The sequence below is a fragment of the Heterocephalus glaber genome, unplaced genomic scaffold, assembly GCF_053883595.1.
Source record: "Heterocephalus glaber isolate CG9 unplaced genomic scaffold, H.glaber_assembly_v1.0 deba00000331, whole genome shotgun sequence".
Taxonomy (NCBI): Eukaryota; Metazoa; Chordata; class Mammalia; order Rodentia; family Bathyergidae; genus Heterocephalus; species Heterocephalus glaber.
In genome coordinates, this window is record NW_028258142.1 from 33,732,694 (window position 1) to 34,021,051 (window position 288,358).

Consider the following 288,358-nt stretch of genomic DNA (forward strand, 5'->3'; position numbering starts at 1 on the left):
AAGCGGTGTTTCAGGAAGCGTGATCTGGAAACCATGTAGGAGGAGGAGAGAGATGGGAGTCAGAACTAACCCCAGTCTGAGGAGATGAATGATTAGAGTATCCACAGGGAGGAGAGAGGGGGAGAACACCTCCTGCTGATGATTCTTTTCGGTAGAAAGTGGCCCAGGAAGGAGAGCAGGACCACCCTGAAGGAAGAGACCAGGCCTGCCTAGGCCCTACTCCTACTCCCTGTGTGACAGACAAGAGCCCCTCCCCAACCAGAATTGCATGTTTCAGGGAAGATGGTGACTCTCTCAACCCTCAGAGGAGGTTTGGACCAATCTCTTTTGTTCCCCCAAAGAACTAGTTACCAGGAACCTAACCTAATTCTTCTGCCCACAGAATGCATCACCAAATTCTCAGAGGTGAACCACAGCCTCCAGGTCCCATCCCTTCCTTTCTTATACAAAGTATTCCCTCCAGAAAACCACCCCATCCTGACTCCCAAGCACACCCACATCTCCCTATCTGGACTGTGGCACCCTAGGCATTTTGCTACTTTGTTTTTACTTCTGGTAGCTCTGGGTCCATCAGAGCCCAGCTGCAGCTCCTTCTCTTGGAAGCCTGACCCTGGCGCCCAGCCCACCCTCCCTTCCTGAACTTCCTCACCCTCTCAGCAGACCCAGCACTCAGCCCTATGGAGCTCTGTGAAACTTTCTTACCAGCACAGCTACACAGGGGACAGGGTCTGTGTTAGACTCACTATCTTCCCTCACAGAACACAGAACAGTGCTGACTACATAGTGAGTACCTTGCATTCAGGTAGGGAAAGGTGAATTTTTCCCAGCCACAAACTCTTGGGCTTTATAAGCAGCAAAAGCATGAATTCTTTGACAACTAGATGGAATTAGGAGTCTTCACAGTGAAGCTGAAAGATCCCTTAGAAACCAACAATTAGTTAGGATGATGATTACTGTCCTTGAAGTCTCTTTATCCTCAGAACCATTAGAAATGCTAAAGAACCATCTTTCCACTTGTACTTTGTTCTCATCAGCAGGTGGGGTAAGGGTAGGGAATGGATTCTTTGGCCGGGCTCATAAAAGGCAGAGCCTGAGGCAAGGATTCAGCACAAATAATTTCATGAACTCTGTAGCAAAGCAAGTAGAACAGGCCAGGAAGGAACTCAGCAAGGATGTAGTTTCTGCTGAAGCCTAGTCTCAGCCTGATCCTTTGGGGAGCTCCAGAGCACAAATTTCATGATTAACTTAGTGCTACCATGTGGGGTGGTAGTGGTACCATGTGAGCAGTGGGGTGACCAACTCTCCTTGTTGAGATTAAACCCCTCAGTTTGGAGCAAATACAATTGTCAGGGCCCAGAGTTTCTATTCCAAACTAATCAGTCCATCAGTCACAGCTCTGGACTGCTCCTGTGCAGGAAGGAACCTAGGCAGGATGGTGCTGATCACCCCAAAGGCAGGGTTCTGGAGAAGGGGGATGGCTTATCATCCCAGCCAGGAAACTCTGGGAGGTGCAGGAGAGGGGCACTGATGCATCCTCTCACTAGACAAACCCCCACAGGGCATCTCTCTGCCTCCCCTGCACAGTCTGGAGGCAGCACTGAGGGGGACAAGCCCGCGCTCCCTCCTGCAGTTGACAGGCAGCGGTTGCCTCAGCTCAGGCCCAGCCCAGTGGGTGATTTGGAGAGCTCCTAATCCATTTCATACAGACCCTGTTGGCTTCCTGTTTGTTTGCAACTCAATTAAATTAACAAACTGGTCTCCTTGCCCAGATTCTCTCTGCCGCCTGTATTTTAGCATATGTCAGTCAGGGTGGCCCAGCATCTCCAGATGGCTCTGAGCATGCTCTACAGATCCAATGCCAGCTCATCACGGGGAGTGTGAGTGTGTGTGGAAGAGCCCAGAGTCACAGACGCAGAGCCATGGCGGGGGAGAAGGAAAACAGGGTGAGTAAGAGAGAAAAGGGGAGAGAAGGAGAGGGAAAAAAAGGGGACAAAAGGCAAGAAAACAGAGACTCTTCCTCATAGATGAACCAGCAGGTAACAAGGACCCCAGCATCCATGCAAGGAACCTCCCTACTCCAGAGGGTGGGTGGGAGGTGTTTGAAGAAGACTCAGCCTTCTGGAGAGCCCTGAGATTGGTGATTCTCAAAGTACGTTTCCTGGACCACCAGCAACAGCAGGACAACAGAGCTTGTTAGAGATGAAACTTTCAATCTCACCCAAGCCCTGAGGAACCAATGCCTCCAAAGATGAGTAATCAGAGTCTTAGCAAGCCACCAAACAGGTATGATGCCGATGCAAGTGTGAGTCCCCTCTCCCTCAAAGACATGGTGTTCTACTTCCCTCCCAGGACACCAAGGACTTGAACCTGCTCTAGGCCAGCCTCAAGCTGTTGCCTTCCAAGAAGAGCAAAGGGAGTGGTCTTTAGAGTCACTCAAATGATACCTCTGTAGCCATCAACTACATGTAGGAATTGGAGAAGTAGGAGAAAGTGTCAGAGAAGGCCCCAGGGTTAAAACAAAAAAAGGCAACTTGGAAAAAAAGATACTTCGAAGGATCCACACCTCAGCTGGTTGGTTACAGCTCCTAAGTGACAGGCTTCAGATTCCATTACAGAGGACCATGATGAAGAGAAAGCACTAAGGAAAGGCAGCTTGACTCCAGCTTCATGAGGGAAGGCTATTTTGGGAATGAATTGTCTGCTGGATGATGGGAAGATGGAGGAGGGAGGGAAGAGGGGGAGGGGTAGCTGAGGCACAAGTTATCCAGGCAGAAGCTCTTGTTCCAGGCCTGGAGTGTCCAGAAGACTATCACTGTGTTCATCAGGAACACTTCTCTTTTGGACTGCAGCCTGTGACCCGAGAGACAAGCTGGGTGTGGCCCTAGTGAAATGCCTGTGGTTGCTGCAGCATGTATGGATATTAAGTTTGCTCCGTGCACCTGGTGTGGGGAAGGATGGTCATGACCTCAAACTCAAGGGTCTTCAGGGTCTGGGTAGGTATCACAAAGAGGAGAACAAACTGGTTGCAAATGTGGAGGTTGTGTGAGTGGCACTTTGTGTGGACTGGAAATGTAGGCCCTGTCCAAACCGTGCAGCAGCTATCAGACTCCACCTGTTGGCAGCACCTAGAGATAAGTGCCCTGCTACTACTCTGACTTGTGGAGGGAAGTCCCACATCCAGGAGGAGGGATGAAATGGCATGTCTGGCAAGGGGAACCACAGGAAGCTCACATATCACCTCAATGTTGAGCACGGGATCCATCGACTGGCCACGGAGAACAAGGTTGTGAAGAGCCTTGGATGCCTGGGCTCCATCCTACCACTCTTGGGGGCAGTGAGGCACTTTACTGAGAGGATCACTCTCAGCAAATTCCTCTAAGAATGGTTCTTGAATTCTGATTGAATTCTGTATTCTGATCCTTATTCCCTCTTCGGCCCTCCAGGGTCATCGGAATGCTGGGCACCCTGCATGCATTCTTTCCATAAGCCCCCTGCCTTCAAGAATATAAAATATTTATCTTCTCTACCTGATACAGCACGGCTGAAGTCCTCAAAATTAAATAACCAATGCTGAGTACCCAGCTAGGGGTAGGGAGTTAGAGGAAGGACAAGAACGTGGTGACTGGCTCCTGGGCTTTTCCAGTACTGGTGTCCTGTAGCAGGCAGGTGGAGAGGGAGGACAGGGTCCCAGAGAGCTGGGTGCTTCACTGTGCTCTGTTCATTGAGGGCCTTCTTTGGCCTTGGCCTTGAGGAACAGCTTCAGCTGTCCTTACTGTTGCCTCTTTCACAAGTCTTCAAATATCTTGATACTTATTTGTACTTGGAAATAGCAAAAAAGCAATGAAGGAGTGTTAGGAACATAGTCAGCATCCTTGAGGAGGCTCCACGGCCCAGTTTTTACTTTCCAGTTGATAAGTCTGGGCATCAGGGTTTCATCTCACTGTGGCTTGAAAACTTGGAGCTAGGGGTGCTTGCAAAAGATGGAAAATGGCTCTTTTGGCTTTTCATTTTCAACTGAAAAGCAAGTTATTTCTCACTTCATCTACAACTGAAGGATTTGAGGGGTGTTTTTTTTTAAGCAAAGAGAAGGTGTGTCATTTTAATGTTTCTTTTTTTAAAATTTTAATGCTTCTCACACAACAAAAAAAGTCATAGAAGGAAATTATTTGTTCCAAATGTATTTTGGTTCTTGCTTATCTTAGTTTTGGTGTTGGCAATGATAGTGCTAGCACTCCAGGATTACTTTGAACTCCCTACTCCCAGTTCTCGTCTGGGAGGAGGCCTCCAAGTACTTTTTGCTTCAAGTTGACCAGTGAGCAGCAATGACTGACTTTCCCACTTCAGTAGTCAAGTGAGGTGGGGCTGTAGATTAAGCACAGTTAAAGGATTACATTTAAGAATACTTTCTCCAGGGCCCAGCATCTTCATTATTCAAATTTGGGATTGGGGTTAATAGCATGTTCCCATGAAATCAGGTAATTATTTTAGTGATCACCCAGAAAATTCAGCCAGGAAAAGGCTCGGATTCACTAAGCCACTTGTGTCAATATCTTGAAGGCAGAATTGACAGGGAATGCTTTAGGAATGACCCTAGGCAGGTTTCTTTTTCTAGCCCTATTGATTAACTGGATTTTCAGCAATGTTTGCCTGTCTTTGCTAAAATTGGAAAAAGGATATAGTATTCTGAAGTAAATTTCCCTAGAGCACATCTATTCATTTCAAAGAGCAAAACAAAATAAAGCAACACCTTCTTCAATATATGGGAGATGCAGAGCCCTGTAGTGACATGCAGGATGTAGTCAGAGGTTATAGGCAGTGATGTGACAAGGAATTGGAATGTCCCACATCCTATTTTTTTAAAAGTAAAGTAAATAATTTGGCTCACGTAGAAGAAAGGAAAAAGAAGACGATAACCCATCTAGTATCTCCTCCTCCTTTGTCCCTCATCCTCATCTCTGCCCCACCCCCACCTCACCAATGGAATAGGCCATTAACCTTATACAGCTCCCTCCTAAACAGGGCTTTGCTTCGAGTGCTCCATATACCTAAGGGGAACAGTGTGGGGAACAATGGAGGGCCTTGGGTTTCAGAAGAGAGAGGCTGAGGAAGGTTGCCATGAAGCTCGAGGTAAAGGACATTTTTTGGAGCCTAGAGAAAGTAGAGAAATGAGAAGAGTGGACCAAAGGGATGGAACTATAGCAGCCCAGCCCAGGGACTGGACTGGGGATTGGATACACAGCATGCAGACACAAAGGTAGGCTCAGCCTGGGTCTTTCGTCTGTCCTCGTGGCTGGTAGTGTGCAGAATGCTCAGGTTGACAGTCACAGATTTGGGAACCAGTCTGGCTACATGTTGGAGGTTGTGGCCCACTGGGAGAGAGATGGGCCAGCCATCTGGCTGAGGGGTGAGGGCATCACCTTCTGTGCAGGGTGTTGGTGTTGACCCAGCTGGCATCAGGCAGCATCAGGTAGACCTGGAAGCAGGGAATTTCTGGTGCTGTTGCAGATGCACTAACTCCTCTTTCTTGGGTGCCAGGACAAACTCAGACCTTCTCAGAGATGGGGGATGCTGCTAACAACCTCAGGGAAGGCTGAGTGTGAAGTGGAGATTCTTCTGAGAGAAGCATAGCATTGAAAAGCTCAGAATTTTTGTGAGGATTTAGATAAATTTGGTTGGAGGCACAAAATCCAATGTGGTAAAGGAGGAGAACCAAGAGCTGAAGGAGATCCAGACGTGTAGGCTGCATGAAGCCAGTTCCCAGGGTACTCCTGAGGGTAGGACTGCCAGACTGCACACTGGCCATGCACTTAGGTTTGAACAACACATAAGCAATGAACACTGCTTTAATGCATATTCATCCTAAATGTTGCACTTTTTTATTTTTTGCTAAATCTGGCAACTGTAGCTGAAGGAAAATTACAGGTAATTTTATTTCTTCCTTTGACTCTGTATTTGGTAAATTATCTCATGAAGGAGTGTTATTTTGGTATCATGGGGGGAAGATTCTAATTCTATATGCTCTAATTCTCAAGCAAATGACAGTTGTGTTGTTGGGTTGGGTTTATAGCAGTCTGGAGACAGGGAGGGATAGTAGAACAGCATGATTGTGCCACCAGCACCATTGCCAGGTACAAAGCCCCAGACTATGCAGCGCCTTCCAGCCTTCTGCCCTTACTGTCACATATCAGTTGTTGTCACATTCAATCTCCTTAAAACTCTAGGTTCCCTCCATTCCTCCCCCAGGAAATCCATTAACTGCCTCTGTGCCCTGAGGCCCCAAGCCTCATAGATCTTTCCTGTCCATCAGGCCTTTCTTGGCAGAAAAGGGGCCTTAGCACCACTGTCTGCTGATCTTACAGATTAAGCAGCCATGTCTTTCGCTTCCTGATGCTGAACTCCTGAAGATCCTTACCAAGAAGTTACATATTCAGTTGGGATTGGGGAAGATGAGTTCCAGGATACCCCACAGATACCAAAATCTGTGGATAAATCTCTCACATAATGGTGCACCAGTATTTGCCTATAATCTACCCATATCCTCCCATACACTTTAAATCATCCCTACATTATGTGTAATACTAAATACAATGGGCCAGGGATTTAGCTCAGGGGTTATGCCGCCTGTCTAGCAAGTGCAAGGACCCGAGTTCAATTCCCAGTACCAAAAATAAGAAACCAAAAACAACTAAATACAATATAAATGCTATGTAAAAAGCTATATTGTATTTTTATCTGCATAACTTTTATTGTTGTACTCTTATTCCTTATTCCCCTTTATTCAACTATTTTCAACATAGATTGGTTGAATCAGCAGAAGTAGAATCTGTAGATGCAGAGAGCTGACTGGAAAATTTATAGACTCTCAAATTTGTAATCTTATTCAATGTTGAATCTTTGCTTATTTTTAGCCTATTTGAATTCTTAATGAAATTCTGTTTAAAAATATATTTGGATTTTATATATATATGTATATATATATATATACACATATATATATCCAAAGCATCTTAAAATATTTTAAATCTAAACTATTATCAGAGCACTCATCTGAATCTCACTGTTTAGCACTAATTATAAACAATCCAGTCTTGCCATTGTCTTTAATGGCTTTATAAGTGTAGGCTTATCTTTCAAATTAGACTATAAAATGTCTTTTGCGTCTCTAATACCTCTCAGAGCACCGCCATAGAATGGAGCACTTGCGGTACATGTTTAATGATGTGTCTGGCTCTGCTTAGCTCGGGTCTTCAGTTTGCTCTTCTTCTCTCTGCCTAAGCCCCTCCCACCCAGAACCCTCACCATTAAAAACCATCACTTTTCTTAAGGTCTCATTCAGTTTTCTACACCATCACTTTTAACATCAATATCCCCCAATGGACAAGTTAAACTCTAACTGGCACATCATTCAGTATCACACTTCAGCTGTTAAGGTGCCCTGAATAAATCTCCACTTACCTCAAAACAGGGGCAAAGGTATGTGCTCTTGCTGTCTATGAGAATGTTTGGTAACAAACATCAAGTATATCCAACTATGTTTTGTCCATGTAAACTTGGATAAGTGTTACCATGTGATGTTATCTAAAGGAACAAAATATATTTCCCTAACAAAAGCAGTATAATCTTTAAAACTATATGTATTGGTCAGTTTTTTCTTGCTATGACCAAATCCCTGACATTGACAACTTAAAAAAGGAAAGGTTTATTTTGCTCACAGTTTCAAAGTGGTCAGCTGGCTCTAAAGCTTTAGGGCTTTGGCAAGGTGCAAATATCATGGTAGAGGGAAGCTGCTCATCTCATGGCACCTGGGAAGCAGAGAGAGCAAGAGCACACCAGAGGAAGGTGCCAGAGACCAGATAATATTCCCCAAGGTCATGTCCCCTAGAATCATCTCTCTCCAATCAGTCTTTACCTCGTATTTCGATCACCTCCCAGTAATGCCATCAAATCACAGTCTTATGAATGAGTCAGTCAATCCACTGATGAAGTTGGAGCCTTCATGATTCAACCACCTCTGAAGATACCCTACAGACACACCCAGAAGTGTGCGTGACTAATTTCCCAAGCATTTCTCAATCTAATCAAGTTGATAATCAAAATTAATCATCACAATATAGAAAAACAACCAAACTTTAATTTTCTCTTACCATAATCATTCTATATGTGTCCTCCAGTGTGTTTCCAGGTACAGGTGTATGTATATGTATGTATTTACATGAAATTATATGGCCACACACATAAATAGCTACCTATCACAAAAGAAAGGCACCTGACATTTTGTCTTTTTTTTTCTAATTAAGCAATATATAGTAAACATTTTCCTGTGACCAGTGCCTTATAATTAAACATTTGGATTGTTTCCAATTTTTCTGTGTTATAAATAATTATCTATAAAGTTCTTATTTATTTACCTTGTACTTACCTCTGCAATATTATTTTAGGGAAAGAGTTGCTAGACAGGCAGTAGTTGGCAGCATAAATTTATAAGACTTCAAATATTTAGCTTAACCCATTCTGTGAAGAGGCTTTACTATTTGCACTGTGCCTTGAGGATCCTATCCAGAAGGAGGAGGAGGATTTTGGAGTCCTAACTGCTATTTACTCCAGTTCTTTATTGGGAACTGGGGGCAAGGTACAGTGGGGTGAGCAACAACAGCTGCTTCTTTGGACTACAAAATGCTTTGGTATTTCTAGCCACCAAATCATATCCTGGCCATTCTATTAGATGAATTCACTCATTATCCCACAAATATTTATCTGAGTATATATTGTGTGCCATGAACTGCTCTGGGTGTTAAAGACATACAAGTGAACAAAACCAAGAGTCAGTAGAAACTGTTTTCCTGCCATAGAAAATACCTACATCATTATTTTTTATGAAATTTCCCCTGATCATGATGCATATATTCAGCACTATAGTCAGTGTAATAGGGCAGGAACATTTCATATATTTGAAGGAGACAAGCCTAAATAAAATGCACTTATACACACACACACACACACACACATACCAAAACAAAGAAAAGGAGAACTAATATTTTGGGAGCACATGTAACAATGGTTGGGGTGATAAAAAAGCTGCAGGAATTCAAGAGAGGACTTGTATTTGCTGATAGCTTTCCAAGTATCAAAAGACCTTTGGGCATGCTCTAGTCCAGTTCATTCACTTTCTGGCTGTAGACATTGAGGCTCCAAAAAGGTAAGGGAGAGAGCAAGAGGTAAGCACTTTCCATGTCCAGGGACACAATTTTATCAGAGACAGGCAGGGATGCCTCAGAGATCAAATATAGGGGGGGTAAAAACAAAATAGGAAGGAAGGCATTGACAATATCTCAGAATTTTACAAGAAAAGCAACAGTTTTCTACCTCCAAAATTTGGACTGAATCCTTGACTACCATTCCCTCCATACCTGCACCAAGTCTGGCCCAGCCAGGACAGATGTATCTTTGAAGCTGCTTGGTAAATTCTTTGTAATTGCCTGTGGGAGGGCGTGAAGGGTCACACGGAGGATTTTGGCTTCAGTTCGTGCAAACAAAACAAACAAACAAATGACAGCAAAGATGGTGCAACAAAGCTGACCTAGGTGTTTTGAGAGCTGTTCCACTCTATATGACAGAAGGAATAGGAAAAGAACCTATTTGATACTTTTAAAAACTTTTTTAAACTTTATATTTCTATTCAAATTATACATGTACACTATATTTGTGTATAAAACCAAATATTTCTAGTTTTGTTATAAAAAAGACTAGATGCTCATTGTTCACTACCTCAAATTTCTCTCTTGCCAGAAACAGTAAGTTTTACTCTCTCAGCTGATTATTTTGGTATTTATGTTTATGTCCCTGGATAACACCCCTGTGTTGTGCTTTTTGCTATGTCCCTGTTAGCCTTAAGTAACTTCGTCTTATGGATGATAACACTCATCAATCTTTCTTTCATGTTGTCCCAACCCTTCTTTCCCTGTCCAGTAACACTGTATTTAGAGCAGATCTATGTTTACTTTGATTCATGCTTTCTGTAACTGATCTATGCACTAAATGGTGAGGATTTTTACTTTCCTGTGTCTTTTGTTTTCACTAGAGTAAAAATCTTGTTTGTGTAATTGTCCATGTTTCCCTAATTCAACTCCAATTTCTTTGCCAGTTGTCTGTCTACTTAAGAGGATCACATGTGTCAGCTTCTCTACTGATTTAGTCTTTGTGAAGAAACCTCTCCCAGGGTCTCCTGCCCTACTAGGCATGCACTGACTCATTTCCACAACAAGCTTGTCCTCCTCCTGACCCTTGATGCCCACCCATCATTTGAGTTGGTGCGTGCAGATTTGTCTTCCCTTATTTTGGTGGAGTACATTCTTCCAGAAAATTGTGTATGGGCAATAGATTTTTCAGAATTTTGATTATATGAGAATGTCTTAATTGGTTGTTTAGCTGGGCCTAGAATTGTTGCTTGGAAACAGTTGCCCTCTAGAATTCTGAAGACCTGGCCTTCTTGCTCCCAGTGTTGCTGCTCAGCAATCTCTTGCCCTCCTGAGGCTTAAGCATTTTGCACCTGATTTCTTCCCCTTGTTTTTGAAAATGGTAGGATCTATTTGAAGCCAGTGTTTCAAATTTTCTAATTGTGTACCTCTGTGTGGGTCCATTAGGCCACTCATGGCCTTTCCATGCCAGAAAATGTCTCAGGTTTGGGAAATTTTGTTGGATGATTTATTTGACTTCTCCTTTATTTTTTCTTCTACTTTCTGAAGTTCTATGCTTCATTATCAGAATTCCTGGACTAGTTTAATCTCTTTTTTGTCCAATTTTTAAACTTTTTTATTTTTTGCTTTGCTTTCTGGAAGATTTCCTCAATTGTAACTTAAAAGTTCTTCAGACTTACTCTTATATTTTCAATTTCTAAGAACTCTGTGTATGTGTTTATGCATATATACATATATATTTAAATATAATATATATTTCTATGTAAATAATTTTATATAGCTATATTTATAAAAATAGGTTTGAGGGGGTATTGTTCCTTATTCTAAATAGTAGTGTCTAAACAGCTCTATTTTCTATTTGTTTTGGTCTCTAGTGATATTAGATTTCTTTAGATGGGTGGTAATTCTTTGTCTATTTGACTATCTATAACAAAAACTTACATAAATCCTACTACATGCCAGACATTGTTTTAAGCACTTTACAAAGATCATTTCATTTAATTCAATGAAATAGGAAAATCGTTATCTCCAGTTTAGGAAGGGATGTGTTTTTGTTTAAGTTCAGGAGTCAAAGAATCATACTGGAAGCTCTAGGATGGAGGCAAACATGTCAATTGCAAATGTCATCTTGATGTGTCTGGAACTCCAGTGTCAAGGTCATTAAGTTTTTCTTTTGTAGTACACTACCAAGATCCTGCCTAGAGAATGAAGCTTTGGCCCCCAGACCTCTAGGAATGAGGGAGATGGTCCCAGGGGATTCCAGCATCCCTTTTCCTCAGCAGTCCTTGCCTCTCCCAGGCCAAAGATGCTTGGCATTGCCTTCTCTCATCCTTTTTCAGAATGGGGGAGAGGTAATCATCTGGTCACATGGACTTGGAAAAGGAACACAGAAAGGTATCTGCTTCATAAACAGACCTTCAACCAATTCTCCTGGTTTTAGTGCCCCTCACCCTCACCTCCACTTTTCAACGTGCCTAATGCTGCCAATTCTCAAGCCTTATGGGGATTCTGGCTTCAAATCGGGTTGATTTCCCACATTCTGTACTGTTGGCTTAGGATGCAATTTTTTTTCTCCATTTTCTTGGGTCTGCTAAGTAAATTACCCCTTATCTAGTTGCTTTGTGGGTTTCCAATTTTAGTGTTGTTTTCTACTTTCCAATTTTCCCCATTTATGTGGGTTTGTGCCTTAAAAAATCCTTTTACTGGCATCCTAATGGGGATTCAGTAGGGAATGAAATAAAATGTTTTTCTCTTTATATAAACCTCCCTGCTGTTCAAATTCCCTCTTTCTTTTCCAATCTATTTATTCTTCTACCTAGAAATCACCATAGTAAAATCATAGAACAGAGAAGTGCATAATCTTAGTTGTAAGGTGGAAAATACTATATTCAGAAAAGGAGCAGGAGGGATGAGGTAGGACACAAATTACATGATGTGTATTTGAAAAACATATTGACATACTAATACATAATCTGCATCTCAATACTTTTTTAATACATATTTTAAAAAACAAGGATGAACAAAGTCTTGGTTTATGAGATTACACTAAAAATTCTGCACTTCTCCCTTAGGGCTTACACCTCACTCAGGACTTTATTTCAGAATTTCCAAGAGAAGATGATAACTTAATTTTGATTTAAAGGTTTTCATCATTAGTTTTTTTAAAAAGGCAGGAGGAGGATTGCTGCAAGCAAAGATTGGCCTAATTGAATAAACATGGCCCCAGTAGTACATTGGACTTTGGATCCCCAGGCTGGACAGCCTTATAGCAGAGGTCAATGGTGTCCAAATTCTGAGGTACTCAGTGCAGGCCTGTGTCCTGGTGTCTGGTAGATGTGTTCATATCTTCCTTTATCGGAATTTTCATTTACATTTCATGTTCATTTCTTTCTCTTTTTATGATGAGGATAAAATGGATCTTAATTCCATTTGTACAGCAGAATTACCAGTGGAACTTTTAAAAACACTCTCAGACTTTATATAAGCCCTACTAAATCAGATATTTTGCAGGCTTGAGGACCTTTATAAGACAGGAGCCCTGGAAATGAGACTCTAAAGGTAGATGACCTAGAAATTATAAGCAACAGTGAACATTGGATCTGATCTCTCCTCTCTCTCTCTCTCTCTCACTCCCTCCTCCTCCTTCTTCTTCTTCTTTTCTCTTCTTTGTCCTTTTCTTTCTCCTCCTCCTTCTCCTTCAGAAAAGGTTCACCACTTTCATCACATTCCCATAAAAAAACTCTCATCACTACACTGTATTATGTATTATGTTACACTACATAATTATTTGTTTTCTGTTTCACTCAATACAATAAATGCAAAAACTTTGTCTGCTGTCAGTATCTGCAGGACAAACATGGTCCCTTTTCCATTATTACAGAAATACTGGTTAAATGGATGCATGAGTAAATAAATGAATGGAATTCATACACTCCCCTCTCTCCCAAAGGCCACCTATCTAGAACAAAGTGCAATGGAAGATCTAAATGGAAACTAGATCTTTATTCAGATTCCACAGGCACAGAGCTGGACTGACGCTGGGAGATGAGAGATTGGGGTGGATACGTAGGTCTATGTGCCAGTCCTAACCCCAATCATTTGCAAACTCTATAATCACATTCAGGATTCTTACTGGTAGAGTATTTTGAAACAGAATTATGACTTCTGGTATAGTCTATCTCCCTGAGTTCTTTTGTAGCTCTCTGGCCTTATCAGATGCAGAAGGGGCCCACTATCTCTTAAACACACACACACACACACACACACACACACACACACACATCCTGGGATACATGGCTACTAAGCAGATATTCACCATTTTGTGGCTTTGTCTCTGGTGAGAACTTAACTGATGACTTTGTCCAATTGCATGGACAGAGGTTTTTCACTGCTTCAGTCACCAAACGCTTTGTCCTACCTCTAGACTTTCAGGAATGATGTCTGGTAAGCACTGGGAGAGGACAGAAAGAGTAGGGGTAGTAGTCAAGGGAAATCATGAGAGAAGTACAGTTTGAGAGCTTATAGGTCAGTGTGATTCAATCATCCAGGAATGTCATGCTAAGAGACAGAAGCTGGTGTTGAAGACACTTGAGAAGGCCTAAGAGAGGGTGGAGGTGACATAAACCAGATTACTTACACTTATACTTTCCTTCTTTCCTATTATCCTCTTGATATCACTGCTAATCCTTCGCTTATTGCCCTTAAAGGAGCTCTCAGGGACACCGCTGCTTTTTGCACAACAGGCCTCATAGCCTGGGAATGTTACACAACTTGGAATAGAGTCACTTGTGGCAGAATTGAGGCCATGTATAAGAAATCAGTGTGGAGTTGAGGAAGATGTAAAGAGTCTCTCTCTCTCTCTCTCCTCTCTCTCTTCTCATTTTTTTTTCAGTGCTAGGCATTGAACCCAGGGCCCCATTCCCACTAGGTAAACTCTCTCCCACTGAGTTGTACTCAGAAGCCTGTGTTCCAAGTTAAGACAAGCTAGCATGTGGTGCACCTGGGTGTTCTGATGGTCACTGGCTGGGAGGCATAGTGAGGTGGTAGAGGGGACAAGGAAATAGCTCTGCCAGATGCTGCTCAGAAAGGAGACCTGATGCTCCTAAATCCTATAGGCAGGGATGGCTCTCATGCCTTTCCTTCCTCCCTCTACTCTTGCCCTTATATGACATTTTCCTTTCCTTTGTCGCTGACAGAAATCTTGAATGGCCCTCAAGATTCCTGCCAGGAGTATGTGCCCTTTGTCATCTCTTCCCTTCGAGTGTGGGTGCTTAGGTTCAGGGCAAAGATGAAGGGATTTTAGGCATGTAAGGAACATTGACTTCAAGTAAATCAAAGGGAGCTCATCCTGGATGATCCCGACCTTATTAGGTGAGCACTTTCAAAGATGGTCTGGAAGTCAGAGATAGGACAAATCAGAGAGATTTGAAGCAGCTGGCTGCCCTTCTGTTGGCCTTTAAGAAGCAGTCACCATATTGTACAAAGGGCCACAAAGCAGAGGACAGCGGATATCCCTTAGATCATCTAGGGTCTCACATCTACAACCACAAGGAACTGAGTTCTGTCAAAAACCAGTGAGCTTGGAAGAGCCCCAAGCCATAGATGAGATTGCAGCCTGGGCCAGCAGCTTGATTTCTACTTGGTGGGACCTTGAGCTACAACCTATGCAAATACCTGGACCATAGGAACTGAGAGATGATTTATGTGTGTGAAGCTGCTACGTTTGTGGTAATTTGTTACACAGCAATGGAAAACAAAAATAATGGTTATTGTGTGTGAGGTCCTGGGTCTAATGGCCAACACCATAAAAAAAGAAAAAAAAAACCCAAATACATCTTTTAAAGCTCATTTTAATTTAGTTCAACTAGTATTTCAAGTATGAGTGTAGGCATTGTGGGGAGGAGAGAGGCAATCTTTCAGATTCAAGCTAAACTGCTGGTATTTGAACCATAGAAGCACTTACCAATTGGGTGAACATGGAGAAGTTACTTAATCCCTCTGAGCTTCAGTTTCCCCAGGAGAGATGTTGACAATAACAGCATATCACATAGGTCACTGTGATTAATAAGTGGTTTAATATCTATCATGCACCTAGAGCATTGCCTGGCTGGTGAGTAAATGTTCATGTTGTACTCTTGGGTCTGAACTTCATGAGGTACTGAAGGTGTCAGGAGAGTAACCCTAAAGAAAATATATAGTGTTAGGCCTTTTGTTCAGGGATCCTGAACTGGCTGTTACTGCTTTTCCATTACAACCCTAAACAGCAGATCGACCATTACCTATGAAAATGTAGTTTTGGATGCCATGGTCGTAGCCAAGAGCTTGTCTTCTCACCCATCCTCCACACCTTTGGGTAGGAGCTTTTCTTTTAAATCATAATGCTATGGAACTTTGGACAATCAACTCTAGAAATCAGTGCAAACACTGTGAATTCCCAGTTGTTCAAAGGTGAAATCAGTGTCCAGGTCTTTAACACTTTTATTCTCTTCCAGCCTAGGAACTGATGAATTTCTGACATTAGCTCCATCACTATAAGGCAGGATGTGTAACTGAAGGATGTCCCAAATAAGGGACTTTCACTAGTTAGTAACAAACTCCTTAAAAAAGAAAGTTTTATTGTCATTTTTACAAGGTAAAGAAGAACCAAAACATGTGGCTCAGGGAAGTTTTAAAAATTGAAAAGCCAATGTTCTGACCCCATCTCTGACCTTCCCCAGTGGACAGATGACTCAGCCTTTCTGGATGTTTTCTTCCTTATCTGTAAACCAAGAAGGTTTCCTTCCAGAGAGATGGCATCTCTATTCTCTGAAATCCATCAGAACACATAAAGGCCAAAACAAAACGTCAACCATGATATTACTAGAGTCACCTCAGTCTCACACCATAAAATAAAAAAAATTCATTCATTCATTCATACATATATATTGCATCTATTCAACAGATGTGCTGTGTACCTCTGAGATGCCAGCACTTTCCTGCATGCCAGGAAATGTAGCTGCCAAATATAAACAAACCTGAGCCAAAAGGAAGGAGAGCACCAAGGTCTAATAGCATTTTCCTATTCAAAGCAGGAACAGATTTAGAAATGAGCATAAGTGTTCCTAGGGGATGGTAGTAAAGAATTTAACTAAGAAAGGTCTGGTCTTTGCCCTCTGCTTCTGGGAGGTAATCTCTAAAGCCCCTGGAATGCCTGATAGGAATGTTTTTGTTTTTCTGTGAACCTCGAGTCATTCCAGATAGTCTAACAGTGTGATTTAAGCAGGGAACTTTGAGTCCCATGGTATCTCAGCTTCATGTTCGGAGGGGGGGCTGGAGACTGTATGGCCAGTCAACCATTCCTAGTGACACAGCCCTGATAAAAGTTCTGCACACTGAAGCCTGGCTGAGCTTCCTCAACTGGCAATATTTTGTGTGTATTATCATACATCATTACTGGGAAAGCAGCACTATTCTTAACCCCACTGGGAATTCTGCTTGGAACTTTCCTGAACTCTGCCCGTGTGCTACTTCCTGTGGCTGATTGTCATCTGTGTCCTTTCACTGTAACTGGAAGTATACAGTGAGTTCTGAGTACTTTAAATGAATTAGTTTACTTAAGGGGCTTTGAGGAATCCCAAACTTGCAACTGTGAGAGTGAGGATGATCTTGTGAACTACTCATTCCTAATGTTACAGGGTCCTTCTCCATGGATATGGAATAAGGGATGACATGACAAGTAGGAGGTCAGGTTGGAGGAGAGGACTCCTATTATGATTTAGATATGATGTGTTCCCCAAAAGGGTCTTTGGTTGAAGGTTTGGTTGCTGATGGTCATTTGTAAGTGACTGGATCATGAGGGTTCTAACTCAAGACCATGGGATCCTCACCTGATGATATTACTGGGATGGAAACTTAGGAGGTGGGACATACCTAGGTGAAGCAAGTGGATTATGGAGGTGTGACCTTGAGGGCTACATCCGGTCCCTGGCCCATTCCTCTCTGGCTCATTCTCCCTCTGTCTGCTTTCTGGCTGCCATGAGTTGAACAGATCTGCTTCACCATGCCCTTCTGCCATGATGTTCTAATTTACTTCAGCCCCATAGTGGTGGACTCAGCTAACCATGGACTGAAACCTCAGAAGCCATGAGCCAAAATAAACCTTTTCTATTTTAAGTTGACTTTCTCAGGTACTTTGTCAAAGCAATGAAAATCTAACACAACTCCCTAGGCTGTCTTCCTTCTCTATTACTCAGTTCCATGCCTGGGAAATCTCTTGAGATACCCTACTGGTCCTAAAGTTGGTGACTACCAAAGCAAGAGAGTTCCTCTTTCATGGAAGGAGAGGCAAACAAAGGAGGAATGACCAGAAACAATACTTTTAGGGCCTTTTCCATGGCTGTTCACTCCCATCTCTTTTGCAAGCACCAGTCACCTTTGAGGTTGCCATCAGAAACCTGCTCTCTCATGAGAATTTAAGTACATTTAAAATGATGCTTAGGGAAAAAAAAAGGAGAACAGTTCAGAATAATCCACAAACAGGATTCTTGGGCAGTCAATAAGCTGGAATAGAATGTTTCATCAAAGACAATGTGTTGGGCCAGGGATTTAACTCAGTGGCACTGCACCTGCCTTGCAAGCACAAGATTCTGAGTTTGATCCCTGATACCAAAAAAAAAAAAAAGGCAATGTGCCTTACCATCCACCTCAAATTTCTCATACTCTGATAATGCACAGAAAAAAAGAAAATGATGGGAAGGACTACAACTACAAATTCTAAAATATTCTAATAGAAGAATTGCTCCAGGAAACTGAAGATATTTTTAGATAAAGCTTCTATGCAGTGTTAAAATTTTAAAGCCTTATTGATTATAATAATATAATATAATAGATAATAAAATAGATAATAAAATCTAACATCTATTGAATATTTACCATGTGCCTAGACACTGTTCTTAATGTTTTGCATGTATTAACCATTTGAAATCCGCAGTATTATTGCTATCTTCATATTACATGGCCTTAAACAGGTTTCCTAAGTTCAATGGTTAGTGGTGTATATGGACTTCAAGCCCACTTGGTTGGCCTGTCAAACTCCATGTATCTTAACTGAAACACTTGAAGGATCTTAACCAAACAGACCATAGTAGAAACTTACATTGATTCCAACAAGAGAAAGCTTAACTGGCTACATTATCTGAATATGATGAAATGGTGTAAGTAGCAATTATTGGAGAATTATTTTTTACCACTCTATCTTAATAAATCTACCATCTGAATGAAATGGACAATTTTCCTAAGAAAATATAATTATTCAAAATGAAAATTTATAAAGAAAGCAAATTCAAATTAATGACAAGAATAAAGACAGGAGAATAAATTGAGAATGAAAATTGTCAGAGTGCCAGGCCTGGAGAGTTTTAAGGGTGAATATTTCAAGAAACATTAATTATGGTGTTTTGCAAATATTCCAGAGCATTAAAAAAGTATGGAACACTTTTTGGGTTCCTTTTCTTCACAAGACCAGCATGATAGTAATTCTAGGAGCCAATAAATGTGACAGATGCACATGTTCACCTGTGCATACACATGGCCCAGGTGTCACCTAGGCTGCTTTGAGCAGCAAGTAACAGAATTCAGCAGTAAAAAGTGGCATTAATGCAAGATCATTTATTACAAAACCTAACAGAAGCTTAGGGGTAGATGTTTTCATTGTTGGGTCAGGCATTTAATGAGTCTCTTAGAGACCACAGTTCCAGGGACTCTGTCCTCATAGGTGATAAGAAAGCAGAAGCAGATAGGTGGGTTACGGAGCCAAAGCTAAGTCCAAAAATCAACTTGTGGGCCCATGCCAACTGGTCATCCACTCCTATTCTGTGTTCTGATGTGCTGATGCCCTGATCTTGTGTCTGTGCTGTACTTATTTTTAAATATTTTGATTATCACCCCTTGAATATACTAAGTATTTTTGAAAATTTAGTATCTTCTAAAATTAGTATCTTAAATCAGCAGGGGAGGTATGGCTTATACAGATATATCTGCTTCATTCTTTAAAATTAAATAAAAGTGATTCCCAGCCTTGCTTATCCTAGTGGCTATGACCAAAAGTTCCAAGATTAAAATGCAGAGGTGGGGGGAGGGACAGAGAACAAGATTACTAAAAGAAAACAGGTATGAATTCTCTTTATAATCTTGGCATAAGAAAGATATTTAAAGCATTATGTAAAATATATACAATAAAGAAAACAACTGATAAAATTGAAAACTTCAAAAAGTGCAAATTTTTTGCATGGAAAAAGGATATCCTAAAAAAAGGCAAAAGTGAAAAAAAAAATATATATATATATCCTGCAAAAACTTCTTTGTAAAACATCTGACTATAAAGGGCTAAGTTCCCTTTTGTATAAATCATGAGACCTCTTACCAACCAAAGCCCAATAATTAAGACAAAGTACACACCATCGATGATACTTCATTCATATGAATCTCATTCTTACTTTATTTGTTCCTTTGCTCACTAGATAACACCCAATGTCAGCTAGTGTATGGGAAAATGGACACATTCATATGTTTATTAGCATAACTTTTTAGAATGACTTTAGACTTTATTCTAATTTCATCAGTTTTTCCACTAATGTTCTTTTTCTGTTCCAGGTTACAACCCAAGATTCTAGATTACATTTATTATTATTATTATTATTATTATTATTATTATTTTGTACCAGGGATTGAACTCGGGTTCTTGCGCTTGCGCAGCAGGCGGCAAAACCACTGAGCTAAATCCCCAGCCCATAGATTACGTTTATTATTGCCTCTTAGTTTCCAATCTGTGGGAGTTCTTCTATCTTTTCCTGTCTCTTGACTCCTAGGTTTTGACTCCAACACCTGCACTCCAACAACTTCATTTGCTGTGACGGGAAAGACTAGTAAGGGACAAAGGAAAAGGACACGACTTGGAGAGCAACTGACAAATACCAGGAGCTTTACTTTGGAATATTATGCTATGATTTGAATGTATCCACCCAAAATACATGTGTTGGAAACAATCCCCAATGCAAAAATATTGGTGGTTGTGACCTAATGAGAAGTGTTTATGTCAGGAGAGCTTCACTCTCATGAATAAACTAATGCCAATTATAATAGGGCTTGAGGCTGCAAGCTTAATCTTTTTTTTTTTTTTTTTTTTTTTGGTACCAGGGATCGAACTTGGGTCCTTGCGCTTGCTCAGCAGGTGGCGAAACCACTGAGCCAAATCCCCAGCCCTGCAAGCTCAATCTTTTGCACTCTCTCATCCATGGAATGTTTTTGCCATGTTATAACGCAGCAAGAAAGTCCTTACCAGTGGCTAGGCAGATGCTAGTGCCGTGCTCTTGGATTTCTCAGCCTCCACACCATGAACTAAATAAGTTTCTATTACTTATATATTACCCAGTCTATTGTATTCTGTAAAGTAGCACAAAGAGACTAATATCTCCACTACGTATCTAGATGATTATGTCAAGAAGGCATGTAAAGCAAGGGGCGACAGTGTAAATAGCATACCTCTATCCATTTTTAAATAATACATATGTATATAATTATATATACCTACATATTCATGAAATAACTAAAAGGATATGTAAAAATCAGTAGTTTTGTCTAGGGATAGGAATTGAATGGCTAAGTGTAAAAGAGAGAATTATTTCCCACTGGTTACTCTGTTGGTACTCTTTGAGTTCTGTACAATGTTCTTGCATAACTCATTAAATAATAACAACAAGCTTAACTGCCTTACTGAAAAACCCCAGTATAGGGAGGCTCTGGAAAGAACAGCCTATGGGGAATCAGGGAGGAGGATGTCTTTATTGAAATACAGTTCAGCCCTGCCCAGTTTTAGAAATCATTTGTTGTGAATTGCTTGTGAGACTACATTAGTTTGACTTTAAGCCACCCACAAGTGAACTATAAAGACGAAAAGGGGACCATGACAATTGATAGATGACAAGTTCTATCGCCTAAGGTTGGCAGTATTTTCCTGCAGGTCTTCTGCAAGAGGAGTTCTGGGGCCTGGTCTTGTCCTCATTCTGCCACTAGCTAGTGGTGTGATGTGGGACAAGAACTTCCATTCCTCTGAGCCTCACAGAGAAGTGACTAGTTCATAAATTCATTGTTTCATTCATTCTGCCTGAACTGGGGTGTGTGTGTGTGTGTGTGTGTGTGTGTGTGTGTGTGTAAAAACCACCACAGAGCAATAAAAACCAAAGGCTGGTCTAGGGGAATCAGAGAGCAGCACATCAAGGAAACCACAGTAGAGTTGGGTGAAGCCTCTGGAGAATTACCATATCCTCTTTGCTGCCTGAGCCTCGCCAGACTCTTCACCAGGTCTCAGTGAATCACCAACTCACTTCCCACACAGCTCATTGCATGGATGGTGCTGAGGGCCAGTGAGTCTCCTTCAATTCTGCTGAGTCTCCTTTCCTGCATGAACCCCAGTAAGTATATGCTTAATAAGGCAGTGGTGTGTTGGAGTTCTACAGTGCAGGTCATTGAAATCAGCACGGGGACTGCTGGCTTTTATCAAAAGAAAGAACTGAACAGGTAGGGAGGGAAAAGGAAAGGAGAGGAGAAGAGAGGAAAGGAAAGGAAAGGAATACACATACATGTGTAAGTGATGAAGTCCAGAAGATCCTGCTTTGTTAACTTTCAAATTTTTCATGGTACACTTTACTTTATAGAAAATAAACTAAAACACCACTCTGGAGTCTCTGCTGTTCTTTTTAGGAAACAAATATATTTTTATTTAAAAGGTAAGGCATACTTTTACAAAAAGGCAATTTTATTTTTCTAGAAAATATTTAGAAAACATTTGGAAAATATAGAAATATATAATAGAAAAAACAAAACTCATGAAAGAGAAAAAGGTATTCTGTCAGCAAGGGTGTAGATTATTATAGTTGTTTGCAAATGTATCAAGAAAATGTAAAAAAGAAATAAAACAAAACAAAAAAGAAAATGTAGAATCTCTGTTTAATACTAAGCTGATATAAATATTAAATTAACTGTTGTCAATATTAAATATTGATATGCCATCAAGACATCTTATATTCCTCATGAACCTGGGCAGTGGGGAGCTCTAAGACTTCTCAATTCCTATCTGCTCTGGTTTAAGCATACTAACTTCAGTTTGGGAATCCAGGCTTCTGGCAGTCAATCCCCCATGCAGTGTAAATTGCACAGGTGTTGCTCCGACCCTGTCACTACTGAAGGGCTCCTGACCTCTTAGAAATCTAAACTAGCACTCATTGCTGAGGTCTTTGAGCTCAGCAGTTTACTTGTACCCCTCCTCCCAACACTACTGAATTCCCTTCGAGGTACTTGGCTTCCTGTGGGTCCTTTGCTAGCTGCAAACAGGCCACCAAGAACCAGAAAGGCATGGCCCACCAAACTGCCCAGCTCCTGCCAAAGCTGCCTCAGCTTCCTCCATGCTGAAAGTAGCCATAGGTGGCATTCTCCTACATGAAACCCAGGAAAGTAAGGTTCTGGCTCCATATCTCTCAGCTTCTCCAAAGCAATCTGGATGTTGAACTGCATGGCTGGCATATGTGGGGAGGGAAAAATAGGGATCTTGGCACTGCACCTTCTTTTTTTTTTGTATTAAATTATTTTATTGGTACATTGTAGGTATACAACACAATTACATTACTCATTGGGAATTGTACCTTTACATGATGCATCTTGGTTCTTATTTTTTCCCCATTCCTAGCCCTCCCTTCACTCCCTCCACCCTTCCCCATTTACAAAGACTTTCTTTCCATTTTTTCCATTTCTCATCATTTTTCCTTTCCCTTCTTTCCTTTCCCCTGCCCCTCCCACTACCCCTACCCCTTTGGACCTTTTCTTCCTATTTTACGTTATCAATTATTCATTCTAATCATTGGTACATTTTAGGTATACAATATAATGACATCCATCATTGGAAATTTGCACCTTTACATAGTCTCTCTTGGTTCTTATTTTTCACCCTTGCCCAGCCCTCCCTTCAACCCCTCCATTCCTCCCTATTTACAAAGATTTTATTCCTATTTTTCCATTTTCTCATATTAATCCCATTCCCTTCTATCCTTTCCCCTAGCCCTCCCACTTCCTTCCCCTTTGCCCCTTTTCTTCCTATTTCACATTACCTATTATACATTTCAGTCCTTATTTACACTTTCAGTTTCTCATAACAGAGAAGCTATTTGGTATTTATACATGTGTGTCCTATTTATTTCACTTAAGAGTATCACCTCAATGTGCATCCACTTAGCTATAAATGTCTCTAATTTCTCATTTTTTATGGCTGAGTAGTACTCCATTTTATTAAAAAACCACATTTTCTTGATCCAGTCTCCAGTTGATGGGCATTTGGCCTGTTTCCAAGTTTTAGCTATCACAAACTGTGCTGCTATGAACATGGGTGCACATATATCACTGTGGTATGATTCTTTTAATTCTTTGGGGAAGATCCCCAGCAGTGGAATAGCAGGGTCAAATGGGACTTCCAGTCCTAGTTCTTTGAGGTATCTCCATACTGATTTCCACAGTGCTTGCACCAGTCTACACTCCCACCAGCAGTGGAGCAGGGTTCCTCTTTCCCCACAGCCCAGCCAGCATTTGTTATTGGTTGATTGCATGATAGCAGCCATTCTTTCTGGTGTGAGGTGGAATCTCAGTGTTGTTTTCATTTCCATTTCTCAAATGACCAGTGATGTTGAACATTTTTTCATGTATTTATTTGCTATTTCTACTTCTTTGTCTGAGAAATGTCTGTTCATTTCAGATGCCCATTTTCGGATTGGGTCTTTAAATTTGGGAGGTCTGATCTTTTTAAGTTCTTTATAGATTCGAGATAGTAGACCTTTGTCTGAGGAAGAGCAGGTGAAGATTTTTTCCCACATTGTGGGTTGTCTCTTCACACTGCTGGTGGTTTCTCTTGCTGTGCAGAAGCCTTTTAATAAGAAGACATCCCACTTGTTGATTGTGCTAGTTCACGGGCAACTGAGGTTTTGTTCATAAAATCTTTTCCTACACCGATGTCTTCAAGGGTTCTACCTAACCTCTGTTCCAACTGGTTCAGAGTTTCTATTTTAATATTTAGATCTTTAATCCATTTTGATTTTAGTTTAGTGCATAGTGAGAGATACAGGTCTAGTTTTAATCTTTGGCAAGTTGAAGCCCAATTTTTCCAGCACCATTTATTAAAGAGGCTATCTTTCCTCCAGTGAGGGTGTTTGGCTCCTTTGTCAAAGATGAGATGGCTGAGTGTGTCTGGCATTGTTTCTGCATCTTCTAATCTGTTCCACTGGTCCTCAAGTCTGTTTCTTTGCCAGTACCATGGTGTTTTTATCACAGTAGCTTTGTAGTAGAGTTGCAGGTTGGGGATTGTGATACCCCCTGCCATGTCTCTGTTACCTAGAATTGCTTTTGCCCTTCTGGGTCTCTTCTTGTTCCAAATGAATTTTTGGATTGTTTTCTCGAGGTCTATGAAGTATGCTGCTGGGATCTCAATTGGAATTGCATTAAATCTATATAGCAGTTTTGGAAATATGGCCATTTTCACTCTATTAATCCTTCCTACCCAGGAGCAGGGGATGTCTGTCCATTTTCTGATATCATCTTCAATCTCTCTTTTCAGAGTGCCATAGTTTTCAGAGAAGAGGTCTTTGATTTCTTTCATTAGGATGATTCCTAGGTATTTCAGTTTTTTGGATGCTATTGTGAAAGGAATTATTTGCCCTATTTCTCTCTCAGTGAGTCTGTCACTGGTGTAGAGGAAAGCTATTGATTTTTGTGTGTTGACCTTGTAACCAGCTACTTGACTGAATTTGGTTATTAAGTCTAGAAGACTTTTGGTGGAGTTCTTGGGGTCTTCTATATAGAGTATCATGTCATGTGCAAATAATGACAATTTGACTTCTTCATTACCTATCTTTATTCCTTTTATTTCTTTCTCTTGTCTAATTGCCGTGGCTAATGTCTCCAAAACTATATTGAACAGGAGTGGTGATAGTGGACATCCTTGTCTTGTTCCTGATTTTAGTGTAAAGGATTTCAGTTTTTGACCATTTAGTATGATATTGGCTGTTGGTTTTTCATAGATGGCTTTTATCAGTTTGAGGTAGAGACCATCTATTCCAATTTTGTGTAGGGTTTTTATCATAAATGCATGTTGGATTTTGTCAAATGCTTTTTCTGTGTCTATGGAGATAATCATATGGTTTTTGTCCTTGGCTCTATTGATATAGTGTATTACATTGATTGATTTTCACATATTGAACCATCCCTGCATCCCTGGGATGAATCCCACTTGATCAGGGTGTATGATCTTCTTGATGATCTTCTGCATTCTGTTTGCCATTATCTTAGTAAGGATTTTTGCATCTATGTTCATTAGTGAGATTGGCCTATAGTTCTCTTTTTTGGTTGGGTCTTTCTCTGCTTTGGGGATCAAGGTGATGCTTGCTTCCAGGAATGAATTTGGGAGTATTGCTTCCCTTTCAATTTCATTGAAGAGTTTAAACAGTAGTGGCAGCAGTTCCTCTCTAAATGTCTTGTAGAATTCAGCAGTGAAGCCATCAGGGCCTGGGCTTTTCTTAGTTGATAAGTTTTTAATTACATTTTCAATTTCATTGGTTGATATTGGGTTGTTCATAATTTTTAGGTCTTCTTCGTTCCACTTTGGTCATTCATATGTATCTAGGAATCTGTCCATTTCTTCTGTGTTGTCCATCTTATTGGTGTATAGCTTCTGGAAGTAGGTATTGATGATCCTCTGGATTTCTGCTGGGTCTGTTGTCATTTCACCCTTTTCATTCCTAATTGCATGGATTTGGGCCTTTTCTTTCCTTTTTCTGACAAGGTTGGCTAAAGGTTTGTCAATTTTGTTGATTCTTTCGAACAACCAACTTTTGGCTTCATTGATTTTTTTGTATCGTTCTCTTAGTCTCCATTGCATTGATTTCTCCTCTGATCTTTATAATTTCCTCCCTTGTATGAGCTTTGGGGTTGTCCTGCTCTTCTTTTTCTAGAAGCTTGAGGTTCAGCATCAGGTTGTTTAACTGCGCTCCTTCTGTTTTCCTAATATGCATATTCACTGCTATGAATTTCTCTCATAGGACTGCTTTCATTGTGTCCCATAGATTCCGATATGTTGTATTGTCATTGTCATTTAATTGAAGGAACTGTCTGATTTCTTCTTTAATTTCCTCAGTGACCCATTGGTTATTCAGAAGTGTGTTGTTCAATTTCCACATGTTTATGAAATTTTTCCAGTTTCTTTTGCTATGGATCTCCAATTTCATCGCACTATGGTCTGATAATATACAGGGGATAACTTCAATTCCTTTGCACTTACTTAAACATGTTCTATGTGTGAGTATGTGGTCTATTTTGGAGAATGACCCATGTGCAGCTGAGAAGAGTGTGTATTCTGATTTTGTGGGGTGGAAGACTCTGTACACATCTGTTAAGTTCATTTGTTCAAGAGTTCGATTAAGTTCTAGTATTTCATTACTTATTTTTAGTCTAGTTGATCTATCTATTTGTGACAGTGGGGTGTTGAGGTCCCCCACTACAATTGTGTTGGTGCATATATGACTTTTCATGTCCGTTAGTATTTGTTTTATATAGTTGGGTGCACTAATGTTTGGTGCATAGATATTTATGACTGTCATCTCTTCCTCTTGGATTCTTCCTTTTACAAGGATGTAGTGTCCTTCTTTGTCTCTCTTAATCAGTGTCGGTTTGAAATCTACTTGATCTGCAAAGAGGATAGCTACTCCTGCTTTTTTTTGGGTTCCTGTCACATGGAGTATTCTTTTCCACCCCTTAACTTTCAGTCTATGAGTTTCCTTTTGAATTAAGTGTGTTTCTTGTATGCAGCATATTGTTGGATTTTGCTTCTTGACCCATTCTGCTAGTCTATTTCTTTTTGATTGGTGAATTGAGACCATTAACGTTGATGGTTATAACCAAAACGTATTAACTTGTCATTGCCATGACTTTTTCTTTTTGTTGGGTTCTCCCCCTTTACATTTAATTTCTTGTCATGCCAGATGAGTTCATTCTGCTTTGCTTCCTGGGCTTGTGATCCTCAATGTCTGTCCCTAGGATATTGTGTCAAACTCTTTGGAGTGCTGGTTTGGTATTCACAAAGTTCCTAAGGTACTCTTTGTCATGAAAGTATCTTATTTCTCCATCCATTTTGAAAGATAGTTTTGCAGGGTACATCAATCTGGGTTGGAGGCTGTTTTCTTTTAGGGCTTAGAATATGTCACTCCAAGCTCTTCTTGCCTTGATGGTTTGTGTTGAGAAGACTGCTATGATTTTGATGGGCTTTCCTTTGTATGTGATTTGTGTCTTTTCTCTGACTGCTTGGAGAACTTTGTTCTTCTGTTGGGTTTCTGGAATCTTAACAATTATATGCCTATGTGTAGATTTTTTTTGATCAAGGCTATTTGGAGTCCCATATGCCTCACTTATCTGTATGTCAAGTTCTTTTCCCCTGCTTGGGAAGTTTTCTGCCATTATTTCTGTGAAGAGATTTTTTAGGTCATCTGCACTCTCTCTTGTTTCTTCATTGAGCCCAATCAGTCTTATGTTAGTCTTCTTTTCATCATCTAGCAGCTGCTGGATTGATTTCTCATGTTCCCTTACAGTTTTGAAGCAATTTTTCTTTTCCTGGTCACTAATTGCAATCTTATCTTCTATATCTGAACTTCTGTCCTCACATTGGCTCATTCTGCTGTGTAGACTTTCAATGGAGTTTTTCATGTCCTGGAAATCTATTTGCATCTGTTTTATGGATTCCATTTGTTTCTTATGTTGGGATTCCATCATGTTCCTGAGCTCCTCTCTAGATTTATTAATCATGTCTTGCACTAGGGGCACAATTTCTCCTGCCATCTGAGAAATTATTTCTGATTTCATTTTTTCCAGACCCCCTTTTGTTGCCAGTTCAGTGGGTCCAGGTGGTTGAGTATCAGAGTGTTCCATCTCATTTCCCTTTGGGGTTGCTGTAGGTGATCTGGAAGTCTTGTTTTGAGACTTATTTACGTGTTTTCTCATTTCAACTGGGGTGGGGGACTGTTAGCACCTGCATGGATTACCTCCTCTGAGCTGGGAGAGGTGGGACAGGGGCTGGGAGCAGTGGTAGGGATGGTGACCCAAAAGTCCTTTCCTGTGGGCTGGGAGCAGTGGGAGGGATGGTGGCCTGGAAGCCCCTTCCTGTGGGCCAGGAGCAGTGGGACAGAAGGTGGCCCAAAAGCCCTTTCCCCTGGGCTGGGAGCAGCGGAAGGGATGGTGACCGGGAAGTCCCTTCCTCTGGACAAGGAGCAGTGGGACGACGGCTCAGAAGCCCCTACCTCTGGGCCGGGAACAGTGGGACTCAGTACCTTGGTCTGGTGGTCTGGTGTCCTCTGCGTCTTTGTAGTGTGGAACCAGGTGGCTGCCTGTCTGTAACAGGGTGATTCAGTGTCTCCCACGTGACTCAGGACCTCGGTAGGGTGTGCACAGACCTTCCTGTGTGCAGCGGGCTGATTCGGTGTATTCCGTGCGACTGGGGACCTTGGTAGGGCATGGGCAGACCTGCCTGTCTGCAGCGGGCTGATTCGGCGTGTTCTCACCTCACCTTCTTATACCACATCAATCTTTCTCCTTTATTCTGCTCATCCAGGCAGGAGAGGTCTGCCTTAGTTTTTCCAATGTCCCTGGACCAGATGCTCTTGTCCTTAAGTCAGCAGACTTCATGGTTCAGCTACCTTGGTCAGAACTGGAAATGTCTTCCACAGTGGAAGAACTGCAGGCTTGAGTCTTCCTGGATGAGTCCTTGACACATTTAACAAGGAGCTTCAGGAACGTAACAATCTTGTTCCTCCTGACAAAGTCTGTCGCTCAAGACGTTTTTCCCTGCCCATAAAACTTACTTTGAGGGCCAGGGATTTAGCTCAGTAGTTCCTGCCTTGCAAGCACAAGGACCCAAGTTCGATCCTCAGTACCAAAAAATTAATTAATTAATTAATTTTTAAAAAACAAACTTATTTTGAGCATCAGAAGCAAATTATTAATTGTCTCTTTTTGTTACAGTAAGAATGCTATCTGCCCCACTTGTCTCTCCTCCCATCAACTCCTCTCCTTCCCCATCACCCAACACAGATGGATCTTACAGGCAGATTAAGTTAAAGTCAATGCATAAACCTATGAAGCAAAAAGGAAATTAATATACATAGAAATGTTACTAGAGTTACAACATTTTTAATGTGCAATCAATTAAGGGGGTGAACTGGTAAAATTAAACATTTTTAAGGATATATTTCTTGTTTATTTAAATATATAATATTTACTTCATAATAACTCAGTAAGGCTATTAACTGTTTCCTTATTTAATGCACATTTATCCTATACAATATTTTTGTTCTTAAAACATTTTATGTAGATATATCATTCTTACATAGTTATTTCTTTCATAATTTTATTCTTAGGAAATCTATCCAAAGACCATTTAACATATATATATATATATATATATATATATATATATATATATACACACATATATATATGTGTATATATATGTGTATATATATACTGATTTACCTATGTTTTCTTTCACATTTTGTCAATTATTAAAATTTTATAATTTATCTTTTCCCTTTAATATGTGGGAATTTATTTTAGGATATAGAAGATGGTGGAAAATCTACACTTTGATTACTTCCAAATTGCCAATTGTCTTAGAATCACTTGAATATTCTAGAAACATAAATATTTATATAGCTGTATCTGGTACAGATGAATTAGTTTGTGCTTTTGTCCCTTAACTTCTTTTGAGTGTCAAGCATATTTAACCTTTTATATGCAAAGAAATTTTCCTTCTGAGTAATTTCTTTAGAAGGCTATGCATTTATTCTAAAGATACTTCCATTGCTTGAAAAACTCTTTGCTGAGTTCCTTTGGAAACTGTTCTTCGAAGCAGCTTTTGAGCCACACTGAAAACTAGTCTTACAACTTAACAGCACCCCAAATTACATCCTGCAGCTTGATTATATTCACTTTACCAGGTAATGTGGTTCAAATGACTCCTTCCTGTTTCCACAGGTTGAAGATGGGAAACAGGCTGAAGTTCAGTTTTGCTACATTTATTTCAAAGTCAGTCTTATGAGTTTCTGTTGCATCTGGTCAGTTGTGTACATGCTAATACACCAGTGAGAGTCAATCATCCTGCTCTGCACAAATGGCTGTAGCAAATTATAGTCTAACCTGACAAATAGAAGTATAAGAAAAAGTAATGTACACTTGGGAAGAAGATAGTCTTCCAGAGATACTGACCTCTAAACAAGCTCTGTGGGCAAGAGGGCCTTTGCCTGCAGGAAGACCCTCGTTGGATCTTGATGATCCAGGATCAGATTCACCAGTAGGGAGAATGGATGGTTTGGACTAGTATGATTGCTGTATGTTAGCACTAAAGTCCCTGGTTCCATTTAATTTTTTTCCAAGGCCCTACACATTTCTAACAACATTGACTGAAGGAAAGAAATGCCAAAATGGATATCCCTCTGGATTTTATACATTTCCCAATTTTCTAATTGCTACAGCTATTGCCAGAAAAGCACACTGAAAGAATGCCCCATGAGGAGAGGTCACAGAACACACCACAGGAGAGGATTGCAAATTCCAGTGATTACAAACAATTAAAGTGGGCAGCCAACATGTAATTTTCTTTTTAGGCATGGACATAGAGTGAGAAACAACTTACTGAGTTGGAAGAGATAAGAACAGAGCTGTTTCCCTTTGTGTAAAAATTATACTTGATCAAGTTGAGATTAAAGCTAATGTGCCCTCCCCTATTTGCTTTTGAAATTGAGGGATGTAGAAATTAGTGAAATTAAATTCACAGCTGCATTAGTTGCAAATAACAAAAAAATTGCATTTGATCTTACATAAGGAAGAAAAGAGGAGTGTTTGGTTTATGGGGGAAAAAGGAATTGAACATGCAAACAATGGGAGAAGCAGGAGTACAGTTGACTCTCTAGGACTACTGGAATTGTACCCCCAAATATAACAAGTACTACCTTCCTCTGTTCTGCATGTTGACTGACTTTTTTCCACATTGACCTCACTTTGTCTTACTGCAGTCCAGTCTCCACCATGTTTCAGAGAGGATGTCTGTTCTAAGCTCCTAAATTTTGTGATTTCTGCACTAGAGACATCACATGTTGCATTGTTTCTAATCTGAACTTCAAAAATCTTGCTATTGGAATGCTGCACAAATTCCCAGGTGTCATTCATACCATAAACAATGTAGATTTCAACAATTCCTTTATAGGTAGGACTTGAAGGGCTACTTTTCCCAGTTTGCACAAAGACACCACATGGGTCCATGGTGGCTCTGGGTAGGGGCATTCTTATCGACACAGATTGGGTCAGGGGCCCATTCCTGAACAAATCACGTGCAGCCATTGGGTTGAAATCCTGTAAAACTATGGGAGCCCCTCCAGGATCCTTATTTGTGAAAGAGGAGCAGTTTGTGGAGAAAGGACATGCAGGACAAGCAAATATTACTTGTTCCACTCTTCCACTCCAGCTGTTTAGAGGGCCAGTTGTACATTTTGTCTCTTCTTTGAAAAAAGTTCTTGCTTTTGCTCTTTTTCTTTGCTAAATTTAAATCTGATAGGATAATGACTGAGGCTTCATATATTTCCAGACCCAGGGCAAATAAAAATAGTATTCACTTCTTTTTTTTTTGGTATGGGGGATCAAACTCGGGACCTTGCGCAGCAGGCAGCGGAACCACTGAGCTAAATCACTGGCCCTATTATTCACTTTTTAACAAATAGCTTATAGAATACATTAATTCCTTTATTATGTGGTAGGGAACATCTTAGCTGAATTGACTTGACTTCTATACTATCCACAACATATTCTTTGTCCCACATTGTTTCTTTTGGGAAGAGACCTAATTTAATATACCCGAGTATTTAGTTGAATTCTAGTCCTAGCTCCATCACTAATCAGATAGCTACCTTAGAATGGGTACTTCAATTCTATATTTCTGTTCACTCTATCTTTGAAAGGTGTTGTGACACCCAAAGAACAAAATTAATGAATGTGTTGGCAACACAGATGTTGCATTCAATCATTTATATTCAGACATCAAGGCTAATTGTCAGGCATTGTTCGGTAACATGACTACCATCATCAGAAAAGGACAGATGCCTGCTATTTTTTTTTTTTTTTTGAGACAAGGTCTCACTATGAACTCACTGTGTAGCCCAGAGTGGCTTCGAACTCACAGTGGTCCTCCTGCCTCTGCCTCCCGAGTGCTGGGATTACAGGCATGTGCCACCACTCCTGGCCTCTGCTATTGTTTTTTTAATCCAAATTGCATCCCTAATTGTAGATTTTTATGCTTCTATCAGTTGGCTCTTGTCAGAGAACTGTGATGTGGCTATTGTTATGGGGAAATTAAAAAACCATGAATGGTTGAATTTGATAATCCTACATCATATCAAAGATGTGAGCCTATGGGAGATTAACACTTTTCCGGTAATAAATCATAATTGTCCCTGCTGTTATTGTAGGTGTGAATAATTGAAATACATTTTCTAGTCGAAGTCTTTGTCCTTACTTATAATTCTTTGCATCATTTCTCACTATTTTATTCTGATTAATGTTATCCACAACTATAGTTATCACTTAGTGAATCCTAGGTAATATTAGTAACTACTTACTGAATATTTTTGTGCATTTCATATTATGTTTAATGTATTATCCCAATTATTTCTTCCAGCAAGTCAAGTTGGTAAGCAGGATTATTATTTCAGTCTAACAAAGTAGGAAGAAAAAACAAAGACAGGACATAATGGAGTTGGAATTGAAATCCATGCATCCCTAATTCCAAAGCATGTGGTGCCTGGTTACATAATGAAGCAATCCCTGGCAAACTGTTGCTGGGCCAGAGCCATCATCTTGCTACTTTGAAGGCATGTTCTGTGTTGTTGTCTTTGTAATTTGCACAACTATCATCATGCTTTGCATATAGCAAGTATATGATATATGCCAGGTACTCTCCCAAGTTCTTTATAGTCATTAACTGACTCCTGATCTTTGTAACAAACCTCAGAGATACAGGACTTATTATTGTCTCCATTTTGTAGAAGATACTCCTAGAGTTTACAGAGATCAAAATGATTTGCTCAAAGTGGCCAGTTGAGTCCAGGATTGGTATCTTGAGCCTTTTGGCCCTTGATTAAGCCCTTGTCCTACAGTGGGAATCTCTGAGACCTTGCTCTTAAATTCAGAACATGTGAACTTGAGCTTGTCCCAACACCTAAACTTATGAATTTTTACCCTAGTTTTTCCCCAAAGAGTATTTTTACTTCCCAACCAGCAGAATTTTCTGAACAATGAGTTGGACCTGTTTCTTAGTACCATTATTGAAATCTTCCATATCCTATCTAATATTTGGTCTGCTTGCTCTAGCAGTTTTTAAAAGGCAAGTTAATGTTTCATATTGTGATTATAGGTCTGTTACTTTATCCTTGTAAATTTAACAATGTTTATATTGTACACTTAAAGGTTATATGGTTAGGTGAACAATAATTCATGATTATTACATACTGTAGTTAGAGTGTTACTTTTACTAATATATTATATACGCCTTTATCTTTAGGCTTTATGCCTTAAGTTTTTGTTTGTTTCTTTGTTTGTTTGTTTTGGTAATGGGGATCAGACTCAGGACCTTGCACTTATAAGGCAGGCATTCAGAATCACTGAGCTAAATCCCAGGCCCATATGCCTTAAGTTTTATTTTTTATTTTGTTTGATATCATTACTACCGTCCCTACTTTCTTTTGATAGTATTTACATGCCATTTCTCCTATCCTTTTATTAATTTCTCTGTATAATTTTATATATGTATATCTTATGAGCAACATATAGATGGATTTTAAAATACAATCTGATAATTTCTGTCTTTTAATATGCACGTGTAACCCTTTTCTACAACTTAGATTTGTTAATATATTTCAGTTTATTTCTATCATCTTGTGTTTTCATTTTACTATTGTTTTGTTTCTTTGTCTCCATTCCAGACTTGTACATATAGATCAAGTTTTCTATACCTCACACTTTTAACCCTCTTTGGGAGAATCTGTAGATATTATTTTTAATATTTAAAGTGTTTACATCTCTAATTTTTATATACTTAACTATAAATTTTATTGATTTAATTATTCAACATTTCTACCCTTTCAAAAAAATGAGAATACATTGCCTATTATACATTGCAAATCAAACCTTATTGTTTAGAATATTAATGTATTTCCATTTATAAACATATATCATTAGTCATGTTGATTTTTGTGACAGTTGGTAATAATTAAATTTATGGGAGTGTATTTTCTTATTCCCTGTTTATCTTTATGATTTTTATTCCATGCTTTCACTTTAATTTCATTTTTTTCTTTTATTTCCTGCCTTTCCCTCTTACTTCCTAAATTAAAATGTTTAAATATTCTCTTTAGTAAGAGTTTTTGGGTGGTAAACTCTCCCAGGTTATTTTCGGGTGTCTATATTTTGCCATCTTTTGAATGACAGTACAGCTGGGTATAAAATTCTAGCTTGCCAATTATGTTTTCATGGCATTTTGAAGATATTATTCCACTGTCTTTTTCTCTATATGGTTGCCAAGAAGAAGCTGGCTATTAGCTGCGATGCATGGTGGCATACACCTGTAATCCCAGCACTCTGAAAGGCCGAGACATGAAGATCGCAAGTTTGAGCCTAGCCTGTGCAACTTAGCAAGACTCTGTTTCAGAATTAAAAAAAAAAAAAATTGAAAAAAGGCTGAGGATGTAGTGCAGTGCAAAGTACTGAGAGGAGGAGAGAAGCTTGCTATTAGTCTAATTGTCATTCATCTTAGGTGATCTATCTTTTTCCTTACTCTTTAAAGATTTTTCATGTAGTTTGATCTTCTGAAGTTTTACTGTGAAATATCCAAGTGTGGCTTTCCCCCCCGACATAATACTGTATTTAGCATACACTTTCAATTCAAAGACTTGTATCATTGCTTAATTGTGGCAAATTTGCATCTACCACCTCTTTAGTTATTATTTCTTCATTATTTATTATTACTTTCTTCTGGAACTCTTATTAGATGTACAGTCTTTCAACTTAATCTTTATGTTTCTTAATTATTTTGTTCTTCATTCTGAGTGAATTTGGTGATGCAGGATCCAGTTCACTAACTCACTCAGTGGTCTAGTTCTGAGCCAGGCATGGTGGCACATACCCATAATCCCAGTACTCAGGAGGCTGAGGCAGGAGGATCACTGTGAGTTCAAGGCCAACCTGAACTACATAGTGAGACCCCATCTTACAACAAAACAAAACAAAACAGTGTTTAGCCCTAGGTATTAAATATTTAATTTCAAATTTTACATCTTTATTTCAAAATTTCTAATCAATATTTTGTCATATATATAGTTCTTATTTCTGCCTGTGTGCTTTTTAAAATTTGCCCCTTTTAAATGGATTTTAGCATGCTAAATGTGTTTCAGTCTTTTTCAGAATAACTTACAAAATTTATTTCCAGTGGAGCAAATTCATATTTTAATCGCTGATTTTACTTGTGGTCCATGCTAGCATTAGAGTTTTTCAAATTCCTTACAATAATTTTAGTTTATAGTTTTAAGAGTTTGTCTCTGTCTCTCTTTCCTATTTAATAGGTTGGTCAAAGGTTCTTGTTGGTTTTATCCATCTTCACCCCAATATCTCACTTTGGGCTCAGGTCTTATGTTTTGGAGATGGGTTAGGGCCATGATGCTGAGGGTGCTTTGGATCCTGGTGCCAGGATGGCAGGCACCTTGTTGTAGTTCTGGTTGTCTGTGGGGCTTTCTGTCTCCTGCCTCCTTAGCATTCCCTCCTGCCTTTATCAAAGCTGTAAGCACACACACAAATCAGTAACAATTTTCTTTTTAATCTTCATGTTTAGGAATGTGTCCCTGGGTTCAATACCTCACCTAATGTGGGGTCCATTTAGTTCCCATTTTTCTGCAGGAGTAGAAATCTTGACCATATTTGCCTCCTCTGGACCAGAAGCCCAGCAAAGCCAGGGGTTCAGCCATATTTACTTCATGGGTCATGAAGTTTTTTATCTTGTTTTTGAACCAACTTATGCTATTTTTTATGTTTTTATATATATATATATATACATACATATATATGCATACATATATGTATATATATACACATACATACATATATATATACACATACATATATGTATATATATATATCATCATCATCTCTTACTGCTATGCTTTGGAGTAAAGGGAATACTTTAGAATTTATCATCTCCATTGGAAATTTTCACTCCATAATTTCCTTGTAGGGAATCAGCCAGGGAAGAGAAGGAATACTCTTCAGAATGAATAGTAATTAGTGTATGTATTCATTTATTTATACTTTGCTTTATTCTATAAATGATTTGATGAGTGGAATGGCTTGTGTCTAGATGTCCCCCCAAAGCATCATGTGATCATAACTGGGACTTTATGGAAGTCGCTGGATGTAGGTTGTGTAATGCTGGGATAAAGGATGTGATGCTGGGATTGATTCATGTGCAATGCTAAGATTAAGAGTGAGTGCTAGCTGCCTTAAGGCCCAGTAGCCTGGATAAAATACAAGGGACAAAAAGGGTCACTGCTTGTCACTTGCTTGCCGCTTGTTGCCTTCTGCCTGCTCTGCAATGCTCTTCTGCCATGCTACCCTGCCTTGGAGCCAGCCAACAATGAAACATTTACAAACTGTGCAAAAAAAAAAAGTAGGCCCGGGGATTTAGCTCAGTGGTTTCACTGCCTGCTGCACAAGCGCAAGGACCCAAGTTCAATCCCTGGTACCAAAACAACAACAACAACAACAAAAAAAAACAACATCTACAAACTGTGAACCAAATAAACCTTTCCTCCTTCAACTCTGGGGGTCAGGTATTTTGTCTGAGCAATTAGAAGAGTAACCAAGACAAGGAATGTTGACATATAATAAAAGTTAAATGTAAAAAAAAAGATATCAAAAAATTATGTTTTGGAAGGAAACATGAAATTCCACATTCATAAATGTAGATTATAAGGTCTCACATGTTGGGCTATTTGTCTCTGAGCTTCCAGATAACCAAAGTCAATAGGTACAATTTATTACTTAGATCTCTCTTTGCATGAAGACAACCCTTCCCACTTTAGAGAAGTAAAGTTTTTTCCTGGCAACAAATTCTAAAATAAATTTCTCCTGCATTAATAGATTATCTTCAAAAGAGGACACTGAGAGGTGAGGTAGATAATGCCTTCTACAACTTCGCTACAACATAAGTTAGCAAGGCTGACTCGTGGAGGTTCTCTTGATGAAGCTCCATGGCATAATGACCACTCACCAAGCAAATGGCAGAGTTGAGACAAACTTAGCTATGAGCCTTAGCTGTCTTAAACCTCACTGTTCCAGTTGTCACTAAAAGGTCCCCTAAAAGACTCACTGTATTGAAGCCTTAGTGCCTGATGGGATTTTAGAAAATGACTGGACAACGAGGGCTTTAATGCATCATAATTTGGTGGGATTAATGACAGGTGATGGAAACAAGAAGTTGAAGGTAATAGATCATGAGGTATGACCTCAGGGAGTATATCTGACCCTCAGACCTTTCTCTTTGGTTCTTTTGTGACATCTATTTATACTCTGCCTCCTCTTGAGTTACCATAGGTCAATGTTTCACAACCTCTTTTCATTATTGCCCCTTAAAGAGTCTTTTAAAATATCTTTTTCCTAATTGTCCCATCAAAATCTAATACCATAGATATACTGCTCATGTACTACATATGTATCTGCATTCTATACATAAGAAAATTATGGACTAATTTTTGCCCTCATTGAGAATACACGTGGTTGGTGAATCATCCATGCTTCCATCTTAGCCTAGACCCTCTACTGTGCACTGGAACTCTCTCCTCTCACTGACCCAAGGACATCATTCTCATCATTATCTATTCTAGTGGTGGCAAAACTATGGCACGCATGCCACAGTGAGCTGTTTATGCTATTGAAAGCTTTAAAAGGTCCACCATCACTGATTTAGTCCTTCTCTTATATTGTCATTCCCCCCTTCTTACTAGATCACTACATTCAACCTACAAAACCATGTGTTCCCTTTTATTAAAAATTCTCCCTTGGGCCGGGGATTTAGCTCAGTGGTTTCACTGCCTGCTGCGCAAGCCCAAGAACCCGAGTTCGATCCCCGGTACCAAAACAAAACTAAACAAAACAAAAATTCTCCCTAAAACTTCCACCTCCATTCACTGGTCCTCTACTCTCTATTTCTGTTCTCCTTTACAAAAACTCACAATAGCCAGGATCTGAGAGTGAAGATGCCATCACCAGCTCATGTTTTAGAACGTCTTTTATCATTTTGCCTGAGCCAAAGAGTGGAGACCCTTGAAGGTCAGTTGCAAGAGAATCCAGCCCTGTTCTTGCTCAGCCAATGGAGCAGTTGCCTGTGTATACATACTTGGTGTCTACATTCTCATTTTCACTTCAACTGGAAATGTTCACAGTGGTTTGTTGATCTTGGGCAGGCTGTTTTACCTTTATGGAGACTTCTGTTGGTTATGAGACATATATCTTCTATATGAGATTATTGAAAGATTAAATGAGATAAAATGAGCTTTCAGAACATTGAACAATAACAAAAGGCAATAGTGGTTGCTTGACTTGCTCTCCTGGATCTCTTTCAGATTTCCCTCCATATTCCCAGTTGAAATGGTAGTTTACAGTAGAAAGAAATAATAGCTAACTCTTCTTTATAGCCTTCACAACCCATGGGATAGTACTTTGCAGCATGTACTGTTTAATAAATGCTTCCCTTTTTTCTTTTTTTGAACTACGGGGAATTGAACCCCAGGCCACACATTGTTTTACATCCCTACAATCACCATTAAGACAAAGTCTTGCTAAATTGTCTACTTGGATTTGTGATCTTCTACCTCAGCCCCTGTAGCTGTAATCCCTGTAACTGGGATTATAGTTATGTGCTATAATGCTTGGCTAATAAATTGCTTTTTTTTTTATGCTGTCAGTATTCTTCCCTATATTGGCCAAGAAGGCACAAAAATTTCAATAAAAATATGTAAGAACCTTCTTAGTTGAGGACTCCATGGTATTGGACTTTTTGAACACTCTTTTTTTTTTTGGTACCAGGGATCGAACTCAGGTCCTTGTGCTTGCAAGGCTGGTGGCGAACCACTGAGCTAAATCCTCATCCCTGGTATAGGACTTTTTAAAAGTATCATATTAAGGGCTGCGTGTGTAGGTCAGTGGTAAAGCATTTGCCTAGTATGTGCAAGGCTGGGTTCAATTCCCAGTATCACAAGGAAAAAAATGTGTATACTGTACATACAACATTAACTATAGTTGTGCTTAAGAGCCACTAATGCTGATACTCTGAATTCTTTTACAGTGCTTATTCTTGGAGAATAGTAATTCATTAAATATGTATAATACACAAAATATCACTGGTTGTTCTCTTTCTTCACATCTCACCTGATTTACTATTTAATGCTTGCAATTGAGGATCCAAGTATGAAACATTTTGTAGCCTCAGGGAACAGAGTAATTTCTTCTACATATGAAGGGCTAAACACGTATTTGTTAAATAACAGAATTAAATAATTTTACACATTACCATTACCAGTTGATACCAAATCTGAAAATGTTGATTAAAAGAGAAATATATTTGCTCTAATGTGAACACTGGAAAGTAGCAATTAATGAATTCCTTCCAAATTGTTCATTTTCCGACAAGTTTTTGAGATTGTTTTACATTTAGGGGGTTACACATTCAGTACATGTTTAATTCTGCCAAATTTTTAATCTTTCCCCTTCAAACAGGGTATCTTTTTCTTACCTTGCATTTGAAGCCCTTAACAATGTGGTTCCTCCTTATCTATTCAGCTTCCTCTCTCTCCAGGCTGCCTCATATCCCTCTCCTCTCTCCTCTGTTTTTGTTTTTTAACCTTCCTCCCATCCAGACATAGTCCTCTCACATCCAGGCTTTGGCACATATTTTTCCTGACACTTTGTCTGGCTAACTCCTAATGGTATCTTCTTAGCTACAGCTGCCTGCCCTGACTACCAAGACAGGTGAGCTGTCTCCCCTGTCAGAATAGAAGATTCTGGAGGGCAAGGACCAAGTCCTAATCCATCTTTTCCCACTATAGTACAAAGTCCCTGATATGGTGTAGGCTTCCAAGAACATTTGTTGAATGAATGCAAAACCCTGTTCCTTGATCATTTAACTAAAGTCATAAAACATCATTATTTCACAGGTCAGCGAAATATTTTATGTATGGATAAGGAATTATAATGGCAATAAATCTATCCATTTGCCAGGTAAGCCTTAGGATATCAATAGTGAATAATCATTTATTTAAAAGCCCAGCATACTTTTGTGAATTGCTGGGCAGCACATTTAGAGCATCAGATGGGTAGAGGAAAATTTAGAACAATATTATGATTTTAAAAGTAGTAGAGAAACATATGTGAGTGGTTACAGAAGCAGTTTTTGTGTAAAAGGCAAAAAGTGGAACTAACTCAAATGTCCATCAACTGATATACAAATAAGCACTATGTGATATCTCCATAAAGTCAAATATTATTTGGTGATGAAAAGGAGTGAAGTACTGACATATATTGCAACATGGATGAACTTTGCAAATATTATGCTAAAAGAAGCCATTAAAAAATACATACTGTGTGGTTCCAGGTATACAAAACATTTAGAATAAATAAAACAAAAGAGTAGTTTAGGGTGGGGGATGTAGCTCAGTGGTAGGGGGCTTATCTAACATGTGTAAGATCCTGGATTCAATCCCCAGTACTGGGGAAAAAAGTAGATCAATAGTTGGCCAACAGCTCCCAGGGCAGAGGAGGCTTCCGGGCCAGCGTGCCACAGTTCCCAGTATGGAGGAGGCTTCTGGGTAGACATGCCACAGCTCCCAGCATGGAGGAGGCTTCTGGGTAGGCATGCCACAGCTCCCAGCACAGATGAGACTTCTGCATCAGTGTGCCATGGCTCCCAGACCAGAGGAAGCTTTCAGGTAGGCGTGCCACGGCTTCCAGTATTGAGGAGGCTTCTGGGTAGGCGTGCCACAGCTCCTAGCACAGAGGAGGTCAGTCGCTTGGGCGTCAGCACCAGCACCCTGCGCTCCCCCCCCTGCCCCCCGCCACCATGGCGAAATGAGAAGACACACAAACAAGTCTCAGAACCAGACTTCCAGATCACCTACAGCAATCCCAAAGGGAAACAAGATGGAACACTCTGAACCTTGACCACCTGGACTCCCTGAACTAGCAATGAAAGAGGATCTGGAAAAAATGAAATAAAAAATAATTTCTCACATAACGACAGAGATTGTGCCCATAATGCAAGACATGATTAATAAATCTAGAGAAGACACAGATAAAAAAAAATAGAGGAGCTGAGGAACATGATGGAATCCCAACATAAGAAACAAATGGAATCCATAAAACAGATGCAAACAGATTTCCACGAGATTAAAAATTCCATTGAAAGTCTATGCAACAGAATGAGCCAATGTGAGGACAGAATTTCAAATATAGAAGATAAGATTGCAATTAGTGACCAAGAAAAGAAAAATTTCTTTAAAATTGTAAGGGAACATGAGAAATCAATCCAGGAGCTGCTAGACGATGCAAAGAAGAATAACATAAGATTGATTGGAGTCAATGAAGAAACAGGAGAGAGTGCAGATCAAATTAAAAACCTGTTCACAAAAGTGATGGCAGAAAACTTCCCAGGCAGGGGAAAAGAACTTGACATACAGATAAGTAAGGCACATAGGACTCCAAATAGCCTTGATTAAAAAAACCCTACACATAGGCATATAATTGTTAAGATTCCAGAAACTGAACAGAATAACAAAATTCTACAAGCAGTGAGAGAAAAGAAACAAATCACATACAAAGGAAAGCCCATCAGAATCACAGCAGACTTCTCAACGCAAACCCTCAAGGAAAGAAGAGCACGGAGTGATGTATTTCAAGCCCTAAAGGAAAACAAACTCCAACCCAGATTGATGTATCCTGCAAAACTATCTTTCAAAATTGCCAGTGAAATCAGATACTTTCATAACAAAGAGCACCTTAGGAACTTTATGAATACCAAATCAGCACTCAAAAGAATTTTAGACAAAATCCTAAAAAAGACAATGAGGATCACAACCCCAGGAAGCTCAGCAGAATAAATTCATTGGGCATGACAAGAAATTAAAAGCAAGAGGAGAGAATCAAACAAAAAGAAAAAGTCATGACAATGATAACTCAATAGTATCAGTTATTACCATCAATGTTAATGGTCTCAACTCACCAATCAAAAGAAATAGACTAGCAGAATGGGTCAAGAAGCAAGATCCAATGATATGCTGTATACAAGAAACACACTTAATTCAAAAAGAAACCCATAGACTGAAAGTTAAAGGGTGGAAAAAATGCTCCATGCAACAGGAATCTGAGAAAATGCAGGAGTAGCTAACTTCTTTGCAGATCAAGTGGATTTCAAACCAACACTGATTAAGAGAGACAAAGAAGGTCACTACATCCTTGTAAAGGGAACAATCCAAGACGAAGAGATGACAATCATAAATATTACGTACCAAACACTAGTGCATCCAACTATATAAAACAAATAATAATGGACATGAAAAATCATATAAGCACTAATACAATAGGAGTGGGGGACCTCAATACCCCATTGTCACATATAGATAGATCAACTAGACAAAAAACAAGCAATGAAATACTAGAACTCAATCAAACTCTTGAACAAATGAATTTAACAGATGTTTACAGAGTGTTTCACCCCACAAAATCAAAATACACATTCTTTTCAGCTGCACACGGGTCGTTCTCCAAAATAGACCACATACTCACTCATAGAACATATTTAAGTAAAGTGCAAAGGAATTGAAGTTATCCCCTGTATATTATCAGACCATAGTGCAATGAAATTGCAGATCAATAGCAAAAGAAACTGCAAGAATTTCATAAACACATGGAAATTGAACAACACACTTCTGAATAACCAATGGGTCACTGAGGAAATTAAAGAAGAAATCAGACAGTTCCTTCAATTAAATGACAATGACAATACAACATATCAGAATCTATGGGACACAATGAAAGCAGTCTTATGAGGAAAATTCATAGCAGTGAATACTCATATTAGGAAAACAGAGCAAGCCCAATTACACAACCTGATGCTGCACCTCAAGCTTCTAAAAAAAGAAGAGCAGGACAACCCCAAAGCTCATACAAGGGAGGAAATTATAAAGATCAGAGGAGAAATCAATGCAATGGAGACTAAGAGAACAATACAAAAAAATCAATGAAGGAAAGAGTTGGTTCTTCGAAAGAATAAACAAAATCAACAAACCCTTAGAGAACCTTATCAGAAAGAGGAAAAAAAAGGCCCAAATCCATGCAATTAGGAATGAAAAGGGTGAAATTACAACAGACCCAGCAGAAATCCAGAGGATCATTAATCCATACTTCAAAACCTATATGCCAATAAGATGGAAAACACAGAAGAAATGGACAGATTCCTAGACATGTATGAATTATCAAAGTAGAAGAAGACCTAAAATTTCTAAATAACCCAATATCAATCAGTGAAATTGAAAATGTAATTAAAAACTTACCAATCAAGAAAAGCTCAGGTCCTGATGGCTTCACCACTGAATGCTACAAGATATTTAGAGAGGAACTCCTGCCACTACTCTTTAAACTCTTCAACAAAATTGAAAGGGAAGCAATACTCCCAAATTCATTCCTGGAAGCAAGCATCACCTTGATCCCCAAAGCAGAGAAAGATCCAACCAAAAAAGAGAACTATAGGCCAATCTCACTAATGAACATAGATGCAAAAATCCTTACTAAGATAATGGCAAACAGAATGCAGAAGATCATCAAGAAGATCATACACCCTGATCAAGTGGGATTCATCCCAGGGATGCAGGGATGGTTCAATATGTGAAAATCAATCAATGTAATACACTATATCAATAGAGCCAAGGACAAAAACCATATGATTATCTCCATAGACACAGAAAAAGCATTTGACAAAATCCAACATGCATTTATGATAAAAAACCCTACAAAAAATTGGAAATAGATGGTCTCTACCTCAAACTGATAGAAGCCATCTATGAAAAAACCAACAGCCAATATCATACTAAATGGTCAAAAACTGAAATCCTTTACACTAAAATCAGGAACAAGACAAGGATGTCCACTATCACCACTCCTGTTCAATATAGTTTTGGAGACATTAGCCACGGCAATTAGACAAGAGAAAGAAATAAAAGGAATAAAGATAGGTAATGAAGAAGTCAAATTGTCATTATTTGCACATGACATGATACTCTATATAGAAGACCCCAAGAACTCCACCAAAAGTCTTCTAGACTTAATAACCAAATTCAGTCAAGTAGCTGGTTACAAGGTCAACACACAAAAATCAATAGCTTTCCTCTACATGAACAACAGACTCACTGAGAGAGAAATAGGGCAAACAATACCTTTCACAATAGCGTCCAAAAACCTGAAATACCTAGGAATCAACCTAGCAAAAGAAATCAAAGACCTCTTCTCTGAAAACTATAGCACTTTGAAAAGAGAGATTGAAGATGATACCTAAAAATGGAAAGACATCCCTTGCTCCTGCGTAGGAAGGATCAACATAATGAAAATGGCTATACTTCCAAAATTGCTATATCAATTCAATGCAATCCCAATTGAAATAGCAGCAGCATACTTCATGGACCTTGAGAAAAAATCCAAAAATTCATTTGGAACAAGAAGAGACCCAGAAGGGCAAAAGCAATTCTAGGTAACAGAGACATGGCAGGGGTATTACAACCCCCAGCTTGAAACTATACTACAAAGCTACTATGGTAAAAATAGCATGATACTGGCAAAGAAACAGACCTGAGGATCAGTGGAACAGATTATAAGATGCAGAAACAAATCCAGACACACTCAGCCACCTCATCTTTGACAAAGGAGCCAAACACCCTCACTGGAGGAAGGATAGCCTCTTTAATAAATGGTGCTGAAAAAATTGGGTTTCAACTTGCCAAAGACTAAAACTAGACCTATTATCTCTCACCATGCACTAAACTAAAATCTAAATGGATTAAAGATCTAAATATTAAAACAGAAATGTTGAACCAGCTGGAACAGTGGATAGGTAGAACTCTTGAAGACATTGGTATAGGAAAAGACTTTATGAACAAAACCTCAGTTGTCCATGAACTAGCACAAACAATCAACAAGTGGGATCTCTTCTTACTAAAAAGCTTCTGCACAGCAAGAGAAGCTGCCAGCAGTGTGAAGAGACAACCCCCAATGTGGGAAAAAATTTTCACCAGTGGTCCCTCAGACAAAGGTCTACTATCTAGAATCTATAAAGAATTTTTTAAAAATCAGACCTCACAAATTCAAAGACCCAATCCAATAATGGACATCTGAAATGAATAGACATTTCTCAGACAAAGAAGTAGAAATGTCAAACGAACATATGAAAAAATGTTCAACATCACTGGTCATTTGAGAGATGCAGATGAAAACAATGCTGAGATTCCACCTCACTGCAGAAAGAACGGCTGCTATCAAGAAATCAACCAATAACAAATGCTGGTGGGGCTGTGGGGAGAGGAACACTGCTCCACTGCTGGTGGGAGTGTAGACTGGTGCAACCACTGTGGAAATCAGTATGGAGATACCTCAAAGAACTAGGACCGGAAGTCCCATTTGACCCTGCTATTCCACTGCTTCTTCCCCAAAGAATTAAAAGAATCATACCACAGTGATATATGTGCACCCATGTTCATAGGAGCACAGTTTGTAATAGCTAAAACTTGGAAACAGCCCAAATGCCCATCAACTGGAGACCAGATCAAGAAAATGTGGTTTTTTAATAAAATGGAGTACTACTCAGCCATAAAAATTGAGAAATTAGAGTCATTTATAGCTAAATTGATGCACATTGAGGCGATACTCTTAAGTGAAATAAATAGGACAGTGTGAGAAACTGAAAGTGTGCATAAGGTCTAAAAGGTGTAATAGATAATATGAAATAGGAAGAAAAGGGGCAAAGGGGAAGGGGAAGTGGGAGGGATAGGGGAAAGGAAAGAAGGGAATGGAATTAATATGAGAAAATGAAAAAAATGGAAACAAAGTCTTTGTAAATAGGGAGGGGGGAGGGGTTGAAGTGAGGACAGGGGAAGGGGGAAAAAATAAGAACCAAGAGAGTATGTAAAGGTGCATACCTCCAATGATGAATGTCATTATATTGTACACCTAAAATGTACCAATAAAAGGATATACAAAAAAAAATAGTTGGCCAAGGTTGAGGGTAGGGAGAGTCAATGTTATCAGTATGGGATTTGTGTGTGGGGATATGAAATGTTCTAAATTTAAGCCCTGTGTGGTGGTGCATGCCTATAATCCTAGCTACTGGGGAGGCAGAGGTAAGAGTGTCTCAAGTTTGAGGCCAGCCTGGGCAAATTAGTGAGATGCTGTCTGAAAAAAAAAATCAAAATATTCTAAAATTAGTGGCAAGTATTGCACATTTCTTTGAAAATGCTAAATGTTAGTGTACAGTTTAAATGATTAAATTTTCTGGTATGTGAATTATATCTCAATAAGACTACTTTTTTAAAAAGTTGTAGAGAATCTTTGTTGCAAAGTTCAACCTGAGTAGGTTATGAAAAAATAATTTCCTATATAATTTTCATTCATAATAGTCATATTTTGTGCTTCCTGGTAAGTGAAAAGCCACATCTCTTAACATGGGTCTTTGAAACTGTGTGCACAGACTAGGAAGCCCCAGTCAGCACTGTCCGCCAAGGGGTGAGAAGTCACAATTACAGGATGCTGAAGCTACCAGCAAAGCTGATACTGGATGATGAACTCAAAGGTTAAAGCTGTGAACGAGGTGAGTGAAAAGATGATTTGAGCGACATAGCACAATTAGGAAGGAAACAGCAACATTACCTTTACAGTGTAAAATGTAAACATATTCCTGGAAACTGAGAACTTGTAGTAAACATGATTGTGTTTAGCAGACTTCTTTGTGGCTAGCTATCGCATGTGAGAATCTTTGTTTCCAACATCACATAGGTGGGTGTAGTTGGAAGGAATCTGACCTGGAGTTTAGGACAGCAGCTGCCAGCTCTGGCTCTCTCATTTATTCACCTTTCAATAAACTATTGTAATCACTGCACCTGGCCTTGATGACCCCAAAGTTCAAAGATACTATTCAGGAAAAAATAATTGGGAAGAAGATAAATGCTGTGGCAGGGATAAGGTTACCTTGTTCATCTGGAGGAATGAGGAAAGAGGGGCAGGAGGAAGGAAGTTTCACCTAATGTAAAGTTGTGAAGTCACATCATTTCTTTGTTAACTCTTTGCTGTCCCATAAGCATGTCAGCTCCTTGAGGAGACAGAGGCGCTTTTTTGTTGTTGTTTATCATATTCATTTTTTAAAAACAGCTTAAGACATAATTCACATGCCGCACAATGCATTCATTTAAAATGTACAATTCAATGATTTCTAACATATTCACAAAGCTGTGAATATGAATATCTTTACAATCTAATTTTAGATCTTCATCAGACAGAAACCCCACACTCATGAACAGTCACTCCCCATCCTGCCCTCTTTTCTCCCAGATCTTTCTAACCACTAACCTACTTCCTGTCTTTCCAGATTCACCCATTTTGAATATTTCATATAGATAGAATTATATAGTACTATTTGTGGCTTTCTGTCATAGTGATGAAACACCTGAGATAGACACCTTAAAAGGATTTATTTTGGCTCATGGTTTCAGAGGTTTCAGTTTGTGATTGGTTGGCTCCACTGCTTCATTGCTTTTGGGCCTATGGCAAGGCAGAAACACGGTGAGGAGTATAGGTGTATGTTGGAATAACACTGCTCACCATATGGCTTCCAGGAAAATGAACGAGAGAGAGAGAGAAGAGCCAGGAGTCCATTATCCCCTTCAAGTCATTACTCCAATAACCTCACTTCCTCTAAGCTCCACAGGGCGGTAACCAAGCCTTTAAAACATGGACTTTTGGGGGATATTTCAGATTCAAACCATGACAGTGGCCTTTGTGATGAGCTTCTTACACTTAGCATGTTTCACACTTCAAGTTTCACCCATATGGTAGCATGTCTCATAGTTCATTCTTTTTCATGGATGAATGATTTCAGGGTATGAATGCGCCACTTTTGTTTATCCACTCATCACTTTGTACACATATAGATTTTTTCCATTTTCTGGCTCTTAAGGATTATGCTGCTATGAACGTTTGTGTAAAACTTTTTGTATGAATATATATTGCCATTTCTCTTGGATGTATTCCTAGGAGAATTGCTGGGTTATATGGTAATTCTGTTTAAACTTTTGAGGAATTTTTTGCCAGATTTTTTTGAATAACTTTTTTTTTTTTTGCCAGAAGTAAACTTTTGCCAGATTTTTAAAGCTGACTGCCTCATTTTACATTATCATTAGCAGTACATGAGGGCTCCAAATTCTCTACATCCTTAGAAATCCTTGCTATTTTGTCTTTTTTTGCTGTAATCATCCTAGTGGATACAAAGTGGTCATTTTATTCATTGTTGTATCCCCAGTGCCTCAGAGACAACCTGGCACAGATGGATGCCCAATTAATTTATTAAATTTGAAAACATGGTGGATATTTGTCATTTGGGGGTTCCTTAGCACTTGACCCTCTTTGTTTTGTTTGGAGAGTTTTCTAATGATTACTGGAGAGAAGCAGATCCCAATAATAGAAGGCCCCAAAATATGAGCTCCTTACTTTCTAGCCCTGCTGGCAAAGTAGAGCAGGGAACATAGGCTAAGCTTGGTCAACCTAATAGATGTGCTCCAGACTTAAAAGAGGGAGCTTAAGGAATACAATGTAGGTTTTGTGGAGAATCTATTTTGGTGGCAATACAGGCACTACAGTGACATCTGGTTCCCAAGAACAAAAGTACTGGTAGTGTGAGTGGTGGGTGGTAATCAGTGTCCAATGCTGTTGAGTTGAAAGAGTATGCTGAGGCGTTTCGGTGGATTGGTGGTGGCTCTGATGGTTGCCTTTCTCTTCCAATATGCTGTTCTATTTCTTGACTGTTCCTGGATGCTGCTCAGCCCTCTTTTCGTACTTTTTTTTTTAAGAGTAGGAAAAATTTATTGGGGGAAAGAAAGCTTCTGCCTAAGAGGGACAAAAGGGGGATCAGAAAGTGGGTTGCTCACCCACCCCATTTTTCAAGGATGTTTTATACAGCAAAGACATGTGGTGAGGTGGCTACAAAGTGGGACAAAACTACAAGACCCAATGGAAATTTACAAGGAGAGCATGAGGTGGGGCAAAACCATCACCAACCAGTAAGATTACAAGTACAGTCACCCAGGTAAAATTGATTAAATGGGGGGGGGGCAAGTCATGTAGCAAGCATACAAGGATTTTCAGTAAGGGTGGATCAGGGATATCTCCTGGAAAGGCTGGGTTAAAACCTTGGCCCCCCCACCCATGTGATTTAGAATATCAATCACTGCTATTCATCCTACATGGGTGTGGTAGTTTCTCTCCTTTTACAGTGCTGGTGTTCAGTGACTGTGTCTTCACTGTCCTCCATGTTGGCTCATTGTGGCCTCTTTTACTTCTTGTCTGAATCTGTTTTTACAGCCTTCCCAGCAATACTATGTATCGACTACCTGATATCATTTCCACAAATTCTTTCACCTGAAGTTAGCCAATACCAGCTTCTTCTATTGCTTGCAACTGTAAACAATGGATGTTACAAAGAATACTGAATGTGTGTGTGTCTGTGTGTGTGTGGTGGGGGAAGGCAAGTGTATTCCAGTGGAACCAAAAGCACAGGATAAGCATTAGGGAATGAAAAAAATAAGGGGCTAAAACTTTCATGTCATAAACTTAACATAAACTGTCACAAGTTTTCATCAGAAAACTATCAGGATATCAGTCTGGCTGGGATATGAAGAGCAAAGTAGAAAGTCTTGAGAGATGCAGGTACAGAGACTGGGCTGGAAAAGATCATGAAAGGTCCTTTAGGTTATGCCAAAGAGTCTTTTATTCTGGAGGGGAAAAAGAAAAACTACTAACTTAATCAAGGTTGTAATATTATAATTTAATTTAGAACACAGGCTACTAAAAAAAGAAAATTCTGGCAGCAGGGAGAACAAATTGCAAGGGACCAAGAAGGGTGACAAGAGGACCATTTAAGAAGCTACTGTATAGCAAAAATTGCAATGAAAGATTATGAAGGTCTCAATCGAGGGAGTGAGCTTGGAGAGAAGGGACTGGATCTGAGACTTACGAAGGACATAGAGCCAATAAGAAGTTTGATATATAGGAACTAATTAAGAAGGAAGAACATGGACTACCCCAAGGTTTCTTTTTAAGTAGATTGGGTAGGTGGTGATCATTTAAGGATGCATCCTTTTCATTCATTCACTAAAATTTAATTAGTGCCTATTGTGGTAAATGCTGGGTATAATACAATGAAAAAAACAAATCAGGTTCTACCTTTGCTGTGGCAAATTTACTCTATCCAGCTTTTTAATGTATCTTTTCAGATTTTTCTGGGCCCTTGACCTCCTATTCTTTCTCAGCTGCCACCATGAGACTTAGTTATGTCCCTTGTGACAGCCTGAGGTCAGCCAACCAGTCACAAGCTCATAGTCTCCTCCCACAACTTCTGAATTCCAGGGCAGGGGACCTGGCTTTCCAAGTGACTATCAAAATATATGAATAACACACCTGAGAAATGTGGGAATATTAACTCTGTGGGATGAACTTTGACCAACAGGAGGTAGGAGATATGGGGATAAAGTTCCTTCCTTCTACAGATTGTTCCTTGGTATGATTTCTCCATACTGCATATCTGGAGATGTCCTGCATGGCTAAGTGGTACACCTGCCAAGAGGCATGCTGTATTTCTTCAAGGCTTGCCTTGGAGCAGTGTTTAGTGCACTAGTGCACCACTATGCACTGTTCTCTACTTTTCCTTATCTTTCCCCTCACTATTGCTGCCCTGAAATTATACCTCCTAAACAAAGTACCAGCATTTAATCCTCTAGGTTTAGTTTTCTAGGGAGCTGACCTAAGACAACTACAAAGGAAAATAGAACTTAATCATTATTAAGTTCAGTTTTACACACTCAGTCTGAATGAACTTGAGGAAAAAAATACCTATCCATTCAAAATATTTATTGAATGCCACCATGTATGCTTCAATTAAGGATACTGCTGACCAAACAGACAAGCTGAAGGATACCACATTGAGCAAAGCAGACATGTTTTCTTCTCTTGCAGAACTTACACTCAGTGGTGAGGGATGACAAATGATATATCAGTACATAAATAAATGGTATGATGATTCCAGATTGTGATACAGTTTTGAAGAAAAAATTTAAAATATGATGTGTGACTGGTGTGTGTGTGCGCATGTGTGTATATGTGTGTTGAAAATGCTAATCTAGACTAAGTGGTCAATCAAAGAGAGTGCCAGCCAGCAGAGGAAAAAAGACTTCTGCAGAAGGAGGAGCAAATCTTTCACACAAGTGGGTGGTTGTATCTGGAGAGAGATAAAATTGTTTATCATTGGGGGTTCAGGTATGGGTAGGAAATTTGCCTCTGTTTTCAATGTGAAATAGCTGGCAAGCATATATGCATAGAAAGTAATAGTAACTGGAAAACTGAAAAGTGGCAAAGTTTCAGAACAGTGTTTTGCAGTACGGAGTGGGTGCAGATCGGGGACAGAGAGGAGTTAGTGGACATGCCAGAGCAGAAAAGGAAGATGTTATGTACATGATCCTTACTAAGTGGCCAGAGGACTTTTAAGGAAGCCTGGACCTGTTTCCTTAAACGCAAAATAAGGCTTCATAATAAAAAAAGCAAAAAGAAGCCTATGTTAAATCTATTTATCAATATAATCTATCCTTTGAAGTCAACCATTGCCATTTTTATGACCCAATAATTGACTCTTTCCCACCATCAATTACATTCTGGCCACTCAACAGACAACACAATTGTTAGACCCTTCCAGCAAAATGTTTTTTTTTTATTGCTAAGGGCTGTTTATAGTAAGGACAAACAAGGGGGGCCCATTAATTCAATCATTAGGACACTGATTATGCATCTATTGTCTACTATAGTCAGCTATGTTAAATAAGCTCTTCAGTCTTCGTCAGTGCAATTATGCTAATATGTTTGAAATTTTCCAAGAGTATACCTTCATAAACTTATCCTGCCTAGTAGCATCCTGGCTCAGCCAATACTGTCACACACAGAAAATTATAACCAAGGCCTAAGGCCCTGTAGTTGACCTATGACTACCATATTATCTTCCCTCACAATAGACCTTTAAACAATTTGTATATTGTTCTTTCAGGGTTTAGAAATTAGTCCTTAGTCTTTTTCCAAAATACGTAGATCTCAGATAATAGGTAAATCCCTTCATGAGGGTACTTATTGCATTGGAATTATATCGTAATTTTCCAAGTAATATATTCAGTCATTGGATTAGTCAGCCAATCATCAGCTAATAATCACTTATGCCTTTCAAGTAATATAACAATCTATGCCAGAAGAATGAGAAATATAGCTTTCTTAGCCAGATATTTTTCTCTTAAGCAGAGCTCAATTCCCTTTCAATCTTTTTTCAGTTCCAAAAGGCCTATCTTTATGCCTCATTATCTTTGAATGACACTGGCCAAAGAATGAGAACTTTTCCACTGTGATCAACTACACTGTTATGGTTGGTACATAGCAGATACTATGTCTTATTCTTGGGCCCAGCATTTCCCATTAAGTGTTAAATACTTTGAATTTTCAGTAAAAACTAGCATGAGAATAAGGATTGTGTGTGTGTGTGTGTGTGTGTGTAATGGTATATGTACACATTCTTAACATAAATTCATTTACAATTTTAAATTTCATTGTATCAGTATACAAACCCAGCTGGTGTTCATTATAATTTACAATATAGTAAAAGTAACATGCCATTGTCCTTTAAAACTTTTACCTATTATCTTAATCATCCTTTCAGTTGCAAATAACCGGATCTTTCCTTAGAATGTACTTATTGCACTGCAATTTAGTCCAAGATGAGCAGATATAGTGTGGATGTTCACAAGAGACCTGACAGTTATACTGAGGGCAACTAAAAACTGAATGGGGCAAAACTTGTAGAAGGACTGTAGACCTGTGACATACATATCATTTTTCTGTTATACAAATGCTGTACTTGACCTTTTTTCCATTACTTAGTATTCTGCTAAGAGTGTGGGAAGGCAACTGAGAATAAGCTGCTCTTGGCTTTTAGGAATCTATAATTTAGATGTGGACACAAAATTATATTCATATGAGGTTAAGAAACTGCTCAAGACTAAACTAATAGATCAAAAAAAATACAAGAAAAAGCAAAGTCATGGTATAAGAATATCTTGATAGTAAGAGAAAAAGTTCATAGGTGAGTAATATAGCTTGGGCTAGGGTAGCCAGGAAGGGCTTTACATATTTACCAGACAGGAGATGAAATATAAATCATATCTTCAGAAAAATCAAGACATGGGTATATTTTTCAAAAAAATCAAATTGCAGAAGTACTAATGATGAGATTTAACTTACCTACTCATGACCCTCAGGCTCTTTCCAGCACCAACTACCATTACCATTTTTTTTAATGTATCTTTACATTATTTAAATATCTATAGATTCAGAATTGATGTAGGCTTTTTACAGTGGCATGAGTAATAAAGAGTTAAACTTGCTGAGTATCCATATAAAAATCAGACTCAATATAACTTATACAATAGGGAGCCACTGATAGATCTTCAGGTACCCTAGTGGATTTCCAAGCTGATTGTTGCCATGGCAATCTCTGCTCTATGTGCCTTCAGTTTCTGTCTTGACCCACTTTGGTTTAGATGCATTTCTAACTGAGGGGATAGAAGGCATGCTCCCATTTCTAGTCCTTAAGGAGACTGCATTAGTAGCTAGGTTGCCCCTCTTCTTGAATCTTCTAGATCTTGGAAGGTTTCTTAAACAGGTACAGATTCAATGGCTTGACACTTTGGAGATGGTTTAAGTTAGACCTAGGCATATTACCCACTGAATTAATGTACCTCAGAGTAAAGTCATTCCCACACCAGAAGCAGATTCTTCTGGAATCTCATCTAACCCTGCTTTTGTTCCCACTCTTACTACCCAGGAAAGCATCCAAATCCACACACTTTTCACATGGGAGAAAATACTTGTGTAATTAAAGGTAGCTTTTAATAGGACATTTTATATTGAAGCTTTGACTTGTGTCAGCACAAAGGAGGACCAAAAACAGGACCAGCCTTTTTGCTTTTAAATTGAACAGCCTTTGCCCTAGTCTAGACCATCTTTCCTGGTGGTTCTGGAAAGTCGAAAGAGAAGATCCATCAGCTGGCTTCCTGGGTCTGCATCACAAATTGTTATTAAAAAAATAAAAGGGGTTATTAGAACCAGGTGTGGTGGCAGGTACCTGTAATCCCAGCACTCTGGGAGACTGGGACAGGAGGATCACAAGTTTGGATCTATCCAGCCTGGGCAAGTTCGTAACCTCATGCCCCAACCCAAGGTACTCTTCCACCTTGGTCCTTAGATGTTACAAAAAACAGCTGTGCCCTCTCTGTTTCCCTTCCACCTATCTTCCTATGGACTGACTTCCTTGGAAGCTGCATTGCCCTTAGAAAACCCCTGTAGTCCCTGACCCTTGGCTCCAGTATGCCTACAGCCCACTGCTTCCCACAAGAAGTACCCCATTGGAAGGCGAACAGCAGCAGGTGGTCAGCTACAAGCTTGATGCCATTTATTCTTCACCCTGCCCTCAACTGAGATTGGGGTTGGACATGGGAAGGTTTCCTCTTGGTCACCTTCTTGGCTTGTGAAGTGGTCTTTGTCCCATTCTTCTTGGCCTGGGTAGTGCTCTTCTTTTTCTGGGCAATGACGACTCCACAATATCCTCACTGGAGGGCTCCTCCTGCCTCCTGTTATGGTGACTGTCTTCACTCTCCAGGTTTCCTTGGCTTTCTGAGCTGGACTCTGACATTTGGGCCAACTCTCCTGGGCTTAATGATTGGCTCAAATCTGCAGGCGAAGACTCCGATTTCACTGGACTTTTCTTCAACTTGCCCTTCTTGGCTTTTTTCTTCAGCTTTGCCTTCTCATGTCATTTCCTCCTCTTTGTCTTTCTCATTTTCCTTTTTCTTGTTTACCTCTTGATCACCTTATTGCCCTGGTTCTTCCCTGGGGGGCTCTCAGAGCGCCAGATGGTGATGGGTGCTGAGTCAGGGGCACCAGGGATTGTGCCCTTGCCTGGGTCAGTGGGCGTAACAATGGGTCTCACCTGGGATGGGATGGAAGGCTTGCTTTGTTCTTCCTCATTTAGGTCATCTGTCCCACACTCGTGGGGGATGGGATGATAGATCACTGTCAGAGAGACAGGCGTGTAGCTTTTGCAACAGCCACACCAGAACTGCTCCACACACTCTTCCTCTGGGATGAGTGGAAACAAAGCGTTCTGGATGATGTTGAAACAGGTTGAGCCCACATTTTAGGAGCAAGTTGAGCTTGAGTCCCAAGAGGTGCTGCTGTTTGCATCCTCTGAGCATTTTCAGCCTGGAATCAGACACAGTGGCTGACAGATGCAGATGTAGATTGTGGTGGCCACAGTCAGAGACGGGGCGGATGATGTGCTCAGAACAATGTGTTTCCAGCAGCACCCTTCAGACTCCTTGCATTCACCTGACCACTGTGGCATGCCTTCTTGTTGTTCTTGTGGTGTGGAAGCAAACTTTTGAAGGATGAATTTCTGCCGAGGTTTATCTTAGCATAAATGTTTGTAACAGAAAATTAGTATTGTTGACTTTAATTTTAAAGCCCTACTCCATTCTCTTTCACATTATTTTATCACCACAAACTATACCTAAGTAGGCATCATTGCAAGTGAGCTCCACTTTGCCAAAGATCATAGTTTTCGAACACAGCTATATGCAAAACTACAACTCATCTGGGTCTAGCATTCATGCTCTTCATCACAACCTTCCCATGAGAATACTTCCATGTTTGAAGAGATGGTGGAAATAAAGTTTTTAAAGGACATTTGGAAAACCTGTAAGACTCAAGAGATGGCAAATACTGCATCTGTTAAGGTCCATGTGAAGTCCCTCTCCACTGGTATGCCCTCATTTCTGGGAACAGTATACTTAAGAAACTCTTACTGCTTGAAATGCTCATTTGGTACTTCCTAATTACTGATATGTATTGCTAGCGATGCTCTGTGGCATAACTCGAATCTCTAAGTAAATTCACGAGGAAGTACTAAAGAATGAGTATTGGACAAGCTGCCCAGAAAAGGGTTCTAGCCTTGTCTCTGCCATCAACTACCTGTATGAAACTCCGTTTCTTTTTCAACTTTGTTTCTATGGTATGCCCTAAAACAGTAGGCGCGGAATACTTGATGTGATTCGGCTCAATCTTTCATTGGCAGGGGCTTGGAGGTCGCAAAATCAAAAGCAACAAGGTTATCATGGGCAGCCCTACGTTTTGGTGCTCGCAGCTTCGTGCAGGTCAAACTGTGCCAAATTGGGGCCTAGGAACATAGCCCAAACAGTGGAAAAAAGAAGGGTTAGATAAACCAGCAATTAAGGTCCATACTCATAGGCTTCACAATGACCTTTCCGGGTAAGGACCAAGATTCAGGTTAAGTTAAATACCTCGCATCTCTCTACCCATAAAAGATTCCCCAATCCAGGCTTATTTACATCCCTGTCCCGCCCACTCATTTGCATACGGGAGCGCCCAGCGGGGAGCAGGCATCCGGAACCTCTAAAGCCCTTTCAGCCCTAGGCGCATTCTGTCCTCCCGGCCCGCACGGGGCCTCCCCGGGGTTGAGCACGTGTTCACTCCCGGCTTCACGAAGGAAGATGGACCAGGCGGCGACTCCACAGAGGCCCGATCCAGTGGCGCTGGCAAGGGCCCGGAAGGGTCCCGAGTGGTCGTCAGGCGTCCTTTTCCCAGTGCTGCAGGCTGCTGGCTTTCCCTACTTCTCCCCGAGCCTCGAGAGTGCGCGCCAGGACTAACTTAACTGAAACCGCGGGCGTCCCACCCCGCCCGGCTTCGCCTCGCCTCACGCTCGAGGGGAGAGGCGGGACCAATCAGCGAGCGACGTCTCCCTTCCGATTCGAGGCCCCCGACGCGCGGCTCACACCCCGAGCTCCCCGCGCGCTGATTGGCTGCGCGTGCCGCCGGTCCGGCCGGGAGGCGGGGCGGGCCGAAGGCAAAGGGAGGCGTTGGCCCGCGAGTCCGCGAGCCCCGCTCAGCCCCGGGCCCTTCCCGCGGCGCTCAGCCTCCTTCCTTTCCTCCTCTGTTCCCTTCTTCCGTGCGCGCCCCGCGCTGCGCTGGGCCGGCGTGCCTCGCACCCTAACGGGCGTCTGGGGTCGCCAATCAGCGGGCGGCAGTGTGCCAGCCCCGGGGCTGCGCCGGCGAATCGGCGGGGCTCGCGGCCCGGGGTGGGAGGCGGGTTTACCGCGCGGCCGCGGCGGCGGAGGAGCACCTCGCCAGTCTGCAGCCTCCGAGCGCCGAGCGAGCCACTCGGAGGTGGGTGCACTGCGGCCAGCAGCAGAAACGGAGGGCGGAAGCGGAGGTGGGCCAGCGGGCGAGGGCGCGGCCGCGCGGGGAGGGGAGGAGAGCGGAGGGGAGGGGCGGCGGGCGCGCGCGCGCCTGAGGGGAGGAGGGGCGGTGTCCCCACCCCCTCCTCCGCGGGCGGCGGCCGGACCCCCTCCTCGCTCCCCTTCCTCCCTCCCTCCTCCCTCAGCTCCGCTCGTCCGGGCCGCCTGCCAGGCTTGGGCCCTGGGGGGCGGGGCGGGGCGGGGCGGGGCGGGGCGGGGGCACGGCGGCCCGGAGTGTTTTCAGTTCCGCCTCCAATCGCCCATTCCCCTCTTCCCCTCCCAAGCTTCCTCCAATCCCATCGGAAGAGGAAGGAACAAAAGGTCCGGGACCCCCTGGATCTGACGGGGCGGGACCTGCTGCCTGGGTGCAGGTAAAGCCTGGGCGCCCGCGGGCCTCTGGTTGGGGTGTGTTTGTGTGCGGCTCCGGCCGGCGTGTCACATGGCCACGGCGGGTGGGGGCTGGGGGCTGGGGTGTGGCGAGGCCGGGGCCACGGGCGCGCGGGCCGGGGTCGGAGCCGGGGAATGGGGCTGCGCGCTCCAGTCCCCGCCCAGCCTGGTTGGCTAGCCGCCCGCGTCCCTTGCCTAGCGCGGCTCGCACATCGGTTAGTTTGTGGTTCTGATTTTCAAGCTGAAGGGCCAGAGCTGTTGTAGGAGTTGTTAGGAAGCCGAGTTAGGACCGTATGATACTTTGCTTCCACTTTTTTTTTTTTTTTGTCCTGTAACCTTTGTTAACCATAATAGTCGCGAGCTGTGAATCGCTGTGTGTACTCACAAACACGTTCACGGCTGATAACTCTGCCCAGATCATCCTCAGCACACTTGTGAAAGTTGCTCTGTGGGTGCAGCCTGTTAGTTTTTATCTACCACACGCCTTTAGAAAGGACGTTCATTGATCTCACGCATTTCAGACTTGCTTTAAAAATTGCTAGTGGGAAGGTTTTGTTTTCTGGTGGGGAATACTGTCCTTGGGTTCACTTACTTTTGTCTTAAGTGCTTATACGTTTTCCTTGGGACCCTAAACAAAAGAAAAACAACATGTAGGCTGATTTTATTATTCCTTCCTCTTGACTTAAAAGGTAAAACCCGTTTGTCAGTTAGACTTTTATATTTTAAAAACGCCAGAATTTGGAAGCAGTATTTTCCAGCAGTCTTGTTAGTGTTTGGAATGATCTAACGTTATGATTTTTTTTTTTTTTAGACTTTTAAAATGACGTATGTAAAACAATTGTTAAATAATCAGGCAAACTTACATGGAATATCTTTTAGAAAATGATGCCCAGAAATGTGAATTAATTTTCAGAATTCCCTTTCATTTTCATTTATGATTTTATGTGAATTAAACCTGTACCACTGGTAGGAAGGATACTTTCCTTGAGGCAAATATATAGTTAAACTTGCTGTTATGCTGAAAATATATCTGCTATTTTACTTTTGATCCCTTTTTAAAAATTTCCCTCCTGCAGAGAAGTGTTAAGTCAAATAGTTAAATGAAACTTGAACAGTTTTGGTGCAAGAGTTAGTGAAGCAGATGTAGAGATGGGAGAAATTTTAAATGATATTCATAAATGTGTCATTGTTTGAAGGTCTTTTCGTTTGTCTTAAAAAATAGTCATACAAGGTACATACCAGAAAGGTCAGGTAGCAGATGTTTGTATTAAATTCAGAAAGTAATATAGAATTTATTTTTAGAGTTACTTAGATTTTGCCGTTTTTATAGTAAATATAAATCTCATCTGTGGGCATTTCTAACGTGAGTGCCTACTTAAAGTTTCTTGATGTTAACATCTTGAATTTAAGGACTCTTATTGGGCTAGTTTAATTAATGTGATTGGAAACATAAGTTGTTCATGGAGCATTGGTTTTATACTGTGCAGCTACACCTAAAATGGTTTCTTCACCTTGTAGGTGTTCAACAGTTTGGTTTTTCAAGGTTGTAACTTACCTCAACCGAAATCTCTACCAGGCTGTAAAGTTCATGAAATACTAGTCATGTAAGAGACTTTGCGGGGTAATTTCCTGTTGTTTGTGGTTTGTCAGGCAAGGCTATGTATTTTAACTCTTATGTAGGAATATTGGGGATGGCTTGTGTATTTCAGTAGTTCTCTTTAGTAGGAACAGAGGTTGTTTTTACTTAAAGGGAGCAAGAAGTCGCCTTTCATTTTCATATTGTGAATATTAGAATAATGTTTCCATAGTATTACTTTACATTGGGGTAAATGTGTAGATAGAAGAAAACACACTCAGTTTAGCTGCTTAAACTGCTGGTCAGAGACTTTGAGTTTTTATACTTTGCAAATATTGTATTGTCAGTTTTGACTTTTTTGGTCAAAAAGTTTGCCTTATTGTTTGGGTTTGATTCTGTTGGGTGTGCCTTAGGTCTCCAAAAGCATTGTTTTCTAGCAGCTTTTTTATACAGGTGTTCCTTCGTAATGGATGTAAAAGCTGTATTTAGTGCAGTCAGGCAGATGGAAGTTTATTCACATTCTTAGGACAAGAAGCATTTTAGAGGGTGGAGGGGCATGTCTTCTTAGGTTTGGGGTTTTTTTGAGGGATATAGAAGAGCCATTTTTAGGCCCTTAGTTTCCATAAGAGGAAAGGTGTTTTCCACCAAGTTTTGCAAAGGTATGTCAGAAAATGTGAAATGTGAAGAATTCAGACCAGTTCAGGAGAGATTATGTATTTATTCAGCAAATGATTGGTACTTACTGGACAGGTGGAATTTATTCCACAAACAACTTTCTCTGTGTCAGGCCTTGGACTAGGCAATAAAGATTTTAACGATTAACAAGCACCCGGTTCCTTAAAGGAATTAGGAAAGTGGAAACTCTTCATGTCCCCTGCCCCAGACCTCAACGATTAGAGAAGAAAATTTATTATGTTAATGTACAAATTGATGGAGCATACAATAAATTCATTATGGAGACAGTTTAAAAAATATATTTGCATTTTTTTTTCTGTCAAATGACAGCACTAGGAAAGATGGTGAAGTGTTAACCCAAAATGCCAAGGGGAACAAGCAGTGTGGGGGTGGGGGTCTCAAACCGTTTTGCACAGTCTATACAGCTGAAGATATGGCCAGTCTTGCAGAAACATGTTTGTTGCTGAGCAGATGTATACTTGAAAGCTAATCTTAATTTGGCCTCAATTTGATTAACCATTTCCCTTTAGTTCCAGAATGTGGTTAAGGAAAGAAAGCTAACTTGAATCACCTGGGTTCCAGGGAAAGGATCAAAAATAATGGGCAAAAATTCATTAAACCAAGAATAAAGATTGGGCAGAGATCTCACATAGTAGGATGGCCTTGGATTTTGGAGCCATAGAGTCCTATACTGATACATGGTTTCTCAGTTATGATATTGGGTAAATTACTTCCTGAGTCTTGGTTTTTGGACTGGAAATAGAGGTAATAACATTAAGAGGTAGGAGTTATTATAAAGATTAAGTGATTTTGGTTAAGGTACCTAGAACAGTGCTTGAGACATAAGAATTCTCCCAAATAATCTCTTTTACTATTTTCTGATTGTGGGTTTTTGTTATTTGGGGTCTTCCTAATCCAAATGATTTGCCTACAGGCCTACACTATAATCTTTGACCTGTTATAAAATGCATTTGAAAAGACACTAAGCAACAAAGGCCTAAGGCTGCAAAATTGTCCGAGTCTGTATCTTTTTTTTTTGGTACTGGGGATCGAACTCGGGTCCTTGCATTTGCACAGCAGACGGTGAAACCACTGAGCTAAATCCCTGGCAAGGGGAAGAGCTGGTTTCTAATTGTAGTTTTTTGAGGAATCTCCACACTAATTTTTATTTTTGGTACTGGGGATAGGGTTCTTGTGCTTGCTTGCACAGCAGGCAGTGAAACCACTGAGCTAAATCCCCGGCCCCCAAGTCTGTATCTTAAAGCAGTGATGGTGAGTGAACCTTTTAAAGACAAGTGCCCAGACCGCAACCCAAAACCCACTTATTTATTGCAAAGTGCCAGCACTGCAATTAAACCTGAATACTGAGGTTTTAGTTCAGAAAAAACTCATACATTAACATCTTTTGTCTTAAAAGGAAAACAACAAGCTTGCCATAGGTTTACCACTACTGCCTTAAAGCATAGGGGAGCCTTTCATATCCTTAGTCAGAACCTGTTATCATTTCCTAAATATTTCTAACAAGCAACATTATCTGGTTTCAAAGCCCACAGAAGATTACAAACAAGTAGATTATGAGTAGTGTGAGGTTTAGCGGGGTGTAGTGGGGGGTAGATAGGAGGATGGGAAACTGGTAGCCTACTGCCTATTGTAAGAAAAAAACATAACAGCTTGGTGAGGATAATAGAGATAATCTGCAAGACACAAAAATAAATATTCAAAGCTTGACTAGCATGTCTGGGGGCATTCAGTGCAGGACCAGATCTGAAAGCCTAGTAATGAGTGTTCATCAATTAACTTAAATCATGTTTGGGAACATCTTTTTAAGAGTGCAGTAATCTACATAATATACTTTAGATTGTTATTCAGGATGACTAACATAAATGTTCTTAAAGAGATAGAGCATTATGCTATAGCAAAAGACTGATTTCATGAAACATCCCAGTAGCTACTGTGACTAAGATGTTTCACATTTGTTTTGCCATTCAGAGAGCCATAACACCAGAGTGAAAAGTCTTTATGCTTGCCAGTAGTAAAGAAGAATCACTTTAGTGGTACAACGTCCTGTAAGTCAGTCTTGTCAGTTTTCAGAAGTGTCCTGTGAAACTTTATACTCAGCCTTTGAGATAGAGTATTTTAGAGATATCTAGGATGCAGTGAGTGTGGAGAGTTGGCTCACCCTCTGTGTTGAGGGTTTCTTGCCTCTTCTTTGTGACTTCTCAGTGATACATGCTTTGATGCTTCGATGATTTTTTTCTTAAATTTAGATCCTTCTAACTTTGGAGTTATTGTTGAGAGCCTTGTAATAGGTAATGACTTTTTGAAACAATTTTAGCAATAGTACAAAAAAGATCTACCCATTTTTCATTAAAAACCCCATAGCTTATTGCTTATTATTGATCAGTTTTAATTATTTCTCCAGATTGGTACATATTTGATGTATTTATTTGAGAATTTTAATGCTGATTCTAGATTTCCATCCTAAAAATAGCACTGAGCTTTAGTTCAGCAGTTTCATAGAGGGAAAATATAATTTTGTCAAGCCAGGTGGATTAAGACTGCCCCTAATTTGGCCAGATAGCTTAGAAATATTAGGGTAATTCTGTAACTTACTTTTCTTGGGATTCATAGTGTGAGTGGTTCTCCTATAGTTCAGTGGGTTCTGCTGAGCCACACTATTAGAATAAGTGCTTGGTAATTTAGATATGTTTTATGTTTGTACTCTTAAGAAAACAAATCTTAGCCAGGTGTGGTGGCACATGCCTGTAATCCCACCTGAGGAAGCTCAGATATGGGAGGATCACCATGAGTTTGAGGCTAACCTGAACACAGTGAAACCCTGTCTCAAAAAGAACCCCAAAAGGGCCTGGAGATTTAGCCCAGTGGTTCTGCCGCCTGCCTCGCAAGTGCAAGGACCCGAGTTTGATCCCTGGTACCAAAAAAAAGAACCCCCAAAAAGAAATCTTAATGATTGATTCTCATTAAAATTTGTGAGTTACTGTGAAATTGTTCCTAATTCTTACAAATCTGTAATTTTTCAAAATCTGAGAATACATTGCCCTTACAGCTGTAGTGCAATGGAAAATTGAGTGTAGACTTCTTTCTAGTTTGCATCTGCATTTCTTCGAATAATTTTCAGTGCTCAACCTCGATTTTTGGGGGGGGTGGGGGGTGGGGAGAAGTTTCAGGTTGAATGTATTTGATTAGTAAGCAGGAATAATCTTGAGTGAATCCCTGGAAGTCTGTCTGTTCATTATCTTAGTCTCAAGTCAAAACTCCAGATCTCAGGAAGTTAACATAGTCTGTGATCTTTTTGCTTGTTTAAAAGTGAACCTGCCATAAAGATAAATTGAGGCATTTGTAGAAAAATGGATGCACCTTAAGACCATAATGTTAACTGAAATAAAACATATACAAGCTTAAATATCAGTTTCTCTTGTATGGGATACCCAAATTATAAAGAGCAAAATAAAAGATAATAGGAAGTAGGAAGATCTCAGATGGGAAAGGTGTCAAGATGGACAGAAGGCGGAGGGAGGGGAGGAAAATGGGATGAAAAAAGGAATTAAGATGTGTTATGTACATGCCCCTCCAAGGAATGTAAACATTATGTACTGCGAACATGTACTAACAAAAAATTTTTTAAAATGAGTTGCATTTTCATATGCTTCTTTAGCTATTTCCAGAATTTCTATGAAGACATAATGTATGTCTTGGAAATATTAAGAAAATATTCCGTCTTAATCACATCTTTTATTCAAGATGTGGGGTGATGAATCTAAATGTGCAGAGTTTACTGCATCAGTCCCTTATAAGTGGTGCAGTGGAAGCTGAGTGAAAGCCTTCTCCCTTGACTTGAATGACTTGAATGAACCAAGAGAACTTTTTGTTGATCAGAGAAACGCTTTGCTTTATTTGTGGCAGTGAATGCATATTTGCTGTGTTTAGACCAGCTTCTTACATACTTGCACACAGGTGGTTAGGTTGCAGTTCATGTTAGCTGGTCAGTGAAACTTTTTTCTTAAAATGTTTTATTATCAGAAGGGTCCAGTTTTGGCCTGAGGTTCTGCATTGGCCATTTCTGCTCTAAAAAAGTGTTTTTCACACTTTGAACACACACACCTGTGCAAAGTAGCAACAAGAAAGTGTTAAAAAGAGAATAAATGTTGTGCAGAATTTGCAAGATGTAAAAATAGAAAAAGTAAAGCTTATTTTTTTCTTTTTTTATGGGAGGGGGAATGGACAGCTGTGGAAGCCCTGCCTGATCAGTTTTCCTTTCATTCTAGCTCCCAGGAAGCCTTCAAAGTATACTGCTGGGGAGCAGCAAGTAGGTCTTAGAGGAATTACACTGTATCTAACGGAGTTGTCAGCCATGTGTAGTTAGTTGTTTAGTGTTTGAAGTGCAGGTACTGTGACTAAGGAACTGAATGTTAAATTTTATTTAGTTTCGTTTAATTTTAATCTGAATTTAGTTAGCGATATGTGGCTAATGGCTGCTGTATTGGACAGCACAGATAAAGAATATTTCCATGATTTTTAAAATTTTAATTTGAGATAGGGCCTTGCTATGTATTTCAGGCTGGCCTCGAACTTGTAGCAGTCCTCCTGCCTCAGCCTCCCAAGTGCTGGTATTATAGGCGTGTCCCACCAAGGAACATTTCCATGATTGTAGTGAAAGTTCTGATGGACAGTGACTCCAGACTTGGTTATTTGAACTTTTACAGCATGAGGACCCTCCCCTTAAAATTTGATACGGATGGTAGGTGCGGTTTCAAGAGAGGCAAGAACATTCTAAAGGCCTTTGGCGTATTCACTACTGCTGATTTGAGTCTGGGCCTGTGTAGTCTTGTGATGGGTCTTATAAGCTGAGAATGATAAACCAGTATGTAAGTTGTATGTTTATGAGTTGATTATAGACCTAGGGATTCCACACAGCTCATTAAAGGTGAAAGGAGTATAACTAGAAAATAGAACAGGTAGTCTCTGCCTATTACCCATTATTCTCCACAGGGCCAGTTTAGATTTCCATTTGGCAGTGTCTTTCCCTACTAGCTTACAACTTTCAAAGCAACATGGTAAGAATTGAGAAATCTATTTTTTAAAATATTGGGTTTTATGTGTTTTAATACTTTTATGGTTCCTATTTTGGTTACTAGTGATTTCTTTGGCTAAAACAGTTGTGAACTTGGTTATCAGTGGTACTGCTTTTTTCTCTACTTTGAGCAGAGAAACAATACAAGACTAATTTTATACTCTTTCCAGTGGGACTCTACTGGTCCGGTGAGGTATTGCCATTGTATTTCAAGTATTTTATGTTGGATCTTAACTTGCCTTTGGAAATAAAAATTGATGTGTGTATTTGGGGAATATTCTGTATTTTTTTACAATTTGAAGATATTTGAGGAATTTCCCTTCATACCTTTTAAAAGAGCAATCTGTATTTCTGTTTTCAACTCCAGCTTTCAGTTTTTGCCAGTCTTTTTCATATTCCCCTTCCCACTGCCCTTCCAGATACATTGCCAAGCTTAGCAGCCTTTTCTCCGCGATCATACTGCTTTCATTAGTGTGTGCCATTGTTGACTACTTTTCTTCATCTACCTCTTTTTTTGAGACAGTCTCCCTATGTAGTTCAGGGTGGCCTTGAATTCACTATGTAGTCTAGGCTGGCCAGCAGTCCAAGTGCTGGCATGTGCCACCATGCCCAGCTTTCATCTAAATTTTTTAGTTATACAAACACGTTGAAACAGACACAGATTAGGCCCATTCCTCCTACAGCAACCACATAGAAATGTTGATTAAGATACATGACAAGCTTTTGCTTATGTACATAGTTGAGGGATAGAAATAGATACAGAGTTGTGTGCACATGCCCATCCAGGCACTAGGAAAAAATTAAGTCCATGGTAATAAAAAGCTGGCCTTGGGAGTTTACTGGAGATAGGATCCAGTAGCTGAGGATAAGGTGGTAATACCATTCAAGGAAAGGAGACAGAACTTTGGGAATTGTATTTTTAAAAGTTGAAGCTTTTCTGATATCATTGAAACATCTGCCTCTGGGAAAAAAGCCTCAAACATCTCTACAGTGGAACTAGAAAAATAACTGCTAGTTTTTGGGTGGGTTTAAATATCACAGGGTGAGAGAGTAAGTGAAAAAAAAATACAGATCTACAGCTGGATGTGAAGTGGTGGATTTTGTGTAGGTCATGTGTTATAATTTGAAATTCTAATGATGTGCAACGAAAAGTCTCTGTCAACCTGAACTTTGGCACCCATTTGCAAGTAGTGTTACTAGGTTTTTATGTATTCATATGTAAGCAACTTTTTGTGTGTATTACTACCTCTTTAGTATAAGTGGTCATATATTTTACTTAAAAGTACATGTCAGTTCATAATGATTGTCTTTTTTTTTCTTTGAGTTGCATATTTTGTCTTTACATATTTTGCCAGAACTCTTTTTTTGTTTGTTTGTTTTTGGTACCAGGGATTGATCTCGGGACCTTGCGCTTTCGAGGCAGGCGGCGGAACCACTGAGCTAAATCCCCGGCCCCTTGCTAGAACTTTTATTGGTATACATTTAGGTTATTTCCAAGCTTGTGATATTAAAAACTTTTGTAGCAAATAACTTTATGTATCATTTTCCAACTGTGTAAGTAGAGTAGGTCAAAGAATATCTACATTTATAGTTTATTTTAGTGAATGTACTTTATTCACTTTTTTGAATAGGTAATACTGCATGCATGTATAGTACAAAATTCAAAAGGAACAGAATAGAAAATAATGAAAACTGAGTTCTCTCAAATCTTTGCCTATACTTCTGCTTTCCAGAAATGTAAGCATTGTTAACTAGCTTCTTGTATGTTCTAGAGCTGTTCTTCCAGTATGATAGTCACTAGCCCCGTGTGGCTTTTGAACACTTGAAATGTAGCTGGTCTGAACTGATGCTAGATTTCTGAGAGTACAAAAAAGAATGTAAAAAAAATCTCATTAATATTTTAATACAGATTGCATAGTGAAATGAAATTTTGGCTATATTGGGTTACATTTATTAAATTATTAGTTTTATCTTTTTATTACAAACAGTGTATCACCTCAGAAATTCCTATGTTTAAGGTTTTTTTTTTTTTTTGTTAGTACTGGGGATTGAACTCAGGTCCTTGCGCTTTCAAGGCAGGCTGTGGAACCACTGAGCTAAATCCCTGGCCCACCTATGTTTAAATCTTAACTCCCAGTACATGGTATATTAGGAAATGTGGCTTTTGGGAGGTAATTGGAGCCTAAATGTGGAGACCTCATAAGTGAGATTAGAGCCCTTTAAAGAGAGACCCCATAGGGCTCTCTTGCCTAGATAGGATTGAAAAGCAGCAGTCTCTACCTGCCTGAGGGCCCTCATCAAACCCCATTTATTGTCCTTCTCTTAGACATTTAGCCTTCAGAATTGTGAGAAATTTCTGTTCTTTAGAAGATATCCAGTCTATGGTAATTTGTTGTAGCAGCCTGAAATAAGTAAGATGTATCTGTTTTTACCCTTTTAATATGATTAATAGAAAATTTACAATTACATATGTGGTTAGAATCCATTCTGTTGGGTAGATCCCTGGTCTAAAGAAATTCTATGCATATGTAAATAAGACAAACCAATTTTCCTCTTACCCAGGCAAAACATGTTTTCATTTGCGTTGTAATCTGTGGGATCAGACATGTCTTCCTAAGATGTTGGTAAACAAAATACCAGGCTGTACCTAGTACTCCTCACCCATTTCGCCTTTTTTCCCATGTGTTTATCGTTATCATCACTGTGGGTCTTATCAGTGAAAGTGATGCTTCCATTGATTTTTACAATGTTTGTTCACTTTGGAAAGAAGCCTAGCATTATTCAGGGTTCTGCGTTTTTGATCCTGCTCCAGTTTGGGCTGGCTTCCTCTCCCTTTAGTACAGAACTATCATGCTATAGATTTCCTTCATTTTCTTCTTTGTTAGATCTCCTATTCTTTATTGTTTCACTCTTTCTTTTTGATGAAACATTTCTTTCAGGACCTTCCTTTAGAGAGAGTGTGGGGCTAAATATTTGAAGGTGTCACATGTTTGACATGTCTTTATTTGATGCTAGGTGGGTTATAGAATTTAGATTGAAAGTAATTTCTTTTTCAGAATTATGGAGGCATTGCTAAATTACCTGCACTTACAGTATTACCCTGGGAAAACCAAAGCCATTCAGAGTCATTTCTTTATGACCTGTTCTTTTTCCTCCCTGGACACTTTACCTCCTCCTTTGCCCTCAGCATTCCAAGGTTTCATTGTCATCAGCCTTGATGTAGATGGGGGTTCATCCACTGTATTGGGTAATTCCTGACTTTCATTTCAGGAGATTTCTTTTTTTGACTCTTACTTGCCAATATCTGCCTTTTTGGAACTTCTTTTTGGATATTGGACCTCCAGAACTGGTCCTCCAATTTTGTTCATCTTTCTCTGTTCCATCTTTCTTTTCCACTTTATGGGAGATTTCCTCTACTTTGTCTTCCATCTCCTTTATTGCATTTTTCTTTTTCCTAATTTTTTTTCTTTTAGTACAGAGATCAAACTCGGGAGTTTGTGCTTGCGAGGCTGACGGCAGAACCACTGAGTTAAATCCCTGGCCATTTTTTCCTATTTCTGTTATGTGTTATCAAGCTTTCTTGTTCTATTACTCTTTACTGTTCCCTCCTATAGCATCCTGCTCTTTATTGTTGGTATGTCTCCTCTTATTGCTTGGGTTGTTTTGATGACTAAAAAATGTTTTCCCCTTTGTGTAGTCTTGAAGCAGCATTTTTTCTGTTTTGGTGTGCCATTTTTCCTTAGATAATTAAAGTAATCCTTGACTCAGGTAGGGTTCTGAAAAGCTAGAATACGGGTGAGGCTTATCTCCTTTTTAGTTTCACTATACAGGGATCTGAGTGAGCTATTTGTTTATCAATATTAATGTCTGTATGTCTTCTGGGTTAGTCAGGTACCAACTAAACAGTAGAAGGTGTAGCTGCTAGTATTTGGGAGCCAAACTGCAGTGGAAGAACAGGGTTGGGGAATCTATTAGCATACAATGTGTTTGTATTTATGTCCCGTTCTCATTCTTAATGATACTGAGACCATCTCCCAGTCCAGGGATACTGTTTTACCCTCTGCAGGGAATAAACATTAAGGCAGGGGCTAGTTTCACAGAGAAGAACAATAGTGAGTAAATAAGTGCCCCCTCCCATCTGATTCCTTCTCATATAGCTCTCATCTGACCCGGCCTCCTCTCTCTGACTTTGTTCCTGCTTTAATGACTAGTGTTGTCAGTGGAAGCCTTTTGAGGAGTCTCTTAACCAGGTTTCATCTTTCCCAATGGCTAGCCTAGAGTTACTACTCTGATTTGTTCACAGTTAACTATTCATCCATTCCTTTTCTTTTTTTGTGTTTTTTGGGTACCAGGGATCGAACTTGGGTCCTTGCGCTTGCACAGCCAGCGGTGAAACCACTGAGCTAAATTCCTGGCTCTATTCATCCATTCCTAGCTACCAGCACTTTTGGTTCTGTTTTTTTCCTTACCAGCTGCATCTTAGGATAATCTTTTCTTTTTTAATTCCTCTATTACATGTTTTTGTTTTGTTTGAGATGGAATCTTGCTATGTTGCCCAGGTTGGTCTTGAATTTTATGGGCTCAAGTGACTCTACTACCTCAGCCTGCTGAGTGGCTGGGACTATGGGCATGTGCCACCGTGCCTGCTCCTTTATTATGTTTATCTATTAAATTATTTTTATTTTACTGTTGTGTCTCAAAATTTATTTTTAATTAAAATTTTTTATTGGGGCTTGAACCTGGGGCCTTTGCCTTGAGCCTCAGCCCTTTATTAATTTTAAGACAGGATCTTGCTGAGTATCCCAGGCTGGGCTTGAACTTGGAATCCTTCTACCTCAGCCTCCCAGATCTGGGATTACAAGGCTTTTGCTACTACGCTTGGCCCTATTTTGTTTTTTATAAGGTGCTGTCATCACCTGCAGCCCACTAATGATCAAGTTTGCCGTTAAAACAATTTCAAGCACAACTCTGAAGAATTTAAATAAAATGTATAATTCCAAGTGAGCCAGGATGAAGGAATGGAAATGAAAATTAGGTCATTGTAAGATAGGGAAAGAGAGAAACGAAGCAAAGAAAATGGATAGGGATTAGAGAATACAATATAAGATGGTAGAAAATAAGTTTAAATATCTCTCTCTTTTTTTTTTGGTACTGGGAATTGAACTTGGGTCCTTGTGCTTGTGCAGCAGGAGGTGAAACCACTGAGCTAAATCCCCGGCCCAAGTTATCTCCATAAGCTCTATGTAATTTTTTTTTTTTTTTTTTTTGAGACAGGGTCTCACTATGTATTTCAGACTGGTCTTGAACTCACTATGTAGCCCAGCCTGGCCTTGAACTCATGGCAATCCTCTTGCCTCAGCCTCCTGAGTGCTTGGATTACAGGCATGCACTACCATGCCCTGCTCAGTATATAATTTTTAGATTAAACTTACTGGTTGGAGAATGGAAATTTTAAAAAATTTGACTAAATGCTTTTTATTAATATAGATGGAGTGTCCCTTACCTGAAATGCTTGGGACCAGTAGTGTATTAGACTTTTTATGGGGTTTGGAATATATGCATGTTCATAATAGAGGTAGGTTGGAGATGGGACCAAAGTCTAAATAAAAATTCATTTATTTTTCATATGCACCCTATACACATATCTGAAGGTTATTTTATACAGTATTTTGCACACACCTGCATTTTTACTGTGACCTCACACATGAGGTCAGGTGTGGAATTTTGCATTTGTCATGTTGGTACTCAAAGTTTCATATTTTGGAGCATTGTGAGTTTTCATTTTAGGGAAGCTCAGTCTGTAGATACAGATTAAAGTATGAGCTCAGTGCAAAAGCCTTGGGTTCAATCCCCAGTGTTGGCACCAAAAACAAAAACAAAACAAAAGCAGGTGTGATGACATAATTTAAAAGTAATTGAAAAAGATAACTAGGCATAATCTGTAAGGGAAAACTGACAGAATTATAAAGACTAATGAGCAAATCTATAATCATAGTAGGGAATGTTAACACATCTCAGTAGTTTTAAGAAAAGATAAATTACTAAGGGACTGGGGGTTGTAGCTCAGAGACTCTGGGTTCAATCCCTACCCCCCAAAACAAATTATAAGGTAGTCTGGATTGGAAGAGTATAATTAACAAGTACCCGGTAATCACTGGAGATAGATCCTTTTCAAGTACTCATGGAATTTTGCAAAAATTGATTATGCGTTAGACATCAAAGCATGTGCTGACATTATATACTTTACAAATCACATCCTTGGGCTGAAGTGCAATTAAGTTAGTAACCTAACAGGAGGATAGCAACAATCATCCCCAAATCCATAGCTGTATAATAAAATACGTATTTCTAAAGTTATGGGACAAGGAGCAACTTCAATGAAAATTACAGTATATTTAGACTTGAATGATGAAAGTACTACGTATCCGAACTGGGATAGTTCTGGGGATTTTGTTCAGTAATAAAGCACTTCCCTAGCATGTACAAGACCCTGGGTTTGGTCTCCAGTACTGCCAAAAAAAGAAAAAGAGGCACTAGAGCACAACTACAATGCCTTTGCTTATATAAGAAATTTATATCCTTAAATATTTGTTGGCAGATAGCTGAAAAGTAATGAGCTGTCTATTGAGTTAGAAAAACAATGTTTAGATTGCAATTTTAGAAAAAGGAAATAATAGAGTAGTCATTAAAAAAAGCAGATGTGAGGAATCAGTCATTCCAATCTTATACAAAATATTATGAAAACAACAGAGAAAAAAATCATTTTCCAAGGCTACCATAATCTTGATAATCCACCCAGTGGGTATGAAAAATGGAAATAGAGGTCACATCTCACTAATGAATATGGCAGTAAAAACCGTAGGTAAAATGTTACTAGCATTGACTCAAACTAGAAGTACCATGACTAATTAGTGGTTGTCTCAGGAATGTAAGGATGATTAAATATCAGAAAACCTGTAAATGAAATTCATCACATTAAAATTAACAGGAGAAACAGCCATGATAATCTTGATGGATGATGAGAGAAAAAGCATATGGTAGAATTCAGTACTTGTTCATAACAGAAATTCTTTGAAAACTAGGAATGGAAGATAATTTATTAAAAGATTGCTTATGATGCAGTTCCACTTACAAGAATTTTTAGAACAGGTAAAGTTAATACTTGGTGTTACAAATCAAATTAGTAGTTGCATGGAATGGAGCTGTAGGGTTGACTGAAAAGGGATACAAGGGAACCTTCTGGGATGATGAAAATACTCTGTTTTGATTGGAATAGGGGTTATATGGATGTAAAATTTGTCAAGATTCATCATACTGCATATTAACATCTGTGCAATTTATCGTAAGTTATACCTTAAAATTAATTTATGAAAGTTAATACAATTGTGTACCAGCAACAAATTAATTTAAAATAAATGTCATTTCAAATGGCAACACAAACTAAAATACATAGGAGAAAACAAAAGTGGGACCTTTCTGGAGAAAAATTTTAATACACATATAATCAAATTATAAGGAGAGAAGCATCAAGATGCAAAGTCAGTATTAAACAATTGAGCCAGGTATGCTGTACACCTGTAATGCCAGCACTTGGGAGTCTGATTGTGAGTTTTGAGACCAATCTGGGGTACATAGTGAGACTGTCTCAAAACAAAAACAGAAAAGCTGCGCATAGTTACCCGTGCCTATGTCCTTAGCCCTCTGGGAGGCTGAGACAGGAGTATCCCAGGTTCAAGCCTATCCTGGGCAACTTAGTGACTTAGTGAGTCCTCATCTTAAAATAAATTTCAGAACAGTCTGGGGGTATAGCTCAGGGCAAAGGCCTCAATCCCCAGTATCACAAAACAGACAAATAGAAAACACCAAAAATCTGGGAATCCACTTGAGATGAAAGACCTCTACAATGGAAATTACAGAATAGTGAGTAAAGAAATTGAAAACATTACAAAATGAGATCTCCCTTGTTCATGGATAGGCAGAATTAATATTGTTAAAATTGGATATTACCAAAAGTAATCTACAGATGCAGTGTGCTCCCTATTAAAATACTAACAACGTTCTTCACAGAACTAGAAAAAAACAATACTAATGTGCATTTGGACACACAAAAGACCTAGAATAGCCAAAGCAATCTTGAGCGAAAAGCAATGCTAGGGGCCTCACGATACCTGATTTCAACATATACTGCAAAGCCATAGTAACACAAAACAACATAATATTGGCACAAAAACAGACCAGTGTAATAGAACAGAACACAAGGAAGGAAACACACACCTCCAGCCATTTGATTTACCAGAAGGGCTAAAGACATGGGAGAAAAGACAGCCTCTTTGACAAATGGTGTTGGAAAAACTGGGTGTTCACATGAAGATTGAAACTGGATCTCTTTATCTCCTACCCTGTACTAAAAACCAAAATAGATCTAAGAGCAGAAACTTTGAAAGTGCTGGGAAAAAACAGGAGAAACAATTGAAGCCATAGGCACAGGCAAAGACATCCTGAATATAGGACTCCAGTAGCACAGTAAAGTATCAAAAATCAACAAATGGGATTTAATCAATTTAAGAAGCTTCTGCAGAGCAAAAGAAACAGTGAAATGGGAGAAAATATTTGCTAGTTACTCTTCTGAGAGAAAATGAATATATAGAATATATAAAAACTCAAAAAACTTAACATCAAATAGCCCAATCAGTAAATTGGCAAAGGAATTGAACAGTGACTTCCCCAAAGAACAAGAAGTACAAAAGGCCAATTAGATATATAAAAAATGTTTTAACATCTTTAGCTGTTAGATAAATGTGAATCAAAACTACATTGAAATTTCATCTCACCCATTCAGAATGGCTGTCATCAAGAATACAAAAAAACAACACTGGTAATAAGGAGGGGCAACAAGGAACCTTCTGCCCTTCTGGAGTGAATGTGTATTAGTATAGCCACTATGGAAATCAGGATGAAGGTTCCTGATTAAAAGAAAAGAACTAAAAGAACTACCATATGACCCAGCTATACCACTCCTTTGTTTATAATTGAAGGAATTAAAGTCATACTATAGATACCTGCATACCTATGTTTATTGCAATTCACAGTAGTCAAAACATGGAACTAGCCTAGATGCCCACCAGCAGATGAATGGATAAAGAAAATGTGCAGTGGAATATTATTCAGCCATAAAGAACAAAATTATGTCATTTATAGGAAAATGAATGGAACTGGAGAGAATCATGTTAAGCAGAATAAGCCAAACTCAAAGATAAGTATTACATGTTTTCCCTAATCAGTTGACATGAAAGTAGAAGGGAGACTAAGAGGAAAGGAATAAGGGGTAGTGGTATTATAACAAGAGATGAAAAAAATTATTGAGATCATATTGATAATCACATTATTGATGGTACTGACAGTTTGTTGAGGTAAAAAGATAATTTTTAAATTTAAAAGTGGATTTATATATAGAAAGATCATGAAATCGTCTAGGCTGGTGTTTGCTTAACTAAATCTGTCTCTGGGAGTAAGATGCTGAGCAGATTTGTTTTTGTCCAAGAATATTTTCTTACTTGTGCTGTATAAAATGTTTTTAAGTAGAAGGATTGCTGTAAGTATGTGAGGTGACAAGTGTTAATTAGCGTGATTGTAGTAATAATTTCACAATGTATACTTCAAAAATCATATTGTAGACCTTATATGATTTTGTCAGTTATACTAAAAATTGAGAGATGCTTGTGTTTATTGGAATATTCTTTTTTGTTGTTGTTGTTACTGGGGATCGAACTTGGGACCTTGCAGTTGCGAGGCAGGCAGTGGAACCACTGAGCTAAATCCCCAGCCCTTTATTGGAATATTCAGTATCACAATGATAGCAGTTTTCTTCCATTGTAAGTTGTCATTCCAGTTAAAATCCCAGCAAATAAAACAGAATTTACTTTGTCAGATACCAGGACATAGCATATACATTTAGTGGTTAAGATGTGCTGGTATTTACCTCAGATAAGGACTAATGGAAGAAAACAAGAGCCCAGAAATACAAGTAGTAACATAAATTGTCAGGAAAAAATTTTAGTACATTTTGCTGGGATACTTGGTTATCTGTTGGGGTGTTGGGGAATACTTCTCATGAATAAAATAAATTCTAAGTAAATTAGATAACTAAAGGTGGAAAGCAAAATGGACTGGGTAAGCAGATTAAAGTACATGGGAAGATTTTGAAGCAATAATTGTTTGTTAATTTTAATTTTTATTTTTTTTGTTACCTGGGATCTAACTCAGGGCCCTGCGCCTGAGGCAGCAGAACCACTGAGCCAAACGCAGGCCCAGAAATAATTGTTTAAAAGGTCATGTAGGGCTGGGGATTTAGCTCAGTGGCACTGTGCCTGCCTCACAAGCACAAGGTCCTGAGTTCGGTCCCCATACCAAAAATAAAAAAAGTCATGTAGATTGAAAATGATAAATTTGAACACATTGAAGTGAGATATTGAAGTATGAGAAAGGCCATCAGAAGTCACTTGCTGACTGAAGATACATGCAACGTGTGACAAAAGATTAGTATCCAGAACATGTAATTGCTGTGGGTTAAGGAAAAGGGTGGTGATAGTGAACAAGCAGTTTACAAGAATATCCTGAAAAGCGAGTAACTGAAAATACACTTAAATTCCTTAGTGATCTAGGAATTAATTGCAAATATCAGCAATTCCTCTGTATTAAGCCCATCCTATTGGGCAAAAATAGGGAGACCAGATAATACCAAAGTGTTGGTGATACTGGGTAAAACAAGAACCTGTGGTTCCCTGGGGAAAATGACCATCCGTACAACCATATTGGCAGTACTTTGTAAGGTTGCGTATATGTGTGTCCTCCTCTGGAGCATTTCTCCTCTTTGGTGCATGTTCTAAAACTGAGGCTTTCTTAACTGTTTTTGCTAGACTTTTAGAAGGAAATATGTTTAACGTGACAAAAACTGAGTTAAAGCTTTTTCTCTTTCCTTGTTTTTGACAGATTATGTCTCAGAATCCACTACAGTGACCTGCTAAGGGTCATGACCCTTACTTTAGAGAAATAACGGGGTATAACATACTCAGAAATGTCTCATTTCTAAGAGTGTGTTTGTACATTAGGTTGTAGTATAAAATGTATTTCTCATTGAGGGGTTCTTTTGGTTAAGAAGTTTGAAAGTTTCCTTCACTAGAACAGCTTTCACATAGTCTAAACATGCCAGACTATTCATGCTGACTTGTAAGAGTGGAAAACTGCAAATCTAAATACATAGTCATCAAGAGAAGAATGGACAGTGAGTTGTCCTGGGGTTATACAATGGAATGTTATATGTCAGCTAAAATGAGTGAACTAGGATTTAAGATTATATATAAACATTGGTAGTTACACGAAGTGAAGAAAATAAATTGACATGAACAGTATTAAATATTCATACAAGTTTTTAAAGTTAACAAAACTATTATTTGGATATAGTATGAAGGAAAATTGTTAAGTGGCTATGGTGAAAATTACGATAGTGGTTATCTCTGAGAAGCAAATGAGAGGGAAATGAGATCATTAAGGTATACATAGGGACTTTAGCTGTATTTATCATGTCATCTTACATGTGATCAAATACTGGCAGTATTTGATAGCTGAGTGGAAAGATGATGTTCAATATAATCCTTTTTTTTGTTGTTTTTTTGAATGATGGACATACTTAACACTTAATTTAGAATCCAGAGCCTTGAGCATGCTAAACATGTGCTATACCACTAACCCCTTCTTTTTTTTTCTTTTTTTCTAAAAATACCTCATTCCTTTCGCAGTAAAAGCCAACATAACCTGGAGGAATAAATTTAACAAGATGTGTAAGACCTTAATGGAGAAAATTACACAACTTCTTGGTGAATATTGAGTCCAAAAGAAATACAACATTTTCATAATAGGAACAGTTGATGTTACAGATACGTTCTGTAGAAATTAATATAAATTTATTGCACTTCCAATAAAAATCTTACAGTTTTTGTGGAGCCTGTTACGCTAAATAATCAACCATAACAAATTTGAAAAATTAGAGTAGGGAGTTCACCCTGGCAAATATCAAAACTAAGTAGAAAGCAATAGTAATTAAGATTCTGTGATATTGGTGTTAAATTTGAACAAATATATCATTTAACAGAATAGCCCACAATCAGACCTTTGTTTAATAGGGATTCAATATGGGCTGGGTATTTAGCTCAGTGGTTCTGGTGCCTGCCTTGCAAGCACAAGGTCCTGAGTTCGATCCCTGGTACCAAAAAAAAAAAAATAGGGATTCAATATGTGACAGGAGCGGCATTATGAATTATTACAAAATAAATTTTAATGAACAGTGCTAATAAAATAGGCTGTCCTTATGGTAGAAGATTAGATCACTATGTTACCCCTTAAAAGCAAGTTTCTAACATATTAGAAACCTACATATAAAAAATAAAATGTCTATGAGAATATCCAGAATGGTTCCTCTGTATAATAAAAAGTCAGGTTATTTCTTTGTGCCTCAGATTCTTCATTTGTGAATAGTACCTATCCTACTTTATTCTTTTTTGCTGTTGTCATCATTGCACTGAAGAATGGACCCAGGGCCTCACGCTAGGTAAATGCTGTACTACTTTTTTATTTTTGAAAATGATATATCCCTTTTTTATTTTTGTGTATTTTTTTTTTTTTTTTTGTACTGGGGATCGAACTTGGGTCCTTGTGCTTGAGCAGCAGCCCCTGTTTTATTTTTGAGACAGGGTCTTGCTAAGTTGCCCAGGCTGGCCTTGTTTGTATTTTCAGTCTTCTGCCTCACCTTTCGTGTAGCTGGGATTATAGGTGTGTGCTTTTGGGTTAGCCTCCACTTAAATTAAGATACAATAAATTGGGCTGGGGATTTAGCTCTGTGGCACCAAGCCTACCTTGCAAGCGCAAGGTCCTGAGTTCCATCCTTGATACTAGGGAAAAAAATGATTCAATGTTTATGCTTACTGTACTCTTAGAATGAATCATTCAGTAAATGTTTTCTGCTACATTGGTGGTGATGGTGGGGAGAACAGAATGAGATGTATTTAAAAAGAAGCCCCCCCCAAAAAAGCAAAGGATTATTATAAAATATTTTAAATAAAAATATAAATTTGTGTATTCTAAAGATAACCTTGAAAATAAAATTCTAAGGATTTGGGGATTGTTTTGGAATGCATATTGTTAGGTTTTACATAAAAATAAAAAGGCTCTACACAGTTGAAGACTGCAGAGCATATAAAGTTAGTTTAGTAAAGCACTTAGAGAATGCTGTTTGTAAAAGTGTTGCAGTTATTAATAACTTGAAGGCTTTATTTCCTAGAAATTCAGGATAATCAGACCTCTTACCTAATTGAAACTTTCCAGTGAGTAATCTTAGAATCTCAGTTTTACTAAGGTGTCATTTGATAGGCTTTCTTATTCAGCAATAAAGATAAAATCTTCTGGTTCTTTTGAAACTTGCATTATACAAGTATTATTTATTGCTGGTATTAGAAACAATTAGCATCTATACTTAGTTTTTAGTTCTTACAGACATTGAAGGAAAAAAAAATTTCAGTAAGCTTGATGATGCACTAATGAAGTAAATCTAAATGACTCATTCATATTTTGATTACAATTTGATTATAAATCTAGTTTTTAAAAAAATTTTGTGTTTCAGCTCATAACATTGGTATCTCTTCCTTGTCAACCTTTATTCAATCTGTCTACATTTGGAACATTGGCTAAATATACTTTAGGTAATTCAAGCTGAACCAGTTGAATTTATTGTCAGTATTGCTGACAAATGTTGTGACCTAATTTAAAAATTGTTTGGAGGTAATTGAATGTCAGCCAACCATAGTGATTTATATAGACTAAGTTAAGGTGGTAACTAAAGTACTGACTTAATTCCAAATTGATCATAGTGATATTGTAAGACATGGGACACTGAAATCACATGACAGTACCATGTCATGTGGGTACCATTCAGATTGTGCAGAATAGGTTAAACTTAAAGTGCTTTCATTTCCATGAATGAAAAAGCTTAAACCTTTTAGAGAACTTCACATGTCCAAGAATATATTTCAGTTCCTAAGAAACATTTCTCTTCTACTAAAAGTGTAACAGAGAAACTTCTCAGATTCTTCCTAGTACCAAATATCCTTTTAATTTTTTTACTGGTTATATAAAAGTTTAATTTTTACTCTTTAGGCTAAGTTCTTGTGGATGGAATAATTGAGCCAAAAGCATAGACACTTTTAGTTAAATTCTTTTTGTTTGCTTTTTCTGTCAGTTTTTTACAAAGGAACAGGGAATCACTCACTATCTCCACAAGAGAATTTCTTCTGAGGATAAACATTGCTCAGAAACCATGCCTAGGGACTGGCCACTCTGCTTATCTTCAAGATACCGTTGCCTGCCTCCCTCGGGCATGCTCTTATTTCTGGACTTAACTAGCCTCTTCTAAGTCTGCTGTATTCCATGCTGCCATTCTGGCCATGGAATGGACACAGCTATTTACAAAAAAGCATGGGTAAAACTGACCCTATATCCTTAACTTCCAGAATTGCTGCTGTGTCCCCATGCCAGATGATGAATATACCCTTACCTCCTGCTCTGTTACAGTGTGTAGCTTTAGTCATACCTTTGAAACTTTCTTGCCCCTCTAGCTAGTCATTAAGACATGTGAATTATCTCTGAAATAACTGAATTAATACTCCTATCATGAGCACTAACTTCTTCAGCTTTTTAATCTGGGCTGGCCTTATTTGCTCCTCATCTCCTACCACAGTGCTTCCTGTACTCCATATTCTAGTGATAACCTAAATATTTTTATAGTTCTTAAAACATTTCCTGTCTTTAGAAAACATGCTGAACTTTCTGCCTGGTGTGCTCTTTCTCTCTCTCTTCAGACTTAGGCTCTAGTGTCGTTTTTGTGATCCTCTTCCTTCTAAAGTTTGGATTATGTTCTCTGTGCTAGGATAAGACTGCCACAGGGTGCTGTATAGTTGGCTCCTCCAGAGCACACTTGGTGGCACAGAGTAAGAATTCAGCAGAAGTCAAAAAGGGTCAGATGAACCTTTTGATGTCCAGTAGTCTGAGGCTTTTCATTGGTAGATTATCCTGTTTGTGATGTAATATTGTGGGTTTGCCTTATTTTGTCAAGTTGAAGCCTTATATACTGCAGTGCTTATTTATATTTTTCCTCAGAGTGTACCAAGAATTCTGTCAGTTTCTCATTGTTCCTTAAATTGCCATACAGTTCCTTAATTGAGCAAACTTTATTTTTCCACTGTTTCTCTATATTGCTAAAGAAAGCCACATAATCCTATCTTTTGGTTCCTTTCGCATTTTTAGTGTCTAAACTATAGAGATGTATACAGAATGAGATGTATTTAAAAAGAAGCCAAAAAAAGCAAAGGAGTATCATAAAATATTTTAAATAAAAATAGCAGGGCTTCCAATGCCATCAGTGCATCATTGTTATGTGGATTATGTATGTCTCTAAAAAGAGGCCTATGGACAAATTGATGGAATTTATCATATTGTTGTCTCTTTGAGAGACTCTTGGAAGGTTTCTTTTTGTTGTTGTTGTTTGTTTGTTTGAGACAGGGTCTTGCCATGTAGTTCAGAATATCCTTGCACTAACTGTGTAGCCCAGGCTGGCCTCGAACTTGTGGCAGTCCTCCTGCCTCAGCCTCCCAACTGCTGGGATTACAGACGTGTGCCACCAGCCCTTCCATGTCTTGGAATTGAGCTTTTTTTTCCCTTTTGAGGTGAGTGAATATGATTATTAATTAGATTTTGACCATTATTTTAAAATTATGCCAAATTCTTAGTATCTTTGGTTGGTGGACTGTTTTTGAGAATGGCCTTTTGAGAATCCAAAGTCCTCTTTTGAGATTATACTTAACATTTCTTTTTGAGCTAATGTGCATCTCTGTTATACCAACTATACTGTGTCTCAGATCAGTTTGCAGTTGGTTGTCATTTGGGCTCTCAAGTTTTGTCCTCATAGTAAAGGAAATTTCCCATACCCTTCTCCCCTCAGTTCTGTCCTCCATTTGTCTCCATGCATTTGTGAAGCCTACCTGCAAGTAGTGGGCAGATGTCTTTAAGGCCTATATCTTTTGAAAAACATTTCAACCTCCTTTCTCTCGAAATTTTCAGATTACATTAGCATATTGAAGATTTTGAGAAGTTCTTAAAAAATCTTGAGCCGGAGATTTAGCTCAGTGGTTCTGCTGCCTGCCTTGCAAGTGCAAGGTCCCGAGTTTGATGCCTGGTACCAAAAAAAAATTGATTTAACGTTATTTAGGAACTTCTTAATGTATTTCTCCAGATACTGTTTTCAGTTGTGATTTATATCTGAGGAAATGCACAAGCTTTAAATATACAGTTCTATGAATTTTAATAATTGTATACTCACATGTAATCTCAGTACTGCAAAAAGGAACTTTGTATCTGTGTCCAAGCATTTCCATTCCTTTCCTCAATTCTTCTGAGACAGTTTGCCTCCTATGGGTAGATTACTTTTGCCTGTTGTGGGAAATCATAAATAGAGTCAGCATATCATGTTCAGCATGATATATTTGAGGTTCATCCATATTGTGTATAAGTAGCTCATTAACTTTACTTCGAGTAGTATTCCTTTGTATGAATATACTTTTGAAATGTTTTCTTGTTGATGTTTTGGCTGTTTACAGTTTGGGACTATTCTGACTATGGCTATTATGGACATTCATATATGTATGCTTTTATGGACAATTTTTCATTTTTCTTGCCTATCTAGAATTAAATTGTTATGATGTATGTAGTCAAATGTTTAACTTTTTAGGAACTTGCTAATTTTCCAAAGCTATTATATTATTCACACTTACATCAGCAGTACGTGAGTGTTCCAGTTGTTCCATGAGATAGGGTAAATAATAGTCTGAAAGGATATCCATATCATCCCCAGAACCTGAGTGTTATTTTATATGGCAAAAGAACTGTATAGATGTAAGGATCTTGAGCTGGAAAGATTATCCTGGATTACCTGGACAGGCTTTAAATGTAATCACAAGTGTCTTTATTAGAAAAATGTTGACTCCAATCAGTCTTATGTTATTCTTCTTTGCATCATCTAGCAGCTGCTGGATTGATTTCTCGTGTTCCTTTACAATTTTAAAGGAAATTTTCTTTTCCTGGTCACTAATTGCAATCTTTTCTTCTTTATCTGAAATTCTATCCTCACATTGGTTCATTCTGCTGCGCAGACTTTCAATGGAGTTTTTAATCTCCTGGAAATCTGTTTGCATCTGTTTTATGGATTCCATTTGTTTCCTGTGTTGGGATTCCATCATGATCCTCAGATCCTCTATTTTTTTCTCTGTGTCCTCTCTAGATTTATTAATCATGTCTTGCCCCATGAGCAAAATCTTTGCTGTTATCTGAGTAATTATTTCTGATTTCATTTTTCCCAGATCGTCTTTTGTTGCCAGTTCAGAGAGTCCAGGTAGTTGAGCATCAGAGTGTTCCATCTTGTTTCCCTTTGGGGTTGCTGTAGGTGATCCAGAAGTCAGTTTTTGAGGCTTGTTTACGTGTCTTCTCATTTCCAAGGGGGTGGGGGGTGCTTCTGGCACCCACGCGGCTCACCTTCTCTGCCCTAGGAGCTTGGGATGGCGGTGGGGGAGCTTCCTCCTGGGTGCTGGGACTGGCTCAGCTTCCTTGCTCTAGGAGCCTGGGATGGCGGCTGGGGAGCTTCCTTCTGGGTTCTTGGACCAGCTCACCTTTTCTGCCCTAGGAGCTCAGGATGGCGGCATAAAAAAACTGTTTATAGAAGTGATGGCAGAAAACTTCCCAAGGGAGGGGAAAAGAACTTGACATACAGATAAGTGAGGCATATAGGACTCCAAATAGCCTTGATCAAAAAAAATCTACACATAGGCATATAATAGTTAGGATTCTAGAAATCCAACAGAAGAGTAAAGTTTTACAAGCAGTGAGAGAAAAGAAACAAATCACATACAAAGGAAAGCCCATCAGAATCACAGCAGACTTCTCAGTGCAAACCCTCAAGGCAAGAAGAGCTTGGAGTGATGTATTTTAAGCCCTAAAGGAAAACAGCCTCCAACCCAGATTGATGTACCCTCCAAAACTAACTTTCAAAATTGATGGAGAAATAAGATACTTTCATGATATATAAGTACCACGCGCTAACCGATTGTACCACTGGAGCTCCGGATATTTTCATGATAAAGAGCACCTCAGGAACTTCATGAATACCAAACCAGCACTCCAGAAACTTTTAGACAATATCCTAGGAAAAGACAATGAGGATCACAACCCCAGGAAACCCAGCAGAATGAATCCACTGGGCGTGACAAATTAAACGCAAAGGGGGAGGGAGAATCCAACAAAAAGAAAAAGTCATGACAAGGCTTTTAAAACTTTTGACTTCATCTCCCTAATGAGTGTATAATTCAGTCTTGGTATTGTACTGATTAGTATTTTTCTGATTCTAGATTTGCACACCATTCCTTGTGCTATACTGGCTATTTATCATCTTCTTATGTCTACATTTTAATTGGGTTGTCTATTAATGAGCTCTAAGAATTCTTTGTATATTCTGGTCATAGGTTTTATGCATTGTAAATATGGTCTGTTTAAGGACTACTTTTCATTTTAATGAGGTCATTTAAAGTTCTAAATTTTGATGGAATCTCATTTATCAGTTTTTTTCTTTTATACATCATTCCTTTTGTATCCTAGGTATTTCTTGCCTACCCTGAATTCATAAATATTTTCCTTTATGATTTCTTCTTAAAGTTTTATACTTTTAGGCTTTCTTATTTAGGTTCATAGATCCCTTCAAGTTATTTTCATGTATGGAAAAAAAGGGTTGAGGTTAATTTTTTATATACAGATACCAGGTGTTCTTAGTGTCGTTTGCTGAAAACACTATCTCTTCCTCGGCTCTTAAATTGAATTTATATTCTATAAAATGCTAATGTTAAATAATCTTTCAAAACTCAGTGGACCATATATGTGTGGTTCTATTTCTAGATTCTCTGTTTTATTCCAATGATCTATATGTCTTTCCTTACACCAACACTGCCTTGATTACTGTAGCTTTAGAAGAAGTCTTAAAATTAGCTACTAAATGTCTTCCAACAGTTTTTGTTATTTTGTTTGTTTGTTTTTAACTTTTCTAGGTCCTTTGTACTCCTACATAACTTTTAAATTTCAATATCCAATTCTTCATTTATGGCAAGTATACACAGACCTGAATTTTTATATATACCTTGTGTTTTCTAATCCTGCTAAATTGAAATACAAGTTCTAGGGGCTCCTAGAGATTTCTTAGTATTTTTTCTGTGGATGATCATTTCATCTACATATAAAGATTTTGCTTCTACCTTGCCAATCCTATCCTAATTGTGTCATTTTATTGCCAGACTATTTTGGTGAGGCCTAGGTTTCAAAGTTTAATGGACAGATAAAGAGTAAGCATATCTGCCCTTGTTCCCCACCTTAAGGAGAAAGCATTGTATCTTCTCCATTCATATAAGGCTTTCTCACTGGAAGTATGGAGTACATGTCTTTAATCTGTTGAGAAGGTTCTGTTCTACTTCTAGTCTCCTGATAGCTTTTACCATGAACAGCTGTAGAATTTAGTCCAGTACTTTTTCTCCAACTATTGACAGGATCATATGGCTTTTTCCTTTCTTCTGTTTAAATGATGACTTTTGGGGGTGGATCTTCCAATGCTGAACCAACACTGCCATCCCTATAACAAAACCACTTTCTACATCCTGCCAGATCTGACTTCTAATAGTTTGTTTTGTTAAACAAATTTCTATCTATGTTCATACTTTTTTCTTCTATTATCTTTATCCAGTTTTAGGATTAGCACAAGGTTGATTTCCTAAAATGAGGGGAGAAGTGTTCCTTCTTTCTTCTCCTTTAAATATTTGATATAATTTATCAGTTAAAATGTATATGAGCCTGCTGTTGTCATACAGGTATGTTTTCAAGCTAGGAATATACTTTCTTTAATAGGTGCTATTCAAATTTTATATTTCCTCCAGAGTTAGTTTCATTAATTTGTCTTCCAGGGTACTTCTTAGAAGTTGTCAAATTTATTTCAAAACAGATTTTTGTAATATGCTTTCTATATCCTTTTAAATTTTGTAAAATCTGTGGTAATGTCTCCTAGATCTTGATACTGTAATTTTAAAAATGTATAATTGATATTGTGTAACAGGAAGAAAAGTTCTAAAGGAGCAGGGGAAGTGGGAGGGGTAGGGGAAAGGAAAAAGGGAAAAGAAAAAATATGAGAAAAGGAAAAAAAATGGAAACAAAGTCTTTGCAAATAGGGAAGGGTGGAGGGGGTGAAGGGAGGGCAGGGGAAGGGGAAAAAAATAAGAACCAAGATACTCATGTAATGGTACAAGATCCCAATGATGAATGTAACTGTATTTTATACCTAAAATGAACCAATAAAAGAATTTAAAGAAAAAAAAACAAAACGTGGAGGGAGAGTTGGGTGTGGTTCACGTGTCTAATCCCAGCATTCTGGAGGCTGAAGCCAGAGGATTTCAGTGAGTTTGAGGCCCAGCTGGGCTGCATAGTGAGTTTTAGGCCAGCCTGAACCTACTTAGTGAGACTGTCTCAAAAAAGAGGTTGGGTGGAGGAAGTTTTAATGAGAAAAGAGGAGATTGCAGTGTGACAGTGGAAGCACAAATTGGAGTCTTGTACCTTGAAAATGGAAGAAGGGAGCACAGCCAAGGAATGTAGGTAGCCGTTACAAGCTAAAAAAAGATGAGGTAATTAATGAACTTTCCCCTTAGACCTTCCAGAATGACCCAGCCAGTCCTGCTGATACTTTGACTTTATTCTGTTGAAATTGATTTTGGTAGACTGGTGGTGTTTTAAAGGCATTAAGTTTGATAGTTTGTTAGAGCAGCAGTGGGCTAGCAATACATACAGTTCCTGTCCTCACTAAAGTTCGGTGTCAGAAATTTTTTTAACTATTCTAGGTGGTTTGAAACACTATTGCATTGTGGTTTTAATTTACATTTTCCTAATGATCTAATACTAAAACCACCTTTTAATTATGCTGTTTTCTTTCATGAAATATTTGTCACATGTCTTTTGTTCAGTGTAACAAAATACTGAATTTTATCTTTGATATTTTTTATAGTCTAGCTTTGTGCAATCTTGTCCTATTTATTGTAGAATTTTTCCCTTGGTCTGTGACTTACATATACATTTTTCAGTAGTGACTTTTGGTAAGCATTTTTTATTTTGATGATTTGTTTTATATAGATTTCTTTCATGCTTAGTAATTGATTTTTCATTTCAAAATCATGAAAATATTCTGTGTATTCAACAGTTTAAGATTCTGCTTTCCTATTAAGGACAGTATGAGATAGTAGTTGAGGATTATGATTTCACATTATTGAAAAGCTGTTAAAAATAGGTTGACTTGGTGGAAAATGAGTTGACTGTATATGTGTATATGTGTGTATCTTTATTTCTCATACCTACTGTATACTTTTAATTACTAAGGCTTTTTAAGAACTCTTGACATAGGCAGTGTATGTCCTCTAATTTCCCTCTACATCATTTTTGTGTTTTTGTGAATCTAGCATTGTCTTTATCATTTCCTTCAGAAAACAAAACAAAAATAACATTGCCGGAATTTTGATAGGGATTGCAGTGCATCCATACTCAAATTGGGAAGAATGCATACTTACTAAACCCAATTGACATTCTTTTAAAAAAAAATTCTTTTATTGGTACATTGTAGGTATACAATACGTTTACATTTATCATTAGGTGTTTGTACCTGTACATGATGAATCTTGGTTCTTATTTTTTTCCCCATTACCTGTGTGCCTTTCACCCCCTCCACCCTTCCCTATTTACAAAGACTTTGTTTCCATTGTTTTTATTTTCTCATAATTTTTCCTTTCCCTTCTTTCCCCTTCCCCTCCCACCACCCCTGCAACTTTGGACCTTTCACTGTTTCAAATTATCAGTTATTCATTTTAATCATTTTAATCCTTATGTACATTTTCAGTTTCTCACACTAGAGAAACTATTCAGTATTTACACGTGTGTCCTATTTATTTCACTTAAGAGCATGGCCTCAATATGCATCCATTTAGCTATAAATATCTCTGGTTTCTCATTCTTTATGGCTGCGTAGTACTCCATTTTATAAAAAAACCCATCTTCTTTATCCAGTTTCCAGTTGGTGGGCACTTGGGCTGTTTCCAAGCTTTAGCTATTACAAACTGTGCTGCTATATATAAACATGGGTGCACATATATCGCTGTGGCATGATTCTTTTAATTCTGTGGGGAAGATACCCAGCAGGGGAATAGCTGGGTCAAATGGGACCTCCAGCCCTAGTTCTTTGAGGTATCTTCTATACTGATTTCCACAGTGTTTGCACCAGTCTGCACTCCCACCAACAATGGAGAAGGGTTCCTTTCTCCCCATACCCCCACCAGCATTTGTTATTGGTTGATTTCTTGATAGCAGCCATTCTTTCTGGGGTGAGTAAACCCAATTGACATTTGATCCTGGATGTTTGAGTTCTTCCTCATACTCTTTTTCTCTGTGTTTCAATTTGGACACTTTAGTTTGTTCTGTTTTCAAGTTCACTGCTCATTTCTTTCAAAATTACCTAATAAAAGATTTAATTTCTGATACTGTGCTTTCTTAAATTTTTTAATTTTTTGGCAGTACAGCACTGGGAATGGAATCCAGTGCCTTCACTGGAGGCCAGCCCTTTCTTTTTTGAGACAGAGTCTTGCTAAGTTGCCCAGGGTGGCCTAGAACTTAGGGTCCTCCTGCCTCAACCTCCCCGAGTGCTGGGATTATAGGCATGTGTCACGGTGCTTGGTTTGTTTGTACTTCTCATTTCTAGCATTTCCCTGTGATCCTCTTTTGTAGCTTAATGTCTGTGATGAATTTCCTATTTCATTATGCATGTGCCTCTCTCATATCAAATCTTTTAATGTTTTTGTTATAGTTATTTTAAAGTCTGTGTCTGATAATTTCAACATGTCGCCCATCTCAGATCTGAGTGTATGCATAATTTCATCTTTTGACTGTTTACTCCCTGTGTTTTAAAAATTTTTTGATTGAATGAACATTTGTATGAAAACAGACTGAAGCAAATACTACTTACCTTCAGCAAGTAGCCCATCATTTCTTATGTCATTCTGATAGAATGTGGAGCTAAGACGATAGCATATGTAGCTGAACTACTTAGGATCTCTTTTGTAACATACATACATACATACATACATAAATTTATCTATTTTTTCAGACGGAGTGTTGTTAATGTATGTAGTCCAGGCTGGCCTATAACCTGCTATGTATCCTAGGCTGGCCTTGAACTTGCAGTGATCCTTCTGCCTCAGCTTCCAGGATGCTGGGATTCTAGGTGTGCGTCACTGCGCCCAGCTTTGTTGCAACTTTAGTTTGAGGGGCTGAAGAACCAGAGCAAAACTTTTTTCTTTTTGCTGTATTTCTTAGCTGCCAGCTTTCTGCCAATAGAAGATTTCTCTACAGCCCAGTTGACAGTTTCTTGGTCATTTTCAGGTTTTCTTTACTTTCCAGTCTTGACCAGTCTTTTGTGACTATTGAGGCATCTTTCTCCAGTCATACCATCCCAAGGTTTCTGTAGTCCTCAGCCTTGATAGTTCAATGTCCAGGGTGTCTTGAATGGAAGTTTTTCTCTCATCTGTACTACCCCACCCCAGTGCTAAATGCCTGCAGTCTTTTGGATTGATTTCACCCCCCTTCCCTCCTTGTCCTTCCACTCTCTTCAGAAGGCAAATTCCTTGCATTTGGTGGTCTGAATTTTGGGTTTTTAAAAAATTCTTTGTATATTCTAGATATCAGTCCTCTGTCAGAAGAGAGCTTCCAATTTTTTTTTCCCATTTTGTAGGTTGTCTTTTCGCTATTTCGTTGCTGTGCAGAAACTTCTAAATTTGATATAATCCCATTTGTTGGTTTCCTGATGTTTCTTGTGCAGCTGCGTTTCTGTTCAGGAAATATTTGCTTATGCCTGTATTCAAGAATTCCATCTATTTTATCTTCTAGTAGATTCAGTGTTTCAGTTTTAATATCTAGGTCTTTGATCCATTTTGATTTTTAGTACATGGTAAGAGAGATGGGTCTAGATTCAGTCTTCTGTGTGTGCATAGCCAGTTTTCCCACCATTTGTTAAAAGAGGCTATCTTTCCTCCAGTGTATGTTCTTGGCCCCTTTGTCAAGATTAAATGGTTGAATGTATCTGGTTTTGTTTCTGTACCCTCGATTTTGTTTTGTTGATCCACATGTCTGTTTTTGTGCCAGTACAATACTTTTCTTTTTTTGTTGGTACCAGGGATCGAACTCAGGTCCTTGTGCTTTCCAGGCAAGTGGTAGAACCACGGAGCCAAATCCCCAGCCCCCCCCCTTTTTTTTTAAATCAGTGTAGCTTTGTAATATAATTTGAAATCTGGAATTGTGATGCTTCCTGCTTTACTCATTGCCCAATATTACTTTTGCTATTCTGGGTCTCTTTTGGTTCCTTAAGAATTTTAGCATTATTTTCTCTAGATTTGTGAGGAATACTGTTGGTACTTTGATTGGGATTGCATTAAATCTATGTTGATATATATATCAGTTTTGGAAATATGGCCATTTTGACAATATTGGTTCTATCTATTGGAAGATGATATCTTCCCATTTTTCTGATGTCCTTTTCAATCTCCCTTTTCAGAATACTCTAGCTTTCCTTATAGAGGTCTTTCAGTTCCGTGATTAGGTTAATTCCTAAATATTGTATTTTTCTTGAAGCCATTATGAATACTATTGTTTTCTTTCTTGGAGGGTTTATTATTGGTGAACAGGAGCGCTGTTGAATTTTGTCTGTTTTTTGTATTCTGCTACTGTGTTGAATTTATTAATTCTAGGAGTCTTGGTGGAATTTTTTGGGTTTCCGTGTCATCTGTGAATAAGGATAGTTTGATTTTTTTCCTTTCTTATATGTATACCTTATATTTCTTTCTCTTGCCTAATTGTCCTGGCTAAAGTTGCAAGTACTGTATCAATATAGAGGAGTGGTAATAGTGGATATCCTTGTCTTGTTGCTGATTTTAGAGGAAAAACTTTCATTTTTTTCCCCATTTAATATATTGTTGGCAGGTTTTCTATAAATAGCTTTTATCAAATTGAGATACTGTTCTTTTATACATATTTTCTATAGGTTTTTATCATGAATAGCTGTTGGATTTTTGTCAAAGGCTTTTTTGCATCTATTGAGAAAATCATGTGATCTTTGTCTTTGATTCTCTTCATGTGATATATTACATTTATTGATTTGTGCATGTTGAACCTGGGATGAAGTCTACTTGATCATGATGTATGATTTGTCATATTCTGTTTGCCAGTGTCTTGTTGGGGATGCTTGGATCTATGTTCATTAGCCTGCAATTTCCTTTTTTGTTTAGTCCTTGTCTGGTTTTGGAATCAAGGTAATGCTAACTTCTAGGAATGAGTTTGGTAGTACAGTACTCCTGCCCTTTTAATTTCATTATAGAGCTTGAGATCTTCCCTGAAGTTTTTGTAGAATTCAGGGGTGAATCCACTGGGTCATGGGCTTTTCTATGGAGTACTTTTTGTTACTACATAGTTTGATAATATATATCTGATAAAATTTCTTTTATGCTGGTTGATTTTCCATAGAGTTTCTCAGAGCTAGTTTTCTAAATGTTTTCCATTCTTCTCAGATATTAACTCCTGTCTTCAAGTGGTTAAATGGTCTTATCTCTTAGTTTGAAATTAAAGTCATGCATGTTAAATTATTTGAACTCATAGATTCCTAGTTGGGGAAAATTTACCATTGAAATGGAGAGAAGAAATTTTTCTAGGGAATCATGTAAGTAGTTCTTGGTAGATCAAGACTTAGTAAAGCAACTAAAGCCAGGTAATTTACAGAAATTATGTATTTAAAGATAGAAAACTGGAAATAAAAATGATTAAAGGAAGTAAAATTCTACATTGAGGAATATCTTTAAGGAGTAAGCTGAGAAGATGTGCAGCTGATTACAGGGCATTCTTTTTTCAGGACATGGACTAGAGGGAGCCTTTAGGCTGTAGCCTGGGGCTTGAGTGTGAAATTGGAAATACGCTTTAAACAGAGAAAACCCCCCTTCAGTATATTTGTTAAATTCCATTGCCGAACTGGGCAGAAGAGATAAACTACAATCTCAGAAAAGGAGATTAAGATTCCTTCTAGTTCTGTGACCTTGAGATAAAGATTCAGTAGGGGAGCAACCTTGAGTACAAATAATAGGTGAGAGTTGAGAGGAAGTGGTGAATATGCACACCACTTTTTCCTCTTCTAGTCATTTTCAGAGTTTGATGCTGCCTAGCCCGAGAGGCTAAAAAGCTAAATTCAAAATTCTTCTAAAAGCAACAAGCAGTTCTTATGGTACGTAGATAGTAAGAAGATAAGGACTTGCTATCCTTTCAAATGAAAGCCCTAGAGAGACTCACCTTAGAATAGGGACAAACCAGGTGTAGTTATAACAGAACTTTTCGAGTGTGGCTAGTCTGAATTGAATTGTGCAGGTGTAAAATACTCAGCAGATTTTAAGTTTATAGATAGTTTAGCTGAGTATTTGGAGCTAGGTGCAACATTCTAATCTCACTGTCTGATGAATTTATTTTCAGGCACAGCTAACCTTGATTGTATAAGGAGCTCAAGATTTGATGGTGGTCCTTTTTAGGTGTTCACATTAGCTCCAGAATACGTGTAGTATATTGTTGTGACTAAGAACTTGTGCTCTAACATTGTGCTTGATCAGAAGTATTGGCCCTGAAAACTTGTGTGATCATAATGTGTTAGCTATTAATTGTCCTTTGCACTCAGAACATCTGTCTCTTTCCCTGGTCACCTGCTTATTCACAGGTCTTCTTAACATCCCTTTTGTTACTCTTTCACATGTAATCTTTTCCCCTTTCCAACTCTTCATTCTGTTACCACACGTTAGACCTTTAAAACTGCTCATTCCAGGACTGCCTATTCCTGCTTATTGGCCTCAACGATCTGGAGGTTTTACAGGTGCATCAGATTTAGCTTGATTGAAACACCATTTAAATGTTTCTCCAGTACTTCATATTTGCTCAATTGTATTTTAATTCTTAACTTTTTCTTCATCTTTAAATTCTGACCATGTGATCTTCCCAGTAGGTCTTCTTTCTTCAGTGTACCACTGTTTTCTGAAGGTTGATCTCTCTACAGTTAGAAATTTCACCTGCCTTTCCTGTCTTCCCAGTGTCAGTTCCTTGCTACAGTATTCTTCCTACCTTCTCAACCAAAAGCTCAGTTTACAGGTACAAACACAAAGTAGGATTGAGAATGATAAACAAGTAAGTACAGGCTTCATAGATACGTAAAAAATGTTGAATTCAAGAAGGAATGAATAAGTATCATATAGTCTTAAAGGAAGCTCAAATGTTCATCAGGAAAACCTTCTCTGACACCTGTACCAAAAACTAAGATTAGCCAGGCAAGGTGCCACAGGGCTGTAGTCCCAGCTACTCTAGAGACTGAGGCAGGAGGGCACTTTGAGGCCAGCTGAGGCAACATAGCAAGGAGTTCTTTTTTGTGTACCCTTAATTCTTATTATAGTTTCTCTTAGGTTGTTGTATATATTTTAATCATGGCACTTTTCTTCATTAGTCCTTGACCATCGTGAAAAGAGGAATTTTAAAAATTATGTCATTCATTTTTCTGTTCCTTTGGTTTAGCATGGAGCCTCAGGTGAACATACTTATTTTTTAAACCAGAACACTAGAATTATAGAGGTATTAGAGTGAGAATGCAGTTTGGCTAGATTAGAAATTAATATCAGTATCTAATTTATGAAAACAGTTCTTTGACTGTAAATCATTGCATTGCATATTAATTACATTTTAACTTAAAATATATTGGGGAAAAATATATATATATACTGTCTGATCAATACAATTGTTTATTTAGGACCAAAATGAAAATGTAAGCATCACTTTTTATAAAGATATACTTAAGCCAAGATTTTAGCATTTGGTGGTTTTTCTTTTTTGGGTTCTTTTTTTTTTTATTGTTAAAGTATGAAGACTACAGGCATCTTTGATTTTGTTGTTGTTGTTTGTTTGTTTTTTGAGGCAGGGACTCCCTTTATAGTCAGGCTGGCCCAGGCAGGCCTCAAATTTGAGGCAATCTTCCTGCCCTAGCCTCCCGAGTGCTGGGATTACAGCCTGTCTGGCTACATCTGATTTCTGAAAAGGATGTTATTTATTAAATATGGCAGGTTGAACATATATATTTTCTTTCCCTGTATATCTCAATAAAATTTAGACAGTGTTAAAGGACTAAGAAAAGGTGGGAGAGAAAATGAGAAAGAGGTAATCTAAATTTTGGAATGTAAATCATAGAAATGTGCTCACTGACATAGTGGTACTAGAAAAACTGAGGTCTTAAGTTCCTGTGTAAGGGACTGGAGAGCAAAGAGAGAAGAAAATAATAAAAATAGTGAAAATCAGATTCTCAGGATTTTAGGATCTGACGAGTTCACAGAACAGTAAAAAAAAGAGGTAGTTATGATATTATGAAATTTTACAACCACAGATAACAAAATACTCAAGCTTCTAGAGAGAAAAAAACATTTTAAATCCCAATTAAAAGATCAGGAATAAGAGTCACATGGGACTTAGAGCATCTACAGTGGATGCCAGGAAACTGAGGAGCTCTGCTAATTCTGTGTGAACTGATAAGGAATGACTACAGGAAATAAGGTTAGTGAAAAAGGGAATACAATAGCAATTTATATATTATGCTACTTCTGTATAGGAATAAGGCGGTGGGAAGGTGGATAGATGGTTATATACATGGTTGTAAAACTGAATAGACAAAGCCAACTACTTTATGAAAATAGTTTCGGGGGGGAGGAAATAGGGGAACAGAAATAGAGAAGAAGTTTCTCTGAATAGAGTATACTTTGTTGTATAGGTTGACTTTAGAATCCTATAAATGTGTTACATATTTAATATAAATTGAACCAAAATAAAAACTTGAAAATTGTAGGCACACAACTTTTCTACCTGAATTGGTGACAACCCTACAGAGAAAATAGTTATTTCAGGTGACTTTACAACACCGTACAGAATTTTAATCATCCTTTGTTAGAGTTGCAAATAAATCTTTAACTTTATTCAGTAATCTTAGTTTTAGAAGCACTATTGGTGTTATTTGAAATTATATATATTTTGTAAGGTAATGCAAACAAGTGATTAGACATCTGTACAAAACTCGAAATTTTCAGTGCCAGAGAAAAGAAAACAAATATCAACCATAGACTTTATAGTACATTGAATGGTGAATCCCCTAAAATGTAAGTCTGTGTGTTAATCCCAAGAACCTGTGCATTTATTTGGAAAATTGGCTTTTGCAGATGTAGTTGCTAGTGATCTTTAAGTGAGATTGTTCTGGATTACCATAGGTGGCTCTAAAGCCAATGATAAAGGGCACACAGAGAAAAGAAAGTGATGTACAGATAGAGATAGAGATAGGCTTGATACAGCCACAAGCCAGAGAAGCCCAAGGGATGTTGAGCAGCCACCAAAAGCTACAAGAGGCAAAGAATTGTCTCACATAGAGCTTCCAGAAGGAGAGTGGCTCTGCCAACCCCCTGTATTAGATTTCTGGCCCCACAGCTAATGAGAGAATAAATCTGTTGTTTAATCCATCAAGTTTGTGGTGATTTGTTATTAGCAGCCTCAGGAAACAAATCAGACATGAATAAAATCCCTGAAACGAAAATGAAGACTTAGCCGGGGATTTAGCTCAGTGGTTTTGCCGCCTGCCTTGCAAGCACAAGGTTCGATCTCCAGTACCAAAAAAAAAAGAAAAATGAAGACTCAAACATTTAACCTGACTTTGCTTAAAGGAACTGTGTTTTAGGCTTAAATACATATCTGTAGTTGATGAGGAAAAGTTCATTGCAAAAGAATTAAAGCTAATAAATATGGAGGGAATAGAATTAGAAAATAACCTTAATAATAATAGATTCAGAGCAGTGATGATTAATGGATAAAAATATTGCATGGAAAACAATGATGGAGGAAGTTTTTTATACACAGACTTGTGCTTTCTGTATCACAAGCTGATCATTCTTAGCCCTATTAATGTGGGCAACCAAACATTATCGGCCTGTTGGATATCTGATGCAGTGTGAACCACATAAGAAATAGAGTCAAGTTGAAATAGAATCTAATTGTATGTAGAGCTAATCTCCATTATATAAGATAGAGAAACAAGTTAATGTCACCACAAGGAAACCAGACAACTCTAGAATGTAAGATCATCTAGAGATCAGCTGACCATGTTTCCCTCAGTTTCATGAGGGGGAAAAGAGATAGAGGAAGGACTGCTCCAGATTAAAAGAACACTCTAGTCTCTTTTGGATCCTGACACAAACCAACTGTAAAATGAAATTTTTAAATTAGCTAGGCAAATTTGGGGTAATGGGTGATTCCGGGTTATGAAAATGATTTGGAAAGATCTCCACATTTTAAATAGATGGATACTGAATTCTATGGAGATGAAATTACATTATCTAAGATTTGCGTTATTTTGCTTAAGAAAAATTATGATAGAACCACATTTTGATGATTACAAGTGGAAGAAGCAATGTCATTTGAAAAAAGTAAATAGCATTATGTATAAAAATGATTTCCAGTGTAGTGTTTAGAAAGATTTCTATATTATCTCCCATGTCTTTCTCAAGAATGAACATACTCCACTGAAAAAATGGATTCACCAAACGAAGAAAGACAAAAATATTAAATAGGATAACAGTATTCCTCGGGTCAGAGTATTAGTTCAGTTTGGAGTGGGCAGATATAGGACTTCAGGATGTGAGGGCTCCATGAATAAGAGGGCTAGCTGGTTTCTGTTAATACTATGTGGGAGTTTTCCACTGTGTGGAAAATTTAATTGAAGGATGCAGAGTAAGAAGAGTTTGTGATAGATGCATGGAAAGGTAAGCAAATGCAAAAATATAACAGTTTGTATTCTGGAGAGTACAAAAAGAAACATATAGTAGTTTACTAATGATAACAATATTATGTACATAGTTATTTAAATACAAATGGGTGATAATTATTTTGTGCTAGGAGGAAGGAAAAGTAAGGAGTGCAAGGGAAATAAATCCTCATTTCCTACAGGAAAATCTATAGATTAATATCAGTATTTGATATTTCAGGTTACCATTATAATCTTGATCAAGGCAAGTTGGAGTCCTGTATGCCTCACTTACCTGTATGTCAAGTTCTTTTTCCCTGCTTGGGACGTTTTCTGCCATCACTTCTGTGAACAGATTTTTTATGTCATCTGCACGCTCTCGTTTCTTCATTGACTCCAGTCAGTCTTATGTTATTCTTCTTTGCATTGTCTAGCAGCTGCTGGATTGATTTCTCATAGTCCCTTACAATTTTAAAGCAATTTTTCTTTTCCTGGTCACTAATTGCAGTCTTATCTTCTATATCTGAAATTCTGTCCTCACATTGGCTCATTCTGCGTAGACTTTCAGTGGAGTTTTTAATCTCCTGGAAAATTGTTTTTATCTGTTTTATGGATTCAGTTTGTTTCCTATGTTGGGATTCAATCATGTTCCTGAGCTCCTCTGTAGATTTATTAATCATGTCTTGCACTATGAGCACAATCTCTGCTGTTATCTGAGAAATTATTTCTGATTTCATATTTTCCAGATCCTCTTTTGTTGCCAGTTCAGGGAGTCCAGGTGGTTGAGTATCAGAGTGTTCCATCTTGTTTCCCTTTGGGATTGCTGTAGGTGATCTGGAAGTCTGGTTTTGAGGCTTGTTTACTTGTCTTCTCATTTCGATGGGGGTGGGGTGGTGGTGATGGTGGTGGTGGTGCTGCTGCTGCTGCTGCTGCTGCTGGTGCCCTTGCGGCTCACCTCCTGTGTGCTGGCGGGGGTGGTACAGTGGCTTGGAAGCTTCCTCTTGTGCACTGGGAGCTGCTCACCTCCTCTGTGCTGGCGGGGGACTACCATTGTAATCTTAAATAGTGAAAATATTTTAAAGAATTTCACATTGAAGGAAGAGGGACTTTCTCACTATGTGTATTACTACTTAGATTTCAATGAAAATAGAATATGTTAAAAAAGAGGCTGAGGATAAAGATCCCCTCAAGGACAGGTAAAAATGAACCAAGTCTATTCTCTGCAGGCTTTCATTTATAAAAATTCTTGTAGTTTACTTCACGCTTGATGTATTTCTCTTCATGTATCTTCTGATTTTGCTTTATGATACTTCAGTCATGAAAACTTGGGGAGAGTGGATTTGTATTTTTTAGTATAATTTTGTTAAATCTTTTAAGGATAGATTGAAGTTCTAAGAATAAGGAAAACTTGCTTTTTGTGAAAATAGTTTATTGACATTATTAATAATGAGTTAAGAATAAAGTAGTGGTGGTAGTGATAACGTTTTTCAGAACATTGATAGATTTTACTTGCAAGGTTATATTTGCCCGAGAATTGAGTCCCTGTAACATTATCTTGTTTTTAGAAAGGTTTGTTACCACAATTCATTTAAGTTAGTTAAAGCAACATTTCCAGGAGTAGAAAAGAGAATGTCAGAAAGTGTATGGTGAAAGTACTAATTTGAATTTCTATCCTGTCTTGTAGCTTGCTTTCTATAATATATTGAAATCATTCCTTGGTTTTAAAGTTAGTCTTTGAATTATCTTTTCGCTATCTTTTCTAGGATAGATTCGAGAGGCTCTTTCTATAGTGTGGATTGTTGCCTTTAGTAAGAGCATGTCGTCCATCTTGCCATTCACTCCACCAGTGGTGAAGAGACTCCTAGGATGGAAGAAATCAGCTGGTGGGTCTGGAGGAGCAGGCGGAGGAGAGCAGAATGGACAGGAAGAAAAGTGGTGTGAGAAAGCAGTGAAAAGTCTGGTGAAGAAGCTAAAGAAAACAGGACGATTAGATGAGCTTGAGAAAGCCATCACCACTCAAAATTGTAATACTAAATGTGTTACTATACCAAGGTAAGTATCGATTGATCTGTAGATTGATGATCTGCTGTTGAAAATTGCTTATAGGAACCTCAAGGAAAGCTGTTGACTTTTTGTTACTTTCAGTTCACCTGTCAGTAGTGATTATTAAAATATGACTGTTTAACCTGTCATATTAATTTTTTTTACTAGTTAAGTCTTGTTTATTTTACAAACCATTTTCTTCAGCAGTGAGGTTTACTGATAATTGCTGATATTTAGATATAGTTATTTTATCTTATCTTCATTGCCTAAGTTTGTATATTTCTCATTTCTGTGATAGAATGATGTTTGAATAAAGATTCAAACCTCTATTACTGGTAAGTAGTGACTGACAATTTTTTACTCTTGCTGAAAACTTCAGTCAGTAAGGAGCTATAAGAGGCTGCTGACTTTTTGATGAATGTTTTATAGTTCTTGGCTTTGAGTTGCAGTGTTGTTTCCAAGAAAGATCAGTATGTGAGGCAGCTTCTTAAATGTATGTAGTAGTCAGAATCTATCTCAAAGACTGACCTCTTATATTGGAAGGAGCTAACACTAAAGAGGTTGAAGTTTTAAGTATAAATTTAATCATTTGCAGATAAGTACCACTGTAGAAGTGGATTTTTGAAAAAATGAAGTGGCCAGTGGTTTATAAATATCGGTTTCTGTGTGCATTACAGGGTTTTTTGAGTGCCAAAAATAAAGAATTCTCTAAAATGAATGCAATATATCATATACATGGACTTGCATAAAGCGTGTGAAACTGTTCTGTCTAGTGAGCTTTGATAAACATGTTCCTGATGCTTAACAATAACAGATCCCAGTAACACTAGCCTGTCTACTTGCAAATGTTCATAGTAGACTGTTTCTTCCCTTGTTTGATAGGCTAATTACCCATTTGTTACCTTGTTTCATGTGTATTTCAAGTAAGTCACCTTTCTTGGTTCTTTTGTTTTACAAATGCTATGGAGTCACCTGCTGTATGTGAGGCTGTTTCAAGACACATGGGTGATACAGTGATGATAAAACACAAATTTCCCGTCCTATTGAGGGATAGATATGCATACTAAACAAGTGAACAAATCAATATAATTTGAAATAGTAATGAGTGCAAAGACAACAGATGTGGCAATATGATAGGAAATGCCTAAAGGATGAAAAAGCTTGGATTGTGATGCTTGAGGTGAGTCTTGAGGATCAGGAGCTAGCTGAAGAGGCTTCTTGGCAGAGGAGAGAGCCAGTATAATGACTCTGAGGTGGGAAATAGCTTCTCATATTGGAATATTTAAAAGAACGTAGAGTACAAAACATGGTAGGAATCTAATCATACAGGGAACTGTAAGGTGCTGTTGGAGTTAAATGTTGATCTAAATATAAATAAGGATTTTTAAAAATCCATTTTTAAAAGGAGTTTTAAAAAATCTCATTTTGCCAGTATCACTGGCTGCTGGAGACAGATGCCATAGGGTAGGGTGTGTGCCTGTGTGTGTGTATGTGTGTGAGAAATAGTAATAGAGGTAGGTTGGATGCTAGCAGAAGAATCAGCTAGGACGCTGTGAAAGTAGTCCACGTGCAGGAATACAGAGACGGACGTGGCTATGCTAGCAACAAAGTGAATGGATTCTGCATGCATTTTGGAAGCAGAACTGTAATGTCTTGGTAGTGAATTGACTAAGAATAGGTCAAGCTGTGTTAATCTTTCATTGCGTGGGTGGTGGCGTTTTAGTTGAGGAAACGTTTATTAAATGGTCACTGCATGGCTGATAAGATTTTCCTTGCTGAAGTTTTCTCTTGAGTTTTTTGCTTTCTTTCCTTTTTTTGTTTTTGTTTGTGTGTTTGCTTTCTAATAATGGAGAGAAACTTTAAAACAGAAAATAAGAATTTTGTAAAATGTGATGATGTCATTCAACAGGTACGCTCAGGGAATTACATCCTGAGATGGCTTATGGGAACTTTCCCTTTAGAGGAAATTTGTTGTGGTGGTTGAGTCTAGATGATGCAACGGTGGAATTACTTAGAAGTGTGTTTTGTCAAGAGTGGAACTGTGGAATGAATATTGTGGTGATCAGGGAAGATTGGTCAAGGGTTCTCAGGAAGGAGTTATCATTAGAGTATAGAGTTTGGGGTACTGCAGGAGATGTCAGGGGTGACTCTGAATGTAGTCAGGAATCACAACAGGTGTGCTAGGGAGTTTACAGTCAACCTGAGTGTGTCTTGACTGTGTGTGAGACACTGAAAAGGCTTAGGTCTAGAAGGCCAGCAGTCAGATTAAATTTTAAGTAACTGTCTGACTATTGAGGAAACAAAATAGGCTGTCACAGGTGGAGTTAGGGAGACCACTTAGCCTCTCAACAAAGGGAGCTCAGTAGTCCATGCAGAGGTGGAATATGGTTTTGCTTAGTTCTGTTTAGGGCTCACGTTGCCATTGTAGCAATTGGCCCACAGAGGAGGCAAAGGGTAGAGCTCTTTCAAGGAGATGCTGCAGATAGTGAATAGCCTGGTGATTACAAGTAACTCCCTGGGTATTTATACTGTGAAGGTCACCTTAGTCACATTTCTTTTCCTTATTTTTTGTTCATTCTGTGGCATATTCTAAAAATTTCTCTTTATATTTTAGAGCTTCATTATATTTTTCTCTCTACTCTTTTAGTGATTAATGAAGATAAAATAAGCAATCATTGCTCATTACCTTGTGTTTCAATATTCAGAGTTCCTTGAAGTTTGAAGTTTGCCTAATTGGGTGTGTCAAAAACTCCTTACACTGTAGTTGAGTGCCGTATATTTTCTAACTTTTTAGGAGAGCAGCTATTTCTTAACTATTAACTATCCTTAAACATAATCAATTTTAGATGCAGTTCAGTCATTTTATTTAGGTAAGAGTGTAAAATATGGGGAGTAAGAGAGAAGAAGCTTTGTTATGAATAAATACAAACCTTAGTTTAAATAAGAAATTTTAAATGGGATATAAAATAGAATTAGTGAGGGTCACTTACTTAAAATGGCAAGTAAGGTATTAATACCTTAAGATTTTCAGACTTAAAAATACAAGTAACTCAGTAGGTGAGCATGAGAAACAAATTTCTGAGTTAAAAAAAAGGCAAATATTTTCAGCTAAAATATTTGTTCTGTTGACTTTTAGCAATTTCTACCCTTGTTCTCTTTGCCCCACTAATATTAAAGTGAGATTATCAAGTTCCCAGGGGCTGGAACTCCTAGTAATATGCGTGGTTGTCCCATGCCGCCTGATGCATTTATGGAACAGTTAAGCATTTACCACTGGTGGTTTAGAGCCACCCGACAACAAGATGTGCATTTACCAGTCGTGGTTTAGAGCCACTGGAAAGCGAGACATACGAACTGTGGACCCAACGTGAATGTGGTAAAGTTAGAAATAGTTCTGGCTTTATATCCCTCCCAGTCCTCTCACCTAATTACTCTTGCCATATCTGAAGTTTTGGAAGTTTGTAGTTAGAGATATATATCACTACTGCTTCCTTCCTGCCATTGTATGTGGTGACACAAAATAATTCAGGGACAGAACTTAACCTGGTAAGCTGCAGTACACTAAGTAGCATTAAGTTTCATGAATATTTTCTGTTTCAAAGTTTTTAAGACTGAGGAAAATTGTCATGAGACAACTCAGTCATATAGTAACAATGGCAACTGATATTTAGTAAAGATGTGAGAAGAAAAAATGGCTTTCAGTGCATAATAACTTATAATAAAGCAAAATCCAAACTTGCTGGGAATGGAGTTCTGCAAAATTAAAAACAGGTTACTTTAGTGTTCAAAGTGGCAGTTTTATTAGTAAGTATTATACATACATGAGTAGGAATACAAAATTTGTTATTTTGCATAATCATAAGTTATAAGGGCTTTCTTAAGGTAGTGATTTGGCCATATACTTGCATATTTTTATCTTTTATCCTAAGGAAACAGGAATCCAGGAATAGATTTCTGGTATCTTTCATTATTGTTTGTAGTAGCAAAGAACCAATCCTAACCCTTAGTTTCCTTAAATCTAATGTTCAGAAAATGTTTCAAACACAGACCACAGCTGAACAAGGATAATAGAAGAAAAATTACTGCTGTCTCACTTACAAACATAGATGCAAAAGTTACAAGTATCTGAAACTATGATAAAGTGGACTTATTTGGAAAAGAAAAAAAGGAAAACATGACAAGATAGTGGTTTTTTTAGCCCACTTATTTCAGCTATTATAACGATTTTTTAAAAAATTAATTGTATTGGTACATTTTAGGTATACAATATAAAGACATTCATCACTGGAAATTTGCACCTTTACATTATCTCTCTTGGTTCTTATTTTTTCCCTCTTCCCCTGCCCTTACTTCAACCCCTCCATCCCTCCCTATTTACAGAGACTTTGTTTCCATTTTTTCATATTAATTCCATTCCTCTCTTTCCTTTCCCCTACCCCTCCTACTTCCCCTTCCCCTTTGCCCCTTTTCTTCCTATTTCACATTATCTATCATACCTTTTAGTCCTTATTTACACTTTCAGTTTCTCATACTAGAAAAACTATTCAGTATTTACACGTGTGTCCTATTTATTTCACTTGAGAGTATTGCCTCAATGTGCATCCGTTTAGCGATAAAAGTCTCTAATTTCTCATTTTTATGGTTGACTAGTACTCCATTTTATAAAAAAAACCACATTTTCTTGATCCAGTCTCCAGTTGATGGGCATTTGGGCTGTTTCCAAGTTTTAGCTATTACAAACTGTGCTCCTATGAACATGGGTGCACATGTATCACTGTGGTATGATTCTTCTAATTCTTTGGGGAAGATACCCAGCAGGGGAAAAATAGCTAGGTCAAATAGTACTTCCAGTCCTAGTTCTCTGAGGTATCTCCATACTGATTTCCACAGTGCTTGCACCAGTCTACACTCCCACCAGCAGTGGAGCAGGTTTCTTTTCTCCCCACAGCCCCACCAGCATTTGTTATTGGTTGATTTCATGATAGCAGCCATTCTTTCTGGGGTGAGGTGGAATCTCAGTGTTGTTCTCATTTGCATCTCTCAAATGACCAGTGATGTTGAACATTTTTTAATATGTTTACTTGCCATTTCTGTTTCATTGAAAAGTGTCTGTTCATTTCAGATGCCCGTTTTTGGATTGGGTCTTTAAATTTGAGCAGTCTGATTATCTTAAGTTCTTTATGGATTCTAGGTAGTAGACCTTTGTCTGAGGCACAGCAGGGGAAAATTTTTTCCCACATTGTGAGTTGTCTGTTCACACTGTTGGTGGTTTCTCTTGCTGTGCAGAAGCTTTTTAGTAAGAAGAGATTCCACTTATTGATTGTTTGTGCTAGTTCATGGGCAACTGAAGTTTTGTTCATAAAATATTTTCCTACACCATTGTCTTCAAGAGTTCTACCTAACCTCTGTTCCAGCCAGTTCAGCGTTTCTGTTTTAATATTTAAAGCTTTAATCCATTTCAATTTTAGTTTAGTGCATGGTGAGAGATATAGGTCTAGTTTTAATCTTTGGCAAGTTGAAGCCCAATTTTTCCAGCACCATTTATTAAAGAGGCTATCTTTCCTCCAGTGAGGGTGTTTGGCTCCTTTGTCAAAGATGAGGTGACTGAGTATGTCTAGAATTGTTTCTGCATCTTCTAATCTGTTCCACTGGTCCTCAGGTCTGTTTCTTTGCCAGTACCATGGTGTTTTTATCACAGTAGCTTTGTAGTAGAGTTGCAGGTTGGGGATTGTGATACCCCCTGCCATGTCTCTGTTACCTAGAATTGCTTTTGCTCTTCTGGGTCTCTTCTTGTTCCAAATCAATTTTTGGGTTGTTTTCTGAAGGGCTGTGAAGTATGCTGCTGGGATTTCAATTGGGATTGCATTGAATTGATCTAGCAAATTTGGAAGTAAGGCCATTTTCACTATGTTGACCCTTCCTACCCAGAAGCAGGGGATGTCTTTCCATTTTCTGATATCATCTTCAATCTCTCTTTTCAAAGTGCTATAGTTTTCAGAGAAGAGGTCTTTAATTTCTTTTGTTAGGTTGATTCCTAGGTATTTCAGTTCTTTGGATGCTATTGTGAAAAGAATTGTTTGCCCCATTTTTCTCTCAATGAGTCTGTTGTACATGTAGAGGAAAGCTATTGATTTTTGTGTGTTGACCTTGTATCCAGCTACTTGACTGAATTTGGTTATTAAGTCTAGAAGACTTTTGGTGGAGTTCTTGGGGTCTTCTATATAGAGTATCATGTCATCTGCAAAGAATGACAATTTGACTTCTTCATTTCCTATCTTTATTCCTTTTATTTCTTTCTCTTGTCTAATTGCTGTGGCTAATGTCTCCAAAACTATATTGAACAGGAGTGGTGATAGTGGACATCCTTGTCTTGTTCCTGATTTCAGTATGAAGGATTTCAGTTTTTGAGCATTTAGTATGATATTGGCTGTTGGTTTTTCATAGATGGCTTTTATCAGATTGAGGTAGAGACCATCTATTCCAATTTTTTGTAGGGTTTTTATCATAAATGTATGTTGGATTTTGTCAAATGCTTTTTCTGCATCTATTGAGACGATCATATGGTTTTTGTCCTTGGCTCTATTGATACAGTGTATTACATTTATTGATTTTCATATATTGAACCATCCCTGCATCCCTGGGATGAATCCCACTTGATCAGGGTGTATGATCTTCTTGATGATCTTCTGCCTTCTATTTGCCAGTATCTTATTAAGGATTTTTGCATCTATGTTCATTAATGAGATTGGCCTGTAGTTTTCTTTTTTGGTTGAGTCCTTCTCTGCTTTGTGGATCAAGGTGATGCTTGCTTCCAGGAATGAATTTGGGAGTATTGCTTCCCTTTCAATTTCATTGAAGAGTTTAAACAGTAGTGGCAGCAGTTCCTCTCTAAATATCTTGTAGAATTCAATGGTGAAGCCATCAGGAACCGGCCTTGTCTTTAAGGTTGGTAAGTTTTCAATTACATTTTCAATTTCATTGATTGATATTGGGTTATTTCGAATTTTTAGGCCTTCTTTGTTCAACTTTGGTAATTCATACATATCTGGGAATGTGCCCATTTCTTCTGTGTTTTCCATCTTACTGGCATATAAGTTCTGGAAGTAGGTATTGATGATCCTCTGTATTTCTGCTGGGTCTGTTGTAATTTCACCCTTTTCTTTCCTAATTGCATGGATTTGGGCCGTTTCTTTCCTTTTTCTGACAAGGTTGGCTAAGGGTTTGTCAATTTTGTTGATTCTTTCAAAGAACCAACTCTTGGCTTCATTGATTTGTTTTTGGATTGTTCTCTTAGTCTCCATTGCATTGATTTCTCCTCCGATCTTTATGATTTCCTCCCTTGTATGAACTTTGGGGTTGTCCTGCTCTTCTTTTTCTAGAAGCTTGAGGTTCAGCATCAGGTTGTGTAATTGGGCTCCCTCTGTTTTCCTAATGTGAGTATTCACTGCTATGAATTTCCCTCATAAGACTGCTTTTATTGTGTCCCCTCGATTCCAATATGTTGTATTGTCATTTAATTGTAGGAACTCTCTGATTTCTTCTTTAATTTTCTCTATGATCCATTGGTTATTCAGAAGTGTGTTGTTCAATTTCCATGTGTTTATGAAATTCTTGTGGTTTCTTTTGCTATTCATCTGCACTTTCATCGCACTATGGTCTGATAATATACAGGGGATAACTTCATTTCCTTTGCACATACTTAAATGTGTTCTATGAGCGAGTTTATGGTCTATTTTGGAGAATGACCCATGTGCAGCTGAAAAGAAGGTGTATTCTGATTTTGTGGGGTGGAACAGTGTAAACATCTGTTAAGCTCATTTGTTAATTAGTTTGAGTTCTAGTATTTCGTTCCTTATTTTTTGTCTAGTTGATCTATTTGTGACAGTGGGGTATTGATATCCCCCACTACTGTTGTATTAGTGCTTATTTGATTTTTCATGTCTGTTCGTATTTGTTTTATATAGTTGGGTGCACTAGTGTTTGGTGCATATATGTTTATGATTGTCATCTCTTCGTCTTGGATTGTTCCCTTTACAAGAATGTAGTGTCCTTCTTTGTCTCTCTTAATCAGTGTTGGTTTGAAATCCACTTGATCTGCAAAGAGGATAGCTACTCCTGCCTTTTTACAAGTTCCTGTTGCATGGAGTATTGTTTTCCACCCTTAAACTTTTAATCAATGAGTTTCTTTCCTTTTTTTTTTTTTTTCTTTTACTCTTTTTGTTTTGTTTTTTGGTACTGGGGATCATACTCGGTACCTGGAGCTTGCGAGGCAAGCGCTGGAACCACTGAATTAAATCCCCAGCCCGTATGAGTTTCTTTTTGAACTGTGTTTCTTGTATGCAGCATATTGTTGGATCTTGCTTTTTGACCCATTCTGCCAGTCTACTTCTTTTGACTGGTGAATTGACACCTGTAACATTCATGGTTATAACTGATACTATTGACTTATCATTGTCATGACTTTTTCCTTTTGTTGGATTCTCTCCCTTTGGATTTAATTTCTTGTTGTGCCTGATGGATTCATCCTGTTTGAGTTCCTGGGGTTGTGGTCCTCATTGTCTTTTCCTAGGTTATTGTCTAAAATTTTTTGGAGTGCTGGCTTGGTGTTCATGAAGTTCCTAAGGTGCTTTTTATCATGAGAGTATCTCACTTCTCCATCAATTTTGAAAGATAGTTTTGCAGGGTACATCATTCTGGGTTGGAGGCTCTTTTCCTTTCGGGCTTGAAACACTTCACTCCAGGCTCTTCTTCCCTTGAGGGTTTGCGTTGAGAAGCCTGCTGTGATTCTGATGGGCTTTCCTTTGTATTTGATTTGTTTCTTTTCTCTTAACTGCTTGTAGAATTTTGTTATTCTGTTCAGTTTCTGGAATCTTAGCAATTATATGCCTATGTGTAGATTTTTTTTTGATCTCGGCTAGTTGGAATCCTATATGCCTCACTTATCCGTACGTCAAGTTCTTTTCCCCTGCTTGGGAAGTTTTCTGCCATCACTTCTGTGAACAGTTTTTTTTATGTCATCTGCATTCTCTCCTGTTTCTTCGTTGACTCCAATCAGTTTTATGTTATTCTTCTTTGTATCGCCTAGCAGCTGCTGGATTGATTTCTTGTGTTCCCTTACAATTTTAAAGCAATTTTTCTTTTCCTGGTCACTAATTGCAATCTTACCTTGTATATCTGAAATTCTGTCCTCACATTGGCTCATTCTGCTGTGTAAACGTTCAGTGGAATAGAGCTGGGGATTTAGCTCAGTGGTGCACTGCCTCACAAGCTCAAGGTCCCAAGTTCGATTCCCGGTACCAAAAAACCCCCCCGAAACAACAAAAACAAAAACGTGCAACCTATCAATGGAGTTTTTAATCTGGAAATCTATTTGTATCTGTTTTATGTACTCCATTTGTTTCATATGTTGGGATTCCATCAGTTTTCTAAGTTTCTCTTATTTTATATCCTTGTCCTCTTTTGATTTATTAATCATGTCTTGCAGTATGGGCACAATCTCTATTGTTATCTTGAGAAATCATTTCTGATTTCATTTTTTCCAGATCCTCTTTCGTTGTCAGTTCAGGGCATCCAGGTGGTTGAGTATCAGATTGTCCCATCTCGTTTCCCTTTGGGGTTGCTTTAGGTGATGTGGAAGTCTGGGTTTGAGACTTGTTTATGTGTCTTCTCCTTTCAATGGCAGGGTGGGGTGAGGGTGGGAAATGTGCTGCTGCTGCCCGTGAGGCTCACCTCCTTGGCACTGGGGGTGGTGATACGGGGGTCCCAAAGGTTCATCTCCTCTGTGGTGGGGCAGCTCTGGTCCTCCGTACTGGAGGTGGTGGTACTGTGGCCCAGAAGGTTCACCTGTGCTCTGGGTGCAGCTCTGCTCAGAGAAAATAGTTAATGGCAGGCATCTGAGGATTATTCAGCTACAGGAAATCTATGAAGATAACTATTCATATTTAAATCTATTAAGATAACATATTCATATTTAAGAAGATTTGATCACTTTAATGAATGTGGAAAAAGCTTTCTCATTAGATTCAGTATTCATATTAAAGGGAATTTTCTTGGTTTTATATTGCACACATCTAAAATTGTTACTCTTAATCATGAAACTTCAGTGAGAAGTATGATATGCCAAATTCTTAATTTATCTGTGGAGTACCTAAAAAAAAGAAATATTCTATAATTTTTCCTAGTATTTAATTATAAAAATATGTTCTATTTTAAAAACGAACATAATTAAATGCTTACATAGGAATTTTTGACAATTTTTAAATTTTGATACAGTGTCTTTCTGTGTAGTTCAGGCTGGCCTTGAACTTACTTTGTAGCCCAGGCTGGCCTCAACTCACAGCTGGTATTACAGGCATGTGCTACTATGCCTGGGGGCAATTTAAATCTTGTCTATACACGTTAAGGCTCCTTACTTTTTATATTCTTATAGAGCTTGTTTGGAGGTTCTAGCAGAGGAGCACAGCTACTCATATACTCTTGACCAAAGAAACAGTCCTCCTCTATTGGGCATGGTCATCCTTTGATACTGAGTTTGGGAGGGACACACATAGAATGATGATTGAGGAAGGTGACACCTACTTAGCCATCCAGATCAGCAGAATCAATCCTGGCCATCAATGGGGTTACAGATTTTGCTGCCAAATCTCCCTCGCATTCTTGTATTCGTAAAAAGCAGTTTTTCTTTCAAAGGGTGATTGTTTGTGTTTTTTTTTCTTTTAAGAATTACTCAAAATCATGAAGTTATATTTATATATGATTGAAAATCAGCCACGGGCCTGGGGATGTAGCTTAGTGGTGCTGCACTTGGCAAGCACAAGGTCCTGAGTTCCATCCTCAGTACCAAAAAAAAAAAAAAAGAAAAAAGAAAAGAAGAAAAGAAAATCACCCACCGATTATATAGTGGAAAAATACATCACCCCTTCTTTCCGTATTCTTTTGTTACCCAGTTTTCCTTTTCAGTTAGGGTTGTGTTATTGGTGTCTCATGTGTCCTTTCAGGGCAGTATGTTCCCTTTTAATGTTGTCATTGACATTTCACTTTTGTTCTTCATAGTCCAACTTAAACATCACTGTAATTAAAGTAACTATGGAAATTGCCAACTTCCGTTTCTGACTTCATATTTGTGCCCTTTTACTTGTCTGGTTAAATAGGAATAGCTTAAGAGCAAACTTTGAACCGAGAGTATGGTATTCAGTTTTTCATAAATTAGTGCCTTTACGTTTCAGGAGGAGTTCTCTCTTCTCTTGCATGCCTAGGGCAGTGTATCAGTAGGAGTTCTATGTATGGACTATGTCTGAGCATTATGATAGAGGGAACTCTGAATTTGAAATTTGAAAACTTACTTTGATTTTAGCTTCCTCAGTACTGATGTGTGATTCCGGGGGTGTTACTATACATTTTACTACTATCTCCTCATGTGTGGAGGGTGGTGGTGTTATGCAAGTGTGACTTTTAGGTTCACTGAAATAATGTAAGAAAGATTTATAAGTTATATAAAGCACTGTAGCCATGAATATGATACATTTGAAATATTCGTGCATATTCCATGTTTTCATTTTCCTTTTCATTCTTTTTTCTTTTTTGGTATCGGGGATTGAACTCGGGTCCTTGTGCTTACGCAGCAGGTGGCGAAACTACTGAGCTAAATCCCCAGCCTTCCTTTTCATATTTTGCAAGAGAATGAGCATTATTAAAGTGTAGGCATTAAATTGTATTGTACCTTTCTTCAAAAAAGTTTGTGCCAAGCAGCACTGTGTTATGCATAATTTTGTTTATTTATATGTATAACATTTATGACGTCAGAACAGTTAAGCTTTTATAAAAACCAATTAGAGTTTTGAGGTTGTAAGTAACAGATGCGTTTTATCAACCTGAGTATTCAATTTGTCATTTTTTTCTAATGAACAGCAGGTTGTATGTGTCCTGCTTTCATCATTGAGATGGTATGCCATTTCTGCAAGACTGACAAAAAGGATTTCTGCAGACAAGCATTGCTATACTTAAATCCATCACTCACATTTAGGCTATATAAATAAGAATTCAGGAGAACGACCCCACATTGAGAATGTCCTTGAAGAAAGTAGTGTATATGATTGCATTTCCCCTTCCCTTCATCCAAATTGAAGGTCTTCAGAAGATCTAAGTTTGACGTGTCTTCTGGGACTTGAGAGATACATAGACTGGCACCTGACTTATTATCCAAAAAGCCAAAAAAGTAGTAGGCCACTTGGAGCTGCCCCTGTAGCAGTAAAGAAAGGGCACATTGAGAATGGCCTGCCTTTTCAAAGTGTCATGGGTCAAAGATTCAGGAATTTATCCCCTCCACTGAGTAGACTTTAGTAGGATATTTGAGATTGCCTTGTTTTGAGAGGACCTAGAGGCCCACCTTGGTTGGAGGTCAAAGTAGCCTAGCCAGAGCAGCCTGAGAAGTTTCTGGAGTGAATTGGCGGGAAGAGAGTCAGCATTTGGGCATTTGACTTCCATAGGAACCTACTGCCATGTTACTGTCTCATCAGAACCCACTCTTCTTGTTTCTTTTTAGTATCTATATGAGGCAGAAAAATAATAATACAGTATTTAAGAATCCAGGCTTGGCTCTCCTGCTACTTGCTACCTGTATAACCTTAGGTATGTTAATCTAATTTCTGTGCTGCTAGTACCCCATTTGTTCAGGATTAAATGATTTAATATTAGTTCTATAATGGCTTAGTCCTATGTGTACTACATGGTTCTTAACTATGTGGAATGGACCCCAACCCCAAATTTGATTTTGATGGGAGACCTATATTGCCACCCACACATACAGGTCATGAACAGATTTATTAGGCACATAATGAGGCTTTCTGGGGAAAGCAAGGCAGCTTCCAGATTGATCCCAAAATGACTTGAGAGAGCAGAGACTTGCTTGGGGTTTTATGTTGATAGGGGTTGAGGCTGGAGTCTGGGATAACTGTTTCTGCCCTTGTGCATGTGCCATGACTTGTCTGGTTTGAAGAAATTACCCTAGCACAAGAGGAGAGAGTATCTGGGCTTTCTTACCAGCTTGCCCAGGTTTGAGGCAGAAGGGAAAGAAGGAAAGGTGTGACTTGAAAACTAGCAGCAGTCAAAAGATCAAAATGTAGATTCCTTTTAAAACTCAGGTGAGATGAAAGGACACTTAGATGCATCATAGTTAAATTGATGAAGAGACAATCTTAAAGTAGCCAGTAAAAAATGGCATGTAATATACAGAGGAACAGTGACTCTAATACCTGATGACTTCATCAAGAGAGGGGAGCCAGAAGATTGTAGAATGATATCATTGAATTGCTGACTTTGAGAAGTCATCATGACACTAAGAGGACTTAAATACCTGACTTAAAGACATACTGGGCATAAAAAAATAGATAAATGGCATAAAATAAAAACTTGATTTTCAGGCAGAGATGCCAAGGCAATTCAGCAGGTAGGGAGAGGAAAGAGTACTGGAATAACTGTATATCCAAATGGAAGAATGAGCCTAATTCTACTTTATACCACTCAAAAAAATTAATTCCAGATGAATTGTAGTTTTCATCCAGAGGCTAAAACTGTAAAGTTTTCATAAGTAAACATGGGGGAATATATTTGTAACTTGGGAGTACAGTTTTTTTTAAAGGACTATTAAAAGCAATAACCGTGAGAGAAAGTCAATAAATTCGACTTAATATTGAAAGTATCTCATGAATATGAGAAAAATGAATTATCAGAATAGAAAAAAAATTGTAAAACAAATTTCCGAAAGAGGTTTATATCCAGTTTATTAGGAATTTCTTTAATTCAGTAGTAAAATGATAAATGCCCAAATTTTAAAAATTGACAAAAGAATTGAATGCTTTACAAAAGGAAAAGATATACAGAGGTCCGGTAAGAAAATTTCATGAAAAAGTGCGTGATACCATTAGGAAAATGCAAATTGAAACTACAAGAAAATACTACTGCATAATCCCCAAAATACAATTTAATAGAGTTTCTGCACCAAATGGTGAGGCTGTCAAGAAAGCAGGAACTTTTGTGTATTGAGGGAAGAAGTGTAACATGGTACTGTCACTCTGGATAAAGATCTGGCAGCTTATTATAGAATGAAATTTACATCTACCTATTGTCTGGAGAAATGAAAGCACATGTATGTGAATGTTTGTAGCAGCTTTATTCACGATAGTTATAGCCTGGCAGCAGGTTAGATGTTCATCATATACAAGGGTAACTACACAAATTGTGAATTCATCATGTAATGGACAACATCACTGAAAAGAATGAACTGTCATCGTATATATTAATATGGATTAATCTCAGAAATGTGTTGAGTCAAACACACAAAAGAGGACATACTGTATTAATACATTTATATGACATAAGACACTAAACTGGTGGTGAAAAAAAGTCAGATTATTGATTACTTCTGGGCATAGAGGAATGGAGAGCAGGAATTGAGGAAAGGGCAAGAGTGATGATCTTGAGAGGGTTATGAGATACACAATTTAGGCATTTGGTCAAATTAAAAAATAGGGCCAATAAGATTTGTATTTCCTACTGTTTAAGTTTTATCTTTTGTCAACAATGAACTGTCCTTACTATGCATGCTGCATAGTGTCTAAATTTGAAATGTCAGTAGTATATGAAAAGTAAAGAGATTAGTGGATAAGAGGAAAGCTGGATAGATATATGACAGCAGATAAAACAGATGTTAATTGTAGAATCTAGCTGATGAATATAGTAAGGAAATTGAGAAATGTGCAGTATCATTAGGATGCTTTTAAGTTTAACATGTTGGCAAATTTTTTTTTTGTTTTTGGTACTGGGGATTGAACTTGGGACCTTGCGCTTGCGAGGCAGGTGCTGGAACCACTGAGCTAAATCCCTGGCCCCTCATGTTGGCAAGTTTTTTGTGATGCAGAAATGGGGATGGAGATGCATGTTTACTGAGGTGTCCAAAAGTAACTTTGTAATCATTGGAACTTTTCCTCCATAAAATGTGTGCTTAATTCTTATAAATCATCTGTACAAGGCTTTGCCTAGCCTTTCATAATAGAATGGGTTGTTAAAATTTTTCCTTATAGGCATCCTTATTTTATAAATATTGAAGACTCCAGTTACTCCTGACATGCCTCGACATGGATTTGAAATTTTTTTGTTATTGATTAGGAAGATTCAGCATTTTTTTATATTTTTAAAAATTCTCCTTTGTTTATGTTGTAAAGTTATGTAAGAAGAGTACCATATCACAGGTCCAGTTGAGGTACCTGGAATGTAGATACATTGTTTTGTTTTAAAACTTGGCATGAAGTCCTAGAATACGCATTTGGTGACTGAGTTTGTTTTTGAATGACCTTAATATTTATTTCATTCCTCCTGGATGAAGTTGAAAACTTTCTACAGAGGCTGAAGGTTAAACCTGTTAAAATGTCTTCAAATTTATTACTGCCAGAATAGGTCTTAATTATGAAGGAATGTAAGGCTCACTAGCTGTTATTGGTGCCTTTTGAAACCAATGTCCTGCTGTTTCTATCATAATTTTCAATTATTTTTGTTAAAGAATATCTCAAATTCTTGAGAGATGGTTATTATCATTTGAAAATAAAGCAACTTAAAAAATAGAATATGCAATCATTTGTCTACGTTTTGAAACAAATCAAAATACATAGAAAAAATTGGGACTCTGAGACGGACTCTCATTGTTAATTAAGACCATTAGTTTAATCAAGTTTAATCAGTTAATTGTTTTTGATGACAGTAACATTTAAATATTTTTAAAAATTAATTTTATTGGTACATTTTAGGTATACAATATAATGACATTCATCATTGGAAATTTGGACCTTTGCATAATCTCTCTTGGTTCTTATTTTTTCCCCTTCCCCTGCCCTCCCTATTTACAAAGACTTTGTTTCCATTTTTTCATTTTCTCATATTCCATTCTCTTTTTTCATTTAAACATTTATAATTAGATGATATTTGCATTTCTTGAGAAAAAGTTTTGTAGAAATTTGAAAGCACTGAGTTAAACCATTATTCTGCAGAAATGTGCCCTGAAGAATTTGGGTGCCTTCACACTAAGTTACAGCCCCAGCCCTTTTCAAGGGTCTCAGTAAATTGCTAAATTGCCCAAGATGTGCTTGAACTTGTGATCCTCTTGCCTTAGCCTCCCACAGTGCTGGGGTTATAGGCATGCACCACCATGCTTCACTAGAACTGGGGGTTTTAGGTAGATTTCAGCCTTGACTCCTACTGTGTTAACTCTTTAATATTCGATTATTCAACTACTCAGGTTTTTTTCCTTCTTTGGAATCTAATGGTAATATTAATTAATATTAATAGAGCTGGTAATGGGTATAAATTAAATCATGTGTGTAAAGCACTTTGAATAATGCCAGCTACATAGCAAATGGTTAAAATAAGTACGAGCAACTTATGAGTAAGTTTTCTGTAGTCAGTGAAAACATAATTGTTCATTTGTATCCTCTGCTAATTTTTCAAGAAGAAAGGTTCTCAAGAACTGGGTTGTTTGCACCAGGGATTTAGCTCAGTGGTTCCGCCGCCTGCCTTACAAGCACAAGGACCTGAGTTCGATTCCCGGTACCAAAAAAAAAGAACAGGGTTGTTCTAAAACACTTTTCTTGGTGGTAGAGGGAAGGTGAGAAGCTGTAGAGGCAAGCATTTTCTTGTTTCTCAATTCTCATCCCCACCTGTAGTGATTATGATATACATAGATACAGTATGAATAGTGTGGAACTTTTCTGTATTATAGTGATCATCCTTTGACTCCTGAGTTGCTTAAAATATATTTTATCCTTGCTAGTCATATATAAAAATAAAACCAGTATTCTGTTAAATAGAAATAATTATGGATGCAGTTAATTACAGATTATTCCCTAGAAGTCCATTAATACATGAGTATATCATATATGTCTGCCATCCTCCAGAGCTGGAGCTTCAAGTAAAATTCTTTTTGTTGATAGCATTTTATTTATTAATGCCTTTAATTTTACTCAGTGATCAGCATGCTTTAATTTTTCCACAAGTACAACCTTCTTACCCCTTTTGATTTGTAGAAGAAACACACTCTATTCAAGAAGATCATGAAAATAAATCAGTACAATGATGAGATTTATTACTTTTGACTTAGTTGTTTAAATGTTGTCAATTAGACAGATATGACAGCAATAGTACTAGTTTAAAGATTTATAAGATTCTGTAAAATGTGCCCTTCTTTACCAAAGTCAGTGTTTTCTCGAACTTACTGTTTTTTAATCTCCTTATTAATAAGTGTGTAAGTAAATGTATATGTGCTTAATGTAAAAATATAATAATTGATACAAATATATCAGTGGATGGTAGAACCAAAGTGCAAAATGTTAATTTAGATGAGTGTATAAAATATATATGCTTGGATATAACTTGTAAATTGTAGACTACATTTAAAATTCTATTTTAGTTTTCAAAGGTGAGTTTATTCTTAAAAAAATCTTTAATATGTTAATTTTACTGATACTTATTATAAAAATGATTCGTAGGGAAAGTTGATAAGGATTTCTTCCAAGTTTACTCCCAAGTGATTTAGTTAATGCAGTGATCAAGTAATATTCCGTATGCCACAAATATGGTTGGCATATTCATGTCCTTAGGACCCCTCCCTCAAAAAAACCCATGGTACTGGTGATTGAACCCAGGATTTCACATATGCTAAGCAAGCAAGTGCTGTAGGACTGCAGCATTGTAGCTCTTTTTTTTTTTTGAGAAAGGGTCTTACTAAGTTGCCCAGAGTGCCCTCGAACTTGGAATTCTCCTACCTCAGCCTCCCACATAGCTGTGATTACAGGTGTAGGTGTACACACCATACCCATCTAGTGTCCTATGATTTTTAATAGTTATCCCATTCTCTTCCCCCTGTCGTTTTTATTCAGTCTAGATATGTAAGCAAGGGAGTTACATAATTGATGTAATTTTCCTTTGAGAAGTTGTGTTTCATACAGTAAACCATGAGATTTTGCATGAGAGATAACACAGATGTACTAGCTGTTCTGTGTGTTGATGCAGGAACATTAATATCGATTGTTTATGGTCTGTTACATCTTATTTCAACACTTTGTAACATCCTATGTTAATTGCATTAGTAAATAGTATGAAATTTTGATCAGGCAGAATTGATGAGACTGATTTTTTTCTTTTGCATGATACTTTTGAATATTTAAGGGTTTATAAATGTCCTAAAGTTAGATGGTCAAATAAACTTAAATTTGAAATGTTTAGCTAATTTGTTTGAGATATTGCTATTGTTGTTAAAAAAATGAAACTTGTAGTTCTAGCACCATAAAAGAAAAACAAATAAAAACTTAGCTGTTCTTTAGGCTATACTGTTGATTTCACATAATAAGTGCCTTTATTAGTGTAACATTTTCAGCTATACCCTTTTCTCTCTTTAGTATTTGCAAACTAGCTTCATGCATACTTTTTACACTTAAGTACTATACAGACATTTCTTGTGGATAGCCCTTAATTATTAAGTGTATAAAAACATAATTTAGTATAAACTTACTCTTATTAAAAGACCAGGTGTTTTTGTTTTTTTTTTGGTACCAGAGCTCGAACTCGGGTTCTTGCACTTATGCAGCAGGCAGTGAAACCACTGAGCTAAATCCCCGGCCCAAGACCAGTTAATTTTCACTTGTATAGCAAACAGAACTGTAGCTAACAGATTTAAATGATTTGTATTATTATATAGTTTGCAAGTTGCTGTGAGATCCATAATATAATTAAAATCTTATGTAGCATTTGACATATATAGCTAAGTTATGATCGTGATTGTTATTAAATATTTCATTGATTCTTAGATGTACATTTTTTTCACTTTGATGCCTCTTATAAATTGGAAATGATTTTCCCTTTAAAGTGTTACACAAATGTTGCTTTTTCTTTAGGTACCAGAGATCGAACTCGGGATCTTCCTCTTGCAAGGCAGGCAGCAGAACTATGGAACTAAATCCCCAGCCCACAAAATGGTGCATTTTAAAGTAGATAACATCTTAGATTTATTGGAAGTTATTGAATGTATAAAAGTCCCTTTATATAGGCGTCTCTAAATTTTTCTACATTAATTTCTTGTAATATTTTTTAGTAATTGGACATAACAGCAGTTAAAACTCATTCTATATTAACGAGGGCTGGGGATTTAGCTCAGTGGTTCTGCCGTCCGCCTCGCAAGTTCAAGGACCCAAGTTTGATCCCCGGCACACACACAAAAAATTTCTTTATTAACAAACTGAAAATCTGGGTGCTCCATTTTCCTCATGTTATGATTGAGAGTGACAAGAAATTGTAATTTGTTTCTGTGCTATGAAAATACTAATTGAACATGAGATACCTTGTTTGCTGTGTGGACGTGTACAAAGACCTCTGGGAAATCAGGTTCTTACAGGGAAATACAATATGAATCAATCTCTAAGGAAGAGTGAGAATGAAAACTGCCTGATGAAACCTCCCAAACAAACTCTTAAGAATTAGCTGGTTCACTAGGTTACTAAAGAAATAACAATAAAGTCAAAAGGTGCCTAAGGAGAAGCAGTATATAATGTATAAGGAACAAAACTGGTAGCAAAAGCTAATATTAGATAGTGAGGACATTGTGTCAGAAAAGACTGAACAGAGGGCCAGGGATTTAGCTCAGTGGTTCCGCCGCCTGCCACGCAAGCGCAAGGTCCCTGGTACCGGAAAAAAAAAAAGAGAAAAGACTGAACAGGACCCAGGGCTGGTGTGTTGTTGTTGTCTTCTATAGTAATGTGCAAAGTGAGCTTGACAGGGCACAAAATAGGAAACAACAGCCTGTCCTGATGCTTAGTTATCTAAGGACAGGAGCACACCTTTTTATGAAAATGTGGCAATGACTTTCACTTAATTCTGTGGCGATGTATCCATGTTTCACTTAATTACAAGCAGCGGTAGTACAAGCAACTCTACTGTTCATGGGAAGGATATTATGTGTATATACACATGTAGTACGTATTTGTGGACCTTTTTACGTTCTCTTTTTCAACACAGCATGGCATGGGAAAGATGTTATGTGTATATTCACATATAGTACGTATTTGTGGACCTTTTTAACATTCTCTTTTTCAACACATAGCATACTGTGCATACTGTTCTGTGCTTGCTTTTTAAATTTGATACCACATTTTAGACTCCCAGTTCACAGGGAGTTAAATTATATAACTTTTTATTGATACTCCCTAGTTTTTACTTGCATTCTTTTATGGGTTTTCTGTGCTTTTTGTTTGATAAAATTTTCATATGAAGTACACAAATCATATGTTCAGTATTTGACAAGTGAATATGCCACTGTATCATACAGAACATTTCAGTTATCCAGAAAAATTCTTTCATACTCTTTTCCCCAGTGGTTCTGGAACCAACTAGTGTTTGAACTGTTTTTCATTTTCAGTGTGTTTTGCCCCTTGTGCATTTCATAAGTGGATTCATTCAGTGTTAAGTCTTTAGTGTTCAGCTTCTCTTGATCACCAGGCCTTTAAGAACTATTTTAGATGCATCCCTCTCAAATTTTAAATATTGCAGTCATTATCATATATAAATATCATATATTCTGTGATTTTTTCTGTGACTTTTAAGTTATATAGGTGAGTATTGTTTATTCTAAGATTCATTAACTTTTTTATGGCACCAGCATGTGCTATGTATTTGTAAATATTTCATGTACACTTAATAGAATTCTATAAATATCAGACCAAAGTCGTTGATTAATACTGTGTAGCCCTTTTATGATACATGTGTGAGAATAGTGTTACTGCTCAGAGAATTACTGATTTGTTCATACTCTTCTAAATCTTTCTGTTGTTTGCTGCATTTTTTGTACTCCTCCCCCCTTTACCTTTGGTGTTGCTGGGAATCAAACCCAGGCCCTCACACATGCTTGGCAAGCACTCTACCACTGAGGTTCATCTCAGCCTTATGTATGCTGAAGCTTTTTTTTTCAATGCAGACAGGATTATTAATGTCTTATGATGAATTGATCCTTTTATGAAATATCTTTTTACCTCTAGTAATAGTCTCAGTCTTAGGATAGTATCATTTGCTTTATTAAACTTGAAGCTTGCATAGACAGTTTCCATTTTTATATTTCTAACTTACATGTGCCTATTTAAATTACATTTTTGTGAACGTTTTACATCTTTTTTTTTTTCCATTAAGTTTATCGGTACATTTTAGGTATTAAATACAGTTACATTCATCATTGGGATCTTGTACCTTTACATGACTTATCTTGGTTCTTTTTTTTTTCCCCATTCCCCTGCCCTCCCTTCACCCCCTCTACCCTTCCCTATTTACAAAGACTTTGTTTCCATTTTTTTCCTTTTCTCATATTTTTTCTTTTCCCTTCTTTCCTTTCCCCTACCCCTCCCATTTCCCTTGCTTCTTTAGAACTTTTCTTCCTGTTACACAATATCAATTATACATTTTTTTAAAATTACAATATCAAGATTTAGAGGAAATTACCACAGATTTTACAAAATTTAAAAGGATATAGAAAGCATATTACAAAAATCATTTTTGAAATAAATTCAACAACTTCTGTGAAGTATCTTGGAAGAGAAATTAAACTGACTCTGCAAGAAATATGAAATTTGAATAGCACCTATTAAAGAATATTCCTAGCTTGATAACCTACCTGTATGACAACAGCAGGCTCATAAACATTTTAACTGATAAATTATATCAAACATTTAAAGCAAATAAAAGAAGGAACACGACTCCCCTCATTTTAGGAAATCAACATTGTGCTAATCCTAAAACTGGATAAAGATAATAGAAGAAAAAAGTATGAACACAGATAAAAATTTGTTTAACAAAACAAACTATTAGAAGTCAGATCTGGCAGGATGTAGAAAGTGGTTTTGTTATAGGGATGGCAGTGTTGGTTCAGCATTGGAAGATCCACCCCCATAAGTCATCATTTTCACAGAAGAAAGGAAAAAGCCATATGATTCTGTCAGTAGTTGCAGAAAAGGTGTTGGACTAAATTCTACAGCTGTTCATGGTAAAAGCTATCAGGAGACTAGAAGTAGAGCAGAACCATCTCAACAGATAAAAGACATGTACTCCATACTTCCAGCAAAAACACCTTATATGAATGGAAAAGATACAGTGCTTTCTCCCTAAGATGGGGAACAAGGGCAGATATGCCTACTCTTCATCTGTCCATTAAACTTTGAAACATAGGCCCAAACCAAAATAGTCTGACAATAAAAAGAAACAAAGCATAGGATTGGCAGGGTAGAAGCAAAACCTTTATATGTAGATGAAATGATCATCTACCGAGAAGATACTAAGAAATTTCTAGGAACCCCTAGAATTTGTATTTGAATTTAGCAGGATTAGAAAACACAAGGTATATATAAAAATTCAGGTCTTTGTATACTTGCTGTAAATGAAGAATTGGATATTGAAATTTAACAGTTATGTAGGAGTAAAAAGGACCTGGAAAAGTAAAAGGAAAAAAAAGGTTGGAAGACATTTATTACCTAATTTTAAGACTTCTTCTGAAGCTATAGTAATCAAGGCAATGTTGTCATAAGGAAAGACATATAGATCAATGGAATAAAACAGAATCTAGAAATAGAACCACACATATATGGTCCTGATTTTTGAAAGATTATTTAACATTAACATTTTATAGAACATCAACTCAAGAGCAGAGGAAAAGATAGTGTTTTCAGCAAATGGCACTAGAACACCTGATATCTGTATATAAAAGAATAACCTCAACCCTTTATTTCCACATATAAAAATAACTTGAAAGGATCTATGAACCTAAATATGAAAGACTAAAACTATAAAACGTTAAGAAGAAATTATAAGGGAAAATGTTCATGAATTTAGGATAGGCAAGAATTTCCTAGGATACAAAAAACATATAAAAGAACAAAATTTGACAAATGAGATTCCATCAAAATTTAGAACTTTAAAAGACATCGTTGAGAAAATGAAAAGTAGTCCATAACCAGAACATATTTATACTACATATAATCTATGACCAGAATATATAAAGAACTCTTGCAGCTCATTAATAGACAAGCCAATTAAAAAGTAGGCACAAGAAGATGATAAATATCCAGTACAGTACAAGGAAAGGTGTGTAACACTAGAATCAGAAAAATACTCATCAGTACAATAACAAGATCATATTATACATTCATTAGGGAGATTAAGTTAAAGGTTTTAAAAGAACAAATGTCAGCTTAGGTGTGAACCAGTTAGAACTTTCTAATACTCCTAATGTGAATGTAAAATGATAGAAATGTCAGGTAAAAGGGCCGAAGACCAAGACCAGACCAGGCCACAACAAGCCTTTATTAGGGGAATAGATCTGCTGGGCTGTCTCTGAACAAAGGAGAGACAAAAGCAATATGGCTGGGGCAGGGAGAGTCTTTTATAGAGACTGGGGTGGGGTTTGTAGGGGCTGAGGTGAGGTTGAGTGAGGTAGTGACTGGGGAATGGAGGAGCCCGTGATGTCACTAGGTGGTAGGAGGTGAGCGAGTATTAGGTTACTTTCTAGGAGGGAACAGGGGCATACTGGGAAGAAGGGTTTATTCTTTGGTGGGAACAACCATCTTGGCATGACGTCAAACAGGGGAGGGGCCAAGGCAGGATAGGAAGAGGGCAGCTACTATACATAATAGCTGCTGAGGTGGTGGGAGACCTATCAAAAACCATTTTGGAAAACAATATAGAAATTTCTTGTATTACCGTTAAGAACCAACAGTTCTGTTAAGTTTTTACTTAAGAGAAATAAAAACACATGTTCACAATAGATTTGTACATACTGGTTGACTGTCCCTTATGTGAAATTCTTGGGACCAGAAGTGTTTCAGATTTTGGTTTGAAATCCACTTGATCTGCAAAGAGGATAGCTCCTCCTGCCTATTTTTGGGTTCAAGTAGCCTGGAGTATTGTTTTCCACCCTTTAACTTTCAGTCTGTGAGTTTCTTTTGGAATTAAGTGTGTTTCTTGTATGCAGCATATTGTTAGATCTTGCTTCCTTTTTTTTTTTTGGTGCTGGGATCAAACTCTGGTCCTTGCGCTTGCGAGACAGGCGGCGGAACCACTGAGCCAAAACCCCGGCCCATGGATCTTGCTTCTTGACCCATTATGCCAGTCCATTGCTTTTGATTGGTGAATTGAGACCATTAACATTGATAGTTATAACTGATACAAATTGACTTATCATTGTCATGACTTTTTCCTTTTGTTGGATCCTCTCCCTTTGTGTTTAATTTCTTATTGTGTCCGATGGATTCATTCTGCTGGGCTTCCTGGGGTTGTGATCCTCATTGTCTTTTCCTAAGGTATTGTTTAAAATTTTTTGGAGTGCTGCTTTGGTATTCATGAAGTTCCTAAGTTGCTTTTTATCATGAAAGTACTTATTTCTCCATCAATTTTGAAAGATAGTTTTGCAGGGTACGTCAACCTGGGTTGGAGGCTGTTTTCCTTTAGGGCTTGAAATACATCACTCCAAGCTCTCTTGCCTTGAGGGTTTGCTTTGAGAAGTCTGCCGTGATTCTGATGGGCTTTCCTTTGTATGTGATTTGTTTCTTTTCTCTAAATGCTTGTAGAAATTTGTGAACATTTTACATCTTGTGTTCATTCTGGCAAATCTTTACCTTTATTAGAGTATGTGGTATATTTATGTTTAATGTCACTATCACTATGATTTTATTTAAGCCTATCATTTTACTCTGTTTTCTGTTGTCTGTATATTGTCTTTGCTTTTCTTTTGTGTTTTTTTGGAGTTATATTTTCCTAGTATTTCATTTTAATCTTCTGTACACCTTTTAGTTACATCTCTTTGCCTTTTAAACTTTGGTGACTGATGACTTTTCAGATTATAATATATATCCTTAGTTTTGCAACAATATATAGAGCTTGCTGTTATACCTTCTGTTGCCTAAGCTACTGTTGTGTGAGTTATGTCCACATATTTTCAGAGTTTTTGCTGTAATTCTCCCTTTTATAGAAATTACTAGAAAGGATATTACCTTTCATGTATACCTATGTACTTAACGCACTTCTCTCCCCTTTTTTTTGCTTTCATCTGTTATTTCTCATCATCCCAAAGAACTTTCCTGTAGCGTATCTTTTATGCAGAGTCTGTTAGACTGTTGGAAACAACTTTTCTCAGTTTTCATTTGAACATGTATTTGACTTTACATCTTTTACAGAGGATACTTTTGTTGGTTATAGATTTCTAGCTTAGGAAGGCTCCCTTCCCCGCTTTGCAGTTCTATGAGGATATTCTGTTGCCTTCTCACTTAAGTGGTTTCTGATGAGAAGCTGTTAATATTTATGGCTCTGCATTTAATGGATTGTTCTTCCCTGTCTACTTCCCGAAGACAAAGTAGATGTGTTTCAAAGGCAATAAAAACAGATTTTATTCAGTAACTACTACAGAAAAGGAATGATTGAGTTCAGTTCTAACTTACACAGAGATGACTGGCATTAAATGGAGAATGAGGGAGTAGGAAGCTGGCAGAGCCTCAAAGTCAGGGATGTGAATGTTTACAAAAAACAATAACAGCTATTCAGTGTCACTGGGATTAGGCTCATCTGTGTGTGCTGATGTTTATTAACGTCAGGTTTGTACCCTCAAATTGGGAGAGAGAGGCCTTCCTGATGATCATATTTGAGAGAAATGACTTTCGGGTCTTTGAGGAAAATTCCTTATTTGTAGGAGGTATGTTTAAGAGATTAGAAGGATTTGTAGTTTACTTGTTGTAAAAGAGGGAGGACAGTGGTCTTTTATTAGGTGTTAGGTGGAAGAAGCAGTAACTTCTCTTGCCAGCGTTCAGCTTTTACAGACAGGAACTCATATTGGGTAGATTATGTCCCAGGGCCACTGCCTTAGGCTGCTAGAAAGCACGTTAGATAGAGTGGTCAAATCACAGTGGAGAGGTTTGAGTGGAGTTTTTCATGCCTCGAACTTTGGCATTTCTCACTGCTTCCACAGTTCTTTTACCTTTAGGAGTTTGATAGTAATTTATCTGAGTATGATTTTTTTCTATGAATTTCTTGGATGAATAAATTAAGTTTTTTATTAAGTTGAAAAAGGCTCAGCTGCTTTTTCATCTACTATTTTAAATATTTTTTCAAGTCCTTTATTTCTGAAACTTCATGTTACTGAGATTGTTCATTTTATTAGTCTTTTATTTTGATTCTTCTAATTTGGTAATGCCTATCAATTTATTTATTTGTTTTTGGTGTCGGGGAAGGAACTCAGGACCTTTTGCTTGCAAGGCAGGTGGTGGCACTGTTGCAGAAATCTCGGAAAGAAATACACGGAGACACAGAATTCGGATAAAATAATGAAATTTCTTCTCTCGAGCGGGGCGGGAACGCCAGAACCAGTCTGGTCAGTATCCTGGGGGGGGGCGCTTTGTTCAGCATTTCCCTTTTTGTATCCTTTTTAGCCATTATCTCATCCCTAGTGGTCTTTGATATGTAAATACACTTCCAGTAGTTCCTATTTACAAGTCACAAACACAAGGTAGGCCATATACATTGTAAATTCACCCTGGCATGGTAACTTTGTTAGGTTAATAAAGTTACACGGGTTAGAGTCAGATAATCCTCACCATAAACTAGGATTTATGGGAAAAGCAAATCTTAAAAGAACACATTACTTGTTTTGCTTCTACAACTACCTTAATATTCAATCTATTAAGTTATCTAAAACTTTTCCCTGTCAGCACCACTGAGCTAAATCCCGGCCCTCAATTTATCTTAAAAATTACTGATTTGTTTGTCTTTAAATACCAGATTAATTTTAATTTGAGTTTGTATTTACAGTTCCTGTATTTCTATTTTAATAGTTTTCCTTTTTTTAAAATTTAATTTTATTGGTACATTTTAGGTATACAATATAATGACATTCATCATTGGAAATTTGCACCTTTACATAATCTCTCTTGGTTCTTAGTTTTCCCCCTTCCCCTGCCCCCCCTCAAACCTTCCATCCCTCCTTCTTTGCAAAGACTTTGTTTCCATTTTTTCATTTTCCCATATTAATTCTATTCCCTTCTTTCCTTTCCCCTACCCCTCCCACTTCCCCTTCCCCTTTGCCCCTTCTCTTCCTATTTCACATTATTACCTTTTAGTCTTATTTACACTTTCAGTTTCTCACACTAAAGAAACTTATTTGGAATATACACATGTGTGTCCTATTTATTTCTCTTAAGAGTATCGCCTCAATGTGCATTAATATTGGGTTGTATAGAATTTTTAGGTCTTCTTCGTTCAACTTTGGTAATTCATACGTATCTAGGAATCTGACCATCTCTTCTGTGTTTTCCATCTTATTGGTGAATAGGTTCTCGAAGTAGGTATTGATGATCCTCTGGATTTCTCCTGGGTCCGTTGTAATTTCATCCTTTTCATTCCTAATTGCATCAATTTGGGCCTTTTCTTTCCTTTTTCTGATAAGGTAGGCTCAGGGTTTGTCAATTTTGTTCATTCTTTTGAAGAACCAACTCTTGGCTTCATTGATATTTTTGTATCATTCTCTTAGTCTCCATTACATTGATTTCTGCTCTGATCTTTATAATTTCCTCCCTTGTATGAGCTTTGGATTTGTCCTGCTCTTCTTTTTCTAGAAGCTTGAGGTTCAGCATCAGGTTGTGTAATTGGGCTTGCTCTGTTTTCCTAATATGAGTATTCACTGCTATGAATTTCTCTCATAAGACTGCTTTCATTGTGTCCCCTCGATTCCAATATATTGTATTGTCATTTAATTGTAGGAACTCTCTGATTTCTTCTTTAATTTTCTCTATGATCCATTGGTTATTCAGAAGTGTGTCGTTCAATTTCCATGTGTTTATGAAATTCTTGCAGTTTCTTTTGCTGTTGATATCCAATTTCTTCGCTCTGTGGTCTGATTATACACAGGGGTAACTTCAGTTCCTTGGCATTTACTTAAATCTGTTCTTTGAGCGAGTATGTGGTCTGTTTTGGAGAATGACCCATGTGCAGCTGAAAAAAATGTGTATTCTGATTTTGTGGGGTGGAACAATATGTAAACATCTGTTAAGCTCATTTGTTCAGGAGTTTAATTTCTAGTATTTCGTTCCTTATTTTATGTCTAGTTGATCTATTTGTGACCGTGGGGTATTGATATCCCCCACTACTATTGTATTAGTGCTTATTTGATTTTTCATGTCTGTTAGTATTTGATTTATATAGTTGGGTGCACTAGTGTTTGGTGCATATATGTTTATGATTGTCATCTCTTCCTCTTGGATTGTTCCCTTTACGAGAATGTAGTGTCCTTCTTTGTCTCTTAATCAGCGTTGGTTTGAAATCCACTTGATCTGTAAAGAGGATAGCTACTCCTGATTTTTTACGTGTTCCTGATACATGGAGTATTGTTTTCCACCTTTTTCAGTCAGTGAGTTTCTTTTTTCATTTACTCTTTTTGTTTTGCTTTGTTTTTTGTACTGTGGATTGAACTCAGGACCTGGAGCTTGCGAAGCAGGCACTGGAACCACTGAGTTTAAATCCCCAGCCCCTATGAGTTTCCTTTTGAGCTAAGTGAGTTTCTTGTATGCAGCATGTTGTTGGATCTTGCTTCTTGACCCATTCTGCCAGTCTATTTCTTTTGATTGGTGAATTGAGACCATTAACATTGATGTTTATATTTCAAGGTATAATTTTTTTTTGGTACTGGGGATTGAACTGAGGACATTGGGTTTTCAAGGCAAGCGGTGGAACCACTGAACTAAATCCCCGGCCCCATTGATGGTTATAACTGATATGTATTGACTTATCATTGTCATGACTTTTTTTTTTGTTGGATTCTCCCCCTTTGTGTTTTAATTTCTTGTCGTGCTGATGGATTCATTCTGCTGGGCTTCCTGGGGTTGTGATCCTCTCTGGCTTTTCCCAGGATGTTGTGTAAAAGTTTTTGGAGTCCTGGTTTGGTATTCATGAAGTTCTTAAGGTGCTCTTTGTGATGAACATATCATTTCTCCATCAACTTTGAAAGATAGTTTTGCAGGGTACATCAGTCTGGGCTGGAAACTGTTTTCCTTTAGGCCTTGGAACACATCACTTCAAGCTCTTCTTGCCTTGAGGGTTTGCATTGAGAAGTCTGCTGTAATTCTGATGGGCTTTCCTTTGTGATTTGTTTCTTTTCTCTAACTGCTTGTAGAATTTGTTCTTTTGTTGAGTTTCTGGAATCTTAACTATTATATGTCTATGTGTAGATTTTTTTTTGATTAAGGCTATTTGGAGTCCTATATGCCTCACTTATCTGTATGTCAAATTCTTTTCCCCTGCTTGGGAAGTTTTTTGCCATTACTTCTGTGAACAGTTTTTTTATGTCATCTTCACTCCTGTTCCTTCGTTGACTCTGATCAGTTTTAGGTTATTCTTCTTTGCATTTTCTGTCAGCTGCTGGATTGATTTCTCATGGTCCCTTACAATTTTAAAGCAATTTTTCTTTTCTTGGTCACTAATTGCAATCTTATCTTCTGTATCTGAAATTCTGTCCTCATATTGGCTCATTCTTCTCCGTAGATTTTCAGTGGAGTTTTTAATGTCCTGGAAATCTGTTTGCATCTGTTTCATGGATTCCATTTGTTTCCTATGTTGGCATTCCATCATGTTCCTCAGCTCCCCTCTAAAGTTATTAATCATGTCTTGCACTATGGGCACAATCTCTGTTGTTATCTGAGAAATTATTTCTGATTTCATTTTTTCCAGATCCTCTTTTGTTGCCAGTTCAGGGAGTCCAGTTGGTTGAGTATCAGTGTGTTCCATTTTGTTTCCCTTTGGGATTGCTGTAGGTGATCTGGAAGTCTGGTTTTGAGGCTTGTTTATGTGCCTTCTCATTTCCACCGAGTGGGGGTAGGGGCTTGCTGCTCGTGCCCTTTTGGCTCACCTCCTCTGTGTTGGGAGCAGTGGTACGTTGGCTCGGAAGCCTCCACCTCTGTGCTGGAAGTGGTGGCACATCGACCCGGAAGCCTCCTCTGCTATTTTAATAGTTTTCATTGCTCAGCTGAGACTCTTGATCTGTTCATTAAGTTAATGAACATATCAATAATACTTTAAAATCCTTGTTTGCTAGCTCGTCTTGGGGTATAATTTATTGACTTTAAAGTTTGCCTAAGGGTGCTCTTCTGTAAGTGGCCAGAGGTGACCTGTGAAAGTGGTTCCCTACTCTTGACCCAGAAATCCCCACAAAATCTTGCAAATGAAGAGGCTCAAATTTTTGTGTTCCCTTTAAGAATACTTGTGAAACTGTCCAGGCCATCAAGGATATGCATATTCAACAGGTCACCAAGTATCTGAAGGATGTCACATTAAAGAAGCAATGTGTCCCATTCTGATGTTACAGTGGTGGAGTTGGTAGGTGTACCCAGGCCAAGCAGTGGGGCTGGACACAGGGTCAGTGGCCCAAGAAGAGTGCTGAAATTTTGTTGCATATGCTTAAAAATGCAGAGAGTAATGCTGAGCTTAAGGGTGTAGATGTAGATTCTCTGGTCATTGAACCTATCAAGGTGAACAAAGCACCCAGGATGCGCTGGCATACTTATGCTCATGGCTAGATCAACCCATACATTAGCTTCTCCTGCCACATTGAGGTGATCTTTACTGAAAATTGTTCCTAAACCAGAGGAGGAAGTTGCACAGAAGAAAAAGATATTACAAAATAAAAGAAAACCAAAAAAAATGGAAAAAAAAAGAGGATATCCCAGAAGAAACTGAAGAAACAAAAACTTATGGCACGGGAATAAATTAGGCATAAAATAAATGCAAAAAAATAGCTTGCCTAAGGGTAACATTTTCTTATTTCTTCATATATGGTCAGTCTTGGTCATGTACTGCATATTTGAGATGAGACATCGTAGAGACTCTGAATTCTGTTACCTTCCTCTGAAGAGTGTTTTATTTTTTGTTCTAGCAGGTAGTTTTCTGTGGCCTCAGAATCCGAACTGTTTTCCACCTTAAATCTTAGTTCTTTCAGCCTTCCCAATGCTAGTTTCAGCAGAACCCTGCAATCCATATATATTTCTAGGGTTCAGTCAAGGACTTGAGCAGAGTTCATAGTCATATTTTGATCCCATCCCCATAACTTCTTTATTTGCATTTAAAAGTTTTCTGTTTAAGTTCTGGTTGTCCTGATTAGCTCATACTAGGGCATGCACTCAGGTACAAAGCCATGGAAATGCAGCTTTCATACAACGTAATTTTCCTCCTGTATGGGTTAATATCTCTTTAGTTATCTGTTGCTGGTCCCTCTATACTGTGTTCAAATAATTTGTATTTGGTTCAGTTTATTATTTATATCTAATTTAAAGTTTATCTAATTGAGGTCACTGTCTCATTAGAAGCAGAGCCTCTACTCTATTTTGTGTATTCTTTTGCTAATTATATACTTTTTTAATTATTGAGAATTTATGTTTCACAATCTGGAAGAGGAAGTCTTTACTCTTCCCTTATCATTGTTTTCCTGGCCATACTCAATCATTTTGGTGTGTTTTACTTGGTGTAGTCTTGTCAGAATTTAAAATTTAAATGTATAATTTTTATTAAGATTGAATTAAATATGTAAATTCGGCAGGCTTGATGTCTATGATAGTGTTTTGTCTAGAGAACATGTCTTTTTTTCTTTATTTAGTATACTTTTGTTTTTAATTATGCTTAAATGTTTGTATACATATACATAATTGCATTTATTTTAGTTTTGTATATTTTATAAATTGGATTCTTTGTATAAATACTTTTTCTTCTAAAGAGAAGCAAAGACTTTACTAACTAGTAGCAAATTTAATATTTTAAAACAAACCTTCCAATTTTGTGAAGGAGGTATTACAGCAAAAGAACTGAGGTCTGTCACTCAGTGGCTGAATTGTACTTAAAAGTTTGGGTCTGTCTGCTTCTAGATCGATTGCATATTCTTAACAATTACTATTCCTTATTCTTTGGTTTATTTCAAGGCTTCAGTAGAGCACAATTTAAGCTCTTTATGCTGTAATTTAGATTCTAGTTCTTACGCTAGTGCCAAAGGACCTCAAGTGAAATACTCTTTCTAGTATTATAGGAACAGAATAGCTTCTGAACTATGTTTTTGTTAAGCATTTCTTTAAATTATTTTCAAAGGAAAAAAGAATCAGCTGTATACTTTTTCTTCCTTAACGCAGATTCACAAGGCCCTAGAGTTTAAGTGATTCACTTGTGCTTTAAACTATATCGTGCTGTATGTTTTCAGTAGATACTTGTATTTGATAATATCTTCAAAATAATTCGTGATGGTTTTAAAATCATTCCATGTTCAGAAAAGGGAAAGGTCTCAGCTATCTAGATATCCTTCGACTTTTTAGTTCTTGTGACTTTTGTAGTCTTGTAAATTATATACCCTAAAAAAGCAGAAGGATTTAAAATGTCTCAAGGCAGGAAAATTTCTGAATGTGTTTTTGTTGTTGCTGTTGGTTTTCTTTCTTTTTGTACGGGGATCGAACTCTGGACCCTGTGGTTGCGAGCCAGGTGGTACCACCACTGAGCTCAATGCCCTGCCCTGTTTTTCTTTTTGTTTGTTTGTAATCATCCATTTACTTTAGCCTTTAGAGCAAGGCATGACTTTCCTGCAGATGGGCAGCTATGTACAGGACCTGGTGTCCAGCATACAGGATTCTGTTGCCCAGGCATAGTCAGTCAGAACTTTCGTCATTGCTCTTTGCAATGTTGATTGCAGGTAGCTTAGTAGCAGTGTAAATTCTGAATTTAATCAATTGTTTATTTTCAGAGGTTGTTTTGAAATGTTTCTTTTTGCTGTTTGGAAATTTGATGGTTTTTGCAGTCTGTGAAAAATGGAATTAGATTTTAAAATAACCTTTTGTCTAATTTTAGAAGTATAGTTTGGAACCTGAGAGACATTTGCAGTCAAAAGTTCCATTCTAGAAGTTCTCTTTAAACTCTTTCCTTCTCTCACAAAACCTCAAGTTACTTTGAAAGGAATAGTGGCCGAGAAAATAGGGAGAATTTTTTCTGGACTGCTCATGTTCTAGAAGGAAAGGTGGAAGAAAAATTTTAAGGTGGTGTGTTATTTCAGAATGACTCCAAAATCGCTTTATCCTTTATAGGGATAAGAAATCAAGAGTGATTTCCATTGACACTGAATGTGTAAATATTAAAATAACCTGAAAATATTAACTGTCGATATGTGTCTATTTTAATTGGAATTTTCCTATATTAAAAATACCAATTGAGATGTTTTAAAGTTTTTTAAAAACTGACAATATGAAGGATTTTGAAAGGCTAATAGTGTAGATATTAGGTCTTTTGTTTTGAGTAGAGGAATGGAAAGGATATTATAGATATTATCTCATAAGCCCAAGAACATTGGTGTTCACATTTTGAAAACATAATCATAACTTATCTGGAGTCACATGTTCCATTTTATTGGCTTCCTTCATATAGAAAATATAGTAACTAACACTAAATGCCTGTGAAAAAGTGAAGCAATGTATATTTTCTGGGTGAAGGAAGTATTCTGTACATTCTCCATGTTTTACATCATGGTACTTTGAATAACCATGCTTCCATGTTCACATCAATTTTTTGTTTTTCAATTTATGCACAGCACTTGCTCTGAAATTTGGGGACTGAGTACACCAAATACGATAGATCAGTGGGATACAACAGGCCTTTACAGCTTCTCTGAACAAACCAGGTGAATATTTTGCCCTCTGTCAATCCTAGAGATCTTGTGGGGAGGGGGGTTGTTTTGGAAGACCTCTACTGGGTTGCTTCGTATAATTTTGTCTAGGATGTTTCTTTAAGGTACAATAAGGCATAGCATTTAAACTGTGTGCTTGCCAGTATTAAAAGTATATTAAATGTTTCAACTGATGTTTTGATCAATGCAATCTAGTTCTGAATCTTCTTTAAATTGAATCCCCTAAAGGATAAGAACTTTGATAACTATATACTTATTGTAGTTCAATTTTAGATTAATCTGTTGGCCTAATTTTTAAGCAAATAAATGATCAGTTTTTGCTAAATTTCTTGTTATCTAAATTTCATGTTTATATACTAATACATAGTATTTACTGAACTCTTATCACAATTAACAATAGGCTAACTCATTTTTATGTTACCTTTTAAAAAAAGTCACCTCATTGTCTTTAAGTATGTTGATATTTGTCCATTTCATCCCATCATATTCATCACCATCTGCATTTCTGTGTGAGCAATGTAAATATACCTCAGTTATCAAAATAGGGGCAAACTGAATAATGAGTTGTATTAGTCACGTCATTGTTGATATTTATCATTCTCCACACTACTTCCTTTTTTTGACTATTAAGTTACCTATAGAATTAAGGCTCTTTGAAGCATCTCTGAAAAAGAATTTGACTTATTAAAGATAGATGTTGAGAAAAAGTTTATCAAGTATGACCATATGATATTCTTTTTAAAAGATGAATTTTCTCCACGTGGTTAGCCTTTCATTGGCATTTGAGTAATTTATGTAGCATATTGTTGGGAAACATCTGCTAGTGCTGCTGCTTATTTTATCAGATCCTTAAAGCATACATTTTTCTTCCTTGTTCTCGCTAAGACTAACTAAATGGCTCATTCCTTTCTTTATGCTCTAAGTGTATTATTACCTTAGCCCATTTGGCTATACTTTTTTTTTTTTTTTTAAGTTTACTCCTTTCTTTTGCCCTTGCTTCCCAATAGGTCTCTTGATGGTCGTCTTCAGGTTTCACATCGAAAAGGATTGCCACATGTTATATATTGTCGGTTATGGCGCTGGCCTGATCTCCACAGTCATCATGAACTGAAGGCAATTGAAAATTGTGAATATGCTTTTAATCTAAAAAAGGATGAAGTATGTGTAAACCCTTACCACTATCAGAGAGTTGAGACACCAGGTAGGACAACTGCAGAAATTTTTCCTGATTTTAAATTAAATGCCTAAACTTAAATGATACTTAGGTACTCTTGTGGCACAGGGAAATTTTAGTGTAAAATTTATTTTAAATCAGGAGTATTTGGTAGTTAAAAATTTTAAATGCTGTTTTGCTTTTTAATAAGAAAATATATCTTAGAGGGAAAGTTATGTTTGTTTCTTGGGACAGTATGCCATTTGACATCCAGGTATGTCTAGGAAATCCCACGGCTTTGCTTACTCTTGATAGCAAAACCAATAGACCTCTGTACAACTCTGTTCAGTACCTTTTTTCAAGCATTTTGCTTTTTGAGTGCTTTCAGAAGTAGATTAATGACAATATTTGAAAATAAGCTATTTAATAGCAAGACTTTTCATTTAGTTGTGTGCTTGAAGTTTTTTTAAGTATATTTTTAGAAAAATTTCCTTAATCTGACTTTACAAATCATGACAAATCTTTCTTCAACTTTTCTAATGGAGATTTATGAACTTTTATGGTAATATAAAACAAGGTCACACTATCTCCCAAAGTATAAGATAAATGCACACTTGGAAATTGTCATTTATATAGGTTAAAGCCGTAATCAGTTTAGCAATTTCTGTGCAACTGATATAATACCAAATAGGTGGACCTTAACTTTTAAAAGCTAAGCTACTGCCTTCTTTCTTGTAAAAATTTTTCATAAAGCTTCCTCCTACACTCTTTTTGCTCCTTGGCACTAACTGTGATCTCTTTTAACTCTTGTAGTTTTGCCTCCGGTATTAGTGCCACGGCACACTGAGATTCTAACAGAGCTACCACCTCTGGATGATTATACCCACTCCATTCCAGAAAACACTAATTTCCCAGCAGGAATTGAGCCACAGAGTAATTATATCCCAGGTACTTTTGCTTTCTGGATCTACTAAAACTTAAGAAAAAAATTCTATGACAAACACTCAGGCATTAAAATTATGGTTTCACTTTTAAAAAATGCTCCTGGGTTTAGGATAGAAAAGTCTGATATAATGGGTAATTGTTGTGTGGAATAGATCAGCCCAGTATAATAAACAGTTTTGTTTGGAGACAAGTTTTACTTTATATTACATTTTCTTTTGAACTGGCTTTGGGAAGCAGAAAAACTCTTAGTAAGTTTGTCTTAGTTGTTGAAGCTAAGAGAGATGCAGAATGTAAATAAATAGTACAGGAAAAAAATATCTCTGAAACAAATACAACAAAAAATCTACCAAATAATCACTTTTTCTTGGGAATTTAATAATGTTTAAGATAAATGTAACATTTTTAACACTGGGCTGTAATAATTCAATCTCACGGCCGGGCAGTTCTGATTTGAATTCAGTTGTCCCACCAACTTGAACTACTGGTGGTACATGCATGACTGTCTCATTGGGTGGCTTGTGCTACTGGTAGTATAAATGAATCTAATCACTTTTATCAATCATTAATAAAATTAATAAAAAGTCTATAAATGGACCAAATGTAGTTAGTTGCTTGAATTTGCTGCCCAAAGGAACAGCCATGCATATGCCACTGGTGATTCAAGTGGGAGGGAACATGTTTAACACAATAGAAGATGTACTGTTTTAGTCCTGTAGATGGACCAATGCATATGTTATCCTGAAAAACAGAAAACTTTCATTTTAGTTCTGTTTTTCATAGACCTCAGTAGCTCCTGATGAGAAATAACTTCAGCTACATGATTCTTAAATGTTACTGTCTTACATCATGTGACCCAGCAGTATAGCATAATATAACACTTGGCCTTTTAGTTTTTACTATCAGGAGACTAATTTATAATTTGTTACTGTTCTTGTGCATTTCACTTTGTTTTTTCCCTAGAAGAAACATTAGGATGGAGATTAAGCTATATGCTGGATTTTTAATGTCTCAATTTTTTCACCTCTTATGTAATGTTGCTGTGTTCCACCCTTATTTTATAAATAAAAATATATAAAGAACCTTAAGAGTTTTTAAGCATATTTGAAAAATACTTAGTGTGAAAAATTTTATGATTCATTTATAGATGAACAGTGGAGAAAAATAAAGAAACACAATAAGAAAAAGTTGAGTGTTTTTGAGCCAGATGTGGTGGTGCACACTTGTAATCGCAGCACTTTTGGAGGCTGAGGCAAGAGGATCTCAAGTTTAAGCCCAGCCTGGGCAACTTAGCAAGACCCTGTCTAAAAATAAAAATAAGACTGGGAGGGCAGGGGATTTAGCTCAGGGGTTCTGCCACCTGCCTCGCAAGTGCAGTCCTGAGTTCAATCTCCAGTGCTAAAAAAAAAAAAACAACAAAAAAAACTGGGGGTGTAGGTCAGTGTGAAGGACCTGGTTCCCATTTGTACCATAATACCACCAAAAAAAATTTTTTTTTAGTCTTTCTTCTTACATCTTTGAGAAGTTTACAGTTAAACTAGCGATGTTTAGTTCTGTTTAATTTTATTAGCTTTATCCTTTAAAACAGTGCAAAATGGGTATGAATTATTTTTGTGTTATATTTTGGTATTTTCTTAAAATTTCAGTATTAAAGATTTTGGGGTACTGACACAAATGAAATGTTTGGTACATAAAAGTTATGATTAGTATATTGAAGGTAGATTTAAATGGTGAGTAGAGCAAGTCTGTGAACTGCATCTTCCCTCACCTGTTTGGTAATTACAGAATCCTTTTTAGGTATCTGGCTGCATTATTTTGAGTTGCTTAAAACTATTTAGCAATGTAAATGCTGAACTGTTGAAGACCGTTTGAACTTATTTTTCCTCTTTAAAATTATAAGTAATGAAATTGTATAATGTTTTTATTTTCTGTGAAGCTTATTTGGCTGTTCATATGCCTCCTGCACATAAACATAAACATTTTATTCAGAAACATGTTGGAAATGACACATTAGAATCCTAATGTTTATTTTCAGAGGGAGTTAATGCCTCTTTTATGCAGTAATTTATACTTGAATTTTCTGCTTCAGACAGAATTACAAATTGGAAATCCCTGGAAAAAATAATTTTTAGATAGAATTCAGCCTAGACTAGTCCTGAACCATATTACTATAATTTGTCTTAATAAAACTTAGTGTAAGATGTAAGCCTGTGTTACTCTTTATAATCTGAAATTTATGTGTATGTGTCTATGTTCTTTAATTTCCTATACCCATCCACAATGTCCATTACTTGAGAACTGAGGCATCTTTGAAGTTGTATTCTTGGCTCTTGGCCCAGAATATGTACATTCGGAAAGAGCCAGATAGATAAATGAGCTGGATTGTATAACAGGTAGAATTAAGAATTCATCTGCAGAATTTGGGTCAAAATCTGAATTGTAAGCCCTTAGTCTAATATTTCTTTTTATAGAAATATTATTTGCGTTCTTGTTATTTGGAGTGATTAATTGGTTATACTTGGTAGTTGAGAGAAAAAGTACTGAAATTATATCACACCTATACATCATTTGTCTTAAACTTTTGTAGAAACACCACCACCTGGATATATCAGTGAAGATGGAGAAACAAGTGATCAACAGTTAAACCAAAGTATGGACACAGGTAAAAAAAAAAAAAAAAGTCTTAAAAAATTTTGTAGTGATAAGATAATATAGTCAGCCCTCTGTATCTACAGGTTCAAAATTCCTGGATTCAACCATCCACAGATTGATATTTGGGAAAAAATTGCATCTGTACTGAACATGTGGAGACTTTTTGGTTTTATTTTTATTCCATAAACAGTACAAGATAACAGCTGTATATATATAGCATTTACTGTGCCATTTATGCCATGTGGAACTTGAGCATCTGCAGGTTTTTGTTATCTCAAGAGGTTTCTAACCTTTCTTGTGTTGTTTAAAACTCATGAAAGTTGCCGGGGATTTAGCTCAGTGGTTCCACCGCCTGCCTCACAAGGGCAAGGACCCGAGTTCGATCTCTGGTAAGAAAAAAAAAAAACTCATGAAAGTTATCTCTTAATTTAGAGAAGTTAGAAATACAGTGGACCCTTGACTTACGAAGTCAAGGGCTGGTTGTAACTCACGTTGGTCAATTGAAGGTCAGGCTTCTCTACATAGCCTTCAAAGTCTCTGTGTCGTATACAGACAGATTTTGGTGTCCTTAGACATTGGCCCAGAATTTCTCAATTAATCCCACACAGAAAAGGATGTTATAATATTCCTTCTAGAATGCTTTTAAGGATTAAATCTGTATCTGAGACCATCTGGAAACACAAGTGGCCGGCATTTGGGCCACAGCTCAAGACTTTGTAAGTTAAATCTAAAATTCCGATGATAACCCAAGTTGTTTGTATGTCAGGTCAGTCATAACTCAAGGGTCCATTGTACACTAAAAAAAAAATATTTTTTTTTGGTACTGGGGATCGAACTCAGGACCTTCGCTTGTGAGGCAGGTGGCAGAACCACTGAGCTAAATCCCTGGCCCCCAAAAAGAGAATCTTTTGATCTTGATTTAACCATATCTGAACCATCAAAGGGGGGCCCATGTTGTCACTACAAAAGAACATACACTACTCTGCAGAATAATCAATAAGACTTTTATCATTAGAGCGAATGAAAAATTGATAATATTCACGCTTTTATTCCTTGGTAAGTAATGCATACTTCTGTGTAAAAATTTTTGTTACCTTTTGAATAAATATGTTTGTGACAAAAGACTATATAATTAGGCCAGTAACAAGGTTTCAGAGGAATTCGAGTGTAAAGGATGAGGATCAACTTTTTAGTGAATATTTAACTTAATATGTAGTGAATTCTGGATTATAGTAATTTATTTATACAAAATATTTATACTTAACCTAATTTGATTAATTTCTCATATTGAGCTGCTATGTCCAAACGATGGGGAATAAGCTGCAACATATAAATATTGCAGACATCAAAGCTTTAAGGCTGCTGTTATATAGAAAAAATATATAACTCATCAGAACTTGTAATGTTATCAGGGAAATCACTTTGATGTTATTGAAATTGTCCAGTTTAATTCATTTCATTCTGTCTGTATGTTAAGGATTGGACATCTTAATAATGACATCTCAACAAATTCTACCATCAGCCTTTCTATTTATTTTTACAGTAACACATTCTGCAGTTATGATAATCTGAATTATTTTAAAATTAACATTGGCAGGGAAAAGGGCTTTTAAATAATTCTGCTGTGTGAATCCTTCCTTTTTTGATGTCTAGGTAGTTAATCATTTATGGCAGTTAGGCACAGTAAATAATCTAATGATCATTGGAAATAGTATGTTATACATCTTAATGCAGGTGATATTTGGATTTCTAAATATGTCATCTTAACACTCCTGGATACTAGTGAAGTCTATTGTTGAATCAACAGTGTTTTTTGTTCTTTTGTGATGGATAGCTATTACTATGACAATTAAAAGTGAATAGCATGAAAAGTAGCTGAACATTATCATCGTGAAATAAATATTACTTACACTCACTAGATGTCTATATTCAAAAGGGCACTACCAAGTGTTGGTGAGGATACAGAAAAACTAAAATCCTTTTATCTTGCTGGTAGAAATATAAAATGGCTTATCCACTTTGGAAAAGTTTACTAGTCCTCAAAAAGTTAAATATGTTAACATAAAACCCAGCAATTTCACTTCTAGGTCTAGATCTAAGGGAAGTTTAAATAGGTCCATACAAAAACTTGTATACAAAATCAAATGTAAACTGTAAGCATTAACTATAGTGGAAACACTCATATGGATAAATAAAATGAGATATGTTGCTGTAACAGATTTTAACCATCTAAAGGAGTGATTAGTACAGCATGAAGTGTGACAAAATGGAAGGGCCTTGAAAGGATTATGGTTAAAAGAAAGGAGCTGGACACAGAATGCCACGGGGATCCCAGTTAATACATAAATATCTATTTAATAATGTAACTAAAACACAGAAGGCACAATAAGATGAATATAATTGCTCCTTATGGTAAATGAGACAAAATTTTTAAAGGGACAAGAAATTCAATCAGTTTGTGAACTCAGTGTTGAGCCTAGCATTGAAACCTCATCTAAAAGTTTTAATTCTGTTTCATTGGGGGCACTGTTACTGACTTTCAGAATGACATATTTACAATGACAGTATGAATATCTCATTCATGAGGTGCTATAAGTTATCATATTATCACTCTCTTACCCACCATCATTTCCTGTCTCAGTGCCATGGCAAGAAAGACAGTTCCGGCAACATGCAATGAAACATATCTATAATCCCAGTTACTCAGGAGGCTGAGTCCAGAAGATCACTTGTGCCCAGGAATTCAAGGCCAGTTTGGGCAAGACCCTGTTTCAAAAGGGGGAAAAAAAAAAAAAAGTAAAAGAAGGAAAAAATAGTTTTGATGGATTCAGGGTCCCAATTTAGAATAAATTTTGCCCACCCTCTAACTCTGGTTCATGGCTTCCTTGGAAAAGGACATAATTAAATCCATTTCAACATCCTGCTGGGACAGGATGAAGTAATATTTTCTAAAAAGCAACCAGAGAACAAATTGAACAGAGTAAGAAACTATATAAACAACCACCCGCTGCTTTTCTTTTTTAAAAAATTTCTTTGTTCAATCCTTTATTCTTCAGTTAGAGTCTTCTGGACATTAGAGATGGACATCCTGAGAAATCTAAAAGTTTGATCAACTTTTCCTGTATAGTATTCTGTAACCTTTTTCAAATCTTGATGAATTTTATAGACATGTTTTCAAGCAGGTTTATAGAGAAATGAGTGAGTCTTGAGATGTGCATTCTGGGAATCATAATTTAAGTATGTATTTTCTAGATATTTTGTGGTTGGTCCATCATATACAAAGATGTAGACTTAAAAGGGTTTTGAAGTTGAACATGATAGCACACACCTGTAATCCCAGCACTCTGGGAGGCTGAGGAGGATTGCAAATCTAAGCCCTGAGGGTGGGCAGTTGAGTGACTCAATGAGACCTTGTCTCAGAATTTAAAAATTTTAAAAGGGGTGGCTCAGTGAGAAGGCCCTGGGTTCAATCCTCAGTACCAAAAAGAAGAGGAGAGGGGCTTGAATCTGTACCTGTCAGTGGATTGAATTGGGTGTCCCAAAGGCTATGTTGAAGTCCTAACCTCATGTGCCTCACAGTGTGATCTTACCCAGAAAAATAGTCTTTGCAGGTGTAATTAAGATAAAGCCATATGAGAATATCATGGGCCCCTCATTCTATATGACTAGCATCTTTATAAGAAAAGCAAAGATCTATAAAAAAAGATGGAGGCATCTATTGGAGTAAGCAGCTGGAAGCCATTATTTTTTTTTGGTACCAGGGATCGAACTCGGGTCCATTGCACTTGCACAGCAGGCGGCGAAACCACTGAGCTAAATCCCCGGCCTGGAAGCCATTATTGAAGGATTACTGAAGAAACTAGAAGTTTAACAGAAAAGGCATGGAATAGATTCTCCTCTGAAACTGTTGAGAGAGTATAGTCCTGCTGACACCTTAGCTTCAGACTTTTATCCCCTAAAATTGTGAGAGTAAATTTATTGTTTTAAGCCATATCATTTTTGGTATGTTGTTAAAACTAGTCCTATGAGACTAATACAATGAGTAATGGGCTTTGAGAGTGTACTCCTAATGACTTAATATACATTTAGTTATTTGTGAATTAGATGCAGATACTTAATATATTTTACCTTTTAAAGTTTACACAAAAATTAGAGATGAAATGATGATATTAAATGCATAGACAAGTACCTTCTGATTTTCTCCCCCCCCATTAACTTTATTGGTACATTTTAGGTATAAAATACAGTTACATTCATCATTGGGATCTTGTACCATTACATGAGTCTCTAGGTTCTTATTTTTTTTTTCCCCTTCCCTTGCCCTCCATCACCCCCTCCACCCTTCCCTATTTGCAAAGACCTTGTCTTCATTTTTTTTCCTGTTCTCATATTTTTTCATTTCCTTTTTTTCCATTCCCCTACCCCTCCCAATTCCCCTGCTCTTTTAGACCTTTTCTTCCTGTTACACAATATCAGTTATACATTTTTTAAATTACAATATTAAGATCTAGGAGACATTACCACAGATTTTACAGAATTTAAAAGGATATAGCAAGCATATTACAAAAATCTTTTTTGAAATAAATTTGACAACTTTTAAGAAGTAACTTGGAAGACAAATTAATGAAACTAACTCTGGAGGAAATATAAAATTTGAATAGCACCTATTAAAGTATATACTTTAGATATATTTTTTTAGATTGAAAACCTTTAGATTGAAAACCTACCTATATGACAACAGCAGGCTCATATACATTTTAACTGATAAATTATATCAAACAAAGCAGAATAAAGAAGGAACACTTCTCCCCTCATTTTAGGAACTCAACATTGTGCTAATCCTAAAACTGGATAAAAATAATAGAAGAAAAAAATATGAACATAAATAGAAATTTGTTTAACAAAGCAAACTATTGGAAGTCAGATCTGCCAGGATGTAGAAAGTGGTTTTGTTATAGGGATGGCAGTGTTGGTTCAGCATTGGAAGATCCACCTCTAAAAGTCATCATTTAAATAGAGGAAAGGAAAAAGCCATATGATTTTGTCACTAGTTGGAGAAAAAGTATTGGACTAAATTCTACAGCTGTTCATGGTAAAAGCTATCAGGAGACTAGAAGTAGAACAGAACTTTCTCAACAGATTAAAGACATGTACTCCATACTTCCAGTGAGAACGCCTTCTATGAATGGAGATGATACAATGCTTTCTCCTTAAAGTAGGGAACAAGGGCAGATATGCTTACTCTTTATCTGTCCATTAAACTTTGAAACCTAGGCCCCACCAAAATAGTCTGGCAATAAAATGACACAACTAGGATGAGATTGGCATGGCAGAAGCAAAATCTTTATATGTAGATGAAATGATCATCTACAGAGAAAATACTAAGAAATCTCTAGGAGGCCCTAAAACTTGTATTTGAATTTAGCAGGATTAGAAAACACAAGGTATATATAAAAATTCAGGTCTGTGTATACTTGCCATAAATGAAGAATTGGTTATTGAAATTTAAAAGTTATGTAGGAGTACAAAGGACTTAGAAAAGTTAAAAACAAAAACAGTGTTGGAAGATGTTTAGTACCTAATTTTAAGACTTCCTCTAACGCTACATTAATCAAGGCAGTGTTGGTGTAAGGAAAGACATATAGATCATTGGAATAAAACAGAGAATCTAGAAATAGAACCACACATATATGGTCCACTGAGTTTTGAAAGATTATTTAACATTAGCATTTTATAGAATATAAACTCAATTCAAGAGCCGAGGAAGAGATAGTGTTTTCAGCAAACGGCACTAAGAACACCTGGTATCCGTATATAAAAAAATTAACCTCAACTCTTTTTTTCCATACATGAAAATACCTTGAAGGGATCTATGAACCTAAATAAGAAAGCTTAAAAGTATAAAACTTTAAGAAGAAATTATAAGGGAAAATATTTATGAATTTCAGGGTAGGCAAGAAATACCTAGGATACAAAAGACATGATGTATAAAAGAAAAAAACTGATAAATGAGATTCCATCAAAATTTAGAACTTTAAATGACCTCATTAAAATGAAAAGTAGTCCTTAAACAGACCATATTTACAATGCATATAACCTATGACCAGAATATATAAAGAATTCTTAGAGCTCATTAATAGACAACCCAATTAAAATGTAGAGATAAGAAGATGATAAATAGCCAGTATAGCACAAGGAAAGGTGTGCAACTCTAGAATCATAAAAATACTAATCAGTACAATAATAAGATTGAATTATATACTCATTAGAGAGATGAAGTTAAAAGTTTTAAAAGCCTTGTCATGACTTTTTCTTTTTGTTGGATTCTCCCTCCCCCTTTGCGTTTAATTTGTCACACCCAATGGATTCATTCTGTTGAGTTTCCTGGGGTTGTGATCCTCATTGTCTTTTCCTAGGATACTGTCTGAAAGTTTTTGGCGTGCTGGTTTGGTATTCATGAAGTTGCTGAGGTGCTCTTTATCATGAAAGTATTGTATTTCTCCATCAATTTTGAAAGATAGTTTTGCAGGGTACATCAATCTGGGTTGGAGGCTGTTTTCCTTTAGGGCTTGAAATCCCTCACTCCAAGCTCTTCTTGCCTTGAGGGTTTGCATTGAGAAGTCTGCTGTGATTCTGATGGGCTTTCCTTTGTATGTGATTTGTTTCTTTTCTCTGACTGCTTGGAGAACTTTGTTCTTCTGTTGGATTTCTGGAATCCTAACTATTATATGCCTATATATAGATTTTTTTTGATTAAGGCTAGCTGGAGTCCTATATGCCTCACTTATCTGTATGTCAAGTTCTTTTCCCCTCCTTGGGAAGTTTTCTGCCATCATTTCTATGAACAGTTTTTTTATGTCATCTGCACTCTCTGCTGTTTCTTCATTGACTCCAATCAGTCTTATGTTATTCTTCTTTGCATCATCTAGCAGCTGCTGGATTGATTTCTCATGTTCCTTTACAATTTTAAAGCAATTTTTCTTTTCCTGGTCACTAATTGCAATCTTATCTTCTATATCTGAAATTCTATCCTCACATTGGTTCATTCTGCTGCGCAGACTTTCAATGGAGTTTTTAATCTCTTAGAAATCTGTTTGTATCTGTTTTATGGATTCCATTTGTTTCCTATGTTGGGATTCCATCATGTTCCTCAGATCCTCTATTTTTTTCTCTGTGTCCTCTCTAGATTTATTAATCATGTCTTGCCCCATGAGCAAAATCTTTGCTGTTATCTGAGTAATTATTTCTGATTTCATTTTTCCCAGATCCTCTTTTGTTGCCAGTTCAGAGAGTCCAGGTGGTTGAGTATCAGATTGTTCCATTTCGTTTCCCTTTGGGGTTGCTGTAGGTGATCTGGAACTCTGTTTTTGAGGCTTGCTCATGTGTTTTCTCATTTCCATGGGGGGAGGGGTGCTTCTGGCACCCACGTGGCTCACCTTTTCTGCCCTAGGAGCCTGGGATGGAGGCGGGGAGCTTCCTTCCAGTACTGGGACCGGCTCAGCTTCTCTGCCCTAGGAGCCTGGGATGGCAGCAGGGGAGCTTCCTTCTGGGTGCTGAGACTGGCTGAGCTTCTCTGCCCTAGGAGACTGGGATCCTGATTTTTTCTCTTGTGAGCCATTTTTTTTCTGTTCTCGGGTTCGGCATAGCATGGTCATTCTCTGAGCTGGACTGAATTTGAATTCTTCTTCTACCATGAACTAGCTAGATGACCTAGGCACAGCAGTTTCTTATCCGTAAAATAGGCATAATAAGTACCTAAGATATTAACAGCTAATATATATATATATATATATATATATTTTTTTTTTTTTTTTTTTTTTTTTTTTTTGATTCCAGGGATCCAACTCAGGACCTTGTGCTTGTGAGGCAGGCGTGGTGCCACTGAACTAAATCCCCAGCCTTAACAGAGTTAATATTTGTAAAACAATTAAAAGTGTTCCTAACTTACAGTAAGCACTATATGTGTCCATTTAAAGAAGGAGTAGTTAAGCATTGAGAAATGGAGAAAGTTGAATGTAAAAAGATGGAAAGGAAGATGAGGAATTAAAATCCAGAGGCAGAAGCAGTTTCACCTTCATAGTTTGGGCTCTTCTGTGTAAAATAGGAATGTAAGGTTATTTGTCAAAAATGAGGGATCAAAGGTGCTGGAGATGTAGCTCAGCAGTGCTGTGTCTGCCTGGCAGGCACAAGGTCCTGAATTCAATTCCTGGTACCAGGGGGAAAAAAAAGGTGGGTCAGGTTTGAGAACTTGCAGGTAGTTGTCTCATTGGTGATACTATTTCTTTGCCATGTTCCATAGATTTTAATGCAGACCAATATGTTAGATACTTTTCTTGGTTTAATGCTTTTAGTGCTATTACAGATGTACAGTTCTTAATAAAAATTTTCCAATTGTTTAGTTCTAGGATATAGGCACATTCTACATTTTTGTGTATTGATTTTTTTTCCTGAGTTATTGCTAATTTCACCTTTTGGTTCAGGAATTCTGTAGATTCTTGAGATTTCTACATACACAGCCATGTGATCTGTCGAATAAAAAGGATAATCTTTGTTTTTTTTATCCAGTCTTTCTGCCTTTTTCTGCCTTGGCTAAGACCTACAGTAAAATGTTCAATAAAATGATCAGAATGAACACTGTTGCATTGCTTCTGATTGTAGAGGAAATAAATACATTCCTTAAGTCTCTATTAAGTAGGATTTTTTAGTGCATATTGGCAATACAAAATACACTTATTTTGGTATATTGATATGCACACGCAACATGTTTTTATTATCATCTACTCCATTACTTCCTCTTGTCCTCCTTTTTCCTTGCCGTGGTCCCCTTCCCTATCTAAAAATCTATCTTCTAGTTTCTTATCCTTTCTCCTTTAGTTTACTTAGATTCCTTAATAGGAATTATTAAAGTTAATATTTAACTTTGAGTGTGGCTTATTACACTTGATGGTCTCCAGTTTATTTTCCTGCAAATGACATGATTTCATTCTTCATTATAGGTGAGTAATACATTCTGTTATGTATATATTACATTTTCTTTATCCATTCATCTCTGACAGACATCTAGACTGTTTCCACAGCTTAGCTATTATGAATTACACAGCTATAAACATGGATATCATGTATTGCTGTGCATGCTTTTTTTTAATTTTGAGGGGAATGTACCCAAGGAGATGTATAGCTGGATCAAATGGTATTTGGTTTTCAGTTTTCTGAGGAATGTCCATACTGATTTCCATAGTGGTTGTACTAGTATACATTCCTACCAACAGTATGGGAGGGTTCCATTTTCTCTGAATTTTCACCAGCATTCATTGTGGGGGTTTTTTGTTGTTGTTGTTTTTTCCGGTACTGGGGATTGAACTCAGGACCTTGCACTTTCGAAGCAGGCACAGGAACCACTGAGTTAAATCCCCAACCCTGTTTCTTGTATTCTTGATAATATCCAGTCTGACCAGAATGAGATGGAATCTTTATGTAGATTTGATCTGCATTTTCCTAAAGGCTAAAGATATTGAGCATTTTAAAATTCACATATTGACCATTTGTACTTCCTTTGGAAATGACTATTCATTTGCCTAGTTATTGATTGGGTTATTTGTTTTGGAAGTCGGGCTTTTTGACAAAGTTCCTTATATGTTCCAAGTGTTAATCTTCTGTCAGAAGAGTAGCTAGTGAAGATTTTCTCCTATTCTGTATGTTGCCTCTTCATTCTCTTGTTTCCTTTCCTCTGCAGAAACCTTTTAAATTGATAACATCCCATTTGTTGATTCTTGATATTATTTCCTGTGCTATTGGAGTCCTATTAAGGATGTCTTTGTATGTCTCTATGGCTTCAGGTGTTTCTTTTAGCAGTTTTGAAGTTGCGGGTCTTTTATACCTAGATGCTTGATCCAGTTTGAATTAATTTTTAATATGGGGTGAGAGGGATATAGATTTCAGTAGTCTTAATGTGAATATCCAGTTTTTCCACATCAGTTGCTAGAGACTTATCTTCTCCCTGTATATGTTTTCAGCCCCCTTGTCAAAAATCAAATGGCCATTTTGGCAATGTATATTTTGATCATTGATTCTTTAATTCCTCCTACACTTTTCTTGACCTGTTATTTAGAAGTTTGATTTTGTGCTTGCTTCGGCAGCACATAATACTAAAATTAGAAGTTTGACGTTTTTTTTAAAACAGTGTGTGCCTTTTCTAAATACTGCATTAATTTCTAATTTGGTTTTATTATGGCTGAAAATATACTGTGTATAACTTCAGTCCTTTGAAATTATCTGAAAATTATTTTATGCCATAATGTGGTTTATCTTTGAGAGTTTTATACACAGTTGAAAAGAATTGTAGTGTTCTCTGAATGTCATTTAGGTCAGGGCAGTTGATGGTGTTTAAAACATTTTAAATTCTTTTTTGGTTTTTTATTCTACCTGTCATAAAGAAGAGTGTATTTCAATTCTAGGTTTTATTTCCTCTTTCAGCCTTTGCTTCAGTATTTTTAGTTTCTGTAATTAGATGGCACACATTTAGAATTATCCTGTCTTCCTGATGAATTCATCTTAATAAAATCTGTTTTATATTACCATCACTGTTATCTTCTTTTTATCTCAGTGGCTGCATAGTATATTTTTCATCCTTCTCAGTTTATTTGCATCTTTATTTCTAAGATATGTTTCTTATGGACGATAGCATTTTGTGCCTTGCTCAACCAATCTTTGTCTTTTAATTGGAAAATTTAGTCCACTTTTATTTAAAATAATTAATTGTTTTCATAGCAGTTAGGTTACCACTTTGAGAATTATTTTCTGTTTGTCCTATGTGGTTTTTGTTCCTCTGTATTGTCCTGCCCTTTAGATAAGGCAGATATTTTTTATTCTATTCTCTTTTGGCTTTTTAGCAGTAACATTTAGTATAAATTTCTCAGTAGGTGTTGTAGTGATTGCACTGTTCTTAGAAGCACCTTTTACCTAGAAGGTTGCTTAAGTTGTAATACTTTAGAACTTGATATAAAATATAACTACACTGCTAGAATTACATTCATGTACCACTGTGGTTTGTGCTATTTTCATATATTTATTTTGCTTTATAAATACATTTAAACCTAAAGTACAATGTTATTTTAGCTTTAGACTTTGAGTTTTTTAAAGGATAAAAATATCATGCTTCATATTTACCATTTCTTTCTTTCCTGCAGACATTTGTTCCATTGCCATTTGTTGAAGAAACTTTTCTTGCTCCATTGATTTCCTTTGGCTCCTTTGTTGAAAATCAAGTGATAATATATACATGGGTCTGCTGTTAAGCCAATTAAATCTTTGTTTTGAGATATTTTAATTTTCAGTTTTATAATTTTTATTGTAAAGTCTTTATCTGATAATCCCAGTGTCTGGTTAATATGTAGATCTGTGTCTGTTGATCTATTCCATCTTTTGATTATGGATCTGATTTTCCTACTTTGTTTTGTGTTTTTTAATTTGATATTTTGTGTTGTACATAAAATAGAAGTGTAGAGTAATATAGATAATATTTTCCCTTGGAAAGACCCACCCATTTCTTTTTGTGCTTGCTAAGTTAAAGAGCTGATCTCTCCTCTAAGTAGAACCTGAGTTGGGTGAGTGATAACATGGTGCTTTTTGTGTGTGTGTGTGCGTGTGTGTGTGGTACCAGGGATCGAAAGGCAGGCAGCGGCACCACTAAGCTAAATCCCCAGCCTGATAACATGGTGCTTTAATGTCAGATCATCTCAGGTTTCATAGTGGGTCAGGGTCAGTAAGGCTTACATATATAAGTATGACAAAACTATAGGATATCTCACTGTTTTCTAGCTTTGCCCAAGATTTACTGTGCTGCCACAAACACAGTAGAGAACTGTGTATATAAAAATCTGCTAATGACCAGCTTGGGGGTTCTCAATTTCAATTGCCTGGGCATGGCCATTAAAATTTTGGGTGAGGTGGGCCCGGGATTTAGCTGAGTGGTTCCGCCACCTGCCTCGCAAGCGGAAGGCCCTGAGTTTGATCCCCGGTACCAAAAAGAAAAATTTTTTTGGTTGGTTTTTCCTTTAGCATGCTCAATTCTGTATCTTTCTGTATCCTAATTTGGCAGATGCCACTTTGGAAGATTTGGCAATTTCTTAGAAAACTACCCATCCTCTTTAACATATAGTCTTACGATCTTATTCCTTGATAGTAACCCAAATGAATTGAAAACTTACGTTCACACACAAACCTGCACATGGATGTTTACAAAAGTTTTATTCATAATTGCCAAAAATTTGGAAGCAGCCAAGATATCTTTAATAGGTAAATGGATAAACTATAGTATGTCCCAATAATGTAATAGTGTTCAGTGCTAAGAAGAAATGAGCTATGAAGCTATGAAAAGACATGGAGGAATGTGCATTGTTAAGTAAAATAAGCTAATCTGTAAAGGTTATATACTGAATGATTTCTACTATGTGGCATTCTGGAGAAGGCAAAACTATGGAAACAGTAAAAACTAGGGGTTACAGAGAAGGGAAGATTGACTAAGTGAAGCACAGGGCATGTTTTAGTCAGTGAAGCTATTCTGTTTTACCACAGCTGATGAATCAATGTCATTAGATGTTTATCAAAACCTGTTGGAAGTATAAGACCAAGAGTGAGCCTTTGGGGTTTTGGTGATAGGATATGCTGTCAGCCTAGGTTCCTTGATTATAAGAAGTGTGCCATTGTACTATGGGAATGTTGGTAGTGAGATTATATGTGTGGGGGTGTCAGACATGTTAATCTCTGTACTTTTTATTTTGTTTTGCTGTGAACCTAAAACTACTTTAAAAAATAAGAAAAAAAATTAATGTCACCTGGAAAGATACACCATAACATCTGAAAACTGAGGGAAATATTTACAAATACATGCCAATTCTAATAACTGACTTCAAAATTTAAAAACTTACAAATCAAGAGGAAAAAAAGACAGTAGTTAATAGAAAAATGGACAAAAAATATGAATGTAGTATGTATAACAAAAAAAGGTAAATAATAGCTTCCCCCTGTAAGCCCTTTGCAGTGGCAAATGTCAATATTTGATAACAGTGCAAAGAGACACTAAGAAATTTTTGGTGTTTATTTATGCACTTACTTATAAAAATAAGTAACATTTCCTCTTTGGAAAATGTATAGCACAAATACATGTGAAGTAATATGCAGAGATATGTGCATAATGATTTCTCTGGATGTTCTAGCAGCATGTAACAGTGCTGTTTCAAACTAGCTGAAATAGAATATTTATTACCATCTCAACTGAAATGCTTTTTGTAAGCTAACTTCAGCAGCAGCATTTATATGTGAATAATATATAGTTTAATCATCAGGTACTTATCTCAAAAATTTTTTTCTAAAATCTTTCTTCACTTAATCTAAATTCTTAAAATTTTGTAATGAGCCTCTCTTTTTGTCATCTATAAATCTAACTCTTGTCACATATAACTAGACTCCTAATTGGTTTTAAGTTGATAAATTATGATCTTCCTGGTCTCCTCTGATCAGTATTTAATAGAGAATTAAACAGTTAAAAGATACAAATAATCAGGTAGTTTCTTGCATTTCTAATAGTGGCTTTACCTTATATCTGCTTCAGGAAGCAGCAGTGAGTTTTAGTTCATTGTTCTAAATTTATTTTGACCTTTCTTAGTTCTACCTGTTGTGACTTACCAACAGATTTTTCACCTGAGGAACAAAGAACGTAATTTAAGTGTGTTAGGGAAACTATTCTGTTTTCTAAAAATAATTATCATGTGTTCTAGTCTTTCATCTGTTTATCTAGGGTTTTCTTTTTCCCCTTTGTTTACCTGCCATTTTATGTTATGGCCATAGTAGTATGTGGTAAAAAGGACTTCATGAAGTCTTCTGACCTCACTTATTCCATATCTGTGCCATAATGTATGTTTGAAGTTTGAGAGCTATATGTTGGTCATGCTTTTGAAGGTGTTTCCCTGAATGATCATCATCAAAACTATCCTGTATTTCTAATTATAAAAAGATTATTTAACATTTACAGCAAATGTATTTTAAAATGTAATTGGCATAGAATTGAGTGAAGTAGTTCCAGTAATTTTTTTTTGTCTGTTCATTTCTCTTATTCTGTATATTTATGCCCTCTCATTTTCTTGATTAGATTTAGCTTGTTTACTTAAAACAGAATTGTATAATTTTCTGAGAAAATATAACTCAGTAAATAAAACTGATTACAATAAATAGAACTCCCTTTTTTTTTTTTTTTTTTTATACTGGGGATGGAACTTGGGACTTTGTGCTTGCGGTGCAGGCAGCGGAGCTACTGAGCTAAATCTTCAGCTAAATAGAGCTCTCTTAAGAAGTCAACTTTCATGGAAGAAATAGAGAAATGTTTTGGTAACCCTAAAATGTCAACTGCCATGTCACAAGAGAATTCTACTACTTTTAAAAGAATGTGCTGTGCTGTTATAATGCAATTTAAATTGTTTAAAAGCATTGAAAGACATAAAGCTTTTAAGTTTCATTACATTGATCACAGAACCTTAGAAACATAACACTCTTGCAAATCTGCTCATCACTATTTCTTGAGATAATTGATGCAAAAATCTGGAATAAGTGACTTTCTCTCTTAGCTTCAAACCCAGTTTCATGCTTAGTGGGAAAATACCACAAGCATTATCTCACAGTCAAGGTTAAGATGAGCATATTCACTGTCACAACTTCTTTACTAAACTGTGACATGAACCCCATTAAATTCTGCATGATCATAACTAGAAATGAGTCTTAAAATAAATGACCAAATAGTTGCACACTCTACCAGGAAGGGACTAATACCTTTAATTCATAAAGAGGTTTCTACAAATCAGTGAGAAAACTGATTAATACAACAGACAAATAAGCAAAAGAAAGGACTATTCAGAAAAAGGAGTGTAAAGAACCATAAAACTTATCAATATCATTTATAAGGGAAATGTGAATTAAAACTATACTTGTTGAGTATGTTTTCACTAATCAACATCGATCACTCATCACCATTTATTTTGTTACTGAGAATGTAAACTGGTAGAACTTCTGAATGATAATTTTAGCAAAATCTATCATAATTATAAACAAACTCAGCCTGGCAGTTTCTCTGTTAAAAGTATTCAGATATTTTTGGAAGTTTGCAAAATGTGTAGGATTAGTCCTTGTAGTCCTGGTTCTTAGTGATCAAAAGCAGCCTTGAATATTCATCAGCATGGTATCATAATATACCACAGTGTAACGTTATGAGTGATAGATACATGGACAATAATGAAACATCAGCACAAACAATTGAATAATTGTTGAATGAACAATTTCTGAATCAGTAATATTGACGGTCAAAACTGTGCTACCATTTGATATATGAAAATATATTCATGTGTATGGTTCATAGAGTAGTTTGAACCATCTGTATCTTGTTTAGAAGGAACTTTGGAAGGGGAACTGGGTAGTGAGAAGTCAAAACTGTTCGTGCGTTTTATATATTGAGATCTCCCAAATTAAACTAAAATATAATAGTTAATTTTTAGTTCTTGAGATTTAAGTTAACTGTGTTTTATTAGTGATATTATAACTACTTGACCAGAAGTTGTGGAAATATGCCAGCATCTATTTAAAATTTTTCTCTTTTTCTTTTAGGCTCTCCAGCAGAACTGTCTCCTACTACTCTCTCCCCTGTTAATCATAGCTTGGGTAAGTTGTAAATACTCCCCACTGTTTTAACTATATCGAAAATTATTTTTCATATGAATGAGAAAGGGATATAAATGAAATAAACAAGTAACTATGCAAATAACTTTAATCAGTGCTTTTTAAAAAGATTGAAATATCTGAATATAACTAAGTCTTTTCTGCTGGCACACATGAATGTATGAAACAAATCCTTATTCATTGAAACACATTGTTCATCAAAAATTTTATAACCGACTGTGGATGGAGTTCTGCAGGTATGCTTATATTTCTTGTAACAGTATAAAGTGTGTGTGTATATATATGCAAAACATACATCACATAAATACATGTATCTGGAATATGAGATAATCTCTATGTCTGTGAGATTGAATGTGAATGTATTATGTATATGTGTATATGTAAGTATTTATGTGCTTTATTTTTGACCCTTATTTTACCTTGCTTTCTCATAATTTCTCTTCAGCTTCTACATGTTTGCAATATGTTACACAAAATTATCAGGGTTTTTTTTTTTCATTTCTTTATGACATGTTTTAGTCAAGTAATAGACATGAAGTACATACAATCTTTATTTTCCTGTAAATAGCCTCATGACTATATTCTGTTTCCACTTGCATATTTTATGTTTTATTACTTTCTGGTTCTTATATATGCATGAATTTCCTATGTTTTGTAACTAGGGTAACTCACCTAGAATTTCATGTCAAAATAGACAAAATGCCAAAAAAAAAAAAAGTAATCTGTTACAGCCTTTTATTATGAAATTTTGTTCTGTGGCTAATCTTTTCTCTGGCTTTATTCTACTTTATCCTACTAGATGTTGCCTTTATTATGTACAGTATTTTAGAAATAAACTAAAGCAAGTGGACTTACTCTTGCCTGTGGTTGTTTTGTATTTAAATAGAAACTAAACTAAAACTACTGATGAAACAGTCCAACATAAAGTAACCTCATGAGATGGGGGACATTTGAAAAATTGAAAATCTGATATGATCTGTGGAAACCATTATAGATGTAAGGTCTACTTCCTAAATTGTTGCTAGTGTGTGGTAGCATAGAGCATGTGAAGATGATGGTGTTCAGTCTATTTTCAGCTTGTTGTTCACACGACATTTCTTTTCACTTATTTATTTTTTCAGATTTACAGCCAGTTACTTACTCTGAACCTGCATTTTGGTGTTCAATAGCATATTATGAATTAAATCAGAGGGTTGGAGAGACCTTCCATGCGTCACAACCCTCACTCACTGTAGATGGCTTTACAGATCCATCAAATTCAGAGAGGTTCTGCTTAGGTTTACTCTCCAATGTTAACCGAAATGCTACAGTAGAAATGACAAGAAGACATATAGGTATGTTTTACTTTCCTTATGTGAAAAGCTCTGTACTCATAATGTGGGCATTATGTGGTATACCACATGAAAAGCTTAGATGTAAAAACTCAGCTGTCTCTGCACCAGTTTAAGTGCCACCATGTGTAAGTGCATGGGCCTCATTGCTTTTAATAGATCCTGGTGATTCTTTAATCTGCAAACTCTTTCCTTCAACTTAATCTTTGGCACCCTTGATAACTGGCAAATCCTCCAGTAAATATGTGTTAAAATAACATTAACAAGCTGAGTCTCTGCAACTCATAAAATGGCTGTGTTTCAAATCTTGGGATTATAATTTTTACAAATCATGAACTTTTAAAAGAGTTTATGTCTCCTGACTTTTTCCCAGGAGCTCATATACTAAATCTAATCTGCTAACTGTTAATCTGAGACTAGGTATCTAAAACAAGAACTACCATTTACATAGTTCGAAAATTATAATTCAGTGGACCTCAAAATAGGTCTGGAGATCAGTTGTAGTCCCAGAAACCCTTTCAGCTTGAAATCAGAACTGTTTTCATAATGGTACAAAGATAGTACTTTCAGAAGTATATGGTGGGGTATCCAGAAGCTGTGTGGCATGTGATTTTGCCAAAGATGAAACGTAAATCTGGTAAGATAATCCAGTTCTCTTTCGTGCCAGACAATAAAGAAATTTGCAAAACTGGGATACATTGCCACTCTCCAGATTTTTACTTTGGAAGTAGTTCTTTTTTATAAACATTGTTCACATTAATAAGTAATAAGTTTATTGTTTTTAGTTTTAAATGAATTAACAGATCTTAAAATCTTAATTTTAGCTGGGTGCAGCAGCACACACAGTAATCCAAACTACTCTGGAGGCAGGAAGATTGTTTTAATTTAGTGCTTTCTAGGTTCAGTCCCCAGTACCATATACACACACACAAAACACAGGAAAGGGAAAGAAACTCAGTTTTAAATATCAAATATAGTAAATGTCTATAAATAGAATCCACATATACAAAACCTTTTTGGGGTCGTCAGTATTTTTTTTAGTAGTGAAGTGAAAAAAGTTTAAGAGGCACTAATTAAGCATCACTCTTATCAAGTAACTTCTTTTGCAGTAATTTGCTTCTATTTTCTTTGAATTAACTATCACCTGTGAAAATAATGCTGATTAACCATGAGTGATTTTAATATTATAAAATACAGTGACTAGGAGGTGTATTATTTGGCTTTCTTTGGAAATTCTCTCAAGTCTTGCTTGATGAATTATTACAGGTGAGGAAGGCCTCTGACTATACATAGTTGGGCTATTCTGTGTTTTAATTGGGGTTTTGCATAAAATTTTAACAGTTTCCTTTGCCATATTTACTTCTTTCAACAATATTTTAGATTGTTGTAATTGTGGGTCACTTGTATACTTCCAGTATAGTTTGAAAAATCTACTTGGTTGGACTTAATGTTTTCCTGATAGAAGGGTACATGACTAGGGCTGGGGATTTAGTTCATTGGTGCCGCTGCCTGCCTCGCAAGTGCAAGGTCAAGAGTTCGATCCCCGGTACCAAACAAAACAAAATAAAAAAAACTGAAAATAAAGACAAAAAGGTTCTAATGAGTCAAAAAGAAGAGTACATGATTGATTGTTTTGACAGTGGTACCGTCTTAAGAGAACAGGGTACGGCTTCTTCTGCATTTATCTATTAAATCTGGCTGTTGGTTGTCTTACTAATTTTCTTTTGCTGCATAACAAGCATATCTGCCTTTGTTGAAGTCAGCTGATTTGCTGCCTTAATTACTTCTGAAAAACTCCTTCAGAGCAACACCCAGTGACTGTTAGGTGCTAGCTTAGAATGCTGCCTGCACAGGTATTTTAAGTCCTCATAGCTAATTTTTTAGTGTTTCTTCAGTTTTACTATATTCTCACAGAAGTATTAAAATATCCCAATATAACTTTTTATTACTAATGCTGCTTATTATAGATTTGGTTGCCACCATAATACATGGTTTTTTAACCTCTTAATTGGTTTTATCTTTTTCTTAACCTGAGTGTGATTTTTAAGGAAAGACAGATGAAAATATTTGTCCAGACATTAATTAATTCTTTAAAAATCATCTCAGTTTTTCTTACTAATTTTAAAATAGTATGTAACTTGTGCAAAACTATTTTACTATCTATATACTTTCTTTTACATTGTTTAAATATTTTGATAATCATGTATTTTAAAAATCAAAATCATTGTTTAAAAAACTTTGAAAAATATACATTGTTAATTTCAAATTTAGACTTCGGAAAAGCATAGCTATAACAAGAGTTATGGAAATACTTTATATCATTTTAGAATCCCTCCAAGAAGACTCTCCCAAAGTCACACTGAAATAGTAAGTGTTATAAAACTAATCCCATATGTATTTTGTTTTAGGAAGAGGAGTGCGCTTATATTACATAGGTGGGGAAGTTTTTGCTGAGTGCCTAAGTGATAGTGCAATCTTTGTGCAGAGCCCCAACTGTAATCAGAGATACGGCTGGCACCCTGCAACAGTGTGTAAAATTCCACCAGGTATGGACTCAACAATGTAAATAAACGTAACACATCAACCTGCTTAGTTTTTCTAGTTGCTAATAATTTTAGGAATCAGGAGATAGTTTGCATGCTCATATTCTAAAACCTATAGCCTTTTAAAAATTATTTTTCTGATGATACTGTTTTACACAATTTTTTTACTTTTTCTTAATCCTAGGTTGTAACCTGAAGATCTTTAACAACCAGGAATTTGCTGCTCTTCTGGCTCAGTCTGTTAATCAGGGTTTTGAAGCAGTGTATCAGCTAACTAGAATGTGCACCATAAGAATGAGTTTTGTGAAAGGGTGGGGAGCAGAATACCGGTATGAATACATATTTGGTTCTTAAATTTCTACAATGTAGTTATTTTTTATTCCATTCATTTGCATCTTCTGGAGTTCATTTATGTCTGTTTTCTTTGAAGTTGTGGAGTCAGCAGATCTTTGTGTAAAATAATGCAGTAAAATTGGAGACCTCTAGATTAATTGTGCTGGAGAAGATAATGATTAAAATATGCACAGACATTTTAATATAAAGAAGAGTGTTAAATATCATAAAGTGTGTATTTGGCCCTTCAGTTCATGGAAAGATTCCTGGTAGAGATGGCACATGATCTAGGTCAGTGATGGCGAAACTTTTAGAGCTTTCAATGTTCACAAACAGCCAGCTGTGGCATGCACACCGTAGGTACACCACCACTGATCTAGGTTCTAAATGATGGATAGGATTTCAGTAGATGAGGATGGGTGACATGGGAAATCTGGACAATAGAATAGCAATTTAGTTTGGAGTATAGAATGTCGAGAAAAATAAACTGTAGCAATAAATTGAGACCAACGGAGCAAGTAATCTCCTTTTATCTGCATTTCAGTTTCTTTTACCCACAGTCAACTGATGTTAATTTCCTATCACTTTTAGGTTGCTACGTATGCATGTGTAGCAGAGAATTTTTCAGCCATAGACCTGCAATTGGAAATTGGCTAGAACACACTAAGAATCTTAAGGGTGTAGTGGGCACTGACACCATTGGCTATAGAAAGTAACATTCCTGGAAATACAATTTTAAATTGCATCGGCCCTTGTTTAGAGTTGAAGAGTTGGCAATCAACTGTTCTCATGTTTGAAGGGCTGTTAGTTTGAAGAAGTAAAAGCAGATGTATTGACTTATTCTGTATGATGAAGACAGAACTAAAATCAGGCTGTCACTGAATAATTTGTAATTCCCAAGAAGTAGCTCCTTTTGTTCAAGTACTAAAGGTGTGTATTTTTTTTGAGGGGGGTATTTGTTTTATTAGTCAAAAGCTTGAATAACATTGCTAAAAGGAATGTTTTATATTGGCTCTGTCAGGGAAAGTTTAACCCCAAGTCTTAATAACACTATGGTAAAGGCTTACCCGAGGTAGAAATTCTTATTGTTCTGATATACTTTAAATTTGAGCTGGGCACGGTGGCACAGGTCTGTAATCCTAGCACTTGGAAAGTTGGGGCAGGATTGCTGTTAGTTGGAGTCCAGCCTGAGCTACTCAGTGAGTTCAAGCCTGAACTACATAGCGAGACCTTGTCTCAATAACGAAAATAACAAGAAAAAGTTTGAACCCTGTTTTGTGTAGACTCTTTGGTATTTGAGTGTCTACTGTTCTTTGATTGACTGAGTAGGATGACTGTATGTTGGAGTTTTCTTGGGACAGTCCTTCCTAGTTTACATTTCTCTTCTTGGCTTGATAATGACGCCTATATATTTTCTTTCAAAGGTATCCCACTTATGTGATGGTAAATAATAAATAGTCACCATACTAATTTTAATTTGAAAGGAAAATAATTTTTCAAAATAATAGTTGAGTATCCAAAATTAATATTTAAAATAAATTAGTTTTACATGTACGGCCTTTATGTTTTCAAAAATTCTTAATATATGTACCTTATCACAGCCATCTTTCCCTTTAATTTCATTATTTTCTTGTAATCCTTCCCACAGAAGGCAGACAGTAACAAGTACTCCTTGCTGGATTGAACTTCATCTGAATGGACCTCTACAGTGGTTGGACAAAGTATTAACTCAGATGGGATCCCCTTCAGTGCGCTGCTCAAGCATGTCATAATGCTTCATCACCAATCAAGTCCCATCAAAAGACATAACAACTCTTCTGTCATAGTATTTGTGTATGGTCCCCATGGACTGTTTGCTATCCAAAAATTCCTGAGAGAAAACAGCACTTGAGGTCTCATCAGTTAAAGCACCTTGTGGAATCTGCTTCCTATATTTGAATATTAGATGGGAAAATTAGTGTCTAGAGATGCCCTCCCATAAAGGGAGAAGAGAAGATTTAAAGACTTAATCATGTCTTGGTGGGCGTAAGACTGAATGACCCAAAGGTTTATTAATAACAGTAGTAGTTATGTGTACAGGTAATGTATCATGACCCAGTATCGCAGTATTGTGCTGTTCATACATTTTTAGTTTGCATAAGTGAGGCGTGTGTGCGCACACGCGCACTGCTTCTTGATCTAGGCAAGCCTTTAAGTTACAGTACCTAATCTGTTATTCTCAGTTCTCTGTTATTTTTGTGTCTTTTTAAATATATAATATATATACATCAAGATTTTCAAATTACCATTTAGAAGCAGATTTTCCTTGTAGAAAAACTGATTTTTTCTGCCTTTTACCAAAAATAAACTCTTGGGGGAAGAAAAGTGGATTAACTTTTGAAATCCTTGACCTTAATGTGTTCAGTGGGGCTTAACAGTCATTCTTTTTGTGTTTGTTTACTGCTAAATTTCATTGTAAGAAAACCATATTGAAAACCTTTCTAAGCCTCTTTCTTGATCTCCCTTTTGTTCTGATACCAAAACAGTGCAGCGTGACATTATTGCTGGTAATAAGTGCACTGATACTGCTGGTACCAGTTAAATCTGGGTCCAGTAAAAGTTCATTTGGAGTAAATCCCTTGTCTTACAACCAGATTTCAGCATATACTAATTTACTTGTATGAACTATTCATTTATTGATTTAACCTTCCACCTCATAAAAATGCACAAGTGGCAGTATAATTATTTTCAGGGATGTGCTAGAATTCAGTATATTTATCCTTTTTTAAAGCCAATCTATAAATACAAGTACCCTTTTTAAAAAGATATTTTAAGATATTTCAGCAGCAGATGTGCTCTTTGAGTAGCTTCATTTGACTTAGTTACCAGATTGTATTATGAAACGGACCTTTTGTAACTGTAATTGCTTCTGCAAAATACCTAGAAAAGAGATGCTGAGGTATGATCAGCAGATAAGGGCCATCTGTTTTTAAAGTATGTTATATTCAATTTATAAATTGAATGTTATTTACATAGTTACCAATTCAGAATTTTAAAAATTGGAGAAGCTGTTTAGCAAGTTTTTTTAAGCTTACAATTACATGTCTGAGCTATTCTTAACTTATCCTAGGTATGTGGTTGACCATATTTTATGATGTGCAGTGAGGAGATTCGAGCACCACTGTTGATCATCCATTCTGCAACAAATAATGATAATGTTTAATGTTGACTCACTGCAGTGTAAACATTTCTTCTTGTTTGCATCTCAGTAGAAATGGAAAATAACCACTCCTGATCCTTTTTCGTAAATTTTCACAGTTTTGAAGATAGATACCTTTGGTACTTGTTTTTTGAAACCATATTCACCTGTATGTACAGGTATCATTTTCAATACTGTCAGCATTGGGTTGTTTTTTATTGGATACTCCCCATTTTCCTATATTTGTGTGTATATGTTTGTGTTCATGTAAATTTGGTATAGTAATTTTTTATTCATTCAGCAAATATTTATTGTTCACCTGTTATGTGCCAGGAACTTTCTTAACCTTTGGGTAAAGGTGAACAGGACAGCTATAGCTCCTGCCTCTGCTGAGACAGCAGTTACTCTAACCCTTAATCATCTTATGTGTCTGTGAAGGAGATAAACAGGGTACTATGATAGAGAATAACAAATGGGATGCTTCAGATAGGACATCATCAGAAGGGCCTCTAAGGAAGTGATGCTGAGTTAACACCTGACCTAGAAGGAGCAAGCCATGTGAAGAACAGAGTGAAATAAGCATTCCTGGTGAAGAGAACGGCATCAAGTGCAAAGGCACATTTTAAAGGAAACTCTCTATTAGGTGGTAATGCTTTTCTTTATACAGAAACCTCTCCACAAATCCAAACTTGAAGATCAGAATGGTTCTACAGTTTATAAAATGTTGAAGGTGGCCTTATTTTGTGATAGACTGCTTTGTGTCATTCTCACTAATATATCTTCTTCCTCAAATCTTTGCTACAAAATTTATTTGCACCAGGTCAATACCACTTAATGTGGTATAACTACCCATACTTGTGCAAATTTTCACCAACATAGTAACCTGCTTGCTTCCAGACTTCTGCTGCCCACTAATTATTACTTCTACTGCCCAGATTGTGATTAGAGTAAATGTCCCAAATGTTATCATGATGGGGACTGCTGGAGCTAATCGGTGGAGCCTCTGCACCTCTGTGGATGTTTACATACTTGAGAACGTGTATACTAATGCTGGGGAAAAGTCCTGGGGGCAAAGAACAACTCTGAAAGCAGTAAAAGGTCCAGGCAGTTAACATGTTAAATGAAGCAGTGCCAACAATGGCATTTCAGCAGTGGAGCACCCCTCCACAGTTCAGGTGGGACTTTTCTGTACAGTATGAAACCAGGACCGAACTCTTTGCAAACACTTGTATTGAGCAGCTGTACCTCTTGAGTAGTTAATTTCATCATGGTGATGATTACATTTATGTGAATATGTTTAATGATTGTATTTGTTTTTATGAGATACTGGCTTTTGCATTATATTTTGTCTACTATGGCCTAATTTTTGTTGACTTTTTTCCTTTGAAAGGTGGTTTTTATTCCAAACCATAAAGTCTCTTCTGTTGAATTTCATCTTTATTTAAAATTAGTAACATTATTTAGAACCTATCCTGCACAACAATGTTGTTATTCTCAGTTTAATGACCTGAGAACTCGATGGCTCTGCTGCTGTCCTGGGTCTAAAATGGTTTTCCCAGTGTCTCAAGTGACACCACAGGGTAGGCTTAGGACATGGAGGCTGTTGGAGTTCCCACTGATCTTGGCCCAACCAATGACAGGTTATTTTATTTTATATTGGAGCTGTACATGACATTTCTTTTGAAAGAAGAGTTTCATTGATTTTTTTTTTAAATAAGCTTTGGAAAGTCTTTATAAGTGGATTAGAAATATAACTGGATATAGGCCAATCTTTTAGAATGCCACTAAATTGTGCTTTTTTTCATCCTATTAGAAGATGCTTTCTTGACTGAACCACACCAGTTGTACTGACTGTACATTATTGTATACATTTGGTCAATGAACACTTACTGATGCCTGTTTACCCAGCCACTGTGATAGATGTTGAGTAATAAAAAGATAACTAGCTTGGTCCTAGCCCTCAAGTAGGGCTTAGTCCCCTGGGGGGTTACTGTTGCTCTCAGGACCTGTCACTTTGCCGCCAGAAGGATATCTGCCTAATTTTTCTTGAAGGCTACAGATTCTAAAGGCTAAAGATCTGTACTCTTACTCTGTATTCTAAGTATATTTTTGCAGATTATTTAATATCTAGTTATATTTTTTACCTTAAACCATATACAGTTTTGTTTGATTCATCTGTCTTAAGATTGTCAGATTTTCCCTTGTTAAAATTATTTTAATTTCACTTTATTTGTGCCTTCGTTGTCAGTTGCATCAAGACTAAGACTTTGAACGTGAAAACCAGTCTAGTCTCTTGCTAGTTGAAATCACAGAAAAGCATATACCCAGTTGGTTTCTCTACCTCTTCTAAAAACTGCCCATATATACCTTTAAAATCTATCTTTCTTTAAATTACTAAGTACTTTGAGCATTTATTCTGTTAGGCACCCTCTTGGTCCGAGGGTGGGATGGGTTTATGGTGGGATGTAAAGTAACAAAAGACAATCTTCTCTGTACTTAAAAATCCCTTTATGTGCAGTCTTTGCTTTAAAAGCTGAACATTCCATTTGCCCCTAGTCATGCTATCTCCTCAACTATCTTTTTAGATAATTCAGTCTTTGGACATGAGCAAGCGAGATCTTTCCTTTTATTATCAACTGAAGCATTGATAGTTAATTATCACCCATGTTTTTTTCTTTCATGTGCTTTACTAAATCTTTCATATTCCTCAACTGGATTTTATTCTTCCTCTCATGCTAACATGTATCTATATGGTACTTGCTGATTGCCTTCTCCCCTGTCAATCATACTTTATCTGCATACATCAAAATATGCCTCTCCTTTGAACTTTAGTATTACCCATAAAGGAAGGTGCTTTTTATATCCCAGGTCCTCATTTCTTCACCAGAGAGGTTGATATTGTTCAAATTGGCTTGTTTCATTAATCTTACAAGTATCTCTGAAATTCTCTGCAGTTTGTTGTCTTTGTGACTGGCAAGTGGCACATTATCAGATCTATGTAAGTTATATTTAAGATTATGAACTTTGTGACAGTTGGAGCCAGTGTTTTCTCTGTAATACTAGCCTTATTTTATTATGGGGCATATTTGATTTTTGTATTTAGTACAATCAGGATGAAAATGGTATGCAGTCTCGAGATAGTGTCAGAATCCTGCTATTGAGTTCCATTTCTATTTTTCTTTTCAGATTTTCATGAATATTTTGTTTGTTCAGACTACCTTTTGTGTGGTGATTGAGGGACAAATTATCTTTTGGAGTAGAATTCCTGTGTTTTGAGCCTCACAACCAGGAAATGTGAGCTATATAAGATAAGCTCGTGATAGCCTTTATGATAAGAACTTGTCTCATATGTTCATGCAGTTTCTTAAGTTAGGAACTGTTTTATCTTTGATACTGTAGCTAACTTTATATATAGCAGAACTGCCTCAAACTTTTTAGCAGGAAATATAGTATATTAAATATGTGTATAAGTTTAAATACACATATATACTCATAAAACCATGTCATTTTAGGAATGGTAAATCTATTGTTTAAATCTCAGATCTCAATAAAATATTTTTAATTTGCTTGCCGATATTTTCCTTTCATAGACCATCAGTGTAATTTTTAAAAAGTTCTACCAGAGGCATAATTTGGCACCAGTTAATATGCCATTTTTAGGCAGCTTGACAAGAATCACAAGTGGAATTCATTAAAATCAGGTAAAATTCTGGCATATACCCCTTCATTAAATTATTATACATCCAATACAAAGGCCTCTAGAACGTACCAACGTAGGGTTAACTCTTAAAAAATGCTAGATTGTGCTTTGCTTAGGAGGTCCCTCTCTGTCCCCAAGTAAGATAGATTGCTGCTTCACATACCTAGAAAGATCACATTCTCCTGTATCTGGAAATAGCTTGAAGGTGATGCAGACCTCATTTTCTTAGCTGGGCTCAATGGAAATGGTTTTTCCAAAGTTCCTTGGGCCATCCATCCATGACCCACAGGGGACCTGGCCAGAGTACTTTAACTTAATGTCAGTATTATTTGGCTTGCTACTGTAAGGACCATAATGGACCCAAAATTTCACTAATGCTTAAGATGTAAGGATCCCTTGGAAGAATAATGCCACTGGTATTTTAGGTAAGAATTGATTAACTCTACCCAGGGGACTGTCAAATTTTAAAAAAAATTTTGAAGAAAAATGGCTTTCTCCAACCCTCCAACAAAATAAGACACTCATCTAAAATTTCTAGTTTATTTTGGGGGATGGGAATTAAGGATTTGCTTCCTATTTCTAATTAAAAATAATATATTGAACAATGAAATTCATAATATATTGATTTAAGACTAAAGTTTTAGAAATATAAAAATACGTAAATATTATGTATTTCCCATTTTATGATTGACTGTTCTTTCCCTGTGGCTTCAAAGTTCTTGGCTATTTTACATAGTTAGTCACTGGGTAACTTGCTACATTTTTAGTTCTATATTGAGTTCTGCCCTTTACAATGCTATAGCATAAAGTTTGTTCTTAGCATTTTTCTGTAGGAATAGAAGTCTTGCTACAGTCTCTGTTCTTGCAGTGAAATTTTCCTTTTTTCATAAAGTCCCTAAGAAACTATGTTTGCAGCTTTCATTATGCACATTTGCGGATTGTTGAAGCTGAAAAGATGTGGTGAGAAAGGATAGGGCCCTTTTCTGGTGAATATGTAGCCTTGCCTTAAGAATGTAGTCACTTGTTGGTTTATATAACTGATATACACAGATTAATTTAAATCAGGAGAAAAATTATATATGTAGCAATTAGGTAACATGCATGAGTTTTTAATTAAAAATAACTATTTTTTTGGCAAAATGCAGAACCCAAATTGGGCATTTCTTAAACCACTTTTACCTCAGGCTTCATTTTTGCTTTTATGACCCTGACTTTTAAGGCAAACGTATTTGTACATTTTTATTAGTGATAGTGATGCTATGGCACTGAACATTTATATAAGAGTAAAACAAGTAAATCTGTAGAGATTAAGATGAAAGCAGTTCTGCAGTCATTGAACTAGATCACATCATTGTAGGCAAAAATGTTCATATCTGAGAATATTTTTGCCATTCTTTCCCCAAGGCCAGCCCTTCTGTTGGAGCACAGTTAAAAGTAATTCTGGGCCTTTGTAAATATCTCCATTTGGCAGTCATCCTTTCAGTATATGAAGCAAGAATGTGGGCAATAGCTGGCATTGAATGTTTCCACCTAAAAAAAGAATATGAAAAGACATACAAAACTGGCTTATTCATTTAGCTCTGCAAATCTTAAAAGCATACAGTAAAATACTATATAAACCAATAAAGCCAGAAGAACCTTTGGAGGTTTTGTCTGAAAGATTTCAAGAGTGACCTTTGATACATTGCTCACTAAATTTGTGTGGTTGCTCACAAATATTCTTAATGCCTTTAAATATGATACTTTGGGACATCTTAGCCTTTTAGCAAGTTTGGAGGAACTGACCATTAACAAGTGAGCTAAAAACGTTTTGGACGCTGATGTTCCTTAAAAGTAGTCTTAGGCTCTTGGAAAGTCTTTTCTCTAGCCATGCTGAGAGATGAGTGTCCTTAGGAAGACTTGCTCCCCTAGTGAACCTGGGACTATGAGGTTTCTTGGTTGCAGGACTCAGCTGCTAGACCCAGGTGAGTCCTAGACACCCAGGAAGAGTTCACTGCTGTAGGTATTCTTGCAGTTAACTCTCACTATGTGACGTCATTGTTGCTCCTGCATTCAGCTGCCTCAGGGTGGTTAGCTTTTCTAATACTAGGATAGGTTTCCTCCAATCACCTATACTATGAATGGAACATGAGGCTTATAATAGCTAAAAACATCAACATAGGTAAGACTAACATTTAGTGACCCAGGAAAGGTAACTGGTTTAATGGGAACAGAGAAGAGGCAACTAGATAAGTTCTTAGGCTCTGTGTATATATATATATATATATATATATAAGTACAAATCATGTGTCCTTACATGGTTAAATTTAATGTGAAATGTAAATTTTTCACAGTAAAAAATTGAGTATGGTTGTGAATTTCTTCTCTCGAGAAAATATGGCCTTTGATGGCTCTCTCTGGCCTTTACTACATTTCTCTGTCCTTTTCAAGAAGATAGAATATGTTATATTTGTTCTGGTGACTGTTATATTGAGATTCTTAAATGCAGCCAATAATACGTGAAGGAATTGGGTATTCTGATAGAGACTGAACTACTGTATTTGTTCTCAAGTCTTATGTCCTACTCCTAAGGTGCTCACCAGCTAGAACACCAAGCATGTGAGCTGAGGCTTTCCTAAAGCAGCATCAACTTTGTAATGCAATATGACGGATGTGCACTCTGTTCTTGTTCCCTCTGGTAGTCCTCAGTGGCTGCATCCTCTGCGCACTGTGATGGAGATGTTAAATGTATTTTATGTAAGCTTTCCTCCTTTGTCAGAAAAATGATGTGTTTTTTGTTTTTGTTTTTTTAACAATGAGCTGGGGCTTTATTACAGTTGGTTTTCAAGTTAAAATTGTGAAATACTGGTTTTCTTCCCCCACCTACACCAAATATTTTAGTCTATTTAAAGTATTAAAAAAAATAGTTCTGCTTAAGAAAACATTGCTTAAATGTCCTGTGATTTCTGGTCGATTTTTGTATATTTGTGTGTATCTGTATGTGCTTTCACTTTTTACCTTGTTTGCTCTCTACCTGTGTTACAGTACTGTCACCATTGAAAGGTGGACGATTTTCCTAGCATTAAAAAAAGCCATTTGAGTTGTTTACCATGTTATTATGGGACTGATTTTTAATTGCTTTTGATTTAAATTGGTCTCTTTCTTTTCAGAAGGGATTACATTTTGGTGTCTACTGCCTAAATTCTATAGGTACCCCCCAAAAAGGAAAAAAAAAAAATGTGTGAATATCACACATGTGGTATGATCTTAAAAGGTTATCTTTACTTTTTAAATTGATGTTATTTAAAAAAAAGACTCATCCTTATATCAGACAAATGGCTACTGCTTATTTAATACACTGCACAGTGCTGGTTATGCATTTTAGTTTATTTCATAGCTTGCTTATACCAAATTAATAACAGGTAAGAACAGTGTTGTAAACAAAAACAAATTAGGTGAAATTCAAGTTTACTCTCAAAAAACACTTAGCAAAAAAGCAAGTTCTATGTTTTTAAAGCTCCCACTGAAAAATACTAGACAAGACATAATTTCATAAGTTATATTGTTATCATGAGATAATTGTTAATCTTGAGAAAATTTTTATATCTACGTTTGTGTCTTGGAAGAGCTCAGTTTTGTGGAGTAATCAGTCATTTTCTGTAAAACTGCTCCTTCAAGCTGTTTTATTGCTTTAGGTTGAAACAAAAAGGGGACCTCAGAAGATGAAATGCACTGACCTATATTGGTGTTAAACAGCCCAGGGACTAGCATAGTTTTATCAACAATTTTTTATTGGGATAAAACCTAAATAGGTTTACTTACTAAAATTGCTGCAAGACACAACAATCTAAAAAGCACTTTTCAACCTTGAACTGCAACATCCCTTCAGTTGGCCAATGTGTAGAGGAGATCTTTCTGGTTTCCACCTCAGCCAGGCACACTTGCATCTGACTAGCCTGTTGTAGGGACACTGGTTATCTGTCCCAGGAGAAATGTCATTCTACATGCTCATCAGATGGCTGACAAGGAAGACAACGTGTTAAGGTGTTCATTTGGGCTCTCCCCACACTTGGCATATCTTTTGTCCGGATATTGGCTACCAAACTGGTGCAATTCAGTGCAATCTATTTAAATACGAAGCATGCCCAAAAGCTAGAGTAAAAACTGTTGATTTGCACTTATCATACTTCCACCATGCAGTTGTCCAGCTTTCCTTTTTACAGACCTGTCCTTTTCATCAAAACATGCAATGAAATCAAACTACAAATTAGAAATCCACAAAGGAATAAAAACCGGATTTTGTACATAACAAAAATCTGCATTGAAAAGGTATAGAACTAAGTATAAAATCAGTTTAACTGATGAAGAATTTTAGATATATCTTTAAAAAATTTTACTGGTACATTTTAGGTATACAGTATGACATTCATCATTGGAAATTTGCACCTTTACATAATCTCCCTTGGTTCTTATTTTTTCCGCCTTCCCCTGCCCTCCCTTCAAACCTCCCTATTTACAAAGACTTTCCATTTTTTCATTTTCTCATATTCCATTCCCTTCTTTCCCCTGCCCCTCACACTTCCCTTCCCCTTTGCCCCTTTTCTTCCTATTTCACATTATCTATTATACCTTTTAGTCCTATTTACACTTGTTTCTCACACTAGAGAAACTATTCAGTATGTACACGTGTGTCCTATTTATTTCACTTAAGAGTATGGCCTCAATGTGCATCCATTTAGCTATAAATGTCTCTAATTTCACATTTTTTATGGCTGAGTAGTATTCCATTTTATAAAAAAACAGGAGACAAGGTCTCACTTTATAGTTTAGGCCAGCTTCAAACATGTAGTAGTTCTCGTGTGTCTGCCTCCCAAGTGCTGAAATTACAAGCATGCAGTATCATGCCCAGTTTATTATAATTATATTCTTGACAACCACATTAATAGAAGGCAAAAACATTGATTCAGATGGAAAAGTAACAAGTTCAAAGTAACAGTAGGCCACGCATGCAGCCTAGGAAGCTACACTACAATAGAATATGTTACTGTACTCCAAGCTACATGACCTTATTGGTTATAGCATAAATGGAATTTAAGATAATATGCCAGATCATTCTACCTCTTTTTTTAAATGCTGTGTAAAAGTAAGATTACTGTGAAAGTCACTTTAAAAGTACTTTAGGGAAGAGAGGTTATTGCAGAGGAGGGAAAAGATATTTCTAAACAGTGTAGTCCAGGAAGAACACAGACAAAATATACTGTATGTGCAGTGTTCAACCATGGACTCAGTTTGGAGGGATGGAGAAGCTTTAGAAGCAGATCAAAAAGTGAATACTGTTGTTACTTGTCTGAACATGCATGAAAATTGGACATTACTGAGCTGCTCCATTTATGGTAGGCAGAAATATTTGACAGCCACAAACTAAGTAGATGGTACTGTGAAGCCCACATCTGAAAGCTTAGGTAGCTGGTAGGTAAAAGCGGTATGCCTGTACTTTCATAACATACGATGAGATCATTCTATGGAGTAGTCAGTTGACAGCAGTAGTTTTTAAGAATGGCAGTCATGACCAGGAAAGGGAAGGTTACAAGGGAGGGGGTGGTGAGAAAATTGCTCCATTAGTAGACACTGTGTGTGTGTATACACCACAACTTACTTTTTTACTCATTTATGTAGCTGCAGTTTGTTAATCTAGAGAACCCAGAGCATTGTAGCAGATGTTTGTATATAGATTTTTCTGATGTATCAAGTCATCAGAGACCTTAACCACTGCCTAACAGCAATTCTGTAGGGAGACCACCCATCCTGAGCCTAAGCTAGAAATTCATTTACTCTGATTTTAAATCTTAAGATTATTTTTGTGAGAGATCTTATCTACATTGGCTGGTTATTGACACTGCACACTAAGTGCTATGTAAACTTAAGATTTTAATACAAAAAATGACCCACTTTTACATGGTCATTTGCAGTTTAAAAGTATGCTTTGGCTGCAGTGAGGGAAAAAAATGAAGACAAGTAAACCTAGTTTGCCATCTGGAATGAAAATATTTTATAGGTACTTCTTTGTTGCCCTTTTACACTGAAAAAGTGGATTACTGTAGTGCCTTTGTTTTACCCAAGAACCACAAGCTACTTCACTCCAACTTTTCAAGCAAGATCTTGAATAATAGCCTGTAGTATCCCCACATTTTAAGAACATACTTAGTCAATCACAAACACATTTTCTAAGGAATTGAATTTTATAGAGATAATTGAATTATTTCATCTGTAACAGAATTAGCGGCCTGCAAAGCACTGTGGTTTCTTACATAAAGGAAGTAAGAGGCAAGGGAAAATATAATATTTAAATTCCAAAATTAAAACCACTGGCAAAAAACGTTAACACTCCAAGCATTTAATCTTTAAAGCATTATCTTCTTATCTATCATTCCAGTTCCCAGATACTTAAAATAAGAATCAAATATAAGTTAATAAAGTCAAGCTAGACTTGGAATTTATACTCACAATTTTCATAGTCAGTGATTAGTTGGGAATATTGAACATAAAATCCTTTAAACTGGGAAATGGCAGGTCTATATGACTTAAGTCTGGTTGTCTGGATATTTCTCAGCAGGGAATATAGCAATATCTTAAAAGCTAAACAATGCTAGCAATGGAATGCTTGAAGAAAACAGTGCTATAATGATCAAATACTTCAACTATCTTGGGTAATGGAATAAAAACTCAATTGCCTTTGAACAAATTTTTGTAGCCTTTAGTGATTTGGGCAGAATAACATTCTGCTGGTTTTAAGCCTTGGTTATCATTTCTGATGTAATGGAAAATACAGTTGGACTTAGAATCAAAGGTCTGGGGTTTGGACCCAGAATGTGCCAAATTACGTGTCTTTAGATAAACCATTTCATCACTCTGCCTCAAAGTCCCTTATTTCCTTAAATTCCCCCAAATTGGGAAGTTAATCTTCAGAGTGATTAAGAGGCTGAAGTGAGAACACTTGCAAGAGCCCTTAGTACAAAGTACGAGCCCCATATTAGATGGCTGAATCTGCAGTCTGCAAAATACAGAATGGTAACTGAAGGTGTTTACTAACAATCCTCTGACAAAAGTTGCAAAAGATGTCACTCAGAAGTGTCAAAACCTACTGGGACAGTTACCTATTGCCACAAGAGTAATGCATAGCAACCACAAAATCCCAGTGGCACTGTTTATTGTGCAGAATAAACGTTTTCTTTATGAGGTAGGTCAATCATGCAACTGGATGTTTCTAGGTAGCTCTCTTTCCTGGCTTCCTGGGAAGTTAGCCTGAACCATTTTTCACATGCCTTTTGTCCTACATAGGGTAGCAGCGACAGAGCCCACTCAAGTCCCTTTGAAGTCAGCATGTTTTACACTGACCAGCAATCATTAGAAGTAAACGACATGGCTAGGCAGAGTGGAAAGCACTACTGAGTGCTTAAGCAAAGGGAGAGGTCATAAGAAAAGTGAAGGTTGGTGTACTAGGAGAATCTCTGCCCTGTCCTTGCTTTTGAGTTGACCAGATGCTTTAGTCATTGCCACCAATGAGGAAGATGGGAAAAAACTGAAGTGGTCTCATGCTGGGTCTCAGCAAAGCAGCTCTTTGGTTCAAAGTATTTTCAATTCATAGAGCATTATGTAGATGCCTATTATTTAACATACCCCCAGGAAGGGGAGTCAAAGCAGTGTGTGTTCTCTGTAAAGGTCTATCATTGCAGTTGTTCCTGACCATTTTCGTGACAATGGGAGCTCACACCCTCTGTCTTCTGAGTTTGGCCTCTAGCCAAGATCCAGGAATCATTCAGAGAAATATTTTCATGATGAATGCATGAACACACTAATGCCACTTCTAAAACCTTTCTGGGATTTCTTGAGTGCAAAGATGCCATCTACCTGGTATCCTTCCTGCTGGCCACTTTCAGAAGCATGTAGAGCTTTAGGAAGCTTTACTGATAATGCTTTAGTAATGATTTGATTTGTCAAGGTATTTTTGACTGACACTGAAAGTTTTTATAGAGCCACAGTTATTTGTTTCTATAGTACCCGTATCAAAAACTGCCTGGAGAGTGAAGCTTGTGTTATCGAAGAGGTTAGTAAGAGATCCTTTTGGAGAGAATATGCAGGCACTCAGTTACACTAGAATGTAGTCAACATCAGCCTCAATTCCATGTACAGTGCCCCTTTACCAACTCCAGCAGGCTGGCTGCATTTCTTGGATATATGTTTAGATGGGCTTCCCTGCTCCACATTTGTTCTGCACAGCCCCGTAGCTTCCTTTGACAGTTTCTTTAAAGACCCAAAAATATTCTGTGATCTTTTATTGGCAGCCTGTGGGTGAGACTTTAACTTTTTTTTCTGGTTCCAAACTTTCTAATATGCCTATTATTTTTGTAAAATACAAAAGCACCATAAAACAAAAAACACCTAAATTTTAACAGCCAAAGAACAGTTATTTGGTGCATGTTTTTTCCAGTTTCTTTTTGGTCCTGGGGATCAAACTCAGGACCTTGTGCCTGCAAGGCAGATGTGGTGCCGCTGAGCTAAATGTTTTTTCCAGTTTCTTTTTGGTCCTGGGGATCAAACTCAGGACCTTGTGCCTGCAAGGCAGATGTGGTGCCACTGAGCTAAATCTCCAGCCCTATTTTTTCTAGTTTTTACTTAGAATCCATATGTGTAGTCAACAGGAAATGTTTGAAGCTTTTCTTACAACACACTCAGCTAGGGAAATTACAAACAATAATAATCTAAAATGCAAGAAGCCAATCACCAAGTCATAGTGGACTTGCAAAAATGTAATTTTTAAACAAGCTTTTGAGGACCACAAAAGAGCTGGGTGTTCTATTTGGAATTGGTGTTTGAAATACAAGAATTTTAGGCATACTTTTCATGATTTGTTTTTTAAATACCCTCAAGTAAATACACTGTATTTGGAACTAAATGTTTTGTCATGTTATGTGGCACAAAATAAAATTATATAGTGAACCAAAGAATTTGATCTGCTAGCATGAAGTGTTCTGTTATAATGAACATAGTTCATTGGATATGTATAGTGTTAAACATGCTAAGTTAATCTATTAGTAATATTATATTAAAACATTTGTGACTATTTCCTTGCTAATGTTTTGATAAGTTGTTTAGACAGTTATTCCAGAGTCTTTAAATTTTCAAATTATAAATGTATTCAAAATATTTTTATGGTGGTCATTTTATATTTTTGGTATCTTCTAAAGTTACACAATTATATAAGAACTATTTCTCCTAAAAACTTTTGAACAATACATAGGTACAGTTAAAAAAAGAAATTCCCTTCCATCTCAACCAATTTTCACTGCCAGCCCTGGAGAAAATCTGTTAGTACTGTTGTCTTTACTAAATATGGTATGAAAGCTAAAATTTTCAAGGAAAGCTGATCTAATCTCCAGGCTCTAAGAGACTGGTGGTGGGGTATGCCTTTACTTTTGATTAGGTGACTACTCTTCTGACCCTAGTGTGACTCCAAAACTTTCATCCTTGAGCTCCTCTCTCAAGACAATTCCTTACCCCAGTGGCCAAGGAAAGGTTTCCTGTGCCCTGGAGTGCTCAGTAGTTCTGGCAGTCCTCTCAGACTACATCAATTGCTCTGCCATTTTCAATTCTCAGTCACCACTGATCCCTTCCTACAGCCATGTAGGCGAGGTAACTCCCTCTTTATAAGACAAGAGGAAAAATCGGGGAACTTTTTTGTAGCCCCTGTCACTACTTTCCATCTCTGCTGTTCACAACCAAGGATGTAGACCTGTTCTTAACAACCATGTCGCCTTTTGGTGCCACGCCCCCCCCACTACTGTCACTTCTCCACCTGCTACAGTTGCCTTTGGGTGTTTACTTGTCCTGATTTAGAAGAAGTGTCACCCAAGGCTAACTGGAGTCCCAAGGAGAGCTTTTAAAATGCAGATTTCCTAGTCTCAACTGTGGGCTTCTAATTTAGCAGATCTGAACTTGGAGTGCAGGGTTCTACATTTTCAGAAAGCCTGGAGTGATGACCAACCAGGACTTAAACCGCTGCTGGGGACCACATCCCCTGTGGCCTTCCCAACCATGACCATCGTATTCTTCCCTCTTCCCACCTCTCATTAAACTCAGGCCGTGCAAAAGAAAGTTGCAGTTTCTTCTTGCATCCTATTAATTTGAAATTCCTCATGAATCCCATCTGGCTTTGGAGGGTGTGGGAAGTGGTACATGACCTTAAACTTGCCAGTCAAAACTAATGTTCTCCTCTGGTCCAGGCTTAAAACTGCGTCTTTGAATAAATATTCCATATTTTTAAGCTTCCTCCTATTTTTCGGCCCAAGGTGGCATCTAGTGGATTTAGGTAGGGGTGGGGTCATCTTGAGAGCCTTGGAAGCAGGTTTTCTAATGCACATGCTCAGGTCCTTGACAGTTCTGCTCCTTCAGCATCTCCCTGCTGTCTCTATTGGACATCACTGTTCTGGCTGAATTTGCTTGTTGATGTATGTGGACCACTGGCTTTTGTTCACATGGTGGCATGACTTGCTGCTGCCCACAACTCTGCCATTGCCTTTGGTCTCAAGGTCTTCCTCTAACAGCCTCCGTTTTCCAACTTTAACACTGTAAATTGCTTAGGATTTGGTGGGTCGGAAGGGAGGATGTTGGAACTTTGGGATATCCTGAACATCTTGTTCAAGCTTTGAGAAGTTCTCACCTCTGCACTAATGCTGAGCCAGTGCTTCCATTGCAGTGTTGGGTGTGTCCCTAAAACATATTAGGCATCTTAGCAGCTTACAGCCTTCCCCCAGCTATGCCTAAGCAAGTAGTTCACTAACCCTGATGCTTTAAAACTCTCACATTCCTGCCCTGCACTTGCTGCCTATTTCTAACCTGGGCAATTTCTGTTTAGTTCTCCCTACTTCTCTACACAAATTCATTCATGCACAAATGCACCAGGCTTGACCCTGACAGTGAGGAAGGGTACAATTACAGTTGTTTTTATTCCTTTCCTAAACATTCTCTTTCCCCTCATCGGAGTCATTCCATTTCCTCCCTGATATGCTTTTTTGGAATCACATCCTGAGTTTCTGCCATCTTTGGTTTAGAGTAAAACTTAAGTTTAATCATCAATGCTTTGCTTTTGCTATGTGAATGGAGCTCTTAGAATTTAGAACAACTTTTTTGTTCCCAACGAAGCCGAACTTTAAAAGCTATAGGCTGGAGATGTATTTAGAGGTAGAATGCTTGCCTAGCATGTGTGAGGCCCTGGGTTTGATCACTAGCACCACAAAATTTACCTATCTTCCTAGAGATGCCAAAGACTAATCAAACAAAACAATGAAAGACTCAGTAGGTCACATCTGAGTAGTGGTTGTGTTATATCTCTAGTATACACCCTCTCCTTCCCTGTGACTATGAGGTGCGTGGCTTCAATTTATTGGAAAGGTGGCTTGGAGGCATTTACAAGGAAAATGAAATCTTCAGTATTGTCAAAATATTGATCCAACCCCAGATATACTTGTCACAGACTTGCTTTTTCTGCCTCCAGTGCCTTTTCCTGTTATAGTTCTCAGGACCTTGAATCCTTTTCCTGATTGCTTGACATAGCACTGTTCATTTCCCAAAGCCCAATTCAGATTTCACCTGTATCATTTAACCTTTGCCATTCTCCCCAGCTTTCATTGCCCCTTCTTAGCACTCCTCTGGTCATTTTTTTAAACACTGGTGAGAGAGCATTCATCATAATCATGACTAGGCATCCTTTACTCCCTTGCTGTGAGTTCCTTCATACTTTGGAAAGCTCTCTGGTCTTTGCATTTCAAATATACCCATCTTCTAAATGCAGTATAAATTTGATCTCTGTAAAGTAAAATTTACTCCCTTCCTGTTGCAGTAGATGGCACCAGTACTTGTATGTTCATGGAATACACATGTTCTTGTTCATGCACAAGAACATCTGGGTGGGTTAGAGGGGACCTGGGGAGACAGTGCTAGATTCAAGGAAGAAACCTTGGCATAGTGAGCTCCTGTAATGCATGATGGCTTCCTAAGAGTGTGGCCCTCAAGACAAGTGCTTTAGATCTGATCAGCACCACTTAGGTTATAAGCCCTTTGAGGACAGATAGACTCATTTCCCCGCAACTTTTTAATATGTGTTACATTTTTATATCTGCTTCAACACTTCCACCAGGGTCTTTTACATAATAGGAATGCAAGAGTTTGCTTCTTGATCTGTGGACAGGTGCTCAAAAGACCTAGCTTGATTGACTCTTGGCATGACTTCCTTTCTTGAGAACTCATTTATTTTTCAGTCGTTTTCCTCAAAATGCTTGATATGCTTTCCTCCAACCTTACCCCTCTCCTTTTTCCATAGGATTCCATCTTGATCTGTGGCTATCATTTTTCTCTATTATGATCAAAGGTTTGACAAACCTAGAAATGTGTGTCTGTTTGGAGAGAAGGTGAGGTGAATGAAGACATGGAAATGGGGTCAGTCAAGCCCATGAAAGTACAATGGTTGGTTCTGAAGCACTGCGATAGATTTGAGAGATAGCTTCAGAGCAGCTTTGGCCTTGACTGTGGTTGTGGAAGGCCATAAGTTTTAAGGTTCTGACCCTGTCCCTGCAAGCCAAGCAGACAGCAACTAGGTCTTGCCTTGTTTGCTGCACATTTCAAGACAGTGGCTAGAAGTCAGATTGGCCTGAGTTGAAACTATAGTTACTGCAGTTGTAAAGATAGCCCATGGCACTCTATAATTTGTAGTATGGTAGTGGTCACTCTAACAGAAAAACCTCTAGGTCAGTAATTACTGTCTTTAGAGAACAAGACAAGCATGGAAGTTGTTATGGCATGAGAAAAATATTATTTGCATCCCACAATGTAAGAAAGAAAGAAGATGCTGGATTCAGAAAATCGTGCAAGAGTGTGAGAATTCAGCCAATGCTATTTTATTTACATTTCTAAATCAAATACATTAGTTGATCAATTAGCCTTTGTAGCACCCAGTAGGCACTATAAGAAAAAGACTATTGGAAGGACTGTGACCCATGTTGAGTATAACACACTGTAGAATCAGAGGATGGGAAGCATGGCCAGTGGCACAGAGACCGGGTGGGAGTGGGGTTGGGGAGCAATTCAAAGTGGCCAAGGTGGGCAGAGAGGGTGAGTAACATTTAGCTTTGAGAACATAGCCTGAGTGGAGGCACAGTGGGGATGGTGAGCTGGGGACTGGGTGAAGCAAGACAGGAAGGTAGGAAAGAGGGAGAAGAGACAAGGAAAAAGCCCAAGTGGTTCTGGAACAGGGAATGACTTGGCTGATGAACACTTAGTTTATTCTCACATATGTACAAGGTGGAACTACTTAGTTCTAAAGATTCCTGGGTTAGGTGATTTCTCTCCAGGATGAGAAGCCATCCTACAAGACCTGTTTACCTGGATTGTGGTATTTTCCAGGGCTCCTCTGTCATTGTGCTCACATTAGCTGGTCTGGGCAGGCAGGATAGCAGAAGCCCTCTGACTTCATGTCTGAAAAGATCCGTGCTTCAGGTATATAATTATCAGCATTTATTAGATCATATCAACTCTCTTTGGGATAGCTTTTGGCAGATGCATTTAGATCATACTTAGTCTTTTTGAAAGATTTCCTCAGAAAGTCCACCCAATTCCATATCCAAGTATATCTCAGAGCATGAGTCAAAAGGAAGTGGGTAGTGTGTTCTTTTTGGTTGGAGAATTAAAAAGAAATCTCCACTCAAGAAACAGGTATGTGATGGGGAAAAAAATGATATCTCTCTACAGCTTAATCATCAGGCAAAAAGAGGGGCAGGTAAGTGCTCCTTGATGGACAAAGCTTGCAAGATTTAAAGAGAACTATAGACAGACAGGGCTGAACATTGGCTGTCATCCAACAAAGCTCTTTAAAGATTGGAGTCACTGCTCTGTTCTCTAGCTCTGACCTGGAGGGAAGAGGAGTCTGGGAGTCCTGGCACACACTAAAGAATGCTTAATTGTCTTTCTGGTTCTGGGTCCTCCTTAGGCTCTGAGAAGGAGATGTGGGAGGAGGGTAGGCCATTCCTCCCAAGTGTGCACATCTAGACTGGCTAGGCTACTTTCCAATGCCCCTGTGGGTTTTCTTAACTTCCACCTGGCTCATTTTCCAGCCTTTAGGGATGTGGGATGCCACCCACCTCTCACCTCATCCTGCTTGCTTCTGGCCTGAAAAGCTGACAATCCTTTACTATCCTCAACTAACATCTACCATGGGTTTTAAGGAACTAAATAAAGAAAAGATGTGGGTGGCTGGAGAAACTAGAGTACTGAAGGTCTGACCCCAAAATACAGAGACTGCCTGTTTCTATAGCAGCACAGTTGACCTGCATCTTTACACAGATGCCTGCTTGCTCTAGTGATGCTGTTGTTGAGAGCATTGCTGAAGACCCACTGTGGGCACCTTTAGTTCTTCACTAGGTCAGTGGAAAGACTGCTGGAAACAGCCACAAATTACTCAGCTGATTACCATATAAGGTGCTGTTTGGTGTTGGGAATAAAGGTGGAAATGAAGCAATGAGACTGTGTGTGTGTTTATGTGTTTCATAAATTAACTCTGATATCAGTTTCCACAGAGAAGTCTAGAAATATTTTGAGTGCAGAAAGGCTCACTGAGATAAGTAGGTGGTCTTAGACATAGCCAATGTGTCAGGTACCATGTTAAGAGACATTAAGATTTATAGACATTGCTTCAGTCTGAGCTCCTGCTCTTTGTACCAATGGACCAGACCAACAAGGGATCACTCATAATAAGGTCCCACATCACCAAACTGAAATTAATTTGTTTATCTGACCCAAGAAATTGTAGAGACTGTCATGGTGTTGTACAGCAGAGGAGGAATCAGTGTCAATATGGTTCCTAGTATTTTTGAATAGAAAAGAAGCTCTTTGGGCTGGTGACTTCAGGTAAATATTAGGTTCTCTTCCTGGGCTGTAGCTGATAAAAGGGAAACACCAGGAACAACAGACAATGATTGCAAAAGTGCTTCACAAACTACAAAATGGCATAAAATTTCAGAGAATGAAAAATGTTCATTCATCTTTCCAGATGGAGCCATCTTGAGGGTTATTATTCTGGGATATGCTCTAAGACAGGTTTATTCAAGACAAATCAGAGGTACAAGTTATTTGAGGCAGCTCACCTCAGAGGTGTACAGACTAGATGGAAATGTTGCCTTAATGTACCACATTTGGTGCAGTTTTGCATAGAACACTGAAGTATGCATTGCTACTGAAAGACAACATATGAAATACATCATGGAATGTCACTGCATATATCATGCATTGTGAAGCTGGAGGTGTAGCATGTAGCTCAGTAGAAGAGTGCTTGCCTAGCATGCAAGAGGTTCTGGGTTCTCCAAAAAAGTAAAAGAACATATCATATACTGACTTATCCATAAAGCATTTATTATGTATATTTGCCTGTTACTTTTGTGTGCCTTCACAAAGAACTAAACAAGAAAAGGTGGCATTAGGGTCTAGAGTCCATACCCCATGAGCACATAAGGAACAATTTCTACCTTGAGGTTTGTGGTTTTTTATTTGCTGACACTGATCCTTTCCATTCTACTTTTCTTTATAGTTGTGCAGTGTCACTGGGATCCAAGTGTGGTCAGTGCACGAGGAAGCCCAAGTGTACATGGGAAGCCTCCAGAGTACAAATTCTTACTTCAGCTGTAAGAGCCCTCTACCTTACAATATTCCAGAAAAAGAGGGGACAGATGTTGAGTTCACTATCCTTGGAATCCGGGGAAAGCCAGTCCTAGAAAAAGTTCCAGTCTGCCTGCCAAGAGACAGCCATTCCATAATTAGTCATTATCATTAGTGCGTCTCAAAATCTCTGGTTCACATGCAAATATCCATGGAATGGAGAAGGATTAGCCCATTGACTTCCCAGCATGAATGTTAGAGTAGGCAGAAATACCTAGAATGGGGGTGGGTATGACCAGTATAAAACTTGGAAAACCTGGCCCTATTCTGGGTTTCTAGAGGGGCAGTGGAGGCACGGCTTGGAAGGCCAGGCACCCAGATACCGCAGATCTGAACGGAGGCAGTTTGTGATGCCTGCTTACCTGGGACAGTGGCAAAATAGACACCCTGCTACAGGTGGAAGGCAGAATTATTATTAATTAGATTAGTCAGCAAAAAAAGACTCAAAGGAATGGGAACACAGAACAGGCAAGTTTTGAGACTAGTGGGTGGGGGTGGATGTTATTTGGCATATGAGAGAGAAGTTAGGGGTCCGTCTGAAGGGTCACCCTGAAAGGTTATTTGGGTGGAGACCACAAGAGGTGGTCCTTGAGAGAGCTTAGCTCCCTGTGCAATTGCATGTGGAGAAGATCTCAGAGAGTGTGTGGGAGGGGATCACTGGGTTCCAAGGCGGAGCAGGGGAGTAGGTGAGAAGGAAGACTGGAGAGTGCCATGGGAAAGGAGGAAACTGGGAGAATGCAGAAGGAGAAAGGTGGGACTTGGCAATGAGTCAAGACTCAGAAGACCAAGTTCTCTTGCCCACTCATCACCACCTGGCTATGTGGATTTGGCAAGGCTCTTCTCTCTAGGCTGGGAAGGGGATTTTGCTGAGATGACTTCTTCTTTAGAAACAACCTGAAGGCCAGAAATGCCTTCTGGAAATGAAATGGTTCTGGATCAGAAGGGACTTAAATGGCTGCAGAGGATACAGAACCTTTTCCTCTGCCACAGTCAGCTCTGTGTGAGACCACATGGATCCCCCAAATGGTCTCTAGTTTCTGTTCCTTTCCATAAAGATGCCAAGAAGTCTTTTAATTTTCATCCTCCTTTTTTTTAGAAATCAGTTGAGAGAGAATAAAATTGAAAAAGTCCAATACAGTAGCCATTAAAGTCTCTTACTCCTCAGAGGCAGTCAATATTACCAGTTTCCCTTGCATCTTTCCAATTTGTGGTAATTTGTGATCACGCAACCAATTATACACATGTATGCTACCTTAAATGGTAGATCCACTAGATCCACTATTCTATACCTTAATTTCATCATTTATTACTTCTTGAAAGTTATTTCATATAAGTAAAGAGCACTCTCATTTCTTTTTCCAACTGTATAATATTCCACTGTGCAGATCCACTATAACATATTTAATTAGTCCCCTGCTGGTGTCCACTTATATTGTTGCCAGTATTTTATTATTATAAATAATGCTGCAGTGATTAACTTTGTCATTCTGGACATATGCAAGATAAATTCCCAGTTGTAGAATTACAATTTTGAGTTATTTCAGAATTGTCTTGCATGCAAAAAGTTTGTGTCAGGGTATATTACTACTAGTTAGGAAAAAGAATACTTTGCCACATATCCTCTTTAACCAAATATGTTGTCAAACTTGTTCATCCTTTTCAATGTGTGGGAAACAATGGTGAGAGAGTTTAATTGTTTAAAAAGGCAAATCAGATCATGTCACTCCTGTGCTCAAGCCTTCATTGTTTTTTTGCTGTTCTTAGGATGAAGCCAAGCTCCCTTGTAGCCTCATGGGAAGGTCTTTCTGACCTAGACTGGTCACCTCTTTGACTTTATCTCCCACTTTTCTTGGGTTGCCTGTGCTTTGGTCTCACTGACCTTCTTGTTCGTCCTTGAATGCATCAGCCTGCTCCCATCTCCTGAGGTTTGTATTTGCCAATTCTTCTGTCTATCATCTGCTTTGATCTTAGTGTTGCTGGCTCAGTTTTCTTATATTATTTCAGTTCCTCCCCAAGCTCACTACCTCAGATCTTAGAGAAGCCAGCATTAACTGCAACCCCTAGAACAGTCCCACCAGGAGAGAGCATTTCCTTATATATAATACCAACCAATAAGTATGAGGAAATCACAGTTATATAGAAACCATCCTAATAGCCAATTCACCGATGGATGCTAAGACCAGTGGGTGACAGTTAGTTGGGGATCAAGACATTTGCACAGATTATTAATTACAAAGGAGGAAATATATCACTTAAGTATAGAGACATGGTCAAAACCTCTTTAACGATATGATCAAATTTAACACCATCAGCAATAGGATGAATAGAGATCATATGCTTCCTGATATAAAATACTGAGAGATGCACATAAATCACTTCAGTGAGTTTTTTGCCAAAATATATAATTTAAATCTAATCATGTTACAACATCAGAAAAAATCAAATTCTGGGATGTTCTATAAAATAACTGCAATAGGATAATGGATAGGTAATATAAAGACAGAGAAGTAACAATAAGCCTTATAAACTTATAAGGTCTTTTTTAAAGTAAATAAGCTGGAAAGCCATGGATGGATTTTGAACTGAGAGTGACATAATATGACTTACTCTTAAATGACTGCTTTGATCTGGCAGCTGGATTGAGAGTAACCAATATAGGACAAGGATAAAACCATATGACAGTTTAGGAGGCTATTTCAACAACCCAGGCAAGATGGTGTTGACTTGGATCATGGCGCTGAAAAGAGGTTTGGTTACACACATACCAGTATAATATAGGAAAAGATAGAACCATTTATTTCAAATATAAAACAGAGAGAATAGAATAACACTACTCTATGGTCATCATCTATCAATAATTATTGGCTTATGATGGATCTTATTTCATCTATACTCCTACCCATTTGCTTCTACCATTTTATTTTTATGCACATCTCAGACATTATTTTTTTCAGAAATATTGCATTCTGGTTATATCTTTAAGAATTTGCTGATGGATTTGATGTAGATTGTGAAGAAAGGGAGGGGTCAATAATGTCTTTGACTTTTGATGTGAAGGATGCAGGTACAATTCATTAGGATGATTAAGGCATTAAGTGGAATAATTTTGTGAGAGAAATGACTGAGAGATTACTTCAGTTCACATATAGTTTGAAACACCTATTTGAAATTCCAGAAGCTCATAGATTTACAAGTCTGGAAATTAGGAAGTCTGGGACTATAAACATACTTTTGGGAGTTGTCAGATTATAGATAGTATCCAAAACCAAAAGACTGAACTTCAGCTTCTGCTAATTCCAGAATAGTTTATGTCAGACTGATTGCTGATAATTATAAACTCTGGAGGCATGGCAGAGTTACCTAAAGCAGATATATACTGGAGGAGGTTCAACCCTTGAAAGAAAGAAATCACATTGGGTGAGATTCATATTTATGAGTCTTCTTTTCCTCAGGATATTCTCCAGCCCATACAATACACAGTAAGTAGAATTCAAGCAAGAAATGGCAGTCTGGCTGCTAGACTCCTAGAGAAGCTGGGAATTGAGCGGGAAAGGAGTCATAGAAGATGGAGTCCCATAATCTGTGTTTAAACTTTCCTTATACCTTTCCTAGTCCTTAAGTGTACATGGAGTAGGGGGGGATCAAAGCTCCAGGGTGCTCGGGAGAAAGCAATTCCTGGAAGGTTTAGAGTTGAGCAGAGATTTCAGCTTCCCACTTTATTTCACTTTTAGTTCTTTCAAGATAGAAGGACTTAGTAAGGAACTCAAGCTTTCCACTGAAACTTCAGAAAATGGGATATATCCTTAGGAATAAAGACCAAATTGAAAAAGAATCACCATAATAGAACCTCAAATCAAGCCATCTGAGGATGAAGATGATCTGCCAGTATTAAATAGCTAACAAAAGCAAGCATCTTTCAAAGAAGATAACAGGATCTAGAGTCTCTACAATAAAACATGTATAATCTAAATTTATTAAAATGTAAATAAACAGGAAAATATGACCTACACTCCAAGAAAATCAATCAACAGAAGCAGATACACAGATAATGAGGTTTTGGAATTTAGCAGACAAGGACTTTCAAACAATTATAAATATTTTGAAGAATCAATGGAAATAATGGGTTAACTAATGAGGATATGGAAAATTCAGGAGAAATATAAAATAACGGTAAAAAATAATGCAGTGGACACTCTAGAATTGGAATATGAAATATATGCAATAAAAAGTCCAAAAAATGGATACAAATCAAAGAAAGTATCATCATCCAAATGAAAAACACAGAAGAAAAAATAGAGAAAAGAAAAGAATTTCAATGACCAGAATGAAGAAGTATAACTCACATGTAAATGGAATTGCACAAAGAGCACAAATTAGAAAGAAAAAAAAAATTCAAAGAAATAGCCCCAAATGTTCAATTTCCTCTAAAATAGCAACCCATGAATCCAGGACTATAGTAAACCCTATGGATGATAAATACAAAGAAAACCATACCGAAGTACACATAGTTAAATTGTTAAAACAGCATGCCAAAGATACAGGGACAAATCTTAAAAATAACAAGACAAAATAGACATACTTCATACACGAGCGTTGCATTAAGTATAATGGCCATGTCCTCATCAGAAAAATAAGTTTCCAGATAATGAATGAATCTTTGAAGTGCTAAAAGAGAAAAATATTAAAAACAAAACTTTGTCAATCTTGAAGTCCATATCCTACAAAAACATATTAAAAAATGAAGATGAAATGCAGACATTTGTAGATACACAAAAGCTGAGAGAATCTGTTACCAGCAGATCACACAACAAAAGATGGTCAAAGAACTTTTTCAGGCTGAGAGGAAACAATACCCAGTAGACAGGGATGAAGCAACTGGGATTCCAACTGGGTTTGGGAAGTATTTGGGCAAACATATAATCATGAGATGGGTAAGATCTCCTTGGAAGTTGTTATGGATATAGAGAGAAGAGGTACAAGGCTTGAACTTTTGGTTACCATTATAGCTAGAGGTTGAGAAGTTGAGGAAGAACCAGTTGAGACTGAGCTTCCCAAGAGGCAGAAGGAAAACATGATGGGTGCAGTGTTTTGAGAAAGCAAATGGTCAACCTGTCAAATACCATTAATGCTGATTGGTCATGTTAAATTAAGAATGAAAAGTCATCACTGGGTTTAGCAACTTGGAGGTCATCAGTCACCACAGGACCTTAGCTGGTACAGTGATGTGGGAGGAAGCTGGATCTGACTGAGTATAAGAGAAGTTCAGCAATGGAAGAAAGAGCAATAGATGTTAAGAGATAACCAACGTTTTCCGAGGTGAGGATTAAAAGCTAAATGCTTGGCACATAGCAATGACCTCCAGTCATCAGGTTCTTTCCTCATTTTTCCCCAGAAGGACTGACCTTCAGAAGGTCAGTAGACTGGGTCCCTGCGATACAGAATATCTTGGGCCAAGGGGCCTGCCCTAAAGTGTCTGGGTGGAGGGAGATCTAGCATTCTATTATGGCCTTTTCTTTTGCTCCAAACTCCTCACCTAGGAGCACAGAACCCTGGGGAACCACAGAGTATTGTGGTGTTTGCTAGCACAGTGATGGATTCTGAGGCATTGTCTCACCATGTTAGGTGTGAACTTAGGGGAGAGACTTATAAAGCTGCATTTGAAGTGGCAGCTCCCCAGCCCCATGCTGCCATGGATAGGCTTTCTGGTAGGATGCTCCTGCTTGGGACTTGTGTACTTTATCCTTGCCCATTTGCCAAATGGTAGCAATTCAGCAGTTAGGATGCTCTTGGCTGAAAAAGAAAGGAACTCAATTTAAAATAGCCTAAATAGTGAGGAAGCTTAATGTTTCACAAAATAGAAGTCCAAAAGTAGCCTAGGCCCTCTGCTGCAAGGGGGTGAGTCACTTTCTGTCTTTGTGGTCTGCTATTCCCATTCATTCATTCATTCAACAAATATTTATGGAGTACCTACTTCATGTTAGGCTCTGCTCTAGGGGCTGGTGCTACAACCATGAATAATACAAGACTGCTTCTCTTGACATTTACATTCTACTTTGGAGAGAAAGACAAAAAAATGTACATAGTAATAAATGATATGAAAAATAAATCAAGATGGGTAAGACAGTAAAAAAAATGACAGAAACTCCAAGGAGTTTATTTTATAGAAAACATTTAGGGAAGATCTCTTTGATAAGGGACATTTGAATAGAGGCCTGTGGAAGCAAGCTATTGGATATCTAGGTAGGAGAACATTCCAAGCTGAAAGAATAAGTACCATGGCCTGAGGAGGAAGTTGCTGGGTGAATTTGAGGATACTGGGATGGCTGAAGTTAGCAGGTGAGGCAGGTGAGAGATAGAGAGAAATATCAGCAATGGACCTGATCACATGATCTTGATAGACATGGTAAATTCACTAGATTTCATTCTGCAGTTGCAACCTTTGGGGCATTTTGGTAAGAGGAGTGCCTTGATTTTAGATTTAAAATCAGTCTTAAAGAGTCACCCCATCCTGGAGAAGCTCAGGAGATGGGTTCTTGCAACAACAGCCCAGGTTAAAGATGACGGTTATTTTGCACCAGAGAGATGGTAGTAGAAATGGTTATAAGTATTCAGATATGGGATATATTTTGAAGATGGGGCAAATAAGGTTTACTGATGAATTGGAAACCCAAGTTTTCTGAGCTGAATGACTTGAAGTATGGTATTGCCAATAACTAAAACTGAGGGGTACAGGGCGTAGTAGGTTTGGGGGACTAAACTTAAAAGTTTACTTTTGAATCTGTTTTATTTATCTAAGTGGAGCTGGTGATTTGGCAACTGAACATAAAAATCTGAAGTGTAGGGGAGATGATGGGACCAGAGTTTGGAGTTCAGGATGGTACTCAATGCTGTGCGACTGGTGTACTGCATAGAAAGTATGTGTAGAACGGATGGAGGCACAAATTTTAATTCTTAGATTCTCCAAAGTTTAAAGATTGGAAGGATGAGTTGAAACTAGTAAGGAGATTGAGTGAGAATGACCAGTAAAAAAAAGGAACAGTGTTGTCCCTGATACTAGGTTTCAGGGAGGACAGAATGATTGTCAGGTGATACTTGTGGGTCAGAAAGACAGGACAAAACAGACTATTAGTAACAATATGGACATCATGAGATAAGACTAATTTCTGTGGGTGGTTAACAAATTTTGAGCGGTCTAGGCCAAGAGTGTGGAAGTTGAGGAATTTGAGACAGTATCAAGATAACACATTTGGAATAATTTTCCCATTAGTAGGAGCAGGGAAATGAGGTGGTAGCCAGAGAGGAAGTTGAGGTCACATAGAGTTTTATTAGAGATAGAAAATGAGGCAGCATGTTTGGTTCTATAGAGAAGAATTCAGCAGAGGAGGGGAAGTAGAGGAGGCCAAGGGGACAATGGTGACAATCATTGCAAGGGTCTTGGGGTAGAGGCAAGACACGTGCTCCAGTGAGAGGGAAGGCAAGGACTGGTCTCAGGTGAGGCTGCACTGGAATACTTGGTGGTGAAAGCATATGAAAGCTGTTTTATGGTGACCTCTGTTTCCTTAGTGACAGGAGAAAGGACAGTCACTATTTGGCTGGAGTGAAAATGAGGAAGGAGGTGTCAGACATTTGAGAAGGGTGGAGAAGCCATAAGGGTGGAAGTCAGGGAACCGAGAGGATTAGGCAAATGAAGAAAGTTGCCAGAGACCTCAAGAGCCCATTGCATGGGAGCAGTCACAACCTCGCGACACAGCAGTAAGCCTGCTTAGTTATCCTGCCAAAACTCCCTGGGGGAGATATGCTTTCCTGTCCCGATGACTCCAGACTTGGGCATACATCAGTGAAATAGGAAGGGACATGATGTGTGGCAGCTCCAAGCAGAAGCTTTATGATACAATGTGTTCACCATGTTTCCTTTTCCCTCTGCCCACAACTGGCTGTGTCCCAGGGGAGGCTGCTCCATCAGCTGGATGCTGGAGTGAAGATTCAGGGGAGCAGAACCACAGCTGACCTGCACTGGGCATGGCCTGGAGGGAAAGTGATCCTTTGCAATGTGGCCTGGCCTGTGCTAACAGCCCAGAATGCAAATTGCTGGGCTCAGGATACCAGCTATCTTTGCTGCCTGCATGTGGGTTCGGGGAGGGTAGACTCTTGATTTAATCGCTGGGATTTTGAGGGCAGGATAGAGGGACAGGGGACAAAGAAACTGATGGTGTATTTATGGGAGTCTGAGCAAGGGGAGAAAGGATTTAGAAGGAAACGCTATATTCAACCCGAGGTTCCTTCCCTTATAGTAATTACAAGGTAGCATTTAGAGACAATCAGGGCTAAACATTTTATTTTTATGTCCCTGATGAGAATGTGTTCCTGTTTCTAGTAGTAAGACATTTTGGCAACAAAGAGTCACTAATCTTTCTTTTACAAAGGACATTTATTTTTATTTTTATTTTTTTTGTATATCCTTTTATTGGTACATTTTAGGTGTACAATGTAATGACATTCATCATTGGAAATTTGCACCTTTACATAGTCTCTCTTGGTTCTTATTTTTTCCACCTTCCCCTGCCCTTCCTTCAACCCCTCCAGCCCTATTTACAAAGATTTTGTTTCCATTTTTCCATTCTCTCATATTAATCCCATTCCCTTCTTTCCTTTCCCCTAGCCCTCCCACTTCCCCTTCCCCTTTGCCCCTTTTCTTCCTATTTCACATGACCTATTATACCTTTTAGTCCTTATTTACACTTTCAGTTTCTCACACTAGAGAAAGTATTCGGTATTTACACATGTATGAAAGGACATTTATTTTTTAAGACCAGGTCTTCCTAGATTGCCTAGGGTAGCTTTGAACTCCTGGGCTCAAGTGGTACTCCTACCCCAGCGTCCTAAGTAGCTTGACTACAGATACAGTACATGTCACTGAGCTTGGCTAGGACTTATTTTAGTTGTCTTTCCTGCAGAGACTCTGTGTGTGTGTGTGTGTGTGTGAGAGACAGAGAGAGAGAGAGAGAGAGAGAGAGAGGACATCTCCCCGAGGGATGTAGGAATTTCTGCTCTTTACACACCACCATGTGCTTGGGTGAGAATGGTGTCCAGGCAGGAACGGGGCTCAAATTGCACATTGTGGAAGCTGAGCCCCGGGACCCTCTCCATCTGTGTCCCTATTCGTCCCCTATACCTTGTTGTCTGGGGCTGAGAGGCCCTCCTTCCTCAAGACCCCCTTCCAACGATTAGAGAAGCCAGATGGCCCTGTGCAGCTGTGGTCCTTGCCCTGGGGTCTCTGCAGGTTCTGGCCCCACTAGTTTGCCTCTGGCCAACCAGGCTCCCGGAAGCTTGAGGTCATGCCTAGATGCTTCTGCCAGTGGCCCGCACGTTTGCCCAAAGATGCTGGATGAGATCCCACATGCTCCTTCCTCCCCTCAGCCACTCCCTGCACCAGCACCGAGAGGAGACTTATGATGAAGGGTGAGAGGGTGCAGACAGGTCTGATTCCGAGAATGCAGGGTCTGAGTCCTGGCTGGGTTGACATCCCCTGACCTGGGCTAGTCTGCCATGGGAGCCTGATCTTGATTCAGGATGGCTCTGTGCCCTGCCTGGCCCTTTCTCTGCTCTCAGGTTCCCACTGAAATCAGGTAGGGCCTACATGAGGTGACCTACAGCCAGAGGGGGTGGAGGGGTGGGCTGATCTCCCGAGACCCATGCCTCTAATGCTTATGTGAGTGACACTCACAAAGGCCCAATGAGGCATGAAGGGCAGGGTGTGCTTATAGACCAGGAGCGGGACCTCAGGAGAGGAGTTCCACCTGAGAGCACACGACTTGGGGTGGGGGTGGCACTCATGACAGGGAGCCCAGGGCCTTTCACCACCCTGTGCTCCCAGAGGCACTGCTGAGCGTTCACTATGGTCTGTCCAGGCCCCTGCACCTGAGCTGCATGGAACTCTGGCTTCACCTGCAGTGTGGGCCTCTGCTATCTGGAAAACCTCACTAAGGCTCCAGGCTGACCTCGCACAGGGAGTGTTGTACACCAGGTAGGCAGAGTGGTGGGGGTCAGAGGAACCTTTTGTAGGGTTTCCTAGACTCTTCCGCAGGAGGGCACCTACTTTTGTATTTTATAGAAGTGAAGCGTTTTATCTGCTCAGCAACCACAAACTGAGCCTCGGCTCCCTTTGAATGTGCTCTGGGCTCTTGGGTGAATTGCTTTTCCCTGCTTTGGTCTCCCCCCAGGTTTTGGATCAAGTGGTTGACCACAGTGATTCTGAGAAGATAGGAAGTATCCCTATGGCTGGCCTGACTCACAGGCCTCCCCCAGCTGCAGACCTCCTCTGGCTGGGTGGGCTGGCCTGTGGGGAGTGTCAGCTGGCAGCAGTTCCTACTGAGACACTGAGTCGCCACCCTGGGGACTTGAGGGCAAGCCAGCCTCAGTTTTCCCAGATGTGAAATGGGTATGGGCCTTTTACTGCCATGGGAGGGCCTGGAGGGCTATAATTATGGGAGACACTCATATTTCTCGGAGCCCTCAGATGAGTTGGGTTGTCCCAAGAAAGTTGATGGGTAGGCATGGCTTTCATCTGGTTCAGGGAGGGATGAAATTCCTTTAGAGGACAGCACTATGAGGGTGAGAGGGAGGATGGAATGGCGACTCAGGAAGAGAGTGCCTGGCGCCCTTGGGAAGCCATCTTAGCACACACCAGAGCCTTCTCACAATTCAATCAAGTTGTTGCTTCTGTTCATACCAAAAGGGCCTTTTTAAAACACAATTAGGCTCTGTTTTATTATGTGTGACAGACGAGGCCATTAACCATTCCGACTATTAAATCAGACTTCATTAAAAAAAATGGAAGTAACTGTAAATTGCCTTGGGTCACGATCATTTAGAGCTGAGACATTTCAAAGAAAAACATTAGGGAGCTCAGGACCATGATGAAGTTAATCAATCTGACATCCCAGGCGGGGCGGGTGGGTGTGTGCTCTCCCAGAGCTCGCTCAGCCTCCCCTCCCGCCAAAGGAAGCCACAGAGGCACCGAAAGTAACTCAAAAATCTCGGGGAAAGGGAAATCTCTTTTTCCCAGAGAGACTTTGTTGGGTTTTCTTTCTGAAAAATTACCTAAATATATCAAATGTGATTCAAAGTCATACATAATACATTTTTTGTTTTTGTAGCAAAAAGTTACTTTAGAGCTGTAAGGAGCAGTGCTATGGAAGCATATTGTATTTCTCTTACTTCCCAAAAGAAGCTGGGGGCCTTCTCAAAATTCCTCAGTTTTGAGCAGTTTGTGCTCCTCTGCAAGGCTCCTTGGCGGGAGGCCCGAGGCAGAGGCCCCTCTGTGAGTTTAGGGCCCCTTCTCCTGCGTGGGCTGGGAATGGAGAGGACAGTACAGCCAAGGGGCTGCCTACCAGCCTTGCACCCCTTTTTCACCAGGTCTTGCTGAGCCATGCAGAGCAAACACAATGCTCTTCCAACAGCAGCAGCAGGCCTGGCCTGGGAACAGGTGCTCAGGAGGACTGGGGGTTGGGGCTGTGTCTGGGACTTGTGCTGGCCTTAAGGTGGCACCAGGCACTGTGTGTGGGGTGTGCTCCAGGCTGGCCCAGGCAGGGTGGGCATGGGGGCAGGTCTGGTCCTAACTGGCCGGGAGAGGAGGTATAGATGAGGAGCCTGCCTGGGGCCTTGACACTTGTTGCCCCACCCCCATCCTGTGGATTGAGAGTGCCAAGGCCCTGAGCCCTAACCTGCCTCCCTTCAGGTGTGGCTGCATAGCGCTCGCCTTCCTGCAAGCCTCCCAGGCCAACTCTGGCTGCCAGCTCTGTTCTCAGGCACCCTTGGGCCAACCCAGCCTGCCGCCCTGCCCTGCTAGCCTTGTCTGAAAGCTGCTGAATCAAGTGTCCCTGGCCAGCAGCCCCTTCCCTTCCCCATCTCTCCCCTTCCTACTTTCCTGCTGAACCCTTCTAGATGATTCCTGAGGAGGAAGGCCAATGCCTGTGCTGTCTCTTCAGGAAGGTCCCCACCCACCTCTCTGGCCTCACTCCTGCCTCTGCTCCAAACCTTAGTTAGTGCCCTTACCAAGGCTTCCTCCAGCCACTTTGACCTTGCTGCTTCCTTTTGCCTGAACTGCTTGTTCCTCTCTTCTCCACTCAGGGAAATCCCATTGGAGCAGTAATACCAGCCCTAGGTCACCTCCACCAGGCAGCCCTGCTCAGATCTCCCAGACTTGGTGAGCCCTAGCATCTGCCGTCCCCACTCCCTCCCTCTCTCCCTTTCACTCTCCCATCCTTATTTCCTACCCTCTTTGTGGGTCCTCCCACCCAGGACAATGGGTCCTGGGCACCATCTGTGTCAAACTCTATAATGGAGCTGAGAACTCCATGGTGGACGGGATGAGGTCCTTCCTTCCTGGAATTGCCAAGACAGGACTACACATGTTGCCAGGTGATGATGGTGCTGTGATAGCATCAAGCAGGATGAGGGGACAAGGAGAGATGGGGAGCAGCCAGGGAAGGCCCCTGTGACCCAGGAGTTGGAGCAGGCATGGAAGGAAGTGAGGGGCAGAGCCCAGGTAGAGTGGCATGGAGGGCAGGCAGCACAGGGTTCCTCAGTGCAGCAGCCCCAGGAGCCAGGGTGGGACAGCTTGGGCCTGCCTTGCACCATGGTATCTCAGCTGTAGTTACTGCAGCCTTTCTTTCCTCTGGTGAGGAAAGAAGAGAAAAGGAGGAAAGACACATGCCGGTTTCATACTCAAGAGATTTTCAATCAATTAGGGATAAAAGACATCTTTGCCCATAAAACGGTGTTTTAAAAAACCTTATTTTATATATCTAAATGAATTATTAGGTGGCATTTTAGAATCCATTAATTCTACCTTTCACCTAGGGGGAGAATCAAACCTGTTCAAATCCCCAGAGGTCCTGGTATTTATTCTGATGGTACCCAGGCCACTTTTGACTCATAAATTGTTCTGAATATTGGGCAATCCTTCCTTATTTGCTTTAATCCCAAACTCTATGCCTTTACCAAGCAGTCATGGCTCTCTCCGCTGCTTCTTTTGTTGTCTTTCTAGCAACCACTGTGGAAAGAAATTTATTCTCTCTCTCTTTCTCTGTCTCTCTCTCTCTTTCTCTGTCTCTCTTCATCTCTCTCCTTACCTGGAGGAAATAATCCCACTGTAGTAAATTTAACTTTTATGGTCTGTCTCCCTTCACCAGAAAGTAAGGCACCTGAGGGCAGGGCCATTCCCATATGCTGTGGTTTAGGTATTGGTGTCTTTCCAAAGGCTCATGTGTTGGGAGCTTGGTCCCCTGGGTGGCAGTATTGGGAGGCTTTGGGGACCTTTAAGACATGTGACCTAGCAGGAAGTCATTATGTCACTGGGGCGAGGCCTTGGAAGGGATTCTGAGGAAGGTGGCTTGGCTTCTTGTTTTGAGAAGTGAGTTCTTTCTCCCACCATTATCTTGGTCATGCAGTGACAGCCAAAGAAAGCCCTTGCCAGAGCTGAGCAATGTGATGCCCTTGACCCCCGCCCCCAACGGTGACCTAAATAAAGCCCTTTTCTTTATAAGGTTTGCCCAGCTCAGGTATTTTGTCATAGTAATGAAAAGCTGGTTAATACACCATGCTTATAAAAGTGCTGGCTTGCAAGAAATGCATAGTGAATTAATGAGTATATATTATTCATTCAAGAAAAACTACATTATCTCCCAAAACTCAATAAGTTCTCAAAAGATGGAGATCATTAGCCTACCATGTGGGTGATGATGGGGGCCATGTCTCCTTTGTCTCTGGAGTCCCAGCATGGTGTTTTGCATGGGCATAGTGTCCAACCATAGTGTCGGTCTGTCTGAATGACAGATGGGGCAAATGAGAGCCATTGATACTGTGACAGTGACTGGCAACTTCCCAGCGCAGCATCAGATACAAGAGGCAATGAATATAAGCCTGTAAAATGACAGAATGGATAAATGTGTGGACATAGGAAGAAATGAATGAATTTCTGGACTTGCACAAGGCAGAGTATAGTGACTGTTACCAGGTGACCACTAATGGCCCTGTGCCTGTGGGAAGCTAGACAGAACTGTAGGTTTTGGGTACAGTGCTCTTTGACTCCTCTCTAGCCATCAACAGACCACTGGAGAGCTTCTGCTATTGTTCTCTGGATTGTGCCAGTGCTGAGGGTGCAAAGTGTGTGCTTAGGTAACATTTTTGAGGGCCCAGGCCTGAGGTTTGGAGGGCTCTGGTGTAAGCATGGTTTGAATGTCTATATTATTACCTTGTTGGGGTCAATACTGGATGTTTGACTTTCTACAAAAATGGGCGCTTTTTTTTTCTACAAAAATGTTTTGTTTTGGTAAGAGGTCTAAAATATGAATCTTCAAAAATGTTAAGTCTGGGGCAGCAATATTGAGATTATACTGTCCTGGGAATATGATGGAATCCATTACCTCTGGCCAGGAGGTTGCATGATCTTATTCTTGTAGAAGCAGACAGCCCCATTGGGACTGGTTCCATCTTTGTCCCTGCCACCAGACTGAGGGAGGTGTCCCAGCACTGACAGAGGAAAGGTGGCTCCTTAATACACTCCCCCAGCCCACGGTGCTTCCTGTATGTTGCTCACCAGATGCCCACGTGCCCTGGAGACTACCACTGTTGCCAACTGTTGTGACTTTAATCCTGGCTCTGTTTTTCCTTCCTGGAGACTAGGGACCTTCCTGAGGTTCATCCATACAAAGCTTCTCCTGTGTGCTCCTCGGCCATTTCCTCCAAAGGCTGCTCCCTGGGGAGGAGCGAATCACCAGGCCTGGGCACAGTCCATCGGCTGGGCTGGTGTGGGGGATGGGGCAAGGGGCTGGATGGTTAAGGGTAGGGGTCCCACTGTTGTTTTCTTTGGCCTTCTTCTCGGGGCTCAGCCAAGGCCAAGTTCTGTTCTGGCCTGCAGCATGTCCAAGCACTCACCCGGACTGGCAGGCCCCTCGTGTTCTCTGGCAGTGACCGAGCTTTTCACAGCTTTCTGCCCCAACAGAGGCCACTGTCTTCCCAGGAGGAAGAGGTTTCCTTTTCACACCCTCACGAGCCATTAACAATGCTGGATGCCAGGAGAGGGTGTGCAAGAAATTGCTGTGTGCCCCAGAGTGAGCTGGCATCCTGGGGTCCTGCCTGCCACCACTGGACCCCCTCCTGGACCAGGGATCCCAGTCCCAGATGTGCAGAGTTTTGACCTAGGAGCCAGAGATGAGGATTCCATTCAAAACTCTGCAAACCACATCTCCCTGCCCCCTTGCTTATTTATCTATTAAATGGGGATTGAAAACAAAAATTTAAAAAACAACACCCTGTCTTGTCCACCTCGTGGGGTGGGACTCTGCTACAGTTTGAGTGCACACACCCACATATTTATAAATCTGTGTGGCATTGTGATGAAGATTTAGGGACAGCCCTTGCAAGAGTTAAAGGGAAGTCTTGAGAAAGTCCTGCCTTCCAATAGGCAGAATATTTTTTAAAACTATGTAATCCTGTCTCTGGGGGAGGGGAGCAGTGACTGGGAGGGGACATCAGGGGAGATTTGTGGTCCCGGGAATGTTCTTTTCTAGAATTGGGTGTTGCTTATACAAATATGTTTGCTTTGTGAATTTCTGAAATTTATTAAGCTGGGCACTTAAACAATTTGTCTATTTTCTCTCCATCCATTATAGCTTAATAGTTTACTTAAAATACGTAACATAAGCTGGGCGTGGTGGCCCATGCCTGTAATTCCAGCATTCTGGGAAGCCGAGGCAGGAGGATTACATGTTTGAGCCCAGCCTGAACAACTTGGCAAGACTGATACCCTGTCTCAAAATAAAAATAAAATTAAAATAAAAAGGGCTAGGAATATAGCTCAGTGTAAAGGCCCTGGGATCAATCCCCAGTACTGGAAAAAAAAAAGTCACAGAATTTCTTGTGGTTTTTGCTCAAGAGGGAAGCAGTTAATGTGTTCCTGCCATTTCTCTGTCTCATAGTCCACGCCCGCTTCATAGAGCCGGTCCGGTCCATGGCGTTTGTCACCACTAGGGGAGCCGTGTCAACGCCAATCATCCAGTGGATGGGTTGAGTGAAACCGGCCCCGTCCTCCTTCAGCCTCCTCAAGGTCAACTCCACTGGGCTACTCAGGTAACTGTGAATTTCTTTTCTAGGGGTTAGGAGAATTCTGATAGCTATTAATAGCCAGGATGAAGATTCAACTTATGGCTAGTTTGCACTTCCCCTTAAATATCACTAGTAGAGATACCCTAAAGACCTAGACCATTCAAATAAAACCATGAAAAGATGCTTAACTTCACTGATGAAAAGGTGGGCTGCAAATTAAAACCCTAGCAACATACCATTTCATATGGCAAGGGTTTTTAAAAGGTCTAATAATACCAAGAGTAGTTAGGGATGTGTTGAGTTTGTGCTTATCGAGGTGGAGTATAAATTAGTAGAACTGCTCTCGAGAGAAGTTTGGCAACAGCCAGAAGAGTTGAAGATGCTCCTCTCCCATGGCAGGCATCTCACTTTTACATCTATGCCACAGAGGAGACAGAGGAGAACAAGATGCTTGTTGGTACAATATTCTTCTTGCAAAATCATTTACAACATTAAAAAAAAAGGAAACAACCAGAATATAAATTTAAAAACTGTAGTCTAACCATAAAGCAGTTAAGATGAATGAAGGACAGCCACATGTACCAACCTGGATATATCTCAGGGACATAATGTTGGGTGGAAAAACAATTTGCAGAAGAAACGTCCAATAGGATACCATTTGTATAAAGTTTAAAACATGAAAGTTAATACCATAAAGTGCTTATGGATACTCTCTTAGTATATTTAGTCCTTGGTAAAACATAATTCACAGATAATTTATAAAGAACAGAAGTTTATTTGGCTCACAATTCTGAAGATCAGGAAGTCCAAGGCATATGGCAAATGCCTTCTTGATACATCCCACTGTAGTAAACAGGTGACAGGTGAGCCTGTGCATGTGAGACAGAGACAGTGGTGGGCAAATTCATCCTTTGTCTTAGGGGTCCACTCCCATGACCCTTTTTCTCTAATAGCATCTGATTTGCTCTCTTATTACCTAAGTACTTCTTAAGGGTCCCATCTGTCAAGACAATTACAATGACAAATTTTAACATGAGCTTTGGAGAAGACATTGAAATCAAAGTAGATACAAAAATATGTATTAAAACTACAAAAATCTTGGGCCGGGGATTTAGCTCAGTGGTTCCGGTGCCTGCCTCACAAGCGCAAGGTCCTGAGTTCGATCCCTGGTATCAAAAAAAAAACACTATAAAAATCTGCATGGGAATGATAAACACCAAATTGAGTGCTTTCTCTGGGGGAAGAGAGATGTCAGTGGGAGTGGTATGCAAGGGGCTTCAACTCTGTTGTGGCATCATTTCTTAAAAGTGAAAATCTGAAGCAAATAAGGCTTACTGTTAAACTTCATAAAGCTGGGTTGGGGCAGACTTTTATTTTCTATGTTTATTGGTATGTTTGCCAATCAAATCAATCAAGTAATGAAAAAAGCTACATAGTTCTTCCCAAGGGGAGTGCATGAAGAATTCTAGATGGTGCACCTGTTCTAGTCTTTTCTTCCCAGCATTGGTCCCCTTCTTTCAGGCACTTAGCTTAGAAAATACTGAGGTGCAACAATGGAAAATTCCATCTTTCTCCAGGCCACACCTCTCTCCCCAAGCCTACTCCTCAACACCGAATCATACACTAAGTGCTTTGGTCTGGGTCAGCCTGACCAGCTTCGGCCTGATGCAAGGAAACATGGTCTGTTGGAGTGAGGCTGGCTAGGTCCAAGTGCTGGCTCTGTTACCTGACTGCATGACCTGAGGCACATTTCTCCAGTTCTGAATCACAGAATAGAAGGAACACAGGCAAAGAAGATGCTCCATGAGTCCTGAAGGGTGATCTGGGACAGTTCAGGAGGCCTGTGATCTTAGTCCTATCCAGAGGCAGACCATTTCACAGTGACCAAGCAACAGGAAGTTCAACCCTTGTCCATCTGTCCCACACTACACAGGGGTAGAAATAGAAATGACTGATGTTAAAATGATGTACTCGGAGAAAATCCTCTGCCCAGCTAATCAAGCCAGTGACATTGAAAGCAAATTGGCTGCTGAGCTTTCTGTAGGGTAGGAATGAACCCAAAGCCCTCTCCAGATAGTTGTGGACCAAGAGGCTCTGCCTCTGTAGAAACCCTTCTGGGACTGTCTTTACATCAGGAATTGCAGGGAAACACAGATGCGCACATGGGCTCCCTGCCCAGGCTCCCAGATGGCCAGGAACTCCTTACTTCAATGTTCCTGCCTCTTGGTCTTATCAGAGCCTTGGCCCTCAGATTCTGAAGAGACCATATAACCTCTTACATTCTGTCTGCATCTATGCCTCCAAGTACATTTCCTGTGGTCTTTGATTGCATCAGGCCTGCCAGTGTGGCAGGGATGGGTACTGTTGTGGGCGGAGTTGCATTCTCCCCAAATTTATACTCTGAGATCCTAACTGCCCTGTACCTCAGAATGTGAGGTATTATTTGGAAATTGGGTCACTGCAAGTATATTTGGTTAAGAGAGGTTGGTTTTGTGGGCCCCAAGCCAACATAACTGATGTCCTTATACAGAAGGGGGAGTACTGAGGACCATGGGTTGCTCAAGGCCACATAGCTACTAAGATCACTGAAGAAATCTGGCATCTCTACCAGTGTCACAGGATGGTTTGGACACTTTCTGGAGGGAGTCAGTATTTCTTTATGGGCTTGTTGCGATTTCTTTTTCTTTTCAGTGTGATATGTCACAACTTCTCTTGATGGTCTGTTTTTGACCTTGGTCTAGATGGTGTTTGCAGCAAACAGCACTTTAACTTATCACCTGTAGGAGATCATATAACAGCCAGACTCCTGCCTTGGCCCAGCCAGAAAGGCTGTTTCCTTCAAAGACACTGTCAGCCTGTTGGGTAGTTATAACAAGTTAGGCATGTTTGGCAGCTTAATTTATGGCACCTATGGCATTTTGGCATGGACTTGGCCTTCTGATCCCGGACTCCCTTCTGCCTTGTGTCCTTGAGTGTGGAAGGCTCTAAACTCCTCCCTCTGGGAGCTCTCCTACCCCTCCTTGTGAGGTTCTGGCCAGAATTTACAAGCTGAGAAATGGGGAGTGTGTGGACATGGGAATGATAGTGACCAGCCACCAGAAGGCCTGTGACACAGTCCTATCTCCATTTCTCTGTTTATGGCAGTGTGGCCTTGGCTAAGCTTCTTTTCCACCTGAGACCCAGTTTTCTCACAATGAAGTGAGACAATTGGAAGGGAAGAATAGCTCTTTCCAACCTGGAAGGAAGGGAGAGACTTTTACCAAATGGTAAAAAGTGCCAAGAGTAGGGTTGGTTCACCTGCTATTTTTGCTGGTTTTAAAACCCCACTTTAAGCTCTGGTTTTTGTCCAGAATGAGCCTGAGCAGACTGTCCAAATGTCACACACCTGGCAGCTCAGCTTATGGTCCCAAGACCCTTTGATCAGCGATTTATGTCTCAGGTGAAAAACACAGAAAATGTATTATTAATTCTTTTTTAAAAGAATTCTTTTACTGGTACATTTTAGGTATACAATACATTTACATTTATCATTGGGTGCTTGTACCTGTACATGATGTATTTTGGCTCTTATTTTTTTCCCCATTGCCTGTTCATCCTTCACCCCCTCCACCCTTCCCTATTTACATAGACCTTATTTCCATTTTTTTCTTTTCTCATAATTTTTCCTTTCCCTTCTTTCCTTTCCCCTTCCCTTCCCACCACCCCTACACCTTTGGACCTTTTCCTATTTCAAATTATCAATTATTCATTTAATTCTTAATTAGTACAATTAATTGGCAAAGAACTCTTAAAACAGAAATCTCCAGGGGTGATAATTATTAAGAATTGTCTTTGGTTTTTCAAAGATGGAACCCCTGGGACAGGTTCCCCAGCCTACCTGCTGCTTCAGAAGAGCTATGTCCTTTGCCTTACACTGGGGTGGTGCCACCAGTCTCAGTGATCCAGGTAGATGGTAACCCAATGTCTGTGATTGGCCTGCCTCCCTTGGTCTTTGGGGGGTGTAACCTGAAAGATGTATTCTTGTTCCTGGCTCCTTGTCTCTCAGGCTCTTCCTGCTTTCTCTTGGCTTCCTCCTGCCATGAGGAGAGCAGTTTTCCTCCCATGTGACCTTCCACCGTGATCTCTCTGCCTTGGAGCCAGCTGTCCATGAACTGAGAACTCGGAAACTGTGAGCAAAAATAAACCTTTCCTTCTTTCAGTTGTATATATTAGATACTTTGTCCCAGCAACAAAAAAACTCACTAATACAGATGTGAAAATGCTGGCACATCAGGATAGAGTCATTACAGCCAGACTCGTAGAAAGGATGTATGTTGTTGGCATTGTTGTGTTGGGTCCAGTGAGTAAGAGGCACAAGGAGTGGACTGTGGATGACCATCACAGCTGCCAAGAGGCAGAGCAGGAAGTGGGCCTGAGTCTGACTGGTTTCCCAAGCAATGCTCTCTTGTCTGTGACAATGTCATGCCTTGCCACAGCCCACCTGGCTTTAGGACCTGGACTCAGAGGGCAGGGCAGCCTTTAAAGGGCCTAATAACATGTTGCATTGGGGTGGGAAAGAGAAGTGCTTTCCCCCGTGGAAGGAACATTGTTGAGACTCCTTGACCTTGATGGGGCAAGGTCAGCTCCAGAGGCAGGAAAAGAGGTCCACGGAAGATCTAGGCTTGGCCACATTCACATGGTCTCTCTAAGGTAAATCCTGAAGGTCCACAGGTGTGGCATGAAATTACAGAGATTGCTCTTGTCTACCCATTTCCCTCTTCTCCTCTAGTGACAGAATTCATTTTGTATTTTTAAAAGAGAGGCATTTGGGTTCCCAGTGTGAAGCCTGCATTTCCTAGCCTGTCCAGCATGTGACTAAACTCAATGGGAATGGAAGCAAAGGTGAGAAAGCATATGTAGAGGGAAAGAATGGTCCTTTTGCTTCCCCTTTTCTATTTGCTGCTTTCTGGAAAGCCAACATGATGGGTAGAACCTCTTCACGACACTATGGTGTCTTGTCACACTAGGATAGTGTCACACTATCCCTGAGGCACCTGTTACCAGATCTTTGTGGGATGTAGAAATAAGTTTCTATTTTGTTTAGACTTCTGTTCCTTTGGAGTTTCTGTCCTCTAATCCTAAATTACAAGGAAGTCTTTGTTCCTTTTTTCAGTTTTCTTGCATTTCTGATTACCTTTGATTCTGGTCTGCCATGAACTCCTCTCTTATAGTTTGTTGAATCTCCTCTGTTTTAGCAAAAAGAGAGCTGGACTTACTCTCAGAGCCTTTGGCAGGCAACAGCATCTGACTGTAATTTATCGACATTGTTTTGTTTCTATGGTATTTATTTTTAGGTTACCATTTACTTAAAGTAAATGATACAGCTTTTCCATTTACAGTAGTGACATGAGGTCACTTTCCTTTTTTAATAATTTGCTTAAGCAAAAACAATTGAGTCGATTTAAAAGATATTAAGTGACTAAGAGTACAGGTTATGTCAGCCATGGCCAACATCAAGGGGGTGGCTGGAAGATGACTCAAGTTTGGGAAACAAGGCTATAGATTGTGCTACTTCAGAAAGAATTATCTAAAGATTTGTTCCTCCAATACTGTATTTATGGTTCTTGTTTTTGATGATTCAAAGTATTCTTGTAATGGGGCTTCCTAATTCCTCAAGGCAGTAATTCAGTAAAGATTCCCATAGGTCAAGTGTAACAGTTAAAGAGCATGGGGTCGGAAGCCAGTCTTCCTGGCTTTGATTTTTGGCTCCTCCAATTACTTGCTGTCTGACCTGGGGCAATTTCTTGCACCCTCTCTGTGCCCAGCAACTCCTCTTTATTTGTTTTGTTTTGTTTTTGTTTTGGAACCGGGGATAGAACTTGGGTCTTTCCGCTTGTGAGGCAGGTGGTGGAACCATTGAGCTAAATCCCGGGCCCCTGCAGCTCCTCTTTAAAATGGAGTTGATGATGTTGCTGGGACAATTAAATGACAGGTTGTACCTAAAGTACTGAGCAATGTCTGGCATACATTAAGTGTGCAATAAATGCCGGCTCTTACTGCTGAGGTTATGTCTGACTTGAACACACCACCAAATCAGTTGAGAGCTTTATGCTGAGTCCAGTGGGGTAGAATAACTATCTCAGTGCTTAAAGAGTTGCACATCTTATAGGGAAGGTGCAGTACATTCGATGACATGGATTTAAACTGGGTGTGGTGGCATATGCCTATAATCTCAGCACTTGGGAGGCTGAGGCAAGAGGATCACTGCAAGTTTGAGGCCAGCCTGGGTAGTGAGTTCAAGGCCAGACTGAACTACATAGTGAGACTCTGTCTCAAAAACAAAAAAACAAAAAAACCAGACTTCAAACGGATACACATACAAATGATCAAGGGTGGTCTTGGCAGTTGCCAAAAGGTTGAAGATGGAAATTTTCCCATGTCAGGCAGCCTGAATTGCCATTCAGTCCGCTGATCATTCTCAAACGGAAAAACAATCAGGGAAGTTCAACTTGGAGATGAACACAATGCTGGAATGCTCATATAAGAACTTTGAAGCCACTTTTATAATCATACTCAATGAGGTAAAGAAAAATGCATTCATATGATTGAAAATGAGGAAATCTCAACAGAGAAACAAAATATGAAAAATAGGAAATTTCTAGAACCAAGAAATGTCATAGCTGAACTAAAAAAAATGGGTTTAATAACCATCTGGGCCTAATGATAATATGGAGATGGTACAGAAAAAAAAAAGAATCAGTGAGTACAAGGTACATCAACAAAAATGATCTAATCTGAAGAAGAAAGACCAAAACAAATGGTTTAAAAAAATGAACAAATCCTACAAAACCTATAGGACAACGTCAAAAGATCTAATATACAAGTTCTTGGAGGAAGAGGAGAGAAGGAATGGAGCAGAAAAAGTAAGTGAAGAAATAATGGTTGAAAATGTCCAGAATCTATAAAAGACCTAAATGTGTAGATTCAAAAAAAGGCAGAGTGCCTCCTATAGAATAAACATAACCCCTTAATCCATATCTGGGCACATTATAGTTAAGACACTGAAAACCAAAGATAAAGAGAAAATTTGGATGCATCCAAAGAAAACCAACACATGGTATACAGGGTAACAACAATTTTAATCTCCACAGAATTTTTCTTTTCTTAATTTCTTTTTTTGAGAGAAGGTCTCATTATGTAGTTAAGGCTGGCCTAGAACTTACTATGTAGAGTCCAGACTGGCCTCAAACTTTTGACGATCCACCTGCCTCAAGCTTGAAGGTGCTAGGATTACAGATGTGTGCCACCGTGTCCAGCTCACAGACTTCTTTTAAGAAAGCAAGGAGACCAGAAAATGGTGGAACAATATTTTTAAAGTACAACAAAACAAAACAAAACAACTACAATGAAAGTGTCAATCCCAAATTCCATGTTCAGAAAAAGAAAGTTTGTGTGTGTGTGTGTGTGTGTGTGTGTGTAAAAACCATATGTATATGTAGTTTTTGCATTTTCAACAGACTTTCACTGGAAGGAAGACAAAAGAAAAAAAGTTCTTCAAGGTGAAAAGAAATTATATAGGAGGGAAACTTGGACCTTTTGGAAGGTATAGGAATATCGGTAATGATAAATATCTGGGTAAATCCATAAGATTATTTTTTCCCTCTCAATTTGTAAAAAATACATGACTATTTTAAAAAGGGATTATAGCATTTCTTGTAGGGTGCAATATATGCAACATATAATGTGTCATATAACAGGCGTCTACAACATAAAGAGCACTGTGGGCAGGGTAGAGTGAGGGATACACAGACCTCCATGGTTTTACACCATCTAAATTTTGTGTGAAAGGAACAGTATTAACTTTCTGAAAAACTAAGCGTACCTTCTGGAATCCCTAGAGCAGCCTCTGTGGTGTCACTTGCCTGTAATCTCACCTCTCTGAGATGAGGCAGGGAGATCACAAGTTGGAGTCCCAGCCTGAGCAACTTAGCAGCCCAGCAAGACCCTATCTCAAAATTAAAAAAAAAAACACCCATAAATAAATAAATAAGGTCTGTGTGAAGGCCCTGGGTTGAAGTCCCAGTATGGCCAATAAGAGGGTGCTGTGGGCAGGGTAGTGGAACTATATGGTTGTACAGTATCTACATTTCGTGTGAAGGGGAACCATGTTAACTTTATGACTATAAACAATGCAAATATGAACCTCTATAATAAAACACTCTAGCTTACAAGCCCAGAGCTATCTTAAAATGTAATTCTCAAATATGCATTGTATTAGTCAGCTATCCCCATTGCTGGGACAAAATACCCGACACCCACAATTTAAAGGAGGAGAGGTTTATTTTGGCTCATGGCTTCTGTCCACGGCTAACTGGCTCCAAGGCCGAAGCATCATGGTGGAAGGGCATGTTTGAGGAAAGCTGCTCACCTCATGGCACCTGGGAAGCAGAAAGCAGGCCAAGAACTGAGAAGAAGGGGTCAGGGACCAGATACAGCTCTCAAGGTCACGGCCCTGTGAGCCACTTCTTCCAGCAAGGCCTCACTTCCTAATAGCTCTTTGAGCTGTGAGTGTTGGTGCCCTCATGATCCAGTCACTTCTCCAGGAGACTCTTAATCCAGCCAAGTTGATAATCAAGATTAATCATCATATAAAAAAAGATTAATCATCATATGATTGAACAGTCCAAAGGATGCAGGAAAATGGGAACAGAGAAACCAAAAACCGGAAGGGCCAGACAGACAACAAAGAATAAAACGGTAGACATAATTCCATCTATATCAATAATTACATTACATGTTGATGGACTAATCACTCTCATTAATCAATAGTTACCTCCATGGTTATTACCATCATTATCATTTGTGCTATGGATTGCATGGAAGCGGGGTTATCTTTGATCCAATCCATCTTTTAGACTATTGTCAGCCCCTGAGCATTTAGGGTTTGGCTTTGGGTTGTTTATCACTTCTGGAAAAACTGTTTTTATTGCCCAGAGGGTAGGCACAATGCCCCGAAAGAGGCCACCTGTCTGCTCTTTCTGTCCCTACTGAGTGCCCAGGCTTTAGTCCACCTTGGTTGCTTAGAGCAGCATAGAATCAGCACTAGAGAGGGCCCAGCAATCACAGTATCCATCCTGACCCATCCTCAGTTTCCCTGGAACAGAGAAATCTCTCATCTGAAATTGATTTTAAAGGTAATTAACACGCACAGTATATATTTTAAAATTCTGTACAAAAAGATTTGCAGTGAAAAGTCAGCCTCCCTCTTATCCTTGGTCCTTGAATCAATTAGCAGGAAGGGTTTTGCTTTCTGCCTGAGCCATCTCTCCAGAGGTGGGTGGGCCAGAGACACGGCGGCAGGCACAGTGGGTTTTATGTTCTCTTCCACTCAAGCAGATGTCTGCTTCATGTTCTTTTTTTAGCATTTAAAACCACCTTCCTGGAATCTATGTCCTCATCATGGGCAAGTGATAGTATTCCAGAAAGCTTGTTTTTATGGAGGAAAATCCAGCTAAGCATGGTGAACTGGTCCTGCCAGCTGTATAAAATACAGAATTTGCATGAAGAGGAAAGTCCTTTATAACTAGGAGCTAGCTGAAGGGGTGTGGGTGGGGAGTGCACTAGAAATAGTTCCTGCTGGTTAAATTTAGGGATTGGAAATAAAAAGTCATCAGTGAAACACTATTTGATACTCAAAAGGTTTGAGATTTTTGTTTCTCTTTAAAGGACAGGAAATAGAATGGGCAAAAAAAGGGTCCTGGGCTATGAGATCTGATAGAATTGTTTTTCATTCTTGTTCTGCCAACAATACCTGCGACGAGTCACTAAATCTCACTAAGGCTCAGTTTTACCATCTATAAAGTGATCTCGGCACAGAGAACATATTTAACAAATATGGAATTCTTTCCAATCTCAGTGAATGTGTGTTTTATTTATGTAATATTTCACTACAAACCATCCCAAATTTTAGTGCATTAAAATAACAAAACATTCATTTTTCTCAGAAGTTACAACTTCTCATACACCTCTGGGGGCCTCTTGCCCTGTCTAATCTTCCCCTTGAACAGGGGTCTGAATGGCATGACTTGTTTCTAATGAACAGAATATGGCAAAGGTGACAGGATGTCCCTTGTGTGGTTAGGCAGTGAAAAGCGGGGACTATGGTCTTGCTGCTATTTTCACTTTCTTGCCTTCTCGGGTTGCATGAACTAAGTTGCTGTGTTGCAGAGGGGACGAAGAGACAAGGAGCTGAAAGCCAGAATACAGAGAGCCCAGGAAAATGAATCCCACTAGCAGGCCTGTGTCTTGGGCTTGGGAGAGTAGACTTCCTCAGTCACCTTGAGAGGGAACAAAAGCCCCAGCCAACATGTCCGCTGCAGCCTGAGAAAGACCCTGACACAGAGGATCTGCTCAGCCAGGCCTACACTCCTCACAGAGGCTGAGAGAAAATAAATGTGGTCTCAAGCCAGTCAGTCGTGGGGCATTTGTTACAGCATAGATAATTAACATTCAGGAACCTGCAGTTTGGGAAGAGCTCAGAAGGATAGCTCACCTCTGTTCCACTAGTTGGCTGGGATGAGAGTGGAGGCTGAGGGCTGAGGTCATAAGCAGGTTTGGCACTCTGCCTCTTCCAGGTCTGGCTGTGATTATTGGTGGTGGGCTGAGACCCTAGCGGGGCAGTTGGCTCGCAGACGCATGTGTGGCCTCTTCATGAGACCCGGGCCTCCTTATAACATGGAGGTGAGTCCCAGGGTCAGGGGTGTGGGGAGGGTCAGGGGGAAGTTACATCACCTTTTCTAACCTAGCATCATAGCATCAAAACCCACACAATATCACTTCTCCTAGATTCTATTCATTAGAAGAAAAGTCCCTAATGCTGAGCTGTACTCAAGGGGAGGGAAAATAGACTCTGCCTTTTGTAAGGAGATTGTGCAAGAATTTGGAAGATTGTATGCAATCAGAAATATCACTGCAGCTATTTTTAGAACATGCAACCTGCCACACTTGGGGAACCCAGGCTTCCTGCTCTTATCAGGTATCGCCTCTTTGTCATTATTTGACTTAACTCTAGTTGCACCCTCCTCCTTTTAAGGGATAGGGGACGTAGGAAAGGAAAAAATTGAGGAAAATCCTTTTCCTAACGTAGAATCAGCCAGCCATAGGCCTTAGGCTCCACCTGTCTTAGGAGTTAGGTTGACCTTTATTGTCTTTGAAGACACAGTCTCTATGATGCCCACAAAATATTTGGGTAACTCATAATTTTGACAAGGGGGATGCCCTGAAGCTGACTATTGCTCACTGACTCCCTGAGAAGTAAGTCTCTTGCTTGGTGACTTATCAGCTGTCTGCATGAGCAAATCTACAAAGGTGGCATTTCTGAGAATTGTCTGGAATTCTTTTCTTGGGCAAGAGAGAGAAATAAAGTATGTATGTGTGGGGGAGAGAAATAAACAGAGGGGAGACAGCCAGATTAGAGGGATCAAACATACACCCAGATAGATGAGTGGAACACAAATATGAAAAAGAGGAAAAGGCTAGAAACCATGAAGTATAAGAGTAATGACCCAACTCCAATCAAAATAAGGAAGCAGGATGTCACCCTGTTTTCCAAAAACAGCTTTATTGGAATAAAATTCACATGCTGTACAACTCACCCATCTCACGTGTGCAATTTAATGGTCTTTAGTGTGTTCAGAGTTGTGCAGCTACCACCACAATTAATTTAAAAATATTTTCACTGCCCTAAAAAGAAACCTGTGTACCCCTTAGCATGGATACTAGTAGCAATGGCCACTCATCCTCCTCCACCCTCCCTGCCCTGGCAAGCATGAATCTACCTTCTGTCTCTACAGATTTGCCTGTTTTGTGCACTTCATATAATCAAACTCATACAATATGTGGTCATTTGTGACTAGCTTCTTCCATTTAGTATTACATTTTCAAGATTCATTCATGCTTTAGTACATATCAATGCTTCAGTCCTTTTTATTGTTGAACAACAATCTGTTGCAAGACCATATACCACATTTTGTTTACCCATTCATCAGTTGATGGCCATTTGGATTGCTTCCATTTTTAGCTCTTATGAATAATGTTGATATGACTATTCATGTGAATATCTGTTTTCATTTCTCTTGGATATATATTTAGTCGTACAATTGCTGGGTCATATACTGACTATGCTTAACATTTTGAGGATCTGAAAAATTGTTTTCCAAAGTGGTAGCACAATTTTACATTCCCACTAACATGTTTGAAGGTTTCAATCTCTTTAATCTCTGTCATTCTATCTCACTGGGGTTTTGATTTCCACTTCCTGATAACTAATGACATTAGACATCTTTTCATGTGCTAACTGGCTATTTATAAATATATACATTTCTCACCAGGCATGATGGCATACGTCTGTAATCCCAGCACTCGGGGAGGCTGAGGCAGGAGGATCACTGCAAGTTTGAGGCCAGCCTGGGCTACATAGTGAGTTCCAGGCCATCCTAGAATACACAGTGAGACTGTGTCTCAAAAAAAACAAAAACAAAAACAAAGTTATATAAATTTATTTTTTGCAGAAGGATCTGTTAAGATCCTTTCCCCATTTTAAAATTGGGTTCACATTTAATTGTTAAGTTGTAAGAGTTCTTTATGTGTTCTAGACACAAATCTCTTAACTGATATATGATTTGCAAATACCTTCTATGGATTGTATGCTCACTTTACTGATGCCATTGTTTGCATCATAAATTTTGTAATTTTGACATAGTTCATTTAACCTATTTTTTTCTTCTGTTACTTGTGCTTTTGATGTCACATCTAGGAAGGTTTTGCTTAACCCAAGTTCATGAAGACTTACTCCTGAATTGTTCTAAAATTTTGGTTGTTTCAGCTCTTAGAGTTAGGTCTTTGATCCATTTTGAGCTGACTCTTGTGTATAGCATAAGGAATGGGTCCAACTTCATCCTCATGAATGTGCCTGTCCATAAAGCTGTTTTCTAAACCTTGGCTTCTCACTGAATTATTTGGGAGCTTTACAACCACCCACGACATAGTTCTCCTCCCTAATATTCTGATTTAATTGGCCTTTGGTAGGTCTGAGCATAGGCATCCCCCCCCCACCCCAGATATTTCAAGTAGTTCTACTGTGTAGCCAGGATCATTAACTCCCAAGCCATAGGTATGGACATCCAGGCAGTGACTGATTCCTTGGGGCCACCTGGTGGTGCTGGGGTGCACAGCAACTTTTGGGCACTAGGGAAATCCCTGGGTCCACTTCCTGACCAGAGTTCTAGGAAAAGGATATGAAAGGGGTTCTAGAATCTGTGAAACTACCTTCTCTTGAAAGTGGGGAGAGCAGACCTGGTTCAAATCTGAAAGGGACTTGACTGTTCAGGTTCCTGTTCTCCATTCACTGTGCACTTGGCTTCTTCAGAGCCCCTTTGGGAGGCTGTGCAGGAATCTGGAGTCAAAAACTGGATGAGCCCAGGTCTGGTCTGGGTAGAAGGTGTGATAAGGGCAGAGCAGAGTGGGAACCAGAGGTCACCATCCCAGCAGCTGTTCCATGTGCCCTTTGTGAGGTTAGAAGGTGGCTGCTTTAGGACAGCCCAAAGGAAGGTCCCAGTTCTAGCAGCAGAGTGTAAAGCAGTGGGACTCAGCATCCTAGTAGGATTGGGAGGTTGAACATATAATGGGAACCAAGGAATGCCTGGGCACTGGGTGACAGAACCATTAAATATTACAGAGAGAAGGTCAGGCCAAAGCTGGGAGCGTGGCATTACAGGGCTGCTTGCTCAGCTTGGATTCTACTTCCTCTGACCAGCATTCCTAATGGGACTCTGACTCTGGGAACCTTTTCCCAGCTTCCTCCCTTGTATGCAGAATTCACACACTTGTTGCTTTGAACATTATTGCATTTTCTACTTGTTTGTCTGTTGGCTCTGAGCATCTGGGGGTGAGATCCCATTTGTTGTATTTTGCTTTGTTAACTCAAACTGGACATGGGCAATATTTACCAAAGCATGTACTAAAAAAGAAAATGATGCTATCACATTGTTTCCTGGACAGAGGCAGATTGTGGGGAAGTTTCTTACCTGGACAAGAATTCAGAGATCTATAGAGGGAGACAGACATTTGTCAGCTTTCCTGGAAAGACAAAAATGAACAAAGATCCCTGAGGGCCCAGCATGAGCGGGTCTCCCGGCTGCCACGGTCACCAGTGGTTCTGTGTCTCTGTTGAGCGGTCTCAGTGGAGTCATGACTCTTCAGGTGCTCTGGGCTGGTGTTTGTAACGTCCATGGGAATTTTGCTGTGTGTGTGTATGTGTGTGTGTGTGTGTGTGTGTGTGTGGCGGGGAGGAGGGGGCCTTTTTCTCATGGTTGCAGTCATTTACTTTTTCTCTAAGTCAAGAAAACAGTGAACTAGCAGGCTTTCAATACATTCTAAATACCTATTGAATCTTAAATACATTTAAAAGAATATATATGCATATACAAAGAGATAGAAACAATACAATACAATGAATATACATCTACTGTGGATCAAGCTGAAGAAATTGTTTTTATAGAGTACATTTTTATCATTACTTCAAAATAGTACCACTGTAATATTTTACTGTAATAATTTGGAAGACTCCTGGGTATTCCTTCCCCTCCTCCAGAGGTTAGCATTACCTTAAACTTTGTATTTGCTTTTCCTTTCTTTCTCCTTAATTTATCACATATATATGATCAGAAACAATGTATTATTTAGTTGTGAATGTTTCTGAAATTTATTCAAGAGGAATCATAGTTCATGAATTCTTTTGTGGTTGATTTTTAAAGATAGCTAGTAGCTAGATTACTTAAAAATTCAGTTTTACAAACTATCTTTTTAACTGGAATGTTAATTAATTTGTGGTTGTTTATTGTGGCTGCTAACTTTGGGTTTATTTTATGATATTATTTTGTGTTTTCTACCTGACTCATTTTCCTAATTTTTAATCTTCTTTTATACTGCTGACTCTCATTATTTCCTATAACTCTATTAAGTTGGAATTATGTCTTAGTTCAGTCCTTTTATTGATTACCCCAGAAACTTCAAGCTTAGTCAATCTAATATAATTAAAAGCTAATTGGTGTCTTTGTTCTCCTGTGTTATCTATCTCATAGATAACACTTTAATCGTGCCCTGTCTGACTTAGTGTGGCAGAAACTCCTCAACCCTCTAGACTCTTAAGTGGGGATTGTGACTTGTACCTAAGCCATGGGATATGGCAAATGTGATGGGATGACACTCCCATTGTGGCTCTTCATATGGGACTGTGGCTTACCAGGCCAAAGAGACTTTCATGTTAGCCTTTTAAAAAAATAAATTTCATTTTGTGTATTTGGAGTGGACAACATGACATTATATAGGAAACACATGGTGAAATGGTGAAGCAGATTAATACATCCAGTATAATGCATAGTTACTGTACTCTTGCGGGGGGGGGGTCTGCTAGTCTTAAAGAAAAAATACCACATGAGAACATCTTTGGAGAGGGCATGTGGCAGGGTAACCTGCATATATTGAAAACTCATTAGAAAATGAGGACCTCAGTCCTACAGCTGTAAGAAGATGAGTTCTGTTTATGTAGCTCTGTGTAACTTTAGTATCTTCGTAGATTTGTATAACTACCATAAAAATCAAGGCTCAAAATTATCCCATCACCTTCTGCAGCCCGCTTTGGGGACTCTAAGTTTTCAACCATTAGGTTTCTTGAAGTTTTCCAAAACGTTATTGATTGTCTTGTATTTTGTTTGGATTCTTTTCTCCCTCATATATTTCTTTTCTTTTTTTTGAGACAGCTTTGTACTGCAGGCTGGCCTTGAACTCACTGTGTAGCCCAGGCTGGCCTTGAACTCATGGCAGTCCTCCTGCCTCAGCCTCCCCAGTCTTGGGATTATAGGCATGCACCACCATACCTTGCTCCCCATATATTTCACTTCAGATAGTGACTATTGCTATAGCTTTAAGTTTACTCCTTTTTTTTTTCCCTGAGGCTAATCTGCCATTAATCCCATCTAGTGCAAGATTTCATCTCAGATGCCTTCTTCATTTCTGGAAAACCAGATATCATTTTAAATTCTGGAAATTCAATTTGGCCTCTGTAAATGTCTCCTGTGTATTGACTTAAGTTTTTAAACATTGACAGTACAGTTGTAGCAACTGTTTTAGTGCCTTTGTTTGCTAGTTCTATGGCATTTGGTGGTCATTTTCAACTTGTTGGATGTTCTCATCTTTAGAGGTTGTACTTTTCTGCTTCTTAGCAAGCCCAGCAATCTTTGATTGAATACCAGACATTGTGACTCTTACATTTTACATGCTTGATAGTTTGTATTCCTGAACGGCATTACCTTTGATGTAGTTAGTTAGTTGGAAACAGATTGATTCTTTGAGTCCTGCTTTTAAGGTTTGTCATCCAGGACCAGAGAACCATTTCGTTCAGGGTTAAATATTCCCCATGACTGATGCAAGGTCCTTCTGAGTTACTCAGATGTCCCATTCATCATGATATTTTCCACTCTAGCTGGTGGAAACAGGCACTTTTGATTCTCATCATCTCACATGGGTAGTTTTCTCAAATGCATGTATTTATTTGCTCTATGCTGACTGCTCATAAAGAAAACCTCTGCCCTTCCTTGGAGTTCTTTCTCTGAGTAGTTTTCTACTTCCTGGTTTTCTGCCCTGCAAATTCTCGTTGGCTGAACCTCTCTGAACTCACAGGCAGGACTCTGCTTGGCCTGGGTTCACCTTCTCTACTCTGCAGCTTGGGAACTCTCTTGAAGCAGTAAATGGGGACAATCACAGGGCCTTTCTCTTTTGTTTCCACCCTCAAGGACTACTATCTTTTGTTGCCTGATATCTAATGCCTTCAAAACTATCGTTTCATATTATATATATTTTAAAATTCTTTCAAGTGGGGAGTAACTCCTTCTATTTAGTCTCAGATAGAAGCAGAATCCCCAGGAGGCATTTTTATACAAAAACCTTTGACTTATGCTGTTGCCATTGACTTTATTTCTATTTACTAAGTATAAGTGTCATTATTGTTGTTTTGTACAATGAAAATTTATTTCTATTTTTGTTTTACTGAAAAACTTGAAAACAAACTTCCTGAATTTCTGAGCTCCTATGCAATATAATTTTCCTTCTGTCTAAAAAACACTCTTCAGTATTTCCCTTAGTGTTGGATCTGCTCTGATGAATTTCTCTTTTTATATGTCTGAATATATTTTCATTTTACTTTATTCTTTTTTTTTTTTGGTGCCGGCGATCGAACTCAGGACCTTGCGCTTGTGAGGGAGGCACCAGAACCACTGAGCTAAATCCCTGGCCCCTATTTTACTTTATTCTTGAAGGATATTTTTGCTGGGTATAGAATTCTAGGTTAGCAGTTGTTTTCCTCTGGGCCCTTAGAAGATATCTTCCTATAGTCTTTTTTCTATTAAGAGAGTTTTTAAAGATAATCTCCCTTTTCTTTTTGGCTACTTTTTAAAAAACATTTTATCCATACATTTATTTTTCACTAGTTTAACTGTGTGGCTTTAGATCTTTTGTTGGTTTTGGAAAAGTCTCAATTATTGCTTTTTCAAAGATTGCTTGGGTTCCACTCTCTTTTTCTCTGAGATTCTAGTTGAATGTACGTTTGACTTTCTCAAACATCCTTATATTATTTCTCTTACATACTTAATATGTTTTCCATTCTCTCTGTCTCTCCATGATTCATTCTGTCTTTTTTGGTGATTTTTGTTTCCTTTTATCAATTTTTTCTGCCTTTGTCAAATCATTTAAAAGTTATTAGTTAAATTCATAATTTTGGTTATTGTATGTTATTTCTAGAATTTACATTTTATAAGCTTTAGAATATTTTTCTGCATTCTTTCCTGAAATTCTAAATCTTGTTTTTATTTCATTGGATAATAAAGACATGCTCATCTTTTCCTCATGGTTAACTGGTAAGTGTGTTCCCCACACACTGCACTTACACCGTCAATGTTGTGAGCATAAGGTATACTGAACATAAATTCAGTGTTTTACTTTAGTTGTTAGTTTTGGATTATCATTCTAAAGTTTCCAAATCTCTTTCCACCTTGACTTGGCTCATGATTTTATGAAGAAGTCAAGGCATCAAGAGAAACTATGAAAAGTAAGTTTAGCATGAAATCCAGAGATGGTACCACCATGGCAATAAATCCATGATCTGTAAATTCAGGAAATAAGAGAAATTTCCTGCCATCGAGGAGCTTACCATCTATCTGGGGAGGCAAAAGGCACGCAAATGAAATGATTAGTAGGACATATTAAAAATATGCAGTTTGAGGCTGATGGTGAGGAAGAGGTTAGAATGTACTTCACCTTTTAGATAGAGTCTGTATGAGATGGAATAGTTTTGAAAGGCTTCATGGTTAGTGTTGTCAGGCCTAAGACAAAGGATCTTGTAATACAATGGGTTATTTTTTTTTAAAAGTTCATTCATCTATCCACACAACAAACTTCTTCTTCTCTTTTTCTTTCTGTGTTTTTTAAATGTGTGTGCGTGTGTGTGTGTGTGTGTGTGTGTGTGTGTGTGTGCGCTGGAGATTGATACCAGGGCCTTGTCCACTGAGTTCCATCCCCAGCCCTCAACAAACACTCTTGTACATTACTCTGTCTCAAGCACTGAGTACTGTGAGAACCAGAGAGTCTGGCTTCTGTTCTTAGGACCCTTATATTCCAGACACTTCAGATTCTAGACCAGAATCTGGGGTAGGAAAAAGGCAGGGAGAGGATCACAGAGTCTTATCCTGAGAGGACTGAGATTAGGCCTGTGACCTGATCATGATCTGCTGTTTGATTTTGAACACTTGGACCTTTTAGGGTGGGTTGGGATCCTGAGGTTTTCTTTGGTTGTTGTTGTTTGTAGGCTTGGGGATTGAACCCAGAACCTCAAGCATGCTAGGCAGTTGTTCTACTACTGGTCCACATCCCCAAACCATTGGGATCCTGGAGATTTTTATTTGCTGGGGACAAAGTACTAACAAATGGCTCTCTCCCTCCTCTTCTGGATTTGATGTGGTGTCAGAGTGGGAATCAGAAGCCCACAACCTCTTCTTTCTGAACTGTGAGCTAGTTTGTGATTTTTACATAAGTGACCATCTATTTCTATTCTTGCATCCTTAAAGTCTGGCACGTTGGAGGTGGTAGTACTGTTTACTGATGAAAGATGCTACCTCAAGGATCATAGGCTGAGATCCCTACCTTTAAGTACTTTGTTTTAAGTCTGATTATAGATAAGCCTAAAGAGGGTATTGACTTGCTCCTGACCACAGAGTCTACCCAGTTCTTACCTTTTCCATTATGTGCTCTGTCATAATTCCAGTTCATAGTTGAGTTGACCTTTTCTTGAATTTCTTCAACACTTAGCCTGAATTAAGCACTTTTCACTTCAACAACAACAACAACAATAATGATAATAACAATCATTTCAAAATCCCCTTATTGCCTAACAAGCACTGTGATAAGTGTTTTTAATACTTCCAACCAGTTCATTGTTGCAAGAGGCAACAATGACAATGAGAGAGACTTTAATTATTCTCATGTTACAAAAGAGAAATATGAGGCTCACAGAGGGTAAATAATGTGCCCAGGATAGCACAGCTAGTAAGTGGTAGAGTCAAAATTTGAACCCTGGATGATGTGATTAGAAGTTTGTGCCCAAGAGCATTATGCAATCCTGTTTCTGTCGCACTACGTTAGACTCAGTGTCCCACTGGAAAGCAAGTGATCCAGGTGCAGAGGACATGTCTTGGGGTTTTATCTGTGATCTTCTGCCCACCTGATGTAGAGAGACATGACGCCCTGTATGTTTGATGCTCAGTGAAGACTTCCTCTCACCTTGAAATTTCACGATTGGCCCTGTCAGGCCTCAGACGGCCACTAGGTGGTGCTACATCCCAGGGAGTGGACAGCGCTGGCTACTAAGCCCACCAGAGGGAAGCTTGGGGCGGCTCCCCACAGTAGGAGAGGAGTGTGGTTCATGCAGAAAAGGAAAGGCTGGGCCTCATAGAGACAAATCCACGCCTGAAAGTAAAAGGACTAGAGAGAAGCTGCCACCCCCATTTGTGTCTGATGCAGGTTCCCAGAAAACCTGGCAGTCAGAAAAAATGGGTTGGCCCAGGGCAGAGGGGCCAGGGTGGGGGTCTGCAGCCCTCAGCGGTGGATGGAGCAATTCAGGGCCACAGTCATAGAAAACAGCCTGTTGGACTCTTGGTGGGGAGAGACTGGCCTTACTCTCTGCCAAGGACCATGGAATGCAAATGGTCAACAGCATGTGGATTCCAGTCCTGTCCTGATGTGGCCACTGCTGAGTGTCAGGGGAGCACTGTGCAGGACCCCTCCGCCCCCCTTCCCCTGCCACTGGCTCTCTTCCCCCTCCCCACTCCTCCCCACTCCTCCCCACACATGCTGCTCTCTGGCCTGGCCATGTTCTGGCGGAGAAGCAAGATTAGTGCCGTGCACAGGATTGGAACAGTGGGTGCTGGCAGGGCTCAGATGTGGGCAGGTCCTGACAGGCTGTGCTGTCCAGGGAGGGCTTCCTGGAGGAGGAGGTTCCAGTCTTCAGCTGAAGTCTCATTATGTGGCTTTAGGTGCAAGGCATTGGTACTTGGCAATGTTTTAACTGAACAGAAAATGCAGAGGCCATCAGGAGACACAAGCCCAGGCTGTGGGCTAGCTGTAGACATCTCCGCTTCACTTTCCTCTTATGTAGGTGACCACATTTGTTGCTCACATAGGATGCCTTTGTGAGTAAAAGGGAGTATTTTTAACAATTGTCCTGGGACAGCTGGCAGAACCTAGGAGAGCTGTCTGGGCAAACAGAACATCTGGCCACTGGGCTTATCTGTGACTAGTGGCCTTGGGAGGGCCGTGTGACCCAGAGGTCCTCTGAGTTTTGACCATCAGGGAAGCAGGCAGCAAAGACATGGATACGAGGCCTGAGGTTCCTGGTTCTGTCACGTTCTGGGAAGTGGGGAGGATTTGCATGGAGCTTACTCATTGGCCCATGGATCCAACCTCACCATTCAACTGTGGGTCCTAAGATCCAGTCAGTCTGCAGGAAGCAGCGGGTCCCAGGAGAGGCTCCCGGCAGTCCTGTCCTGGGGAGGCCATTGCACCTGGCTTCTCTTCTGCTGTGGCTGGCCCTCTCCTCCCTCCTGACCCCATCCTGACTCTGCCTCTGAGGAACCCTTGGACCTATCCCACTCCTCGGGTAGGCTACTGGCTATGAACTATGGTGGTCCTATGGGCATTTCCAGGAAGCCTTTGGGGTAGCCCATTGGCTGTCTGGTCCTGTCTTGCCCACCCTTCCTCAGCCCACCCCTGCCTCTGCATCCTAACAACCCCATGACAAATTATCCCACTGCTAAGTTAAATTGGCTGCTGCATGAAATACCACGGATTATAGGGAGTAGAAAATACATAGCTCATTAACTCAAATCCCAGCCCCTCCCCCAGGCCTGGTCCTGCCTCCCTCCCCCTCCCACTTATCTCTGCAGAAGAGGCTTGGCCAGAGGACTGCTGCCTCTGCCTCCTGAGGACTTCTTGGAGAAGGGAGGGACATGAGAATAGGGGACAGCGGTTGGACATCAAGGAATTAGGGCCAGGTGGGAACTCTGCAGCCTGCGCACTTCATGAGATCCGCCAGCAGAGGGCGCGGTGCAGGTGCAGAAGAAAGATGTCTGGATGCTGGGTCGACCTTGCCCTACCCTGGAGGCCTGGCTTCTGATTTCAGCTTCCCTGAGAAGTTCGCGTCTCCTGAGGGAGAGGAAACGGGTTCCTGGAGAAGACAATGTCCGTGCCTGCCTTTCAAGGACCCACCTGTGGCCACAAATAGGCGGGGGGCCTGGCGGGGCCGGCCTTTCAGAGGGTCATGAAGAATTCATTGGGCTTTTGTGTCTGCCTCCTTGGGAACTGGGAGCAGAGACAATGGCAGGACTGGGGCTTTTGTCTCCCTCTCCACTCAGGCAGTGTCAGATGTTGGCCACATGTGGGTGGGGAGCCTCCCTGGCCGGGGAAAGGGGCAGTCCCCGTAACTTGATGAGGGCCACCAAATTCAGAGCTAATTAGTTGGAAATTAAATTTTCCATTTGGCTGAGTTAGGAACAATGGGGTGGTGGGGACTTAACGTGAGGGGAGATCTTTGGGAAGAAGGGCACGTGCAGCGTGTGCCTCGGTGACCCTCCCCTTTGGGGAGGACAGGTGCGCCTCCACCAGCTACTCATAGCCAGAAAACCAACCAGACAAGCAGCCCAACAGCATGGAAGTGATGTGCTTTGTGCGGTTTCCTACTAAAGGAATAGCCAACAAAAGTGTCTGCAGAAGCATGGTGAAGGCCTATCTGCCCCCAAGTAGTTTCTAGCATCTACTGTGTATCTGATACTGTGTCATGCCCATCAGCAAGGGGTACATTACTTGAAATTCCACTGTCAGACATGCATTTCTTTGTGATTTTATGACCATTTAATTAATTTAGCATTTAATGAACTCAACGTAGCTGGCAGGTACAATTCCAGATGTGAGGCGACATCAGAGAACAAAAGGCAAAATGCCTGCTTTTATGGAGCCTCCAGTCTAGTTGAGGAGGCAAAAATAAAGAAACAGAGATGTTGCGGCAGGTTCGCCTGTGAGAAGAAACAAAGGTGGGTCAGAATTGGTGGGCAGTGGTGTGCCTGGGGCCCGGTGGGCACCTGGGAGGGGAGGGCACTGAGCAGCCCCCTCAAAGCTGTGATGGGGCAGCATCACAGGAGAGAGAAGGGCAGTGGTCCCAGGAGGAGGACTGTGCTTGGTGCCTGCAAATCTGGACCAGCGGGCTGTGCGAAAGTGAGTGTAGAGGAGGAAGGCAGAGGCCGGGCTGCGGGGGCGCTACTGGAAGGGCTGTGGCTTTAACTCTGGGTGAGATGGGCCTGGAGGTGTTGAGCAGGGCCTGGCCTGACGTGCCCCTGGCTGCTGCATGCAGGAGGAGTGAGGGGGTGGGGCTCAGGAGAAGCTGGGAGGCCACACAGAAGTTGCTGCGGTCAGAGAGATGGTGAGGTGGTGTCCGGAGTTCTGGGCCCCTTGGAAATGACACAGCCTCCCTCCCTCTCCCCCCCCACCCCGCCCCACCCTCTCCCCCACCCCCCACCAGGATGGCAGAGGTCTGAGGTTGACTTGAGAGGAGAAACATCAGAGCCTGCCAGGGAGCCCACAGGCCTGTCTTCTGATTCTTACTGAGTTTTTCCAAACGTTTTCTTCATACTCTCAACCTCAGTTTCCTCATCTGTAAAGCTCCTGTCCTTCAGTTGGACAGTCTCTCCTAGGCCAGGTGAAGTGAGGCTACAGGCGCTGGGTTCTGGGTGGAGTGCGATGAGGAGACAGGTGAGCAGGACAGCACAGGTCACAGGCCTGAGGGTGTCCATTCAGAAGTGTGCTGGGGGCTGTAGGTGCCACAGACTGGCCCGGCTCTGCCTGCTCAGAGAGCAAGCTTCCTAGAGGAGGCGGTGTTTAATATATACGTGTACCTCGGTTCATGAATTTAAGTCTTTCTATGATTCTGGTTGTAAACCGAATTGGACATGAACCAAATCAAATTTCCCATAAGGTCAATATTGACTTAAATTGGAAAGAAATAGGTTCATGCCTGAGGTACCACTGTTTGAGTATATTTTTCAGTACTGGAGATTGAACCCAGATTGAACCCTTCACACTAAGCTTCATCCCCAGCCCTTTAAAATCTTTCATTTTGAGACAAGGTCTCACTAAGTAATTAAGTTGCATGTGTGCGCCAAAAGCAAGCAAGAGCCCTTGAAGGAGATGAGGCAATGGTGTATCTGGCAGAGAAGACCAGATGCAAGGGCTTTGAGGTGCGAAAATGACACCAAGATGAAAGAAGTCACTTTAAAATCATAGAGTTTTAGGGCCAGAAATGACCTTGGAGATCATCAAATGCAGTGGTTTTCACACATGTTTTGGTCTTAGTTCAGCCCCAATATGTGGGATTCTCTTCTGTAAATCACATAATATTAATAGCTAACATGTATTGAGTGTTTACTGTCTGCCGGGCACTTTACACACATGAGCTTAATTAATTTTTCCACTAGTCCCCAGATTACCCATCCTCATTTTCTGGATGAGGAAACTGAGGCACAGAGGAGTTAAGAAACTTGCCCATGGTTACACAGCAAGTCAGTGCAGGGCTGCTATTTGAACCAGGCAGTCTGGTGCCCAGCGCGTGAATGTGGCTACTGGGCATTGTGGTGCCCACCGATGTGAAGGTGGGGCCCAGAAGCCCTGCTCACCTCCTTGGGCACTCATTCCCAGTGAGCATGTGGCTGGGACCCCGCCAAAGGCTACTTCTGAAAGCCCTGACTTGTGGAAGCCCTGTTTGCTGCGCTGCCCCTCATACTCCAAGGCTTTCCTCGGGTCAGGGCAGGCTTCCTGGAGGGGACAGCACAGTCTGTGTCACCAACACCCAGTCCTTTAGCTCCGGGATATTTTCCAGACAGAAGCCTCAGCCTGGAGGGGAGGAGAGTCCATCCCTTGGTCTGCAGCTAGGACTGCTGTCTTCAAATTTCCTACAGGGTCACAGGCTGGAAGGCAGCAGGCAGAGGAGAGGTCTCAGCGACTCCTTACGGGTGGTGATCAGGAAGGTGGGGACCTGGAGAATCCTGTAGACCAGAGCAGAAAGCCCGGGGCTAGGGCTGGTGCCTGGGCAGGAGGAATAAGCCCCTTCCCACTCTCTTCCCCCCTGGGGAGGGGGTTGCTCTGGTGTTGCAGAGGGGGAGCAGCATTTCGGTTTTCTTTGAGATGCACACCTGCCTGTTTCCCTGCTGAAGACTCCAGAATGCTAGGAGCCCTGTGACCTCAATGTAAGGCTGCAGTGTCAGCTTCTAGTGCTGAGACCCCACCTCCTCTGGAGGTCTTCCCTTATCCATGGACTGCAAGAGTGGGCCCTACCCTGGGTCTGGCTGGCCACTTTGGTCACAGCTCTGTACCTGATTTCCCATCAAAAACAAGCACTCTGTCCCTGGGTTGGTGCCCATCCTGTTCTGGGCATTGGCCAAGCATTAATGGAATGGCCACTGCAGGCATCACCACTGCATAACTAAGATGGTCAGCCCTCCAGCAGCACCCCAGAGTGTGCAAGTGTGCACATGCACTCACATACATGTACAAGGCCCGTGGCTGAGTAGACACTGACGGCCCACACTGTTGTTCTGCCCGAGGGGGCTGAGGTACATCCAGGCCGAGGACCCAACTTACTATGGTTGATTCCTGGTGTGCATTGAACAGGGCTGGGCAGATCTTGCAAGTGACTCTATCAGTGTTCCCTAAGCCACCAGAACGACAGCATCCTAGCTCATGCCAGGCCAGATCAAAAGGGTCCTGCCCATCCTGGGACTCACACTGTTTGTGCCTGCTGGCTTGGGAGCTGTCCTGGCTCTCTCCCCAGAGCACTGCATCTCCCTGCAGTCCCGACCTCTTCCTCTGAGGAGGAAGGTCTCCATGCCTTGGGCTTACCTTTTTCTTCTGCTCCATTCACAAAGCCACCCCACAAATACACCCTGTCCCGAGTTCCGAGGACTATTTAGGGGTCCACTTACTGCGTTATAATTTGGCCCTGTCTTTCCCTTTGGGTCCACCCAACGCGATATTGGTTCCTGGTCACCAGTTCCTGAGAAGGGGGCGGATGGCAAGGGGACCTTACTGCAGCTGTCATTCGATCTCAGCTTCCCCTCCGCCGAGTCCTCAGGTCTGTGAGGCAGCACGGGCACCAGGGGGCGCGCGAGGGCCGGGGTTCGAGCAACAGCTCCTCGATGCAGGGCAGGAGTGGGGCGTGGGTGCCGCCAGGGGGCAGCAGAGCGCGAGCTGCAGGCGCGCTGCGCGGGGCTGGGCCGCGGCAGCTGCGTTCCAGGCTCCAAGCGCCGTTCTCTGTTAGGAGGGTAATTTAGAGCAATTACACCGATTATTATTGCTTTTCTAATTAGTGCTTTTCCTACAGAATTAGCCGAGTGTTTATTAGGAGCTGCTTGTTGCCAGCAGCTTAACTGTTTCGCTGCCGGGCGCGGGGAGGGGCCGCCGCGTGGGGCTGCTTGGTTATGTGGTTTCGCATAAAAGCACGGATTAAATATTCATTCTGCTTTGTTACATATAGCATTAAATTTTTATCAGCTGTATGTTTTCCTTGAAGTTTTCCCTGCGTGTTAACATGCAGGCAGGCTGCAGAGAGACTCCGGGCCTTGGCTGGTGGGGAGGACGGACGTAGGGTCCGGGGAGTCCGGCCCGAGCTGGTCCCCGACGGCTGTAGCACCGCAGGCTTTTCCTAGACCGGAGCCCGGGATCCTTCTGGCCCCTGGCAGGAAGCAGGGCAGGAATTCTTCACCCATCTGCTGGAGGAGCCCACTGAGACCGGGCGGGCGGGGTCCGGTGGGACAGCCGGGGCCAGCACAGGATGGTGGAGCCCAGCAGCTCCTCTCCGCCCAACGTCATCTCTGGGTTCTCCCAAAGCCCGTGGCCCTGTCACTCGAAGAGGCGCCCCGCCACGCCCCACCCAGGCCTCCCCTCCCACGACAGCGCAGTTCTCACACTTCCAGGCTCCTGCAGGTGCTCGGGGCTCAGTCATCTCCTGTTCGGCAATCGCTTCTGGAGTCCTTGAGCTGGGGGCCAAAGGGAGAGATTTGGGGTCTGTTCAATGTATGCGCCCTCGTGTTGGGTAATTGCTACTTCCTTTGCCTCTGTAGGGGAGGGATCATCCTCCCTTCGCCAGTCTTAGGGGACCCCCACTTGTGAAAACTGGGTGCGCATATGCAAGCACAGCAAACCCAAAGGGTGCAGTCTGTGCCGCCCAACGTGGATTCAGGTTCTAGAGACTTCTTGGAACACAGTGCCCCAGTGAGCGGGAGTGTTTGCTTACAGCTCATTAACCACTTGACGGAAAGGTTGGGGAGGGGGCAAGTCAGGGCAATATTGACAGAAAATCAATCAGAAATGAAGATTAACGATCTCCAAAATGTTCCTGTGGGTCAATAGGGAAATGGGATTTGAGTTCTAAAAACCAGGTCTGATAAGCCGCAGCTTCATTCTCCATTTATCATTGTACAGAGCAAGGCCCAGGATGAAGACTGGGGCTGATGGGAGGTGTGGCCTAACCCGGGGCTCATGGATGGATTGGAGGTGCGGCCCACTGCCTGGGAGCTCTTTAGGGCAATCTCCTCTCCCTCGCCTTGGATTGCGGCAGAGTGGAGGAAAAAGCAGGGCTGGTTCACTGGGTCACAGGGCCCTGGGCAGGTCTATCCGGGCCTTGTTCCTTCCCACCCTCTGTCCTGTCTTGTTTACCTGGATCAGGCCATGATTCTTAGTTGGAGTAGGAAAGGCATGCAGGTAATTAGAAAGAAACCCAGAGAAACTGGGCATGGTGGTATATGTCTGCAATCCCAGCACTGTGGGAGGCTGAAGCTGGAGGAGCCCATGTTTGAGCACAACCTGACCCTGTCTTATGGCTAAAAACTAGAAAAAAGGATGGGGATATAGCTCAGTGTGGAGGGGTGGAGACCCTGGATTGAGTCCCCAGTCACACACACACACACACACACACACACACACACACACACACACACACACAGAAACCTATGGGGTTTTTCCAGTGGCAGTTGTAGAGGGACCTGCTTGGCCCCACACCATTCTGCTTTCAAGCCCTGCTGTGCCTTCCCTCTCCCCGGGGACCACCTCATCCAGCAGTCCAGGCAGGATAGGGGGACTATTAAGCTTGTGGCTCTTCCCCTGAACATGGCTGTGTAGAACATCCAGGGTCCCTGTGGGCCAGGGCTCTGTGCCCACTGCATCCTACTGTAGGCTACTGCGGTCACCTGGGAGGATCTGTTGGAGGCCTGAGTCACTTTGGCAGGGCCAGCCAGTGGGTCCCACATCTGGCCTCCCCTTGGGAGCTGTCATTTCCCTAGAGGCTGGGGGATTCTTCTTCTTTCCACTTGTAAAGATCCTTGGCCTAAGAAGCCCACCAGGGCCTGGCCATCTGTTTGGAGAGAAAGAAAAACCAAGGGAGACATCCTGACCTTTACGGTGTGACCTTCACCTGTAGTCTCAGGGCCTTCACATGGGGATCGGAACAGGGTGCTAAGGGGCTTGAGTCACCAAGGCTGGAAAGCTCAGGGACAGAAGCATGAGCCGGACATCCTCTGATTGGAGTGGCTCATATCCACCACCTTCAGAGTCGATTCCCTCACCACAGCGGCCAGCCTGGGCCACTTACATCTTTCAGAACACCATCCTGCTCTGCCACTGATACTGCAGGTGGGCAAGCTCAGGACTGCACCACACACTTTCAGGCAAGAAGAGGTCTCGGAGGGTCACTGGGGTTTCTGCTGGTGCTGATCAGCACTCCCAACATCTGGGCGGAATAATTCTTTGTCGTGGAGACTGAACTGTGTGGTGGGTTGTTTATCAGCATCTCTGTCCTCCACTCGCAGGATGCCAGTTGCACACACACAGTGTCCCTCTTAGCACCATCAAAACAGCCTCTAGGCATTGTCAGATGTCCCCTGGGGACACAGTCACTGTAGTGAGAATACCAGCTCTATACTAATCCCCTCTAACAAAGCACTGTATGTAGATTCAACTCCCACCTTGACCACTGACTAACTCTATTGTGATCAGAGACCAGAAACCTCTACCTTAGTTTGCCCATCTGTTGAGTGGGGGTAATAATACAGTGTGACCCTCCTTATGGGTTGCTATGAATACTAGACAAGATGGTGCCTGTGAAGAGCCCAGAAATTTGCCTGGTGCCTCACAAGGGCTCAGTTAGCAGTAGCGAGTCTCAGGCCCAGAATACAGTTCTGGATTCCTCTCCTGGTTAGAAATACGAAGGCCAAAAGAAGGTGGCAGATGGACACACCACCACCTCCCGCCCTCCAACCAACAACTGTAAAAATACAGAAAAGACTTTTGCAAAATATTTATGTGTGTTCAAAGATCACACAGTGGCCTTTGCCAGAAAGCAGATGGAAAGTACATGAGGTGGGGTCAGCCAAAGAGTTGCAGTGGATGGGGCACCAAGACAGCCCCAGGGGGACTAGCTGAGCCACCCCACAGCAGCAATGGCCTCTGTTCATTTTCTTGTCTTTACTGTAGGCCACATGGAACCCACAGGGCTGAGTGTGTGGGTCAGGTGCATGGGAAGGCTTGGTACTCAACACAGGGACTTCATGGAGGTGGCTGGTGTGAGGCAACACCAGTCTTCTGCTCTCACAGAGACCCAGTAGGGTGGCACAGATACATCTTGGGCCTCCACACAGATGGAACAAACAGGCTCACCCAAGCTCACCTCAGAGATGAAAGATCAAGAATCACCAGATGTCTGAGGAGAGCTGGCAGCTGAACAGAAGCACCCAGCTCAGTAAATGAAGGAATTCTCTGAGGAGACAGAGAAAGTAGAGCAAGCAGGTGTGATTTTCAAATAAGTGCTATGGTTTGGACCTCAAGTGTCCCTCAAAGGCCTGTGTGTTAAAAGGCTTGGTTCCCAGGGCGGCAATATTGGGAGGTTGTGGAATCTGTAAGAGGTGGGGCCTAGTGAGGGGTTTTAGGTCATGGGGTGGCCCTCAAAGGGATCCGGGACACTGGGCTCTTCTTTCTCCCCTGCCCCCAGCCTAGCCATGAGGGGAGCACTTTGCTATCATAATGTGCTGCTCACAGCAGGCCCTAAAGCAACAGGGGCACTGATCCTGGATTGGAAAACCTCTGAAACTGCAAGTCAAAACAGACCTTTTCTTTTCATAAGCTGGTTATTTCAGGTATTTGTTACAGTAACATAAAGTCACACAGGGAGGAAAATGAGTGTCTTCTAAAAGATGTGGAGGCCTTGGGAGTCATACGCTAAGAATCAATTAGATACTATGGAAATTAAAATTTTGTTAGTTGAAATTAAAAAAAAACAACTTCAGAATTGATGGGCAGAGTTGCACAATGGGCATAGATGATGAAAGAATGATAGTTGAAAGATGAGAGTAAGAACTTCTCCAGGAGTGAAGTACCAATGGCAAGGAGATAAGAGAGTGTGAAAGACAAACTACCGACACAGAGGACACGAACACAGGAAGTACCCAAAGGTGAAACTGGAAATAACAGGGAAGACAAGACTTAATAAATAGGATGGAATGTTCCAGCACCAACAGAAGATGTCAGTTTTGAGATTTAAAGGATCTGTGTATGGCCAGCAAAATGAAAAACCACCAACATAGACATGTTGAAGTGAGATATTAGAACATCAGCGATTCAGGGAAAGTCCTAGAAATCTTCAGAGAAAAAGAACAAGTTAATAATGGATTCATTTCCTAGGGCTACTGTAACAAACAAAATTTAGTTACGCCAGATTGGAGGCCGAAGCTGGAAGTCAAGGCCTTGGCCTGGTGGCTACTCCTGGAGGCTTCGAGGAGAACCCAGTGCAGGTCTCCTTTCAGCTTTGGGGGCTCCCACTCCTTGTGTTCCTTGGCTCGTAGCTGTGTAACCCCGATGTCCACTTCTGTCCTCATATGGCCACCATCTCTGCATCTCTGTGTTTGCTCTTATAAGAACATCAATCTTTGGATACAGGGCCTCTGTTGTAAAGGTTCCTATCTCGAGATCTTAATTATATCTACATCCATCCCCTTCCCAAAGGAGGTTCCCCTCAGAGGTTCTGTGTGGGAGGACCTGGCCATACCTTTGTGGAGGATTTGATTCAGCCCACTCTCCATAGGAATGAGAACTGGATTGATATCATACTCCTCATCAGCAAAATTGGATACAAGAATATAATGGAGCAATATTTTCAAAGCTCTGAGGGGAAATGGCTTTGAACATAAATTATCATTCAAGTGTGAGGGTAAAATGAAGCCATATCAGACAAATAAGGACTCAGAACATTTACCAGCCTTCCAATTCTTCTTTGGAAGAATTACTGTATTTGACTATTGTATTTTTTTCCCCTCTCTTCCCCTGCCAGCAAAGAAAAAGTAACCCCAAGTTGCCTGGCATTAATATAAACGTAGGGGCCAGGGATTTAGCTCAGTGGTTCCGCTGCCTGCTTTGCAAGTGCAAGGTCCCGAGTTTGATCCCCCGTACCCACCCACCCCCAAAATTATATATATATAAATGCATATTTGCCTTATAGTGATTAGCAAACTTATTATAATTACTTAGACAAGTATTATTAGGGGTACTGTATAAAAGAGTAGTTTGTTACCTCATCTCTCTCCATCCTCAAGTCTCATTCTCCAAAACAAGCACTTTCAACTCTTTTAAGCTATTCTGTCAGCTAGTTACTTGTATATTTTGAAATTTCTTATAGATACAGAGGTTTTTGATTTCTTGGTGTTAAGAACTACCAATTGGCTTTCAGTGATGGAGAAATAGATTTTAGCTCTCATGCATGCCTTTATCCCCTCTCCAAACACATAAACCATTGTCCTCCTTGACCTGCAATAGAGTTGTATCACAGCTTTGATTAAAGTTGCTACTGGGTGTTTATAGCAAGATGTTCACATGCTTATTACCCACAGCTAAGCTATGAGATGTGCTATGATTGTAACTTTTTTCTTCCCTCTGAAATGATACTTGCTTTCATTTGTATTGCTAATCCATTTCTAACTTCTACAGAACTGAAATTCTCTTCTCCTCTTGTGTTTACTATTCTGTTTTATCTAGGGACTTTTCCTTGTCATTTTTTCTGGGGTGGATTTCTAGGTTCCATGCCCTCCTTTTCCTTGGTAACGTCCTCATTTAGGTGAATTCCATCATTCAGTAGCTTCCTGTGAAAGATGAAAGCTTTCTGCTAGGGTGTTTATTGGATGTGTAATTCTCAGTTGGAGAACATTTTCCCACAGACTATCAAAGATATTTCTCTGTTATCGCTTATCTTTTAATATTGCTGTAGATATTCTGATTCTGACTCAACTGAGTATGACCTTTTTTGTGTGTGATCTTTTCCTTTGTCCTGAAAGATTTTAGGATCTTCTATTGATTCCCACTATTCTTAAATTTCAGTATGCTCTACTCTAATGAATGCACATAGTCACCCAGTTAAAAACAAACACATTTCATTTTTCCAGCTTATTTGCAGCTAGATATAGCCTATAAATATAAATAGAATTATTGTCTTCTAGGAAATCTTCTTAAAAGGGTGAATGAGTTGACCTTCTTTTTCCTTACCTTCTTCCTGGAATAGACATGTAATGGCCAAAGTCCCAGCAGCCATTTTGAACCATGCAATGACTTTTGGAATAGAAGTCATGGACTATGAAGCAACAAGATAGAAGAAGCTTGAATTCCTGATTCTGCAGTTAGCACACTAGCTTTGGGTTCATTGCTTCTGGGCTTTCATTTGCCTGAGAGAAACCTGCTGATACTTGCTTTCATTTGTACTCTACGTATTATTTCCCAGTTGACACTTTGATTCCACATTTCTGTATTTTTAGTCTACTATTTTGTGGGCTTTTGTTAAACAAAACCAGAGTTATTCCTAAATGATAATATAGACAAAATAATGTATTTGCTTCCATGAAAGAAACTACTTTTAGAGCACTTTCAAAAAATTCTTAATGCATGCATGATAAAAGTACATATGCTTTTCTCCTAAAATTTATCCAAATGTATTTGGCTTCATAAAATTAAGTATCTTGGGCCTGGGATTTAGCTCAGTGGTTCGGCCTCCTGCCTTGCAAGTGCAAGGTCCCAAGTTTGATCCCCAGTACAAAAAAAAATGAAGAATATAGGAGAAAGACATAGTAGATAAAAAAGAAACTAGAAAAACTTGTTGCTTATTGTAGAAATATTTAAAAAATCAAAACAATACAGAACAAAATTTCGAGTGCTATGAATGGAGATCATGGTTGCAGGTTGCAATGTCAAGGGACAGAGGGAGTGATAGGCAGTTAATTGATTCTTAGTTTGATCTAGGGATGCTGATCATTTGTAGATATTGTTAAAGAAAGGCAAGGGATTATTGACAAATTTTGAAGGGTAAATACTAGAAAAATGGAAAATTAGGAAAAGTGGAATCAAATGAAGACAATGCAAATTACCAAAAGGCATAAAAATGAGTTAAAAAAAAAGTAAAAAAACATGTTAAATAGAATACATAGAGAGACTGTCATACACACTCACAAACACACACACACATATCATTGTTAAAATAACTCTAAACATATCAGTTGTCACAACACCTTTCTTTAGAAGTGGATTAAAAAAATCCAGATTCATATAGTTTTCTAGCAAGATGCACATATACAGAAAATGCAAAAATTTAAAAAAGAAAAAACTGTAGAGACATACAACAGAGAAGGCTAATAAAATAAAAATAGGGATACTATTATTAATAGCAAATAAACTCCTGTTAAGATGATATGTAACATTCATGGACCATTATGCATACAAAAAACCAGAAAATATAAAAACAAAAATTGATAGTATTCCTGGGAGATACAGATGAATATAGTATTATAGGGACTCATTTCTTAAATGATCAACAAGACAGCCAAGTAAGGCTATGGAAGATACAAATAACATGATTAATAAGGTTGATGATATATAAAATGTTTGTTATGTCCTGAACAAATAGAGAACATAAATCCCTTTCAAATACACATGGAACATTCAAATAATTGCCCATGTATTAGGTCACAAATAAAATATCAACATAATAAAAGATTACATTCAAGCCTAAATGCCATATTCATCAGCCATAATACAATAAAGTGAAGAACCATCAACAAAGTATAGCAAAAAATGTGCACCTGTAATTTAAGTACCATATTCATCTCAATAGTTATTGGATAAAGGGTCAGTCAAAATGAAAATTGCATGTCATTAAAATAGACACAAGAGCACAATATACCAATACATGTGAAGTGTGGGTATTCAGAAGATAATATAGTGTCCTAGATCCATTAATTAGGAAACCTTACATCTGCAAATAAATAAGCTAAGATTTCATCTTTAGAAATTAGAGAAAGAAAAACATTACAAAGCTATCAACAATAAACAGAAGGAATTAATAAAGATAAAATCTCAAATGAATTGAATAGAAAATGGAAAGTGGAGTTAATTCATAAAACCAAGTCTTTCTCTCTTGAAGGCTACTAAAATAGACATTTTTTGTCAGAATTGATGAAAAACATAAAATATTAACACAAATAATAGAAGGAACTAAAAATGCACCTAATTATAACAGGAAAGTAGGAAAAGTAAATTATGATTTTCAAAAAAATTTTCAGATTAAAAATTTCCACTTTCATCCTCAGCTTTTCATGGATACAAGGACACTATAAAGGGGCCATAACTCATGGAATTGGATGGTCCATCTAACCGTTTCCACCTTATGTATCTTTAGATTTATGCACATACAATTGTGTTTTGTTTCTATTTCAAAGCATTTATTCTTTTTTTAGAGGTCTTCCCCAGTGGTTTCATTTATTCTGGAAATATCATAAGTCAATTCAACTCCCTCTTAGGTGTGGCCTCATCTGCCATTCTGTGTCACTTCCTGAGAGTCTCACATCCTGAATGTCCATTTGGTGGATCCTATTGCCTGAATATTTGTGACCCTCAAATTCAAACACTAAATCCCAACCTCCAAGGTGATGGTGCCATGAGGAGGGGTCTTTGGGAGCTGGTTGGGTTATGAGCATGGAGCCCACACAAATGGGATTAGTGCACTTATAAGAGAGACCCCAGAGTGCTCCCTCACCCCTTCTGCCATATCAGGACATTGGAGAAAATAGCCATCTGTGAACCAGAGAGCAGGCCCTCAGCAGCTATTGAATCTATCTGCCTGTGTGATGGGGACTCACATAAATCACAGTGATGCAGATCTGTCTAAAGAGATGTAGCTGAAGGTCAAGGAGAGCCTGTTGGGGCCAGGGGTGGGAGGCACATATACCTTGTTTATAAAATTGGATATGTCTGTCTGTGATTGCTAGCTAATTTGTTAATGTGCACCATACCTCATTCCAGGAAGGTCCTGAAGTTAAGGGAGCCTTTGGGTTTCTGCCTGGGGCCCCACTGCTGCGCAGATAGCTGGCACGACATCCCTCAATATATAGGAATTTGTTGGACATTGAATTTTCAAGCCCTCCCTTTCCTATTCTCTTCTTCTTCTTCTTCTGCAAACCCTCCCCCTTCCTGGGTTCCAAGGATTTAAGCTTCCTCCCTGCCAAGCAGACGGCTTTGCTGATACACATTAACACCCGCGAACAGAGTCCTTGGCCCGGAATCTAAAGAAGGCAGGTGTTGGATGTAAATGTTATTCCAGAACACATATTTAGGATCTTCAGAAAATCCTCGTATACCTTTCAGCTTCAATACCATAGATTGAAGGTAGCAGAGAAACAATGTTTAATGGCATTTAGAGGTAAATTATTGACATTAAGACCTCTTTATTAGACAGTTGTACACAAAGGAATTTTATTTCAGATCCTGTGACACATGACAAATGGCTGCTTCAGATGAGAAGTAAACTACATCTTCTGGCCAGCAGAACCGAGGCCGTATCAGCTGGGGGAAGAAAATCCAATTTGCTTTTAAATGCCATTCACAGACGGCTTCTTTCGTACTAACAACCTAAGTTATTGGAGTTGAGGATATAAAAGTTAGACATTAAGAAACTTTGCACAGACTCTGTCTAGCCAAAAGGTCCCTTCCGCAAGCCTAGGCTGGGATGACATGGGGGTGTCTAGGCAAATCTCAGCCCCACTTTTCAGGCATCTTCTTTTTCTCTGATATGCCAGGGGTTTGTGGAGTAAACTACTTTGCTAGACAGTGAGCAGAACATAAAATCCACCGAATTACATTCTACTTAGGAGTTTCCAAAGGCGGCTTTGAAACAAATTCCCAAGGATAAGTAGGATAGGCGATCATGTAGCTAATATGTGTGCACACATATAGTGAGCAAAGCCTGTCTTCTAACTGTTTAAATAGCCAGAGATGGGAGGAGAAATGGAATTCATAGTTAATAACCTATTGTTCTGCAGGCTCCTTTCCTCTCTCCCTGGCAGGGGTGAGTGGTAAGCTTGACGCTGGGTCACAGGCTGGGTGAGGAGTTGGGTGGCAGAAGGGTGCCATATTGGATGGAGCACAATGTGGAGTGTGCAGACTGGATAGGGTGGCAGGTTGGGAGCAAGGCAGAAAGCCAGAGGGACAAGGACCTTGAGCCAGGGTGTTCTGAAGCCTGGGATGGGGTCAGCAAACATGCAGCAGTGACAAATCACAGGGTTTTATAGGGGTGAGGAGGTAGTGATTGGACTCAGTGCCAGGGATGGTAGTGGGTGATGGCTGAATTGGATATCAGGGGGAGATGAACAGAACAGATAGTAGGGGCCATTGTAAGGCAAGACTCATAACAACAACAATAACAACAACCCAGATTCCTGAGGTCAGGGTATGGACTCACAAACCAGGCAGGCAGTCCCAGAAACTTCCATAAGACAGCAGCCACAGGGAGACTAGAAGAGGAGCTCAGAGTGTTAAGAGTGAGTACGAGCACATGATGAGCTTGGGTCTGGAAGAGGTAGCCAGTTTAAGCTCATAAAGAGTTAATATCTTGTGAATGGTGATTGTGGGTTTGGGATCAGAACAGGGAAGGAAAGAAAGTGGACAGAGAATCTATCTTCCCAATGTTTATGAGAAAGGAGTGGTCTGATGTGTGAGTGCTTTGAAATTGCAGGTGGCTGTATGCATCCATGCAATGGAATTAGGAGGAGTTATACAATACACTGTCTCTACTCCTCACTCAAACCCCTTCATGTTTGAGCCCTTAGACAATGATCCAATTTCTAGTAAATGTTGTGGGATTGATGAATCATCTTGAAGAAGACAAGTTAGTGAATAGGGGAGGTGCTCAAACCTGCCCAGGACCTTCACAGCTCTGCCTCTACCTATTGCATGGCTGGGCCCCATATGAAAGTTGGGAGCTGTTCCTCTGTCTTCCTCTGTCTATTTTACTACTCTGGTAGAAGAGTCTGGATTAGGGTCTGACTCTCCCCATGTGGCCGGCCAATTGCATGAGGCAGGGTTCTCCAGGGAAACAGAATCAACAGCGCGTGGTGTGTATGTGTGTATGTGTGTAATATGAGGAATTGGCTCCCATAATTATGGAGGCTGAGAAATCCCATGTGCTGCTATCTGTAAGATGGAGACCCAGAAAAGCTGGCAATATAGTCCCAGTCCGAGTACAAAACACTGAGAACTGGAGAATCAATGGTGCAAGTTTGAGTCGAGTTTGAAGACCCAAGTCCCAGAAGGCTGCATATCCACTCACATTGGGGTGGGGGACAATCTGCTTTACTTGTCTCCTGATTAAAATGATAACTTCATTTATAAACACCTTCCCTCATAGACACATCTCCAAATAATATTTATCCAAATAGCTGAGCATTTTGTTTCTCAGTCAAGTTGACCTATAAACTTAACCAACTCACCAAACGCTCATCCCTTTCCAAAGCTGCTCCCATCAAGAACATGGGCTTGAGTTCTCTATTGTCCATCCCCACAGCAAGGAGTTAGACCCTGTCCCCAAGCACCCCAGCCTGTGTTAGAGGCTAGGGTCCCTTTAAGGACTATAGGGAGATGTCAGCTGGGTGTGGAAAGTGAAGGGAGAGCTGATGCATTACGTAATGGGAAGTCTGGGGTTCTCTTTTGGCCTTAGCATTAATGGAAATTAGGACACCAGAATCCTAGTCCCAGATCTACTAGTTCCATTCTACTCTACTCCATCCCATCTCATCCCACCCATTTTATCCCATTCTACTCAATCTATTTCACTCCATTCTGCCCCATTCCATTTCTTTCTGTTCATGCTATTCCATCCATTCCACTCATTCTCTTCCATTCACTCATTTGATTCCATCCCATTAGATAAGCACTTTACTAGGTGCCAGGCAGTGTTCTAGGTCTGAGAGTGACAAAGTTGACCCAGTGTCTGCTCTTATAGGGTGTAAATTCCTGTGGAGGAAACAAAGGACAAACAATATCTTGCCATTGGACCTTGGGCCAAACCACAGGTAACGAGGAGTGGACAGACCCTGGCCTTGGTTTGACTCCTTGATCTACTACTAGCCTTGGAAATCCTACAGCTACATGGGGTTTAGTGTCCTTATCTATAGACTTGGAGATTCAACCAGAGTAATCTTAAATATTTCTTCCCAGCTTCAACATTGAAGTCTTTTAAAATTTACTTGATATTTTGCCTATTTACTTATATAATAAATTACATACTTAAATAATTTTTACTTTCTCTCACTATCCAAATATTGGAAGGCTGTTCCCCATTGCCAACATTCCTTTCCCCATGGCACATAATGGCTGCCATTTTTTTTTTTTTTTTAATTTGGTACGGGGTGGGGTGGGGGATTGAACTTGATTCCTTACGCTTGCAAGGCAGGCAGCGGCACCACTGAGCTAGTTCCCTGGCCCTATGGCTACCATCTTAACAGTGGGACTGGCATTTGGTAAAAATGAAAATGAGAAGCCCTCAGCCTTCAACTATTTTTCCTTTCAGGCCTGTGCTTGTCCTTGCCCAGTGCCTGCAACATGTTTCTATTCTTCAGGTAAATATTGAGTACATGTCCTGTCAAGTGCCACTGCTGTTTCCTGCCTGGCATCAGTTCTCAACCTCTCAGATCCTAGCCCAACCCAACCTTCCTTAAACTCTGACCTTCGCTATGCAAATGTACTTTTCCCCTTAGGCGTAAACTTGACCTTGGTTGAATTCTGTGGCCCTTGCATGCCCAGATACCTGTCTTCATTGTAACTTACCCTTTCCCTGGAGATAATATTGTAGCCAGATGTAGTAGGAAACCATGCTGTGTGCTGCTATGTAACAGTCAGGGGGTGGGAAGTGGTGGGGGCTGGGGAATGGGAATACTGCCCCATGGGAATCCTGAATAGAGCCGGTATTGTGGGTTTTGAGAAGCTGGATAAACCCTCAGGGCTAGTGCTGTAGGCCCAGTGCAACCTGTCCCCACATCTGTGCTAAGTCACTCAACTACAAAGCACTCCAGATCCCAGTCCATTCTCTGGCTGCCTTGTGTCTTCCCAGTTAAGTTCAATGATTCATGTGAAGCATGAGGACAAGGATGAAGAAGACTTGGGGGCTTTTTCTAGCCACAATCTCTCTCCAAGGCTCAGTGCCACACTCTCTGGAAATCTCAATTTAGGGGGACAAGGTATGGGTCTGTTTTGGAGAAGTGTACTGACGGGGAGGGGGAACCTGAGGTCACTGGGGCCACCCCGCCTCCTCTGGAGGGACCCAGCCTTTGGGAAGTCTTTGGTTGAGGCTGGTTGTGCCTTCTCACCTTCACCTGTCCCCTTGCAAGTTTTTGGTGATCCATGCTCTGGCTCTTCGGTGATTTGAGTGGGGTGTGGCTTTCCACACCTCAGAAGAGCTGGCTGGGTTATAAGAAGAGCAGGAGAACCTGTGGGCTATTGCATGCTAACTCCAAGGGGCCCAGCACTTCTGCCTCCAGGTGGTACCTGTTTCCAGGCCCCTGCTCCATGCAAGCCTGGTTAGCAGCGCGCCTGAGCCCTTCCAGCTCAGAGGATTTGAGTGGTGGCTTCGAGTCCCTGCCAAATGCTTCTGATTGTACCTTGAACTAGATGGTCAGTTCCCAGAGGGTGGTGCCACCTCCTTTTTTCCTTCTGGAGTCTCACTGGTTACCCCAAAACATTTAATAATGGCACAACACATTATACTTATCCAAATGCTCTTATTATAAGAAAGGATTTGCAAAAGGAAAAGTACCAAACAGTCTCACTCACTCCATAATCATTACAAAGTCTTTTCATTTCTCTAGTTTCTCATTTAATTTTTGTCCTGTTTAACTTTACCTTTTGCAGTGATGATCATTGTGGAGTTGTTAATGCTCTTGATTTTTAAACATTGAAATACCCTTTAAAGCTTCTATCGAGAACAACTTTTCCCATATTGTCTCATGGAGGTCACCTCTGTCCTTCTCTTCATTTCCTCCCCCAACAAAGCCCAGCATCCTGTCTTTTCTGCCTCTTCCACAGCCAGGTTAAATGAAGTTGATGGGTGCTGGGAAGCAAACTTCTCCTGGGGAGGAGTGGATAGAAATCACTCCTCAGGCTCTCAGAGGAGACAGGCCGGGGCTGCAGGTTGCCTCCTCCACCCCATGCCTCCCTCTCTCCCCTCCTTCCCTGTCTGTCCCCCCCACAAGCTACTGTTAAACACGTTTCTGCTTCTGTTGTTTCTTCCTGCATGCTAAGGCTACGGGAATAACTACATTGCAAACTATCAAGCAGAGGCTGAAATCCACGTATTACATCCTACTTAGGAGTTTCCAAAGGCAGCTTTGAGATAGATTTCCAGGGATAAGTAAGATCAGAAATATGCCAGGTAATGTTTGTCCATACACAGAGTGAGCAAAGCCTCCTAGCCTTGTTCACAGAGGGTGGGCAGGGAAGTGGATTTTGCAGGCTGGATGTCTAGCAGCTCACCCTGCCCAGCCTGCAGGGAAGAGGCCTGTGGTGAGGAGCTGGCCGTGTGCCTCCTTCAGGACACATTTTCTGACCTGGTGTGGGCAATGGGTAGCACTGTTTCTAGAAAGCCCATGCCATCTCACTGAAAAATGGGCTCCCTGGGGCACTCCTGGATGCTGGGTCTCGTTAGCCAGGGGGTCTCTGTACCATGAAGCCTAAAATTAAAGTCTGATGTTGTGTACTGCCTTGACACTTGGTGAAACCAGAAGGGACTTGAATGGCCTAGTGGCCTGTTCCCTCTTCATAGCTCTCCCATGGATAAGGCCACCTGGCTAACAACCCTGCTTAGGAAAGTGTGTGGGCACAGGTTCTGCTTCTGCCCATAGGCAGTTTCAGCTTGCTGCCAGCTGTGGCATTATTCAAACAAGATAACCACATAGTCTGCTGGAAATCAGTGATCACTCATCCTCTTGGTATGATGAAGCCTGCTTCCCAGCGTCCCTGGGGTTCATTCTGCTCCCAAGAACAATCCCAGGTGGTCCTGTGTGGTGTGCAGCATCTTCTCCTCCTGGATTTGGGTGTAGGTGAGTGATAAACTGCTTCTGGTCTCAACTTTCCAGTGTCAGGTGTCCCGCATGTGGCTATCTCTGACTTGGCCAACAGGAGGTGATTAAAATAGCTTCAGAGTCCATATGTACCAGCGGTGTGACCTTAGGCCAGGACCAAGGCTTCAGGGCCTTGTTTTCCTCTCTTGCCCACTGGGATGGTAATTTCTACCCCCTTCTATGGGATTGCCAGAAGTGGCCCATGAGATCAAGGCTGCCAGAGTTTTTGCTTTGCTACGTAAAGGTGACAAAAATATCCTCTGTCTAACCAAAGGGCTGGTGAGGGACAGGTGTAGAGAGGGCTGGGGAAGGGCAGGTGCTCTGGGCATGCATCATTATTGTCAGTGTGATCACTGCACAATTGGATTCGCTCCCCTTGAAGCACATCCGCTTTCTTTTTGTTGTTTCTTTTTCCACTAGAAGCAGCTAGAGACATTTTGTTGGTGAGTTTCTCTGTCAAGCCTCCCAGCTTCTCCATGGAGGAGTCGATGATCTGTAACAAACACTCCAATGTGCCCCTGTTTAAAGGCACCTTAGGGAGAACCCTTTTACAATGAGAATTATTGCCCCACAATATCCCTCTTCATGAATTTGGAGTTTTTCTTAGAAAGCTCCTTTAAAATGGAGGCCATGTATTCTGAGCACAACAGAGTAGGAAGACTTCTCTCTAAATCATAGGGCTGGGCTGTGGAGGCAGCCAGGCAGGTTTGCTGCTGTTAGGATGTTTGCCCACACAGACTCAGGTAGGAAAGGTAATGCTAGGGATATGGTGCCATCCATGTGTCAGAAAGAGCCCTGGCCTCTGCTTCTGACTGAGTGATCTTCGGTGAGCTTGCTCAGTCTTCCCAGCTGTGAAATGAAGCTAGCAGTGCCTTCCTTCAGTGTTGATCTGAGGATGCACCGGAGTATCACAGGTGATGTGCTTGGGATCTGCAAACAGAAGGTTTCTGAGCTTGCTGTCTTTCCATCTCTCTCCTCCCTTTCTAGGGAGTGTCCAGGGGAAAGGATCTTGCTCAGGTCCTCCTTCTTCAACCTCATGGGTGGACGCTAGCATAAGCAAGGTTGCCTGTCATCCTTGCAGCTGGAGGCTGCAGTAGCAATGTGGGTGTATTCCAAAAGTCCTTCTTGGGTGAATGGAAAGCATCCTGAAGGACTCTGTCCAGGAAGACTTCTTTGACTGCCCTCCTTTCACTCTGCTCCTCTGCCTATTCTTTTCAATCCTTGCCCTCTTTTTATTGATTTATTTTTCTGATACTGGGGATGGAATTCAGGGCTTTGTGCATGCCAGGCAAGTGCTCTAGTGCTAAGGTGCATCCCTAGCCCTGGATCTCTTTTAAAATTTTCCTTTGAGACAGGGTCTTGCTAAGTTGTTCAGGCTGGCTTCAAACTTGTAATCCTCCTGCCTCAGTTTCCCAAGCGGCTGACATTATAAGCATACTTCCTCATTTCTGTTCTTCTGTCCCAAGTTCAGGCCCCCTTGTGCTTTCCCTTCTCTCAATTTTCTTTTTCCTCTTTCATCGCTACCTTCTCTTGGACCCTCTTCTTCCCCTTGCCCCCATCCCTGCTCTCCCTCCTGTTTTTGGATACCTCAATCCTGCTTTGAACCCCATAATCTGTGTCACAGGGCTGGGAAGGCAGATTCTTTGGCTTCTCCTGCCCTGGCCTCCCCTGAGTGCCACTATATGGAATTGCCTGTGGTCCTGGCCCATTTTGCCCTTCTCCTGTGGCCAAGATTTGCACAAATGAACCCTGGGCCCCAGTTTGGGGGCCAGGGGCACCTCAAGTCACGGAGAGCAGGCTCCCAACCCAGTTACCCCTGAAAATAAGATGCTCCTTTGCCCAAATGACAGAAATGAAAGAAATCAAGGAGAAAGGCCTGTATGAGCAGGCTTGGCGGCACTGAGTGAGACTCACCAGCCGGCTCACTCACTACAGTGAGCTGGGCTAATTAGAGAGGCCTGGCAGTCCCCGTGGTAATTTGCTTAAATGGAAGAAGTTGCTTTTCTCTCCTTTTTCTGTTCTCAGGAATTCCAGTTTTAGGCTCTGGCAGTCTCTAACCACCCTTGGCCCTCTGGGGAAGTGTTTGCTATGGAAATATGCAATTAATATTGCAGCGATCATAATTGCTAATTATTAAAACAATGCTACCCCCTTTTCTTGGCCTAGTTTCATGTTTAAAACCATTTAAATAACAGGGAGGAAGAAAAAAAGGAAAAAAGTTAAACACCAGTGCTGAACTTGTGCAGAGCCAAATGAGACAGTCCCTGGGCTGCCCAGGATTTGTCCTGGCGATGATCGGAAGGATGGTGTTCTCCAAAGCCCATTGCCTGGCTCCCCTGGAGCCATGTGCTAGATAACAGTGAGGTGGAAATTGCATCTTTGTTTCTGGAATCCCATTTCCATGGTGATGCAGAACTATTTTCTCTTCTTTTCTGATTCATCTCCAATAGGGTCCTAGATGGTTAGGAAGTATATTCTGGGTCTCCCTCCAACGTCTCCCTGCCTTGCTTCTTCAGAGTCAGAAATAAACAGTTGAGGTTACTCGAGGGGTAAAGTGCAGGAGTGTGTCTGTAACAAATAACAATAGTGATTTCTATGGTTCTTTCAACAAGAAGATGTGGAATAACTGCTGCTTGGTCAATACCTGCAAAGCACCATTTGCTTTATGTCATCCATAGCCAAAGCTTTCAGTGCCTTTCTTCCCCACTCAGCCTACAGCACTGACTCCTAAGCATTAGCTTGGCATTTGAGTGCTCCATTAATCAGGCTTAGTCCAGTGTCTGCTTTATGTGCCACTACTTCTCCCCTCCCCCACCAGTTAGGCCATTCCAAAAATGTGACCCTGTGTGCCATGCTTCTGCGGAATGTGCTTCTCAGCTTTACTCAGTAGCATCAGTTCCATCTGTTAAGATCCGCTCCAAGTCTCTCTCCTTCCCAGGACATCACTCTCTTCTTAGAAGGACCTCACAGTTCTCTGGACTCTCCTAGCAAACATTTCACCCCTCCCAGGGCCTCATTGCATGCTTCTTTGTACTGGATCCATTTCCACATGTGTCTTCTGGTCCTGATAGAATTCCAAACCTCTTCAGGGTGTTGCTTGTTGCCTGCTGGCCTCAAAGATCTTCGAATCCCAAGAGCCTAGCCCTGTGCTTTGTCTATAGCAGCGGCTCAAGGACAATTAAGGAAATGATGGATAAAATCTGAGAAAACATCTTATGGATACTAGATGGGTCCTAAGGCTGCTGTAACCAAGTGCCACAGACTGAATGGCTTAAAGCAACAAAAATCCATTCTCTCATAGTTCTGAAGGTGGGAGTCTGAAGTCAAGGTATTGGCAGGGCACTGCTCTCTCCTAAGTTGGCATGACCTCATCTTAACTGATTGCATCTATAAAGAGCCTCTTTCCAAATAAGGTCACATTCTGAGGTTGTGGGTAGACATGAATTTTTCATAGGGAGGACACTATTCAACCCAGGAGAGTCACCAAGAGGGTCATGGAGGTAGATATGAGGGCTTCACATTGTTAAAGCCAGAGAGCCTTGGTGGGGAGTGGCCATAGACAAAGCATGGGAAGGTCACAAAGCCCTTTGCTTGTTGATGTGTGACAAGTAGAAATATTCATCAAGAGCTGGAGTTGTGAGGGGGCTAGAACTGGTGACAACAGCAGCTTACAGTTACCCATGAAGACATTAGAGGTGAAGATTTTAGCAGAATCCAAGTTTTAGACTTTATCCAATAAAACATTGTTTTCAAGAAAGCATACTACCTAAAGTATTTTCTACAAGAGTAATAGATGTTGAGTCACAAGGATACGGAAAACAGGAGGGAACCAGCAGAGCAGAGAGTTTCCATGGCTTCTAGGAGGAAGCTGTGGAGGTCCACACCTCTCTCAGTGGAGGGGAGGATGTTAATCTAGGACTTTGGAGGAGACTCAAGAGCAGGGAGCAACTGTCCTGCAGGACCCTTGAGACCCATTCACTGCAGTGTCAGGCTGTCTCCAAGTGTAAGAATGAGGCATCCAACTGCACACAGGGTCTTGGCTGAATTTCTGTTTAAAATGAGTTGGAATCTCCAGGCTCTTTCCTTCCTGGTGCAACTGGATATGACCCTTTCCCCATGACCCTCTTAGGTAAAGTGTTTTGTTTCCTGGACCAAGGAGGTGATGTACTTGATATGAGGTCAGTGAGGTTTTAGGTGAAGCATTCAACAGTCAGGGAGATCCTATGAGGAGCTCATCTTCCACCCCTGCTTGTACCTGAGTCATACACATGTGGGGTGCTAGTGGAACATCAGTACCAGGTATGTGGAGAGAACCCTGAGCTTCCATCCAACTCTACTGCTTCGTACCATGGTACTCTATGTCACTCAGCCAGCCTCCCTAACCTGCCGCTTTCTCATCTGAAAAATGGGACTATTTGATATGGCTGCCTCCTGTGGGGTTGGGGAGTGTTACTGTACACAAGAGCATTTGTCAAAGGGGAGAGTTGTGAACTAGAAATGTACACAACCCAGCAAAGGCTGAGCCTCCTGCCACAGTGTGGCCAGGAGTCAGGTAGGCCTAGAATGGACTAGAAATTTTGAGCACAGGTTCATGTTTCCAAAGCCACACCCCTCCTCCCACCCCTCCTCACTTCTAGCCTATGAGACATCAGTTCCTAAACTTCCACCTTTTTCTGAGGCATTCTTGGGGATCACTTGCTCCTGCAGCATGCAAAGTTTGAGCATTACTGTGTGTCAGGCACTGTGCTAGTGGGAGGGTAACCTGAAGGAGATGGGCACAGACTTGCCTGCTGGAACTCACTGACCACAGGAAGTACACCTTAGCCCAGGGTCTAATGAGGAACAATGGTTACAGAGGTGGTGGTGATGGGGATGGGGGAAGGAGAAGGCAAGGTAAGCATTCAGGAGAGATGGCTGGCCCTCTTCTTGGTCTTAGAGGAGTCTTCCCCAGCAACATATACCACAGCTGCTGTTCCAAGGTGAAAGTCAATGTGTCATCTAGCAGCAGAGGGAAGGGAGGAACTGAGGACTTGACACCGTGAGTGTGGTAGGAACCAAGGGATCTTGGGTAGGGTTGGAGGGACTGAGTGAGGGTCCATGGTGCATAAACAGGCCATGGAGGGACAGGGCCATGCCAAGCAGGGCTCACAGGAAACACCAGGGACGTTGGTCTTTATCCTAGGAGCCCTGGGACCAGTGAGGGGTCTTAACCAACTTTGGTTCTGAAAGCCGTCTGGCTGCACAAGTGGAGACTCACTTTTGTCTTCTGCTTGTTCTGCTCTGAATACAGAACAAGTAGGATAGCTGTCCTTGATCTGGGTCTAGTTCCACATTATCTTTGTCCCCTCTAACATGCTTTTTATTTTTGGAGTCTCTTGTAGACAAGCTCAGTTATTCATTTACCCTTGATGGAAACTGACCCTGTTCTACTGAGAATGTCATTTTCTCAGTCTGGTCTTGTAGCTTCTAGAGGTGCCAGCAGGGAACAGCAGGGCTGAGAAGGTACCTGCCAGCCAGCTGACCAGCCAGGGTAATCAGTGAGGTGACACATGACCCTTTCAGGTGACATGTTGCTGAGGAGGGAGATCGGGCTTCTGAGGTTCAAATCTCCCTCAGCTACTTAGTAGATGTGTCAGTTGGGCAGATCATGTACACATGTGCACTACAGAGGTCTCAGAAGCTGATCACAGATGACATGCATAAAGGCAGAGCCTTGTACTCACTGATGGTTTCATAAGAGTTGAGTGGCTTCACCATGGCCAGTATGATGGGACTGAACAAAACTGCATTTCTTGTCATGGTGTGGGGGGCAGGAGCCTTTGGAGCAGGACCCAGCTATAGGAGCCAGCACCCAAGAGCCACCCAGTGGGAGTCTTAGGGTCCAAGACTCTCCTCTAGGGGTTTGAGAGTCCAAGACTCTCCTCTAGGGGTTTGAGTGGATATGGAAACAGGAATGGGGGTGTGCAGGAGGCAAGCTAGGGCGCACACCCTTCCTGCTGCTTTGGCTGGAGGAGGAGGGCAGGAGCACTAGGCAAACCTGCCACTCTGAAGGCCCTTTACAGCCCCAGCACCAGGCCAGGCGTGAGCAGGGTGAGCATTCCTGGCTGCTTCAGGCTAGTAGGGTCAAGGCTGCTAACGCTTTGGCCACAGAGCTGTGAGTGGGCTCCATATCCAGCCTGGGGAACATCTCCATGGCCTCTGGAGAGGCTTGGGTTATGACTGCATTTGTTGGTTTATGCCTCTGCTGAGGTACTGGCCACGGATTAGATTACTGTGTGTGGGGAGGCTGCTATGCTCTGGGGACAGCCCACGTGCAATCCTGGGGAGCAGGAGCTCTGTCCACCATCTGGCCCTGGCTGTGTGGGGTTAGGAACCTCATGCTTCTGGATGGCACTGGAGGAGACAAAGTGACTCTTGTATTTTCTACCTTTTCTGAATCTGAATCCACACACCTGAGGCAGAGGGTTTGCTTTCTACAAAGCTGCCCTCTGATAAGTACAAGTACGCCTGTGAATTTCCCCTCCTAGCACCAAGGGTCTATTTTCTTCTCCACATAAAAGGAAATGAAATGTGCAAGCCTCTAATAAAACATGAAAGGCTTAGGTGTAAGCCAGGAAGCAGGGCTCTGAATGGGATCTGGTGGTCTCAGCTGGTTGGAGGTGTATCTATTATATGTCCAGCAATTAGAAACAGGTTTCTATTAACTGGCAGACTTTGTTTGGAGCTACCAGTGAAATGGATGGCTTTCCCAGTGGCATTCACCAACCCCTGTGCACCCTGGAGTCGGTTACAAGTGTTAAGTGTTGTAGGTCTTACATCCATATGTTGAATATGCACAAGGGTTTGCACAGTTGCTGGGACCTTAGTTATAATGCTGAAATCAGATAGACTTATTCATTCATTCATTCATTCATTCAGCTGTGTGTACTCACAAATATTGCATGACCGTGTGTGTGAGACGAAATAAGGTAATGAAGTAATTAGGAAAGGAGATGGCAATCACCATCAGTGTGGTGCTGGCAAATGTCATGGGAGTGTGAAATAGGATGGTCATTTTGGGGGTGCCATCTTCCCTTAGCTGAATATTGGAAGATGGGCAGAGATGGAGTGAGCTACACAGGGTCAGAAAACAGCACCCACCAAAGGATGGACCCAGCATAGGGGACAGTGAAGAGCCTGGTCTGTGTGACCCAAAGATCCTGCTGCTCGTTTTCCTGCCTTGCCCCATTTCAGCCTGGCTTGAAAATGGTTTCTGACTGGGCCCTTACTGAACTGAGCACTGTGGTCACACATGCCACGCGTCTGAGCTAAGGCTCAGAGGCAGATCTCAGACTCCCCCTTGGGGAATAAGGCATTGGACAACCTGTTTGGAAGGCAGCCCTCAGCCTGCAGGTGGCTGGAAGCACCTCCTGCAGAGCCAGGACAAATTTGATGAGCCCAGGAGCCTTATGTCAGCTGATGACAGAGTGGGTATATTGTTGGATTGTCCAGGCATGAGCTAGAAGGACCTTTCTTGAGTGGAAGAACTGGACACTGAGACCAGAAGGAATCTGGAGTCTCCTTGGCATTCTTGTCTTTGCCTGTGTCCTGTAGATGAGGTACTATCAAAAGTGCTTGAGTGCCCAGCAAAGGGAGGGAAAGCCCTGCAGGGACTGAGAGTAGGGTTACCCAGTGCAATTGCTGAAGTGGTCTATGTACAACTGCAGAGATGCCTCTCATGTAGAAAAGCACTCTTTGGGCTGAGCAGAACACCATCCCTTGCAGGAAGTCCTGTCCTAAGAGAGGACGGTTCCTTAAGAGGGGCCACCTTACCAGCTGTTCCACATACAGCACCCTGGCCTCAGTATTCCTCACTGTCATTTGGCATTCAGTAGGGCATGGCTGTTCTGTTTCCAGCTTTATCTGGAGGGAGACCTGTGGTTTTGACCTGGGATTCTCTTCTAGAAGGAACCAACCCTTTCTCCACCCATGAGGGCCAGCCAGGTGAGGTGGCTGGCCTGGCTGGGGGAAGAGGTAATGATGGGGTATAGGGAGAAGAGCAGATGGCCCAGCAAACTCGACAGTTAATCCACCCAAATTACCGCAACAGATGTTTGAAGATGTTTGCATTCAAATTCAAACTGTTAGGTCCCTTGGAAGAGCCAACCAGAATGGGGGGAGTTCAGGCTCCCTTTTAATTAAAGGAAAACAAAACTAAACAGTCATTTTTAAAATTCAAGCCCTGGTACCAAGTTGTCAGGGATCATCCCCTGAGAGTCTGGCTGCCTGCTGGGCCTGGGGTCCGGCCTAGGAGCGGAGCAGTCCGGAGGGCGGTCAGCTGCCCGGCAGGTGGCGTGAGGGATGGGAGGGTGGTAATGATGTGCCGGATGCCACCAGCAATGGCCGCAGCCCGCATTCAGCGCGGGGCGAGCATCATCCCCCCGAAGAGGGAGTGTTATTGATGCTCTCGCCTCAGGGAGAGAGAGTGGATAATGGATGGCGGACGGGGGATGAGCTTTGTCATCAAACAAGGGGCCTGAAAGATGGCCCGCTGGAATGCTATCAGTCATGCCTTGATCAAGATATAAGACGCTCAAGGGCCTCTTCCCTTTCTTCCCTTCCTCCCGCTTCCCTGCGCCCAGCCCCTGGCTCTCTCAGCACCTCCCTGGCTCCAGGCTCCTCCTCCTCCTCTCCAGCCCACTCCTGCCTTTTCTTTTCCTCCCCTTCTTTCCTTTTGTTCTAGCTTTTCCTTTGTCCTCCTCCTTGTTCCTCTTTCCCTTCCTTCCATCCTTCCCTCTTTCCTCCTTCTTACCTTCTTTCTTCCCTTCTCTCCCTGTTTCCCTTGTTTCCTCTCTTCTGCTTTTCCTTCTCTCCCATCTTCCTTCCTTTTCTCCTGCTTCCTCCATTTTTCCCTCCCTCCCTTTTCCCTTCCTGCCCTGCTCTCTTCCTCTCTTTCTTCTTCGGCTCACCCTTTCCTCTCTCTTGTGTTTCCTCCATTTCCTTCATTAGTCCTCTCCTTTTCTTTCCTCTTCCTTTCCCTTTCCTCCTGTTTTCTCTCCTCTTCTTCCTTTTGTCTTGTATTCTCTCTAACCTAGAGGCCAAGCACCTCGTTGCTCCCCAGGGTCCTGCCTGGCTTGTGTATTCAGTAGGTAATATTTCTGGGTGATGCTGTTATTCTCAGTAGTTACTTTTCCCTCTCCTGCTCTCCCCTGCCCCACTGATATTCCTGACAAGGACGTTAGAGGTGCTGGAGTGGGTGTAGGACTACTAGCAAGCCTTTGAGGGCCTCAGCTTTTAGCAGCCCTGGACCCAGATCACACCAGCCTGGCCTCTGCATAGCCTTGTCGCCCTTGGTTTGGCTCCTGGCTGTGTGGTTGCTGCTTTCAGAGGCCCTGCTTTGTACTACCCTAGACTGAGTACTCCCCAAAATAACAAAGGTCCCTAGAGCTGCCACCATCCCCTTCCCTCTGGACTGGGGCTGTCTGAGCAAAACTGGGACACTGTCACACTGTCTAGAGGCTCCCTCCTCCCATCTCACCATTCTCTATATGCTGTTCCCACACCTTGTGCCCTCCCTTGGCCAACAGGTGCTAGGTGACCTCAAGCTCTTTATCAGATGCTTTCATCTTGTGGTGCACCCACCCCAAGGAATTAGTGCATGATAACAGATTAGTTCCAGAATGAGGGTTCCATGGTGGAATTTCAGGTGTCATTAAGCAGGTGCAAGAGGTACTATTTGAGACAGGCGATCTCTTGGTGAACTTGAAATCACACAATGTAGGAGACTGTCTGTACATGGGGTGGATCTTTCTGGATGTAGTAACCATGCCTTTCCCACCTTAAGACAAAGAATCAATCCTAGCCAATTCTCAAAGGTTGCAAGTGAGGCTTGGACAACAGGTGACCTGGGTCCCTCTCAGCACCCATTTGGGTCTCCTGTAATTCTCACAAGTCTCTGACACAAGTGACAATCATCTCATTTTACTGATAAGGAAACTGAGGTCTGACAAGGTACAGGAACTTGCCCAAAGCCATCTACCTTACTCAATGGAGAGTTCAAAAGGCCATACCTTCACAGGTCGGTGTGACACTCTAGTGGTGGAAGCAGTGCTAGGGTGTAAAGAAGACACACTGGAGACAGGGTGGCTTAGGCACTGGTTGCTGGTGTGCTACAGCCAGCTTATCAATATCCTTTCCCAATGCTGCTTCAGTCTGCTGGTGGCTTGAGATGGCACACAGTGAAGGTCTTTACACCATTCAGGTTGGCCAACACTCCGAATCAGGTCTTTTCCTCCTGGAGAGCTAGGTGTTGAATAGCTACCAGCATTCCTCTGATTCTGCCTCACCCATGGGTAGCTGCATGAACATGTGTCCTAGCCTTTGCAAGGTGGGGGGCGGGGGAGCTAGAATGGCCCAACATTTCAGGAAGTGCACTCTCTGGCAGAGAGCAACAGGGGTTTAGTGTGGAGGAGCAGTCAGGGACGGCCAAGGGAACTGCCTTCCAGAAAGAACAGGTGCATTAGTGTTCCCCATGGAGGCACAAGGCTGGCTAATGCCTGTACCTAATGCCTGATGGAGCAGCTGCCCAGGCCTCCTGGCCCCAGCTCATGTAGGTGGGATGAGAAGGAGCCAGGGGTATTGGTAATTACAAAATCAATGTGAACAGGAGGTGGGTGGTGGAGGTCTGATTTAGCCAGGAAGAGCCAAGGGAGGGCACTGGCTGGCCCCTTGCCCATTGCTTCTCTGGTTTTCTATTTCCATCTTTCCAGAGCTTTCAGGCTCTGAGGTTATATAAGGTGTGTCCTGTGTGGTAGAAGTGATGCTCAGGAGCCCCCTTCCAAGTCCTCATCCACATGGACTTGGGTTAAGAGGAGCATAAAAAGTGTCCTACCCAGTCAGACTGTGTGGTTAGAGAGATGGCGACTGAGGGCTGCTGTCAGGTACCTGCCAGCCTCACCCCAGCTGCCTCCTCTTGAAACACCTCAGCCCCGGTGCAGTTGGGTTTTCCTCCTCTGAGCCCCCTTAGCCTCCCTCATCTTTCCCTGAACAATTGCCTCTCACTCACTTACTTCTGTTACCTGTGATGGGAAGTCCTTGGGTGGTTTGAGCTGTGTGCCCTGGCCCAGCCATGGCACATTTCCATTTACTAGAGGAGTAAATGAAGCAGAGAAAGTGAGATGTGCTGAGGAGCAGAGAGGGGTGGCTTAGTGTGCAGCAAGGGGTGCACCAAGTCAGGCTGGACACATTCCCTGGGGATGAGGAAGGGGATGTCTGTCATGGGCCTGAGCCAGGGCATAGTCGGGTTGGCTAGTCTGAGGGAGACTCCTTTCATATGAGCTGCTACTGCAGGTTGTGAGGCAAGAGAGGACAGGGCTGAGATGTGGTAGAAACACAGAGCAGTGGCAGGTCCATACGGGAGAATTCCCTGCGCAGTGGCTGAGTGGAGACCTAAAATCAGGGTGGGAATACACCCCTCCCTTCAAAAAGAGGTGAATCTGGTTTGGGCTACAAAGCTGTGATTGCACGCCAGGCATCTAACATCCTTGTCAGCCCTACTCAGCCATTCCTGGGCCACCAGACACCACTGTGGCAGACAGAAGAATGGGCCCCCAAATATGTTTGCGTTTAAATGCACAGGACCTGTGAATACATTACTTTATACTGCAAAAGGGACTTGGCAGCTGATTTTAGCTGCGATCTTGAGATGGAATATTACTCTGGATCATCTGAGTGGGCTCCATGGAACCTAAGGGTCCTTATAAGAGGGTGACAGAACCAGATCGCAATGAGATGAAGGAAACAGAATGGAGTGATGTGACTAGGAGCTGAGAAGTGCTAGCAGCCTCTCTTTGCTGGGTGACATCCTCCTCTGATGAGGAGCCAGCCTTGCTAACCTTTTAGCTCCTTCAGACTCATTTTGGTCTTCTGACCTCCAGAACTATGAGAATAAATTTGTGTTGCTTTGAACCACCAAGTTTGCAGTAATTTGTTACAGCAGTAAGAAGACGCTAATATAACCACAAGGATCAGTACCAGGAGAACACAGTGCTGCCTGGGAAGACAGTGAAGCTGGTGGACATCCTACCTCTGTACCCTTGTCTTCAGCCTCTGGGGATCTTTTTCAAGACTCTTGGATCTGCTGAAATCTAGCCCACCTCAGACTTTCCATGGCAGGGAAAAATCTTTCCTTTGATTATTTGCCCATAGAGCTCCTTCTCAATCTTTAGTCCTTCCCTAAATGTCATTTCTGTCTAAGGTACATTCTAATTACTCTCTGCAGTGGCATCCTATTTACACTCTCATTTTTTTCTGTTCATGTGTTTTTGACCATTTTCTTGCTAGCATTCAAATGCTTCAAAAATGGAATGTCCTTTCACATAACATCAGACTGCTTTCTCTTTCTTTGTAGGACTTATCTCCCTGACTTTATGTGTAGATTGCCTCTTTTCACTCACTAGACTGACAGCTCTGTCAGGCAGGGGCTTGGCGTTTGCTTATAATCATGATCCTGCACCGTGCCTGGCACAGAGCAGGATGAATGAATGGAGGAACACGTGGACGGGTGAATGGATGGATGGGTGGATGGATGGAAGGGTAAATGGACAGATGGATAATGGATGAATGGATGAGTGGATGATGTGGGGCTGGATGGGTAGATGATAAATGGATGGGTAGATGAATGAGTGGATAGATCAATGGAAGGATATTCTCAGAAAATATCTTGAGTACTGTTGGCAACATTTGGTTATGGATATGAGGGCTTTCTCTCAGAGAAAGATGGGTTTTCATTCTTCTAACGGATTCAGTGTCTTGAACACATTCATGGTGCCAGTTCTTCTCAACAAGACAGCCACATAGGCATTGTCCCTGATTTACAAAAGGAGAAAACCCAATTGTGGTGAGCTGGGAGATTTGTTTAAGGTTAGGGCCAGTGGGCTGTAGAAGTGAATTTCAGATTCAAAGACAGCTATTGTATGTACTAGGCCACCGGCCTTAGAAAGGTTGGGAATCTGATTCCATCGGAAAGGGATTCTAAACATCCCAGGGCAGAATGAAAAGGAGTATTTTGGGACAGGGAGATATGGGATGTTCCCAGTCTCTTATGTAGAGGGTTTTGTTGTATGTCAGGGCTCCCAAAGCTTGGGTCCAGCAGGCAGCATGCCCAAGGAGCCTCCTCAGAGACCTGCCCCTCCACCTGTAACTGATCAATCATGTGTCCTAATTTGAAAGTCCCCTGGACAGAGGACTGGGGAACCCACTGCATGGCCCCTTTCTGGCACTTTGGTCACATGGCCACAATCATATGTTTGAGGAGACATAAAGGACCCTTGAGGTACAGGACATTTTTTTTTTGACTCCAAATTGCCTGTTGTTACCAGAAATGGGGGATCATAAAATAGCAGTCTTAGTTTTCTTGCAGTGGAAGCTGTGCAGAGAGAGGTTTGGGTGTCAGCTCGAAGCAAGGAAGGAAGCAGCGACCTTCCTCTCTGATCTCAAGGAACACCTTTGGCATAGGGTTAGAGACAGCTGTTTTTGTCCTCATCTTTTTTTTAGTACATGTTTGCAGTGTATAGCGATTATACTCATTGTTGGGAGTTGGAACATGTACATAACACATCTTACTTCTTTTTACTTCCCCTTCCTTTCCTCTCTGTCTCCTCTCTCCATCTCTAGATCCCTTTCCCATTTGCAAAAGATCTTTCTCCCTGATTCCTATTATCTTTTCAGCTCAGCTGCTCAGTGCAGACAGTTGGCCAGACCCTATAGGTGCCATAACTCTTTGGATCTTTTTTAGAACAAAAAGAATGACAGGAACCACTCTTTCTCACCGATTGGAACCAGGGGATCAAATGAAGCATTTTACCCAAGGACTCTCAATGAAGAAATGCCAGTGGCAAGACTAGAACTTAACTTCTCTGATTCCTAGTGCTTTCTTTAGAAAGGCAGAATAGCCTAGTGGTGAAGCCCAACATTCTGGAGTCAGACACCTGGCTTTCAATCTTTGTTCTGCCACTCAGAAGCTGTGCAACTTTAGGCAAGTTCCTCAATTTTTCTGTGCTTCAGCTTCCACACTAGAAAATTGGGAGTAATAATGATACTTACTTCCTAGGTTATGGCTATCCAAACTTTTGGCTTGCCTGGGCTACATTGAGTGAAGAGGAATTCTTAGGTTGCATGATAAAACATATAATAGAGTTAATACATGTAAGTAACACGACTTCCTTTTTTATATTTTAAACTAAATCATTTGAAATTATTTTACAAAATAATTCAACAAGCTCAAGTTTTATAATTAAATAAGAGAATATGTCTACTTATAATAATAAATGCATGTCTTTCCTGGCACACACACATGTAGGTAGGTTGAAATACTATTATCAGTAATTACAGCACTTTATTCACCAAACTGTACAAGTTCATGTAACATCTCACATGTGCAGGGTTTCATTCAACTGACTGTGTCAGAGGCCTGGGAGGTGGAGTTAGCACTAGGTTGTGCTCTACCCTACACAGCCTTTTCTTGTCACCTACACAGTCTGAGCTCAAGTACCCCACAATTGAATCATGAAAAATATTGCTAAACAATCTCATAATAATGTCCAAAGCTGCATGGGGGCTGCTGGCCACGGGTTGGACTCCTGCTGGGTTATTGTGAGGAGTAAATGAAGTAACATCCCAAAGTGCCTTGAAGAGAGCCCAGCCAACATAGCTCACACTGGAAATGCTGAGACAAGTGTTTGTTGAGTGAATGAACAAATGCATGAATGGCCTAATGTGAGCTGACAAGTAGGGAAATTGGCCTTTCAAAGATCTAACCCTAATCTTTCAGGCCTAAGTTTCTTACTCTAGAAAGTAGAGACCTACAGTCTTCCCTGGCACACCACACCTGGACTTGCTCACTTCCAACCCATGCTGTGCCCTCTCCTCATCTCCATTCTCCTCTACCCATTCTCCCAGCTCCTCATGTCATTAGCTTTTGCCATTCCATGCTCCCTCCCTGCCTCAGTGCCCAGAGTCCTGGCTCCTCTCCTACCTTCCACTCACTCTCCTCCATGCATTCTGACCCCGCACTCTCACAGCCGTGGTTCAGTTCTTCATTAATAGCCCAGCCTCACTGCCCAGCTGGGGAGCTTCTTTAGCCCTAACTTTGGAGGCCTCTTTTCTTCACTAAACACCTTTAGACCCATCTCCATCTGGAAACCCTCCTCTGCCTTTGTCTTAGTCACTTTCCCCTCACTGGGACAAATACCAAACACCAGCACCTTAAAGGAGAAGAGGTTTATTTTGGCTCACAGTTTCAGGCATGGTTGGCTAGCTCCAAGGCAGAAATGGCTCCAAGGGCTGGGGCAGAGGACAGCTGCTCATTACATGACAGCCAGCAAGCAGAGATAGAAGGGACGAGTGGGGTCAAGAATATACCTTGCTGGGTCATGCCCCAGTGGTCCACCTCCAACCAGGCCCCAGTTCAACAACACATTCAGCTGCTGAACTCATCACTGGGTAAATCCATGATCCAGTCACCTTCTAAACACATAGAACTTTGGGGGGACATTTTAGATCTGAAAGATGACAGCCATACAGGGTTGGTTTAATACTCTTTCAAACAGGTGCTCTTCAAACATCTGATGACACTCTTTAAGTGGTGAGGCCCAGAGGGGTATGAAGGTGGCCATGGGCAGAGACAGCCCGGGGGAGCTCTCAGTTGATGTTTACTTTGGTCTCACTCAGGCAAACAAGGATCCCTCCAGCAATCAGCACCATCTGCTTGCAAGAGACTTTTGGGACAATCTGTAGCTGCCCCAGACTGGCCTCCTAGGCTTTCTGCACATACCTCTACTGTGAGTGGTGCACTGGTGAATACCCTATCTCATCTCTTTATATTTCAGTGAGATTCAATGACCTTGTGCTTTGTTTCCTACAGATGTCTGCTTGGTGACCCTACCCTGGAATCCCTGCCCTCTGTAACCACACTTTCTCTGAACTACTGGATGCTGTTCCATGTTTCCTTGATGACTCTCACTCTTTTTACCTGGTCTTTAACTGCAGAGGAAGCCTCCATAATTAACCCTTTGTTCTTTTCCTGCTTTGTGCTTTCCCAGAGATCTCAGCCACTCCTGCGTGTCAACTCATGCAAGGTACCAGTGGCCTCCATGGCAGAGGTTTGGTTATCAAATTTCTTCCAAGAAATCTCCATTTGAATGTCTTGGCTTCTTCAAACTCAACACATACAACACTGTTCTCCAGTCTGTTCCTTCTCTTGGGATTTCTCCTGCTAGCCAGAGACCAGGAGACATTTCAGCTCTCCTGCAGCTCTTGCCCCTGGATTCACTAACCTTTCCCTTCCCACAAATTTTGTTGATTCAGATAGCTAAATAATGGCCATACCTAACACTCATTGGGTACATAGTATACCTCAAGCATTTCTCAAAACATCTTAAATACTTTAACTTTATAATCCTAACCACACATGCAGTAGTTCAGAGCTTTGCTCAATTCTCAAAGGATTTCTGTGGCCAAAGCAATAGCAGAGATGAGGAACTATCATCTCAAACTCAAGCCTGTGAGCACCTGTATGTGGCAGGTGCTGGTGCTCAGGAAGGACTCACAGCTGGGTGGAGGTGAGGCCTCTGAGACATGGTTAATGCTGCAAAGATGTGTGTTCTCAAGGCCATTACCAGGAAGGTCTAGGCAGTTGGGAGTGCTTGGGCAGAAATGGCAACTTGAAGGACAGATAGGAAGTCAGCTATTTGAAGGCAGTTACTTCCCCAGGGAAGGTAGTGGGCCAGGTGAGAGGAGAGGACACAAAAGCCAGGCTGTGGATAATCAGCTGACTGAAGTGAGGCTTAAGTAGCATCCAGTTCTTTCTTTAAGCTTCTCTCTCAGCCTCTCTTCCCCAGTTCTTTATAATGCAGCCCAACCAGACACTGAACCAAGTGGCGGGTGGTGGCAGAAAGTGCACCAGGCTTTAGCGGCCTCTGATTTCATTCATTGTCTTCACTTGTTTAACTGACCCCACAAGTTCCCCTATGACCTTCCTCCCTGTCTTTCGCCAGCTCCTTGCTGTCCCAGAGCATTAAAAGGATTTCAGAATGGTGAATGATTATTGATATCCTAATGAGTCTGTCCAGTGGCTATTAGACTGCAGACTACCTGGATATTTTTAAACAATTGAAATCAAATCTTGCAACATCCATTATACCCCGGATGGTACATTGCTGCTGAGGCCCATGCATAGACACCACTGAGCCTGCATTATCAAACATTTAAGCCCTGAAACATTGTCCAACCTCTAAAATCTCCTCTCAGCACCCTGTTCTGGCTTTGCTCAGGCAGGCACTAATCCCCATTAAGACCCCTTCACCTAGTCCCTGCTTGGGCCTGGGGTCTGTTTTAGACCAAAGCAACAGCTTTCAGGAGCATTAAAGGATCAGGCCAAAGCAAAGATGATCTTCTTCTCTTTGAGAGAGGCAGGCTGAGCAGACAAACCAACCAACCACTTTTGAGGGCAGGACACTGTTGAAAAAATTCTGAATATGTCTGTCTCTGTGGGGCTGGTGAGGGTGGGGCATATTACAGAGCTATTGTGCTGATGTCCACGTGGCCATTTCTGAGGCCTCCAAGGAAGCTGGGAAGTCCTTATGGATAGCAGGCAGCATTTAGTCCAGCCAGGAGAGGAGGTTTGACCTCGGGGTCACCAATGTGCTCTTCTCTTTGGTAAATGAGCTATTCACCTTGATATACGGGATCCATTATATAGTTCCAACCTGGGTCCATAGATTAGGAGTGCCCAACATTCTGAAAATATTGGGCAAAAAATCTCAGTGGGTAGCTCAGTCCTCTGTTTCAGCTCTGCCACTCCCTTGGTGGGCACAGTCTAAGCTGCTCTTCCATGTAGCAAATTTCTAGAAGCTATGGGGATGAGAAGCCAGGTGTATGATTCAGGAGTCTAGGATCAGGAATCTCAAGGAACCGTTTCCAAACAGCTGTTATTTTGGATTCCTTCTGTCTGGTTCTTTTGTCTTATTTCTAAATTGATTTAAACATTGAGGAGATAAGGAGGGTGGTTCTTACAACTCCCTGATCTTGCAACTTCCTCCAGGGTCTCCACTGAGTGACCTCTTGCATCTTCTTCCCTTGAGCTCTTCTCAGTTCCACAACTCTTCTTATACACTCAGTACTACCAGTCTTCACCAGCCCTTCTCCTGGACCCTAAATTCAGAGCTAATGTGGTGACACCTGTACAGCCCTGTATTGGGTCCACCATGGCCCTTGCATAGCCACAGGCAAGCGATTGAATATTTAACTTATCTGAGCCTCATTTTTTCTCCTTTTAGGTTTATAAGATGGATATTCCACAAAGATCACCAGGCACAGTGCAGGTACTCAATAAATGTTCATTTCCTTCTCTTCACCTCTATTTAGTTAATAGCTGAGTGGACTAGACAAGTATTATAGCCATTCAGACTCATTCTGCATCTGTAATTGGTCATCCTGAGATAAGCAGTGTTCACTGTGGTGGACTGATTATGAAACCATGGGAAGGCAGAAGTGTGAGCTGTGGTAGACAGATGACGTCAGGTAACTTGCTGAGGCTCACAGGGTCACTAGGGCTGGCGCTGTGCCCCAACTCCAGGTGTACTGGCTGCTTTCTGCTGGCTCACCTTGGTTTCTGTTCTGACATTCTCTGTGAGGTCCAGGACCAAGCTCTGTCCTGTCTTGTGGGCTGGTGCCAGTCAGAGCCTGGCTCCTTGTCTGTGTTCCTGATTTTTGGTTCTCTCCTTTTGACTCATCTCCAGTGCTCTCTCACCCTTGCTACATGGTCTTTTGGAATGAATATATTCCACTGGACCTGGCTTTCTGCCTGCTTCTCCTGAAGATCCCAGGGACCTGATGTCCACACAACCTGTGCTAACTGCTGGTCCTCTCACCCTCCATTCAGGATTCTGGAATTTCCTTTTTCTTTCTTCTCTCCACCCATCTAGTCTTGATATTGTTAAAATCCTAGCATAAAACTCTTGGTGTATCTTGCTCACCTATAGACTTTCCTGTTGCCCTTTGTCACTGTAGGAAGAGGATGATGCTTGTCACTGCTGACTTGAAATCCTTATAGGGCCTGAAATGCAGCCTTTTCTGTCCTTTCTTTGTGGCTACCATTCCCCACTGCAACACTGGACCATTTTTGGAGGGAGTATAGCAGTATAGAAGGAAACATTGAACAGGAGCTAAATCCAGCCAGCTGTCCATGTCAAACTGGATTGCAGGGATGTAGGTGTGGTGATACTAAAGTGATTAATCTGCTTTTTGGAAGTGGCCCACTGGCAGGCTGATGGCTGCCTTGCTAAGGTTCCAGCCTCCCACTGTTAGGCTCATTGCTACTCTGGATAGAAGGAAAGCCAGGTGCTATGGGATATTAATCTTGGTCAGGCCTCTCTATGGTACATGCAAAGCCTGTTGGGCCTGCTCCTGTCTAGGCTGGGGGTCTCTGTGTGGCAGGAAGGGGCTGGGGACTAAGGGAGGCAAAATCTGTGCTTGGTTTGTGGCTGGCAGACCCCATGTCACCTTAGGTCTGGACTCTTTCCAGAGGTGGGGGACATGCTCCCTGCCCTAGCCTCCTGCCATGTTCTCTGGCAACACTTTTCATTGTTCAGGCCTCAAGCTGGAGTTAGACTGGGGCTTATACTACCCACCACCTAGCAGTGTGACATCTGTGAATGGATTTCTAATTACACATATAAATCAGCATGATTGGAAATTCTAGAAATTTTATTGGGAAGAAAATTTATAGTGATTAAAACCAATTAATTTGGGCCTCCTATTAATCCAGGCAGCAGGGTGGGGGCTGCCATGCTACTGTGCCTTCTGAAAGCCACTGGGTGGAGATGGGCTCAACTTGGGGGCCACTGGGGGCAAGTGCTCATTTTTCAGGTTACAAATGCTCATCCTCCCCATGTTTTAAATTACACCCCTGCCCCCGGCCACGTATCTTGTTTTGTGTCTAAAAATAGAGTTCTAGGCTTTCACTAAAGATTCAGAAACACTGAAAGAAATCTTTTTAATCAAAATAAAGAACCCTTTTTAATTACTCAGCCTCCCTCACAGTTGGAGGTAATAATTGTCGTGTGCTCTTAAGTAGGGCTGTTATTAGATTTCCCTGGGGTTCCTCTATTTTCTAGAAGTTTGCAATGCTGGCTGTTGAATGCCAGAGAAGGAGTCAACTCTTGTCTCTTTAAGTCTTTAATGTCAGGACTGAGTGTGGGCATTCACTTGGTCTCACAGAAATAGGCAGGAGAGGAGCGAGCTATGGAGTTACCAGGTCTGCCCGAGGAAGAGCCTCCTGGTGGCTCCATATTGCAGTGGAGACAAAGTTCAAATTCCTTTGTGTTAGTCAGAATAGGCAACATAGGATATAGCAACTCTATCTATCTATCTATCTATCTATCTATCTATCTATCTATCTGCAAAGAGATTTATTATGAGCAATTGGTTCTTGGAATTATGGAATCTGAGAAGTCCTATAATCTCCTGTTTGCAAGCTGGAGATCCATGAAAGCCAATGATGTGGTTTCAAAACAAATGCAAAGGCCTAAGAACTAGGAGAAGCAATGATATAAGCAAGTTGTGGTCTGAGTGCAAAGACCTAACACTCAGGAGCAATGATGTCTAAGATCAGGAGAAGAGGGATGACCCAGCTTGAGTCAAAAGGGCAAGTTTGCTTCTCTTCTGTCTTTTTTTTTTTTTGGTACCGGGGATCGAACTCGGGAACTTGTGCTTGTGAGGAAGGCGGTGGAACCACTGAGCTAAATCCCCAGCCCTGTCTCCTGTTTTATTTGAACCCTTAAAGGATTGAAAGATGCCATTTATATTGGTGAGAGAAGATCTTCTTTGTTCAATCTTCAGATTCACATGCTAATCTCGCTCTTCTGGAAACATCCTCTCAGCTATGTTCAGAAATATTTTTTCCAGCTATCTGGGCATCCCTTAGTCTAGTTAAGTTGACATATACAATTAGCTAGCACAACTTTCATAACTGGCCACCTCTTTCCTATCTAATATCTTCTTTCCAAGACCCACTCCTGCTCCATTCAGGCCAGGAGACTTTGTGGTTTCTATTTCTACCAAGTCAACTCCAATTCTGAGCAGGTTGAAGATGTACTTGGATTCATGTTCTGGGGCTGCTGTGAGAGAAAGGACCACACACTGGGTAGCTTAAAATAACACAAATGTATTGTCTCACAGTTCTAGAGGCTAGAAGTCTGAAATTTGGATGTCAGTAGAGCCAAACTTGCAGGAAAGAGTTTTTTCATGCTTCTTTTAGCTTCTGGTTTTTGCTAGCAGTCGTTGACATTTTCTGGCTTGTAGATGCATCACTGCAATCTCTGCCTCTGTCATTTCATGAATATCTTCTCTTTTTCTTGTAAGGACACCAGTCATGTTGGATTAGGATCTACACTAATAACCCCACCTTAACTTGATTATATCTGAAAAAAAGCCTCATTTTCAAATAAGGTCATATAACCAGGTAACCAGGAGGGAGAATTTCAACACAAGTCAGCCCATGACAGGGCCCTCTTGCAAGATCTCTTGAGGATGTTTTTTGGTTCTAGTGTTGGTAATATTCACAACTTTAAACAGAACAGAATTGAATGTCATTTTCTAGTTCCTTTGGGGCTCATCAGTCTTTTGGCTCTGCATTGGATAAATTGCAGATGTTAAGATTCCTACTCTTCCCTCCAATTCGTCCTGTCTGATGTTTTTACTTTTGCATCATGGGGCAGGGTGAGATCGAACTTCTGTCTTCTTTCCCTCTTGGCCACACAGCTGGGTTGCATTCCCCAGCCGCTCAGCAGCTAGTTCGGGCCAGGTGACCGAGTCTGTGTGATGGAGTATAGGGAGACTTGCACATGCTTTCTAAGCTAGGCCTCTGAAATTTCTCCTGTGATATTCCACACAGTCTCTTTTCTAGCCTTCACAATCATGTGGACAAGCTGGTGGAAGACTTAGAGGCTTAAAAATGATACTATCATTGGATAGAAGGGTCTTGCATCCTTGGGTCACTTCACGGAGCAGAAACTGCTCTCCACTTTTTCATCACCCCTTTCCTATTTTACAATGACATAAACAAAAAGTCAACCCTTATGATGATAAGTCACTAAGATTTTAGTGTTGTTTAATGAGATGGATAGGCAACCTGGGTAATACACATCATCAGGAGTGTTAACATTTTCATCCTGCCTATACATTCAACTGAGCCTTTCATGCAGGTGAAAGATGGCACTAAAGTGGAAAACAGTGTTTACATCATTGTGACCATATACTCTTCTGGGCAAAGAGAGCCCAGGATTACATTTTCCCTGGCTGGCATTGAGGTCATGTCCATTTTCCGTTAGTGCATTAAAATTGTGCCTTATGTCAGCTTACTTCCTAATTGGAGCATTGTTCTCTTTTACAGCTTTCTCTGATCCCCCTGAAGATTCTGATGACTATTTTTCATTTTCTTATAAAATATAGTTTATCATATCCTCAATTTCTTTATTTTTAATTATACAGCTTATTGCAATATACCCTCCTGCCCTCAATTCTTAGTTTCCTCCCAGGATCACATCCCTGATCTTATCTGAAATTTGTTATTCTCTTAGCTCCTATCAAGTCACCATCTGGAGAATTCCAACTGCCATTTACTGGACTTCACATTTTTCTCTGTGTAGGTTTATTTCACCCTTTTGTTGAATAGACCTCAAGCTATGTTGTTCCCTTTTTCAAGACATGTTTAGGAAGGTATTTGGAAGGCCTCTTAAATCTTTGCTTGTCTGAAAATGTCTTTATTCTGTCCTCACTATGGGTTGATGTTTGGATATATAAGTAGGCTTTGAATAATTTTCCACCAGCACTTTGTCACAGTATTCTATTGTTCCTCAGCCCATAGGGACATTTGAGCATTCTTTTTATTTATTTTACTGAGCCTGCATTTGGAACATGAATGTACTGCCTAAGTACTGGGAAATTGTCTTGTATTATCTCTTTGATAATTTCCTCTCTTTCATATTCCCTGGTTTGTCTTTCTGGGATACCTAACACTCAAATATTGGAATTCTTGTATTCTTCCTATAAGTCTCATATAATTTCATTATATTTTCTATCTTTGTAGTTTGTCTTGGAGACTTAGCATTCAGAGAAATTTCTCAACCTTTTCTTGTGGATTTCAAGTGACATTATTTACATTTTTAAGAACTCCTTTATTTCTTTTTCAAATAATCCCTTTTTATAGTATTTTATTCTAATTAAATTGATGTAATGTGCTCTCAATAAAAGGCTCAGGCTCCTCTTCACAGCCTTCAAAGTCCCTCTCCTGTATACAGGTAGATCTCAGTGTCCTGAGAGAGACACTGGCCCAGGATTTCTCAAATAAGCCCACACAGGAAAGGATGTTGTAATGTTCCTTCTAGAACTCTTTAAGGGTTAAATCTGTATCTGAGACCACCTGGAAGGACAAGCAGCTGGCATGTGGGTCATAACTCAAGACTTTGTTTGTAAGTTAAAACTAAAATTCCGGTTCTAACCCAACTTGTTCATATGTCAGGCAGGTTGTAACTTGAGGGTCTATTGAAAATGAGGGCTTTTCACGTGCTTTAAAATTTGTCATTCTTACAGATCAGTTAAACTTCCCTATGTAGTCGTGTTTGCACCATTTCCTTAGCATAGGTGAACACAGTTTACCTTATCACTGCCTATCATATGTTTCCAATGGACAGGTATAGATGTGTGCTATTTTAATTTAACTCTTAAGCCCCAAGTTAGCAAGTCAGGTAGATAGTCATGGGTTTGCTATGTATTCAAGACAGAGACTTCCTACTGCAGCCTAGGAAAGGGGAAAAGGAATACTGTGGGCATTTTACAAGCTCAGTGAGTGAGGCTTTGAGGCTGGATAAAGCCTGGGATAACTGGAAGGCACCCATCCCTCAATCCTGGTTGCCTGGCATCTGAGTCCCTTTAAATCAGGCTGATAATTGCTCTGGGCTTGCTGCAAGGCAGTGCATTTAACAAAACAAACAGGTTCCATTTCACATGCAAGTAAATATTTTCCTCAAGTGATTAGCACCCAGACTAATAATTATCCCATGTGACGCTTTTAAAAGCTGACTGTGCATATTTATGGAAAATGATTATTATCACAATATCAGGAGCTCATTAATCTACAAGAGCACATGTGAGAACATTCCAAAGTCAATGTAACATTTGCACGCAGTAAATACCCATCTGCTTTGAAAGCTGGTGTGGTGGTGCTTGAACATTCTACAGGTAGAGAAGCCCTTTGGCTGAGGATTGGAAATAGTCCTTCTGGTTTGGGGTATGGCTTTAAAGATCATTGTCCTATCCAAGCATAGCATTCCCTGCACATGTATACACACACACACACACTCACACACACACACACACACACACACACACATTGCCCAGCAGAATTTAAGGACTAAAATGTCTTACCTTTTCTCAAATACTACTTTCACCCGAGGTTGAAGTTCCCACCCTCAGAGGACTGAAACTAGGCCCCTTGGGTTGCCTACCAAGAAATCCCTGTATCCTTGGGAAGAACAGTTCTGGTGATGTGGCAGTGAGCTGAGGAGTTAAACTATTGAAGATTCCATTAGAATGCAGACAGACAGGGGGATGACCTACTGGCAGGCATTAACTTTGTAGAGGGATCAAGATGCAGAATGAACAAGTCTTGTGGGATCCTAACGAGAATAGAATTGTCCCACCAGGAGCCCAGCAGGGCAGGGAGGCCTTGTGGAGTACTTGTAGCAGGAAATCTTGAGGGCACAGGGAGGAGGAAGATGGACACACTCTGGCCTACAAGTCAGAAGCTGGAAGTCCTGGGTTCCAAACTGATTTGTCATGAAACCTTGAACAAGTTGTGTGATGACTCTGGACTCAGTTTTCTTATCTGTAGAAATATTGCATTAGGTTAGAATAAACTGTAAACAATTAATGTGCTTTTTAATCTTATTTCCATAATAACAAAGGGAGAAGATGACGCTGAAGATAAATTATTATGTATCTCCTACAGTACTCCTCAATTGTGCAGGAGAGAATGGTCCCTTTGTGAGTGCACAGTCCCGCATCTTAAACACCATTACTCACTCCCCTTACCACATGATCTTATTCTTCTCTCCTCTTCAGGAGTTAAATTCTGTAAAAAGTGCTACTTATTTCCTTCTCAGCTTACTCAAGGACATAATGGCCTCTCAGAAGGTAAACCCAAGGTGACCCATTTCAGTACATCTTGTTTGCCCTCCTGGTGACATCCAGTTCCATGGGTTGCACCCTCATCCTGTCTCTTCCCTTTGGTGCATGACTCATTTTCTCCTTTTTTTCCTGTTCTCAGGCCTTTTCTTCTGCATTTGGGCTCCCCTTCCTATACTTTCCTCTTAGTGCTGGTCCTCACCACGGCTCTGAGTCAGTCCTCCACACCCTGGAGGTTGCATGCACACACAACTTTAGACGTCTTTTATGTGCTGGTAACTCCCAAATCTGTATCCCCAGCTCACGTCACCCTCCTGAGCTCCAGGCTCATTTATGCAAGCAATTTCTGGACCTCCTCATCAGTAGGTCCTATAGTCTCTCAAATCCTCGTTACCCAAACAGAACTTGTCTCTCCTTCCCTTGACCAAAGGTGCTCTTATGATCCTCCTTGTTCAGATCTCTGTGCTCAGTGAGTGCTTATTAGTACTATTTCTAAGTATCCTTTCTCTCTACCCTACTGGGCCTTCTACACTTGAGCAGCCAGCGTTTCCTCAATTGGTTCATTGCAGTGCCTGTTTACTGTTTTCCTTGATTTCAGTGTCTCCTCACCCACCTACTTCACATATTGCCACCACAGAGTGGGGTTATTTGATGGTTTGTTTTTAATTACAAATCTAATCACAAAGTCACTCCTGGCCAAAAAATCTTTTTGTATTAGATTTTTTGTTTTCTTTTTAATGTCCAGCTCCCATTCAATATTCTATTGGTATCAAATCTCTGAATTTCCTTTAGGGAATGCCACCTCTCTTAGCCCCCAGTCTCATCCCATTTCCTGGGGGCTGAGATGTAACATGTCACTTCACCCTAAATAAGCCTTGTCATTTCACTCTCCTGGTCACAGCGGTGTTCAAAGATGGGTCATTCAAACCAAGCCAGACCCAGGGCTTCAGCATGAATTAACTGAAAGATTTCTTGGTCTTAAACCTGAAGGACATGAGGCTGGAGTAGGTGTGGCCTCCATGTGGAGCTGAAGGAAGAAATCAGGTCTTGGAGGGGAGAGTGTTGAGCTGAGGTGGCCAGGGCAGGTCCCCATAACTTGGGCAGAATCTTGAATTTTGTCCCTACCTAAAACTACCCAACTATACTAGTTTTCCATTACAAGTGCCAATAATTCTGTTTTTTGCTAAGCCACCAGGGTTGGGAGTTCTTCCATTTGCTACTAATACACATTCAGTGCCCTCCATTGCCTGTGGGATAAAGTCCAAATTTCTTAGCAAGATTCACAAAGCCCTTTGCCACCTGGCTTTGTGTTCCTTCCAGCATCATCTCTCTTCACTGCTTGCCTTACCCTTGATGCTCCAGCAAGATGGAACTCCTTCCAGCTCCCCAAACACATGTTACCACTTTATTGTAATTGCTTTTAATTGTCCATCTCCTCCGGGAGACTGACAATGCCATAGGAATAGGGCAGTGTTTATTTTGTTCACTGCTGTAGCCCCAGATCTTAACAAGATGCTTGGAGTATATTTGGTGTTCAATAAATATTTGTCAGATCTATCAATGAACGTTTGCATGAGATGCCATTTATTTGATTAATTTGTTCTTGCACTAAATCTCATTTAATTAATTTATTCAACATCTACTATGTGTCAGAAGCCAAGAAAGATAAAAATAGTCCTGGATTTCAAACAGCTTATGGTCCCTGGGAAATATAGTGAAATAATCGTGTTATGTGATATCATATAATATAATTTCCCTGTAATTGAGATGTATATACTATATAATAGAAGCATGAGGGAAAAAGTCTCCTAACATTTCCTGGGGAATTCAGAGATGTTAGAAACGTAGGGGAAACAGTGCTTGAGATTGTCATGCCAATAGCAGTACTGACACTAATAGCAACACTCTGACAGGCACTGTGGTAACCATTTTGTAGTCTAAATCTCATTTAATTGTCAGGACCACAAATGAGATTATTATCCTCCCCTTCAGATGGGGAAAATAAGGATCAAACAAGTAAATGCCTTTCCCAAGGCCATTCAGCAAAAAATGACAAAGTCAGGGACTTGTGCCAGGCTGATAGGGTAGGGGAGAAAATTCCAAGCAGTGGCAAGATTCTGCAAAAAATCAAAGCAGAGGAACCAAGCTCATCTTTAGTATTTTGATTTTTGGTCCTTCATAGATTTTAAAATTAGTTTTGATGCACAAAAACATTGCATTAAAATATTATTTATCTTGATTACTGAGGCTTTTGCTGATTGGGTCCCTCACTTCCTCACCTTTTTTGCTAACTTAGAGTGGTGTCTGGTGTTTGGGAAACTACAATAATACAAGATCATAGATATGGCTGGTGATGGCAGAAGGAGATGAGAAATGACTATGGATAGATAGGTAGGTGGGGTTATGTGAAGGGAACCTGAGTTTATGTCATGGCAGGGTAATTTTCTCTCAGAGTCCAATTGTTTCCAAACTTCAATAATGGATGAAAGTCTTTTAAAAGGAAAAATAGTCTTCAATGACCCCTCCCCCAGAGTTACTTAAATTATTTTCATTGTATGGTTACTTGTGTATGGACAGACATAAATGAGATATCACTTTTGTGCAAGTATAAACATACATTTGCAAATAAAACACAAAAATGAAAAACTAATACAATTCAAATTAGTAGCTAAAATTTTGCATCTTGGATGACATTGGTTTGCTGCAAGTAAATTTCTGCTTATGTATGATTGTGTTATAACTATGCATTGATCACCAGCACAATTTTTTGCAAATGCTGAATCTCTATCTGCAAGGCAGAGGGCCAGTCACTTTTCTCTAGACCTTCTCCTCTGCAAAACCTTCCTTTCTAATGGAGGTTTTCGTTTAGTTGGGGACAAAGCCTTGACATTTTTATCTCATCATTATTACTCATTGGTTGCTACAAGTACAGTGGATCATCTTGGTGCCAATGTGGTGGAGAACATAGAAGTGAGTATGGAATGTGTGCAAGATATTTGTACTCCAAATGATCTAGAATGTGAAAAAAAATTGATCATAAATCTCTTTTGTGTGTTCAAGATATTTATAGTTCAAATGATCTAGAATGTGAGAAAATTGATCTTAAAGATCTCAGTTTGAAAAATAATTCTGTAGACCATGGGGTGGGATGAATACTGAGAGATTTTGAGTAGATGGGCATGCTCAAATGATGGCTGTTTTGACAGTGTTGTTTGTTAGAAGGATGAAAACCAGGTGAGCAATGACAAGTGTTTCAGCCTGAGCATGAAGTGGCTCCAGTCACAGCCTGAATGATGATGAAGAGATAAACTGGCAGGGATGGGGGATTAACTGGACATGGGCACTGAGGAAAGGCGTGACAAAGACTCCAGGTGTCTATCTTAGATGGTGTGTAAAACTGGCACTATTATGAGGCCAAATTTCAGAAAAGCAGCAAGTTTTGTAGAGAGGCTATTTAGCCTTGTACATTCTGAACTTAAGTGGCTGTGGGGCAGCTAGGAGATGCTACCCAGGAAAGTGAAGAATGCCCAGACCTAGAGATTGAGAGAGAAGCATAGGCCAGCACAGTCTGCAACCAGATGTTCTTGGTTCCCAAAGTCTAAAGGATGGGCCTTGGGGGATGAAGGATCCTGTGACAGATCTGACAAAATTTGTTTGAGGGTAGTTAGTGTATTTTTCTAGGGAGAAAGTCCTTGGCTTTCATCAGATTCTTCAAATGGTCTATGGTCACTTAAGAGGGGATAGTGCTAAAGAAACAGTCCTGGGGAACAATGACAATTCTGGAAGGCACAGAAAGATGCCTTGAGGATGGCAGAAGTGGTCAGAGTGGGAGGCACTAGGAGGGAGCAACCAGTGGACCAGCAAAGAGAGGAGAGAGGACAGTGGTGTCAGCCATGGAGGAGTGGTCCAGCAAGACAGGGATATAGCCACTGGTTTAGTCAGGCAGGATGCTTCAGGTGGAGTGGAGACTGAAGGGGCAAAATGACTGAGTGCAGGGAGACAAAATTATACATGAGCCACTGAGAAATTTGATTGGAAGGGATGGGGAGAAAAGAGAGGAGAGACTTAACTGTTCTAAATCTATGGGGGTGCGTTAGTCAGATTTCTTTTGCTGTGATAAAATATCTCAAAGAATCAATTTAAAAGGTGGAATGATATATTTTGTTTCATAGTTTCAGAGGTTTCAGTTCATGGCCACCTGGCCCTGTGACTTTGGTCCCATGGTGAGGCAGTAAATTATGGCAGGGAGCATGTGGTAGGGCAAAAAAGTTGCTTATACCATGCTGGCCAGAAGGCAAAAAGGTGGGGTATGGTGAGAGGGAGGATCTCAAAATACCTTCCAAAGGTGCACACCCAAAACATAACTTCTTTCACAAGGTCCTTGACCTCCTAAAGTTTCCATCACCTCTCAAGGATCACACAGACTTTGAGGGACATTGGAGATACAAACCATAACAGGAGGCAACTTAAACATGTGCCTTTCCTGACAGAAAAGGACCAGTGGGGAGAAAGGGTAAGATGCATACTTAGAAAAGATACTTAATGGATGGAGGTATCTGGTAGATATGGGGACATGATGTGGTTTTAAAATACAGGCTAGATTTGAAATACAGTAAGAACAAATGATTGTAGTTGAAAAGATAGTTTGTTAATCAGAATTCCCCAAAGGAAGGGACACGTGGGAAAACCAGGGCAAGCAAGGAGGACTGTGGGCAAGAGCCTTTTTATGTTTCTTGTGGGAAGGAAAGGGCAAAGTAGGGTACATGGGCTTAGGAGTTTGAATCACTAGTTTGAATCACTTTAGTAGGCTCTGGGATATAGGAGCTGTCCCTAGCTGTCTAGTGTGTGGTCATTGGGTATAAGGACAGGTGAATAGTGACTAGGAGTGGTGGAATACAGCAGACTCTGGACTGGCTGGTATGTATGTGAAAAGCGCTTACTGGGAAGCAGCTTATAGTCTCTAGGAATTAGCTCACACTGGGAGGGGCAGAGTCAGAAAACCTTAGATGTCAAGATATCTCATGCAGAAAATAAAAGCATAGTTAATACAGGTATCTAGGGCTGGAGATTTAACTCAGTGGCGCCATGCATGCCTGACAAGCACAAGCTCCTGAGTTTGATTCCCAGTACTGAGAAAAAAAATACAGGTATCTAGAACACAGATGGGTAAATTGGCCTTGAGAGGAAAGAGTCCATCTTCCTTAGAGATGGGCTCTGTGTGCGTGCGTGTGTGTGTGTGTGTGTGTGTGTGTGTACATATATATGTGAACATGCTTGAGGGTTGAGGATGCTGGCAAATCTGAGGAATTTCATGCTTTCTTCTTTAAGTTTACTTGAAACCACGTTGTCATGCATTCCAAGTAAAAAAACTGGGCTGGGAGGTCTGATGGTATAAGCAAGCTGAGGGTGTTTTCTGGAGAACATAGTGTGTCCAGCAAGGCTAGAGGTGGGTGACTTCTAGTGGGGGACCAAGGCCTAGGAGTGACTGGACTTCTTGTCCTGACTTTGAAGTTCCTCAAGTGGCCTTGGCCACACCACTCCCCCTTTCTGAGTCACTTGAGAGATCTCAGCCTTGATCTAGAAGGAGATGACTGTAAGCAACAGAGAGACTTAATGTTGCCCAGGAGTGTCACTTCTAATTTCTATCATCAAGGACAGCTGCCTAAGAGAGTTTATCCCTTCATGGACCCCCATGTACCAAAAGTACTTCTTAAATGACAGATTGGAGGAGGGCTGTTCATCTGACAGAAGAGACTTTTCAATAATAAGCTTTTCTAGTGGTTTTGAGTGTTTATAAATAATCAGAAAATTAACTGAGGTCTCAGAAGCAAGAAACCTTAAAACTGAAATGTTAGGGGCCACTGGCCACGGGAAGTCAATTCAAAAAAATAAAGTATTTCTGATACAATCATGTAAATCAAGGTGCAAAGTGGGCTCCATTGCTTAGCCCTTGTCTGCATATAATATTGCAAGGAGATGTAGTCAATGACAGCTTTTTCAAAATTTAATGAGCAAGTGTCTTTTCACCATATACTGTATTATACACTGTATTAACTTTTGAATAAGATATAACCTCAGAGTTTAAGAAGTTTGTATTTCTCACAATAAATCTTTAATTAGCATTGTAGCTACATGATTTTTGTTATTATTTTTGTTTATCTTTATTAATTTTATTTTTGATGATGAGAATTGAGCACAGAGCCTTGTGTCTGCTAAGCATATGCTCTACCACTGAGCCACATCTCCAGTCCTATTATTTTATCTTAAAGGAGTTTCTTGGGCTCTATATCTGGGGTTCAGATTCTGGAAGTTTGGGATGAGACTCAGGAATCTACATCTCTAATAAATATCCCAAATGTCTTAGTTACTTTCCTCATGGCTGAGACACAATACCCATCAGCTGCAACTTACAGGAGGAGAGGTGCATTTTGGCTCATTTTAGATGTTTCAGTCATTGCATGGTAGACTGGCTCCAGAACAGAGGTAACATGGCAGAAGAGTTGGGTGGAAGAAAACTGCTCACCTCATGGCAGTCAGGAAGAAGAGAGTGAAGGTCAGAGCCAGGGAAGGAAGTATGCCTTTCCTGGCTACGTCCCCAGTGGTGTGTCTGTTCTGAATAGACCTGCCTCCTAACGACAAGTCAGCTATAATGCCCCATGGTCATATCACCTTCTGCAAGCCCCTACCTATGAGCACGAGGCTTTAGGGGGTTACCCAGATTTGAAGTGGGTCCAGGACAGTACATTGAGAAGGTCAGCATAGAGGTCACAATTGTTGCTCAGACACGTATGTCTGACTTAAGGCAAATAGGTCTATTCAAGAAAAGGGCGGGGTGGGGATTTAGCTCAGTGGTTTCACTGCCTGCTGTGCAAGTGCAAGGACCTGAGTTCAATCCCTGGTAACAAAAAAAAAGCTGATCCCTGGGCCAGGGATTTAGCTCAGTGGCGCTGCACCTCCTCCTAAGCATAAGATCCTGAGTTTGATCCCTGGAACAAAAAAAAAAAGCAGATCCCTTATTCTTGGGCCAGGGATTTAGCTCAGTGGTTTCGCCTCTTGCCTCAAAAGCGGAAGGTCCCGAGTTCCATCCCTGGTACCAAAAAATAAGAAAAGGGAGCTGGTGATGGAGGAACAAATCAAACCATCCATGTCATTGGTGCACCACATCCTAATTAGAAGAAGAAGGAGGCTCTTTTCAGCAACAACTACCTAGAAGAAAAGAGGCGGTGACCTTCCACAAGAAGAATGAATCTATGGCTTAGCACAAGGGTCTGTAGTGGGTTCAGCAAACTTCCTGTAAGGTTCACAGAGGAGATGTTTCAGTTTTGGTGGCTCATAAGGTTTCTGTAGCAGTTATTCAGTGCTGCCATTGTACCATGCAAACAACCGTGAGCATCTCTACTTAAATGAACAGGAGTGGCTATGTTCCAATAAAATTTTATTTACAAAAATAAATGCTAGATATTATCCAAAATAGCCAAGATATAGAAACAACCTAAATATCCATTGACAGAAGAATGGACCAAGAAAATGATGGAATATCATTTGACCTTTAAAAAGGAGGGACATCTGCCATATGTGACTATGTGGGTGGCCCTGGAGAACGTTACACTAAATGATATCAACCAGACATAGCTGTACACATAGAGATAGACAGTGGAAGAAGGGCGATTGCCAGGATCTGGGAGGAGGAGGAAAGGGAGGGGGTATTTTCAATGGGTCTAAAGTTTCAGTTATACTAGATGAGTACGTTCTAGAGATCTGCTGTACAGCATCATGCTGATAATTAGCAATATGGCAGTATATGGCAGTGTGCATTTAAAGTTCAAGAGGGTCAATCTCATGTTAAATGTTATTACAAAACCAAAACCAAAGAGCACATGGAAACTTTTGAAGATGATGGATATGTTTATTATCTTGATTGTAGTGATGGTTTCATGAGTGTATGCATATATTCAAATTCATCAAATTATATATATTAAAGATGTACTTTTTTTGTATATCAGTTATACCTCAATAAAACTGTTTTTTTTTAAACTGGCCTGAGGGATTTGGCCTGTGGTTACCAATTTCTGGTCTAGAATCTGAGCTCCAGATCTTGCTTGGGGTACATTGAATGTGCTGCCATTCCTTAGGTCCTGGAGGAAGGACTTGTTCTTCTCCCAAGCAGAGATTTAAGGGTAGGGTGAGGTTGCCGGCTGCCCAAGAGCATGGGGTGAAATCCTCTCTGGAACTGATCACAGATACCACCCAGTGTTCCTAGCCAATACTTCGTACATATAAAACATGAACTCAAGCATCATGAATTGAAAAATAACTGAGCACCAGACATTCCAAACCAAGAACTAGTAGCAGTGATTTCTTCCGTTTATTGAATATTCACTGTATCCCTAGACAGGGAACTAAATATTTTTCTGCTGTACTTGAGCTCAGCTTCTCTGGAACCTTATCAGGTAGGTTCTATTATTATGACTATTTTACAGATGGGAAAACTAAGGCTCAGAGAGATGAAATGACCTGCCTAAGCTAACTTAACAAGTGAACAGTGGAGCTAGGACTGAAACTGGGCAGGAGGTCTCCAGGATCCTGCTCTTAGCACAGCATTCTCATATTTACAATAAACTGCAGTCCAATTGTAGACCACTGAGGTGCTAAGTGTGTCACACTCTGGTAGAAACTCACAATGACTAGAGTCACTTTGATGGAGGAGTGGTGTCTGAAAGTTTCATAAATTATGCTTATCCATAGAAAGCCTTGGCTTGCTGAAATTACCAAGGCATAATCAGAAAGCGCTTGTTAAAGTAATCATACTTAGAGAAGCAGAGATAGAAAAGGGAATCTGAAGTTGCCTCTGGATCATTTACTGAAGGATTGTCTTATCACTTTCCAAGAACGTTTGCAACCTTTGACTTTATACCTCTGACTCCAACCTAGAGATCTGCAGTTTTAATCTGAGAGAAGAAATTGATTCTGCCTCCAGGTTTTCCTCTGCTGGTCAAGGTATCCAGGAGCAATCTGAGATTTGCATTTCTATCACTGCTGTACTAAGCCTAATTAAGTTTATGAGAATTATATGACCACCTCCATGGTTTCCAGAACTACCTCTAGCTTCTTACAATTTCTAATCAAACTTTGTTTTGGAAATAGACATTTTCTGTATACTTTTAAAGGCTTTCTCTTTTTCTTTCTCTGTGAAATTATAGGGAAATATTTAATTTTTCATTCTAGATTTATTCAACTTAGTCAAAGATATCAGCAGCATGGCAAAAATTTCTGTTTCTTAATTTTTGATCTGCTCCCTTTCAAGTGCTCAGACAGTTTGGTTGAATGTTTATACCACCACTCTGGTTTAAGATGAAGGGAGGCAAGTATTAGAAACAACTTGTGGAAGGTAGGATTTGAGCTCTGTGGAGCCATGCTTTTGGGATCTAGGGGTAGGTAGAGCTGTTCACTTAAAGCTTGAAGTCTTAAGAAAGTACATCTCATCTTCTTAATGTCTCCCTTTTGTTTTTGGAGGGAAGATTTGTCAGCCACCTCTGCTGCCCACTTTTCTATTTCATCCTTTGAGTAGAATTCATCTCCAGAAAGACATGTCAACTTTACATGGCAGTTCCACATTCTCAGTACCAATCCTAGAAACTTCTGGAATGTCTTGTTCACTGGCCTAGGTATGGAGATCTACTAGCACCTTCCTGTCCACAATCCTCACTCAAAAGGTGAATTTGCTAAAGCTCTCTGCTTCTTAGGGTTGCAGAAAACCAATGGTGTGTGTGTGTGTGTGTGTGTGTGTGTGTGTGTGTGTGTGTGTGTGATCTTTTTTAAAAAGCAGAGCAAATCTTATACAAATCTGATAATCGTCTGAAAAACTCTGGGCCTTGCCATTTATGTTCCCCAACCTAGTCTCCCTTCCACACCAAGGGAGAAAATAAGGGCTTGTGAGGACTTAACAGCTTAGAGATGGAAAACTTAAAACTAGTCGGATTCTGCCCAAATCCTATCAGATTTTCTTGCTTCTCATAAACCTTTAATCAGTATCAATGGTGTACTGAGTGTGTGTGCTGCTGTTCTCATCTCAATCAACATAAACCACATAGCAAAAGTAGAAACAGTGTACACCATTACCTGGAATTGCGTTGGAAATGGACTTCAGTGTTGGCTGTCCCTGGGTCTCTGAAGGCAAACTTACCCTGGGGCCAGGCTGGGGATGGAGTGGAGGGTCCTATGATTCTTGACTCACATGCCAAAGTCCCAAGCTTTCTGCTTGTTGGCACTCAAGGGTATACAGGCTGTAGACAAGCAGAGAGCCCCCCCAACACGCATGCACGCATGTACTCCTCCTCTCCCCCATATAAATATACTCCCAGTACAACCACAAAGCACTGCAGTGCAATGCAGATCTTTACTGAAATCTCCTTCCCTCTGCCTTGCCTTCCCTTCCTTTCGCTTCCCCTTTCCTCCCCTTTGCTCATTTTAATAAAATGGAAACTGGTTACATCACATACCAGACAGCAAAACTATACCAAATCCTCTTATAATAAATAATACATTATGCTCTTAAACGTTTTCCCGTGTGTCCTTTCTTTCCTCCTCAGGCCCCACTCCTTCCCCTTCTCAGCTGTCCCTAAAGATGGTCCATTTTCTCACATAAAGAACTTTGACTTTCTCAGTGTCTCTAGTTTTATTGGCTCATTCACCCCGTTAAACCCATCCTCATGAGAAGGTAAGGTTGGGTGAGGCAGTAGGTGAGGGGCTGCAGAGTCCAGGAGGTCCTGAAGGGGCTGCCAGCACCTATGGCACCTGGGGCTTGCTTGGGAGGCAGGAACTCCTCAGCTCTGCAACACTGTTGCCACACAGAAATCCTGGCTCTTTACTTATTTTTTTCCCCCAACGAAAGCCAAAATTCTAGATTTTTATGTAAAAATCACCTTTAAAAATATTGATCATGAGCTTAATTTTATAAAAAAAAGTGAGTGGGAAAAAATTACGTGGTGTAACAACTTTGCTTCTGTGAATGCAGTATGCTGGGTGTGCTCTCAAGGGCACCAGCTACAGTGACTTCCATCTTCTTGCCCACAGCTGGCATCTGGAACTATATTGTGGATGCAGGGTAGCTTGGAGTCCCTCCTGAACCATGGATACTACCAGGCACCTTCAATCCCACAAGAGGGGTGAGGAGCAGACACCTTGGGAAGGAGGAAGCCATCTGTTTCTGGGTGTGGGGAAGTCCTGTCTCTAGAGATGAAACTTCAGGAACTGCTCAGATCAGGTAAGATTTCCCTCAGCAGTCTTGGTTTTATTTTATTGTGGTTGCCCATGTATTATTTATAGAGAGAAGTCCATTGTACTCAAGTTGCGCCTCTTAGGTCAGTGCTGGCTCTTGCACTGAGGGGAAGCACTAGCTTGTTAGGAAAGTGACTTTGCAAATGGGCTCATCGTCCCTGGCACGTATATTTGATAGGCTGCTTTGGGAGATGGGGCCTGTGGCAGGGTGAGCATGAGCCTGCTGGCTGGTGGGGGTGAAGCTCCCCTGGAGGGATCCCTTGTGTTTGGGCTGGTGTAGGTGACATTGTGAGAGTTGTCTCAGGACACAGTCAATCTGGGCCTTGCTCTTTGGGGCCAGAAGCTGGGATGAGCACAGGGACTATGAGTAGAGGAGGTGGCTGCCCCCATCTTGCTTCCTTGTTAGGCTTGGCTGGTTATCACCAGGTGGGGCTGATGGGGAAGGACTGCCCCGGAAGCTACCCGTGTTGGGAGGCGACCGCCACATTGTGTTCTCTCACACAGTGATATCCTGAGGGTGTGGCCCTCTCTGGGTGCAGCCTGGCAAAGCTTTGTGACCACTACCTGGCACCACTGGGACTGGGCCATGGCCACAGAGAAAGTTGATGTTTGAGCATTAGGATCTCCAGCCAACGGCTGCTGAGAGCTGCCCCCGGAAGCAGCTGCCACCTGTCCAGCTCACTTGGTTTAAGGTTTGGGCTGAAGACCCAAGGAAATGCTGAGAGTACTCCCTGAGCCTAGCCAGGGTGATGTGGACTCAATGGTTACTGCCAGGAGTGCAGCACAACAGAAAGAGCCTCCTAGCTCATCTTCCTGCCTCCAACCTATGCAGCAGAGAGGAGTATCCTGAATGCCATCCAAACAGATTGCCTGTCCACAGAACTCTGTCAGTAGCTCTCTCTCAGCATATGGGCAAGACTCTTCTTGAGCTGACCTTGAATTTTTCTCTATCTTCTTCCTTCCCCTTTCTTTCACGGACAGCATAGGCTCTAACCATTCTGTCTTCTGTACTGATCAGGACACATTGTAATGTTAGCAGGAAAGGCAATATGCTGAGCTAAAATTCCCCTGCCTTCTTGCAAATAGGGATGACCAATTAAATATGAGTGGAGGTTTTTGAATGAAGGTTCAGGCAAAGCTCTTAAAAGAGAAGGAGCTGGGTTCTGTCCCCTTTTGCCCTTCCCCCTTTGCTTGTTTGGAAAGCAGATGTAATAGCTGGATTTGCAGCAGCTATTTTGGAGCATGAAAAAAAGACTGAGAGGATCATTAAAGGCTTGGTTCTAATATGATCAAGTCTAAAAATAATGTCCACATTCTGAATTCTTGATATTTAAAAAAAAATGTCCTATGTGCTTAAACTGTTTACTTAGGTCTCCCCTATAATAAGTGCACTTCTCAACCAATACAACTTCAAGTAATTGCTTATTTTGTCTGAGCTAATTCAAGATGAATTATTTATAAAATAACCATGACTGCCTAATCAGAGTTCTGAGGATAATGATTAATTAATTCATGGAAGTTAAGTGTTTTCCTTGGGACAGGTGATAGGGCATAAGGAAGAATGCAGGTACTGAGCCAGGGCCAGGACAGAAGATATTTTTAGTGGAGGAACTCCTGAATTGTTCTTGCAGGACAAAAGTCTCTTTCTTCTATGAAATACCCATAACCAACCATCAAAGTATCTGGCATATGTCTTCAATATTGGGCATTATTTTACCACAGTAACCTTCGCTAAACAGAACACCAGGTTTTGAGATTGTAGTTAGTCTTTATCCCCAACTGTGTGTCATTTTTTTTTAGAAGTAAACAAATCAAACCATAAACTAGAAAACAATCTGATATTTATCAGAAATACAGCTAAATATAACCTGGTAATTTTCCAAGCTCATCTAGTAACTAGTACTTCTCCCATCTAATCTCTATTTCTTTCTAAAACCTGGACACTGAACTGACCTGAGACTCCAGAGAAACAGAACCAGCATACAATACGTGTGTGTAGTTTGTGTCTATCTGTCTATTGTTTGAGAGATTTTTAAGGAATTAATTTATAAGACAATGGGAGCTGGCAAGACTAAAATACGCACGGCAAGTCAGCAGGCTGGAAATTCAGGGAGGATCCTACTGGTGTTTTGTCCAAAAGCAGCTGGGAGACAGACAGCTGGGAGACTCAATTTTTTCTCCTGAAGCCTTCAACTGATTGGGTGAGGCCCATCCATATGATGGAAGGTGATGTTTTATTTAAAGTCTATTGATTTATATGTTAATCACTTCTTAAAAAAAAAAAACTTCACAGCAACATTTAGACTTGTGTTTGACAAAACTCCTGGGCACGATAGCCTGGTCAAATTGACACACAAAATTATAGGGTCCATACTTTTCAGATAGGTGGGAGGCCATGACAGCAAATTGCTTGACATTACCAAAGCCAAGAAGTCGACACAAACATATCTAAGATTAAAATTAGAATAAGTCTTAGCTAAGTAATGTAATAAAATTTATAATAATAATCCTTTTCCTCATTCTCATTTTAGTCCTCCACTATTCAATAAACAACCCAGCCAATTGGGATGTAGGGACTTGAAAAGTTTGCTATTGAATAAACCAATACAAATGATCTAGCCTGCACACTTGTTTTCTAAGAGGTTGACTCAGAATATAGGGGTAGCTAATGAACTGGAATGAGGTGTTTTAGTCCCACGTGCTCAGACATTTAGACCAGGCATCACTGTATGGAGGTGACACAGTTCTTAGCTGAGCTCACCCAACTTTTCTCTTTCTAGCCACTCGACAGAAAGAGATGGCTGTGGTCTCGAGCATACTCATGGACAAAGAGTATATTTGATGGTTGGTTTTAGGTGCCAATTTGACTCGATTGTGGAATATTTAGAGAGCTGGTAGAGCATCATTTCTGGGTGTGTCCACAAGGTGTTTTCAGAGATGTGTGAATTGGTGGGTGTTATAATTTGATCTGGAATGTCCCCTAAATGCTCATATGTTGAAGGCTTGGTCCATACCTGGTGGTTCTACTGGGAGGTGGGTGAGTTCCTGGCTGAGTCCCCTTCTCTCTCTGTCTCTGTCTCTGTTCCTGACTTCTGTCCACCAGGAGGTGAGATGCTTTGCCCCAACATGTGCTCCTTACCATAGGCCCCAAACCAATGGATCCAAGTGACCATGATCTGAAACTCTGAAACCATGAGCCAAAATGAATAATATTTCCTCCTTTTTAAGTAGTTTATATCAGATATTTTGTCACAGTAACAGCAAGCTGATTAACACAATGGACTATAGGGGTAAGTTCTGTCCTCAGTGTGGGCAGTACCATTCAGTGGGCCAAAGTTGGAGCAAACGAAAGGAGGAAAGGATTTTCTCTCTCTCTCTCCTAGAGTTGGGAGCCTCACCTCTCCTCCTGACCTTGGACATCAGAACTCTAATGTCTCTGGCCTTTGGACTTCAAAACTTATACCAGCTGTTCCTCCAGTCCTCAGGCCTTCAGGTTTGGACTGAGAGTTGCACCATTGGCTCCCCTGGTTTAGAAGCTCCCCTGGATCAAACACTTGCTACTGATCTTCCCAGGTCTCAGCTTTCAGACAGCCTTGCAAGTGACTTCTGAGTCATGCAGCCTCTGGTTCGTTCACTCCCCACCTCAGTAATAGTCATTGAGCTGCTTGTGTGTTAGGTGCTATACTAGTACCATGGACAGGACATAGCCCCTGATCTTTCAGAGCCTATATTCTAATGGGAAGAATAAAATGTGGTAAGTATTCCCAAGAATCGTTATATAATTACAGTTGGTGCTAAGAGTTGTGTAGGGAAGTCCTGCAGTTCTGGGTGAGAATAAAGGAGGTACCTGTCTTAGTCTGGACTTTGAGTATAGCTTATCAGAGGATTAGGTGATCTTCATGGGCCAGGCAGTTCTTATTTTTCTCCTACTCCAAACACTGGCTGTATCCCCCATTTTTCTTAGGTAAGTTTGAGTGGGTTCTGCCTTTTGCAACAAACCCAAGAGAAGGTTAAAAATCAAAACAAAAACTCTTCTGAAGTGAATGGATTCCTAGCATCAGGAAACGGGGTGGCAGAAGGGATTTTTTTTTTTTAGGTTGAGGAAGCTTTGCATTGCTTTTCAAATAATATCAGACTCCAAGGCTCTTCCTGAGCAAGGAGCTGCTTGTGAACCCTGAGCAGGCCCCTGTGGTTGGCAGAGGGCATGCTTGCAGCCTCCTGGCCCAGGAGGAAATGATGGCATTAATTCCAGGCCTGGAAAGGAATAGAAAGCCCTGCTCCCAGGAGCCCCAGCTCAGCCCTTTGGCTTTCCTGGGAGTTTCCCTGTGTTAAAATGCATTGGCTGTGAGTCAACATTTCCCTCGCAGCAGGGGGCTCTGTGCCCGAGTTCCTTGGCCTCATTTCCTTCCAGGACCCCAATGACTGGCAGACAGTCATGAGTGACAAGCCCCCCCCCCCAATAAGGGAGGAGGTTTGGCAGGGGGAAAACAATCCCGATTTGGCAACAAAGCTCTTAGCTTTGGGGCCTGTGAATAGCATGCAGCCACATCCAGAATGTGCATCCAGAAAGGGCATCTTTGGGTGAGTACTGAGCAGTTTGTAGGTTCCAGGGAAAGCAGAATCTGTGGGAGAAGTGTTCAGTGTCCAGGGAGGCCACCTTGAACAGGGAAAGAGTGAGACTGGCCGGGTGTACCAGCTGGCTTGAAGCATGTGTTGCCAGTTTCTCATCTCAAGAATCAGACGAATGGTCAGGGCACCACTGTCAGCGTGCTCTGGATGAGCTCCTGTGACTTTACTCAAACATTTGGGCTGGGAATTTGAAGAGCTTCTCCCAGATCCCACTCTGCAGCAATCTGCTATGAGACACCAGGCCAATTGCTGGAGTTCGCCAAGCCCCAGTCCCTTCATAGAAAAATAAAGGGTCAGGTCTATGAGGTTGAAGATTTAGATCTATTGTGGGGTCTTGCAAATTTTTCCTTCTTACCATTTTCACCACTATTAACTCATCCTCATCTGGTTTTTATGATATCATAAAGAGACATAAGAGATAGAAAACAGTGTTGTTAGCTCTTTGGTCAATAGGCTTCCACCTATTATGTATCTAAGATTAGGTGTCTAATACACATAGTATTAGACATCCCCACGTTTGGGGGTTTATGTCATAGATTCAAACTCATGTTCCTACCCTCCCATATACACCTTTAATATCATTAAAGCTTACAGTGACCAGAGTTATCAGTCAGGTTGGCACATTTTGTCAAACTATGGGAAACTATAGCTACACACGAAGACTTCTACTCACATTGGACTCTGTGAACATTTGCTAAAACTTAAAGAGATTTCTGCAACTTCTGAAATTTTTTTAATGTACTTTTTAAACTTTTAATTTTAATACAGTCTAATAATCTAAAATGTTGCAAAGAGAGTACAGAGCTGTATGTCCCTTACCCTATTTTAACCTAACATCAACTTTCACCTAAAGGTGGAGACATACCTTCATCCACTTTTATCTAATGTAAATACCCAGTCTAATGTAACTATGATGTTTATCAAAACAGAGACATTATCATCTGTACAGTACTATTAACCACACAACAGGTTTTATTGGATTCCCTAGTTTTTTCACAGGTGATCTTGTTCAATTCTAGGTTGTAACCAGGTACCACAGTACATTTAGTCCTCCTGTCTCTGCAGTGTTCTCTGACTGGGGACAGTTCCTGTCTTCCTTGCTCTTTTATTCCATAATTTGAAACTTTTGAATACTACCGATGATGTATTTTGAAGGCTATCCCTTGGTTTGGGTTTAGCTGATGTTTTATCATGACCAGACTATGGTTTTGAATTTGGAGGAAGAATACCACAGATGTGAAGTGCCATTAGGCCAGTATGTTTCAGGCCAAGGGTGTGTGATATCAGTATGATTTGTCACTGGCAATGGTAACCACGGGCACTTGGCTAAGGTGATATCTGAAAGATTTCTCCATCACAGAGTTACTGCTTCCTTCTTTTCATTGGTTAAGAGTATGAGTATTTTTATGCTTTAAACTTGTATCAGAATATTATTTCTAATGCCAAGTCCTAGACAAAAAATTTCCCCCATTTTAAGGAATATGATTTTCTGTGTGTAAAGTATTACAATTGTATGTGGTGCTTTGGGGTATGTGGGATATTGTACTGGTGGACCTAAGGAGATGCCAGCAGGTAAAATACAGGTGGATCTGAGGTTTCTTTAAGGTATGAGAGCAGGCTGGGGGCAGAAGAAGAAAAAGGAGCAGAAGGGCACAGTGGGTGGTTGTTATGGAGCAAGTGTGCCTAGCTGGGATGGGGGGGCAGGATGAGCAGGAAACTGTAGCTTAAATGGCAGGTTTAATGGGATCTAGGGAAAATTACGACAAAAGGGGACCCTAGGTGAATGCGTGTTTTCTTTCTCATCTGGTTGGTTCCATGAGGCACTCACCAATCTAGGGGTATGGTCTGTGGTCGTGAAAGTCAGGTTGATTGATTGGCTGGCCAGGCTCTCAGACCCATGACTTGGAGCTCATCAGCATCATGAGCCCAGGAAGGAGAGGAACTCTATTCAGGCTACTGTCAAATTGCAAGGGATCTGCTTAGGGGGTATATCTACCTGGCCATGTTCATCTGGGCTGTAAGAATGTCAGCACTTGGCATTTATCAGAAGGTAACCACACATCCTTTGCAAACAAGGGGCCTGGGGAAAGTAGATTATCCACATGTCTGCTAAGCACAGGTTTGTAGGAGACTCTTTTGGAGGCTCATCCTGGCATTGCCTAGCTCTGATCATCAGGGGCTTGCTATAAAGTCATTCTTCCAAGGGGAGGCTCTGGGTCACTTTTGCTGCCTTCTTCGAGTCTCAATGACTTTTAACAGGCAACATCTGACAGTGTGGAAGCCTCTTGCAGCCCTGGGTGAAATTATGATAACAAGAGAAAAAAGCTATTACTGCCACCATGCTTTCATTATGCAAATGATATTAAGATAGGCTGTGTGGATCGCCCCTGGCTATGCTATAATCTCCATGCAGTGATTATAATGTGTCAAACTTAGTCATTTTGATTATGACATGTTAATTACATGCCATCCTCATGTAGACATGAATATTACTCCCAGTCAGACAAAACACAAATTGGGGCCATTGTTAGTTGGTTAGTTGTGTGTATATGTATTAACTTTATTTTATTAAATGGATTAAAAGATTTAAAAGATATGTAATATTATAGACTAATTAAATGCTGGCCAGCTCCTCTGTGCTCTGCTGGGTAGACAGTGAATGTGACTCACTTGGACTTTCTGTCCTCTGGGACTATTGGCAAAAACAGAGCTTCCTGGGAAACAAGGAGCTTTGGTTGCTGGGATGGGGGGTAAGAGGGGATCTGAGCTGGGATGAGAGGGAGTGGATAAAAGGTTGGTAGGATGGGATGTCAGGGAGTGTTTGAAAGCTCCAGGCACAATATAGGGTGGGAGAATGAGTAGAGGGAAATGTTAGCATGAGTGACAGGGATGGCTGAGCCAGAAAGGTCCTGCGGACCCTCAAGTCCACCTCTCCTTTCACAGAGGGGGAGATCTGGGGCCCAGAGAGGAGTGAAGGAACTTGACCAGGGTTACCCAGCCAGCTAGAGAAAGAGCTTGCACATGGCTTTGTACCATGCCCCTGTGGCGTGAAACCATCATTCCTGGTGGAAGTAAACAGGCTTATCTGGTTTGCATGGGAAGCACCATGGCACCTCCAAGCGACCACTCTGGGGAAGAGTCCTTTATCCACACATTCATGGGTCAGAATCAAGTTGAAACCCCTCCTCTAGACACCCACGGTCCTCTATAGTCAGACTTCCTTCTACCCATTTTTTTGGCCTTTTCCACTAGTCTTACCCTTGCAATTCTTTTACTTCTAGGTGTATTTTCAGCCAAGTGTGGTGCTGCATGGCTATAATCCCAGCAACCCTCTGGGAGGCCAAGGCAGGAAGAGCTCAAGCTGGAGCCTAGCCTGATTTAGCAAGATCTTGCCTCAAAATAAAAAATTAAAATGAACTGGGATAAGGCTTATTGTGAAAACCCTGGGTTCAACTCCTGGTACTGGAAGAAAGAAAAGAAAAAAAGTATTTTCTATGGCAATATTCTCCAAACACACCTAGAATCTTTATTCCTTTAGGTTTACACAAAATATAAAATAATAGTAAGAGTTAGTATTTATCTAGAATATTTTGTTGATATTTATTTTCTACATTCCAGGCACTGTTCCAAAAGTGATTTTTTAAACTATATTTAGTTTCAAAGCCATTCTATCAAATATATCATATTAGTATTCCCATAAAACAGATGAAAAACTGAGGTACAGACAGCTTCATCCAGGATACCCTGCCTGCAGAGCTCCTACTTCTGCTAGATAGAATATGCTGCCTCTCTGAATTAATGTTTTCTTTCAATTGTGTTTGTCTTGCAAGGCCCACATCACATCAGGCCCTGGAAAGTTTCCTCTGCTGTAGAAGATTGTACTGTTACTCATAAATACTTGGAGTCTTCTCTTGAGGAGAATTAACCTCCCGTTCCATTAATGGTAGGCTTGGCTGTGCACTTGCTTTGGTCAAAATGTGTTTGGAGTGACATTCAGAGAGGATCACATGCAAGGAACAGCTTTACCAGCTGGTTCTCTTTTCTCCCTACCATGCCAAACAGAAGTCCTCGGTAGCAATTGATCTATCAGCTTGGGTTCCAGAATAAAGATGATATGTGGAGCAGAGTGCCCAGGTAGAGCAGTGAGAAATAAGTCAGATGTAAACTGTTACTGTTGTGAGCCATGGATACTTTGGGGTCATTTGTTACCCTGCATGACAGAGCCTGTGGTGACTGATACACCTGTTCACATATTTCCAAGGATTGTCCTGCCCGCAGTCACTCCTTACCTCCAGGTCTGCCTCGACTTTCATGGCTGAGTTGTCATAGCTTTCATTTTTTCCTTGACTGCCTTGTCAGTGCCTTGAGGGCAAGCAGTGTGCCTTACACTTGCTTCCTCATACCTAGAACCATCTACACATGTGCAAGGTTCTTAGTATATGAATGCCTATTGAGTTTTTGATCACTTATTCTCTTTATATCAGTGAGGACATTTCTCTGAGATCTTGAGCAGCAGGCTCTGGGCACTCTTTTCCACCTCTTCCTTCTCAAAACCACAAGCTGCACTTTCCTCTCTCTGGCCATGTGCAGCAGAGACAGTGGCGAGTCTTGTCTCTCAGGGCTAGGGGCAGTTAGTAAAGAGCAAAGAGCCCAACCACCAAGCCCATCCATAGTCCCCTCCTTGTACCTCCATGGCCTCCCATCCAAGTCAATATCAAGCCTTAACATCTGGCACTTTAGCTGCCTCACCCCAAATGACAGAAGGCTGGGCCAGGGCTGTTTAGGTCTCACCCGGGAATCTAGGTTCAGTGGTTATAGTAGAAGAATGACTAGTGAATGGGGCTGAGACTTCTGGTCTGTCTTTAACACTGCTTTGAGGGGAGTAAAAGGCAGGGCCAGGAGTAGGGTGAGGCCAGTGAGATGCATAGGATTCATATTTAAGGAGGAATTCACTGTTGGGCCATGCAAATGCCAACTTTGCAGTTTCTTAAACTTTGTGCCTTAGATGACTCATCCTAGTGCCAACTCTGTGAAGGGACAATGAGAGGCACAGGGGTGCCAATTTAAATAAAAGGGTAATAGGAAATTTGGTGTGAACTGAGGGATAAAACCTTCCTGTTCAAACACCTCTCCCAGCATTTTACAGGGGCTAGACACCCACTTAAGCCTGATTTGTTTTTCTTGTGTTGGCTTTGGAATGTGCAGCTACCTATGAGAATGTGAACATGCCAGGACTTGCCCTCAGCAGCTACCAGCTAACCCTTAATGGAGGGTGGTCACTGAGGGGTTTGGACAACAGGGCACAATCTAAGACTCCTTGGTCAGGGGGTGGGGGTGGGGGTTCCTGTGGGATCAAAGTGACTCTGAAAGGGAGAGGAAAGCAAAAACCAAATATGGTCATGTGGCTGTTGGGCCAAGGTTGCTGGTCACCTGCCCCAGAGCACGGCTCTGAGGGATACTTCCTGATCTAGGGAGAGATGATGGAAGGCGGGTTTCACATAGACACTGGGAGGGCTCCCAACCCCAACCTCAGGTCAAGGTCTTTGGCCCCACAACTGACATTTGTCAGTGTTGAGCTCACCCTGCCATGTCCATGTGGTAGGGTAGGGCGGAGGGCTCTCTGGGGCAGGCATTGGCTCTGCTCTTCTGAGTTCTATCTTCAGGGACTAACTCAGTTCCCAGCACTCAGAGAAAGAGAAAACTCCCTCTCAGCCCCTCTGCAGTCACATCCACTGATGTATAACATCAAGTTAAGACAGAGGAAGGGAAAAGGGAAGAAAAGTTAATTTAAGGGGGAAATTATCTCTGTTCTCTGCTAATAGAACCTGTAAATTAGGGCATTTAATTACCAGAGACAATTTGTTCATTTTGGAGGCTAATATTTACATTAGCGACTGCTTTGAAAGCATGAAATCTGATGAATTGGCAAAACATTTTTACTCCTTTTCCCCAAATTAATCAAACGAGCTGCGATCAGGCTATTTATAAGTCTAGTTAAGTATATCTCCCTAGTGAGGGATTCTTCCCCCCCCACCTCCTTCACATTTTGTGAGCTCTCTCAGATATTCAGCTTCTCACCTAGATACTCGGTAGCAGAGGATCTCAGTGGGAAGGTGTTTGATCTATTTCTATATTTAATGACACATTTCATCATAGCGGAACAGAGCATTGTACCATCTTTGTTGAAATTCTATTTCAATGATAATCCCTTCCGTTTTGATAACCCCTGGTGACTTCCAAGGCGCTGTTATGGAAAAGAGCTCACTTCCAATAACGGTTGGTGAAAGCCTCAACTTCAGACCATGATGCTGATGATGGTTCAGTTTAGAGGGGGGGCCTCCCCCTAAAAGAGCTTGGTTGGTAAGAAAGCATTCATCTGGAAGGTGAAGAGGCTAATGAGTGGACTCAGGATGAACCTAAGACCAACTTCAGAGCAAGGTCTCTCTCCACCACCTACTGTGATGCTGGCCATTCTGGTCTCAGACGCTGCTGGTCCTGGCTAGTGACCTTGATGGCGACCTAGTCTATGATGACTACCTTTGCTCAGCCAGAGGCATTGAGAGAGGCAGCAGAGGTTGCAGCCTCACTTTCCTTCCCCACTAGTCACTCTTCTATTAGACATAAGAGCCTGCACTTGTGTATGGGTCTTAGGGCTAGAAGGACCCCAGAGAACTCTTCTGGCCCAGCTCATGACTACTAGGGATAAGGCAGCAAGGGCCCAGGAATGTTAGGAGACTTGCTTCCGCAAGTCTTCATATATCTGAGTCAGGGAGAGGGAAGGATTCTAACCTGTGGCCTCCTGGTGTCAGGGACCACACCAGCTCCTGTCAGCTTACAGTGAGAGATAGAGGACGAATCTTTGTACAGAGAATGGGGTTGCCTCTTATTCTGCACAATAGTGTCAGTGTTTGCGTCCCTCCACATGTCCTCAAGGTGATGGTGTTAGGAGGTGAGGAATGAAGTCAACACAGTGGAGTCCTCATGAATGGGATTCATGCCCTTATAAAAGAGACCCAGAGAGCTTGTTCACTCCTCTGCCATGTGCAAGTATGACAGTCTGTGGACCAGGGAAACAGGCACCAAGTTTATTGGCATCTTCATTTGAATTTTCCAACCACCAGAGCTGTGAGAACTTTCTGTTGCTTAGAAGCCACTCAGTTTATGGCTTTTTTTGTTGTTGTTATAGCAGCTGAATGGACAGAGACATTCTTCATGGTTCACTTCCCTTTGAGAAGTTTCCTTGCTTCTATGCCCTGCTCCCCTTTCCATGTTTTGCCCCTAATTTAGTTATACAAATCCCCTCTTACTTCTAACTAGGTCCAGGTGAACTATTTAGATGTGACTTTGTTAAAGGTATGGCAATAACAAAAGAGGAGGAAGAAAACAGAAATGAAATCATGTAGATAAGACTAGATTCATTCATCTTTGCTTGGAATCCTCTAACAGGGCCCCTGCCTGCCTCTCAGCCCCCTTCACAGGCAGAAGCCAGCTTTCCCCTCTGCCATCTGGATGCTACTTTGTGCATGCCCAGGTTCCTGTAATGTTACACCTGGAAAAGAGAGATGCTCAGGAATGGTGAAGCGCTCACCCTCTGCCTTAGAAAATACTGTCTGGCATGGATTCCAATCACTTTGTAACACGATTTTCTGAATTTCAGAGCCTAGAAAGCTACAGCCTATATTACTAAGACTTCCTAACAGCCAAGGTACTGATTGAGAATGAAATTCTGTCCGCTTGTGTCAAATTTGCAAGGTAGAGCTAAGGCTAGAGCAGTTTTCCAGAAAGTTTGGCTAATGCTACAGGAAACCTGGAGTAAATAGACACCTTTTGCTGCAGGCAGAGGCAGGTACAAACTCTAGCTGTGAGGTTATTGAGGTGCAGCTGAGGCCAAGGCAGCAATGGCCTCCTCAGCCCTGGCTTGCAGCTAGAAGGACATGCACTGACATGCAATTGGTCCACAGTGATTCCTGCCTTCTCCACAGCTGGTCGGTTGAGCATTGTGCATGCTGAGGGTATCATTCCTAGAGATCTAGCCTAGAGTACACTCTGGCAGCCTTTGAATAATTTTGCAAGTATAATTTTCTTGTCTTAAATTATTTTTCTATTTAATATAAATAGAATAATTTCTGTTTCATGCAGGAACTTTGGCTGATATTCTCATTTATTTTGCTAAAGCTTGCTTTTCTGACTAAGGTCACTTGCCTCCCAATATTTACTTCAGAAAAGTGTTTGTCATTTTTTTCCCATCCCCAAGGATGTTGCATCTTTTAACCTGAGATGGAAGTGGGTGGGGTTATGGCTTCTTTAACAGGAAGTTTCTGTCCCTTGTTGCCCCAACAAATTACAGTTCCTCAGGGATGTGCCCTAGAAGTTGGAGGCCCAGCAGCCACTATGTGCTAATAAGTAAGAAATGTTCTGGGCTCCAGGGCCTCTCTTGTCTAGAGAGCTAATGTCCTGAGGCATCAGGCCTAAAGTTGCTACATAGTCAGGACCCCCCCAGATCTTAATGGGGTGAGCTCATAAATAAAGCTAATAAAAAGCAAGGAGGCTAGCTTTGAAAAGCTGGTTGGAAGCCGGTGTCCTGGGCAGAATTTTCAGGGAGGTGGGTGAATAGAGGTCAGAGGGTATCATAACCTCCTGGATTGTGAGAGGGCACAAAGGATAGAGTCACCACCCAATTATACTTAATAACAGGCTACACATTTATATTCCAATTAGTACTTTCATGTTCTAAATTACTTACAGATTGTGTGTCAGACATAATAGCACTTAGTAGCTTACAATAGTAAGTATTTATTATAGCATGCAGTTTCTGAGGGTGAGGAATCTAGGAGCAGCTTAGCTTAGGTCTGCAGCAGGTGTTGGCCAGGGCTACAGTCATCAGAAGGCTGGGCTGAGCTCAAGTTCCACTGCTCAATTCATTCATGTGGCTCTTCCAGGAGACTTCAATCTCACTACATGGGCCTCTCATGTCACCTGATTCCCTCCAGAGCAGAGGACTTGAGAAAGAGAAGGAAACAGGAAGAGGAAGGGGAGAGAGAGAGAGAGAGAGAGAGAGAGAGAGAGAGAGAGAGAGAGAGAGAGAGGCTGTAGTGTTTTTTATAATCTCAAAAGTGCCACACCACCCCTTCTGCCACATCTATCGGTCACATCATACACCCCTGGTATAACATAGGAAGGGGAACCTACTAGGTTTGAGTGCCAGGAGGTAGGATCACTGGAGACCATCTTGGAGGATGGCTACCACTCACTCCTGGTATTTTTTGCTAGGGCCAGGTAACTACATGTGTCATGCACCGTAGAGGCTAATGGGCAGCACAGGTCAGAACTCCTCTGACTCCTAAGCTAACAATGAGAGCTGACCAATAGATCCCAGTTTACAGTTTCGAACTTGATGGCTAAAGAAATGACATATTTCCATTCTTAAAATATTGCAAATTGGATATTAGATTTTGTTTTTGTGATTGGAAGAAAAATATTTCTAAATCTGAAATGATATTTTAAATACATTCTTGAGCCCAGGGAGTGAATTGTTTAGCTTCTGTTTGTCTATGGCAGGTGTTGATGGTGACCCTATATGCCCTGTGTCCTTGGGTATTTTCCACCTGCTCTTCAGATCAACTCTGTCCTCTCTTGTTAGTTTTTCCAGGAGGCAAAGCACAAGATATCAGCCCATTAAGATAACTTTGGAACCACTTAAGATGGGCTATTTCAAAAGGTACCAAATTCCCTGATCTTATAACTGAGCCATTTAACTAGATCATCCTGTAAAGAGAAAATGCGTTAAAAATACCAGTTAATTACTTTTTTTAATTCTCAAGGCACAAATAAGTCCCAGTTAACTGTCTTTGCACATTTATATATTTAGACACCAGGGTGTGACTCTATCACAGTCTCAGTGAGCGGGCAGGCACAGCAGCAGAGGACAACTGGCTGAAAAGCGACGAGACTGGCTCCTTTGGTAAGTTGGAGACTCATTCATCTAAGTCCATTGCCACTTACCATAGGGTACGTAGGGTGAAAAATCTTAGGAAGAAAATCCTTGAACCAAGACATTCCCATCCTTTTTTACAGGATACTTACTGCTGGCCTTAGCAACATGATGTTCCTTGACCAGA

At 40.2% G+C, this 288,358-nt stretch overlaps 2 protein-coding genes, 1 long non-coding RNA gene and 1 pseudogene across 5 annotated transcripts; 2 read left to right on the plus strand and 2 right to left on the minus strand.

Annotated features, from left to right (window-relative positions):
• Nucleotides 1–3,148: 3,148 nt before the first annotated feature.
• Nucleotides 3,149–8,554, minus strand: LOC147830095 (uncharacterized). Its single transcript, XR_015442663.1, has 3 exons — nucleotides 8,420–8,554; nucleotides 7,910–8,022; nucleotides 3,149–4,362 (listed from the first exon to the last, which is right to left on the minus strand). It is a non-coding gene; the product is annotated as an uncharacterized LOC147830095 (long non-coding RNA).
• A 41,002-nt stretch (nucleotides 8,555–49,556) lies between these two features.
• LOC147830096 (protein PROCA1 pseudogene) lies at nucleotides 49,557–57,279 on the minus strand (annotated as a pseudogene).
• LOC110343991 (uncharacterized) lies at nucleotides 57,041–98,745 on the plus strand. Its single transcript, XM_087188592.1, has 3 exons — nucleotides 57,041–57,053; nucleotides 57,265–58,014; nucleotides 98,587–98,745. The coding sequence occupies exons 1-3, from the start codon at nucleotides 57,041–57,043 to the stop codon at nucleotides 98,589–98,591; spliced, it is 768 nt and encodes a 255-aa protein (XP_087044718.1). The 3' UTR covers nucleotides 98,592–98,745.
• Nucleotides 98,621–167,259, plus strand: Smad2 (SMAD family member 2). Of its 3 annotated transcripts, XR_015442103.1 has the most exons (11): nucleotides 98,621–98,875; nucleotides 132,525–132,614; nucleotides 133,628–133,821; nucleotides 134,587–134,721; nucleotides 137,303–137,377; nucleotides 153,016–153,069; nucleotides 154,209–154,421; nucleotides 156,827–156,964; nucleotides 157,146–157,290; nucleotides 157,392–157,585; nucleotides 158,943–167,259. XR_015442103.1 is itself a non-coding variant. In XM_021236599.2 (10 exons), exons 1-10 carry the CDS (start codon nucleotides 98,640–98,642, stop codon nucleotides 159,064–159,066), a joined length of 1,404 nt encoding a protein of 467 aa, XP_021092258.1. In that variant the 3' UTR covers nucleotides 159,067–167,259. The 3 variants fall into 3 exon arrangements, 2 of the variants coding, with proteins under 2 accessions (XP_021092261.1, XP_021092258.1); XM_021236599.2 differs by lacking the exon at nucleotides 157,392–157,585 and having other exon boundaries at nucleotides 98,640–98,875; XM_021236602.2 differs by lacking the exons at nucleotides 132,525–132,614; nucleotides 157,392–157,585.
• Nucleotides 167,260–288,358: the final 121,099 nt, after the last annotated feature.

Coding starts and splice junctions, on each gene's coding strand:
- Smad2 (XM_021236599.2), top strand. CDS start 98,640: ATGTCGTCCATCTTGCCATTCACTCCACCAGTGGTGAAGAGACTCCTA. Junction 154,422..156,826: donor AATGACAAGAAGACATATAG/GTATGTTTTACT, acceptor ATTTTGTTTTAG/GAAGAGGAGTGCGCTTATAT. Junction 156,965..157,145: donor AGTGTGTAAAATTCCACCAG/GTATGGACTCAA, acceptor TCTTAATCCTAG/GTTGTAACCTGAAGATCTTT.